A 279514-nucleotide genomic window follows, 5' to 3' on the forward strand; every position below is an offset into this window, starting at 1 on the left:
ACTCTGTCTATAACCATGCAAGGACGTTCACTAAAATCAGACATGACCATCGGTACTTCATTTTACCTCATAGACACATTTTCATATAGCTGCAGAACTGTAGCTCTCTGAAAAAATAATTTGACGGAACAGAGAGCTACAGTTCCACCCCTAATAAAAAACTTCGATTTACGGCGCACAAAAAGCTGCGCACGGTTGAGGCCTGATATCGTTGTATTCTTGTGTTGCTGTCTCATTTTAATATCAAAAAATTCTTAACATATTTTCCTAGTATAGTTGTGCCTCAACCGTGCGCAGCTTTGCGCCGTAAATCGAAGGTTTTTATTAGGGGTGGAACTGTAGCTCTCTGTTCCGTCAAAATGTTTTCAGAGAACTACAGTTCTGCAGCTAATTTTCATATTGAAATACTATAATCCCCTCTCGGTCATCTTCACAAGTCAAGGGTTATCGATTTATATAGCCACTGATGTCAAGGGTTAGTGCGAGGTAACGAATCAATAACTCTTAACTTGTGAAGATGCCTTTCGGTATCTGATTGTTACATTTATTAACAGGATTTTTGTAGATTTCTTACTAGTATATTGTGATGTCTTATAACACTTTTCATCGGTTGCGGTAGATCAGTGGCAGAGCGTTCGCTTCGTACCCGGGAGGTCGTGAGTTTGAGCCCCGCTCGTGCCATGGCTGAGTCAAACCAGGACGATAAAATCGTAGGTGCCTGGGTCAAGGATATTGCACTATAACTCAATAACCTGCATGTGTATGTGTAAAAAATGGAGAAAATTGGAATGCTAATTAAGCTTCTTGAAATATAAAAAAGGTAAAAAGAGACACCATAGATCGGAGAGAAATATTTATTCGTGGTTCGAATTTCCTCCATTGTTTACATTTAGGTTATCATAGTGCAATATCGTGACACAGGCGTCTATGGTTAAAATAGGTGATGGTTGCTCCGATTAAAGAACCCTCACTGCTTCGGTCCTGAGCACTAAATCTGTGGTACTTCACCTACAGCTGGTGACGTCTCAATATGAAATGTAAGTTCGTCGTGGGAAAATCACGTTGAAATGTAATGGTGAAGATAACAAATAGCGATCAATCTCATAACTCCTTTACAAATTGCATGGGCACACACGAACCCCCGGATATACCAGAGATGGGATAGGGTGCCTAGGAGGAGTAAGCATCCCCTGACGACCGGTCACATCCGTTGAAATGTTAATTTATATGATTATTCTGAACGTAAATGAAATAAATCTTTTATTGACACATAATGAAGGTAGAAACTTCAAAATGGGGAAAATTTCTAGCGATAAAATCCACTACAAATGCATTGTTTTAATGTGTTAGAATTTTTGTATCGAATATTTAGCTACAGATGTATATCTGATTTCTTCATCATGACTGTAGTTTTGAAATATGAATGTTAAATGATTACCTGGATTTACGAGAGAAAAAAACAACCGTTGTAGCCTAAAATTCTCTATAGCCATGTGTCGTATTAAAATAGTTTAACTGTACATAATTCTCAATTACTGCACAATTTCTACAGAGTTAACGGATTCATGGAGGTCTTCCCGCCATTGTTACATGTATTTATATAACAAAATCCAGCTTTACCCATCTCAACTGGTCGCAATCGCCATTTTTTAGCGGGAACATTGAACCATATGGTAATGACATACTACTAGTAAAATGATATGAAAACAAACAATCGTTTAAAGTGTGAGAATGAAATGTATCGACATTGAATCATTGATATCAATTAAATAAAGAATGGTATATCAGTAACAATGGATAAATATACAGATCACTGGTGCGTACAAAATAACATTTATATTAAATATCTCAATCATATGCATGGTCATTGAATACCAGCCAGTAATGTAAAACGACCAATTTATAAATAAATGTTGGTAATTTTTTTCATCATGTCAAAGTGGGCGTGACTCTTGTGTGAAGATGCCACTCGATAGTAGAACGGCCCCGAGCAATCCTGTCAGCGGACTACGGTGATACCTCAGATACGGGACGCGCCATCAGTTGATTAGTTTATCCGTATTGTCAAAAAACAGCAGGACCGCAGACAAATTGCTCGAGAGAGACTTTTACACCTCTAGTGTGAACATCTCCGCTGACCGAGCGCGGTTGGCAGAAAAAAAGGCGTCTAGAAAAATGTCTCAAGTAGATCAATGCTTTCTTTTTAGCAATTTGGTTACCATGGTGTTGTCCTTAACGTTTATTTTGAAACATATAAAACTATCAAATATCTTTCTTTTTTTTTTTTCTTTTTTTTCCAATCACCTTGTTGGGAGTAATTAAAATCTAAAATATGCCATCTATATACATCTATATATTCTTGTTTCGAAATTATAACTGACTCATTTTGTAGACTACTTCAGATTAATTATTTCCCTATTTCACAAACATGGAAATAAGGGAGAGGGGTGGGGGGTAACCGTGAGGTTATCTGTTGCATTTTGTACAATGATTCATAGAAATTTATGACAAGGTGACCCGAGCCCTCGATAAGGTTTCCATTGTCATGATAGGAAATGCATGCATACTTAATCCACGAATATTATATCATAAATACTGGGGTGACAAAATCCGATGTGTTTCAATATAATGAATGGCGTTAGGTCTAAAGAAGTAAATCATTATGTTAAAGAGTGCATTCGTTACGTTACCTGTGAAACTATTCAGTGTACGGATATACATGTACCTGTATATATTCACACATATTCTCTTCTTTTTTATCAATAAACCACGGTTTTCTTTTTTCAAACGTTGCTTCATTTCAAACTTTCAATCATAAATTATTACACGGTCTTTCCGACATACTCGGATTTATAAACGTGTTTTCCGAGTTTGTGGGAAAGGCCCGAGGAGTCGCGAATACTCAACCATACTGTATTGAGATTTAGCGCATGCCTTATTCATTTTCACAATCGTTGAATGATCCTGTGGGGATACGGGTTAGAATATGTCCTCAGTACCCCTTGCTTGTCGTAAGATGTGACTAAATGTGGCGGTCCTTCGGATGATACCACAAAAAACGAGGCCCCGTGTCTCAGCAAGCAAGTATGGCACGATAAAGATACTTCCTTGCTCAAAGGCTGTAAGCGCCGAGCATAGGCCTAAAATTTGCAGCCCTTCACCGGCAAATGTGACGTCTCCATATCGAGTGAAAAATTCTCGAGCGGGACGTTAAACAATATACATGCACAATCAATAACCGTTGAATGTTATCCAGGTACAGAGTGGGCATGATCTTCCCAAATGTTTCTCGGTCAACCAGATTCGATTACTTGCACTTTACACAAAAATATACAAATGTGACAATAAGTAATAAATTTAGTCACCGTAAAAAATGTTCTTCAGTGCATCGTTTGTACATGAACATGTAAGCCTATATATAATGAAAATTAGTATTGCACCTGCACAAATAGCATCGTGAATGGCATTTAGTGATTTTTTTTTTTTAAAATATATAAAACTATCAATTGTCTGTGGAAAAAAAGGGGATGGGGGAGGGTATGCAACACAACTTGTCGGAAACCAATTCTATTAAAAAGATTCAGGATCCAATGCTCAAAGAAATTACATTTTAGTTTGACAATGCAGAGAATGTCCCCAGAACAATAAGATCATGTAAAGATTCTCAAGTTTGGGGGGAATGTATCTGTATTATGTTGCCATGTCAAGGTTAACAATATGGAATGTATTAAAGTTCCCTGATACAGAAAGTAAATCGATCATTTAAGGAGGAACCACAGGCGAGCGTTATACTACTGTATTTGTCAAATATGATGCTATATTTCATGATGGGTAAAATTTTAAATGCCGAAGATTTTTGACAACGAATCCAAATATTTACCTTTAAAATTTTCATGACACAGAGAAATAACCATGGACCAACCAATGAAAACACCAACAGAAAGAATACCCGCTAATCTTATATCTGACGAAGAAGAGTCCTGTCGTGGATTGGAGTAAAGGGTGTTAATTTGCATAACTAATGATAACCATGGTGTCCACAAAGGCGTTCCAAGAACTGCGATCTGTCATCATACATACAACATGATGAAGATGGATGTCCTATCTATTGAACTTCTGAAGACCCCGTACCAGTGTTCAGAGCTTCAGTGTTTAACTCACTGGTCCAAGGGGCCGGAAACAATGTGAAGTTACTAATGTTCAAATGCAAGTTTAGATATTTGATTTTGAATTATTCGGAATATTCTAAAATATTAGCCAGTGATAACTGAGAGTTGTAATCAGAGTCATCATCCACTGCTGCTTTCTCTGAATTTATGCAAAATTAATAACACCAGACGCTTAATCTATAATCATCTGTTTATGTGATTAATTATAACGAACAGTGATCAATCTCTAACTCCCACAAGAAATACCAAATAACGACTTGGGCAAACACGGACACTGGACATACCAGATGTGGGATTAGGTGTCTAGGAGGGGAAAGAATCCCCTGTCTACTGGTCACACCCGCCATGAACCCTATGTCTTGATGAGGTAAACGGAGTTATCCATAATCAAAATTAGTGTGCCAAAAACGGCCTAACAATCGGTATGAAATAAGTCAGATAGCATTTGACCCAATGATAGGTTATAGATGGTTGGATGTCGTTTAACGCCCCGCTCGAAAATCGTTCACTCATGTGGAGACGTCACCATAGAGACGGTTGAAACCCCTGTAACATCAACTTGTTTGTCAGTAGCCTGCCTCAATTGAAAAACTGATCATACTCAAAGCAAGCTCTTGCGTATCTAATCGGTTGGGCGATATAAACACCATATGCAGGTGATAATGGAATATTGCTACATAAATATGGAAAGTTGATCATGGAGAAGCTTAAATCATCCCGTTTGTCATAAAGTTGAGTTGTTAGTTTGCCGTTTGGTATCTACTTTCAATAGCATATCTAAGTATGAAGCATGTGAAATGTGAGACGGAGCTTGTACAACCTGCACCTGCGATACAGTTATACAGTGTAGATATATTTAAGCGATTAATCGACCGACCTCTAAATGAGAAAGTACAGTAACTTATAGATAAAATAATTTCCTAATAAAATCGGAAGTCATTTCAACATGTAATTGTTATGAATTTGTCTTATTTTACTGGGTTCTTATGGAAAAAGGTCTTGTTTTATCCATAAATTAAATGCAAACACGATTATCTTACTGGCATATAACGAACTTGATCGCCCTTTGCCTTTCACTTACCGATCCTCTCAGTTATTTGATGGTCTCGGGCTGACAGACAGGTCACGTGTTAAGGTCAAACCACATGCTTCCGCTGAAGTATGCAATAGCTCGAAGTACTGAAAATTATAAACCGTCTGCACTTTCACTTATCACACCCATTTTTAACGGTGCCACTAATTACTCAAAAGGATGTAAGAAACCAAACCGATCTAGAGACTCAAATATTAATTTTGAACAATAATACTTCAATATTTAATATAACAGTACATGAATTATGGTGATAACAAGTCTTTAAAAAGATAGATAGCTCTTATCATGTCTATTTTTATACATACCACATTAACACAGGTGTTTATCGATTTATAATAATGATGTTAATGTGGGTAATTAGTGGCACCGGTCAAAATGGCAGTGAAATGGCAGTGATAAGTAAAAGTACAGATGGAACAATTTTCAGTCACTTGGAGATATTACGGAACTCAGTTTATGAATTGGAGTAAGAAATTCAATTTTAAAAGGATATCTAATGTTGCATATTGTATGTAATTGTAGTTGCAATGCCAACACATTCTGTTTAGTGGTAAATGTGCCAGGGTTCAGCTAAAATTCCGAGTAAAAACTAGTAGACATTTTTTTCTGAATTCATTTCTGCATATCTTGGGAAGTGTACGGAATTTCGAGATGAACTTTGGTAGTAATGTAGATTGATTATGTATGAATATATTAGAATACAGAGTGCAATGTTATATCATTTCGTTGATTGTATTTTCATTGACGAACTTGGGTATTCTCTGGTATATTTAAAGAATTCTATATATGCCTTTACTCTTCAATAGTAAATTCAAACCCAAGCGATGTGATTGCCCGTGGGTTGAACACTGCCCATGCGACCTAGTTTTCGGATACGGAATGAGTTTTTCTACACTTTCATGTTGTAACACATATGCCCTTGACTTTTTCAAATGACCTAGAATGCCCCTTTCCATATACATGTATGTACTTGGGGCTTGGAACACTCAAGTATCAGAACCTTAAAGTCGTGCCAAAATCCAAGCCTCTACATGTACTGCATAGCGTTGATTAACTATGTAGTGTCGGGACAGACCTCTCCTCTGCATCGTTTGTGAAAATCATGTCCATGTACAGTGGGGGATCCAAGATTTCCGAAGGGGGGGGGGCACACATGTGAAGGTCAAGTATTAGCCAAAATACTCAGCCATTTTGGGTGCCGAAGCTGGAGTTTTACTCGTAAATTTGTGGCGAAAAATAGGGGGAGGGGCTCTAAATCCGCTACTGTATGTATCAAGTTTAATTGTATACACAATTAAAAAATGTATTGTAATGACGTTTCACGTGCTTGGGAAATACCTCAAAAAATTTTAATCAACAAAACATGTAAAATACCCTATCCTCTGTCTCATGCAAACAAAACTGAAGTCTGACCATACTTCAGCAAAATAAAAAAAAATAAAAATGATAAATATGAGAAAAAAATCATTATATTGTATCAAAAACATCATATGGTGTAATAAAAGTAAGGCAGCATGGGTCATATCAGTAACAAATCACCTTCAACATTAATTTAAAGGAGTGTTTCTATATAAATGATTTATCTGTTTGTACTGATTTTGTTGCGGTAGATATAAAATGACTGGAAGTGAGAGAAGGGAAATTGAACTGTATAGAAAAAATATCTTTATCACACAATTTAATGTCTTCCTTCGGTAATAAAGATTTCAAAGCAAATACACTGTCAACTTTTCTGTCTACTTTTCATGTAAATGACTCCATGGGATTTCCATGATAATAGAAACATGGTACAGAAGTTTGATAAGTTATTATAGATGATATCTGCTGTGAATAACACTTTCAGAATTTATAACTATATTGCTATATCCGTAATTATATTTACGCAAGTGTCACAAATTTAATGGGATCGTTAAGGGACAAACCGTTTTCTCCTCACCTATAATTGCATTGACGTGCACCTCCAAGCAAGACGGAACATCATAAAAATGATTAATGAATACCCAATTTTTCGACTGAAAATGAAATATTCCATCATCACCCGTCCAGGTTTTTTTTTTTTGTGTTCATAAACTATATTATATAATATTGTTGTGAACGTTTGGAGAATTCAGAATTTTCTCTTTTTATTTTTATTCATTTTTGGGTTTTTTGTTTTTGTTTTTTTTTGGCCATGTGCAATGTTCTCAGGTTTGCTCTTACACGGATGAAAACTCGTGTGATCGTGATTGGGAGACATATCTTGAAAACTTGAGGATCCTCCATAAATCCGGGGTTCTAAGATAAAGGAAGTGGACAATCCTACCTAGACAAACTGTACTCCTGTGATTCTGGCTAAGAATTTTTTTTAATACATCTTTTTAAAAAATCTTTTTAAAATTCTTATCATTATCTTTCAATAAATCCAAATCTACCCTACATGAGAGTGCTTGCATGTCAGTTCATAAATCGAATCCTTCTTGTTTCGATAAGATTTGAAAACTTAAAAGATTTTCTCTATAACTTTAAACCCTATGTATTATCGAGGCACCCTGGGTTCGGGAGTGATGGTCTTAAAAATATTGAATCTACATTTCATAATGAGTACACTTGTATTTTGATTAATCAGATAAATTGTATCTTTCTTATTCTTATGGAGAATTGGATATATCTCAAAATACTTAAATATTCGTATGTTAAACCCCGTGGGCCCTGGTTTGAACAATCTGAACTATACACGAGTGTGAACAATCTGAACTATACACGAGTATGAACAATCTGAACTATACACGAGTGTGAACAATCTGAACTATACACGAGTGTGAACAATCTGAACTATACACGAGTATGAACAATCTGAACTATACACGAGTATGAACAATCTGAACTATACACGAGTGTGAACAATCTGAACTATACACGAGTATGAACAATCTGAACTATACACGAGTGTGAACAATCTGAACTATACACGAGTGTGAACAATCTGAACTATACACGAGTATGAACAATCTGAACTATACACGAGTGTGAACAATCTGAACTATACACGAGTATGAACAATCTGAACTATACACGAGTATGCTTCTGTATCAGTTTACTCAGATATCCTCTTGCTGTTCTTGAGAGGAATGTATTTTAAAAGAAATATATATTTCATTTTTGAAAATACATGAGGGTATGAACAGCGACGCTTCACGCCGGCTTATTTCTTGAAGCGTCGTGGCGCGTCATGAAAAAGTTCACGCTGGCGCGGCGTGGAGCGTCACAGTTCATACTACATGTATCATGTATTTTCAAAAATAAAGACTATTTCTTTCATTTACATTTTACTTTCATTGCTGTCTAAATTCCCAGCCGTCGAGATGTACATTTATCTGTATTTATTCGCGCATTGTTAACACCTGCAACACATTCATGAGGAAATGGCTATCATAACAATTTGTAAAGAAACACTGAAAATGTAAATATCAAAAGGTTTTCTATGATGGAATTCATGTGTGTTTGGTTAACTGGAGGAGCATGTCATCTTTGAAAGGGAGATGGGAAGTTCAGTTTTGTTCATGCTACATTTGGAGGCAGAGCTTTCTACAGAAATATATCCAAGAGTTTGTTGAAACTGTCCCCAAGTTGAAAATGTAAAACGTTAAAGTAGACAAGTAAAGACATATGAAGGTTAGTTACAATACCCCCCCCCCCCCCCCCCCCCACACACACACACACACAAATCGTGAAACATGATGTATATCTATTTGTTTCATACAGTTGATATCAAGACCAATGCCAATCTCAGCCTCATAAAGGTGACTTATTTATTCACCATCACCAACTGACTACTCAAATGAAACTTCACCATAGCGCTTTCACATTTTTGAGATTTAGGAGGCTGTTGTAACATAAAATCCTTTTGAATAATTTATTGACATATGTAACAAGTACGAAACAGAACTGTAATTCAATTTGGGGATAAGATTTTACATGAAGTTAGACAGGAGCACCAAGAACTACCGCAGCGAAAATCTGGATTCACGAAGTAACTTTATATCCATTATTATCAACAAATGTATTTCATTTACATTTCATTGCTCCCGAAGGCGAGAATTTCGTTTTTCATGCTGTTTAATCTCTCCTGATATACATATCTACGAATCATATTTCAATACACCTTATTGAGAATTGCAACACTCAGCACTATAGCAAGTGATGGTGCATCTACACTCAACACATTGCGACGAAAACGACCCCCACCCCCCCCCCCCACCCCCCCAAAAAAAACAATTACCCGACTTTTGGTCGTGTAACAGAGAACATGGTACCGTAGTTTTTAAAGTTACAAAACATATAATCCCATAAATACACATACACCTACCATTTCAACCCTCTTGAAATACCAGATAGACATTGATTCTTTATTGAGGATTGAAGGTAGCGATGACGTAATCGATATCCAGAATTTAAATGCTTTAGTTAAACCGGATTCATTACTGACGAAAAAAGAATCCCATCTAATTGCGGCACAATGGCCCAGCAGGTCGGGTACTTCACACGTATTAAAAGTACCACCCATAGTTCCTCGCTGTGATACATCAGGTTCTTTGGTACAGTTCAAAAATTAAAACTTTAGTTCGTTCATAATAGACGTCCTTGCTAAAGTTTTTTCCCCCTTATGTATTCTTCAATGTGTATAATACGTTGTAACTATGACTGTATTTCATCTCGATTGTTGATTGGTCGCCCGGTCGTGATCGCTTCAAGCTAAATACGAACTATTTGCTTTAATGTTTTTTTTTCACTGTAACTGTTGGAAAGAAGCTTAATCTAAAACCATGCTTATATATATATACGATTCGACTGCTATAAAGCTTCTTAAATGACGTGCGGCACTTTGTGAAATGCGTGTACACCACATACGCCGTCAATTTCAACGACTATCACTTGGAAATTATCAAATAGTGTCTTTTTAAATGTTTTTAATTTGCTTCAAATGAAAATGTATCACAATAAGATCGACAGCCGTAAATGAAAGAGAGAAACATAATATTCAAAATATCCCTACATTTACATAAACACAACGCATTCCACACATAGTGAAGAATACCAATTTAATGCAATTCATTTCAGATCCATCCTGCAGTGACAACCGCACACAGCAGATTTTATCATGACTTGCAAAAAGTTTACAAGTTTATAAAACACTCCATGATATATAACCCATCGTCAGATTGTAGAGTGAGGGAAAAGTGTTCTATAATAGATAAAGCCGGGGTCTTCAGCGATCAATCGATTGACCAATCGATAGGTTGAAATTTGTTTGTAATAAAATGTTTTTATCTTCCGCTTCTTAAACATGTGTGTACTTTTTATAGAAGGCCTCAAAGATTGATTTTATATTGTTTAACGTCTCTCTCGAGAATTTGTCACTCATATGGAGACGTCACCAAGACCGGTGAAGGGCTTCAAATTTAGGCCTTTGCTCGGCGCTGACAGCCATTGAGCAGTGAAGGTTCTCTAGCGTGCCACCCTGCTGCGACACAGGACGTCCGTTTTTAAGGTCATCTCCGAGGACTCGTGACATTCACACCTGATGCTGAGCGTTTGGCGATGGAACTGTCACTACCTGTTTTCACGACTTGGGTTTGTCGCGGCCGGGATTCGAACCCCGGCCTTCCGCATGCGGGGCGAACGCTCCAACTTCTAGACCACCGCGGCGGTTCGGGCCTCGTCTAAGACTAGTGTATTGCACTAGCAGATCTACCCTTTTCAAATAAAGCAATTTATTTTTATCATTGAAAAGTATGTTCCAACGCGACATCAATTATAAATATCTCCCACCAATTGGTTACCAGACTGTGTAGTATGCATGCACTATGCGTAAAGTATTGGGGGGAAAATACATGTCCCAGAATGTTCACATCCATCAGCGTTATGTCCCTGTTCACAAGACTAACACGGTTACCAGAGAAAACAGGTTAATCCTGAATAGTCTGTGTTTAAATGATGTACATTGTACAATGGATTAAAGGATTAAATGAACAAGGTTATGACACGACACTAGGCTATTACGCAGACACCATTAACAAGGTCCTTGCTTTCCACATGAACTGGGGGTACTGCGGTGTAGTTTATTTACATCTTATGTCTTCCGCTTTTGTCTGTCGATTTAGAAATAAATGCCTTGTTTGTTTGTAGGTATGAGAACAATAGCGGAAGTATACGGGAGAGTGGGCGGTGTTAATTTGTGTGACTTGCAGAACATTTCCCATGATTCCATTGGTTTTATTCCCGAGGGGATCCGGGTTAGAATAGGTCTTCAGTACCCCTTGCTTGTCGTAAGAGTCGACTAAATGGGGTGGTCTTTCGGATGAGACCGCAAAAACCGAGATCCCGTGTCACAGCAGGTATGGCACGATAAAGATCCCTCCTTGATCGAAGACCGCAAGTGCCGAGCATAGGCCTAAATTGTGCAGTCCTTCACCGGCAAGGGTGACGTCTCCAAATTCTCGAATGAGACGTTAAACAGTATACAACCTACCATTTGCTTCCACCCCCCCCCCCCCCCCCCCCCCCCCGTAAACCGTAAAACAAACACACAAGATTGGTTCTTTATATTTTGTATTTCAAAATTAAAGCACACAAAACAAAAAGATTTACATGTTCTCTCTTTATTTTTAGTGATAAGTTCGTTTTATATACTGAATTTTGGGGTAAACCGTATAATATCCATGGAGATCCACGCATAATCGTCATCTGGGTACCAGGGAATCCCTGGATCGTACACGCTGTAATACATAGACCAATATATATTCTTGTGAACATAGTTTCATCTTTACGTCAAAGTTCATATCGAGTATTTATAAACGTCTATATATATATATATATGCGTAAAAGGTTTATCACAGATAAAACTGCAACACTAGACAACAAGGACCTGCACGTTGACCTGACAGAATCTAAATCTGGTTTGATTCACCGACACAGAATATTTTAATTCTGATTTTATCAGCATTGTTTAAATAATTTGAAATATCTCAACACACAAGTCAATTCTCAGGATGAAAGTGGACAAAAAAGCGTTAGTTTATACACTGTAATTATGTTATCAAACGTATCCTAAACCCTACACCCTAACAACTTATCCATGTCAAAACAATACTACATGCTACAACGGAGAGAGATGTCCGCTCAATGTCTATCTCTTCATTTTGAGAGTAATGTTAACCCTGTACGTAGATTATGTCGCCCGATGAGGCTACCAGCATGCCTGACGAAGGTTCACCGTGGAACACCTTCCAGTAGCTCCCATCTACCATCACGCCTGGTAAGGTTTCACCGTTTCAGTTCACTTGTCTTGGGTTCTAGATTTCACGGACACTTTGCCATTTTTCAGTTGTACTTCAATGCCCAGCTCTTCTACCACTGCTGATTTGTCACTGACACCTTGCACTTTCAGGTCTGACAACACTCTCTGGTTCTCCAAGTTATTTTCACACAGGTTGTGTATGGCTAGTATCGCCCACTGAGAGATATCTGCGGATTAGTTAAGGGGCATTTTTCTTCTGTTTGGTAACTACTCCTGGCTTTAACATTCTCTTTGTGTATTCTAGAACCTGTGCTAAAAAATTGACAATTGAAAAATAAATGATGCTGGGTGCACAATTTGTAAAATATTCACATAGCGATTTTGACAAACAGTTGTTTAATTCCCGGTACAGCTCTCAAAATGTAATGATACCCATAAGATAATGATTACGCTCTTTTAAAGTTAACATGCTCAAATCGTATGTTGGCAATACACGATCTCAATAACCGCTAGACAATCAGTTTTTACATTCAAATTTATTTGGTTAACCAGGTGTACACGGGCAGTTTTTTAAATCCCTTTAAGAGCGACCACACTAGTGGTTAAAAAAGAAAGTAGGTGTCAAAAGAGTTTCATCTTTAGCAATTGTGATACAGCACCATGAGAATACCAGGATAATATACTGATTTAATTCACCGGGTTTTTTCTCTCGTTTTTTTTTTTTTAAATATAATTTTTGAAAGGATGTCTGTACTTACTTTAAAGGGGCATGGACACGATTTGAGCTAAAAATCTTCAAATTATATTTTTCCATTTTTATTTTTTACGATGCTTAATTAAAGTGTTTCTAATCATCAACCAAAACTTGAATATCAATTGTTGAGCTACAAGTGAGATACAACACTCACAATTCTTTGTTATGTAAGAAGGTTCCTGCCATGTTTTTGTTTACATATATATTGCCTTATAGAAAATATCATATTCAAAACAAAATAAGATGTGACAAACACTAGAAACTATATAATTGTGTTCAGAATTAAATTGTAAATTGAAGAGAAAGAAAATCTGCTTTAAACGAATTTTACAACATGACAGAGCCTTGTTTACATAACAAAGAATTGTGAGCTCTGTATCTCCCATGTACCTTGACAAATGACATTCAAATTTGTGCTGACCATTAGAAATACCTTAGTTCAGCATTCTAAACATTAAGAATGAAAAAATAGAATTTGAAAATATTCAACTCAAATCGTGTCCATGCCCCTTTAATAGGGCTTGACACGCATAAGACTTAAACCTGTATAAAGTGATCTCTAAAGGTAAAATACACTTGGAAACGCTATAACCATGGGGATGGGAGAGTCTGGTTTATCTGTGGGTCTTGTAATAGTGAATGTAAAATATAACAATCAAATAAAAAACAATGGAATCAAGGTAAGACCACGCAGTTTATTGTATGCTATTTTGTCTTTTATTAATGGCCAAAATTTTAATGAGAGGGGAGGGTTAAATTCATACTTCCAGACATTATAGGTAGCGCTGGAAAAGAGAGAGAGAGAGAGAGAGAGAGAGAGAGAGAGATACTCCCCCACTGTAATAAAAGGGACACTTCCTGTAATGTGGAGGCAATTGAAGTTAAAAAGTAGCTACTTTAGAGTTGAAGAATCACATTTTACATTTGCTAGCATTAAATGGTACAAATACCAATACCACTAAGAAATATATGTTTCTATATACCCCAAAACACCAAATTATGATTAAATGAAACGTTAATATTACGGTAAAAATATATCAGGCCTGGAGATTATAAAACCTTTACCGTACTCATACTCATACTCGGCCATGTTTGTTTTGAGTACAACTCTGGGCAAGCTCCAAAGCATACTCGAAAAATCTTGAGCATGTACTCCATTGAGTAGGAGAATAATTATATAAAAGTTTTATATCCTTCGCTTTTGAGTATGAGTACGATTGAGAGCATGGAGTTCGAGTTTGAGTATGAAAACGTGCTCCAAAAAGTTTTATAACCTCCGGGCCAGAAAGAGGGAGGGGAGCTTCGGGCCCCTTAAATCGAACTCCGCCTCCGCGCATGAAGCGAAAAAGCGTAGACAATTACTAGTATGCGATGTTACAATACGGAAATCGCGATAAAGCAGAGGCGCGATAACGCGATATATCGTAACAATGATGATTTTACGAAGACTTAATGAGAATGACGAAATGCTCCATTGTTACATGGTTACTAACTGCGATGGAGTGACCATGCACTATGATATATTATTTTCAATATTTCCATTTCGAACCTATAATTTATTATCTACAATGTTGAAAGTAGCCTTCGAAGTTGGCCTAGAAACAGCATTTTTCCATTTAAGCACCGATTTTGACATGAAATTGGGTTTTTAAGGCAGGCCTGTGAAATTATCCTCGTCGTGGTCGATTTTATTCCAAGCACAATATTAAATCAATCTAATTAAAATCAGATCTGACTTTAATTAGATTGATATTAAATAATTAATTTTGCGTTACTCGACGAAAGCACATGTGCCGTACAAGAATTGACGTGTGTGCCTCTCTGGGACGTCTTAATATCAATTGCCCATAGAAAATCCAGATATTGTGCATTCCTGCGTCATGCTTATTGTTTCCGCGAACCGGTCTGATTTTTTAACAGCTACTGCAACAAGACACCTCAATTCTGAAGGTCGTATCCGAATCAAAGACCTGTGACTTTCACATTTAATGCCGACCGTCTGGCGATGGAACAGTTACTACCTGTTTTAATTACATACATGTACTTCTGATCTCCATTTCGATAATTCAGACACGTTTATCATGCATCAGTAACATGTTTATCGTTGCCAGATATAAATGCCTTGTAAAATAACTTTTAAAAAGTTGGGAGTTAGCCCGAAAGTAATTAAGACCGGATATATACCATCACAGAATAAAAATAGAAATATGTCATATACTAGTAGAGCTCAAAATGCGTAAACAATGACATGTATCATGCTAGTACACCATAGTAAGAGGTCTATTAAAATGTCACGTCACTGTACTAAAGGCATCGAAAACAATCAATTACATTTCCTCAGCCTTACGCGACAAATCTTTTCAAGGTCATATCCGAAAGACCTGTGATTCTCACTTCTAAATGCCGAACGTATAGCGAAGGAGTAATTACTACCCATGTTTATGTCTTAGGTTTGCCGCCATGGCATGAGCGGGGCTGGAACTCACGACCTCCCGGTTACGATTGGAGGTCTTTCATTGGGTTACCGCGACCGGTATAATAATTATGGGTGAGCTTTTTGCGAAGACTAAAACCATATCCGGACTAATAGTTTTTTTCTTCTTCTTTTATTACCCTGAATTGACCTGTGAGCAATCCTTAACGTGCCAACGCCGATACGGCCATATCCAAAAGATCCACGATTCTCACTCTAAATGCCGAGGGTATGGCGAAGGAACAATCATTAGCAATGTTATCGTTTGAGATTTGACGCGGCATACAACAAGCATGACTCCAACTCAAAGAGTCCGGGGGTGGGGTTACGAAGCGAACTGAGCTACTGCGACCGGTGGGTAAAAAGGAAGGAGATAAAAGGGAGAGGGGGACTGAGGAAGGGAAGAGAGGGTTGGAGAAAAGGACAGGGAGACGGGAGAGGTGGGCAACGCTGTTTACACCCCACCCTCCCAATATAGTTAAGTAGTATTATATATTTACATTTACTATGTGTTTTCTGATTCTATTGAAATCCACTGCTTGTCATTTGCAACAATGAAACAAATTGTTTCAGTCTAGTTAGATCTGGTTTAAGTGCATCTCTCCGCGTATGAATATATATATATATATACACACATTCTATGAACTACTTTTTGAACTATTATAACAATAATGGCAATTAAACAAACAAATGTATTAAAGCACTTGCAATTCAATAAAACAAATAGATATTGATTCTAGTTATGGTTTATTTTATGGGTTAAGCGTTTTTCCTTCTTGGACTATTTCCCTTTACCTTTGTTCAAATATGGAAATCATTCCCAAATATGGAGACAAGTCAAGATCAGGTGATTTTTCAGCTGTTAGTTACGTTTATATAACTTACACGTCAATAATATCTATACTTTACGTACTTGTCATTACATCAAAAACAAAGATGCAGAAACATGCCTTTCTTTGGTTTAGTAATGGGAAATGAAGGTCTCAAACATTTGGGGGGGGGGGGGGGGGGGGGGGGGGGGGGGGGGGGGACGACGACATGACGCAGGTTTTACATATTATCATGCAATTAATGTTTCCGACCTTCATCACCCGCTTGACAAAATTAAAGAATTTTTTTTTATCATTTAATTAAAACTTGGCGCACATTATGATTGCCAGAAAGTCGAAGTTTACAAGTAGAGGTACCAAATGTGAACCCAGCACAAATCTTTCGAACATAAAACTGCTTTAGAATCTTTTTGAAATCACTTGTAATTCAATATCGAGATGGAAAAAGATTTGTATGACAGAAATTCGCTTCATCCATTTAAAACACGTTGATGAAGTTTTGTAAGACATAGACACTAAGTGAACATGTGCATATCCTAAGCACACTGTTTTCTTTTAAATTGTTTCTATGTACATTGGTCCTGTTTTCATATTTGGTAATATGCTAGAAAGGATTACAAGGATTCCTGGCATCAATGTTTGTTTGATCCAAAATCAGCGGTAAGCCATCCATCTCTCTCACCTATGTCAAAAGAAAAATTAGAGGCTTTGTTAGAAATAATATGTTCAATGATCAAACATGTTTCTTGTCCAAATAAATGCATTAAAATGACCCAGATCAAACGCAGAAACTAACCCATTACAAGGCAACAAAACGATTATGGACTCTGAGATCTATAACAAATGTATCACTGAAGTCATGGAATACACTGTAATTTAAAAATTACCAAATGAAGATCGCTTTACTTGGGTACAATCTATTTAACTTCAAAAAACGTTAGTTTACTCTGTGGGAATATTTCAACAAGATCCTAAAATTTCACACGTACTTTTCAAAACTACAAAAAATGTCTCCGCACTTGTTGAAAATATAGATTTGCGTTCCTGTCAAAACTTTGTCAAATAATTATACCATTGAGTAATAAAAGAATTTAAACCTACAAAAAAAAAAAAAAAAAAAAAAAAAAATTAAGTCAATCATTTACTGTCAACGAAGCTAAAATTGCTGATTCTATAATTAAGGATTTCTGTTTTAATATGCCAATTCACAGAATTGTGACTTTTTTTTTAACTGGTGTTCAGAGTTCAATGGAATGACCATACTGAGCTGTACCTATCAATTTCAAAGTTTTATAAGTCTGACTAGCTGTTAGGGTGCTAGGTCATAGCTAGAGGTCCTATACGTGCTGCTCCCCTTCCATAAGCAATGCGGGTGCATTACACCTTAAATATGAATGTCATATTTAATACATATAATTCTAAATAAAATATTGAATATGAACCTTTGTAAATTTCATTCAGTAAGACAGGTGCTTCCTTTAATAGTCTGTTATACCTGTCTAGATATGATACTGTTTGGCATTATTGATATTCACCTAACCCAGCTACACAGAAAGAGAGACAATTCAAACACGATTCACACTTTCAAACATATTTTAAAAAAACACCAGATACTGAAATATTCGTTTGTTAATATGCTATTTTACGGCCAATTAAAGAATGTTTCACTCATGTCGAAACAGATTTAGGTGAAGTACCACAAATACATGGCGTTCTGAGCCGGTGAGAGGCCGTTTTAAGGTCATTTCCGAAAGATGCCGGGCGGTTGGCAAAGGAACAGTCATTAACCATGTTAAACGTCTGAGGTTTGAGGCCGCATCAGGACCAAGAATAGAACCCGGGACCCCCTGGTAGCGACACCAGTGTCTTAACCACAAGACTACCGATATACTAATATATCTGTAATATGAATGAGAAAATGCATGCCTGGCTGACAGGAGAAACTGACCATAGTCGCTCAATGAAATATATATTTCCTATACTGTTCTTACACTACACAATATATACATTTTTTCTCTTCTAATCCAATCATGATGGGGGAGCTATGAACATTGCACTGTGATTGGTTGAATCAAAAGTACCCCGATACCTGCTTTAGGTTTAGAATACATCTTTTATCAAAACACATAAAAGTTCTGATCCCCTCTCTCCCATTCCAGAGGCCCTATCCTGTTCAGCTCACATCATCCATAGCTTTATGTGAGCTTTTTGGAGATCAAAAATGTCTTCTTCTCAGAAGTCTGAGAATTTCAAACAAATCTAATCTATTACAATGTATCCTTTGGTAGAGGAGATTCAAGTTTTGTTCAAATAAAAGACTGTTCTTCTTTCAAGAGTAGCTAATTAAGGAATAGTAAAATTATAGTAGGTTGCTAAAACATTTTCTAAAGAACCAATGTCTTGATACCAAGAATCATTCTAGAAGCTTGAAATTATAAAAGACACAGCTTGATTAAATACTGTATTTGGTATGAATAGGTTGAGCTTTATGTACCATTATGTAAAAAATTAAACACCCACAAAAACAATTCATGAAAATACAAATAAACAGACTAGACTTTCCTTTGTACACCTCCTCTCTTAACACCCACAAAGTTCTGATTCTACAGTATACACAGTCGTTTTACTACCCCCCCCCCCCCCCCCCCCCCCCCCCCCCCCACTCAACCCTGTTATGAGTGTACATGTATAGCTTATGTTATAATAATGAAAGTGTTAAACATGTAATTCATCTATTTCAAATTTGAATGCCTTTTCTTTTGTGAAATTTAAGCCAACTATTCAGCTACTATCCTACACATGATACAGAGAAACTATACAGGGTTATTTTTGCCTTTCTACACTTGCAGACAGTTACGCCCCTTTCCATATTCACCCTGACATAGTTACGAGTGTTAATAGAAAGATACATGTATGAAAGAAAACAGTTTCGCCCACTCTTAAATATTTGCCCAGTGATGAGGGCGAAAGGGATGAAAATAAAAAAATATTTCCCTGTATACAATAGGTGATTGACAAAGCTTCCCCCTCCCCTGCTCCCCCTTGTCCCCCTTTGCCTAATATGACATACCTTATCTTGGTTCTCTGTGTGCTTGTGTACAAGATTAGCTAGCAGGCGGACAATGTCTTTTTTCAGACCAAATGCCGGATGATGAATGTCCACCTGGTGGATCTCAGTCACCTTCTCCACACTGCTGAACACATTGTCTCCATGTTGTCCCAAACGATGGATGCTGTGCAGCAAATCTGGCCAACATCATATGTCTTGCTTTACAAATGATTTATTTACATGTACTTAACAATTGGTGCTTTTACACACTATTTAAAAAAAGATTTAGAGAAAATATAATATTAAATAATATAATCCAGTCTTCTGTTAATTAACTATAAGAAATTTCTGATTTGTAAGTGTATGTCTGACCAAAGTCAGCTGTCAGTTTGCATTCGTCATAAATACATACATGTACTAGTAAATGATTACGTCAGAAATCCTACGTCACACATACATATTGAGACACATGAGTAAGTCTACCTCAGTTTACCTGTAAAATACCTATAGAGGCAAAATGTCAGTAAGTTTGATTACTGTAGATTCCTTATTTTACGTGAGTACTTAATATCACGAAATGACTCGTATATGTCAAATCGCAAGAACATAAATTCGTGAATGCTATGTTGATCAAGAGTCTTCACATGCATTTTAGCAATATAAAACTATAAGAGACTCGTGAAATTATGCGATAATAAATTCATCATGTATATTTAGGAATTTACAGTAATAAATACTAAAAGAGACAAGTTATCAGAAAGTCTGCCTAATAAATAAGTATGCAAACAAGTTGTCAGTAAGTCTACTTAATATATACCTACAGAGACAAGTTGTCAGTAAGTCTGCCTAATAAATGCCTACAAAGACAAGTTGTCAGTAAGTCTGCCTAATAAATACTTAGAGAGACAAGTTGTCAATAAGTCTATCTAATACATACCTACAGAGACAAATTGTCAGTAAGTCTACCTAATAAATATCTACAGAGACAAGTTGTCAGTAAGTCTACCTAATACATACCTACAGAGACAAATTGTCAGTAAATCTACCTAATAAATATCTACAGACAAGTTGTCAGTAAGTCTACCTAATACATACCTACAGAGACAAATTGTCAGTAAGTCTACCTAATAAATATCTACAGAGACAAGTTGTCAGTAAGTCTACCTAATACATACCTACAGAGACAAATTGTCAGTAAATCTACCTAATAAATATCTACAGAGACAAGTTGTCAGTATGTCTAATTAATAAATACCTATAGAGAAAAGTTGTCAGTAAGTCTACTTAACAAATACCTACAGAGACAAGTTGTCAGTACGTCTACTTAATAAATACCTACAGAGACAAGTTGTCAGTAATACTATCTAATAAATACCTATAGAGAAAAGTTGTCAGTAAGTCTACCTAATAAATACCTACAGAGACAAGTTGTCAGTAAGTCTACTTAACAAATACCTACAGAGACAAGTTGTCAGTAAGTCTACTTAATAAATACCTATAGAGACAAGTTGTCAGTACGTCTACTTAATAAATACCTACAGAGACAAGTTGTCAGTAAGTCTATCTAATAAATACCTATAGAGAAAAGTTGTCAGTAAGTCTACCTAATAAATACCTAGAGAGACAAGTTGTCAGTAAGTCTACTTAATAAATACCTATAGAAACAAGTTGTCAGTAAGTCTACTTAATAAATACCTATAGAAACAAGTTATCAGTAAGTCTGCCTAATAAATACCTACAGAGACAAGTTGTCAGTAAGTCTACTTAATAAATACCTATAGAAACAAGTTGTCAGTACATCTGCCTAATAAATACCTATAGAGACAAGTTGTCAATAAGTCTACCTAATAAATACCTACAGAGACAAGTTGTCAGTACATCTACCTAATAAGTATCTACAAAGACAAGTTGTCAGTAAGTCTGCCTGATAAATACCTACAGAAACAAATTGTTAGTAAGTCTGCCTAATAAATACCTATAGAGACAAGTTGTCAGTAAGTCTATCTAATAAATACCTATAGAAACAAGTTGTCAGTAAGTCTACCTAATAAATACCTATAGAAACAAGTTTGTCAGTAAGTATACCTAATAAATACATACCTATATAGACAAGCTGTCAGTAAGTCTGCCTAATACATACCTATAGAGACAAGTTGTCAGTAAGTGTACCTAATAAATACCTACAAAGACAAGTTGTCAGTAAGTCTACCTAATAAATACCTACAGAGACAAGTTGTCAGTAAGTCTACCTAATAAATACCTACAGAAACAAATTGTCAGTAAGTCTGCCTAATAAATACCCATAGAGACAAGTTGTCAATAAGTCTACCTAATAAATACCTACAGAGACAAGTTGTCAGTAAGTCGGCTTGATTTTGTAGTTCTCCATAAAGATGGGTGTGTGAGGTGGCCAACCCCAAGATCTCAATCTGTTTAACAATTATATTTGGATTCTGAAAAATAAATCAATAAAACATAATGAATATGATATGTAAGTAATTTTTGTGTTAATGTTATGTAAAATGATTTTAATGAACACTCACTCTGTCATGCAGTGCTGATCTATATTATGCAAGACCCTGTCTCTTTGAATGATAATGGGGCATAAATTGATGTGTTTTGGGTGGAAAAGCATCCCAATGCAGTCTGTTTACAATGATGTTACTGTTTTATATGGCTAGCCTAAGGTACCACCATTCAGAAATTGGTTTGATTAGGTGGTCAATTCACCACAGATAACTGTCATTTGATTAGGTAGTTAATTCACTGCTCTGAACTGTTTTTAATATACCGACACGATACGTCCTTAGTACATGTATGCTAATGACCTAGATTGATTACCTCCATGTTTAACCAAGACTATGGGGGTTTTATACAAATTAACAGGAATCACTAAGATTTCATTTGACTATTGTACACAAAGATAGATTCACAATGCACAAAATGTCAAATTCAATATATTTTCTAATATATATATATACAAATTCATGAGCAATAAAGAGTGATGGATATACTACTGTCTAGAAATAAATAAATGAAGTTAAATTCAAAGAGCTTACAATGAGATATGGATTGTCAGCCCCTGATGTTACAAAATAGCAAAATATGATTATGATCTAGCATCTCCATCAAGAAAGGACCCTGTTTCAAACCAAAGGTAAATGTATGTGTTAAGCTAGTACATGTACTCCAAAACCAAATATCAAAATCAAAGAAAATGTCACCTTCTTGCAAGATAAAGATACTAACTGATGCAAAATTTATAATTCTATTCTATATATACACATTAATTTGCAATCAAGAGTGGCCTGTCCTTTCTGTATACATGAAGACGTTAAAATTGAAAACAATGGTTATTGATAATTATACTTCTCTAGCAATGTGTAAGAAATTTCAAACAAAATAAGTACAAAATCTCTTCATTAATAAATTGTAGTCTGCATGATTCTTACATACACTGCTGTGTAAAGCATTGCTCAGCTACATGAACAGGAAGGCCGAAGACAGGGGAGATTTTGGATTGGAATGTATCCTGAATTTACTCCCAGAGGTTCACACTAGCACTAGCCCAGTAGTCTGTTACTAATATAACTGTTATTAAGGCTAGTGAATTAGCCTGAAGTATGTGATTAATATAACTGTTATTGGGCTAGTGAATTAGCCTGAAGTATGTGATTAATATAACTGTTATTAGGCTAGTGAATTAGCCTGAAGTCTGTGATTACTATAACTGTTATTAGGCTAGTGAATTAGCCTGATGGGCTAGTAATCTAATGTAGACCTTAATTTCTTATATTTTCTGTTTGAAGATTTTTCTTTTCCTCCAAAATCATCTTAATTGTTGAATTTGGATTCCAAAATATTCTTCTAGCAGGAGGGGGCAACCTGACCATACTAATATAGCTATTTTACATAATTGGCAGCCATTGGCAACTGTCCTAGTAATTCAAAGATCAGGCAAGTACATCAACTTTGAGTCCATCATTAGCCCCAAGGGCTACCTTACTGAAATAGTGTCATTCTCAGACTCCACATTGTCATATCCTTGTAATTAAATTGTCATGTAACACCAGGACAAGTCTGGACATCATGTCATACAATGATGCTGAATAATCCTAGTAGGGTTCTAATAAAGTATTACAATGTTGCCGAGAACAGTGTCGACATAGTGGTGGACTTTTTTAAAATAGATGTATTGGGGCTATATTGTGCAACATTTATACCGAATAGCGGGTTTATTCTGTGGGTCTAAAATTTGGCGGTTTGCTGGCTGAACGGTATGCTAACATTTTAGCGGAATGAATTTTGGCAGACAGGGAAGAGTTGTCTCTCTTTCAAATACTGAAATCACAATTGAGTGCATATTTTGCAAATGAAATTTTGGCGGAAAGCTATCTAACCGCTAAAATAAGCCAAAATTATAACCCCGCGGAAAAAACCCGCTATACGGTATCACAAGACTCTGCTACACTTACTCACATTTAGCCAGGACTGTGGTCACTTACATTTCTGTTTTAAGGTTTTTCTTTTCCTCCAAAATCATCCTAATTGTAGGATTTGGATTATAGTTTTTCTCAAATATTTACATTTACTGTGTGTTTTCTGCTTCAGTTATACTGAAATCTATTGCTTGTCATTTGCAGGTATGAAGGCACATTTTGTTTCAATCTAGTTAGTACCACATTCTTAGTGCCGCGTGTGAATATGCACATTCCACGAACTTCACAACATATTTCATGGCATTGTTGAAATAGTAGGAAAATATGTTTTCTTGTGTATTTTTTACATTTCAATTGAATTTGGAATAATATAGAACACATGCCTGTATCATATGATGGTCTATTTTATGAGTTTAGAGTTTGTCCCTTTTGGACTACTTCCCTTTACCATAGTCCAAATATGGAAATCATTACCAAATATGGAAACAAGTCAAGGTCAGGTGATTTTCAGCTGTTACATTTAAATAACTTACAGGGCAATAAATATCTATATTTTACATACCTAAAAAAATTTAAATTAAAAAAGAAATACAGAAAATATACAGTCATGTAATAAAATGTCTTTCTTTGGTTTGATAAACGGGGATGAAGGTCGCAAACATATTGCAATTTTTTTTTACATAACCCACTAATGCAGGTTATACCATTTTTCTGCAATGTTTGCAATCTTCATATCTCACTTAAAAAAACCCAAAGTATACAAATATTTCTTCTAGCAGAGTGGGCAACCCACCTACCCTTATACCTTTGTTGCTTGACCAGCAGCTATTGGCAGCTTTTCTAGTAATTCAAAGATCATTATTGATTAAGTTAAGACTTTGCTAAATACTGGTTTTGATGATAACATTTATGAACATGGTGAAAATGGCTTCCTGACCTGTTACACCTTGCAGATTGTCCCAATGTTTCCTTACAATCCTGTACAAGACCTTCAAAAACGTCTTCTGATTTTTGAAGTCGAAACAAGTCAGAATCATAGATCAACGCACTGTATTTATCATGTTTAAATGGGGTTCTATCGACATTGCACAACCCATTTTGTCAGATGTCAAAGAACCAATTTCAGGACATAGCCACATTCAATTTAAAATTATGATAATGAATAACATTGAATTATCGTAATACTCACAATTTCCATTTGTTGCTCAAGTACATTGAGGATTGTTGCTGCATGCAGAGCAACCTTAGTGACAAGAAACTTTAAATTTGCCACTGAAGGATGTGAGATGCTGTGTGTTGAATCAGAGTCTTTTGGTAATCTCTTCAGCTGGTCTATCAGGATCTCTAGAACATACAACCTGCAACACAGTGCCAAGCGGTCAGTGGTCTTTGTCTAGAGTTATTTTATAAATTAAACTGTGTAATAATGAAACCATTTCCTATCAGTTTCCTTTGAAAAGTACTGCCACAATGAATAAAGATGTACATTAATATTAAGTAAATTTAATTGAAAATTATGGATCAGATCAGGCATGGATTTCTCAACAACAAAAAATCTCAAATTTATGTTTGAGTTTTGTTTTATTGGAGCAGTCAAAATTTGAGTAAAATCTCAGACTTAAGTCCAGGTTTTGACTTAAGTTTATTTCAAGAAATCCAGGCCAGAGTTTTTGTGACAACATACGAGACACACAGACTTGAAACCCATTGTTTGGTTAAGCTGAGCTGATATATGCTACTCTTACATTTCATGATCAGATAGTTCAGGATCACACTCAGCAAGTGCACCATCAATTTCCAGACAATCTCCAACCACAAACAATCTGTAAATAATAACAAAAAAAAAACCAATTTCTAGACAATCTCCTACCAGAAACAATCTGTAAATAATAACAAGCAATTCCTAGACAATCTCCTACCACAAACAATCTGAAAATGATAACAAAAACAACATCCAACCACCAACAATCTGTTAATAATAACATTAGACAATCTCCTACCACAAACAATCTGAAAATAATAACATTGACTATTCTTGATCTTTGTGCATGTAATTTAATTCTTTGATGTTCAAATAATTCTGTGGCAAATAAACATTTCTTTAGTTCTAAAATGTTAAGAAACCTGTTACTGATATTTCACATGAATATAGAACACTAGTTTTTCCACAACCCTTTAAAAAACAAATCCAAGCTACATTATACAATAATGTGTGTGGACATATTCTAGCGCATTCAAAATTGGTGCAGTCGGAGCTGATCCATTTTTTGGTGTAATCATGATTTAATGTTTCTTCTTTGTATGAGAATGGATAAATGGAGACTTTCAAATTTTGTTGCAACTATTCACTGCCAGATCTGCTAAAATTGAATCCCAATAAAATAAGTACACATGCAATTATTGTATTCGTTTGTCATACAACATGTACAAGTTTGGTTTGTTTGCCACACAGAAACACAGTATATTTGTTTTACTAGCTTTTATTGTTTCGTACTTACCCATATTCAGATTCTTTGTCAATCGTAGCCTTGACAACATCACAGAGTATTTGCCCACAATGCTGTGCACCCATCTCTGACTTCCTGTCAAGCATTCCTCTGAGGCAGTTGTGGTAAACCATACAAGTGTACGTACATAACTTTTCATCTCCATAATTCAACAGATCACTGTATATAAAAGAACAAAATGAGATGAACATGTAGTTGATCTCTAAACCTACAGCAGTATAACCTATCATGACAAGGTGGATCTCTTTACCTACAGCAATATAAGCTACATGTAACACGACAGGTTGGATAGTTACATGTAACAGGGTGGATCTGCCTATGTTATGGGGATCAGTCTGTTGCAGGTTAGAGTCAAAGCTGGTACCCATAATCAACGACTGGGAAAACACAGATAACATAAATATCAATTGTCCAAGGACATAACCACTTTACAGTAAGTGGAATACCTTATAACAGAATTATGTTTTTATAGCCTAATCACTAGACCTCTAGAGTGCTCACTGAAATCCATAACAACTAAAATCTAAAACATCTTCCAAACCATTGAATATGTGCCTGTAACTGTTCTACATTAACAGCACAATCCATTATCTGGTCAGGAATGTAGTGAAAGTAAGAGTTATCTCCCTCAATATCAGAAAAACTGACGATACTTCATCACCTCTACATGTAGCATGTACAACGCTTATTAGTAAAATAACAATTAATCTTAATCCCTTAAGTTCATTATGTGTTCTGTCTGTGAATTCAAACTGCCACAATGAAGGTGGATAATCCATTATTGCTTTGCATTCATGATTCAGAAACCATGATGTTCAAGAGCAAAACAAGGAGAGACATACATGTATGTGATCAGTATCATGAGGAATATCACAGTCATAATTTACTTCACTGATTTTAAGAAAACTGTTCTGTAGATTCTAATAATTTAATTTTACTTGTAAAGCGCAATTGCTTGGTACATTTAACTTTATATTTTGTATCGTATAAAATAAGTTGATCGATGTTCAATTACACAATACGATGTCTAGATGTCACAATCCGTTTCCATCGTGTCGCTGTGACAACATTGCTCCACGTCATATTTTCTTTATAATTATTCATCAAATTGCATTACCACATTTCACTACTCATCAAATCTTAAGGAATGGAAGTACATGTACCTCCTACGGTGTACTAATTTTCTATATCATAGAATTATTAGAATATGCTGGAACAGTTTTTATTATATAGCTAATAAATAGTCTAATATAAAATCTGCGTAAAATCTAGAGAATGTTAGCGTTCAATATCCTGAGAATTTATTGAACGCTAACTTTGCATTGCGTAAATTGTATGCGCCCGAAACATTCCGAGTATGAGCGTTCAATATTGACGTTACCGTAACGACATAAACAAGCCAAAATGGCAGACGACGGTCCTCCGAATCTGACAGAGCCGGTATTTGATATTTACTGAAGCAAAATGTTTTACTGTACATAAATTATGATGTCCCCATTTACAAAATCAGTTTGCTTCATGCATTAATGACGGGTTAAATATTGAACAGTTAAGAAATGCATGCTGTTATTTACACACTGTCAATATTGATGAATTCTCGTCTATTTTGGAGTAGTTTGAGTGAAAAGGGATACAATTTAACAACTAAATACTTTAGCTATATAATAAAAGGGTTATTAAACTTATATAGGTGAATATTGGCACTCATTGGCTGTCAAAATGCACTCGCAAGCTCGTGCATTTTGACAGCCAACTCGTGCCAATATTCACCAATATAAGTTCAATAACCCTTTAATACTGTTCTATGAACTGCAATGTGTAAACTGGCTAACTTAATTTATACCATACGAGAAGAAATTACTTTAATTACTTAAATTAAAAAAGTGGTTCTCATAAATATAAAGTAATGTAAAGAATCATATTCTTTAATTTCAGATGTTTTCATATTGATACCTAAGCTCATCCTGGAGATTGTTCCAAACATATTCCTGGTTCTTAGCATGATTGACTATGCAGTTCCCGATAAACTGCACAATGCATCGAAACAAAACACAACTACTTTCACTTTCAGTGTCGTGGTTTCCTCTCTTGAGTTCAGCACAATTGTTGATCACAGATTTGATTTTCTCGAGACATGGCAGAATTTTATCCTGGACGGAGACACACTGCACACACACATTACGCAACAATCGACAACAGTCTGTCAGTCCGCTGTATGCTGAAGCCGTGTCTGCGTTCATAAGTTCAACAAAGTAAGTCAGAGTGTCCGACACGGCCTTTATATCACTGGCTGTTATCTTCTCTCTGAAAAAGTTGACAATAGTAGTCATTGACATGTGTCAAAAACATGAGGATATGGATAAAGAATGAACCCTTATTCTTTTTTAGATCCAAACGTCAAGGTCACCAAGTCTCAGATTGTAAGTAAAGGTTCCACATGATATTTCAAAAACCAAGGAAGATTTAGCAATACAACTTTTATACACGAATAGTCTCAAAGACAAAAGGTGATCCTAATTGTTTTATATGAGATTAAATTCAAAAAGTGTAAGAAATTGTTTCTAAACAATACCTCATAATCTATACAGTATAAACTTTGGAAATGAAACCTCACATGGAGAACCTTGTAAATAACAATAAAAAGTGCTCTATAATGGGCATCATCACTTGCTTTGTAGTAACCATTGAATTCATTGATGTTTTTCATTAATGGATGGTACAATGTACCTTATATTCTGATCTCTGGCAAGTTCCATTGCCGCCTGAACTTCCTGGTGTATTTCACTCCTTGTTACTTGAGAATTAGACAAAAGTTCTGATAACTTAGAGAAGGCTGAGTCATCTGTAAGACCATGTTGATCTTCCATCTTTTAATATGTTCTTGTTTTCTGTTAAGTAAACTACAAAAAAAATGTAAAAATATACAGTGTCCTATAAAAATCCAAAATCAACAACCAATATTTCATTTTAGAGGGTGCAACCCTCTCACAGGCCTGAAGGTCTCTCCAAGCATTTCAAAATTTTGAAAGTGAAATACAACATATATTGTACATGTACTATCTATCGGTGCATTCAGAGTAAAACCAACAGTACCATCACCAATTTGCTAATGGTAAATTAGATAGATGCACATAAGGGGGAGGGAGGGGGGATAATTCATTTCATCAATATTTCACCTACAGGAATGCATATCTATAAGGTTTCAAATTAAAAAATAATTTGAATTACCATTATCTTGAAATGTGTTTTATGCCCACAGGCAGTGATGGTCACATGGTTTTACACACTTGAAAGGTTTGCGACAAGACTTGAAGGACATTTTTATCACACGATAGTCACTTTAAAAGATAGCAAGTAGAAATATGGAAAGTATAGACAGTCAATGAACGTACTTGATTCTGATGAAGTCAAGCCGAATCAAACTAAGCCAGATATACCTATCGATGTGCCAAGAATCAAGTGACCTGGGTACAGTAATAAAAATGTTGACCTTCTATTATTGGGTGTGTTCAGAGTACTACCGTTGGTTGACATAAGTTACCATTGGCAGAATTTTTTCCATGGTACGACAATGGTACCAATGTTTGTCAATAAAATTTACCAATGGTAAACATTTCTGCAGACAACCTAGAAATCTGTTAGCGTTGGTAACTCTATGTATGAGATAATAAAAAATGAGAGTCATCACGTACACACTGAAAGAAACCGATTTTGTATCACATCTTTCCCCCTTATAAATCTTCGCAGACATCAACTAAAGACAATTTCAGACAAATTGCTTCAAACAAACCCCTGCATAGACGGAAATGGGTTTTAAAAACATCAAGTGTATGTGATATGGTATAGCAATCTCCCAGTCTAACCATTTCCTCCGATGATCTATACTCGTGATGTTTTACAAGAGAAAATACATCTTTGTTAGCCAAATGCTTTTTGGTCCACCCCGCTTCGCATTTATGGACCGAAAACTCTTGACTAGCGAAGATGGAGAAAATAATCTGCAGGAGAAAGTAATTAATAGGACTTAAAAACATATTTCTAAACACATCTTCTTGGTGCAAAATTATTCACAAAGGATATGCGTCTATATCTCAGACATTACGTACTAACTGATCAGCTAAGTGGTATACCAATGGTACCATTGTTGGATTTCTCCACATGGTTAAGTGTTTGCGTGACTGTGACATCCTGATCTTCCAAACACATGAAGTGCATTCGAGACCGCCGTTCTTCGAACATGCACAAATTGTCAAATTCCTGCCGATTCCGAACACCGAGTACACATCACGAGAACATGTTCTAGGTGCAAGAATTGCAAGTAGTGTGGTCTGAGAACATGCACGTTTGTGCGCACATGTTCTCGTCATTCGCAACTCTAACACAGTAGTTCATAACACTATAGATCATGACTTGGTCAATCGAGTGAATTTTATTGACTTTATTGATAAAATTTCGAACTCCTGTGGCTCTAAGATCTGAGCACCAAAACAACAGGAACGTCGATATCGAACGCACTTATGGATGTTTATAAAAGGATTAACTCAGAGGTTAATATTGTATGCTTCTGAAGATCTTGAAAGCGAAATAAAATATGGTGGTCTCTTTCTTCTGTAGGTGTCAGAAATTAAATTGATTGCAACTGTGATATGTTTGGTTTCGTTAAATACTGTTGAATAAAATGAAGATCATTTAATATGATGTACTGGACGGACTAGTGAAATGCTTTGCGGACTAGTGAACATCAACAGTGACTAGTCCGTATGGACTAGTGCTTGAAAAAGTTAATTTCGAACCCTGTTTTAGAGTGATCTAAATCTAGCAAAAGACTTATTACACTTACAGGACTTTCATGTATTCATGATTTAACATAAAACCCTGAAAGAGAGAGCTAGAACAGACAGTTTCTGCTGCCCAATCCCACTCATATGGTAAATATTTAACCAAACCTGAACATATTTACGTAGTATACAAGGATATATGTAGCTGTGCTCGCTCAAAGAGTAGCACCCATCTCTACCCAGAGTTACCGTTCCTTACACTCACTTACACCTTTGTAAACGTCTCAAGGGGTTTACAAGATTTTTGTAAAATGGCACGTATGCTCAAATAAAGTATGGTTTTGACTTCAGTTACAAAAATATACGTAAATAAATAAATATTGAGCAGATGTCAAGTCTTTTTGTGACACAAGAAGCATTGATTTGGGTTGAAACATAGATATTGGGTAGTTTTATTGCACCAGGCCTATAGATAGGTACATGAAGAATAGAATAGAATATGATTTACTTCCAAATTAGGGCCCTCTCTGGCATACAGCATACATGATTGTTAACATTTCAATGTGCAATGATGATAAAAAGAAAAGAACAAAACAAGAGTAAAATATGCACTATTAGTATGAGCAATGTTCATACATGAGACATTTTGAACATGATAATACTTATTTGTATTATATGTAAGTACCACCGTGTATCCTAATGCAAAACAGTCAGAAATACATATAGGGAAAAATATATACATGTATATATATATATATATATATATATATATATATATATATATATATATATACATGTATATATTTTTCCCTATATGTATTTCTGACTGTTTTGCATTAGGATACAAAAATATATACATGTATATATATATATATATATATATATATATATATATACATGTATATATTTTTCCCTATATGTATTTCTGACTGTTTTGCATTAGGATACATGGTGGTACTTACATATAATACAAATAAGTATTATGTGTGAACCATATGTCAGAAATACATATAGGGAAAAATATATACATGTATATATATATATATATATATATATATATATATATATATATATATATTATATATATATATATATATATATATATACATAACAACTCTACATGTAATAATAGTTAAGGTAGTATAAGTACATATGATTAACTCCATTGTAATGCAAAAGATACCACGGGACGGTGCATTGGTACTAGATCAACATGTCATGTTCATAATGAGTGCATATGTGCAATATGGTTTCATATGGTTCACACATAATATACAGTAATACTAGTAGTATGAGCTTAGACAATGTACATAACATGAGACATTACTTGATGTAATATATGCAAGTACCACCGTGTATCCTAATGCAAAACAGTCAGAAATGCACACAGGAAGAAAATAATAACAATATATGCAATGACACATAATAATAGTAATAGGCACGTAGTACAAGTACATATGATTGAATGTAATGCAAAAGATACCACGGGACGGTGCATTGGTACTAAGTCAACATGTCATGTTTACAAGGAGTGCATAATTATGTATAAACATATTGGTTTGAACTTTAACATGTTTCATTTTATATTGCTTCTTTAATCAAATCGCAAAGGGCTACAAGTACATCAGTATTTTCACAATTGAGTAACCATATTAATCTATTCATGTTGTCAAGACTGGAAAAATGTTCACATTGTTGTTTTATAATTTCATACATGTTCTGCCTGAGTGAGTTATAAGTTAAACATTCAAAAATTAGATGAATTTCATCACCAATTTTACAAGAAGAACACTTTGTGCAAAATCTTAAATGTCTAGGGATTCCTGAATAACGACCTCGTTCAACTGGTATATTGTGCGCTGATGTACGTAATCTTGCAAGTGCTTTACGTTGTGCAGGTGGTAAGAGTGTTAAGTAGTTTTCAAAAACAAAATTAGTTTTAAATTTAACATAAGTTTCAAGTTTTCCATATTGTAAACTTCTGATATGTCGCCATTCTTTCAAATAATGATTGCATATATAGTAATGGAAAAAAAAATATCCAAATAGTTGCTTGTCCTACATTTTCCAGATATTTTATAAAATAGTTCTTAGTTTTATTAGCCGTAAAAAAAAAAAAGTGGATTTACATGTGGAATAACATTGCTTAGTGACAGCAAGGAACGACAACTCTGGGTAGAGATTGCGGTAGCACCGTCAATATATTACTTACCTTAGTACTTAATGTGACAAGAGAAAGAATAGATCAATCTGAATGTAACTGGCAATAGGAATTGAACTTGGATTGCCTAATCTAATCGTAATCGCATGGGGGCAGCCATTTTAACACTGAATAATTCGTACGCTCTTTCAGTTACTTTCGATTTGATAACATCTTATCTTATCTACTGCATCTATATGTGTGTGTGTGTGTGTGTGTGTGTGTGTGTGTGTGTGTGTGTGTGTGTGTGTGTGTGTGTGTGTGTGTGTATGTATCATTTCTTTTATTCATAAATATGATATATTCGACATCTACAAAGTCATGATATTTAAAAGTTAACCATTGTAGTTCAATATCACAAAAGAAATACTCGAGTACTCATGGTACAAGTTAATAAAATCACACCACACATGGCACGATGGCTACCTCCAAACTGAAGGTTACATTTCATTTTCAATTTTATGATTTATTTGAATCACCTTTTAGATGATATATTTTTAACCAGTTCTGTCACAAATACATACGGATCATTTGTTGTTTTAAATTTGCTTGCAGCAGACTACGAATATAGAATGATAATACTTTATTTATAATTCAGAGTCCCAAACACGGGGTTTTGACACAACCTGAGCAAACTTGTGTATCATGTGTATATACTATATAAACCAGTTTGCTCAGATTGTGTCAAAACCCTGTGGTCCAAAATAGACAAGCATGAGATAATTAAAACAATTAAGAGAATCCGATCGATAGAACATTCGAATAACAATATATATGAGGTGTATTTGTTTACAGGGTGCAGTGTGTCTGATTGCCAGTGGTGCTAAAAATCTTGGAGGTGTTTGTGCTCATAATATTGTTGAAAGGGGAGGAAAAGTGGTTTTATGTGACACGGAGGCAGAGTCAGGAGAAAAAATACAAGAGGCTTTAGGAAATGAAAACTGTTTATTTGTTCCTGCTGATGTAAGTTGACTTTGGGGGTGTATATAACACAACATTTTTGTACGTAACTGTAATATTAATTTATGTAACAGAAAAGAGACTGAGTGTGACTCGATTTGTCGGCACTCTCATCTCTGGTGACCGAACTTGAGTCCCCAGTCCCACATCATAAACTTTACCACATGACCAAGAAATCTGATTAGAACCAGCTTTTGCAGGTATCGGTAGATTTAGATCACTTATATTTTTTGATACCTTATTTTCACATGGCTGCAATTATGTACTCTCGGCACACATAACTTTTATGAATAATTACTTATTGCAATAATCTGCTGCAAGAGTTTATCCAAGAGACACAAATTTTTTTAATGACTAGTCTTGTTAGGGAATATGTGATTAAATGGTGGTCTCGCAAATAAAATCTGATTTTACAGTGGTATAAACATCCCTTTGTATCCCCAGATGATTTGAATACCCCCCCCCCCCCCCCCTTCATTCCTGTAATTTCAAACCTATTGAGGCGAATCTAAATCTTAAGTCCATCGTGAATCATAAAAGATCTTATTTTGATTAGATTGAATCGTGTTAGTATTCCAAATGAATACATTCACTAGCCCAAATATTGATGGCACTAGCCTAATTTCTTTCTATCAACATGATGAATACAATAACAAAATATCTGGATTGGTGTAAAAAGTTGTATATCTTATTAAATTGTTATCTTTGATCTTCTCATTTGTTCTCAGTCATATTTTTGTGGGGAATAGCTATTACATTGAAATTTTCACTAAACCAGTGGATGTAGTGCTTTTAACTATGGTAGAGTTATTAAGAAATTTGGCTTTTGGCTGATGCTTGTGATCATACTGTGTGCAGACAATATAGTACAACTTGTGAGCTAGGTATATATCTTTTCTTTCAGTTGACAAGGGAAAAGGATGTAGAAAAAGTCATTGCTTTGACAGCACAGAATTTTGGGAGACTTGATGTGACCATAAATTGTCCAACTCGAGCCAGAACTTTTAAAATTCTCTCAGAGAAAGAACTGAAGAAATATGCAGATCACAACACTGCAGTAGAAAAAGAAAAATCAAAAAACATTGAAAATATTTTTAAGGTATGTCTTTTACATTATGTATGTATGATTAAAATTTCAAGAAAATTAATCTCTTCATTCACAAAGACTTATAAGACCAATGCCTCCACAACTTCTTCAACAGGGCTTTAAAAAAAAGAAGATGTTTCATGATTTGTCACTGATTCTATGAAAGAAATCCCGAGTTTGAATTTAGTCTGCCCTTTGGAACTTTGCTTCTTAGAGTCTGCCTTAAACAACCTCAGCCACTTCAAATATATGTTCATTACTTCAACACAAATGTACTGAAAGCCCTGTATCGAGATTATTGAAAACATTGAACCTATTTCTTTGCTTGTATATACATGTACAATTTAATGCTAATCCTGATAATCATTGAGGAAGGAATAAAATCATCTCCGCCCTCTGGACATCGGGTTACCCATGATGTGTATTCTGGAGAGAAAAAGGCTTGTAACTCTTTATTATGGGGTACCCAATTTCACCCATTGAAAAAATATTTTAAAAACAAAGGCATTTCATATTGCAATTTGCAGCCTTCAGCTTGTAGTATAAAAGGCCTCGGTTTGATTATTCTTCTGATCTGGTACCCTTTGATAGGAGTTACAAACCGCTCTCTGTTATACATATCTAGGATATCCAGAGGGCCTGTATCTACTACTACACCCCCCTTTCCTTAACTGAGTCTCAAAAAAGTTTTCAGTAACAAATCCAGTGTTGTTATTGTTAAATTAAACCAAACTTTTCCCACGACTTAAAGGCAAATGAGATTCAGTGATTAGCATAAATTTATTCCTGATTTACATCATTTTTTTATTTCTTTAAACTTAATATTAAATATTTAATCCCTTTGAAAATGATTCTCTAGTGTGTCGTGTTAAGTAAAACTGAATTAAGCATGTATATATGTAACCATTGGATATGAAATGATGTGCTATTTGTTAATTTTCTTTCAGGAAAATTTGACCAGTACTTTTAATGTATGTAGACTAAGTGCAGGGCTGATGGCTGAAAATAAACCTGATGTAAATGGTCAGAGAGGGGTGATCATTAACAAATCTCACAGCCTGGCGTTTGGGAGTTCCCTGGCTCCTTACACCATGTCCCAGTCTGCAATAATCGGGATGACACTTCCAATGGCAAGGGATCTCAATGACCTGGGTATAAGGGTCAACAGCATTGCTATAGGTAACTGCCATTTTATCATTTCCTATGTGAGATGTTTTCTTTATAAAATGCTACAACCATGAGTTTCAAGAAGAATTCTGTACTATGTACCGTATAGCAGGCTTTCTCTCCGCCTGTAAACCATGACAACTTTCTAACTCATAGACTGAGGAATATGATTTTGCAGACATGGCATTCCAAAACATATAAAACTTGATGTCAGAGTAGTGTAGTATCAATGAGTTATATGATCTGTAAAACATTTTATTATATAGCTAATAAATAGTCTTATTGTAAAATCTAGAGAATGTTAGCATTCAATATCCTGAGAATTTATTGACCGCTAACTTTGCATTGCGTAAATTGTATGTGCCCGAAACATTCCAAGTATGAGCGTTCAATATTGACGTTACCGTAACGACGTAAACAAGCCAAAATGGCAGACGACGGTCCTCCGAATCTGACAGAGCTGGTATTTGATATTTACTGAAGCAAAATGTTTTACTGTACATAAATTATGATGTCCCCATTTACAAAATCAGTTTGCTTCATGCATTAAAGGGACTGGTTCACGATTTTTGATAAAAATATTTTTCATTTTTGATGGAAAACATTAAAAATATAACTAATGTTATATTGACAGCCAAAATTTTGACCTTCTGAATGCAAGAATAAAAGCAATATCTTAGCCTTAAATCTGTGTTATGTAAATAAAGACTCGAGTCTTTTAATGTATACAAACAAACCAGTGAAATATTAATTTTGTAATATCAAACATCTTAACTTTACATAGTCACAAATTTTAACTTTTAGGTGACACATTTTACCCAAAGAATGCTTGAAATGTGAAAAATATAATGAACTTGGATCAATTTCCATTTCTTTTGAAAATTTCGTAAACAATAACATACCCAAATCTTTGTTTACAAAACAAATAATAAACTCTCAAAAATGAGCTTCTGTGATAATGTATAACCTTAATTTTTATGTGAAATCTTTTAAACACATTAGACAGTAGTTTTTGATCATTAAAAGTGGAAAACAAAATTTTGGGGAAAATCGTGAATCAGTCTCTTTAATGACGGGTTGAAATATTGAACAGTTTATAAAAAATGCATGCTGTTATTGCACACCTTCACCTTAGATGCCAATATTGATGAATTCTCGTCTATTTTGGAGTAGTTTGAGTGAAAAGGGATATAGTTTAACAACTAAATACTTTAGCTATATAATAAAAGGGTTATTGAACTTATATAGGTGAATATTGGCACTCATTGGCTGTCAAAATGCACTTGCAAGCTCGTGCATTTTTATAGCCAACTCGTGCCAATATTCACCAATATAAGTTCAATAACCCTATATTACTGTTGTCAGAAACAAGACATGAGAAAAGGGTGGTTTTTCAATCCTTGGACACTGAGGAGTGCTACAGTTCTTATGACATAAAAACATACATTATATTTTAGCAAGCACTAATTTAATGATAGATAAGTCATATTGCTGATTGAAAGCAAATTTACCAGCATGATACCAAACCACTAAAAGTAAGCCGTTATTGCATAGTTCTATTTCCACAGTTTGTGCCTTTGTATCTCAACAATTGTAAGGAGAGCCATTTCCTGCTGGAAATTCTGACAAAAAATGAAAATAGAATGTAACTAAAGAATAAATTTCAGTTTGGAAAATACACCAGAACATGAATTGCAATGCTTCACGCCAGCATACTTTTCGTGAAGCATTAGAACGCTTTATAAAGTATGCTGAGATGGAGTGTTGAAGTTCACATGTATTTTCAAACATGAAATTTATTTCTTTTAAAACACCCAATGAACAAAATTTGCTATATGGATTCCATGTGTTGATTTACATGTATGCTGATAAGCATGACATTTTTGCAGGTGTTCCTTTGCATTGGAGAGAGATATTGTGGATGTGTGCATAATGTTGCAACACACTTATGTCTTGTATTGAGAGGATGCTGAAATTTGTAGAGCTTGTCTCAGATTGAAGCAGATGAAGTTTTAATAATTAGCTCAAGTGACATAAATTTGTATATCAAGATATTGAAATGGGAAGTTATTTTCATTTTCTTTTGTTTGTTTACAGGATTCCTAGATTATCAGATACATAGAACACAGAATGGAAAAATTGAAAAACCCATATTTAGTTTGATGACATTTCCCCATAAACTTGGCTCATCACAAACATTCTTTCATCTTTGCGAGAAAATCATTGACAATCCGTATGTGAATGGAGAGGTTATTAAATTAGATGCTGGAGTGAATACGATATTATTATGATAGAGCATGCTGCTTCAGGTGAATGGACTTGGGAGTCTTGATGAGTTACCAGGTAGTGTGGCCAGTTTTGTACGAAAGTTTGTCATACAACGACAACAGTTATACTGAAGGGGACTTTCCCAGCGAACACTGGATCACACAAGCACCGTCATGGCACAGGCTCACTATGTTAGATCTGGTTGTTATATGTTGCAGTCTATACTTCCCAAAAGAATTTCTTTCTGGCAAGTCATAGAAATGCAGATAGAAATTAAACTGTTTTATTAAAATATGGAAGAAAATTGAGTGAATTTATTGATTGCACAGATAATTACATATAGAAATGTAAGAATTTCGAGCTCTGAGGAGTCGCTCTATTGGTTAATACACATCCTCTATGGGAGCCATTTTATCTGCATCCTCCCACTGCAGCTGCTTACAAGTACTGCTTAAGAAGTAAACGAGTGTCTCCTTGTGATTTTTATGCCCCCCTTCAAAGAAGAGGGGCAAATTGGTTTGCACCTGTTGGCCGGTCGTTTGGTAGACCAGATGTTGTCCGCTCAATATCTTGAGAACCATTCACTTGATCGTAATGATATTTCATATGTGGGTTGGTTATGAAAAGAAGAGGACCCCTACAGTTTTTCAGGTCAAACGGTTAAAGGTCAAGGGTCAGTCTACTCTGGACATAGGAATATACTGTCCGCTCAATATCTTGAGAACCCTTTGCTTGACAGACATCAAACTTGGTACACTGGTGCATCTTAAGGAGTAGATGACCCCTATTGATACCTGGTCAAAGGTCAAGGGTCAAACTGGACATAGGAATATATTGACCACTCAATGTCTCGAGAATACTTTGCTAGACAGACATCAAACTTGGTACACTGGTATATCTTTAGAAGAAGATGACCCCTTTTGATTTTGAGGTCACATGGTCAAAGGTCAAACTGGACATTGGAATATACTGTCCGCTCAATATCTTGAGAACGGTCTACAGTCTACTCTGGACATAGGAATATATTGTCCGCTCAATATCTTGAGAACCCTTTGCTTGACAGACATTAAACTTAGTACACTGGTACATCTTCAGGAGAAGATGACCCCTATTGATTTTGAGGTCACATAGTCAAAGGTCAAACTGGACATAGGAATATAATGTCTGTTCAATATCTCGAGAACCCTTTGCTTGACAGACATCAAACATGGTACACTGGTACATCATCAGGGGAAGATGACACCGATTGATTTTGAGGTCACGTAGTCAAAGGTCAAGGGTCGAACTAGACATAGGAATATACTGTCTGTTCAATATCTTGAGAACCCTTTGCTTGACAGACATCAAACTTGGTACACTGGTACATCTTCAGGAGATTACATCTATTGATTTTGAGGTCACGTAGTCAAGGGTCTAACTGGCCATAAGAATATACTGTCCGCTCAATATCTTGAGAATCCTTTGCTTGACAGACATCAAACTTGGTACACTGGTACATCTTCAGGAGTTGATCCCTATTGATTTTTAGGTCGCATGGTCAATCCACTCTTGACATAGGAAGATAGTGTCTGTTCAATATTTTGAATTGATGATACTACTCTCAATTAAATGATGTGTGTGTATAACCCTTTTCAATTTTGCACCATGGGGGGGCATATGTGTTTTACAAACATCTCTTGTTGCAAATGTATCGTACAAACAATACTGTAAAGTATTTCAAACTTTTAATTCGACTATCTTTCAAACAATAATTCGCAATAAAATACTGAACCTTTGAATTTTTTTAGCCGAGTTGCAACGAAGCTATTGGTTTGGTGATGCGGGCGGTTGAGCGTCAACAATTGGTTTCCGGATGATAACTCAAAAATTTTACAATCTAATCAAATGAAACTTTGATATATTGTTGGGTACCAGGTAAGGAAGACCCCTATTAATTTTGGAGAAAAATGGTCAAAGGTCAAGGTCACACGTCAGACAGCATTTGACCCAATGATAGGTTGTATTGGCCAAACCTGGCTGAGATCGTTATAAAAACTGTAGAATTTGTGAAATGCTGACTTTAAACGAGACTGTTGAAAGCCCTATACCATCAACTTGTTTGTCAGTAGCTTGCCTCGATTTAACAAGAGGCCCAAGGACCACATCGCTCACCTGAGTTACCATGGCCCATATCTGAAGACTTTCCACATACATTTGCATGTTAAAGCTTAGTCCGTTTTGTGGCCCCAACCTACCCCTGGAGGCCATGAGTTTTACAAACAATGTCAGGAAGCTTTCATGTAAATCTCAGCTTGGTTCTTGAGAGGATGATTTAAATAAAAAATTCTATTTATTCCCAATTTCCCGTGTAAAACTTTGATCCCCTATTGTGACCCCAACCTACCCCCGGGAGCCATGATTTGAACAAACTTGAATCTGCACTATGCCAAGAAGCTTTCATGTAAATCTCAGCTCTTCTGACTCATTGATTCTCGAGATGATTTTTAAAGATTTTCTCTCTATATTTCTATGTATATCTTTGATCCCCTATTGTGGCCCCAGCCTACCCCCGAGGGCCATGATTTCAACAAATAGAATCTGCACTATTTCAGGAAGCTTTCATGTAAATCTCAGCTCTTCTCACTGATTGGTTCTTGAGAATTTAAGATGATTTTTAAAGATTTTTTTAATTTATTCTCATGTAAAACTTTGATCCCCTATAGTGGCCCGAATCTACTCCCAGGGGCCATGATTTGCACAAACTTAAATCTGCACTTTATGTCATGAAGCTTTCATGTCAATCTCAGCTCTTCTGGTTTCTTGGCTCTTGAGAAGATGATTTTTAAAGATTTCTATTTATTCCCGTGTAAAACTTAGATTCCTTATTGTGACCCCAACCTACCCCCGGGGCCATGATTTGAACAAACTTGAGTCTGCACCATGTCAAGAAGCTTTCATGTAAATCTCAGCTCTTCTGACTCATTGGTTCTTGAGATGATTTTTAAAGATTTTCCCTATATATTTCTATGTAAAATTTTAATCCTTTATTGTGGCCCCAACCTACCCCCGGGGGCCATGATTTGAACAAACTTGAATCTGCACTATGTCAGGAAGTTTTCATTTAAATCTCAGCTCTTCTGACTCATTGGTTCTTGAGAGGAAGATTTTTCTATTTGTTCTCATGTAAAACTTTGGTCCCCTATTGTGGTCCCAATCTATCCCCGGTGGCCATGATTTGCACAAACTTGAATCTGCACTATGTCAGGAAGCTTTCATATAAATTTCAGGTCTTCTGGCTCATTGATTCTTGAGAAGATTTTCAAATGACCCCACCCTATTTTTGCGATTATCTCCCCTTTGAAGAGGACATGGTCCTTCATTTGAACAAACTTGAAAGCCCTTTACCCAAGAATGCTTTTGGCTAAGTTTGGTTATAATTGGCTCCGTGGTTCTTGAGAAGATGAAAATGTGAAAAGTTTACAAGGTCGCCGACGACGACAAAGTTGAGCCGAAGGCTCAAATGAGCTACAAAGTGGTCATATGCAGAACAAGCTCTTGCGTATCGAATCCATCGAGAGATATAAACACCATATGCAGGTGATAATGAAATATTGCTACATATATATGGGAAGTTGATGATGGAGAAGCTGAATCCACTTTCAATAAAATATCTAAGTATGGAGCACAAGTGGACGACTCTGTGATGTCTTTTAATTTGAGTTCACAAAGATATATTGAATCGACATATGAATGAAAATTATTAGTTAATAGATAACATGTCGTCCATATATCTAAATATCGAATTGAAGGCCACAGCAAGAGATTTTTTCTTCTCACGTAGAATTTTTGAATGAATTCTGCTTCGTATGATAATACAAACAGGTCAGCTAACGAAGGAGCACAATTCGTGCCCATGAGAATTCCAACAGACTGTTGGAAGACATCACCAAAGACCACAAAGATATTGTCAATGTCAGAGGTACTCTAGCATATTTTTATTTCAACTTCAGAGTTACTTATGCGTGGAATCAGAGTGGTGTTTAACAAAGTAATTTTTTGGATGATTGATCACTAGATATGAATATTTCTGTTTTCCAATTTCGTTGAAGAAGCAACTGTCTATGATGTCAAAAAGTCTAGTCTTTAATCTATCGTGAGGAATGGTCATGTAAAGTGTTGAAATGTCAAACGTTTTGATGTTGTTGATTTGAGAAAAGTTTTGCGATTTCAACTTTACTAAAAGTTCTTTAGAATTTTTTTAAAATCCACATTTGATTTACACCATTTTCGGCATATGTAGTCGCAGAGTAAGTTTGAAGTTTCTCCTTCAAATTATTTATTACAATTTATAACATGCTTTCCAAGTGAAAACCAGATTTAAATATAATATCAAACCAATCTGAATCCATGTTACTTAATTTAATAGTATTATAAAATATGACAAACAAATAGTTCATTCTTATTTACATACTTAAAACGTACAGGACAAGTGGACAGATAGTCTGCCGCAGACATGTACAAACAGAATGACTTAAGTCATGTTATAATTGTATACTGTCCATTCAACTCCTGTTCTACACAGTCTATATCTTCTCTCTCACAACTTTTTAATCCTCTGAAAAAGGAAGAAAAAAAATTAAAACATGGACAATCAAGACAAGCATCACAAGTAACCTATTTACATCACTTTATTTCTAAATTGACTAAATGACTACGTACCGTTTGTAATCAACTTGCGTTTGCGACATTTCCTGTAATTTCAGCTACATTAGCCGCATCAGCCGCTGACATTTCATTAGCAACCAGGATGACCACAACAAAAAATCCCCAGCTCTTTGCAACTTTCCTGTAAATTTAATCCACAATGAACAATGTATGTGTTTAACACATGTAACAGTATTAATACACACTATCTATGTATTACTACACACTATCTATGTATTACTACACACTATCTATGTATTACTACACACTATCTATGTATTACTACACACTATCTATGTATTACTACACACTATGTATTACTACACACTATCTATGTATTAATACACACTATCTATGTATTACTACACACTATCTATGTATTAATACACACATCTATGTATTAATACACACTATCTATGTATTAATACACACTATCTATGTATTACTACACACTATCTATGTATTAATACACACTATCTATGATCAGACAGACTAAATCTCCCATAAGAGGAGTCAATGAAACCTTCAATATAGGAGTGTGTCACTGACCCAAATCCTGTTTGTGGCAAATTTGATATTAACGAATTTGTTAATATTGCAGTCATTCTAAGTTGGCCAACTTTTCCGTTGCCAGACACATCTTATTTTCTAAAGGGCTAGCTATTATCAAAATATTTTTTCAATGGGACTGACTTATAATTTCCCCCTACATTTTGTTTTTCACTTTTATAATCATCAACCATCTAAAGTGTTGAAAAGATTTCACAAAAAATCAAGGTTATTTAAACAATAAAATGCCTTCTTTGTTGTTTCATTGGGTGATGAAGGTAGCTAGCATTGCAGAAAAAATGCATATATAACCCGTGTAAGTGGGTTATGCCATTTTTTATGCAATGAGTGCTACCTTCATCACCCAATGAAACAGCAAAGAAAGACATATGTTATTGTTTATATTTATTAATTTAAAAAAAAATATAATTTAGAATGGCCTACATTTTTGCAGTTATTCCCCTTACACCGGAAGTTGGGGGCGCGCTAACGATTGTGGTCCTAAGCTTCACATAAATAGTATTACATCGTAATATTGTATAGTAAAGCTTACGTCACCAAATTCTTTAATATGCTGGGTTTTAACAGGTTGTATTATATCTATGACACAAACTTTAAGGGTTAATTTCTTCTCTTTTACGGAGAAAACTTTTTGAAATGGCACTTCGTCGAATTGTAGAGTTTGGGGATGGGATGCTTTAGGCGTATTATTAATTATTAAAGATAAATAAAGCTCATTATAGAGAGTTTATCATTTGATTTGCAAACAAAGACTGAATTGTGTTATTAATTGTTTACCAAGTTTTTTTTAAAAATAAATGAGCATCAATCTCAGATTATTACATATCACATTTCCAGGTATTCTTTAGGTAAAATGTGTCATTCAAAAGTGACTGTACAAAATAAATATGCTTTAAATTACATTGGTTTGTTTGTAAACGTTAGCTTTTACTTCTGCATTTAGAAGGTCATTAGACAAAAATTCAAAATTTTGGCCGTCATGGTCAACATTAAATGAGTTATATATTTAATGTTTAACATCAAAAATGATTTTTTTTTTTTCCTTCAAAAAACATGAACCAGTCCTTTTAATGAAATATAAATTATACAGTCTGATACATGTCCAGTATTCACCCGCCAAGACAATATCAAATAATTAACACTTGCATATATGGACACAAATTTTCCATTTTTAAAAATAAATCTTTTATCTATGTTTTTTTTTCTCTAGGCGTTTAGTTATAATGTTTCTGATGAGGATACACATAAGACTGCTTTCTAAGCAACACATATCACATTATTTGCTATAATGCTATACATCTAATTATTGTATAATTGTTTTGTCTATCTACATTCAATACCTGGTTCACGGTTAAAATACGAGATTTCCCTGACTCTTACTTCTGCTTTTGTATTGTGACATGTGCAAAGGAGACCCCATATGTCACAAAAATATAAAAGTGGGGGTATAAAGGTAAATTTCGGATTAGCTTACAGTGCTAACATTTTGTGTTGTTGGGTTTATGCTAACAGCTATACATCATACACTGTTGTTCTTGTACTTGGTTCTACATAACTGTTGACAGAGTCACTAAATGCACATCTATTCTATAAGAACCCGTAGACTCTAACTCCAAAATTGCATATTTGTTTTAAAATAAGTATGCATAAACTCAGCAAAATTATTGTTTTAGTAAAAATAAATATATTTAAAACAAATACACATTTAGAGTTATAAATTGGCAATGTATAAATATCACTTAGTCTCTACGTACATGATGATGAAAATATTGATTAAAATCATTAAACATCACAAATCGAGATAATTCGGGACAACAGTCCATTATCTGTACATGTATACACAGATTATGTTTCAGTTTTGCAGCTAAATAAAAATAATTACCAAACCAATGGATTTTTCCATAGTGCTTTTGCTATATCCTTTGCTCCCATGTTTAGCAAATAAGGCTAATGAATCGATGTCAATGTGAATAATAGTTTCACGTGTTTACCAGATTGAACTGTCTAAATCCCAAATCCTATCCGAACAACAATCCCGGTAAACGATAAAAAAAGAAATAATTTCTTCCACGCTCTTTTGATTTATTCATGGATTACTTTTATTGCGAAAACTTACTTTGTTTAAAAAAAAAAAAAAAAGCCCTTAAGATTTGCGTCATTTCAACCTTATTAAAAATTACAGACTAATAGTAATCAAAGTACTGAAAGTACTGAAAAGCGCTAAGCTGACTTCATGAATTCTGTATGTAATGTTAATGAGCAGGAACAACATTTAAAAAAAGGTCTATGCATTATTCTTTATTTTCGCATAACTAAGTAGTACATTTTCTGTAAGAAAATAACAAATATGGATTGGAAGCAATGTCCTGAAACTTTTCAACACGTTGAAATATAAATTTTATATGATGTTGTTAAAACCATGGTCACTATGATAATTTTGATCCCAAATTAAACTAAAACCCATGTCCTTGGGTCATGAAATTTACAATTTTGGTAAAGGACACCTGTTCTTATTAAATATCTATAATCAGAATTTAGTATCAATAGCATTACCACCGCTGCGGTGGTCCATATGTAAAGTGTTCGCTCTGTATGCGGCCGGTCGGGGTTCGAATCCCGGCCGCGAGAGACCTAGTTCGTTAAACAGGTAGTGACAGTTCCATCACCAAACTCTCGGCATCAGGTGTGAATATCACGGGTCCTCGGAGATGGCCTTTAAAATGTAGGTGTGGCACGCTAAAGAACCCTCACTGCTCAATGGCCGTAAGCGCCGAGCATAGGCCTAAATTTGAAGCCCTTCACCGGTCTTGGTGACGTCTCCATATGAATTAAAAATGATTGAGAAGAACGTTAAACAAGATACAATCAATCAATAGCATTTAAGGCTATCTTATTCAAATATTTGACAAATGAACACTTAATTTATACCCTGTTTAGCTCCTACCCATCTTCCCAAGGCAAGGGTTTCTGATCCGCTCTGCTCCGGTCCCTGGATCATTAAATGCTCTACATGACTATGCATTTTTTTCTCTTACATATGTGATGTTATAGAGAAGAACATTTTTGGTAGAAAATGTGAAAACAATTGTAATGGTAGTTTTCGGTATAAAGTGTTCAATTGTTATTACGCAACTAATTTACTGTTGTGTTCCAGTTAAATAGTGTATGAAATATTTTTAGAATACAACTGAAATGAAACAAATCAATAGTATGATATATATATATGTAAGTCACTTATAATAGAAAGGAACAAACAAACTGGACAAAAAAGAAAATTACACATAACCACATACACTAACAAATGTCACATGTCAAAACACACCAATAATGCAGGATTATGAAACGCTTTACATCCATTTCATTACCTTACCAGAAATCATCTAAATACATACATAAACATGCGTCTGTATGACTTGTACTACAGAATCCAGTGCATAATTATCTGTAAATAGCAATCACACCATGAAAGTGGAATTATTTTTTGTAATCAATAATGAAGTTTATTTCAATTCAAAATCAGGTTGGAGAGAATCTGAATCCAAATAAGTCCGATAAATACATGTATAACTGAAAACAAAATTTAGGAAGTTATTTAGAAAAGATGTTCATCATACATGTGCAATATTACTTTGAAACTGAATACTGCGTCATTAACAAGAGTGGAGATAGCTCATTTTTAACATGAAAGTTAGTGCAAGAGGATATACTAATTCAAATATGATGATGAATTAGACTAACATGTAAGCATGGAATTACATTTAGCAATTGTAGTGATTGTTTGTTATTCGTAAATCTAAAAAAAAAAACAAAAAACTTTTGTACACAGGTACATTAAACGCTGTACTCATCAACTTGTGTGTATTACACTTCTTGTGTAAAAGCTCATATTCATATTGCAAAGGAGACTCATCCGTTTGTCTGAATGAGACATAATACACATTGCTATTGTTTTAATTTTATAAAACAGTTCTTTATATGAAAATGCTAATAACCTTAGCAAAAAACCATAAGATTCGAAGCTTGTGTAGGAGTTCTATGAAGAAGAAAAAAACGTAACAGAAGTGACTTGCAATAAATATGCAAGATTTACAACATGTAAATGTAGCTAAATGAGAATCCCAAACTAGGCACTGAAAAGTTACAAAAGTAATTTTCAAACCGCTGTTAGAAATAATGAAGAGGCATCTCACCAAAAAACTAAATGCATCTTTTTTATATGAAAAGATCGTTCAGCGAAAACAAAATGTGGGAACAGGGAACAACAACAGTACATCCATGCCCCTCCCCCTTCTTCATCATTCGTACGTTCGGAAATACATGTAACATATGCATGTCATTGTCAATTGTTTGTTTGAAGTACAAAGAAATTGAAAACACGATTACTTTCGTTGTATGTAGCGTGCTGTGGACCGCAAACAATTTCACATTCATGCTTGACACAATGGCAATGTTTATCTAACACTTGTTCTAAACATATGTATTTCAGTATACAGCCCTCGTAAAATTCCACGCGGTGTTTTGAATACTTGAAACCGGGGTATTGTTTTCCATAATATTATATGATAATATAATATGATATAATGTTGTACCTTTTATCTTTCCTTGCCCCAAGACTATTATTTTTAGTCTCATTTTTGAAACTAAATCACGAAATCAAATTTGATTGTGTTGACGATGATTCTGAAGAATATCTTGGTCGTTTAGAAATAATAAAGTAAGCTTAAGTTACACCGTTGCATCCTCTAAATTTCTGCATGACCGACTTACATATATGATCGGCGAAGGTGTAAGCAGTTACGCAATATCATCCTTCTGAGACACCGATCTCTGTCCTTCGCTGTCAAAGCATAAACGTGCACAAATTCTTTCTCGTTCACAATGGACGCGGATCAGTTAATTTTTTTTACTGTGTTGCACACATTTTTGCTGTGTCGGACAAACATTTTACTGAGTCGGAACAGCAGCCAAAACACAAGTGGAAAACCCTCCTGACCCGTGTATAGCTCAATGACGTGGGTTCTAATTATAGCAAATTGATTTTCCTGACCTCTAAGCGCCAGGCGAAGGCAACAATGCAAAGACACCCTAGCTAAAACGGTTTCATATACATGTACATATTCTTATTCAATTTTAGATTTTGAATCACTTTAATTATTACAGACGCAGATTCAAATGGGAATTTTAACTGACGAATGACCTGCATCTGTGTCTCACTTTCCCCAGAATGAGGACAAAAATATCACCCTTTTTATACATATTTTATTCACTGTTCAACGAACTGTATTTCCGGGGAAAAAATGCAACTGCAGATATGAATGTTATCCCCGTGCTAGATCGGTTGCAAAATTACGACTACTTTAAACACGACTTGTTGACTACAGCGATGCATAAATTCGCCTATAGGTGGCGATAAACCGGAAACATGATGACGAATGCAAAATCCAACTGGCGGCAATAAGCGCTTAAGCTACGCTTAACGCTTAAAAATGACTAGAATCTACATAGGAGACATATTTCAAGCCTATAAAATCTGTGAAATCCAGGAGCTTAAAGGGGGCTTCGCTCAAGGCGACCCCCATCCTTGTAAAGTTACTTTGACCCTTTTGAATTATATATAGTAACACTGGCGGGTTCAGAAAAATTCCAAGTTCAAGGGGGAGAAGTGGGGGTTGCGACCCAAGTTTGTACCTTTACTGCTCGAAAAAAGGTGGATTGAAAACCCCAAATTGATTGATGTTTTCCGCCACACTCCAGTTTTTCAGTGGTGGCGCCCAGTTTTTATTGGTGGAAGAGAGAACCCAGCTAAAATGTACCTGGGAAGAGACCACCGACCTTCCGAAAGTAAACTGGGAAACTTTCTCACTTACCGGCGCGAGCGGGATTCGAACCCGAGCCGACAGAGGCCATGTGATGTTGAGCGCGATACTCCAACCACTCGGCCACGGAGGCCCCAAATTCAAGAAAAAAAACAAAAACAAAAAAACAACCAAAAAACCACAACACTTTCTTTGAATATATTTCATCAAAGGAAGGGGAATTGCAACCTCCTCCCCATTCTAGATCCCCAACTAGAGTAGTCAGATATATACAACAGACAGGGACCCAACTCATAAATGTACATATGCAGCGCCTACATGTTTAGTACAGTTTATATGGAAATTACTATAAACAATTGTTAGAGGGGTTTAACACATACATGTACAATTACACCGTGTTTAGAAGTTAGAGCGTTCGCCCCGCATGCGGAAGGTCGAGGTTTGAATCTGGGCCACGACAGACCCAAGTTGTTAAAACAGGTAGTGACAGTTCCATCGCCATTGAATGCTCAGCATCAGGTGTGAATGTCACGGGTCCTCGGAGATGACCTTAAAAACGGATGTCCCGTGTTTCGCTAAAGAACCCTCACTGCTCAATAGCTGTAAGCGCCGAGTATAGGCCAAAAATTTGAAGCCCTTCGCCGGTCTTGGTGACGTCTACAGGAGTAAAAAAATTCTCTTAAACAATCAATCATACAATTACTAGGTTCTAAGCATCAACACCAATGGTCGCATGAACACGGGGTGAATTAACTCTACCAAATTAATAAGTGACGACAATATTTAGGCCAATTAAAATTAATTGATAGATTATCATCCCCGCCCGCCCCTCAAAAAAGGCCATCCCCAATTTTTTTTATTTTCGCAAAAATTACGATTTCAAACAAACTTGCCTCCCAGAGACATATGAGTGCATGATTAAAGTCACAGAATGTTGGTTTTATATCTTCTACCAAGGATTCTTTGAATGTTGGCTTAACACTTTGTGTGATGCCTATCATTTTTTTCTCGGGAAATAAAAATAAAAAAAAAATAAAAAATCCTCCCACACGCTCCATGTTTTTTTGTGTGACCCCGTATTATAATCTACTAATCAAGTTGAACTGGACTTATAAACAATGTAGATATTTGCGGCTACTCTTCATGCGTATTTTTGATTTCCTTGGCAAATATCGGTCGTTCAGTCTCGACTCCCCACACTGGTATACAGTCCTTGATACGCCACTGATTATTGTACATAATCAATCCACGGAGAGAACTACATGCATTTAATCACACCTATTGCTCAATCCATTTTGATGTAGGTTAATATCGCATTAGATTACTTTTAGATGCCCAAAATTGAAAATACCCTTGGTGCAACTCGTAAGAATTTTTAGATTTAGCAATTTTTAAAATGAAAAATAAGACTATACTGTTATGGTCTTTTTGTATATATTTCTCATGACAAGGCCTTTCATATGTGACCTTGACCTTCTCACAGAACAGCAAGGTCATGTTAGTCATATCGGCATTGACGTATTCCAATATTGTGTGAATTTGTGTTCAGATGTCATGACCCTTTGGTATTTTTAATGGGAAAAAGATTTGAAATTTTTTTTAAATTAAACAAGAGGCCCATAATCGCTCTTCTGATACATTGTAGAACAGGCAAACATTCTCACTAATCAAGATTCATCAATTAACAAAGTTTGATGAAGTTAAGTCAAATAGTATCTGGAAATTTAAATATACATGTAACTGACCTACTTTTGGTCGACATACTGTAGACTCAAGATGCATCAACTGACAAGTCAAATAGTATTCAAATATAGCCGTCAAATTCCAAAAGAAGGCCACAGTGACCTACTTTTTGGTCGGTACATTCCAAAGACTCAAGATGAATCAACTGACAAAGTTTGATAATTGAAGTCAAATAGTATCTGAAATATTCAGATATAAACGTCAAATTCCAAAAGTAGGTCACAGTGACCTACTTTTTGGTCCACACACTCTGAAGACTCAAGACCCATCAACTGACAGTTTGATGACTGTAAGTCAAATAACATCTGAAATATTCAAATATAGCCGTCAAGTTCCAAAAGTAGGTCACAGTGACCTACTTTTTAATCAACAAACTATGAAGACTCACGATGCATCAACTGACAAAGTTTGATGATCCTAGCTTTCATAGTGTCCAAATTATGCATCTAAAATTGAAAATGTGAAATTTGAATGTCTGCAAAATTCAAAAAGTAGGTCAGTGTGACCTACTTTTTTTATAAATATGTTTCGAGGCCTCTAGACGCATCACCTTACAAGGTTTGATGATTTTAAACCTCTTGGTATCTGAAATACCAACTTAAAATGTATTCATAAATGATTAGCCATAAAATTCAGAAAGTAGGTCATGGTGACATACTTTTCACATGACGCAGTTCAAAGTCCCATGATCCATTAACTGACAACTTTTGATGATCATAAGCTCAAAAGTGTCCAAGAAATGCATCAAAATCTATTTAATAATAATTACCTGCGAAATTAAAAAAGTAGGTCATCATGACCTACTTTTGAGACATGATATTAGGTCCCAAGATGCATCAACTGACAAAATTTGATGATCCTAGTCCTTATACTAAGCAAAATATCAAAGTTTTAACAAAACAAAATTTAAGGTCAACTTTGAAGTGACCTTGAGACCACACCCTTTGCCCCAGGATGATGCCTTGAACAATTTTTTTTTTTTTTTTTATCTACAACCTATCCTCATCCTTATGCATAAGTTTGGTGATAATTTGCCCAGTGGTTCTCGAGAAGATTTTTTAGCAACCACTACTTTTGTTTGCATTTTCCTAATTATCTCCCCTTGTTAAAGGGTCACAACCCTGGTTTTAGTACAAATGAAAGCCCTTGGGCCAAGGATACCCTGTGACAAATTTGGCCAAGGGGTTCTTGAGATACAGCCCTTTTTCCAAAACGTTGACGCACACCGCACGTCTTAGCTCTTTGAGCCTTTGGCTCATAGCTAAAAATCGCAATAGCAAGGACAAGGTGAGCTATATGGCTAATTAGCCTCTTGTTTGACATTCAGTTGATATTTGGTACAATTGCTTTAACATGACAAGTTACATATCACGTTCTAATTTTGTTTCGGTCCATTTATTTTTTGCTGAGTTATTGCCCTTGGATTTATATAACGATTTCAAATTTTTCGCACTTTTTTTGTCTATTCATTTGATATTTAGTACATTACTTTGGGCATCCACTATAACTTATAAGAAAATAATGTCCCATCAATAAAATATGCACAGAAGCATTGTACAAAATATCAAGTATATCCCACAAGCCATATTGGAAAGCGTTCACAAAATTTTGTGACGGACAGAAAATACAAAAACAATGCATCTCCCCCTGACAGGGGTGACAAAATCACCCCTCCCCTTTTTGTAATGGTCTCCCCTTTGAAGGGGTGTGACCTTTCATTTGAACGAACTTGAAAGCCCTTCAACCAAGAATACTTTTTGCCAAGTTTGGTTGAAATTGACCCAGTGGTTCTGGAGAAGAAATCGAAAATGTAAAAAGTTTACAGATTGACAACAGGCAATCAGAAAAGCTCACTTGAGCTTTCAGCACAGAATGATTGAAATTCAAAAGATGCAAGACGATTGGACAACAGTACTACTCTGTTGCCAAGATCCCCATGTATATACAATAACACCCACTGAAGCCACAGCATAAGTGGCTATAAATAGTCACCATCAAAATACACACTACTGTACAAAAAACTTTATTTACAATAAATGAACATTGCAAGTCTGATCTGTCGAATAAGTATATTGTTACAATTCATGTTTTGACAAAAACAAAATACTATTAAAAAACTTGAATTTCACTTACATCTTAGTAGAACATGTTTTCTAATAAAACACATTATAATTTGTTCGTCAATCAAAATCTATCACATAAATCATCACTGATATTGTGAAACACTGAAAGCCTACCTCCGTTTATTTTCAAATACTCGCATAACAGCAACAAATATTGACATCAGAATCGTAGTCTACTAAATGTTTGACCATCTCCGGGTGTCCACTTTGCGATTCAATAAAGAGCAGTGTAATATTCTGTCAATACAAATATCGACATCATCACCCATGTTTTTCTAAATGTGTGACTATCTTAATGTGTCTTTTTGGTAATGCTACATAGAGAGGACATTTTTTATATTACAAATATTGACATTAGCACCATGTTCTACTAAATGTTTAACTATCTCAGTGTGTCCATTCTGTGATGCTACATACATTGACATTTTTCATATTACAAATATTGAAATTAGCACCATGTTCTACTAAATGTTTAACTATCTCAGTGTCCATTCTGTGATGCTACATACATTGACATTTTTCATATTACAATTATTGACATTAGCACCATGTTCTACTAAATGTTTAACTATCTCAATGTGTCCATTCTGTGATGCTAAACAGAGCAGAGTGACATATTTTTCATATTACAAATATTGACATTAGGACCATGTTCTACTAAATGTTTAACTATCTCAGTGTGACCATTCTGTGATGCTAAACAGAGCAGAGTGACATATTTTTCATATTACAAATATTGACATTAGGACCATGTTCTACGAAATGTTTAACCATCTCAGTGTGTCCATCATGTAATGCTACATACATTGACATTTTTCATATTACAAATATTGACATTAGCATCATGTTCTACTAAATGTTTAACCATCTCAGTGTGTCCTTTCTGTGATGCTACATACATTGACATTTTTCATATTACAAATATTGACATTAGCATCATGTTCTACTAAATGTTTAACTATCTCAGTGTGTCCATTCTGTGATGCTACATACATTGACATTTTTCATATTACAAATATTGACATTAGCACCATGTTCTACTAAATGTTTAACTATCTCAGTGTGTCCATTCTGTGATGCTAAACAGAGCAGAGCGACATATTTTTCATATTACAAATATTGACATTAGGACAATGTTCTACTAAATGTTTAACTATCTCAGTGTGACCATTCTGTGATGCTAAACAGAGCAGAGTGACATATTTTTCATATTACAAATATTGACATTAGGACCATGTTCTACGAAATGTTTAACTATCTCAGTGTGTCCATCAAGTAATGCTACATACATTGACATTTTTCATATTACAAATATTGACATTAGCACCATGTTCTACTAAATGTTTAACTATCTCAGTGTCCATTCTGTGATGCTAAATAGAGCGGAGTGACATTTTTCATATTACAAATATTGACATCAGCACCACATTCTACTAAATGTTTAACTATCTCAGTGTGTCCATTCTGTGATGCTAAACAGAGCAGAGTGACATATTTTTCATATTACAAATATTGACATTAGGACCATGTTCTACTAAATGTTTAACTATCTCAGTGTGACCATTCTGTGATGCTAAACAGAGCAGAGTGACATATTTTTCATATTACAAATATTGACATTAGGACCATGTTCTACGAAATGTTTAACCATCTCAGTGTGTCCATCATGTAATGCTACATACATTGACATTTTTCATATTACAAATATTGACATTAGCATCATGTTCTACTAAATGTTTAACCATCTCAGTGTGTCCTTTCTGTGATGCTACATACATTGACATTTTTCATATTACAAATATTGACATTAGCATCATGTTCTACTAAATGTTTAACTATCTCAGTGTGTCCATTCTGTGATGCTACATTCATTGACATTTTTCATATTACAAATATTGACATTAGCACCATGTTCTACTAAATGTTTAACTATCTCAGTGTGTCCATTCTGTGATGCTAAACAGAGCAGAGCGACATATTTTTCATATTACAAATATTGACATTAGGACAATGTTCTACTAAATGTTCAGTGTGACCATTCTGTGATGCTAAACAGAGCAGAGTGACATATTTTTCATATTACAAATATTGACATTAGGACCATGTTCTACGAAATGTTTAACTATCTCAGTGTGTCCATCAAGTAATGCTACATACATTGACATTTTTCATATTACAAATATTGACATTAGCACCATGTTCTACTAAATGTTTAACTATCTCAGTGTCCATTCTGTGATGCTAAATAGAGCGGAGTGACATTTTTCATATTACAAATATTGACATCGGCACCGTGTTCTACGAAATGTTTAACCATCTCAGTGTGTCCATCATGTGATGCTATATGGAGTGGAGCAACATTTCTCACATCACAAATATTGTCATCAGCACCACATTCTACGAAATGTTTAACTATCTCAGTGTGTCCATCATGTGATGCTATATGGAGTGGTGCAACATCCTTGCCATTACAAATATTGTCATCAGCACCATGTTCTACTAAATGTTTAACTATCTCAATGTGTCCATTCTGTGATGCTACATACATTGACATTTTTCATATTACAAATATTGACATAAACATCATGTTCTACTAAATGTTTAACTATCTCAGTGTCCATTCTGTGATGCTAAATAGAGCGGAGTGACATTTTTCATATTACAAATATTGACATTAGCATCACGTTCTACGAAATGTTTAACTATCTCAGTGTGTCCATCATGTAATGCTACATACATTGACATTTTTCATATTACAAATATTGACATTAACATCATGTTCTACTAAATGTTTAACTATCTCAGTGTCCATTCTGTGATGCTACATACATTGACATTTTTCATATTACAAATATTGACATTAGCATCATGTTCTACTAAATGTTTAACCATCTCAGTGTGTCCATTCTGTGATGCTACATACATTGACATTTTTCATATTACAAATATTGACATTAGCATCATGTTCTACTAAATGTTTAACTATCTCAGTGTCCATTCTGTGATGCTACATACATTGACATTTTTCATATTACAAATATTGACATTAGCACCATGTACTACTAAATGTTTAACTATCTCAGTGTGTCCATTCTGTGATGCTAAACAGAGCAGAGTGACATATTTTTCATATTACAAATATTGACATTAGGACCATGTTCTACTAAATGTTTAACTATCTCAGTGTGACCATTCTGTGATGCTAAACAGAGAAGAGTGACATATTTTTCATATTACAAATATTGACATTAGGACCATGTTCTACTAAATGTTTAACTATCTCAGTGTGTCCATCATGTAATGCTTCATACATTGACATTTTTCATATTACAAATATTGACATTAGCACCATGTTCTACTAAATGTTTAACTATCTCAGTGTCCATTCTGTGATGCTAAATAGAGCGGAGTGACATTTTTCATATTACAAATATTGACATCAGCACCACATTCTACTAAATGTTTAACTATCTCAGTGTGTCCATCATGTGATGCTACATACATTGACATTTTTCATATTACAAATATTGACATTAGCAGCATGTTCTACTAAATGTTTAACTATCTCAGTGTGACCATTCTGTGATGCTAAACAGAGCAGAGTGACATATTTTTCATATTACAAATATTGACATTAGGACCATGTTCTACGAAATGTTTAACTATCTCAGTGTGTCCATCATGTAATGCTACATACATTGACATTTTTCATATTACAAATATTGACATTAGCACCATGTTCTACTAAATGTTTAACTATCTCAGTGTGTCCATTCTGTGATGCTAAATAGAGCGGAGTGACATTTTTCATATTACAAATATTGACATCAGCACCACATTCTACTAAATGTTTAACTATCTCAGTGTGTCCATTCTGTGATGCTAAACAGAGCAGAGTGACATATTTTTCATATTACAAATATTGACATTAGGACCATGTTCTACTAAATGTTTAACTATCTCAGTGTGACCATTCTGTGATGCTAAACAGAGAAGAGTGACATATTTTTCATATTACAAATATTGACATTAGGACCATGTTCTACTAAATGTTTAACTATCTCAGTGTGTCCATCATGTAATGCTTCATACATTGACATTTTTCATATTACAAATATTGACATTAGCACCATGTTCTACTAAATGTTTAACTATCTCAGTGTCCATTCTGTGATGCTAAATAGAGCGGAGTGACATTTTTCATATTACAAATATTGACATCGGCACCGTGTTCTACGAAATGTTTAACCATCTCAGTGTGTCCATCATGTGATGCTATATGGAGTGGAGCAACATTTCTCACATCACAAATATTGTCATCAGCACCACATTCTACGAAATGTTTAACTATCTCAGTGTGTCCATCATGTGATGCTATATGGAGTGGTGCAACATCCTTGCCATTACAAATATTGTCATCAGCACCATGTTCTACTAAATGTTTAACTATCTCAATGTGTCCATTCTGTGATGCTACATACATTGACATTTTTCATATTACAAATATTGACATAAACATCATGTTCTACTAAATGTTTAACTATCTCAGTGTCCATTCTGTGATGCTAAATAGAGCGGAGTGACATTTTTCATATTACAAATATTGACATTAGCATCACGTTCTACGAAATGTTTAACTATCTCAGTGTGTCCATCATGTAATGCTACATACATTGACATTTTTCATATTACAAATATTGACATTAACATCATGTTCTACTAAATGTTTAACTATCTCAGTGTCCATTCTGTGATGCTACATACATTGACATTTTTCATATTACAAATATTGACATTAGCATCATGTTCTACTAAATGTTTAACCATCTCAGTGTGTCCATTCTGTGATGCTACATACATTGACATTTTTCATATTACAAATATTGACATTAGCATCATGTTCTACTAAATGTTTAACTATCTCAGTGTCCATTCTGTGATGCTACATACATTGACATTTTTCATATTACAAATATTGACATTAGCACCATGTACTACTAAATGTTTAACTATCTCAGTGTGTCCATTCTGTGATGCTAAACAGAGCAGAGTGACATATTTTTCATATTACAAATATTGACATTAGGACCATGTTCTACTAAATGTTTAACTATCTCAGTGTGACCATTCTGTGATGCTAAACAGAGAAGAGTGACATATTTTTCATATTACAAATATTGACATTAGGACCATGTTCTACTAAATGTTTAACTATCTCAGTGTGTCCATCATGTAATGCTTCATACATTGACATTTTTCATATTACAAATATTGACATTAGCACCATGTTCTACTAAATGTTTAACTATCTCAGTGTCCATTCTGTGATGCTAAATAGAGCGGAGTGACATTTTTCATATTACAAATATTGACATCAGCACCACATTCTACTAAATGTTTAACTATCTCAGTGTGTCCATCATGTGATGCTACATACATTGACATTTTTCATATTACAAATATTGACATTAGCAGCATGTTCTACTAAATGTTTAACTATCTCAGTGTGACCATTCTGTGATGCTAAACAGAGCAGAGTGACATATTTTTCATATTACAAATATTGACATTAGGACCATGTTCTACGAAATGTTTAACTATCTCAGTGTGTCCATCATGTAATGCTACATACATTGACATTTTTCATATTACAAATATTGACATTAGCACCATGTTCTACTAAATGTTTAACTATCTCAGTGTGTCCATTCTGTGATGCTAAATAGAGCGGAGTGACATTTTTCATATTACAAATATTGACATCAGCACCACATTCTACTAAATGTTTAACTATCTCAGTGTGTCCATTCTGTGATGCTAAACAGAGCAGAGTGACATATTTTTCATATTACAAATATTGACATTAGGACCATGTTCTACTAAATGTTTAACTATCTCAGTGTGACCATTCTGTGATGCTAAACAGAGAAGAGTGACATATTTTTCATATTACAAATATTGACATTAGGACCATGTTCTACTAAATGTTTAACTATCTCAGTGTGTCCATCATGTAATGCTTCATACATTGACATTTTTCATATTACAAATATTGACATTAGCACCATGTTCTACTAAATGTTTAACTATCTCAGTGTCCATTCTGTGATGCTAAATAGAGCGGAGTGACATTTTTCATATTACAAATATTGACATCAGCACCACATTCTACTAAATGTTTAACTATCTCAGTGTGTCCATCATGTGATGCTACATACATTGACATTTTTCATATTACAAATATTGACATTAGCAGCATGTTCTACTAAATGTTTAACTATCTCAGTGTGACCATTCTGTGATGCTAAACAGAGCAGAGTGACATATTTTTCATATTACAAATATTGACATTAGGACCATGTTCTACGAAATGTTTAACTATCTCAGTGTGTCCATCATGTAATGCTACATACATTGACATTTTTCATATTACAAATATTGACATTAGCACCATGTTCTACTAAATGTTTAACTATCTCAGTGTGTCCATTCTGTGATGCTAAATAGAGCGGAGTGACATTTTTCATATTACAAATATTGACATCAGCACCACATTCTACTAAATGTTTAACTATCTCAGTGTGTCCATTCTGTGATGCTAAACAGAGCAGAGTGACATATTTTTCATATTACAAATATTGACATTAGGACCATGTTCTACTAAATGTTTAACTATCTCAGTGTGACCATTCTGTGATGCTAAACAGAGCAGAGTGACATATTTTTCATATTACAAATATTGACATTAGGACCATGTTCTACGAAATGTTTAACCATCTCAGTGTGTCCATCATGTAATGCTACATACATTGACATTTTTCATATTACAAATATTGACATTAGCATCATGTTCTACTAAATGTTTAACCATCTCAGTGTGTCCTTTCTGTGATGCTACATACATTGACATTTTTCATATTACAAATATTGACATTATCATCATGTTCTACTAAATGTTTAACTATCTCAGTGTGTCCATTCTGTGATGCTACATACATTGACATTTTTCATATTACAAATATTGACATTAGCACCATGTTCTACTAAATGTTTAACTATCTCAGTGTGTCCATTCTGTGATGCTAAACAGAGCAGAGCGACATATTTTTCATATTACAAATATTGACATTAGGACAATGTTCTACTAAATGTTTAACTATCTCAGTGTGACCATTCTGTGATGCTAAACAGAGCAGAGTGACATATTTTTCATATTACAAATATTGACATTAGGACCATGTTCTACGAAATGTTTAACTATCTCAGTGTGTCCATCAATATGCTACATACATTGACATTTTTCATATTACAAATATTGACATTAGCACCATGTTCTACTAAATGTTTAACTATCTCAGTGTCCATTCTGTGATGCTAAATAGAGCGGAGTGACATTTTTCATATTACAAATATTGACATCAGCACCACATTCTACTAAATGTTTAACTATCTCAGTGTGTCCATCATGTGATGCTATATGGAGTGGTGCAACATCCTCATCATTACAAATATTGACATCAGCACCGTGTTCTACGAAATGTTTAACCATCTCAGTGTGTCCATCATGTGATGCTATATGGAGTGGAGCAACATTTCTCACATCACAAATATTGTCATCAGCACCACATTCTACGAAATGTTTAACTATCTCAGTGTGTCCATCATGTGATGCTATATGGAGTGGTGCAACATCCTTGCCATTACAAATATTGTCATCAGCACCATGTTCTACTAAATGTTTAACTATCTCAATGTGTCCATTCTGTGATGCTACATACATTGACATTTTTCATATTACAAATATTGACATAAACATCATGTTCTACTAAATGTTTAACTATCTCAGTGTCCATTCTGTGATGCTAAATAGAGCGGAGTGACATTTTTCATATTACAAATATTGACATTAGCATCATGTTCTACGAAATGTTTAACTATCTCAGTGTGTCCATCATGTAATGCTACATACATTGACATTTTTCATATTACAAATATTGACATTAACATCATGTTCTACTAAATGTTTAACTATCTCAGTGTCCATTCTGTGATGCTACATACATTGACATTTTTCATATTACAAATATTGACATTAGTATCATGTTCTACTAAATGTTTAACCATCTCAGTGTGTCCATTCTGTGATGCTACATACATTGACATTTTTCATATTACAAATATTGACATTAGCATCATGTTCTACTAAATGTTTAACTATCTCAGTGTCCATTCTGTGATGCTACATACATTGACATTTTTCATATTACAAATATTGACATTAGCACCATGTTCTACTAAATGTTTAACTATCTCAGTGTGTCCATTCTGTGATGCTAAACAGAGCAGAGTGACATATTTTTCATATTACAAATATTGACATTAGGACCATGTTCTACTAAATGTTTAACTATCTCAGTGTGACCATTCTGTGATGCTAAACAGAGAAGAGTGACATATTTTTCATATTACAAATATTGACATTAGGACCATGTTCTACTAAATGTTTAACTATCTCAGTGTGTCCATCATGTAATGCTTCATACATTGACATTTTTCATATTACAAATATTGACATTAGCACCATGTTCTACTAAATGTTTAACTATCTCAGTGTCCATTCTGTGATGCTAAATAGAGCGGAGTGACATTTTTCATATTACAAATATTGACATCAGCACCACATTCTACTAAATGTTTAACTATCTCAGTGTGTCCATCATGTAATGCTACATACATTGACATTTTTCATATTACAAATATTGACATCAGCACCACATTCTACTAAATGTTTAACTATCTCAGTGTGTCCATTCTGTGATGCTAAATAGAGCGGAGTGACATTTTTCATATTACAAATATTGACATCAGCACCGTGTTCTACGAAATGTTTAACCATCTCAGTATGTCCATCATGTGATGCTATATGGAGTGGAGCAACATTTCTCACATCACAAATATTGTCATCAGCACCACATTCTACGAAATGTTTAACTATCTCAGTGTGTCCATCATGTGATGCTATATGGAGTGGTGCAACATCCTCGCCATTACAAATATTGTCATCAGCAACATGTTCTACTAAATGTTTAACTATCTCAATGTGTCCATTCTGTGATGCTACATACATTGACATTTTTCATATTACAAATATTGACATTAACATCATGTTCTACTAAATGTTTAACTATCTCAGTGTCCATTCTGTGATGCTAAATAGAGCGGAGTGACATTTTTCATATTACAAATATTGACATTAGCATCATGTTCTACTAAATGTTTAACTATCTCAGTGTGTCCATTCTGTGATGCTACATATATTGACATTTTTCATATTACAAATATTGACATTAGCATCATGTTCTACTAAATGTTTAACCATCTCAGTGTGTCCATTCTGTGATGCTACATACATTGACATTTTTCATATTACAAATATTGACATTAGCATCATGTTCTACTAAATGTTTAACTATCTCAGTGTCCATTCTGTGATGCTACATACATTGACATTTTTCATATTACAAATATTGACATTAGCACCATGTTCTACTAAATGTTTAACTATCTCAGTGTGTCCATTCTGTGATGCTAAACAGAGCAGAGTGACATATTTTTCATATTACAAATATTGACATTAGGACCATGTTCTACGAAATGTTTAACTATCTCAGTGTGTCCATCAAGTAATGCTACATACATTGACATTTTTCATATTACAAATATTGACATTAGCACCATGTTCTACTAAATGTTTAACTATCTCAGTGTCCATTCTGTGATGTTAAATAGAGCGGAGTGACATTTTTCATATTACAAATATTGACATTAGCATCATGTTCTACTAAATGTTTAACCATCTCAGTGTGTCCATTCTGTGATGCTACATACATTGACATTTTTCATATTACAAATATTGACATTAGCATCATGTTCTACTAAATGTTTAACTATCTCAGTGTCCATTCTGTGATGCTACATACATTGACATTTTTCATATTACAAATATTGACATTAGCATCATGTTCTACTAAATGTTTAACTATCTCAGTGTCCATTCTGTGATGCTACATACATTGACATTTTTCATATTACAAATATTGACATTAGCATCATGTTCTACTAAATGTTTAACTATCTCAGTGTCCATTCTGTGATGCTACATACATTGACATTTTTCATATTACAAATATTGACATTAGGACCATGTTCTACTAAATGTTTAACTATCTCAGTGTGTCCATCATGTAATGCTACATACATTGACATTTTTCATATTACAAATATTGACATTAGCAGCATGTTCTACTAAATGTTTAACTATCTCAGTGTGTCCATTCTGTGATGCTAAATAGAGCGGAGTGACATTTTTCATATTACAAATATTGACATCAGCACCGTGTTCTACGAAATGTTTAACCATCTCAGTATGTCCATCATGTGATGCTATATGGAGTGGAGCAACATTTCTCACATCACAAATATTGTCATCAGCACCACATTCTACGAAATGTTTAACTATCTCAGTGTGTCCATCATGTGATGCTATATGGAGTGGTGCAACATCCTCGCCATTACAAATATTGACATCAGCACCGTGTTCTACTAAATGTTTAACTATCTCAATGTGTCCATTCTGTGATGCTACATACATTGACATTTTTCATATTACAAATATTGACATTAACATCATGTTCTACTAAATGTTTAACTATCTCAGTGTCCATTCTGTGATGCTAAATAGAGCGGAGTGACATTTTTCATATTACAAATATTGACATCAGCACATGTTTTACTAAATGTATGACTATCTCAGTGTGTCAATTCTGTGATGCTAAATAGAGCGGTGCAACATTTCTCACATTATCATGCAAATATTGGCACCATGTTCTGTTAAATGTTCAACTATCTCATCGTGTTCTTCTTGTGATGCTATACGGAGCGGTGTAACACCCTCATCATTACAAATATTGACATCAGCATCATGCTCTACTAAATGTTTGACTATCTCAATGTGTCCTTTCTCTGATGCTACATACAGTGGAGTGACATTTTTCATATTACATATATTGACATCAGCACCATGCTCTACTAAATGTTTAACTACATCAGTGTGTCCATCATGTGATGCTATATGGAGTGGTGTGACATCCTCGTCATTACAAATATTGACATCAGCACCATGTTCTACTAAATGTTTGACTATCTCAATGTGTCCTTCTTGTGATGCCACAAAAAGCGGTGTATCATCCATGTCATTACATATATTGTCATCAGCACCGTGCTCAACTAAAGTTTTGACTATCTCAATATGTCCTCTCATTGATGCCACAAAGAGTGGTGTAACATTCTCATCATTACAAATATTGACATCAGCACCGTGCTCTACTAAATATTTGACTATCTCGATGTGTCCATTCTGTGATGCTACATAGAGCGGAGCAACATTTCTCACATCACAAATATTGTCTTCAGCACCGTGTTCTAGTAAATATTTGACTATCTCAATGTGTCCTTTTTGTGATGCCACAAAGAGTGGTGTAACATCCTCATCATTACAAATATTGACATCAGCACCATGTTCTACTAAATGTTTGACTATCTCAATATGTGCTTTAAATGATGCCACAAAGAGCGCTGTATCATTTCTCTCATCACAAATGTTGACATCAGTACCATGTTCTACTAAATATTTGACTATCTCAATGTGCCCTTCTTGTGCTGCCTTAAAGAGCGGTGCAATATTCTTGTCATTACAAATGCTGACATCAGCACCATGTTCTACTAAATGTTGGACTATCTCAATATGTCCATTTTGTGATGCCATATGAAGCGGTGTAACATTCTCGTAATTACAAATATTGACAATAGCACTGTGTTCAACTAAATGTTTGACTACCTCAATGTGTCCTTCTTGTGATGCCATGCTGAGAGGTGCAACACCCTTGTCATCACAAATATTGGCATCAGCACCATGTTCTACTAAATGTTGGACTATCTCAATATGTCCATTTTGTGATGCCACAAAGAGTGGTGTAGCATTCTTGTAGTTAAAAATATTGACAACAGCACCGTGTTCAATTAAATGTTTGACTACCTCAATGTGTCCTTCTTGTGATGCCACAAAGAGTGGCGTTTCATCTTCGTCTGTACAAATATTGGCATCAGCACCACGCTCTACTAAATGTTTGACTATCTCAATATGTCCTTTATATGATGCCATATAGAGCGGTGTTACATTTTCGTTATTGCAAATGTTGACATCAGCACCCTGCTCTACTAAATGTTGAACTATCTCAGTGTGTCCAATCTGTGATGCCCTACAGAGTGGAGCAACATTTCTCGCGTCACAAATATTGATATCAGCACCATGTTCTACTAAATATTTGAATATCTCAATGTGTCCTTCTTGTGATGCCACAAAGAGTGGTGTAATATTCTTGTCATTACAAATATTTACATCAGCACCATGCTCTACTAAATTTTTAACTATTTCGGTGTGTCCCTTCTGTGATGCCATATGGAGCGGTGCAACATTGTCGTTAACACGAATATTGACATCAGCACCATGTTCTACTAAATATTTGACTATCTCAGTGTGTCCTATTTCTGATGCCAAATAGAGCGGTGCAACATTCTTGTTAACACTAATATTTACATCAGCACCATGTTCTACCAGATGTTTGACCATCTCAGTTTGTCCTTGTTCTGTCGCCATATAGAGCGGTGTACCATTCTCACCAACACAAATATTGACGTCAGCACCATGTTCTACTAAATGTTGGACTACCTTAGTATGTCCATTAAATGATGCCACAATTAGCGGGGTAACATTCTTGTCAACACAAATATTGACATCAGCACCATGTTCAACTAAATATTTGACTATCTCAATGTGTCCTTTATATGATGCCACAATTAGCGGTGGAACATTCTTGTCCACACAGATATTGACATCAGCACCATGCTCTACTAAATGCTGGACTAATTCGGTGTGCCCATTCCGTGATGCAGTAAACAGCGAGCCTTGAAGATAAGGATCTACAAGTTGTTCTGCAAAACCAACAGGATACAAAATAACGATTTAAATTTATGATAAATGTATTTGTATTCATATAAAATGGAATTTTCTTCATTTGTTAGATACCTTGGACATTCAAAGGAATATGTCTTCCCTCTAATTGTTGAGACCTTTTCCTATGAAGCAGGAAGTCATCCAAAATGACTTGTTTCTCAGTTTTATCAAACTTCCTTTTAGCTAATGAGGCGACATCACCATTAAGGGAACCGCTGCTCAGTCGTGTAATTGCCTGTATAAAATAATTCATCATTAAGAGGACAAATAATATCAAAAATTATTGTTCCCTGAAAGAGTCGTACTACATACAAGTCCTACATGTGTAACCATCTGAAGGTCAACTTTTTAATTATTGTTTTACAGGAAGTATTTTGAAAATTTGGGTCGGGGTCAAAATAAAAATTACATATTCAAGCAGTCGGTACAAAAAAATAAAAATAAAACAAATATTAAATGGATGGAAACTTTTTATCCCCCTCCCCTTCAAATTCTAATTAATTCTACACCAAGCACAGATTTCTCAGCTTTTAATAAATGACCTGTTTATAGGTCATCATTTAATTGATATATATAATAATAGGTCCTTTTTATTTCAGAGCAATTTCATCGAAATTTCCTTTCATAAATGAAAGGTGAAGATAATAAACAGTGACCAATTTCATAACTCCTATAAGCAATACAAAATAGATAGCTGGGCAAACAAGGACCCTTACACCAGAGGTGGGATCAGGTGCCTAGGAGTAAGCATCCCCTGTCCACCGGTCGCACCCGCCGTGAGCCCTATATCTTGATCAGGTAAACTGAGTTATCCATAGTCAAAATCAGTGTGCCAAGAACGGCTAACAATCTGTATGAAACACGTTAGAAGCATATGACACAATGAAAGGTTGTATTTGCAAGCTAGATCGTTATAACAATCATAGAATTTGCGAAATGCTGACTTTAAATGAGGCTGTTGTATCATTTTTGCAATGGATTGTCGTTTGTTAACAACTAGTCGTACCATTGCAATTCTTTTAAAATTTGGTATGAAGCATATTTGGGACAAGGGGGACATCAATTGTAAATCTTGGGACGACCGTGGATTAAAGAAATTATATGTTTTAGGTATATAATGAATATGAAATCCTTCAATGTTATCAACATAATGTAATTATGTTGTAGGTATCAAAATTTCATTCTCTCTAAATTGTTTCTAAATTTTCAACATTTCTATCAGGTTTTTCGTTTATCGCGAAGATCGTTTATCGTGTTTTGCGTTTATCAGGTCCATCGTGAAGATCGTTTATCAGGTTTACCGTGTATCCTATCGTATCATGCGTGTATCCTATCCTATCGTGCATGCATCATGTTCTATCATTTATCATGTCAAGAATAACGTTGCTGGTACTGTATGTGCAAGAAATTTGATGTAGAGCAGGATGGCTATTTCCAAAATTGTAAATTTCATGATCCCGGGATAGAGGTTTTGACCCCAGGATGGGACAAACTTATATATATTGTTAATGTGTAAAACACTTAAATAAAATTGAAACTAAATGGATATTTAGTAAGAACAGGTCATCCTTTATTCTAAAATTGTAAATTTGATGATTCCAGGGGTAGGGATTTTGGTGGGGCCACACTTGATATGATGTAAAATGTTCTTTCATGTTAAAACTGATCAGAAACTAATTTAAATATTAGACATTTAAAGAGAACAGGTAGCCATTTACCAAAATTTTAAATTTGAGCAGGGTTCCAAATTACCGCTCACCCACTTGCTTTGGTGACCCGTTCTTTGCTTGTGGGCGCCCAAAATTCCTGTTCTTGCCGCCCATTTGACAACCGTTACTGTCCCATCAACATTTTTCTTTCCGACTGTATTTGTCCGATCAACACTTTTCTTTCCGACCAATCTGAGTCCTACTATAACCAAAGTTCAGTTTCTGGTTTATTTTTAGCCATGTGGAGATACATTGCTCGTGTTTCAAACCCCATTAAACCAGAAGTTGAACAGAAAGATTACTTCAAAGACTATGAAGAAAAAATAACGTGTTTGTTTGTACTTCAGTGGAAAGAGGGAAGGATATGGCTGGAGGACAGGGATATGGGGAGGACACGTACTGTCTGCAGAAAGCACGACTCGAAAGATTCAATCTTTATGACAGGCTGCTCGAGTTACAAACTTCATATGCATAGCTTTGTGAAGCATGAAGTATGGAAATCTCAAAAAAGGTTGATGGAATTTAAGGTTAGTCTGAATACGCCTGCGTTAAGAGTCAGATGCTGTTAAGATAATCAAGTCCCTGAACTTGGATGTTTTTGCTAAATTGACAAAAATGTTCCGGACAGATATAGGTATATGCAGTCTGTAACATAATTCATGGCACTAAACATTTAATACACGATAGCATGCTGTGCCTATGACCATTTTTCAAATCGAAGAAAAATCAAAACTGCCTACTGCCAAATAAGTTAAAAGTTACAGGGGTTTCAATAGTCTCATCCAAAGTCAGCATTTCACATATGGTTGTCATAATGATCTAATTTGCAAATACCACCTGTCGAATGCTGTCTGAGGCATTTCATACCAATTGTTAGACCATTCTTAACATACAGATTTTGACTACAGATTACTCCGTTTACCGCTCATAGTGGGTCTGACCGGTCAACAAGGGATTCCGAACTCTTACTCTTAGGTTTTCAGAGGTATGTATTTGTTCTATTTTCAATTTTGCATTCTTTACGGGATTTATGAGATTGATTACTGTTTATTATCTTCACTTTTCCTTTAGCTGTGACTTGTGCTTAAGAGTCATATTATTCCCACTGGAATGCTCATAATTACAGTCAAACAAAACCATGAAAAACAATTCACTCCTCTGCAATACACAATAATGTATAAATTTATGGGATTAATCAAAACTTTTCTTCAAGCAAAGTCACTCTTTTAGGTCATTGCTCGCAGGGGTGTGAAATTAACAAACAAGAGGCCCATGGGCCACATCGCTCACCTGAGTCACCTTGGCCCATATCTGAAGACTTTCCATATATATTTGCATGCAAAACCTTAGTCCCTATTATGGTCCAAACTACCCTTTGCAAACTTGAATCTACACCATGTCAGAAAGCTTTCATGTAAATGTCAACTTCTTTGGCCCAATGGTTCTTGAGAAGAAGATTTTTAAAGCTTTTTCCTATATTTGTATGTAAAACTTTGATCACCCCACTTGTGGCCCCATCCTACCCCCTGGGGGCCATGATTTGAACAAACTTGAATCTGCACTATGTCAGAAAGTTTTCATGTAAAAATCAGCTTTTCTGGCTCAGTAGTTCTTGAGAAGAAGATTTTTCCTATATATTTGTATGTAAAACTTTGATCTCCCTTGTGGCCCCATCCTACCCCCGGGGGCCATGATTTGAACAAACTTGAATCTGCACTATGTCAGAAAGCTTTCATGTAAAAATCAGCTTTTCTGGCTCAGTAGTTCTTGAGAAGAAGATTTTTCCTATATATTTGTATGTAAAACTTTGATCCCCTATTGTGGCCCCATCCAACCCCCAGGGGCCATGATTTGAACAAACTTGAATCTGCATTATGTCAGGAAGCTTTCATGTAAATCTCAGCTTTTCTGGCTTAGTGGTTCTTGAGAAGAAGATTTTTAAAGTTTTTCCCTATATATTTGTGTGCAAAACTTTGATCCCCCCTTGGGGCCCCATCCTATCCCCGGGGGCCATGATTTGAACAAACTTGAATCTGCACTATGTCAGGAAGTTTTCATGTAAAAATCAGCTTTTCTGGCTTAGTGGTTCTTGAGAAGAAGATTTTTAAATGACCCCACCCTATTTTTGCATTTTTGTGATTATCTCCCCTTTGAAAGGGACATGGCCCTTCATTTGAACAAACTTGAAAGCCCTTCACCCAAGGATGCTTTTGACCAAGTTAGGTTGAAATTGGCCCAGTGGTTCTGGAGAAGAAGTCGAAAATGTGAAAAGTTTACGGACAGACAGACGGACGCCAGACAAAATGTGATCAGAATAGCTCACTTGAACCTTCGGTTCAGGTGAGCTAAAAATTGTCTATTAGCCCAGGGACTAAGTTACTACCCCATGAACCATTTGCATTAATTCAAGAACATGCCTGAAAATTGTTGATACATCAGGGTTTTATCCAGCATTTAGATGTTACTACCCATTTTATATTTAAGGGGAATTTTTGAGAATGCAGTCATGATCTTCCAGGGGATGGGGGTGGGGGTGGGGGACATCCATGGAATATAATATCCACAGATTATAACAGCCATATAAATTGATTACTTATTTTATTTATGTTGTAAGAGTCTGACAATTACAGAAAATGACTTATAATATATAAAAATGATTTTTGTTGAAAATTCTCATACAATTTTGTGAAGTTTCTACAAATGAAGGGGATTTTTTATCTGTGGAAGGGGAAATATCCATTTGTTGCCAAAGGGGAAAGGTACCTTTTACCAGTAGTAAAAACAACCTAAATAAATCCCTGTACATGCAAGTTGAAAAATAGATATGCAAACAATGATCAGTTTCATATCTTTTCTTAATAGAGGGGAAATCCCTCTCATGGCCCAAAGGGTGGTGAGAGTGGAGCTCTCACTATAGGTAACACGTATATACATGTTTACAAGGAAAATATAGACAAAAAGTCCATGAGCCACATTGCTCACCTGAGTCACTTTGGCCCATGTCTAAACATTTCCCATATATATTCGCATGTAAAACTTTGGTCCCTATTGTGGCCTGAACCCACCCCTGGGGCCCATGATTTTAACAAACTTGAATCTGCAATGTGTCAGAAAGCTTTCATGCAAATATCAATTTCTTTGGCCAAATGGTTCTTGAGAAGAAGATTAAAGATTTTTTTCAATATATAAGTTAGAAGGTAAAACTTTGATCCCCTATTGTGGCCTCATCTTACCCTGGGGACCATGATTTGAACAAACTTGAATCTGCACTATGTCAGGAAGCTTTCAAGTAAATCTCTGCTTTTCTGGCCCAGTATTTCTTGAGAAGACAATTTTGAAAGATTTTCTCTATATATTTGTATTAAATAAGTAAAACTTTGATCCCCTATTGTGGCCCCATCATACCCCCAGAGGTCATGATTGTAACAAACTTGAATCTGCTCTATTCTTGTAAATTTCAGTTCCTCTAGCCCAGTGGTTCTAAAGAAGAAGATTTTTAAATGACCTAACCCTATTTTTGTGATTATGCGCCCTTTGCATGGCTCTTCATTTGAACAAACTTGAAAGTCCAGTCCTTCACCGAATGATGCTTTGTGCCAAGCTGGTTGAAATCCTAATGATTTTGGAGAAGACGATGAAAATGTGAAAAGTTTACACCAACGAGACAATTAACGAACAAATTTTGATCAGAAAAGCTCACATGAGCCTTTGGCTTAGGTGAGGTAAAAACTAATGAAAACTTAAACCAAACCTATGGAACAGGGTTTGACACTAAGGCACATCCGACCGACCGAGTCTACTAAATAATAGGTCTGGTCGGGTAAAATGTCAATTTACTAGTCCGACTGGTCATATTGAAAAAAAAAACCCAATAAACTTTTGTTAAAAACCAAAGTTATTCTTAACTGAAAAATAAATTTAAAGAGTTGAACCGCGTGATGACATAATCTCTATTTTTAGTTGTAATAAATAAGTCGCAGTCGGAAGTGATTTTTTACGACATCTACTCTATGTTAATGTGTGTAAAGTTTCAGATAAATAGATATAAATTGAATTCATTTGTCATTAAAAAATAATTTGCATTAAATATAAGAAAGTGTTTATGAAATTAATAAATTACATCGTAAACAGCCACTTTTCAGTGTTGACATGTGTGCGGGAATGTCTCCTCTATATTCAAATACGACTTCTCGCGATCTCGTCCTCCAGGAAAGATGTCTCAAGAGGGGAGAAAAGGAAAAGGTTGGGAAGAAACAAAGCAGGGTTTATAAAATAGAAATTTTTAAAAAACAGTTCAGGTCATCATAATTATTCTTTTTAAACTAAAGAATTTCTGTGACATATAGAATTTAAAGAAATGGAAAATATGTTTGAAAAATAATAGCATCAAATTGAATGATGAGACTAAACATTTTTTCGAGGCAATGAAATACGTTTTAGTTCAAACTTGTTTATCATTTGAACCAAGTACATGAATTTAAATATGGAGAAACTATCATTTTCCCCCCTGAAAAGTTGGTCAGGGCTAATGGATTTAAGGTCAGGTCTAGTAAAAATCATTTGAAGTAGCCCGAATGGTCTAGTGCTCAAAAAAGTAAATGTCAAACCCTGTGGAACTTAAAAGTTTGGTCCAAATGGCGTCAATTCGAATACAAGAACATGGTTTCTTGTGTACCCAAGTTCATTTAGTTCCGAGATGTTACATAAAATCTGTAAAAGCATGTAAATCTCTAATTTTCTTAATCATTATAATTACTCCTCAATTAGTTTAACATGATTGTACCATATCTCTTATGTTCATGAATTTGCTAAACAGATGCTGAATATGACCTTACAATGCAAATTGTGTTATGTTTCCTGCGTTCAATGAATAGGTAGATCAAATGTCTAAAGTTAGAATGCTTTGAGCTTTGTCCTCACACCTTAGGTGCTAACTTCGGAATATTTTTTGTCTTGTTATCGATATACAACTTCTTTGATAGCTTCTGGCTTAGTGGTGAATGATTCAGTTTGAATACGATTATATGATGACACTACGTGCAAGTTTTTACACGGAATGTGGACAACTTTCAAGATAAAGAATGATGTAAATTTTCCCATGACCTTTGGATTTTGCAAATTCTTAATCCTTTTAACTGTACTTTCAATGTATGAGACTTTTTTTTTCTAAGTATAATGTTGTCCACTGTATCTGTCTAGCTAAAGTTTTCTTTTCGTAATTGTTATGTGAAAAGAAAATATGTAAAGATAATGAACATTAATCAATAAGATGTGTTTGTGAAACACAAATGCTTCTGATAATGGTCAATTCTGAAGATGGCAAAGGTCACAAGGACAAATATCTTGGTACCAATAGAAAGACTTTGTCACAAGAAATGCTCATGTGCAATATGAAAGATCTAATATTTACCATTTAGAAGTTATGACCAATGTCATTTTTTTGAAAAGTAGGTCAAATGTCAAGGTCAAACAAGGTTTAGTACCAACGGAAAAGTAATGTCACAAGGAATACTCATGTGAAATATCAAAGCTCGAGCACTTACTGTTCAAAAGTTATTGGCAAAGTTAAAGTTTCAAAAAATAGATCAAACTCTAAGGTCAAGGTCACAAGGTCAAAAATCTTGGTACCCATGGAAAGGTCTTGTCACAAGAAATACTCATATGAAATATCAAAGCTCTATCACTTACTGTAAAGAAGTAATAAGCAAGGTTAAGATTTTCAAATAGTAGGTCAAACTCCAAGGTCAAGGTCAAGAATGTTGGTACCCATGGAAGATCTTGTCACAAGGAATACTCATGTGGAATATCAATGCCCTATCACTTACTGTTCATAAGTTATTGGCAAGGTTAAAGTTTTCAAAAAGTAGGTCAAACTCCAAGGTCAAGGTCACGGTCAAAAATGTTGGTACCCACGGAAAGGTCATGTCACAAGGAATACACATGTGAAATATCAAAGCTCTAGCACTTACTGTTCAAAAGTTATTAGCAAGGTTAAAGTTTCAGACAGAATGACAGACAGGACAAAAACAATATGCCCCCTCCCCCCTCTTCGATCTCCGGGGCTTAAAAATCCTCAAAAGAACAAAACTGAGGAAAGAGCAAACAGCGAAACATGGACCTCTGGAGACATCAATACTTCTTAATTTTGCCCTTAACTGACTGTTATCATCAATTAGTGATGGGCAATCGGAACAAAGAACATAATCGATTAAAGTCGGAATTGTCATTTACAGCAAGTGGGTTTTTTCTCAAAATAGTTTTTAACAGATTCATTAAACATATGGAAACAACATTTGAATTCTTCTTTGTTCCTACTGTTCACAGGTAAATAAATCAGAATTTCAACATATCAAGTAATAGAATTTATCTATAATCACAATGTCTAAAAGTTATAAGAGTCAAGACTCCTTTTATCTGAATGTTGAATGGTGTTGTTATTACAATTAATTCTCCCGCCATTTTGTTTGCTTGTTTTTTGATTGGGTTTGACATACAGAAAAGAAAATCTGAACATCTTTTTTTCTGGTCAACAATGTCGGCGGCTTTTAATTTGTAATTGATTAGTAGCATCATAGAGCTCTAAACAACCGACAATCGATCATCGGGGACAATCGTTTCATCACTACCATCAATGCATACATATTAAAACAATTTGATAATAAAGCCTAAAGTTAATTTGTGCATAAAGTTGGTTGACGTAACAATAAATATTAACAGGTGTGCAACAAATAATGTGTTTACTTAAGTTTTAAATTCACTAGCCTGATGGGCAAATGCTGCATTGATTTTTGCTCGCCCTACCTCTAAACTCGTTAGCGCCAGGCGTTGGGTGACGGTAAGGCCAACGACAAAAATTGTTGAGTTTCCGCTAACGTTCCAGAAAAAAATGGGGTAGGTAGGTAGGAATTTTTTTTTTTTTTTTTAAATTTTATTTTTTCAAAGTATGCAAATACATTGTAAACTCTAACAAGTTAAATGTTCTATTGAATTTCATACTTTCAAAATAAAATTTTGCTTAAATTGCATTGCAAGTAAACTTTCAATCATAACATTTCACCTGTTATTGGCCGAGGATTATATCCAGATGTTTTATAAGAAACAATATTTTTCAATGAAACATATAGCATAAAACACAAAAGTTAACTCCTTTATGCCACTATGCTATACAAGTACCAAATATATTGTTTCTACATTTAGATTGGTTGTCATAGGAATACTACTATTGGATATGTTTGACAGGAAAATAATGTGATGGTTTTGAAAAAAATATTAAATCATCACCAAAATATCAACATCATTAACATATTTTAAGTTTACTAATACATTTCTGAATGTATTTTCACAATCTAAATTGAACAAGGGTAGGAAGACAGTCTGGGCAGATCCCACTTATCCTAATGGGATCCAAATCTCTTCCAGCTAAAACTTTTTACCGGACATAATTTTTTATTTTAAAAAAAGTCTGCACATCTTTTTTTCCTCTCGGCTCTCAACAGCCATCAACAACTCGGATGCGTTCACTGTTTTATTTGTGGCCTTTTTCATAGTGTTTTCAGTTAGAACTGCAGCAGAAACCATGGATGTGCATACAAATTTGACAGACTAGACATTCATGTCTGTCACTCTGTTCAACTATTGGATATGTTTGACAGGAAAATGATGATCACCTCCATATAAAACTAGGGTCTGGGTGTATATACAGTAATGCCCGCTGAAACGATAACATAAGACAGTGCATGGCTAGAAATAGCCACCGTCTAAAAACACCATAGGAGTCAAAGCAATTTTAACAAAAGAAAGTCTTCTATGGAAACATGACACTTGGCAAAGTCTCTTGACTGTCTGTTAACTTCAATTGTTAAATCACCGTTGCGTGAGGCATGCATGGAGGTACTAGCTACTGGGTCGACCATCATGCCATGCTGTTGGTTACAAACATTATCAATGTTGTTTGAACGCTTGGCACAATACCATGCAATTTTGTATATCATTAAAGCGTTTGAATGACTTCATCTCAATGTCTAACTAAAACGAAAACCAAGAAATGGGAATATATTTTTTTCCGGGAAAATGACGATTTTTTTTTTAAATATCGAAAAAAAATTCTAGGGTCGGGGCTATAATTTAGGGTCGGTCGGGTTAGCGGAAACACATTTTATCAGTGGCCTAATCGCACACCCCTGGCTCACCTACGATACACTCCATCCACAAATACATGACAAGATCATTCACTAAGGTTCATATTCATCAAATACTGCTCAAGGTGAATTCAACAGAAAGAATGGTTTACTGAAAGAAAAGAGCACAAACCTGTGAAAGACTTGTCCATTTTGAATTGAATGTTGATTGATCCATGGACGTTTTACCATGACATAAAGAATTCCTAGCGAATCTTATTCTCTCCACATCGTCCCCTTGCGAGATGTCAGAAGGCCTTGGCTGTTTATTCCATCTCCTCGTTGGAGGTGTAATATTTACTGTATTGCGCAGCAGGGTGTACAGAAGAGTTGTATCAAAGTCTCTCGAGGAAACCGATTGCCCGGCTTCTACAATAAAATTCACAACAAATGTAATCAAGTTTGGGTAACTGGTTTATTAGCATCTACGATATGGTATCAACAGTAGATTTATCGAAGTAAACTTGTCTTCCGGTACCTACAGTAGGGTGTATAAATGATATATTAAAATCCTTTGAGGAACAAACATTTTCACAGAAACCTTTAAGAAAAGACATAGGAAACTACACCGGCGTGTTCAGTATAGATTTATTGATGTCTGTTGAGGCAACTAGTTCACCTGCACCTACAGTAAAGTGTACAAAATGTTTGAGTGAACAGATTTTGAGGTAACTGGTTTATCTGCGCAGTGGGGTGTACAATAGAACCAAACTGTATACAGGGGATATTTGCCCCAATTTTACTTTCAACGTCATTGGCAGTAAGCGAATCTATTCAAAAGAAAGACATCTGCCTTTTAACAGAACTGGTTTTAAAGAAATTAAAACAGATTCAAACTGCTTGCAAATCAGAAAGATCGAAAAGCTATGAGAACAAAAGAACTTTGCATACCGTCCAGCATATCAAGCAATTCCGAGGTGACTCAATATCTGCTGAGGTGATTGGTCAATACCTATACACAATAGTTAACAAAGTAATTTTAGGTAACTAGTCTACTGATACACACAGTAGGATGTACAAGTCTATTGAGGTAACTACTGATACACACAGTAGGATGTACAAGTCTATTGAGGTAACTACTGATACACACAGTAGGATGTACAAGTCTATTGAGGTAACTACTGGTACACACAGTAGGATGTACAAGTCTATTGAGGTAACTACTGATACACACAGTAGGATGTACACGTCTATTGAGGTAACTACTGATACATACAGTAGGATGTACAAGTCTATTGAGGTAACTACTGTTACACACACAGTAAGATGTACACGTCTATTGAGGTAACTACTGATACACACAGTAGGATGTACAAGTCTATTGAGGTAACTACTGATACACACAGTAGGATGTACACGTCTATTGAGGTAACTACTGATACATACAGTAGGATGTACAAGTCTATTGAGGTAACTACTGTTACACACACAGTAAGATGTACACGTCTATTGAGGTAACTACTGATACATACAGTAGGATGTACAAGTCTATTGAGGTAACTACTGTTACACACACAGTAAGATGTACACGTCTATTGAGGTAACTACTGATACACACAGTAGGATGTACAAGTCTATTGAGGTAACTACTGGTACACACAGTAGGATGTACAAGTCTATTGAGGTAACTACTGATACACACAGTAGGATGTACAAGTCTACTGAGGTAACTACTGACACACACAGTAAGATGTACAAGTCTATTGAGGTAACTACTGATACACACAGTAGGATGTACAAGTCTATTGAGGTAACTACTGGTACACACAGTAGGATGTACAAGTCTACTGAGGTAACTACTGACACACACAGTAAGATGTACAAGTCTATTGAGGTAACTACTGATACACACAGTAGGATGTACACGTCTATTGAGGTAACTACTGATACACACAGTAGGATGTACAAGTCTATTGAGGTAACTACAGATACACACAGTAGGATGTACAAGTCTATTGAGGTAACTACTGACACACACAGTAAGATGTACAAGTCTATTGAGGTAACTACTGATACACACAGTAGGATGTACAAGTCTATTGAGGTAACTACAGATACACACAGTAGGATGTACAAGTCTATTGAGGTAACTACTGATACACACAGTAGGATGTACAAGTCTATTGAGGTAACTACTGACACACACAGTAGGATGTACAAGTCTATTGAGGTAACTACTGATACACACAGTAGGATGTACAAGTCTATTGAGGTAACTACTGTTACACACACAGTAGGATGTACAAGTCTATTGAGGTAACTACTGACACACACAGTAAGATGTACAAGTCTATTGAGGTAACTACTGACACACACAGTAGGATGTACAAGTCTATTGAGGTAACTACTGATACACACAGTAGGATGTACAAGTCTATTGAGGTAACTACTGTTACACACACAGTAGGATGTACAAGTCTATTGAGGTAACTACTGACACACACAGTAGGATGTACAAGTCTATTGAGGTAACTACTGATACACACAGTAGGATGTACAAGTCTATTGAGGTAACTACTGATACACACAGTAGGATGTACAAGTCTATTGAGGTAACTACTGGTACACACAGTAGGATGTACAAGTCTATTGAGGTAACTACTGATACACACAGTAGGATGTACAAGTCTATTGAGGTAACTACTGATACACACAGTAGGGTATACAAGTCTGTTGAGGTAACTACTGATACACACAGTAGGATGTACAAGTCTATTGAGGTAACTGTTTCATTGGTTTATATAGCAAAGAACACCAATCTTTGAAATCAGATCCTTTGATCCACTCGCGTAGATCCCTACACAAGGAGCTGAAGTAACCAAATAGTGGGTCAGGTCTGCATGACCTTTCGTTAATCCAATCAAATACATGCTGTCAGATTTCTGCCAACACTCTCCTGTCAATTTACATTTAAGTTAAACACGATCGGAGGCTGTACACCTGTCAAGACATGCAGTGTAATATCTGCATTCCCTGCAGGAAAGAAACAATACAAAAAATTCTTGGATACAAACTTCAAATTGACCGACGAAAGAAACAGTTTATTAGCAGCGCTCTAAACCTCCACATCATTTAAAGTACCAATGTAGGCATGTGCCAGAAATGTTTTAGATTGGTACAAAAGATTAAAGAATCCTTAGAGCTAAAAGACAACTATTCAAATCGTACCCATCACTATTCATACATAAATCGTAATTGACAATTTACCAAATTCGATTGTATATATTTATCTCATGTGTATTGTTGTTTGTGTGAATCAAATAAATTATTACTAGGCACTATTGTGAAAGTTTTGAAAATTCTAATTCTTATGTAAGTATATGTAGTTTTATAGTGTGGAATAAACTTCTTGGGAGAGAGATTACTGTTTGTTTACAAATTAACTGGGATGTCATTATCTGTATGGCGCAACCTGATTGGCTGATAGTTCTCATTAATATTCCAAATGAAAGATCATGCGGATGTGACCCTCTATTGGGTTACTTCAGATCTTTGTGAAGCGAACACAGCCATAGGTATAATCATCACAGGGTAAATGAACATTAAATACCTAGATACACTGGATTAATAAATTCAATTATAAATATTTTACCTGGATATAAGATGGCTATCTGTTGCACTGTGCACTGTTTTAATTTTTGTTTTGCATTCCGTAGGTGATTTGTCAGTGACACAGGTCTGACAAGCGAGTCGAACAGAGTCCGCAAGGCCTGGGTACCAAGCTGAGCAAGAAGGAAGTATCGTAGAAAATTGTTTTCTTGATCCGTAATTGTGTTTCGTGTACCTAAATTACATCTACAAATTACTATGAAAACAAAGAGAGCACTGTAGATGTTACTAAGAAACTAATTCTTATAGAACATATTTAAATATATATACTTTTCAGGTTTCATGTATCTGGGAGCTAAACTTTTTAAATAACCGAAAAGAAGAAATTCTGACAATATGCAATAGCATGACTATGGTTTGCTTTCATCTATCTATGCACACAGATGACATACCATTAATATGTCATCATTAAGCAAACTTGGTGAAACTGAACCAAATTTGGAACATGTCTTAGAGAGATGTCGACATTCTGTTGTTACTCACAATATACACAGGTGACAGGAACTGGTACAACGTTGCTTCCTGTCAGAGAAGTAGCCACTGTTGTTGTGGGGTTCTGTATCGTTGAGACTGAGCCAGTGATTGGTGTTGCTGGATTTGCTGCTGCATCTGATACAACATTCAGTGAAGACGTAGTTATAGCTGAGGATGTCCGTGTCTGAGAGGACCGACATCGTCTCGTCTGATAGACAGAGGGACTGCTGGTTGTCACAGAAGTGCGAGGCTGTATACTGGAGGCAGTAGAATCTACGTCAGGCACTTCTGTGTGCACTAGACACAAATAAAATGTTTCTTTAAAGCATAAAAACAAGAAGCCCATAGGCCACATCGCTCACCAGTCACTGTGGCCTATATTCAAAGATTTTCTCAATATATCTGTATGTAAAACTTTGATCCCTATTGTGGCCCCAACTTACCCCCGGCAGCCATGATTTTTACAAACTTAACTATGCATTATATTAGTAAGCTTTCATGTAAATGGGAACTTTTCTGGCCCAGTGGTTCTTGAGAAAAGTTTTTAAAATTTTCCCTATCTATTTGTATGTAAAACTTCGATCACTCATTGTGACCCCACCCTCCCTCCAGGAGCCATACTTTCAATAAACTTGACTCTGTCCCCAGGGGGCCGTGCTTAAACAAACTTAAATCTGCACTATGTCAGGAAGTTTTCATGTAAATATAAACTTTTCTGGCAGAGTGGATCTTCAGCAGAAGTTTTTCAAACATTTTCCTTATTTATATTTCCATGTAAAACTTTGATTCCCTATTTTGGTCCCATCCTACACCTTAGGGTCATGATTTTAACAAACTGGAATCTGAACTTTCAGGAAGCTTTAATATGAATTTCAGCTCTCCTGGCCCAGTAGTTCTCGAGAAGATTTTTAAATCACTCCACACTATTTTTGTGTTGATCTCCCCTTTGAAGGAGGCATGGCCCTTCATTTGAACAAACTTGGAAAGCCCTCCACCCAAGGATGCTTTTTGCCAAGTTTGGTTGAAATTGGCCCAGTGGTTATGGAGAAGAAGTTGAAAATGTGAAAAATAATTTAATAATCAATTACTAGTGGAGTCTACTTTGCATTCAAATAAATATCATTAGCAAAATTGCAATTGAAAGCTTTTAAAAATAAACAAGTTGAAAATGTAGATGGGAATCCAGAGTTAGTGTGCATAGTTCTTTATCACCTAAACATATTGTAGATTCATAAAACATATTATATTTGCTTAAAGAATCAAAAAGGCTGTTTTGCACCTGATGTCCACTTTCCAGTGAGTTAAAGGTGTACAGTATGACCCATGGAAACTATTTCAAAGAGTCATCATGACAGACACTGTAAACTGTAAACTTGTGCAATGTCTCGAGGTGTGAGTTACCAGGGATTTTTTTTTAGGGTCTGTAGGGAGCCGAAATAAAGCCCCATTCCCAAAGCTGAAAAGCAGGTATTTTCCCCAATTTTTGCTTTGAAATTCCCAAACAATGAAAACTAATCAGGATAGCCAATTTGTTCATAAATCTTCTTCACAGGCCAACAGATTACAATTTTTTCTTCAAAATTCTCAAGTAAACCTAATTTTTTGGCCTCTGCTTATTTGAACGAGGTAAGCTTTGACTAAATTGAAAGTCAAAAGGAGCCCAATTATACCTTAAAGCACTCTGAATTGGGTTTCCCCCCAATTTCTTTGTATGATACATTTCCCCCCAATTTCAAGCAAATGTCGCTATTTTTTCCAACTGGAAAGGCCCTGGCTCTTAAAATCAAGACCTTAAAAAAACCCTGGTTACTGTCCTTATAATAGCTAACTATTCTTTAATACCATTTCCGACTCCTGATCTCATTTTCTTTGTCAGAACATTTTGGCTTTCCAACTTTCGTTTTTGTCCGGAACATGTGGTGTTGACGGGATGTAGTCTACATCGAGATCTTGTGTTTCTCTGTCCACTCTCTACAATGATTAGTGTTCCATTTAAAAAACACAGGAGATTACAAATATTGCAAAGTATCTGTATTTCTGAATTATCAAGCGTCCCTTCCACTTTCTTTTCATTGTGAATACAAGGGGTGAAACGATGCATCGCGATGCGGCCGAATCGATTCAATGTTTGATTTATTCCGGGTCTGTTTCAGTTCGATACGGTTCTAGAATCATAGTATACATTGCTTTTGATAACACGGTTTCTGATTGGCCAATGAAATTGAAAATTGCCCAATCAACGTACGAGTAAACTTTGCTGTACCAAAATGGACACAGTCAAGTTGAAAAATGCACCCCTAATGTATAAATCATGGGTATTAGGGCTGAAACGATACGCCCCCTTCACAATACGATACATATTGCAATTCTTATGCCACGATTCAATACTTTCAATACGATACAATTTACAGAAGAAACCAATGATAACATTGAGAAAAAAATTAATTGCCAAGATTCACATTCATAATTTTAAAAGCAAAACGTTTCCAAATTGCCAAACGGTAAGATGCATTATTGGCTCTGTAGTTTAAACTGATGAAGTTCATTATCATTTTCGTTCGACTCAAGGCAAACAACAGTCTGAACGTTATTCGTTCCTCATGCAGATAAAAATTATAAGTATACAGGCCAAGCCTGATGTATTTTACTAAACCAGTTTGTAATAAACGTATTGAACCTACAATCGAGGCAATGAATCGAACATTGAATCGAGGGTTTATATTGAACAGTATTGATATTTCAGTGAATTGTTTCAGCCCTATTGGGTATAGTGATAGTTCGGCTTTAGGACAAGTGATAAGTGTTGCTTTATGTTAAACGCTTTTTTAATTATGTAGAATTTATTTGCAGAGAGCAATAAATACAATGAAACATAAAAAAAAATCTTAGCATTATAAAGAATTTGGTATATGCTATTGTATCGAATCGAAAATCATCAAATCGAGACTAAAGTATCGAAAATCGAATCGAATGGAAAAGGTACTGTATCGTTTTACCCCTAGTGAATACCTCAACAAGATCAATTGAAGACCATTACCATTATGATAGAGAGACATGAAATATTGATAGAGAGGCATGAAAGAATGATAGAGAGGCATGAAAGAATAAATGTGTATGTGTTCAGTTTAAACATACAGAAGATTACTGTTTTTGCTTGATGTTTTGTATTGGTAAATCATATTCCTTCAACTTGTATTTTCTTAATGTTTTGTGAAATATTGAACAAGAGAAATGGCCAGAAACTGTTTATGATTGAAATGACATGAAATGAAAATGAAATATCTTTCGAGGTAACGTAGAATACAATTATCATTATTCATATATTGTCAGTCTTCGAAATTAAGTGGTAGCCTGATGTCTGACTGTGGCTAGTACAATTAGGATTGTTCTACTAAAAATTACTGAGGTGCATGCCCAGTGGGCCAGTACATATTTCCGGCGGGAATTGTGATTACCCTTCTAGGGTGCGATTTCTGATAGGAAATGAGTGAGAAAAAAAAACGTCCTTACAAGAAAGGAAGAGAAAGTTGATGTTAAGACATATGAGAAAACAAAGCGACAAAGAAAATGACCAGCGTGTTTGGGAGGAGAACTGACCCTGGCTTACAAGGACAGTCTCATATATTGCATCTGTCGATCTGGCGTAGCAAATCGTAAGTTCGTTTTCAGCTTAGATAGTTTTTAGAATTGATTCTGTAAGAGAACATGAATAAAGTACATGGTGTAAACATTTTGCTCCAAAGTAAGAACCACAGACGTTCAAAATGTGTGAGCATTAGTTAACAATTGTAGGTTTTACTCTTATTAGGATGAGAGTGATGAACTACAAGAATCAGAATTGGAGGATTCTGAAGAATCTCAGTGAAATGACTGTTGGAAGACATTGATTGATGTTTTCTGCCACACTCAACAATTTTTCAGTTATATGGTGGTGCCCTGTTTTTATTGGTGGAAGAGAGACCGCAGATACAATGTACCTGGGAAGAGACCACTGACCTTCCACAAATAAACTGGGAAACTTTCTCACTTACCGGCATGAGCGGGATTAAAACCTGTGACGGAGCAGAGGTGAAAGACTGGGTGATTTTGAGCACGATGCTCTAACCACTACGCCACGGAGGCCTCTTGGAAGACGTTGAAAGAGGGTCAGAACTCTTGTCTAAAACTTGCAATGCACAATAAAAAGGTTCAAACTTAAATTTCAAATCATTCTTCCATAATATTTGGGCTAGTACAATTTTATTTGGTCTACCAAATTTTGCACTCTTACTTGCCTGATGGGCTTGTAGTAAAAAATTGTTAAGCAAGACTGTACAGGTATTTTCATGTATATAATTTCTAGATTTGGCAATTCAGATATATACTAATATTTACATTTCCAACTGTTAAACAATACTCAATCAATCAATCCAACTGTTTTCTCACGATTGAAATAACCCTTTGAATCTCCAATGTTTTAATTTCCCCCTACAACTTTCTTAGTTGATGAAAATGAAATGTCATTGGGCGGGAACTATATGAAATGTCTTTATGAAATGTCAGTGGGCGGGGACTATATGAAATGTCAGTGGGCGGGGACTACATGGGAATTAGGAATGATAGATTGTCATGTGCATTTCATTTTTCATTGATTTAAGGAATCAATATCTAGTGTTTTGGGTCTGTGAGGTGCTTAACTACCATGGAAACATTATAACTCATGCATAACAACTTAACAATTACTTAAGTATATATACTATACGTATTTACCTCGCTTCTGTTGTGTTACCTCATTTAATATCTTACATCTTTGACCAAATGCATCGATCCCTACTTCATGAAAATTTGCATGATTTAGATCCATCGAGATCTCCAGTGATGCGTTGTTGGGAAAACAAGGGAATTAAAACTTTTCTTACCTGGAATCCTCTGCCTAAGTCTAGATACAACTTCGACTTCAGGCGTTTTCCTCCTGTCCTTTGTATCATCGTCTTTATCATCACTTGCTTCATCACTTTTGCTGTTCTCCATTTCACCTAGTGTAACTGAAAGAGTGAAAATACAATGGAAGAAACAGAAATTTGAATTCGACCCCCCCCCCCCCCTTTATTGGGTATTTAGTTAAGTTTGTAGCTTTACTAACCAAGCCATCTGGCAACAGGTGCTCGAACTTGTCTGACTTCTAAACAAACAGCAGACCAAAAATTTCCACGTATAGCATAAGATACTGGGAGAGGATTTGTTGAAGGCCAGCCATACTGAGAGCAGAAACCCTGTAGATAAGAACCTTCAGATCTTTCTCGAGGAACAAGGCTGTAAATATACAAAACTCAGAGGCATGAAAATAAATATAGGAAAAAAAATTAGTGCACTTGCCAAAATCATGTTTTCGAACATGAAAGTAGGAAATGATATTTCAACCAGGGTCACAGTACTGTTTTCAAGCCCTTCAAAGTTTTAAAATCTAACCTAGTGTTGTCACGATGATTGATTTTTAATCGATAATCAATCGGAAAGGTTTTTGATTTTCGACAATCGATTTGAGATTTCATAATCAATTATAACCGCTTAAAATACAGTATTAGTACCTATTTTAATTCAAATAAAAGCTTTCCAGTCTTTTTACAACCGTTCAAGTTCTGTCTTTCTCCGCCATGTTAACATGCTAAAAGTAAGGTATAGTCGTATGGTAGGAGTTGGTTCCGGATCCTCACAAGTCTACCTAAAATGTCAAAAATAAATATAAAATTCATTGTATAAATGAAACAAAATGTATTTACATATTGCCGGTGATAAAGTTATTTTGAATTTTTCCGAAAGTAATTTATCACCGATTATAATCCGGAATGATATGGATTGATCAGATTGGGTTTCTCAATTATATGGGGGGGGTGGGGGGGGGGGGGGGGTGGGAGGGAAATGGACGAAGAAGACGTTTTCGACCACCCAGGACGAAAAACAAAGTCTGTTGCTTGGAAACACTTTGGTTTCCGTAAAAAGCAGAGTGCAGTTAGGGCGCCCTCAATGAAAACCCTCGATTGATTGAATGAATAACAATATTGTTTAACGTCCCTCTTGAGAATATTTCACTCATGTGAAGGGCTGCAAAATTAGGCCTATGCTCGGCGCTTATGGCCATTGAGTAAGGAGGGCTCTTTATCGTGCCACACCTGCTGTGTCACGGGACCTCAGTTTATGCAGTCTCATCCGAAGGACCGCCCCATTTAGTCGCCTCTTCCGACAAGCAAGGGGGTACTGAGGACCTATTCTAACACGGATCCCCAATTAAAAACCCTCAATATGGAAAGGGCTATATGTAAAATTTGCAAGAAAGTATATATATATATTAAGTTGTTTCATGTTCAAATAACTCTTGTGCATATGAAAATTCAACATTTTACTTGACTCAGAAAAGTTAAAATCAGTGAATGATAATTAAGATTTTTATTTAAAAGACGTGTATAGTAATATACACACTATAGTGAGTACATACAGTAAGTGCCAATGATCTTGAAATTTTATTTACTCATTTATTATAAATTTTAACCCAAAAAGTTTCCAATCCGATTATATGCCGATCATTGATCGATTACAGTCACCCGATGCTATCGAATAATCGATTACGATTTCCAACCGATTTGACAACACTAATCTAACCAACTTTCTCAAAAATGAGGAGGGTGATTGCTCAATATATTCAAACCTGAAATTTGCACAATATTGTTTATGTTTAAGCACTCTGTAGTTCTAAGACACTTTCTTTCTAATGTTAGATGACCTGTAGTAATTTAAGTATTTAGAGCTTAGCATTTTAGCAGTATCTATATAGGGAATGGTACAGTTTATAGGTACCAGTTATATAAGGAAAAAAACAGCTGCATATTAATCTTATAATTCACGTCTTTGGTACCAGCATATTCGCTTGCGACAATCTGAAAAATAGTCTTCAAATCAGGTAGCTGCAGCTCTCTGAAAAAATATTCTGACATAACAGAGAGCTACAGATCCACTCCTTATAAAAACCTTTGATTTACGGCGCACAAAAAGCTGCGCACGGTTGAGGCCTTATATCGTATTCTTGAGTTGCTGTCTCATAAATTTGATATCAAAAAATTCTTAACATATTTTCCTACTATCTTTAAATATTCATTAAAGCCCCATACGACCTGAAAACTCCCAGCTTCAAATGATTTCGTTCTGCGCTACAAATCAGGCAGATATTTTGGAATCAGAAGTTAACTGAGCCGTCTGTAGCATCAAGAGTTGCCCAAGTGACGCATAATTTTGGTAACTTCTTTTTCTGAAGCGTTCCAAAATTATATAGCTCGGATATTACGTATTACTGATGTAATGTGTCAAATCGCTCAAATACTTTCTCCAAATAAAATACTTATAATCGGGATGCCGTAAATCTTCAATAAATTTAATGTTTTCTGGTCAAACTAAATAGCAAGTACTTTTGACAAATATTGCAATATTATTTTATTATCGTGTTTATCTAAGCGGTATACACACAAATAAACAATTAAATTGCATTTGATTGGGAAATTTTACCAGTATAAGTACTCTGTTTAGTAGTACCCCTTTTAATCATTAGAGCTCGCTGGGTTGCCCCTATTCTCTTTAGAGAAGTCGAGAGGCATAGCCTTCATCGACTTCTCTTCGCAAGCATTCATGTTTTGATTCTGGAAAACGTGTAAATGCCGGAGTCGGTTTATGCTTCGACCGACGTTTCGAGTAAGATGTGCCTGGATTTACACAATAGACAAGTTGTTTTCAAACATTTAACAGTAATGCACAAAACTGACGCAAGGAAATCAAAACTTGCTTGCTTTTAATCCATTTTCAACATGTCCCCTGTCCCGGGTTTATGTTAACTGGTCTTGGGAGCTGTCACAATAGGGGACCAGTTAAGAGAAAAGCAGGCTGACGTAATCAGAGTTGTGATTTAAACCCGGGACATGGGCATGTTGAAAATGGATTAAAAGCAAGCAAGTTTTGATTTCCTTGTGACGGTTTTGTGTATTACTGTTAAATGTTTGAAAACAACTTGTCTATTGCGTAAATCCAGGCACATCTTAGTCGAAACGTCGGTCGAAACATAAACCGTCACCGACTCCGGCATTTACATGTTACTGACGTTTTCCAGAATCAAAACATGAATGCTTGCGAAGAGAAGTCGTTAAGTCGATGAAGGCTATGCCTAGAGTTGGGTACCGCAGAAAATAAATGTACCGCGGTATACCGTGGTATTTGCAAAATACCGCGGTACATACCACGGTATACCGCAGATTTAATCTTTTAATTTTATGATTCAATTTTAGTGGATTTTAGTTGCGATTTATTGTAAATAATGAACAGTTATTAGTTTATTGATTGTAAATTTCACTTAATTTATTCAAATATAAATAATAAGGAAAATATCTTATTTAAATCTATTTTGAAACCAGTTAACAGAACAAAAGTATAATCGATACATAAAAGTTAGCATATATTGTACATACAATATAGTAGTCTCTCTGTATCATGACTAGAATCGACTGTGACTGGACTACTGACTGGAACGACTATCAAAATAACTAATAGGGGGAAACCTGTGGAATTTATTTGACACGATCTCAAAGTCTAGAAGTTCTTACACTTGGAGTCGGGAATGACGAGAACTTTTACCTGTTGGATACGTCTGTCCAGAACATGTGCGCACGAATGTGTTCTTGTTCTTCGACCACAATTCCTATATTCTTGCACCTCAAACCCATTAACTCGACGCTCATAATCGGCAGGAATTTGTACTCGCGCGAAGAACGGTGGTTTCGAACACACAAGTCTGCATCGGCCATTTTATTTTATTTTTTATTCGGGGTTTGCCTAATAAGCAGAAATGGTATTCGACCCACATAAACCAAACAACATAATAACATTTTTTATAATCTACCTTGTATATTAAAATAATTACTTAATGAAATGTTTCCTATTATTTTTCTCTTTAATTTTGATTTGTTTTCACATCATTAATAATCAAATCATCGCGTTTTATACTTCGCATGTTTTACCGATTGTGTGCAGTTATTAGACATACCTTTCATTACATTACAACGAGGGATCTATGTAGATAAAGTGAGTCACTGTGTACACAAATTTCTTTAATTATTTTTTCTTGTTTGAATTTTATATTTTTGTTAAGAGTTATCAGACTTGAATATACCGGTATTTCGCCTCGTGTACCACGGTACATACCGCTACCAGAAAAATACCGGTACACCGGTAATACCGCGCACCTCTAGCTATGCCTCTCGACTTCTCTAAAGAGAATAGGTTGCCCCACCCTGGGCCATTATTGTAGTTTACAGCAGTTCATAAAAAATAAATAGGCCTATTGTGAAAGCAAATTACAAAGGTCAACGTAGCTTAGGAAAATAAGATTGGCCCCCACAAAATGAAGGACAGGGGACGTAACCTGCAGCGAAGAAGTCATCCAACACTAAAAACCTCATCAGTTAAAGAATAAACGAATTTATAGTAAAAAAACAAAAAACAAAACCATGCAATAAACCAATGAATATATACATTATCCCTCTGGGCTGCAAACACGCGGCCTTGCCTCTGAATCCCGGAGCCAAAGAGAGATTCGGGGTTGCCGCTTCCGGTAAAAAGGGAATGGGCCCCTTGGCAATTCGCCCCTCATATAGGCTAGTTTAAAGCTGACATGAATTAATGAATTTACACATGCACTTTTCTCCTCCTATCACCATATTTCTCTCAAGTAGCCTAATTTACTCTACCAGACCAGTATATACACTTGTACTCCAAATGTGATTGTCACACCTGAGTGATGTAGGCCTATATATCGTCGACTGACCAGTTTTGGTGACCTTAGTGATAAACCGCGATTTTATCATTAATCACTTGGATTAAATAAATAAACAATTCGTCTACCTTTAAAATAATTAAATTCCTTTACTTTCATCCAAAAATTTAAAATCCATTAATTGAATATATTTTCGTAACAAAAAACATGTCACTTAATTTTTGACCATTGTTAATATAGGCTTGCCAAGAGTTTGTTACTGTTAGACGTATATATAGGAGGAATGTGTAACTAAACGTCAATCAATAAAATAACATAGTATAGATTCTAGACTTTTGGTATGCTTTATATCAATTTGAAGGCTTGTGGCGTGACCATGTGTGAGGGCGAAGCAAAAAATATTGGCATTAGTAGAGGGCCGTGAGAGCGGAGCTCTCCCTATAGGTAACACGTATATATATGTTTAAAAGGAAAATATAGAAAACTAATGAAAAATTAAACCATACAGGTCTATGGAACTTGAAAATTTTGGTCCCAATGGCGTCGATTCGAATACTATCGCGTGAATATGTATTTCTCCATTCTGAATCTCGTGTACCCATGTTTCAGAACGACCCTCTAATAAGTAAATGGGCTTATTTTTTGGGTGCTCATGTTGATTTTTTCCATACTCTCCTTCTAGTGGTTCATTTTCGGGGGAAAATGAAGGCGTGTTCTGTGTATGTTTGCAAACACTACGGCGAAATTGATGACGAAATCAACACCCGGAAACGACAACGCGCGTGCACACGTAAACAAAAGGTCACCGATTTTGGTCAGTCGACGATATATAATTTAACTCCAGCAACAGTGTCATAAGTAGACCTAATAAAAAAAATCCCTATCCAGATCTAGGTGGAGTTTCAAGCTTCAGGATAATACCAAAATTGAATTCATAACATCTAAATGTTGACATTTCAGGGTAATTAAAAGTGTAAATGTAGCTCATATCTTAATATGGATGGTATATCTAATGATTGATTGATTGAATATTGTTTAACGTCCCGCTCGAGAATATTTCACTCATATGGAGACCACTGGTGACCACTGCCGGTGATCGAATGAAGGTCTGAATTCAATCCATATCATTTTCAAAGCTTGCTCAAACACTCAGCTGGAAAGGTTTATTTGTATTTTGCATCGCAAAGTTAAGTAATTGGGGAGAGCCGAGCATGAAGTTTGGATCCTCGCCATAGAAATAAACCTGATAGACAATCATATTCAAACTCAGTAACCTTTACCTGGTAGCTGGCTATAAGTAATCATAACCTTTATATCTTGAGCTGGCTACTAGTAGCCAACTTTACCGATGTTATGAAAGGAAATATAGTATATATTTTCAAGATTCGTTGACTCTTTGGGAATTACATAATTATTTACGGTCATTTTGCATGTATATCACTCAAAGTCAATAAAAGCGTGCAATCGATGTCGCCGGCACTTTATTAGAAAATAAGCTATATCAAATCATATATTTTGTGTGCTATACATTCATGGACCCCTAGGCATGGTATACTTTTTATTTCCCCTTTACTTATAAACTTGGTAGGAAGCGTAGATACCCTAATTTTGTAACATACGTGACTGTCGCCGACTCAATTTTTAAAATTGAGCAAGCAAATATAAAAATCTGAGAGCGTGTTTTTTAATTTTCTTTGCGTTAATATCATTTGTATTTCCTAAATTTTCATTCAATAAAAGTTTAACACCTTTTGCGTATGCTTTTAAGCAGTGGTGTATATATTACTCCATGTCGCCAGATTATATTATGTGATCATAGGGTCAATTAAACACCCAACGTATGGACAAAGATTTCGTATTATCTTTATGTTTTTGATCTATTTTGGCGCTAAAATATTCAAAAACTGTGGGAAAATATTCTTCAAGCGATATTTGGATGTGGCATTGAGAAGAAGTCATCATTATTCTCAAAATTTTGCATTCTGATTTTAGAAATGTAACATACGATACAATAAACTTTTTTATGAAAACGTATTTGCAGAGCAAATGTTACCCCTTTTATGAAAATCTCGCAGTGTACAGAGAATGAAAATATAAACATTTCTTTTGCAGAAGTCATTGGTTGGTCTGAAATTTGACAAACGTGTCAAGATGTAACATTCGTTACCGAGAAATTAATTAAAGGGGATGATAGAACAATTTCCGACCTATATTTGCTCTCTCTCTCTCTCTGCATGATGTGGTATACGACATGAACGTCTACTATGAACATTTTAGTTTGAAAGTCAATACGTGTTAAACTTTGAGAATTAGGATTCATTTTCTCTTACGGTAAGTACTGTTACAACAACTGCAATGTTTGATATACAATATTGATTAAGCAGATGAAATGTTTTGGTCTGAATTTGTTCTTCTGATATCAAAGAATGTATATCGTATTCCAAATATCTCGAAATTCTTCTGGTGTAAGAATTACATTGAGTAGAATGCTGGTAACATACGTTACTCAAAGTAACGTATGCTACTTTATGAAATGCTTGATTAGACATCAAATATTGAACTACATATTGACAAAATATCATCTTTAATGATATGTTTGTTGAATATCAACTATGTTATGAAGAAACAAATGTGTTATTGTTCCCGTATTCACTAGCATATACAGATATCCTCTGCAAGAAATACAGGCCATGTTTTTCTCTGCTACTGTCCTATTTATGATACATGTAACTATGCAACTCTACATTTATCAATTTGCTAAAATTCAGCATCTTTTCATAATATATCTTAGAAATGAAGGGACTAATCTCTAATGATTGTTCTATGCAATCTTGTAGAGAAATCATTCAAAAATATTTTATCTGAGTGTAACGTATGTTACCAGAAATTCCGTTACGTAATATTATTCTACTTGTTTTTAATTTTTTATTTATTTTTTCAGAAATGGCGCTTGTGAGAGCAGAAGTACAGAATAACTACCATGAAAAAAAATGTATTAAAACATAAGAACAACCATGAAAAAATGTTTTAGAAATAATATTATATGCTCCCCTTGTGGTAATACTGAAAAGGTAGAATGTCTGTATAGACAGTGAAAATAAAGGTTTAACTACCGGTCAAAGGCTACCATAATGATACATGTAAGTATTGTCTCTCAAAATACTTATAAGCAATTGGTCATTTGAGTAATTTTGTATGACCTTTGACCTTGTGACTTGGAATCCAATGGGGGTCATCTATTCATAAGGGGCACCAGTGTTTCAAGTTTGATGTCTATCAAGGAAAGATTTCTCAACGGACAATAGCGTATGTCCAGAGTAGTTTAACCGTTGTCCTTTTGACCTCAAAATTAATAGGGGACATCTATGTCTTAAGGTTCACGTTAAATATTCATTCATAACACCGCGTGGTGGATTATACTGACAGTTTCTATGGAAAGGTATTCCAAAATAAGCAACAAAAACATAAGATTCGGTATACATTTAATCAAAATGTTGGGAAATTAAACATTTTCTTTATATTATTATTGTAAACAGATTGGTAGAAATGGGTAAATATGATTCTTTTCATTTTTTGAATAGAAATGATGTGTTTATAGTAATGAAAGGAAAAATAAGAAACATACGCTACTTTCATTGTTTATTATAACAAAGAGCAATCCAGGTTTCAAAATATGTGTCTGTTATTTCTATAAGAATCGTGAGCATTTATATAGCGAAACATCAATCTTTTACTTTTGTTTTAATCGCATATTTATTGCAAATTAACAAATTCAGAAGAAAAGACACATTTGGTAAATTTTTTTGCTTGTCTACGTTATATTTCTATTAAAATTGGTATTTCCATAATATTTTCATGGATGTACTGTTGTGTAAGTGTTGAAACATACGTTACATAATTATAGCGCTACTTCATTTACATACAAAAAAGCTATCGTTCTATATCTATTGCTAGTCTTTTGTTTTCATGTTGCATACAAATTGAACTGTTCGAGAATATTTATTAATCAATTTTATTTTCTGCCATTTCAAAGATGTTGAAAGTGATATCTAGTCGTTTATTTTGCGCTCTTAAAATCTTATTGCTGACTTTTACAGCAGATAATTTCTTGTGTTGATTAAATATTTTCTTTGAAAACCTGTATTTATTGTCTTTCGCAAATTAGAAAAATATATGCTCAGTCAATTCCAATACAAGTTATGGAATAATACATGGAAAATTAATGTTTATCTTACATATTATCATGTCAAGGACTCAGTAACGAAGGTCACATGTGAGAAAAATCTCGAAAAATATACCATACTTTGACCTACCGTAAAAAAAAAATCTGTCATACTTAACTTGAAACAATTTGAGGTGAGTGTTCAACAGATATTTACCATTAATAAACGCATGTTACCATATATATTTTGAATAGTCGATAAACTATGATTTTGAAACCCTCAATTGCACGCTTTTATTGACTTTGGGTGATATATATTCATTGAGTATAGTAGAGAGAGAGAGAGAGAGAGAGAGAGAGAGAGAGAGAGAGAGAGAGTCCTACTTCAATGCACAATATCATTTCACAGGAAAGAAAATTGATCACTGATATAAATGCAAGCTTTCAAGCATTAAACATTTCCACCTAATTTGTGACTGACAATATATTGGAAACTCACAGGAGTTGCATTGGTGCTTATAATTGAATTCATCATAAAAATGAAATTTAAAAAATATTAGTTTCAATTTTGCATGTACAATGTATAGAAAATACTGACTTTGTATGTTAGAATATCGGAAAAAGTAAATTGTCAAAAAGTGGGGGAGGGCAGACCAGATCATACTATGGAGCACCAAATTAACATAAACTCAAATAATTGAGGATATCTTCAATTATTTGAAGATATCATCAATTCATTTGATGCGCGCTACAACAATTTAATTAAAGATCTCTTCAAATAATTAATGATATCTTCAATTCTGAATTATTGCGCACATTAATTGAATTTATGAGAAAATTAATTCTTCAGCTGATTTGATGCGCGCTTTAATTGAATTAATGATCTCTTTAAATAAATTAATGATATCAACAATTGAATTGATGCGCACTACAATTCAATTGAAGAGATCAATAATTGATATAATGTGCGCATTAAATCATATTGATGAGAGCAATAATTGAATTAATGCGCGCATTAATTCATTTGATGAGAGCAATAATTGATTTCATGCGCGCATTAATTCAATTATTGCTCTCTTCAATTGAATTAATGATATCTTTAATTCATTTGAAGAGAGCAATAATTCTTTTAGAGAGAGCAACTATATAATTAAAGATATCTTCAATTCAACATATCCACAATTGAATTAATGATATCTTTAATTGAATTGTTGCTCTCTTTAAAAGAATTGATGCGCGCATTAATTCCTTATACAAAAGCATTGTAAATGATTTAAAGATATCTTCAGTTGAATTAAAGAGATCCTCAAATTATTTATACCGAGCTCTAAATTAATTATTGCGAGCAATATTTCTACTAAATTGATCCTCTCGTCAAATGAATTGAAGAGAGCGATAATTGAATTAATGCGCGCATCAAATCTATTATTGCTCTCATTAATTGAATTAATGCACGCATCAATTGAATTGAAGAGAGCAATAAATGAATTAATGCGCGCATTAAATCAATTATTGCTCTCATTAATTCAATTGATGCGCGCATTAACTCAATTGATGAGAGCAATAATTGAATTGAAGCGCGCATTACTTCATTTGATGAGAGCAATAATTGATTTAATGCGCGCATTAACTCAATTAAAGAGAGCAATAATTGAATTGATGATATCTTCAAATAATTGAAGATATCTTCAATTATTTGAGTTTATGTTAATTTGGCGCTCCATACAGATCCACTGCCCATCCCTATCCCCTGTATACGTGCCTGATATAATATTTTCACAAGTTCAATTCGTGTTGAAAAAATGGTGCACATATATAAATTTCATTAAATCCCAAAGGAGCTCGAATTTACGTATTCTCCTATTAATTATCTTGTCTGCAATATTCGTCCCCGAAAATTTAGAAACATACTTTCGGTCAGAGCAGAAATGAATTCGTTTTGAAGTATCTAGATTTAATGCAAATGAGGGTTTCTTTCCTTTAATTGCATTAGACGTGGGGAAAAAAAAACCCAAATATATATATAGCTTTGTTTTCATTGATATCTAAATCAGTATATGAATCCGGATATATGAATTTATATTATACTTTTTTCGTGACCGTATAGATATTGATATTTGTTTAGTGTTATCCTTGTTGTCATTCATCTTTTTTATGATAATTTTACATGGCAAGAAATTTTGAAGAATCCTATTTTTCCATTTTTATACCAGCTGCCCCCCCCCCCTCCCTCCCGAAAAACAATAGTATGTGCCTGGTTATAACATTGTGCGTTGCTACACATGCGATACTGATTTTATGGTGTAGAATTGTACCCGTTTTAAGTTTTTAATTCAAAACAATAATAAAAAGAAAAACAAAAACTTGCAAGCAAAATATAGGTGTTTTGTCTAGATTACGTTCATTCTTGTCAAACGAATTATTACTGAAAATGTTTAATTTTATTGTCTTCCCTCAATTATTATAATAAAACTAAAAAGCGAGCTGCTAGAGTGATTTTAAATAGCAATTTTTGTACACCTACAACAGAAATGATGCAGCAACTTAGATGGATGCCTCTGTCAGACTATTTTGTATATAGAACTATCATTCTTGTCTTCAAAGTTGTACATGGCCTAACTCCCGACTATCTACATGTAGATGTTTTTCAGTATGTTCACGAAATTAGCAGTAGATCTACCAGATAAGTCAAAGTAATTCAATATATCCAGAGGCATCTTCACAAGTCAAGGGTTAACTTGGTAAAGAATAACCCTCGACTTGTGAAGATGATCCAGGGGACAGACACACCATCTTAAAATATCTTTTACAGTCATGGAATAATATGCCAGATTTTTTAAAATATCTAACAGCTGGTGGACTAGCTAAGTACTTCATTACTAGCTTGAAAATACGAATGTATATGTAATTGCTAGGACAAAATTTAGAAATTCATTTCAAAATTAAGGATCATCTCCCTCACGCATAGCTCTTATCCTTCAAAGAATTTGATTCCACTTTTTTGCCTATAATAGCTCTAAAACTTCATTGTTATTTCGGATTTCAAACATTTCGGTTGAGCATCACTGAAGAGACATAATTTGTCGAAATGCGCATCTGGTGCATCAAAATTGGTACCGTATAAGTTTTACATTGAAAACTTTTAAATCCTTTTATCTTAGTTTTTTTTTGTAATACTAGAAATCAAAAACATAGATTTGTTTTTGTTTATTTTCAGTTTTAAGTATGTAGATAGCATGTGTATGTAACATACCTTCATATACTATTTTATATTGTATCTGTATATTACTGCTGTCTGTCTGTCTATATATATATATATTATATGTGTGTGTGTGTTTTCAGGACAACAATGTAAACTATTTTTTTTTAAAACTAATTGTGCTATTTTGTTTAAATAAAGGACGTTATTATTACCTTAATTTGGCATTTTCGTGATTATCTCCTCTTTGAAGGGAGCATGGCCCTTCATTTGAAAAAAAACCGAAACAAATTTAAAAATCCCCTTCACCTAGGGATGCTTTGTGCAAAGTTTGGTTAAAATTAGCCTGCTAGTTCTGAAGATTTAATTTTTTTCTTCATATTTTTGCTATTATCTCCTCTTGGAAATGGACGTTGCCCTTCATTTGAACACATGGATCCCCTTCACCCAAGGATTCGTCACCTCCTAGGGTAAAAGACTACCTATTCCTTCCAAATATCCATTTAGTTTCAGTAGTATTAAAGTAGTTTTATCTATTTATAAATGTTTTGCAGATACACACTATTTACAAAGTTTGACCCCGTCCTGGAGTCAGAACCTCTAAACCCAGGGATCATGAAATTAACAGTTTTGGCAGAGGCCTTTGTGCTCTATATCACTATGCAGTTAGTTTTCCTCAAATATGCAGTTTTTGCGATCTTCAAAAATTGGTCGATTTTTGCCCCACCCCTAAAGCCTGAGAGAATATGTCCTCCTTATCCCAGAGAAGCTTCACACCAAATTTGCCGTTTTTCTAAAATTATTATTCCCAGAACAAAAATCGTTCTGATATGTTATTAAGTACATCTGTTTCTTTTAAGTCAAGAATAAATGTTTTGGTTTTGTTTTCAATGTTTTCTTTGAAAAGATGTAATGTTTCTATGTAGGTATTCGTAAAGTAACCAACATATTGCATCCACCGAGTGCATTCGCACTATGACTATCGGTGTTCAGAGCTGCTTTTTCATGCGTTTCCAACAAAATTTTTCAAAAAAACCCCACCTGCCTGCCTGGTCTGTTTTAAAAGTCAGACCCGGGGGAGGGGAAACAAACATTCTTTTAAATATGGCCCAATATGCTGTTGTCTTCCACCAGTATCCAATTAATCCCTTTCAAAATGTTTGCCAGTCGTTCTATGTAACAAGTTAATTATTCTAAAATGCAGTTTTTCTGACCTCTGAAGTATGAAAAAGAGCAGATACATGAAATCAAAAAAGAAAATACAGAAACTTTAGCTAGTTTAATTTACTATTTAAAAAATGAACATTATAGCACAAATAGGTCATTGATGTGGGAGGACACCCATGTGCTCGAGTGGGAAATGCAAGACCCACAATCTCGTGTCTGGATAGCTCAGGAGTCGACGTACTCGCCTCTCACTGCTGTGATTCCAGTTCAACCTCCAGATCAGCATGGGTTATATTGTATGACGATTTTAATCAAATGTGCAAAATAGGATAATGTTTGTATAGTGTCTGAAAAACCTGTGGATACATCTATGTACATTTCATAAACATGAAGAAGTACTGTGATCCTAAAAATATGAATAGCATATTTTTTTGTTTTATATGCAAAATGTACTCGCCCTAACTTTTGATTTGACAGTGTTTTTTTCTATGCAGGAACATTCCATACTAACTGATCAGACCCATACAAGTATTTGACCTGCATGCTCTCATAATACATGTATATCTAGATCCCAAATTTCAATTCAAAATATCCAGATATGGCCAAGACAACGAGTGGAAACTACGAGTTATAAGTCCAAGGAAGCACAATTCTGTCTAAAATCAATCAACCAAAACTAAATAATGACTTTACCAGGATATTCTTGATATGTTTCATGTGCATCCGTGGCAGAGATCATAAACAGACACCAAATTATGATAGAAAAAGGACAATACTATATGTCCCCGCCATTTCATGACAGGGACATAAAAAAGAACTTGTATTTCTTTCATTATGATGCAAAATACAGGGCTCATGGTTTTTGGGATTGGTATTTGATTGGACAAAAAACCCATTAAGCATGCTGTTTTGTAAATTAGAAGTAAATTTTTGAAACATGTACACGTGTAAGATTCACTATCATACGGTATGTTCTGACACTAAATCTTGTACATGTTTCAAAAATTAACTTACAGTTCACATAGGTATTAGAATTCACAAAATATGGGTCCTCTCAATCAAAATGATTATAATACAGATGTCTCAAATTTCGCACAACACACGGTGATACAGAAATGATCATGTATATCAAATGGTGTCATCTAGGAGGAAAGAATAATACAAGCATGATTGAAAAAAAGACTCGGTCTTACATCTTATGTCAATATATTTACAACAAATTTTCTAGTTCAAATAAAAACATGACGGTAGATGTCTACAAAAACGTGAAAGTGCATGAGTCACAGAAACTGGCATGTAAAAACAATAATGAAGTATGACGCGATGTGTGATGAATATAACGAGGATTGCTGCCTCTTCCTCACTGAGGAGAAGTTATCAGTCTTTCATTTCTCCTTCTTCATCTTCTTCTTCCACTCCACGTATATAGAGCACATTGTTACAGCGTATGAGTACTTCTCCTAGATTTCCTGTCTGAGCCCCATCAATGTATTCTTCTGTGTTGGCAAGCTATAAATACACAAAATATATACATACAACCTCTGTCGGGCAGTAGGGACAATACTCTCTAACATACAACCATTACTAGACAGTGGCGAGAAGCGAGTGTGCTTACCACCATTTACCGAGACTCACTCTATGCCAGTTAATTGTAATGAACCATTCTGAAACTCAACAAGGTTTCTTACATTTGCAAGATGAAAGTGGAACAAATAATTCAGCATAGTACACAAGTTATTAGGTGGAGACATTTTATAATGAGAATCAGAATGTAGAGACTGCGACTTCAGTGATACTGGACAAAGATATCTTTGGCCAGTGTATTATATGTTCCTTGCCAAAGACATTCCCATATATGAAACTGTCGGTGGGACTAATACCCTTACAGGACACATAAAACTATCAGCGGGACTAATACCCCTTACAGGACACATAAAACTATCAGCGGGACCAATACCCTTACAGGACACATAAAACTGTTAGCAGGACTAATATCCTTACAGGACACATAAATCTGTCATTGGGACCAATACCCCTTACAGGACACATAAAACTGTTAGCTGGACTAATACCCCTTACAGAACACATTGGCATTTTGATGGTGGGAAATGGTGAATTTTTGCTCAATGAAGAATAAGGAATCAGTGGTTTTTCCAGATATACTCTGGACAATGACAACATAATACCCCTCTCCCCCTCAAAATGTAAACTCCTTGAATGTTTTAAAACATCTTAATCAAAACAGCAGGTCCACAACTTCATTATTTATAGACAATATCATGTCTACAAACAGACAAGGTAAACCTAGTATAACCCCTTACTTTGTCTACGGGGAGTATAATTATGGGTACCCTTGATATGTATAATGGGAGATCATTCTACATATCAAAGGTATCCAAATTCTTGGAAGGCCTGTGCCATCATGTAAATGTGTTGTGTTGTAAAAACACTACAAAGTTCTACTGATTAGCTGTTAAAAATGTTGGACATATTTAAATTTTGTAACACTAAATAGTTTTTGGATTAAGCAAGAGCAGTAAGCATGGACGGTAACAATAAATATTGTTATAATAGACATTGATTTTCAAAATTTTGAAACTGTAAAATAAATAACACATAACGTTTTACCTGAAGGTTCATGTAGCCATCTACAGATACTAGATATCCCTTGTATTCCATGCCCCACTTTAGCTTCACCATCACGGGTTTACCTGTCAGTCCATTCAGAAACGGCTTAGGGTTCATAGGAAGAGTCTGCAATATATTGAAAAGTTAAACAGCCTGTGGGTTGACATGATCTCTACTTAAGTGTGTAAGCATGCTGCCATTTTCAGTTTCCATACAATTCAAGATTCTCAAGATTTATCTGATGCTTCTATGTAAGGGAGAGCATTCAATGAGAATGAACCATGACGTAAATTTTGACATACTCAATTTAGAAATATACCCATCCTAAATAAATCTAAAGGTGGGGGATGCGATTGATGAAAATGGATTCAGAATAAATGTATTTCAAATAAACGTGATTTCAAATAAGTGTAGTCCTGAATTTGCTATCTTGATTTACGAGATTGATTGGCCCTTCATTTAAACAAACTTGAAAGCCCTTCATTCAAGGATGCTTTTTGCCAAGTTTTGTTGAAAATGGCCCAGTGGTTCTGGAGAAAAAGCCGAAAATGTAAAAAGTTTACAGACAGACGATGGACAGCAGGCGATCAGAAAAACTCACTTTCAAGAGCACAGCGACCTCTAACAACTATAGTGCATGAAAATGTCCAGTGTTGAAGATGTACAATCATCTTGAAAAATTCCTCGACACAATCCTAAAAGTCCCTCATCAAAAATGGCGAAAATTTTGCAAAGTCACATCTTTCTGATTTCAGATAACGAATTTGCATACTGGTAGATTATCAATCTTGATTTCATTCTAGTCTTGTGGTCTCCAGCACAATGCACTGAACGCTGTATGCCACATTAGGCCTAATGTACAACAAATTGTACTACCAGGACAACATAAGAGATGCGTGACACCATGGTCTACAGTTTGACATGATAATTTTTATATCTAACTGAAGCAGTGACGGATCTAGATTGGGAATTTGTTTTGTAGAAAAGAAAATAACAGTTCTGTGTTTTCTGTATCTGTGAAAGCAACACCTCACATTCATTTACTAGCTTTGACTGTTTGGCATGCATGGTGATGCAAAACAAAGTGATAGCTGCCCCCTCCCCTATTAGTAGACACCAGAATATTTCTGGACAGATCATATACATGTAGCTGCGCTCGCTCTAATCAGTCTAATCAACATATTACACACAGGGTGACCTGAGTTAGTTTAAGTGAGTTCACTAGTCTAAGTAGCAGTCAAACAGGTTTGATTGCTGGTGGTCAGACACAGGGGCCTTTGGGCCAGATAGCTCATTTGGTAGAGCACTAATCTCGGTTGAGATTTGGCTCAGCTGAATACTGGGACTGATGCCTTCACCGAATCTCGGAGCAGTCCTTCATAATTCATGTCTGGAAATTTACTTCCAGCTTCGGCCAGTTCTAACAATTAATGTGCACTTATTTGACACTGCTGTTTGCTTCAAATAAGTGATTTGACTATCAAACTAACTCTTTATCACTATTAATTTTGTATTGCTTACTGTCCCAAAATGAAAATAGGCACTAAATTTTCCGTTAAAATGAAGACTTCCATGGCACAACATTTTATCTCCTGGAATCGAAGAGTTCCTATAGTCTGCTTTATCTAGTTACTGATGCATTGTATCTCTACATACCTACTTGCATTTCGCTAATTTAAAAAACAAACTATAGGAACTCTTCAATTTTGGGAGATGAAATATTGCACCATAGAAGTTCTCATTTGAACGGAAAATATATTAAGTGATGGTTTATTTTATGAAATTTACATACTTAGACGGTAAGTAATACAACATTAATAGTGATACAGATTTGGTTTAATACTAATAGTCAGCTATCTGATTTGAAGCAAACAGCAGTGTCACCTAAGTGCACATTCATTGCTAGAACCGGTCGAAGCTGAAAGTAAATTTCCAGACATGAGTTATGAAGGACTGCTCCGAGATTCAGGGAAGGCGTCAGTCCAAATACTCAGCCGAACCGAATCTCAACCGAGATTAGTAGAGCACCTGACTGGAGATTCAGGGGTCCCGTGTTTGAATCCCATTCTGGTTTAATGTATTTTCTCCATGTTTACATGGAGATAAAGATCCTGGGTTGATGTCTTCAAGTGTGAAGACATTTAAGTAAGGAAGAATGTAATCCGAGATTCCTCCGACTCTTACCCGCCCCCCTTGTGAGGGGGCAAGAGTGAGGAGTCTCGGATAAGGAGGAATCTCGGATAAGGAAGAATGTAGCGTTCAGACGGATTTGATCGCCGGAAACCAGATAGCTCAGTTACTAGAGCACTTGACTAGAGATTCAAGGGGCCAGTTACTCAACATGATAATAAAAAAAAAAATCATTCAAGCAAACTTTTTACAGTTCTGACACTTCGATTGTGCATAAACTAACCATTTAGGCTAGTATCATTCGGCTTCTTTCTCAGACATCAATGATTGCAAACAGTTAGGAAAGTGTATTAAGATGAGTTAGCTAAGCCTGAACTATAAGCAACAGTTTACTGTATCACTACTAAATATTTAGATTCAGCGAGTAGAATCAAGCATGATGCAGATGCCTGTGGTACATGTTTTATAAACAGGACATGGGTATGAGATTATTTTTCACATATGGTAGGAAATAATTAATGTAAGATTACTCGAGTTAATCATTTCACTTACCGCCATTGTTTTTGTTGATAAAAAATTTACAATGTGAATAAATCTTTTCTGATGCGACAACCCGGCGTGCTTTCAACGTTTGGATGGGCATGCGCACTCTGTAAAGATCAATGTTTTTAAAAAACGAAATTTTTATAAAATATTGTTTGAAAATAAATTTTCATTCTTATGCAATAAAAGATACATAGAAAAACTTAAACTATCTTATTCGTAAAATGTAAAAAAATATCTAGTATATACTTCTGACATTTAATATATTCGTTTTGTTAAATTTCGAGTCATCAAGAAAGCCAGACACCGGGAAGGAGGGAAAATATGTAAATAACGAACATGGGAGTAGTTTGGTGGGTAAAATATCCACGAATTGTATTCTTAGGCAACTTTTCCAATGTAAAAACAAATAATTTTCACTAGCATAGCAAAGAGTGTGCAAGTTTAGTCACAGTACATAAATATGAATGACCACCAGCCTAGGAAATTCGGGATGTAGGATTTGTTTACATCCAAATCTGAAATACTCGTGTATATTGGAGTATTTAAAGCAAGACCACTTGAATAAAATAATAAACTATTTCCTTAATACACCATTGAATCAATATTTATCATGTTATGATACCCGGAGTAGAGAGTCATTTCTGTTAACTTCAAATTATTTAAAAGTGCTGTTATTATTTTTGAACTCAAGTGCCAGTGAGCAAGACCCCATAAAAAGCATGCTTTAGGACTGGAATATTCATACAAGTAGTTGACAAAATTCTTCCAATTAGCCTAGAACAAACGAGTTAACATATATTGAATAAATATGTAACACGAAGGGAGAAAATGCAACGGACCAGACCGGGTTTTCGAACCTGAATCACTAGTCAAGTGCTCTACTAATCTCGGCTGAGATTCGGCTTGGCTGAATATTTAGACTGAAGCCTTCACCGAATCTCAGAGCAGTCCTTCATAATTCATGTCTGGAAATTTACTTTCGGCTTCGGTCGGTTCTAGCAATTAATGTGCACTTAGGTGACACTACCTTTCGCTTCAGAAAAGTGATTTGACTGTTAAACTAATCTCTATCACAATTAATTTTACCGTCTAGGTATGAAAATCCCAAAATGAAAATAGGCACTAAATTTTCCGTTCAAATGACAACTTCCATGGCACAATAATTTATCTTCTGAAAGTGAAGAGTTTATATAGTCTGTTTTATCTAGTTACTGATAGGTTGTATCTCCTCATACCTATTTGTATATCGCTAATTTAAAAAACAAACTAATAGGAACTCTTCATATTTTGAAGATAAGATATTGTGCCATTTAAGTCATCATTTGAACCGAAAACTTTAGTGATAGTTTATTTTATGGAATAAACATTCTTATACGGTAAGTAATGCAGCTTAATAGTGATACAGATTTGTTTTAATAGTCAACTACCTTATTTGAAGCAAACAGCAGTGTCACCTAAGTGCACATTAATTGCTAGAACATATTAGAAAATATTATTGTATGTAAATCAAGCCACATCTTTTACTAAAGCATTTTCTTAAAGCAGAGGATGCAGGGTACCACAGTCTCATTTATTACGTGTAATCATTTTAATTTCTGCAAAATGAGCACAGAGATCTCTAATTTTTAGAGTCAAACTCCAGTTGAAATGTTTAAAGTTTGTGAAACAGCAATTCTTTCACATGTATGATAGTCTGATATATGATGATTTGATTCTTGTGCCATGTTGGAGACTATGGTAGGGGTTTAAGTTGTGGTTAATCAGGGGTCGAAATTAACTTTTTCTACCACAGGCTAATTTTAGCCTGTGGGTAAAAAATCCACGGGCTAAAATAAAAATAATGAAGCGGTGCTCTTTTTTATATTTTTTTTAAATCAATGATTTTCCCCATCATTACTGAGCCTAGTGGGTCAACAGGCATCGTTTGGACAAGACACTAAGTTACATAAGTCATATGGTGCAACATTTAGGTCTCTTGATTATCGCACCTCTAATCCACAACTTGTTTACCGCAGGTCTAGATCCAGTCTTCCAATTTCATACCACATCAAGGTCGTCACTAGTGATTTTTTAAAGCGAATACCGGATTCATGATTTTATAAGCAGCACGATCACGAGTCCTATCAACTTTTATGATAATCGTCTACGCGGTGAGCAGTGCACTTGAGTCATCACTACAACCCGACCTCAATATGACAATAAATTTAGATAGGACATTCTCATGATTCTGATAAAAATAACTAGCGGAAGATTTGGTAAAACATAGACTCCGATATTTTTTTAGATAAAAGAATAACAAAAACTTCATACTTGGAATTCAATTTAATCACCCCTATAAGTGAACAGGACTCGTGGCACATGTTGATATGTGATGTCCTACCTCTAAAACATTTGTTTGACTCCGAGTTTCTTAAAAAATCATAAAAGAAAAATCTGGATAGAAACGGTTGTTGAAATCGGTCGTTGATGTAAAGCGTTTGTATGATTCAGAGTGCAAATTTAAGAAAAGCGAATAGCGCATCACCGTGTAAAACAGATACGATCATAGTTTGTAAATCACCACTCGCTAAGATTTTCGAGTATCCACTATTCTTACTCGCTATTTTTCAAATGTACTCGCATTTTGCGAGTATTTCTCGCTAATTTCGAGCCCTGGGTTAATGCACCTAAACTAGACTTTGTGTGATCCATGGGTATGTTATGTTAGCACCAAGAGTTCTTTATTTTGATCGTACCAATGCCTACAGCGAGTCTGTGACAGAAGACGTCCAAAAGACAACTTTCACTTCAGATGGCTCAAACTCACAAACTACCAATCACAAAGTGAATGCATGTTTAATGAACTGTATTTTTCAGTGTGTTTTCCTGCCCTGTGCCTGAGGGCAAGAGTGGACAGCAGGTGGTGGATGGCCTCCAGAAACAGGTGGAGATGATGGGGGCTAGCAAGGCAGGGAACTTTCTGGTTGACTGTGAAACTTACCAGTCCAATCCTCAGAACGTCATGCAGACAGGTGAGTAGTACCAGCTGTCCTTGTCAATTAAGATCATAGTGAGAGGCGTACAAGACTGTGAAATGGGCACACATACATTACAAGATTGTGAAATGGGCACATATACAAAATTGTGAAATGGACACATATACATTACAAGATTGTGAAATGGGCACATATACGTTACAAGATTGTGAAATGGGCACATATACATTACAAGATTGTGAAATGGGCACATATACATTACAAGATTGTGAAATGGGCACATATACAAGATTGTGAAATGGGCACATATATATGTACATATACAAGATTGTGAAATGGGGACATGTACAAGATTGTAAAAGTGCATGTAATTATGGGAAGAGTCTAGCACAGGTACTTTGTAATTGAAAGGTTTTCCTTGAGAAAAGTACATTTCTTAACAAAAATGTTTGTCAGGACATTTTTTTTTTCAAAAAGGGGAAGAAATATTTTATATGAATGTTTTTTATTTTATTAACAGCTCAACAGTGTTTGGTTCACATCTTCCACAACAGTGAACATCCGGCATCCTGTTTCGCTGTTACAGAATCAGGACAGATTTTAGTGTCGGACCTTCTCTTTGAAGATTTAATGTCAAAATTAACCATGGCGAAAGCTGGCAGAGAGAGCTTTTATTCTCAGAGAAAGGGATTCAAAATTGAGTCAAGGGGACAGCGATATGAAATAAAGGATTTCATTATCAAGATAGGCTCCGTTTCTTTGGCCTCCAATTTCAGAGGAATTTTGGTTGAGGTGAGTCATGGTTAATATAGTTCTAATCATGGTCAGCTGTTCCTGAAGTAATGTATTAAAAGATGGATGCACAGTAGAGACAGAAATATTTCACAAGGTTGGAGGGTTCTCATTCTGCGGTGTGTGAAATTTACAGTTTTCCTTCAAAGATTAACATCCAGTATAATTATAGTAGGCCAAAAAATTCACTGGAAATTAGATTTATTGTGTTGCCTTTCAAGGATGACGACATTTACGAATTACTCTGTCCATCGACTAGTGGTCTCTCTGTCCATCACACCTAAAAACTTTATATTCATAAGAGAAGAATGTCGAGATTTAACAAAATAAGTACATTTCCTTGTGCAAGTTTCCTTTGATATATATCATGATTAATGTCACCATGTCAGGCGACAGATGCACACTGGAATACTCTTGTTTTACTATGTGTACTTGTATTATGTTTTGTCACCAATAAACCACCAATTTAACCCCAACAGAATATGACATGTGAATGTGTAGTTTTTTTCCTTTACAGTCTTAACATTATGTCTCCCAGTCTATCACATTTTTAAAAACCTTTTTATTGTCTTTTGATTGTTCCAGATGGTTTAATTTAGATAACTGGATTTTTTTAAATATATATATATATATTTTATTTAATGCCTAATTTACACAAAGATAAACATGTAAATTTTACATATTCACATTAATTCATATAGATAAGATCTACAAATGTATGTTTATACTATAGTATTGGAAGAGTTATCTGCCTTTGCAATATCACCTAAAGAAGTGGTTGGGTACTTGCTGGCTCTGAGGTCAATAGCAAATTCATCATTTCTCAACACAGCAGCTGCATTTGTTTTTGCAGAATTGCAGCATTGGAAAAAATATATGTGTATGTTGTTGCTCTCAAGGAGGACAATAATTTTACTCTTGTTCGAATAGCCAGTAAATAGACATTTTGGATATCCTACAAAGTATAGATTAAATCTTCTAAAAAGTAGAAAGATTGGAGAATGATACAGGTGTAATTCTGATTTTTACTGGAGTTAACAGTATTACAATAATGTAGCCCTTGGTTCCCTGATTTCGTTATCCAGACATTTCTGGAGAAATTTAGAAATGTTGAAAATTGGGGAGGGGTACATTATTACAGATCAATAACATCAGAAAAGCATGGGATTATATAACCCACCATTCATTAGCCTTGGCGTCATTTACCAGAAGTTAAAATAGACAATTTTTATCTATACTGATTATTATATTCATGTACATAACTTTTATTCTTTTGTATTTATACTCAATTATTACATGTAAACACATCTGTTAAAAACTGACTTCTACATGTACAATAAACATGGATAACAGAATTATTCCATCTCATATAATGCACAGTTTGTGTTGGGTATTTAATTCAGAAAATATACATGATAGTACTAGTATTTTCAATTAAAGAGTTTACTTTTAAAAGACGTTCTTTTTTTAAGAAAGTAATATTTTAATTCTTGTGCATTTCTAGGTAGTGTACAATACAAGCATATTTAAATGATTGTCTCTGTTGTCATGATTGCTGATGGAAAGTACATGTGTATGATGAATCACTATATATTTACTCATTAATTTATTTGTTTAAATTTTGATTGTAGGTAGAATATTGCCCTTGTGTTATCCTAAACGATTGTTGGAACCTGATGAAAGAACTTCTGCAGAGTCTGGTGGGGAATTCAGCAGATGCTCCCCCGTCAGCTTTAAAACACAAGCCAGACACCATCTATACACCATCCGATACAATTCTACAATATGTAGAACATTTTAACAATTTCAGGAAGGCAGTGTCGGCACCTCCACCAAGCAGGTGATCCAAGGTCATTCGGGAGTGGATTCTGAGGAGTGTTGTTCTAGTGTGGAATTGTCATTGTGGCAAGGTTTCTGCAAGCAGTCCAGATTCTGTTCAAAAACACTAGCAGGCTACCATTACTGATGTTTGAGAAAGGTGCAATTATTTTCAGTAAAATAATTTTGGACAGTTTATTTTTAAGACATGAATGAGTTATAGAATAATATTTTGCATGAGAATTTTATGAAGGTTACATTTAACTGGCAGATTTTTCATGTTCTCTGACAAGGCTTCCTGAAACAATTTCTCTTTCATGTTGAGAAGCAAGATAGGAAATGTATTCATTGCAGTGTGACAAATACTATGTACTAGTCTGAACATCAAAATGCCTGAAATATAGAGTGCATATTACATGTATATAGAGAATGAAACTGGTAAGCAGTATGAAATGCAGGGGTTATGACCATTGTTAAAGATTTACATGTATCACGAGCATGGATGAGGTAAAACTATTTGTGTCCACATGAACAATGTCCATTGTCTTTGGATGTATTTTCATATGGTTATGAAGAAAAGAAAAAAAGAAACAAAAAAAAAAACTATTGGTGTGTGTTTGATTTATTCAATGGCTTTTTAAATCATATTCAGAATTAAATCATTCCCAACAACATGATGGACGTGATATATGTATGTATGAAGCTTGGTACAGAAAATATGTTCTCTCATGAGCATGTGAGATTTTGGCATGGAACAATATAATGGTGCTGTTGCTCTGGTGATGTCTAGTCTTTAAGAACTCTTTTCAGCAGATCCTTGTCTTGGACATGATATGGCACAGTCACTTTTAGGCCTGGGTTTTCCTCCATAGTTCTACAAATCGTCTCTTCAGCCTTTCCATTTCCAGCCCAACATCTGCGATTTACCTGAAAAATGATAAAAAAATAAAATTAAAAGTACTTAATTTTTAAAAAACTCTTTTGCGTATACATGTGTATATGTGCGATTGATTGATCATAGATTGATTGATCATATATTGTTTAACATCCCACTCCGAGAATTCTTCACTCATATGGAGACGTCACCATTGCTGGTGAAGGGATGCAAAATTTAGGCCTATGCTCAGCGCTTACGGCCTCTGAGCAGGGAGGGATCTTTATCGTGCCACACTTACTATATATGTGTATGTATATATATGTATATATCCCTTCTCGCATAGCATATTCCCAGAAGTAACTTGGTTTTAGACTTATAAAATGAATAATATCACTGAAAATAATTGAAATTGGATATCAAACACAATCTTCACTTCTGATGACCTTTTGGTAACTTTTACATTTTTTGGTCATAGGATACGAAGAATTTCCTGATTTTTCATAGATCGACTTTGACCTTTGCCATTTAATCTACAAAAGTAACATGTTAATGCAAAGTGCTATTCCTCATAGTATGACAAAAATCATATATGTAGGAAATATACATGTAGTTTGATTGAACTTCCATTGACCTTGAAAATACTTAAACATCAAAGTGAGTAGAACCAACAAACGGACAAATCTCTTTTCCGTGCTGCACAACTGTTGGGAGGGGATAATTGAGTAAATGTAATTCTATATATACCCCATTAGACACATCCCAGGCTAGCATTCTTCTGGCCTTCTCTCCAGCTTCCTATCAAACAAGATACATCTTAATGTAAGAAACAATATGTATTACTGACATTATGAATTGTCTAATATGTCCATGAATTCAGTATCAGTTTTTGAGATTAGTATTAGGGGTGTGGGTGGTCATTCAGTACAGCTTACCTTTGATCCATCTAACACCAAACCAAACCCCCCATTGGTTACTTCACCCCTTCAATAGAAATATGACGTACAGTGTACAAATCGTGAATCAACCACGTCTGATGCATAAAAAATGTATTATCTGTAGTTTAAATGTTACATAAAATTGTTGGCCCAAATTGTAGACGTTTATAACGGCTTAACATGAAACTATTGCAGTAGGTGGCTGTTATTGTGTTGCTGGTACGTGTGTGTATTTTCTCACCATCCCACTCCACCGCCATTATGGAGGGCCACCCACGTGGCTCCTCTGAATGCATCCCCAATACAGTTCTGCACAGCCATGTCTGAAACACCCAAAAAGTTTACAAGCATTGGTCTATTGATAGTTTTATGTTGCATTGATATCTAGAGACGTATATTATATGCGTCAATCACTTGAGTTGAATATCCACAATTCAAGTAATGCGCGCAATAATTCAGAACTGAATATATCAATAGTTATTCGAAGATATCTTTAATCGAATTGTTGCGCGCATCAAATGAGTTTATTATATCTTCAAATGATTAAAAACATCTTGAATGTTTCGAGTTTATGTTAATTTGGTGCTCCATAGATATCTTATTTAACATGTAGGAAGAAAAGATAAAGGATTGACAACGTTTATACGATTGTAACCTCGTATCATCAATGGCGGATCTTGAATGCAAGTTATGGGAGTTGGACTCCTCCCCTTGGTTGAAAATGTTGAACAAAAAAAGAAGAGGTTATTCTCTGCCATGTTGGGGTCTTCAACCCCTTTCTTTTTGGCTAAAAGGGCAAAACATTAGGTCGCACCAACTCTTAAAATTTTCTAGATCCGCCCTTATATCATATATGATGGTGCGTTGAGGAAATATGACTGTCATGCCTACCTGCACAAAAAGCTGAACCGTCATAGATGTTGGAGGTCTCTCTATATGGGCTGTCCGTTCCGCTGACGTCATGATGGTCCCGACTTATCACCACAGGCCCCTGAGAAAAATGGAATTTGACATTATAATCCTTACAAAATCTTTTCTTTTTTTATTTCCACTATTATTACAATGCATTATCTGCGGATTTGAAAAACGTTTTTTTTTTTTTTCACAAGGATGTGTTATATTTCTCCCGATGTACATATATAACACTGTCAATGCAAGACGGTGCACATCCATGAACAGAAAATTAAAAGGTTATACGGGAGGTGAGTTGTATTTCGAACATGCAAATTGACATCCCCAAAGTCGGTGAATTTCGTGTAATTTTCTATTTTTCTATATTAAAAGACTGATACTTGCCTTCAGTTTATTGCTGCCAACTGCTTCGTTAAATGCAGCAGCTATCTCGGACCTTCCCTTCTGATCAGAATAAAGTATCCTAGCTTGAGATCCAACAACCTGTTATAGAAGATGTCAACAGAGAAGTTGTTCTGAATCTCTGCAAATTGATGCTGTTTTGTTGTTCAAATTTTACGATGTATACAATGATAATATATACATTTCATGATGAATTGATTGCTTGTTATTTTTCTATAAAGTATGAGAATTGTTGGTCTAACCAGTTTATTCTGGTTGGCTTCCTTTATCCACCTGACGTTATCTTCATATTGTTGTTTAGTACTTTGTGGAACTACAATTATACGACAGAAACATGCATATCTATGCCTTCGCAAACAAATTGTGTTGTCATAGAGGAATCAGCATGTCCGTTTATCTGTCTGTGTGTTTGTTCGTCCATCCTGCTATTAGTCGCGGTATCATCTTTGCAAATGGAGACACTTTAAAAGATCTTGGCACAAACGTTGCTTATGATCATTTGGATACAAATGCGAAAGTCTCCTTTGATTGTAGAATGATTAATTAAATATTTTGGCTCTTTATGACTGATGATGTTTAAGTGGTTCGATACAGCGTTGTTAAAATCACCTCCTTTATTTATGAAATCCTCCAGAACAGACGTAACAATTTCATCTGTCGTGTCTAAATCACCTGGATCGCCCGAAGTGCACACCCATCTATAGAACAAAGATCGAACGTAATTCCCTCAATAAGAAGACAATGATTATAGATCTCTTCTCAGAGTTAGATATAACAATGTTTTATGAAAATTATAGTTGAGATAGATTCTATTTTAAACTGAACTTGTCCAAGAGTATATTGTGTTTAGTTCACATCACAGAAATATATTGTTATATATGTGTGTTTAGATAGATGGTGGATCTGTACCTGAATGGACCAAACCCCATTGAAAATATATCCCCCATGATGTCTTGAACGTAGGATTGGTATCGATAAGTCGTCCCAGTCACACCGGACTTCTCACCCACATCTGCTCCTGATCAGGAGAGGAAATAAGTTTAAATAGTACTATTTTGAAGGATACAAGATGGAAATATCATCAATATGGTTAATATGTCATTTATGTGAAGGGTTTCTGGTATTATAATGTAGTAATTTTTCACAGATACTTCTCTGAAGACGCAATGCGTGTCAGGCATCGAAATTAGAAGAGCTGCAGACTTAAGCTTATTGTTTATGTCAGACATCGAGATTAGAAGAGCTGCAGACTTAAGCTTATTGTTTATGTCAGACATCGAGATTAGAAGAGCTGCAGACTTAAGCTTATTGTTTATGTCAGACATCGAGATTAGAAGAGCTGCAGACTTAAGTTTATTGTTTATGCTCATGATTAGTATGGTGACTTCAGGCCAGGGGAAAACAATGTCAATAGTGGGAATTGTACTCTGAGAAAAATATTCACTGATGTTCTAGAAGAATTTTAATAGATTTCCAAAAAGGGGAGTACGCTTTATTGTGGTCCGATGGACGTAATGTAAAGAATATCAAACCTGCTCTTCCCGCCTCCAGAAGAAAAGCATTTCCATAGTCCCAGAAATACATTCCTCTCGCGGACAGTTTATTTATAGCATCCACCTGGCGCCTTAAACTGTGAAGATTTGAACATTGATCATATTGTAACAAGAAAATAGAACAATTATATGTAATGAATTGTATATACGAAAGCAGACCCAGCCACCTCCTCTAGTACTAATCACGTACTCAAATAGTCTAGCTCACGGTACCAAGCTATTCCAGGCGGATTTCCACAGTCCAGCTGCTTAATATAATCAATCTATCATCCTCTTCCTTATATAAAAATGCTAACACCTGTTAGACACAACTCCGTGTACATGTAGCTTGTACTAACTACTCTGTGTACATGTAGCTTATACTAACTACTCCATGTACATGTAGCTTGTACTAACTACTCCGTGTACGTGTAGCTTGTACTAACTACTCTGTGTACATGTAGCTTGTACTAACTACTCTGTGTACATGTAGCTTGTACTAACTACTCCATGTACATGTAGCTTATACTAACTACTCCGTGTACATGTAGCTTATACTAACTACTCCGTGTACATGTAGCTTGTACTAACTACTCCGTGTACGTGTAGCTTGTACTAACTACTCCGTGTACGTGTAGCTTATACTAACTACTCCATGTACATGTAGCTTGTACTAACTACTCCGTGTACGTGTAGCTTGTACTAACTACTCCGTGTACATGTAGCTTATACTAACTACTCCGTGTACATGTAGCTTGTACTAACTACTCCGTGTACGTGTAGCTCGTACTAACTACTCCGTGTACGTGTAGCTTGTACTAACTACTCCGTGTACATGTAGCTTGTACTAACTACTCCGTGTACATGTAGCTTGTACTAACTACTCCGTGTACATGTAGCTTGTACTAACTACTCCGTGTACATGTAGCTTATACTAACTACTCCGTGTACATGTAGCTTGTACTAACTACTCCGTGTACGTGTAGCTCGTACTAACTACTCCGTGTACGTGTAGCTTGTACTAACTACTCCGTGTACATGTAGCTTGTACTAACTACTCCGTGTACGTGTAGCTTGTACTAACTACTCCGTGTACATGTAGCTCGTACTAACTACTCCGTGTACGTGTAGCTTGTACTAACTACTCCGTGTACATGTAGCTTGTACTAACTACTCCATGTACATGTAGCTTGTACTAACTACTCCGTGTACATGTAGCTTGTACTAACTACTCTGTGTACATGTTGCTTGTACTATGAATTTAAGTTTACCACTGGAAGGATTTATTAAATGTGAAACATTTGAACATCCTCTGTCAGGGTATCATCTGTATTCAACAGAAAAGGAGAGAATGAACGACCGAATGTTCAAACAAACCACGTGGACCGGAAATCGAATTCAAAGTACATATGAAACCATCATACTCATTTGGCTTTCAAACTGATATCCACGGTCGACTTGCCAGTCAAACAATAATGATATTGAATATGATTATACATGCTCACATTCCGACTGTAATATCGATTATGTTTCTTTAAGATATTCAATCAAATTCTGAGAAAATCTATCAGTGCCATTTTACATAATATGTACAATGTTGCTTCTGGAATACAAGGATTTGTTTACAGTTACCAAAAAATTTATTCCCATGCCTTATCGCAGAAAGATGTGATTGGAAGCATCGATCATGTCAGATTCTTGTTTCCCCTCTCTGTCGTTGCTTCAGAACCGGGTGGCCAGACAAATGCAAGTCATCAATTTTCAAAATTTTATCATATCTGGGTATCTTGATACCGTAAACTTTGGAATATGCCGGTAAATGGTGATTTTTAAACTATACATTGTATGATTCTACATTAAATGTGATTGACAATGCACTGAAGTATTTTTTGTACATGTCCGTAACACTGTAGTACTAAACTCAAGTGTACTGCATGTCCATTGTAGTTACCTCAATCATAGATTCTAAGTTACCTTTGTTGAACCAGATTCTTGAATCTCACAGGATTTTCATGCATTTCAACTCTTGCTTCGTTGTACGACAGCTAGAAACAAATTAGTAAATAAAACAATGTGAATTAGATGTAGACTTCCTTATCTGTTTCATATCTGGTTATTTTATTGAACATACACGTTAACGGCAAACTGACAACTCAGTTTTATGACAAACTGGATGTCTTCCGCTTCTTCATCGTCAGCTTCCCATATCTGTGTAGCAGTATTTCATTATCACTTATATATGGTGTTTATGTTTCTCTACTGAGTCGAGACGCGAGGGCATGTTTTGCGTATGATCAATTTTTAAGACAAGGAGATATACTGACAAATAAGTTGTTATTACTAGAGTTTCAACAGTCTCGTTTTAGGTCAGCTTCTCGCAAATTTTATAATCGTTATAATGATCTTAATTGTAAATACAACCTATCGTTGGGTCGAATAATGTTGTCTGATATGTTTCATACAAATAGGTAGGTCGTTCTTTGCATACTAATTTGACTAGCAATTGTTCTACTATTAAATTTGTATTCTTTATTAGATTGATCACTGTTCGTTATCTTCACCTTTTCATGACACAACGCATTATTGAATACAACTTTCATTCTTACGCTTTGAATGTCCCTCTTATAAGAGACACAATTCTTGCATGAATTTATAAATATTACACCAGAGTCCATCTTCCCTACGAGAGATAACTCTTACAATGATAAAGAGTATTAGTATATGAAATATTTCTCGATATTGGTTTTCACTTCTCAAGTTTGCGAACAGTCCCTATAATTATTTGCACACATAATGGATATCTTCTGGGTAATGAATAATCCAATTCATAGTGCATGTTTACGTATATGTAGAGAACAGATATGCATTTAGTTGCTTTTAGGAGTGATGCAATCGCAATTGGAACAGTTATGTTTTTGTGGAGATTCTTTGTCATTCTATTTGTAGATATGTATAGAATTGCGTTGTTTTTTATGCTCTTAACATATTTAAATCAATCTCTAACGTGGCAGATTTGATAATTGCAGTTGATGATGGACTATAATAATTGGAGTTTATAATGGACTATACAATTTTCTAAGTGCGTCGTGTTATTTTTTGTAAATCAACGACAAGTACGAAAGTGAATTTTGTTTGCAGAGTACTCAGATTTTATCTCTGTACATACAGCTTGAAGTCATCACAATGCCCTCTTTTCAAATTTGACACCGTATGTGCATCTATCTCTTTAGAGAGACCCGATGTTTGATTTATGGCAATTAATCGATTATTTTAAAACGGTTAAATATTTACCTGTACTGGATAATACCCTCCCTGAAAGGGATTGTGGCAGCTAGTCTGATCGGATCCCAAATCGACCAATAAATCGCCGGTGCTGTCATACTCATAAACTAAACGCTCCCTACAAAAAGGTGTATTCCATATAACAAGTGTGTCTTTTTAAAATCAAAAACAAATAAATACGGCGACAGTCTGGCTTTTAAAATCTGCATATATATTCGGAAAAAAAGTGAATGGACTTTCCAGAATATGTTTCGTCAATAATGCAACTGAACTAAAAAACTCTTCACACCTTTCACATGACAATGTATTTCAATCCTACATTTCATAAATAAATTTGACTTGAAAATACATGGGAGCATGAACTGCCTGAGCATACGACATACAGCGCGTTCATTTTTTAAACTTGCATTAATACAATGTATGTACATGTACTTTCTGCCTTATTTCTGTTGGAATCCCCAACCATTAAAATAGACGTACTATATTTATCAAGATTCATAAGCACACTGTTCACATCCGCATCGCATTCATGAGGAAATGGCTACCAGTACAATTGGAAAGGTAAATATAACGTAAATATACGGGTTTGGATTCAAAGCTTCACTGCGGCATAGCGCTTCATGAAAAGTATGCCGGTGTGAAGCATTGCAGTTCATACCCTGATGTGTTTTCAAACTTGGCATTTGTTTTCTACATTTACATTCATTTCAGTCCAAATTTCCGCCACTAGAATAGATGTACTATTTTTATCAAGATTCATACTCGCATGGTTTACTACCGAAATGCATTCATTCATGAGGAAATGACTATCAATACAATTTGTTAAGATGTCAACGGTGTGTGTGTGTGTGTGTGTGTGTGTGTGAGAGAGAGAGAGAGAGAGAGAGAGAGAGAGAGAGAGAGAGAGAGAGAGAGAGAGAGAGAGAGAGTTAGAGAGAGAGAGAGAGTTTAAATATCATACCAGAGGTCGACCACGTTTCCATGATATCCAATGCTGCATTTTCTCTTCGATTTCCGTGCTTGGCGTATATAACGTATACATTCGTCCAAATCATCCGTTATCTTCATTACCCATCCCTGGTGGTACCTCTTTTCCAGCGCTTCTTTGCTGACCTTGTATTAACGTATATCACATTGGAATTTACTTTAAGAGGAGATTGCTTATGGAAAATCAAGCAAAGGGGGGGGGGGGGGGGGGGGTTCAGTGTTTGGGATCACCATATTTCCCCGATGTAGAACTACAGCCTTATGTGATTTTGAGTAAACTGATTTTGAGTTTTTTCTCTCTCGATATTTCTTAAAACCTATTAGTTCTAATATCCATGAAAGTTATTCAATAACGAATTACAAAGAAAAGATAACTCTCGGCAATAGATTGAAAAAACTATAACTATTAAGGGCTTTAGGCCCTCAATATGGTGAAAATCCACATGAAATCTAGAATTTTAATCGGGAGTGACAAAATCATGATAAGTTTTTCGCACCGTTTCTTTTAATACTGACGTCATAAATACGACACTCTATCATCTACACTACAGTCATTTCTTATGTATTGCTTGTGTTTGATTTCAAAAATATAAAATTCTTTGGAGAATATGATTCATTTTCTATTCTTAATCACTTTGAGAAAACATATGCATTAACAGTATAGATTTTCTCCAGTGCGCCCAGTTTGTAGCAAGAAGGTATGTAAATTTTCATGAAAAGTAGATTCGGAAAAAGTTGTAGCGTCATGCAATATCTTTGGATCTTCGACATTTTGTCTATAAATGATATCCTTCAGAAAACTATACATGCACTCTTCATCAAAATGGAGTACCTTTGGTTCCAACATATGATAGTCACTCTATGGAGGACAGATTAGCGCAGTATTATAAACAATCTTGGAATACTCTGTTTTACACCCAATGTATCAGTAACCAGGAGAATCATTGATATAAAGTTAATCAAACAAACCCATCAAAACATCCAACAAACTACTAACACCCCCCCCCCCCCGAACAAATAAAAACATGACGAATACTTTCATCTCTACTTCTCATAGATACTCTTCTAATTCATCAATCTAGGTACAGGAACAATCAGTTGCTGCTTTCGTGATCTTTACAATTAGTTAGTTTGACATTGTGATATTACACACAGGTTGTGATCTTTACAATTAGTTAGTTTGACATTGTGATATTACACACAGGTTGAATTGTTAGTTTGACATTGTGATATTACACACAGGTTGAATTGTTAGTTTGACATTGTGATATTACACACAGGTTGTGATCTTTACAATTAGTTAGTTTGACATTGTGATATCACACACAGGTCGTGATCTTTACAATTAGTTAGTTTGACATTGTGATATTACACACAGGTCGTGATCTTTACAATTAGTTAGTTTGACATTGTGATATTACGCACAGGTTGAATTGAGACACAATTAGTTAGTTTGACATTGTGATATTACACACAGGTCGTGATCTTTACAATTAGTTAGTTTGACATTGTGATATTACACACAGGTTGAATTGAGACACAATTAGTTAGTTTGACATTGTGATATTACACACAGGTCGTGATCTTTACAATTAGTTAGTTTGACATTGTGATATTACACACAGGTCGTGATCTTTACAATTAGTTAGTTTGACATTGTGATATTACGCACAGGTTGAATTGAGACACAATTAGTTAGTTTGACATTGTGATATTACACACAGGTCATGATCTTTACAATTAGTTAGTTTGACATTGTGATATTACACACAGGTTGAATTGAGACACAATTAGTTAGTTTGACATTGTGATATTACACACAGGTCGTGATCTTTACAATTAGTTAGTTTGACATTGTGATATTACACACAGGTCGTGATCTTTACAATTAGTTAGTTTGACATTGTGATATTACACACAGGTTGAATTGAGACACAATTAGTTAGTTTGACATTGTGATATCACACACAGGTCGTGATCTTTACAATTAGTTAGTTTGACATTGTGATATCACACACAGGTCGTGATCTTTACAATTAGTTAGTTTGACATTGTGATATTACACACAGGTCGTGATCTTTACAATTAGTTAGTTTGACATTGTGATATTACACACAGGTCGTGATCTTTACAATTAGTTTGACATTGTGATATTACACACAGGTCGTGATCTTTACAATTAGTTAGTTTGACATTGTGATATTACACACAGGTTGAATTGAGACACAATTAGTTAGTTTGACATTGTGATATTACACACAGGTTGAATTGTTAGTTTGACATTGTGATATTACACACAGGTTGAATTGTTAGTTTGACATTGTGATATTACACACAGGTTGAATTGTTAGTTTGACATTGTGATATTACACACAGGTTGAATTGTTAGTTTGACATTGTGATATTACACACAGGTTGAATTGTTAGTTTGACATTGTGATATTACACACAGGTTGAATTGAGACACAGGTACATACCTCGGCGACAACACCGACACAACCACAGATTGAGGCAGCCTTAGGCTGAGCGCCGCTCATACCACCCAGTCCGGATGTCACGAACACCTACAATAACATTGACGGACCAGTTAGGGTTTATGCTGAATCGGTGAAAACTTTTTTAAACCGCATGTGACGGATTTGAACGTTTGGGAACTTATGTGGCAACCCCAGTGAACCTACTCAGAAAACCATAGATGCAGTGGAAGAGTCAAGATACTCCAGCTCTGATGTCGAGGTTTAGGCTTGATTAGTATATTATTGAAGGTCTGACTAGATCAGGGATGGAATACAAATTACGTGATCATTCACGATTTATGCAAATACACCGTCATCCAACTAAGATAGCTGAACCAGATTCGTACCTTTCCCGCCATATCCGTACATCCCAAATGTTTCCGAGCAGCATTCAGCAAAGTTAACTACAAATAAAGCTTTGATTTACATGCTTAAATTTTCCTGATACATGTAGAATGAAAAACATGTGACAGGTATTGGGATTCTGAAATCCCTACAAGACTGCACTAACCGTCGTCCCATGTACAATGCCTTGTGGTCCTATGTAACAGTAACTTCCGGCCGTCATCTGACCATACCTGTCGTCAAATAAATTCATGACATGATCCAGTTTTGTATTTATAGTGATTAGCATATTTTCGATTTGATTGCACGTTGTGTTGCATAGAGGTAAAAAGTGCCAAAAATCATTTAACTTACATCGAAACTCCAAGGGCAAACATCTTTTCATACATATCACGCGAGGAATAATTTGGAATAACCTAAAATAGTTTCAAAATACAGGTAATTATTTTGCAACTTAATCAAGAATTTATTGGTAGCAACATCAACGATAGATTTACAAAAAGAACCCATCTAATAAAAAGTATTGCGCAAGTGAGCACTTGTCAATTTAGGGAAATGTTCTTGAAAAGGTGTTTCTGCAGAGCTGATTAATTTTCCATTTAAGCAAAGAGCAAGTATGTTGTACATGAATCATTTCACGACATTGCACAGAAAAACTCAAATACCGTACCATGCCATTGGTGACAACTACTCGAGGTGCGGCTGGAGAACTTGGAAAGAGTCCAGCAGGGTGGCCGGAGTACATGACCAGGGTCTGCTCTTCAGTCATTTCTGATAAGTACTTCATCGTCAGTAGAAACTAGACGTAAAAGGTGTACAATTTCCGATTTCTTTTGCCTTTAAGACTATGGTGACATTGAAAACACATACATCAGAAAATATTTGCGATCTGAACTTTTTCAACAAAATTTAAATCTAAATGTTTTGAAGCTTTTGAAAAATGTTGACACTCAGACTTTCTTCATCTTGCATTCTATACATAATAAGCAATTACATGTAATGATAATGGGCACCATCGAATAAAGAAAAGAAACCTATATAGGAATTAAAATATAGAATACATAGGCCATGTTACTATAAATCTTCAATAAAACTTCATAATTTTCAAAGTGTTTCCTAACTCCCCTGAATTTGAAACTGAATAACCTTTGAACGACTTCTTAAAACTACAAGTCCCACGCGACTCTAAGCGGTCGCGGTAGCTCAGTGGTAGATAGTTCGCCTCGTAACCAGGAGGTCGTGGGTTAGAGTCCCACTCGTGCCATGCAGAGGCGGCAAACCTAAGACGTAATTGGTCCTTCAACAAACGCTCGGCAGTAAAACGGAGGCCACGTGTCGCAGCAAGTGTCCCCTTTCCCCCCGCCATTGCTATCGTGCCTGTGCAACCATATCGTTGCAAGTGACTGCGCCACATGATGTTTATTGTGTCATTTGATGAAGAAAATATCAGTGTTTTTATTATCTGTCATTATTCTTCAATGAATATCAATGTTTTGGATACCGTAGTCTCTTAACGGCGTAGTCGTCGACACACGTGAATCAGGAATAAATAGGTACTTGAAATCAAACAACCAATCAAATAGTTACAATGATCATTTGAAAGAAATTGGTTCGAAGCACATGTGTCTGTTGCATTGCTACATAGTAGAAACATTCCCAAGAAAAAACAAAAAACAAACAAACGAACAAAAACAACATAAGACACACTTTTAATTCGTCCATCATGTAGTCTGAAGTAACGTTCAAGTTTTTTTTAACCTTTGTTTGATTATCATGAGTAATGGAACACATCTCGATTGTTTATCTTTAAAGTCATAGAATAACCATGATTTTGAACGCATCAAATGAAGTAGTATTTTGGTGTTAGAATGTAAATACGTTATAAAAACATGAAATGCACCAATAAAAAGACGTTTATGAAGAAGTTCAATTTTTCGGCAATATTTTCTTTTTGAATTTCAGGTAAGGGATCACGAATAATGGAAAATATAGGTGGTTTCGTCGGGAAATTTTGTGGTAAATATGGGTTTTTAGCAATATTAAAATTTTACAAATTTCCACAAAACTTTTGGGGAATCCTTTGTCTTTAAAGCAGATGATTGAACATTTCAAATTAAATGAAGGAGTTTGCGTTGGTGAAATTGAGACCGTAAAGCTGGTCTGATAAGATTGTGTTTACCTGAGCCCAATTGGAGAACACCTGTCCATTCCCTCCATAGGTAACCAGTTCCTGGGGAAACTGAGCTACACAGGGGTCAAGGTTATTCAGAATCATATGGATGATGGCAGCAGCGTGTCTGGTTCGCGCGGGAATCTCATCGATCGGGTAAGCTCTTAGGAAAAAATGACAATATTAGTTAAGTTGAATAAAAAGGTTCTTTTTGGTTTTGGTCTACTGTACCTTAATAAAAGTAGGTTTTCTTTATTTAAGATGAGTTGTCTTTAAAAGACGTATTACAATGTTCTACATGTATGTATTTGATAAGTGCTTAATACAAGTTTGATTATTTTCTTTGCAGGTTTTTTTTATGTCTTCGTTATTTTTATGGATGGTAATGTAAAAACTAAAATACGTAATTAGATAAATGAATGACAGTTGCTGTATAAAACGTACCTCATCTGAATCTCTGGCATAAATCTATACATGTAGATATGGCCATACTTCCTCAGTTCTTCAGCAAACTCCTCAGCAAGAGTTACGTGAACCTCGGGTGGAAAATATCTCAAGGCATTTTCCAAGGCCAGCTGAGGAATTTTAAATCATATCTAAATGTCTATTTCTGATATAATGTCTTTGCCTTCAACATCTTTACCAACTGTAATGATAGTCATTTTCTAAATGCGGTGCAGATGTGAACAATGTGCGTATGAATTTTGACCAACATAGTACACAGGTATGTGTGTTTTAATGGCTAGAATCCCGAAAGAAATAAAAGTAGTATATGGTTTAGAGTAAAGTTCGAACTCTGATTCTTTTATTTTTTTGTTAGCTTTCCTATGCATACTTTATGATGTGATATGTCACTTCTTGTAACCGACTCGTATTGAAAATGCATTATGATTGATCTGTCTAAAAATTATATACCATCATCTAGATGTTTGCAAATTTGATTGGAAATACATGTAGTAATTTATGAAATGATAAAATTAGAGTTTACGATTGTCCTTGAATTTATTCGAGGGGATGGGATCATATCTTCTTGCTTTATGTGCATAGCTACTAAATACGACATTTCCACGGGGCTTTATGCACATCTATCGAATTTCAAGTCATTTTTTGCATATCAATGCATATTTCATTGTATGTCTCATAACGGATTGTAAACAAATGAAAGCCTCCTTACCGCCTGCTCATCGGGGCTTAAATTTGGGGTCCTTGCAGGGGCGTGAGCAATGGTTTCGTCACGTGACTTCCTCGGTGGAAGCGGGTCTAGAGGCAGCCCTTCGAATATTTCCTTTAAAGACGTCATGCTTGTTTGGCCTTGGTAACTGGTTTGTTGCTTTATGTACGATTAACACCGACACTGATAAGAGGGTTTAGTAAAATGTTATCTATCCGGTGAATGGTCGTAGTTCTATTGTCCCTCTTTAGAACGTAGTACAACATTACGTTATCAAGGAGGTAAATACACAAAGGTGCATGTTGAAATCTATACCCAATTATCATAATATAGTAAAATGTATTCCGCGGGTAGTCGAAAAATTGTATGTGGAATATTAAAGTCAAATTCATGTCTGAATCACTATAATTTAAAAAAAAAACAAACTTTGTACAGTCCATAGCAATGACTATGAATAAATTACTTAATCTTACTGATACCATGTTATCCTTCACCTAAACGAAATCTACCAAACACCTTGCTTACCATCACCTGTGGAAAGTAAGTCATGTCATTCATCAGGTAACCTTTTACTGACAACTCAACTGTATGACAAACGGAATGATTTCAGCTTCTCCATCGTCAACTTCCCATATTTATGTAGCAATATTCCATTATCACCTGCATATGGTGTTTATATATCTCAAATGATTCGATATGCAAGAGTTTGTTCTGCGTATAGTAAGTTTTTAAATCGAGGTAAGCTACTGTCAAACAAGTTGATGGTACAGGGGTTTCACAGTCAGCATTTCGCAAATTCTACGGTCGTTATAACGATCTAGTTCGTCAATACAACCTATCATTGGGTCAAATGCTGTCTGACGTGTTTCATACCGATTGTTAGGCCGTTCTTGGTACATTGGTTTTGACTGCGGATAACTACGTTTACCTGATCAGGATACAGGGCTCATGGCGGGTGTGACCGGTCAACAGGGGATGCTTACTCCTCCTAGGCACCTGATCCCACCTCTGGTGTGTCCAGGGGTCCGTGTTTCCCAACTATATATTTTGTATTGCTTATAGGAGTTGTGAGATTGATCACTGTTCGTTATCTTCACCTTGCATCCTTCACCTGAACGAATTATATGGGTACTTGGTCGGTGTCCATCCGACATTTTGTTTCTTCTTCACCTGCTGTTTGTTATGCGTTAACCTCCGTACCATATCAAGTATATCGTATGAACTATCAGATTTATTTGATTACGTAGGGTGAGAGAAATATGTAGGTAATTATTTAGGTTACAGGTCACGATCAGTGGAGCGAAAAGTACCGATTCTGCTTTTCACATGTTAACCTTCCAACTGAAACCTGTGATAAATAGAGTCAAGTCACCTTTAAATCGATTGTCATGATAAGCATCCACCGGTAAACGTCGATATAATAACTCACCGAGTTTAAGGAAAAGTACCATATCTAGTAAGAGGGGTCTTCGCCAGTTCGCAAATTCTATAGTCGTTATAATACTGATCTTTACAAATACAATTTGTCCTTAGGTCGTATACCATCTATGTGTTTCATACCATTGGTAATACTTTTCTTTAATACTGATTTCGACTACGGATTACTCCGTTTACCTGATCAATATATCTGGCTGATGGCGGGTGCGATCGGTCAATAGGGGATGCTTACTCCTCCTAGGCACCTGGCCCATTATCTGATGTGCTCAGGAGTCCATGTTTGTCATACTCTTAATTCTGTATCATTCATATGATTTATAAGATTAATCAATGTTCATTACCTTCAGTTTTTCATTCTAAAAAATACCTGGGGATTTTCATTAAATTTGAAATAATAAACCTCTTAAAAATCAATAGCATTAAAATATGCGACATTTCAACACTTTACATCACCATTCCTCACAATAGATTAAAGACTATGGTTTTTGTACATCATAGGCATCTTCGTCAATAGAAATGGAACTTGGAGACATCCGTATCTTGTAATCACCTATAAAAATAGGTCGTTAAATACCATTCTGATTCTACACACAAGTACTCTGAAGGGAATATTCAAAAAAGAATTCTGGTTTTCTTCTTGACAATGTCTGTCTGTCTAGTCTTTGGAAATAAGGCACCAGGATCACATACATACATAAGCTTGATTCAAAATATGAATATTGTGATGGAATGATTGAGAAGCCAATCATTCTAAAATAAAATTATTTTTCAATATTCTTTCATCAAATAAATTAAAACTTTCAGTGAAAAAATAATGAAGTTCTGACTGGTGATTGAACGTTTGACTAAAGAACGAGTTTCTCATATGATCCCAGTGACTTTTCATCCAACAGTTTGTTGGAATTTGTATGGACAAAATTGTGATCCTTTATTAGCTGTCTCGTTCTTGTATTCTTACATGTAAAAGGTAGAATGTATTTAAAAGTCTGCCCACTCTGGCGGTGGCTTTTAGCCTGACATTTAGATACATTAATGAGATTTTACACACTAACAATACCCCCTTTTATTCATCTGACTTTTCGATATACCCAGTAAACATGAAATGAAAACAACTAACAGTCTTTCATATTTGCAACTGGTGTTTATGTCTCTCAATTGATTCGGTACTCAAGAGTATTTTCTGCGTTTTATCAATGTGTAAATCGAGGCAGACTATTGAAAAAAAGTTAAATCTTACAGGGTTTTCCACAGCCTCTGTTAAAGTAAAGATTTAACATATTCTATGGCCTTTATGATGATTTGATTTGGAAATGAGATATGTCCTTGAGTTGAATGCTGTCTGATGTTTCATTCCAAATTTTAGATCATTCTGTACATGCTGATTTTGACTACGGATTACTCCGTGGAGATATGAGCTCGCAGGGAGCGTGACCAGTTAGCAGTGGATGTTTACTTATATATATATATATATATATATATATATATATATATATATATATAAAGATATGTATATTCGTTTTATATATCAACAATACTTATTTTCATTCGTACGTCCAGTTCCGTGGGGATTCAGGTTAGAATAGGTTCTCATTACCCCTTGCTTGTCGTAAGAGGAGACCGCAAAAATAATACCTCGCGTCACAGCAGGTGTGACACGATACAGATTCTTGCCTGCTCAAAAGTCGTAGGCGCTGAGCATGAGCCTAAATGTTGCAGCCCTTCACCGTCAATCGTGACGTCTCCGTATGAGTGAAAAATTCTACAGAGGACGTTAAATATCATACAATCAATCGATGTATCCCAGTGAACTTGAAATAATGACACATCAGAGTCTTCAACATGTGCTTAGTGCGTATATTTCATTGAACATGGATGTGAGCGGCAAACGAACAATTGTACTTTATCAAAAACGGGATGACTTCAGCTTCTCCGTCGTCAAAATCCTATATTCATGTAGGAATATTCTATTTTCATTTGCATATGGTGTTTATGTGTATCTCAACTGATTCGATAAGCAAGAGCTTGTTTTTGTATGATCAGTTTTTAAGCCAAGGGTGGCTACTGACGAACAAGTTGTTACATGGGTTTAAACAGTCTTATTCAAACTACGCATTCGCAAATAGTATGGTCGTTATAACGATCTAGTTTACAAATACAACCTGTCATTGGATGAAATGAAATCTGATGTGTTTCATACCAATTGTTAGGCCGTTCTTTACACACTGATTTTAACAGGGGATGCTTTCTCCTCATGGGCACCATATTCTGCCTCTAGTATGTCCAGGGGTTTGTGTTTGCTAAATTCTTAGTTTTGTACTACTTTAGGAGTTTTGAGATTGATCGCTTTCGTTATCTCCAACTTTATGTCCAGGCTTGATATTTATCATACGTAGTACATGCTATCGCGGTTGAGAGATAAACATGATATGCAAGTGATATTGGAATATTGCTACACAAAAATGGGAAGTTGATGATGATGCAGTCATCCCGTTTGTTATGAAGGTCAGTTGTTGGGTGGTACTTAACGTCGGTATCGAAATATCGGGATGATGTGGAAGACTGTGTTGTGTCTCTTATTTCAATTTCAATGGGATATATCAAATCGATATATGGATGAAAGTAAATTAAATATCTAATATAGTGTCGTCTACACAATTCAGACACCCCTTTGTAATTGATGACTCCACATCACTGGTGAGAAATTCGCCTTTGAAATAAACATTTTGAAGTGGAAAGTAAGAATAAATGTAGGGTAAACCAGGGCAATTAAATTGATAAATTCCTATTACTGGAAAGAATATCTTCATTTCAAGTTCAAAAGAATTTTGAAAAAAAGTCAGTAGAATTTGAATGTCTGTAACATGTCCAACTGGAAATGGATTAATACATCAATACATTCTTTTACATTTAATTGCGATCTTCAAAGATTTGTTTTTGATTTTTGTCATTCTTCAAACTAAACTAAATTTGTATTCTCCTAACTCTTATTTCAAAGATGAATTTCTCATCTGTCATGTAATTGTCGCCTGTCTCAAAGGTGGTTCTAAAGTCTGGAAATGATGATCTACTATACGCCCCTGAATTGTCCAAGGAGTAAAGAAATAGTGGGGTCAAATTTGTCACTTACAAATTTTCATTGATTCTCAAATATTCAAATTGATCATCCAATTTTTTTTTCACAAATAAATTTTGCAATATAGTTATAGCATGATGCATCATAGTACTTTTCAGCAAGGAATAGCAAACAGTTTTCAGTCTCTCTTCCTTTGGGTTCACTGCCTTCAAACGGCAAAAAGGAAAGCTGTGTTCCGTCTGAAAAAACCCAGGTGTTTTCCACTTCGTTGTCATTTCCGTCGATAAAGAAGAAGTCGAATGCTGCATCTGTTGATATAAACATTAAAAATAAAACAATTATATCACCTGATGTCCATGGGTAACGCGTTTTCAGAACAATTCTATAATTGTATGAAAATTTGAAATACATGTAGTTATATAGAATAGTATTACTTTCAAGGTTGTTCAATAAAGAACATAAGTTATTTAGTATTCAATGCATGGTGGTTTATTGTTACTTATTAGTCCGTTATCGATGAAACTGAATGGTACTATATGTTTCATCTTCGTCTGTCTTTCTGTCTCTCTGTCCTCTCTTTCTGTCAATCTATCTATCTAACTTAGTTTCCTCTACTTTTTGCATCGTGATTTAAGTTAGGAAGTGGAAATTTTGTATGTAGTTTACTACTGTATGTTTACAGATCAACGTTTAGTTTCGTCACGGTTGAATGAAGTTTACGATATATAGGCATTTTTGCCGAAGATAGCTTCCAGACTTTTCCCACTCTGTTTAACTGAGGAGTTCCAAATTTGTCTATGGTTACCTAATGAGTTGACCTGTCAGAGGTAAAGATAAGCAATGATTGGTCCTTCACCAAACGCTCGGCGTTTAGAAGTGAGAATCACGGGTTTTTCAGATTTGACCTTAAAAACGAAGGTCCTGTTTCGCTAAAGGTGTTAGAACGTTAAAAAAACCCTTACAGCTACGGCTGCAAGCGCTAAGCGTAAGTCTAAATTTGTGGTACTGCAGCTACAGCTTGTCATAAGTCTCAACATGCGTGCACAATTCTCGACAGGACGTAAAACAAACAAACAAACAAGCTAATGAGTAGATACTTGTTAAGGTTCACTTTTGGTATGTTTGATTTGTTTAGAAATAGTAACACTTAGTTTTATGGTTGAATTAAGTTAAGGTTGGTCGATCCTCATGTGATGTCATAGGTTTTTGCAAAAATCTTGATAATCTAAACTTTGCGCATGATAGAAATACATCTTTCTAAGGAATTTTATTCACTGTATATAATAAAAAATCTCGTAAACTATTAATATCGCAAAAGGTTATATTTTCCATAGATAATCAATTATTTATGACTAAAACTTTTTTGTCAAGGGCAATAACTCCTATGCTGGAATTTCCTCTACTGGATGTCTATTATACATTGGTTTCCCTAATATCCACAGTTAATCTATACGTATTTATGAATTAGCATTTTTTAAAACTGTTGATATCTAAATTTTGTCATTTCAACAAGTTCTTATCTATTTTTACTATTCTGTTTAACGAAAATGTGTGATTTTCTGATGTTGACGTATATTTCTGTTTTTGTATGTTTGATATCTTTAAAAAGGTGGCAACAGATACATTTTCTTTAGTTATTGATTAAATTAAACTATATTGAGTGGAAATAAATAAAGTTTTGCCACTTTTAACCATTAATATTGATAAGTCACACGAGGATGGAACTACCTTAAGCTTTGCTTTCCGGAAAATTTTCACCATGCAGTGATTTTGGAATTTGAAATTTGGTATGTAGTTTACTAAAACATGTTTATAGATGATGATTTACAGATCAAGTTTCATTACAGTTGAATGACTTCTACGCGACTTATGGAAATTGTTGTGCAGTTTAGTTTACCGCACTTTTGTAGACAACGCCTTAACATCGGAATATGGAATTTGATATGTATGTATCAAATGGGTAGATCCACATTCAGTTTCACGTTTAATTATCTTAACAAAAATTGTACTACTTGGTCTCATTGACTTAACTAATTCTTATGCTCTGCCTCGTTTTCTGTATTTTGTGACTGTTTGAAATCTATATAATTTAATGCATACCGATTTGCTAAAGAGTTCGTCGAATCGCCGCGTCTATTTACAAGAGATCGAAATTTATTAAATTTTCCTGGTATTGAAATATAACATTTGCCTGCACGTTCAAATATACATAATTTGCATATACTGACATCTCTCTAATAAATAGGGGCGCCGGTGGGGGACGTGTATTGTTTTTGCAATAGTCTCAGAAGGTTTGTGATAATTATGATAGCAAACATGCATATCTATAAGACTTTGTTCATACTAAGTGTCGTTTTGAAATATGAAAAACCTTTATGCACGTATTTATGAATGGTGAAAATAACGAACAGGGATAAATCTCATAACTCCTATTAGCAATAGAAATGGAGAGTTGGGCAAACACGGATCCCTGTATATACCAGAGTTGGGATCAGGTACCTAGGAGGAGTAAGCATCCCCTGTCTACCTGTCACACCCGCCGTGTATTTTATAAAATAAAACAGTGAAATAATCTAAAGTAGCATATGTGAATTTTCCAAATATTATATTTAACTTTGCACATATAAGTTATAAACACATAATTATATTATAAAATGATATGATACAAAGTAAATATACTAGTATTTAAAACAATTTCAGAAAACTAGTAACTCAATCTGGTTGTTGTGAGATGAACCAGTATCGATTTGATTTGTGAAAGTCTAAGGGAACGAACAGTGATAAATCTCATAACTCCCACAAGGAATACACAATAAAGAGTTGGACAAAAACGGGCCCCCGGACATACCAGAGGTGGGATCGGGTGCCTAGGAGGAATAAGCATCCTCTGTCGACCGGTCACATCCACCGTGAGCTCTATGTCTTGATCAGGTAAACATAGTAATCCGTAGTCAAACTTAGTGTTCGAAGAACGGCATAACAATCGGTATGATACACGTCAAACTGCATTTGACCCAATGATTTGAACCAGTAAAACTCGGTATTATAATCCTATGATCGATTCTTGATAGCAGTGTCGTGTCACACCCAAGACATTTGAAATTAGCAATAGAGTTTCCGTCGCCTGACATTAGAAGTGATTGTTACTGATCTTTTGGGTATCACCAAGCATAATGAAGTTCTCTTACCATGGTATGTGGTGACACGATAAAACATTCGTACTTCTACAGCCTGATTACTATCTAATGTGAGAGGTATAACCACTATATATGCAGGTAATGATTGAATATTGTTACATACGATTGGTTAAAGATGAAGAAGTTGAAATCATAATGTTGAGTCCTTAGTTTGCCGTCAATGTCTATGCTCATTAAAATATTCAGATATGAAGCAGGTGTGGAAGACTCTATTTTTTAGTTTTATTTTTATTTCGAGTTTAATTTCGAGGGTATTTATATATGAAAATACGGATGCATACTTAATTTCTGTAATAAAATTTAGAAATAGAAATTCATTTCAAATTAAGGATTATTTCCCTCATGCATAGCTCTTGTCCTTAGATGAACTTGACACTAGTTTTTGACACTCTGTTTGTCCCTAAAATAGCTCTTACGAGTTTATTATTTCGGATTTTAAACATTTCGGTTGAACATCACCGAAGAGACATTATTTAAGTGTTACATACTGAACAATGACATTTACAGTGAAAATAAGTCTACGATGGAACTTTGAATGACTTCAATGCTTTCTAATTTAATTATTGATTACTCGTCTTTGCTGTGTCTCAGCAGCATCCCTCGAATATTTTCTATCAGTACTTGGTATTCCTAAGCCTTACATAAGTTATGACTACCAGATTTACAAATACCTGTTTGAGAGACTGTCCATACAACATCATTTAACATTTCTGCTGTTGTTATCCTTAGGATATTTCCACCAGTAGAAGCACATGTCTTATTTGCTTCCATCCACGACGTTTCCGTATAGTGTAGCTTCACACACTTCCGTGTGGATTGTAAAGTGACGTAACCATAATCCTCACAGGACACTATATCCAATCAATTATATATTCGTTTTAAGCACAATGTATAAACTGTGGAATCATTTTAATTCGTGGGGGTCAATGTTCGTGGGTAAGCAAAATTTTGCTGGTTCGTGGGGACATAATTTCGTGGGTAAGCAATACGATGTCACTAAGAGAGATAACTCTACTTGGTTAAAAAATGTTCAATGACATGTAAATTCGTGGGTAAGAGTGACACACGAAATCCACGAACATTAATCCCCCACAAACAATAATGATCCTACAGTAATCATAATGTTTTTGTATGTGACGTATAATTACCATGAAAATAAAGAATTTCAAGATATTACTTTGTCTTTGGTATATCTGCAAACCGACAGATGTCATTCCAGATGTGATGTAAAAATTTACGGAGAATATTTTACACACTCCGGATAGCTCGTCTCTCATAAAGGAGAGACAGGCTGTTTCTTCTAGACATCTAACTGCACACTCTTGGTTTGATGAGCTCTTCATCTCCCACAGCAGAAAGGATTGCTTTGAAGCAAAGTGTGAACTGTTTACGTTGACTCCATGAAAGATGGACGACCTTTCTAACGTACACGCATCACCTGTAATAATAATTCCACTAAATGTACTTTATATCTGCAAATAAAGCTTGATTGCCAATAAGCAGATATTCAGTCAAACTACCCTTTCCCAGTGAATGAAATATCTGACGAAAGGGTTGTAATTGCATTGACGTATAATGTCATTGCAAAACACATGCATGTCATCAGACTATAGAAAGTTTGAGTCAAATGTGAAAGCTTGACATAATTTTGTTGCAATTGTCAAATTCAAACAATAGGATGGGCTTTATCATTCAATTATGCCATTGAAAACAAACATCATGAAGTGAAAAGTTTGCATTGCCCCTACTTATAAAATGTCTTAACTTACCTTAATGCAATTATATTATTTACAATTTTACATATACAGTTCAAATCTTTTATGAATAGATGCAAATGATATAAAACCAAACTTAAAAAGATATTTATTCAATGCCGATTTTACATGAGAAGATATGTGAGTATCATGTCTACATCGAGTATTTATATCATATTTATTCATTTATCTTCCTAACATACACGTATGAATGGAACCCAGTCACACAACGAAGGTTAATCAGCTAAGAGATAACGATAATTTGATTTCTTTCGTCACCTAAACTAAAAACTGCCTTTTACGTGATACGAAAAATATGCTTCAAATGAAATATACTTAATGACTACTAAAATTGTTTGAAATAATTAATACATATCTGAAAGCAATCGTTCGTCAAAATCATTCATTGAACCATTTTAAATGCTATGAAAACAGTGCACTATCTTGCGAAAGAATTTGATGATAAGAACATGATTGCAAAAAACAGTTCGATATTAGATTGATTTGCATAGAATGAATGAATGTTTATCTATTTCCAAAAATAAATATTTTCCGAAATTTAAAGCAAAATTCAGGATGGATCTCATTGAATGTATGTCTACTGCTTTTTCCCTTAATAGTATACATCTGTATTCCCCAGACTTATTACATGGCAATTGGTGTATATTTCATTACATGAAAATAATGCACCGAATGAAAACATTGGGTACGAATGCCTTTCCAATTATGATTTTGATATAAAAAGATTTTGCATCTCAAAAATTATTTTCAAAAAGGAGGGTAACATATATTACAGTGATTTAATGTTTATGCAATTTCTGTTATTTACAATACTGATATTGTAAAGCTATTCTGTCATTTTAATCAAATGGTTATTCCAGGGACAATACAAGCCTAAAGTGCATAATACATGTAGCTGGTTAACAATTATACAGTATATATGTAATGATACATAAATATAACTAGCTACTTCAAACTATGACTTACCAACAATAGAAATAATATATATAAGAATTTTGATCCAGGTCATCATTCAAATATCCCGATGCTTTTTTCTGATGACTTCCATTAATAACCGTATAATACTCGAACAAGTAGTTCTACATCATTTTAATCAAATCTTAATGGCTTTTATAGTTGGCTGCGTGACAATGATTGTCTTCAAACCAAAGTAGCTTTATCAATATATCCCCGCTTTATGATTGGCTATTACTGCATAAAGGAACTGGATACGATATGAGCTATTGTATGTCCTTTGGTGACGTCGAAATATGAAATTGAAAATTTATGCTATTTGAATATCTCATTTCAGATATCATTTTTGACATCATGTAATGAAATTGGAACTTTGAAATATTCATATCTTGTGATTAAAAGGTGGAGATAAGGAAAGGTGATAATATAACTAATAATGATATGAAACATAATTCCTATAAAAATACAAAGTGAAGAGTAGGACAAACAACGACCCTGGATTGATTGATTGTATAGTATTCAACGTCACTCTAAAGAATTTTTCACTCATATGGAGACGTCAACACGGGGATCCTGGACATACCAGAGGTAGGATCAGGTGTGTAGGGGAGTACACATCACCTGTCGACCGGTCATACCCGCCTTGAGTCCTATATTTTGATCAGGTAAGCAAAGTAACACGTAGTAAAAATCGGAGTGTCAAGGATGGTCTAACGAAAGGTATAACGACCATATATTTTGCGAAATACTGACTATAAACGAGACCGTTTGTCATAAAGTTTAGTTGTTAGTTTGCCGTTAACACCAATGTTCAATACAATATCTAAGTAGAATGCAGATGTGGAAGACTCTGTGATGTTCTTAATTTCGAGTTCACAGGGATATATCAAATCGACATATGAATGAAAATGACTATTGTTAGGAGATGAAATGTCGATATATTTTCGACGAACTTGACATTAATTTCACATTTGGTAATCGTACTTAAACTCCTACTACTCTTTCAAAAGATTCAGTTTTAGACAAATTTAATATCCTATTTAATAGCATGGGTGAATATGAGTTACCATACCTACCTTGTACACTGGATTCCTAAGTTCCACAAAAACACGAATAAATGTTCTACCAACCCTTATCTTTGCTTCTCACGAAAATATCAATAGCTGTGAAGGAGAAACTTCAATCGTGGTGTGCCAGAACAGTTATCAGAAGTGGTGTAAACCCAATGTGGATTCTAAATCATTCTAACGAAATGTTTGTAAATTTGAAATCGCAAAACTTTTCTCAAATCAATAACATCAAAACGTATGACTTTTCAACACTTTACACTACCAATTCCCACGATGAATTAAAACTAGACATTTTAACATCATAGAGAGTTGCTTCTTCAACAAAAATAGAAAAGAGAAATATTTGTACTTAGTGATCAGTCATTCAAAATTACTTTATTACACACCACTCTGATTCCACACACAAGTAATAAAAAACATGCTTGAGTTCATCATTAACAATATCTACGTAGTCTTTGGTGATCATGTCTTCCAATAGTCTGTTGGAATTCACATGGGCACGAATTGTCCTCTTTTGTTACCTGACCTGTTGTAATAATCTGATGTAGTGTTTATTCAAAAGCTTCTACATGAGAAGAAAATTTTGTTGCTGTGACCCTTCAATTCTATATTTATAACGATGACGTTTTATGTATCAACAATAATAATTTTCATTCACATTGCCCCTGCATTCAATATTTTGAAATATTTAATTGATTTTTCATATATAACTTACACTTTCGAAAAGTTTTATGGTTAATTTTTTTTTAACAATATCTATTGAAAAAGACTCCGAAACTATTTATGTTCCTGTCATGCATAAATATTATTAAATCTTGGACTTTATGAAATGTTATGACGTCATAAGACGGTGGAACTATGTTAATGTGGGGGAATGTCCACTACTCGAAAACAAGGTATAAGTAGAACAAAGTATAACGAACAGTGATCAATGAAAGGTGAAGATAACGAACAGTGATCAATCTCAAATCCTATAAGGAAATCAAAGAATTGGGCAAACACGGACGCTAGATATACCATAGGTGGAATCAAGTGACCATAAGGAGTACGCATCCCCTGTCGACCGATCACACCCGCCATAGAATTTACGAAAAGCTGAGAGATACTGCTGAAAACCCATGTACTTATATCAATAATATGTTTATGGTGTGATCGTCGAGACGAACGAAATTCATAATATAAAGTTTGCTTTTATTTAGAAAATATTCATTTATTCATTTCTCTTTCAAACCAAGTATGCATTGGATTGAATGTTATGCATCAATTTGTATGTTGGTATTGATTATAAATTGGAAGCATGCATGCACAAACCATGAAGTTATTACAAAGGATCGAGGACTGAATTATAGTTTTACTGAAGAATTATCAGGTAGAAACAAAATTTAAAAAATCACTATGTGGAAATTGCTTGTATTTGATATCCCAGAAATAAAATACGCTGTGATTGATTTGTTTATCTTTTAAGTCAAAAGATACTTGCTGCAATATTCTAGAAAGTGAAAATATTGCTTTTAATGTTTTAAAATATTTGAAGAAATAGAATGATTTAGAGGAGCAATTGTCATTACAAAAAGAAATGGTCAAAATGGAAATGACTTTTCAGTGTGCCATATTTGTAATTTCTATTCAGTATAAATGTTTCGTTCATCTTCTCCATCTTGTAGGAGTGACGTTCCCATATGAGTGAAATATTCTTGAGAGGGACGTTAAACAAAATTCAATCAATCAATCCAACTTGTATAAGAGAATGATTGAAAGATGTATTTGATAATGAAATGATAAAAAATAAATAAATAAATAGACACCTGAATTATTTGACTTCACACCATCTATCAATCACATTAATTGATTTCGTGAGAACTATCGCTGGGAAACTCCATTCATTCATTGTATCAATATAAGCAATGGTATTTCTATGTATCTCCCAAAATACTTCAGGATAAACAATTCTGGAAATCAATACTTACATTATGACAAATATCCGATACAGATGACGCGCTAATTTGATGCTCCACATGATAGTAAATGCCAAAATCAATACCTTCATTCTGAATGGCTAGTATATGTTTTACATGTTAACTCAAATATGAAACTAAGTACATGTATTTTGTTTCAAAAATATAAAACGTCAATAATTTAGGTGTATTAAAAAAACACAATGACGATGAAAACGACGAATTGTTCATCTTCTCAAAACAAGATTTGATGACCTGTGTTGTTAAAGTAGTAACATACAATATCTACATGTTCTTGTTAAGTATAAATGTGCTAATTCACATAATATGTAAAAATAATAACATAATCTATTCAAAAGGGCTTCAGTAGAAACGCAAAGGAAATGAATATCTGAACAATATAGAGCGTCAATTTTTACGTTATTCTTTTGAAGGATATACGCAACGTTTCGGAATGATATACAAGTTTTTGTGACATTCCAAGTACACCCTCTTATGTTTCTAGAAAAAATGGTGTATATCATCAGATACCATCTTCAGATTGTTTCTACTTAAGACAAGTAAAAATGTAAAATATTATCAGAAGACTAATACAATGGACATTACTCCGTTAATGTTGCAAAAAAGGGGGAGAAAAAGCTGAGATCGAATTCGAGTCCCAATCATTAGTTTCTTCAGTCATCAACCAGTTTGCAAACGAAGTATACAAATATTATTGAATGTAAAAGTTAAAACATACATTGAAATCATAAAAGAGCTCTTTAAATCAAACAGATGAAACATTAATTTTTAGAAAGAATTGGCAGAAACGTGGCGGGTGACCTGGAGATAAATTTGCGAAAATATCAATCGAACACTGTAATGGAAAATGATTTTAAGAACTGACGAATAACAAGGCTACTTGTTAAAATTTTAACCTTGTTTGTGCATGTTATACTTTACTATTCATAACGCAAGATAACAAAATATGTAGGAGAAGCTGTTACCAGGTTTCGCATCAACGAACTGGGTATACCTAGGAACTAAAACTGGAAACTGAACTAAAAACTGGAAACTTTACATGAGCGTCTGCTAGAATTTGATGCGGAAAATCAGAGGTTTGTGTATTGTAGATCAAAAGAAATTTAATTTAGATCCGCCAGTGTTTCAGCTATATTATGACGTCAAAACATATACACTGACGTTACAATCTACCGTCTCGCCCCGACTATGGTCGTTATCTAAGAAATCCGGTATCATTTAAAAATATTTATCGATTAATTTCTGTAATAGGTCTTTAACGATGCCTCGCTTCGATGTCCCGAAAAAACTTGGAAACCAACATCAATCACCTATGGCTGCTGTGGCACGAAGGCAGTGTGGTGTGTAGGTTTTAATGCACTTTGACGACTTATCGGCCATACATCCTGTGAATGACCTTTTTGCTAAAGCCTAATGTCATCGTCTAGCAGTAGGTACAATTCCGCATCACCGATGACAGTGTTGAGTTGTAGCAGACGCAATTTTAGACATACAATAGTAAGACATTGTTTACAGAAATGCTTTTATCAATTATGGATGAAAGTCCACTGCTTGAAATACAAATGAAACCATAAACATTTTGTGATGTTGATTTCATCTATTGATAGATTTCTGTAGTAAGTGAGAGCGATTGTTAGATGTGTATTGCCTTCGTAAAAGTAGTACCGGCTACCTACTTTTAACAAATGTTCATACGCACAGACCTCGTTGTGGATTTATGCAGTGATAAACTACGTATTGCTCGTAATAGTGTTATATAGAAGAATACCGTTGAAAATGTCAATATAATCGGATAACGCGCTCGTCCTTTTCCGTAACCGGGGAGGGGGTTATATAATATAAATATTGACAACTACTACGATCTATACAGATAATATTTTTAAAAGGAAATTTTTTTACAAAAACAGGGGCGAGATTATACGCACGACGACAAATTTTGAAAATCACCTGTAGTCTACATAGTTAGTGAAAGTCAGGAATAATTTAGGGCTTTTCCAACCCCCTTCTCTCCTTACACTTGTCAAATACACCTCCATCTCCTTACATTCGTCTAATACAAACCCCCCTTTCTTAGAATCGTCAAATACCCCCTCCTTTTCCTTACACTTGTCTTAAATACACCCCTTTCTCCTTATACTCGCAAAGAGAAGGCGGTTGTTTAAATCAGACTGCTGAAAATGGATTGACTAACAGTTGGGTATTGGGTGGTGAACCTAAATTGCCTGGTTTATAATTAGTATCCTTATTATTTGCAATAAAGTTTCTAGCTTTAATATATATAGGCATACATATGTTATACCTAAAAGTGAACTTTGAACTGGTCATTTGTCAAAGTTAGAGATAAATTAAATAATTGTGTAGACATCTCGTTTTTTTTTAAATTGTCAAAAGCTTATAAGATTTAAAATCATACAAATTAAATATATGTCTAACTCTGTCTCATGGGCAAGTATAAAAAATATTATAATTGGGAAAAGAATATCGTGTGGATAGGAGCTCTAATATAAGCACGACCGTCGTGCGAATATTGAAAATGATTCGCACGACAGCCATGCTGATAGACGCTTAAAAAACCAAACAATTCGTAAAACTTAATTCAATCCCATCGTCGCAAACCACGGGTTATTGTTTCATTCTAGTTTGTGAAATAGAATGAAACAATAACCGGTGGTTTGCGACGATGATTCAATCCAAGCTTCAAAATCCTTAATTGTGTGAGGGGTGACTTAATTCACAGGTTCAAACTTAATTACTACTCAGTAGGCTACTGCATACCACAGAAGAGAGAGAGAGAGAAGAGAGAGGGGGGGGGGGGTTAAGCCGATAAATCAAACTAATTTATCATTTTAAAAAGAAAAAAGACACATTGTCAATAAAATTATTCAACTCTTATCACTTCTCTATGCAATGTACTACTTCATTGGGTTAATTTTAGAGAGCTAATGACTGTAATTCGATAGAAAACATCGTAAGTGAAAGTAGCGAGCAGACATAAACAACCTATACTTCACCAGCTCAAATTAAAGAAATGTGAATGAAACATTCTAATCTGCAACTCTTAGTGGTAACTTTAAAGTGTATTTTTTTTTACGAATGATATATTTTTATCATCTTACATGCTTAAACAAACTATGTCTCACCAGTAAAATGTTGGTGAGCAGCCGTCGTCGTTCGCTGTTTCACATTGACAAAGGACCCGGATGTAAGATTTTTTTCCCCTATGACCTTTTGACCTAGCATGACGTTAGAGTGTGCAAAACATCTATAGAACTTATAAGATGTTACGCTGATTTCATTTACCTTCAGTACATATTCTAGCCTTTGTCCGTTCTGAATAGTGTCCCTAGAATAATTATGATTAATGCGAAGTCTTGTGGTGCATAAGAGGTGATAGAAATCCCTTTATTTATAACTGGGATTTTGTTGAATGATAACTGGAAATGCCTAAGGTTCAGTAAATTCGGAACCCGTATGGTAGAGACAAATATATCCGGATTGTTATCAGACGAATAGTTTCTGGATATATAACTCTAGAAATAATAAGCTTAAAAAAAAAAGTGAAATTATGGATTAATAAAGTAGATCTTCAGGAATGTTATTAGTAGACTGGTGTATCCTAGTTTATTGATAAAAGTATTGTTTTGGGAGTTTTACATTTTACACATGACGTAGACGCTGCATCATTACGTCAACGTACGTCATAAGACAGAAGCGGCAGAGTCTAAGTGGCGTGAGCTTCAGATTCCCCTAGAGCAAGTCGGTGTCAGGCCGTGCCAGCAAAGATTAAGGTATTTTCCTATTTTAGCTACGTTGGAAATTAGTATTAGAACTTTTAGCCTATTTAGAAACAGTACAATTTAATTACAACGTAATTTGTTTGGGAAATAGTAGACTTTAGATAAGTTTTAAGTATTTAGATATCTTCTACTTGGTCCAGGATTCTGAACTAAATTTTGGTTGTTGATTTATTAGCATAAATTTATTACTATTGGCACGGCAAGCATACAATGTTGAATTTAGAGTAATGTATACTATTTTATTGAGATATTAGCTGGACTTATCAGTGTAAATTGTCACCGACGACACCGAACACCGAGTAGTACCGGGTAGCACATAGAACCGAGTAGCACCGATCACGGACTCCGATATTAGATCATTCTATGATGCATAGGTTAAAATGGATGGTAAGCATTAGCACAATAACTCTCCTATCCACGCATAATATGATAGCATATGAAAGGGGGTGGACTTTTTGTTATTTAGAACTTTTGGATTTCAGATATATAGTTCTGATCATAGTATCAGAGTTCCTGTTTGTGCCTGTATTATTTATAGTTACACTTAGTAAAAGCGGCAGTACTTAGTAGCACCTTGTATCACCGAACACCCAGTAGCTCAGAGAACCGAGTAGCACCGAACACCCAGTAGCTCCGAGAGCCGAGTAGCACCGGACACCGAGTAGCACCTTGCACCGTGAAGTATCGATCTTCTCCGAGTTCCATGAAAGTTCTAGTTCGTCACTATTCTTATAAGAGACAGTTTATTATCTAGTCAATTTTGTTAATTGTCTTTGATGCTATAATAAATATTTATATTAACTGTTATATATACTTCTTTTCTTCATTAAAAATTAGGTATCTTCGAATCCTATTGTAGCGTGCCTCATAGATACCAGGCTGATGTAAATTTTACGTTACAATTGGTGGCAGCGAATTTATAATACATTTTATAAAAACCCATAAACGTTACACTTGCTATCGTGACGTACTCTATGAACTTTGAAATATCTATTTAGCAAATAACCGATTGAAAAAAGAAACAGAAAGTAAACTAATATAAGCTGAAAATTCATATCCGCATTCAAAGTGATTCTTTGCTATCATACTATACAACTGCTATGAAAGGCATCGAGCTGTTAGAATAAAATAGAGCGATAATTGGTAGGTTAAACATGTTTAGTTTCATTTCATAGAAAAGGTATCAATGTTATTGTCCCTGGATTAGCAAATGGCCACACATAGATTGTAACCGCAGATAAAGTTCTCCCTCAGAGGCTTTTATGATTTGCCGCTGTTCGATAATTGATTACAGCTCATTTACTTCTAGTAATATTAATGTTAAATGTATTAATTCTTTTCAATGGTAATGAAAATTTATTATTCGGTTTGCAAACAGTCATAAAATGGATTGATTATTAAACACTATATTTCTTTCAAAATTTCTATGAAAACGCTACTTGACTGCTATTAATCATGCCGAAACACGAATGTTAATGCGTGGAAAGTTTGTATAAAATACTGTTAATTCATCTACTTCAAAATATCCAAAAACTTTATAGTGTCATTGTAAATTCTCTTTCACAAATAAACTTTTGCAAATAAATAGTACATGGTGCATCGTGATATTTTTCATTGATAACAAGCATGCAGTCTTCATTGTTTCTTAAGTTAGGTTGGCCATTATCCCAAGGTAGAAAAGACATAGAGGATCCGTCCGAAAATACCCAGTTTGTTTCTGCCTCAATATCATTTCCATCGATGAAAAACGTCTTAAAAGTTGAGTCTGTAGATAAAAAAAAATGTAATTATCAGTCATGAGCATCAACGAAAGGTACCAATATTATCAAGAAACAAATAAACCACCGCATCCAATGTAAACGAAAACCAATATATAGTGGCAACTAAAACAATATGTGATAATGCTTCAACAACAAGTGGCTGATTCACACATGAACAGGAACTCAATTAACCTGACTGGGAAGAATACTAAACAGTTATTTAGGAAATAAAGATCGATCTGTAGTAATATCTATTCACCTGCATATATTAATATTGTATGAATGAGGTATAAATGTTGTGGTTTTGTGTATATAAACGCCTCATATCACAGTGATCATAAGAATCGTTATTCAAATTTTGGCAAGAATCTTAACGAATCCACAAAAGATACATAGTTAACATTAAGATCAACAGATGCAGTTTTAGTCTGTGGAAGGAATATTCATTCAATAAAACGTTATTCCCCTCGTTTTGATATTGAATTGGTTTTAATCGGACCTTATCACCTATATGGATTCAAGATCGCACAATATGTTTACAGTGTGCTCCGCTTTAAAAGTTCATTCACCAGACAAGGTAAAGTTAGGATAATATGCTACTTAATAATTCAGAACAGTGATAGTTTGAACGATAAATTTAATTAAATGAAAGCGAATTTGCAATCAATATCAAAGTTATATTTCACCTCTCAGATTCCCTTCTTACCCGCTCTTCCGCCGTTCATAGTTGAAGTGTAGGTAAACAATAATGATTTAATGATCTAATAACAAATAACTATCAAGTGGCAAATCTACTCCCATCTTTCATTTACTATATGGAAAATGAAAGCTGCAGTGGAAAATATGAACATCTAATGATTTTAGGAAGATTTTTATCACATGCGATTCCAAGAAGCCTACCAAACAGATAAGAAATACACTTTAGAAAAATAAATTCAATGAGGAAATGATTCTCATATAGGAATAACTATGAACGTGAATCGATTAACATATCAAACTATCTAAGTGTATTGTTCTGACGATTTAGTTTAATATTCTTCTGACACATAGATACTATACTCGTATATGGCTGAAATGAATCTATGCAAAACATATATGTGTAACATGAAGCATTGAATAAAATCTCATCATTAAACACTTCGATTTCAGGTTTAAATTTCAGATTGATAATTTATTAAATGTAATTAGAGATTTATGCAACTCGAAAAAACTACAATTGATGAGAAGGTAAAGATAACGAACAACTCTCAATCTCAAGCTATTAAACTATAGAATTAAGAGTAGGGCAAACACGAACCACTGATCCATCTTGATGGTTTTACTGAGAAGTCGTGCAGAACACACGAAGTACGTCGAAGTTCCTTTAATAACAAAGTCATCGAGATGAAATCAGAGTGCTGCCACAACCTTGCAACTTAAGCATTATAATGTGATCCATTTCATATTTCTTTATACTTACCATATTGGGCGATTGCATTAAGTACATCGCTAAACATTGAGGCCGACGAAATACTGAAAAGTTTTCCACCAGCAGATGCACAGGTGGAATTTGCATCTATCCATGAAAGTGTTGGCGTGGCATACAGCTTCAAGCACTTCTTTGTGGATGTCAAACTGATGTAGCCAAGTTCTTCACAAGAGACTAAAATTAAATTCATAATATTTTATTCAAACACAAAATGTATAGATTTATAAAGCTGTATTGTGTTTAAAAACTGTAATGACATACAATTTCCTACCTTGCTTATGGTAAATCTTCGTATCAGGGGAGGCTATTCCAGATGTAATGTTAACATTAGCAGAAAATAGTTGACACACACCAGACTGTCTATGTTTGATAAAGGAAAGGCATGTTATTGTCTCTAAACATCTAACTGCACATCGTTGTGTTGACGTGCACTTTGTTTCCCATAGAAGAAACGGTTGCAATGAAGAAATTTGTGAACTGCTTATGTTCACTCCATCGAAGAAGGCTGACCTATCTGAGGTATTTATATAACCTGAAAAATCACAGTATATTCACTTGTATATTGCTTTACTAGAATTAATGAATACCTTAAAATGTAAATATTGTCATTGCTTCATATTTACAACTACAATGTATCACATAGTTCTTCTTCACTGTACGTGCCATGGTTTCCAACTGCCAAATTAATTCATCTAATTTCGCTATACTTTACAAGAACTGGAAGTGCGAAACATATCATTGAAATGTCAACTGCATTACTCACTTTTACATTAAGAAATAAAGAAGATCATTTGTATAAAAGCGAATAATCTCTCCCAATATTGTAGTCGTTCTCTCAATGCATTTTCTCCAGTAAGATAGAAGTCCATTAAACGCTTTTCGGTATCCCACGAGGGGAAGTTTCTAGTATACCGGTCCCTAGAAGCACGCAAGCGTGCATGAACAGTCATTTCCCTTGCCGTTGCTAAGCGGAAGCTAAACACGCCGCCATTGCATTTTCGCCCCGGATGGCGAGCAATGAAGATGGTGCGATGAAAATAAAAGCCCAACGGCGTTTGAGTATACTAAGCGGGAGCTTGGGGGCGGCAGCCCCCGACAAGTCAAATATAATCAAAACATTTCATCTTACAACATAAAATCATCTAAGCTGTTATTTGCATTAATCAGATCGAGGGGTTGAAGAACTAGTTGTTGTTTGGCAATCAAGGGTTCCTTTGGCTTTGATGAAGTAAGGTTGGGTACGAGTATGGAGGGGTCATATACATATTTAATGAGTTCTGACATTTTTAATGCACACCAAGTAGATTCTATAGTATTGGTGTGTGCCTCTGTATCGGAATCTACAAAGTTTACAGAATGATTTACTTTTAAATGTTCGAACCCTTCTTTATCAAGAATATCATAAGCTTTTCAGCAATCGCTAATTATAGTTGTACCGGACTGTATGTTGGCTTTTATTATTTCAAGCAGAGTTTCTCGTGTTCGATCTACCACTGTTGTAAAAAACACCTTTTTGTCTCCCTTTCAATCCCACCAAAAACCCAGACACCGACAACTTTCCGTCCCTTGTGAAATTTTCTTTGACCAAATTTACTTTCGTCAATTTCAACAAATTTTGCCACTCCTTCTATTTTTTCTGAATTCTTCTCTAAAATGCAGGTACACACTTCTCTGGAATAATTATACCAATCAACAACAGTTTGACTTGCAATTTGAAGTTTGTGTCTCACGAAACTTTCACTAGCTTTGTATACCGAGAAATATGTTATTAACAGAACCTTTTCCAGCGTTAAGTTGTGCTTTTCGAACCAGTTACCAGTCCTGATTGATTTTTTGTTGTTCCAGGTTTTGTTAGAACATATCCATACAAATCCGTCGCTTGAATATGACGAATACTTTCTTAATCCAAATTTCCCGTTGTCACAGCTGCCATAGATTTTGCCGTCCAGATTTATCAAAACAGATAATCCTATTAACCAGTGAATCAGCTCTCTTACATCAGCAGAAATAAAAAAAAAACATCTTTCAGTTTTAGGGGCATTTCATGGCAAATCAGCTATTTAGTTTGTTTACATCAACACCAGTGACGTCGTATCATACGAATATTCATGAGTATTACGTATACAAAGCGTACTTGACCATTTTGCTCAACAACGGATTCCATTTATTTTGCAACAAAAAATGTACGTCTTGCAATATTTTTCATTTCGGATTTAAAAAATTGATTTAAAAAACAGTTTTTAAAACTTCTTTTTTAACAAGGAATTCGAATTTGAGCTTATTTTTGTGATTTCCCCCCGTTTTAGCGATTTTATATATATACTAAACGCCTTCGGCGGCACACATTTTAGCGCCATATTTTGGGGACCGGTATACTAGAAGTGTTCCCCCACGAAATATGTGATATAGTACCACCACATGTTATATCAGCTTGAAACAAGAAAATATATCGTTGCTTCCTTGGTTAGAATTAAAGGACTTTGAATGACTCAACATAAGCATTGATTAATAACACAAAGCTTTAGAGATGTTAGAATATATTGAGTAAAGGTTTTATGCTCAAACTTCGTACACAACAGGCTTGATTCGTCGATTTTTTTTCATTCGAAAATCGCTTTGTATCAGAATTCATAGGTCTATTTTTTTAATGAACCAGGTAACACATTACAAAAAATTACCGGCACTTCGCCTAATCTGATGGCGTTAAAAGGGCGAGAAACTTTACACAGACATTCATAATCACTTCAATAGAGTAATTACTTACATATTGCATCGATGATATATATCAAAAGTACAATACTCAGCATTACTGGAAAACCCGGAGATGACGTCTGTAACACAGTAAGGAAACTCCGGAGATGAAGTCTGTACCGCAGCAAGGAAAAAAGAACACTAGGTGATTACTATACTATAATTTATTTTCGCACATGCTCACTTAAACTTAAGACTTGGATCGAATTCAGTCAATCTCCCCTTAAATGTTAGAAGTTGTAACTAAATGTTGACTTTTATTTCTGTCCTAGTCCTTTTCAATGGTTAAGTAATAGTGGCAATTGTTTGAACTGCAATATCAATATCAGAAGAATTTTTATCACCGACGATAATTGACAAACACGACATTAATCTAATTGATGAGTTATTTTTATGGAATTACCATTAAAATAAATCAAGACTATGATCAGACGCGATGAACAAACAGGACCTTTAAGCACTATAACAATATTCAACATGATAATGGAAAAAAAACACCACAGTCCGTAATTTTTGAAGGCTGAAAATTAATGCAGACGAGCACGTGACTTGTTTAAACACTGAATAAAGAATGCCACGCACACTATACAGTATTTTTTTTAATCTGAAATCGCTACATGCATGTCCTTGAATAATTTTATATATAAAAATGGTCTATGTATTTTGTATACAAGCATTGGTCGTCATTGCAATTCAACGAATATGGCATCAAAAGAATTTCACGGTCCTTCATAGATAAAATTTCGTTTCAGTAAATAAGATTCTTAACTGGACGAATGCAAGTATGGGTCATATAAAGCAATAGAAAACAATACAAATCAATTAACGCTGTAAATCCTAGTCCTTCTAAGTTCATCGGGAGTTCAATATATTCAGAAAAATAATAGACCATGACTTATTGATGAAAACTTACCTAATATCACATGCCGTGGAAATATTAATCTTAAGAACTCCATTTCATGTAAGAAAATGGTTGAAATATATATGAAAGATTTTAATGATTGTTGAAGTGAAATGTCGAAACTAACCGTCTAGATCGCTTGTAATGCAAACCTATATGGTGGACGACATAATATACATGTATGAAAAATGATAAATTCAAAGTTTCTTTCTTTCGTATAATATGGTGATTAAGATGAAAGTCTCACGTTAGATGTGACCAATCAACAGGTGATGCTTATTCTTCCTTGGTATCTAATCCGACCTCTGATATGCCCAGGGATCCGTGTTTGCTTTCTATTTTTATTTATTCTTTATAGGACTTATGATATTGGTCAATGTTCGTTGTCTTCACTTGTTCAATTATAAGAATTATTGATTTCATATACTGTAGAATGGGAATTAAAGACGATAGTTTCAATTTCACCATGTTGATGATTTATCTTTGTTCATGAAAATAAACCATTTTGAATGATAAAGATTCCTATGCTTTCATAGAGATCAAAGAGAGGTAACTCAGTCTTGGAATTTCATAATCATCGGTTAAATATCAGAATCTGCCTACTCTTTAAACTACCTATTCATGGTATACATATACATGTATCTATTGGTAAACACATGAACAAAGATACTTTTTGATATCTACAAATACACGCAAGTGACATTTCAGATACGACACACATCGTCTTATTGGATCCCGAACTTTATTAATACCCGAGTTACATGTATCAGGTTCTTGTCTCGAGTAAATTGGTCAGCAGGTTTTACAAGCCATTTAGTGTGGATATGTTTAACATCTTCGATTTCAACACTCTTCTTCAAACTTTCATTTAGTTCGCATAGAACGTCAGGAACTCTGATTTTAGAAGCATTTTAAATCGACTGTGACTGTTTCATATTAAAAGACTGCAATTTATCTGTGCACGCTGCAGGCTAAAAACCACTTTAATCCCTTTTTTCAGCAGAGTAACTAAATAATTGTCTTGACGTGTCTTAAATACGTCGAAAATGTACATAGTTTTAGCATTAGAGATATAACCCATCTCGCATGTAGTTAACGTAGGGAACAACGCTTTTTTGGGCACGGTGTCTAAGTTACTCCAGTGATTTTTATTACATATATCCCAATCTATGGGGACGTTGTATGTAAGGTGGCGTTTATCGACAAGATAACGATATAAAACTTGGGTAGGGAACAAATCACCGGACAATGCTGTCGCTAACTCTGCAGTGATCTGAAGCTTGTTGTCCACGCTGATACTACAGTGATCTGAAGCTTGTTGTCCACGCTGATACTGCAGTGATCTGAAGCTTGTTGTCCACTCTGATACTGCAGTGATCTGAAGCTTGTTTTCCACTCTGATACTGCAGTGATCTGAAGCTTGTTGTCCACGCTGATACTGCAGTGATCTGAAGCTTGTTGTCCACGCTGATACTGCAGTGATCGGAAGCCTGTTGTCCACGCTGATACTGCAGTGATCTGAAGCTTATTGTCCACGCTGATACTACAGTGATCTGAAGCTTGTTGTCCACGATGATACTGCAATGATCTGAAGCTTGTGATCCACGCCTTTAACTGAGATGTTTGTCATATACAGATATTGATTATACTTCAATATTTGTAACAGGGCTTTCAATAGTCTCGTTTAAAGTCATCATTTCGCAAATTTTATGGTCGTTATAATGATCTGGTTTGCCCATATAACCTATCATTGGGTTAAATGTTGTCTTACGTGTTTCATACCAATTGCTAGACCGTTATTAGTATACTGATTTTGACTACGGTTTACTGGGTTTACTTGATCAAGACATCAGTCCCACCTTGGGTGTGACAGGGCCACAGGGAATGCTTACTCCTCATAGGCACCTGATCCCACCTCTGGTATATCCAGGGGTACGTTTTTGTCCAAATCTCTATTTTATATCCCTTATACAATTTATGAGATGGATCACTGTTCATTATCTTCACTTTTCACTATTCAATTGACTACTTAGTAAATGGGATGTTATTATATTGCAGTGTATTTTAAATGATAGAGTTGGGTATTTTAACTTAGCGTAATTATAAATCAACTTACCTGTTCCGTGCATTGTCTTCTCCTCCACACGACGCGAGATTGACACCTGTTTGATACCCGTTAATGATCAGGGACCAGTTGCACGACGATGGGTTAAGTTTAACTGACAGTTAACGTCTAGATAACGCTATATAAATGTAAGAGTTAATGGGAAGGTTACCATCTGTTCAGTAAAGTAACCGTCGTGCAACTGAGTTCAGTTGGTCAGGTATATTGAATTGCTTAGCATTGTATTGAATTTGTTTATTATAGGTACATTTGTTATTTTAATGTCCTGATTAATCATTTGGGAAGTATTTTATACCATTGGTGCCCTTACGTTTTGAGAATCCCTTAGGCTTTAGCAGTGATAATGTCCAGTTTTAATGTTATCTACTTCACCCCTTTCCTTTCAACAGTGTTTTGTCTTTGTAATATTTAGTTCCCTTGGCTCCAACAAAATATGAAATTTGACAATACCCCCTTATTTTTTAAGGTATATTTTGACAAGTTCGACATAAGTTCTGGACTTTAAGGGACGGGGAATGTAGTAAACGTTGGTCCATTGGCTTGTTTGGGCTACTTAGATAAATTTTTTTTTTTTTAAAGTTTACTTTTATTTAGAAAATGCTCATTTATTTATATCTCTTTCAAAACAAGTACGTAGTGAATTGCTTATCATGTATCAATTTGTATGTTGGCATTATATTTCAATTTAAAGCATGTATGCACAGACCGTAGTGTTATTGAAAACGATTGAGAACTGATGTAGATTTGCTGTAGAATTATTAGGTACAAATAATTATTTAAAAAATCACTATGTTGAATTGCTCTTGTATTTGGTATCTCATAAATAAAATACATTGCGATGACTTTCGTTATCCTTTAAGTCAAGAGATACGTGTTGCAACATTCTAAAAAGTGAATACATTGCTTTTGATGTTTTAAACTATTGAAGTAAATATAGTATTTTACAGGAACAATTGTCCGACAATGTATATTACAAAAAGAAGTCGTCGAAATGGAGATGCCTTTTCAGTGTGCCGTATATGTACTTTTTATTCAGTATGTATGTTTCGTTCATCTTTTCCATCTTGTATGAGTGAATGAATGAAAGATGTATTTTGGTATTGAAATTGACAAATGAATAATAATAAATAAATAGGCACCATAAGTATTGCATTCACACCATTTATCAATCAAACAATGTGAGTATTCCCACTGGGAAACTCCGTTCATTGACTTTCTATCTATCTCCCAAAATACTTGTCAGATTCACGATAAACAATACTGGAAATGTTTACCTACATCATGACCAATATCCGATGCAGATGGTGTTCCACATGATAGTATATCTTCATTCTGAATGCCTAGTATAATTTTTACATGTTAACTTAAATATGAAACTAAGTACAGTAGCTTTGTTTTAAAATAAAACGTGAATAATTTAGGTGTATTAGAACTCACAATGGCGATGAAAACGATGTGTAGCGGTCAGCTGGGTTTGATCACCGTGGCCAGATAGCTCAGTCGGTAGAGGACATGAGTAGAGATTCAGAAGGCCCATGTTTGAATCCCGATCTGGTCCGTTGCATTTTCTCCCTTCCTGTTACGTGTAGACCAGCCCCTGGAATTGACAGGTGAAAATGCCTGTCAAGGGATAAAGATCTTGGGTTGGTGTCTTCAGGTGTGAAAACATTTAAGGAGGGAGGAATGAAGCGGTCTGCCGGGTTCAATCGCCGTTGGCCAGATAGACTGATAGATAGATCGGCCAGATGAATTGTCTATCTTCTCAAAACAAGTTTTGATAATCGGTGTAGCTAAAGAAGTAACATACTATTTCCATATGTCCTTGTTAAAGTATATATGTGCTAATTCACATGCTATCAAAATAATAAGATGATCTATTCAAAAGGGTTTCAGTAGAAAAGTAAAGCAAATGAATATCATAACAATGTAGAGCAACGATTTTATTCTTTTGAAGGTCATGCTCAACGGTTAGCAATGATATATTATATACAAATGATTTTATGACATTTCACATACATCCTATCGTGCTTCTAGAATAAACGGGGTGTGTTACTAGGTATCATATTCAGATTGTTTGTAGTCAAAATAAGTAAAAATGTAAAATATTATCAGATTATTGTATTTATGGAGATTGCTGCGTTAATGTAGCACAACCGGGAGAAAAAGGGGGAGATCGAAGGCGAGTCATAATCATTAGTAGCTAAGTCATCAAAGCAATGAACTAATCAGTTAACATACGAAGTATACATATATTAGTGAATGTATAAGTTAAACGTATTTTCAAATCATACAAAATCTTCAAATCACGCAGATCAAACATGAAATTTTAGAAAGAATTGGCACAAACGTCGCGTGTGTCCTGGAGAAAATTTGCAAAGATCTCAATCTATCGCCATAATGGAAAAATGATTTGAAGAACTGAAGAATACCAAGGCTATTGGTTAAAATGTTAACCTTGTTTGTGCATGCTATACTTTACTATTCATAACACAAGATGACAAAATATGTAGGGGGAGGCTGTTACCAGGTTTCACATCAGCGAACAGGGTATACCAAGGAACTAACACTGGAAACTTTACATGAACGTCTGCTAGAAATTGATGCGGAAGACCAGAGGGTTGTGTTTTGTAGAACAATAGAAAATCCTAATTTAGACCCGCCACTGTTTCAGTTGTTTCATGACGTTAAAACATATACACCTACGTTACACATCTACCGTCTTGCCCCGAATATGGTCGTTATAATCGAATAACGCGCTCGTCCTTTTCCGTAACCGGTAAGAAAACTCGGACGTGGATCGGCGCAAGAATTGCATCAAATCGATGCATTTCGCCGCCGGAAGCACGCCTGTGGATGAGGTTAAAATGGCAGAAACGTATCCCTGTATAATGTGTTACTTATATTTTCACCGCAAATTCAGTTTTGGTATTCTTAACGTCGTATTCATAATATCATACACAAATATAAGTGGAAATTGGTAGTGATAGAATACTTTTGATATGTATAATATGATCTTAGATGCATTTGAAAGCTCACATTTCATATTATAACGTACGACTGTGACGTCAGTTATGTGTGGGTATACATGACAGCATACTCTGATGGCGTCGATCCACATACGAGGTTCATTTACGGTTACGGAAATAACCGAGTAGTTATGATTGTGGTCGATATTGTATATTAGGCCACAAGACTTTAATATGATTTGATTGAATTCGTAATCCCAGATCAACAGAATTTGACTGCGACATAAAGAAAACGACTATGCGTAGACTCGAACGTTTTTAGAGCTCGCTGTAACGCATGGGAGAACATTTAAGCATTCATCAAATGTTACTTTTGTTCATTAAGTTATCGTTATTGGGTTTATGAAGGGATTATTTGCGGGAAAGAATGAGAAAACATGTTTGCTATCGTGACGTATTCTATGAACTTTGGAATATTGATTTAGCAAATAACCGATTGAAAAAAGAAACAGAAAGTAAACTAATATAAGCTGGAAATTCATATCCACATTCAAAGTGATTCTTTGCTATCATAGAATACAATTGCTATGAAAGGCATCAAGCTGTTAGAAAAAAATAGAGCGATAATTGGTAGGTTAAACATGTTTAATTTCATTTCATAGAAAATGTATCAATTTTGGTGTTCTTGGATTAGCAAATGGCCATACATAGATTGTAACCGCAGATAAAGTTCTCCCTCAGAAGCTTTTACGATTTGCCGCTGTTAGATAACTGATTACAGCTCATTTACTTCTAGCGATATTAATGTTTAATGTATTAAATCTTTTCCATGGTATTGAAAATTTATTACTCGGTTTGCAAACAGTCATACATATTACTGATTATTAGACTTTAACTTTAAATAGTAATTTTTTAAAAATATCCATGAATACGCTTCGTGATTTCTAATAATCATGCAGAAACATGCATGGAAAGTTTGTATAAAATACTGTTAATTCATCTACCCCCAACAATCCAAAAACTTCATAGTGTTATTGTAAAGTCTCTTTCACAGATAAACTTTTGGAAATAAGTAGTACATGGTGCATCGTGATATTTTTCATCGATAACAAACATGCAGTCTTCATTTTTTCTTAATTCAGGTTGACCATTATGCCAAGGTAGAAAAGAAACAGAGGATCCATCCGAAAATACCCAGTTTGCCTCTGCCTCAATATCATTTCCATCGACGAAAAACGCAGTAAAAGTTGAGTCTGTAGATAAAAAAAAATGTAATTATCAGTCATCAGCAAAGGTACCGATATAACTAGGAAACAAATAAACCACCGCATCTAATGTAAACCAAAACCAATATATAGTTGCAACGAAAACAATATGTGACAATGCTTCAACAACAAGTGGCTTATTCATACACAATTAACCTGACTGGGAAGAATACTAGACAATTAGTTAAGAAATAAAGATGGACCTGCAGTCGTATCTTGACATACATGAAGGTGATCTGGAAAGTTTGTTACACATGCTTTAATCTAACATTATTCAAAGAGCTAGAACCACGAAAAGTCAAAATTGGCCTGTATTTCCATGAAGAATTAATTGAAACCTAACAAACAAATATTGCACTAATTATTTTCAATATACATCGTAGTAAATTTTTTCATATCAAAATGTAAATTCTGTGACGACATCACTGTGTAAAAAGGGACAATTTGTGAATCTTTGACTCAAAATTTCAGTTTGACCACATCAATCGAACAAAATAAAAATTCTGACATGGGTAAAGAAATGAAGACTGCAAAACTAGTTGTTGGGTTTACTTTATTCGATTAATGTGGTCATGGTGAAATTTCTTCTTTTAGGTCTTTGACAGACATAATTGATGCACCGAATAATGATTATCTCAATTATTTTGAAACTGTTTTGTACATTTGTGATCGAGGAATGAAATATAAATTCGAGATGATCATCGTCGTCGACTATACTAGCTGATATGTAATAACCAACAACGTCTATATTTGGACAGTGTATGCTTTTGCTTACTAGTCCAGTTTATCTGAAATGTTGAAAATGTAAACAAAATAATAGAAGACTTGACACCAATAATCTTGTTTTACTATTTTAGTTTGTTTATAAATTGATGTTTAACTCGCAAAAATTCCGTTACCATGGATTGCATAGCAATCAAAGGGAGATAACTCGACAAACATAACTGGCAATTTGTACCCTATGAATGTGGTATGGTGATATATAGCCTGTCACGGGAGAATTCATAAAGTAAGTATATTCTCTATATTCAGCTACTATTTACTAACCCAAAAATTCTTTAAAAGGGTCAGTTTATTCAGGATTGCGAATTTAGGTTAACAAACATTTTCACTGGATGTAACGTAAGTTGACGTCTGCAAACACTCTGACACAATAGAATTTGTCTAGTATTAGTGAGTGGGGGGTGTAAAAAAAAATCTGCACCCCCACTCTCTGAAACGATGATTTTATTTACAAGTATTCAAGCTAAATGTTTAAGTTGTGCAGAAAATGTTATCTCCCCTGTCAATAGACATATCACAGGAAATTCGAGGCCTAAGTGTAAACGAACTAAGTCTTGTTCTGAATCCTTAATCTTCAAAATTACAATATTCTGGGATGCCATGCATTTGTCTGATATAATTATGTTCTTTAAAAGCAAATGATATAGTAAATAGCAAAATATTGTGTCAGATTATTCCACGAAGTCACCAACCGTAGGCTTACATGTGATATTAAAAACACAAACAAAACCCGAGCATTATTTTGTCCATGAAAATGTCACATATTTTGTTGATCAAAATAATGACAACTTTACGTGATGTTTATTTATCAACTTGAAGTAACTGATTTTAAAAAGGGGGTTTAAAACTTACTTTCCTGAAAAAACCACATCACAATGTCTGCTCCATCGACATTTCTGTCGGGATCAATAAACAAATAGTCGGTTTCAGAAAGGGAGCTTACTGTAAATGCCACGGGCACTTGAAGTATGAATAATACTACCCCCTCGAATTTATTTTCATTCATTATTTTGCAGCGATAATTTCTCCGAAATGTGCACAGGTTCTTGTGTTCAGCGACCATACCAGAATGTTATAATAACCAGTGAGGTATTTTTAAAGGGCTTATTTTGAGTTATTTTGGACTTTAGGGGTATGCATTAGAGAGATTTTCAACCAAAAATAAATAAATAAACTCATGTAGGTAATTCGGAAAGGGGGTGGGTGGGGTCCTGAACCCAAGCATCTGTGGAAATGTGTGTATTCCATGTTAATCTCATTCCAATCGTTCCACGCTTGTTTTAAACTTTAAACCTTTGCCTTCTACCGATTTAATAAAATACATAAACTTTGATACACAGAGAATCTACACATTTCGGAGATATTATCACGAAAAAAAAAATCAGCGGGGGGGGGGGGGATTAGGCAGTAGTATCCATACTTTAGGTATCTGTGGTAATTGCCTACATGAATGTTTCTTTGAGTTACTTACATTGAATATCAGAGAAAAATTAAAAGAAATATGCAGACACGCTAATGATTAAATTCAATACATGTATTTTTTTCTTTTCTTTCTTTAAACTTTATCTTACTTTATCAATTACTCACGAGTAAGACAAAAATATTATCATTGATTAATGATTTTGTAATCAATATTAAATTTATATTTCACCTCTCAAATTTCCTTCCTACCCCCTCTTTCGCCGTTCTTCGTTAAAGTGTAGGTAAATAAAAATGAATTAATGATGTAATACCAAACAACTATCAAGTTGCGAATTTACTCTCATCATTCCTTTACTATATGGAAAATGAAAACTGCAGTGGAAAATATGAACATCTACTAATGTTAGGAACATTCTTGTAACATGCGACTTACAGAATACCAACGAACAGATAAGAAATGCACTTTCGAAAAATGAATTCAATGAGGAAATATTTTTCATATAGGAATCAGTGAACGTGAACCTATTAACATGTCAAGTTATTTAAGTGTATTGTTCTGATGATTTAGTTTAGTATTCTCCTATCACGAATATACATGTACTATATATGGCTGAAATGAATCTATAGAAAACATATGTATAAAATGAAACATTGAATAAAATCTCACCATTAAATACTTATCAAATGTAATTAGAGATTTATGCTGCTCAACGAAACTACAATTAATGAGAAGGTAAAGATAAGGAATAGCTATCAATCTCACAGGTATTAAAGTATAGACTTAAGGGTAGGGCAAATACGGACCCCTGATCCATCGTTATGATTTTACTGAGAAGTCGTGCAGAACACACGAAGTACGTCGAAGTTCCTTTTTTAAAATAACAAAGTAATCGAGATGAAATCAGAGTGCAGCTACAACCTTGCAACTTAAGCATTATAATGAAATCCATTTCATATTTCTTTATAATTACCATATTGAGCGATTGCATTCGCTAAACATGGAGGCCGACGTAATACTGAAAAGATTTCCACCAGCAGATGCACAGGTAGAATTTGCATCTATCCGCGAAAGTGTTGGCGTGGCATATAGCTTCAAGCACTTCTTTGTAGATGACAAACTTATGTAGCCAAGTTCTTCACAAGAGACTAAAATTAAATTCATAATATTTTATTCAATCACAAAATGTATAGATTTATAAAGCTGTATTGTGTTTAAAAACTGTTATGATATACAATTTCCTACCTTGCTTATGGTAAATCTTCATATCAGGGGAGGTCATTCCAGATGTAATGTCAACATTAGCAGAAAACAGTTGACACACACCAGACTGTCTATGTTTAAAAAAAGAAAGGCATGTTATTGTCTCTAAACATCTAGCTGCAGATATTTGTGTTGACGCGCACTTTGTCTCCCATAGAAGAAATGGTTGCAATGAAGAAATTTGTGAACTGCTTATGCTCACTCCATCGAAGAAGGCTGAACTATCTGAGGTATTTATATAACCTGTAAAATCACAGTATATTCACTTGTATAATACTTTACTAGAATTAATGAATATATTAAAACGTAAATATTGTCATTCCTTCATATTCACAACTATAATTATCACATAATCCTATAATAAGTTTTACATTATGACCCCTGGGTCGAGGCCTCTGCTGGTGGACTGTTAGTCCCCGAGGGTCTCTACAGCCCAGTAGTTAAGTACTTCGTTACTAGCTTGAAAATACGGATGTATATTTAATTGCTGTTATAAAATTTTCATTTGAAAACTAAGGATTATCTCCCTCACGCATAGCTCTTATCCTTAGACGAATTTGACTCCACTGTTTTGGCACACCGTTTTTGCCTATAATAGCTCTAAAACTTCATTGTTATTTCGGATTTCAAACATTTCGATTGAGCATCACTGAAGAGACATTATTTGTCGAAATGCGCATCTGGTGCATCGAAATTGGTACCGTATAAGTTTTACATAATTCTTCTTCGCTGTACATACCATGGTTTCCAACTGCTAAATTAATTCATTTAATTTCGCTATTCTTTAAAAGAAATGGAAGTGCGAAACACTGAAATTTCAACTGCATTACTCACTTTTACGTTGAGAAATAAAGAATATCATTTGTATAAAAGCGAATAATCTCTCCCAATATTGTTGCCATTCTCTCACTGTATTTTCTCCAGTAAGATAGAATTCCATTGAAGACTTTTCGGTATCCCCAGAAATATGTGATATAGTACCACCACATGTTATATCAGCTTGACACAAGAAAATGTATCGTTGCTTCCTTAGTTAGAATTAAAGGACTTTGAATGACTCAACATTAGCATTGCTTTAGAGATGTTAAAATATATATTTTAAAGGTATTATCTTTATAATCCGTTCACAACAGACTTGATTCGTTGAACTTTTGTCATTGGAAAATTGCTTGGTATTAGAATTCATAGGTCTCTAAGGAAGACCGGATAACATATACTACTCAAAATTTGATAAGGATCATAGATATTTTTCTGTTTAAAAAATTAATAACTGCATAACTGGCAATATTGTGTCAAAGTGAAATAAAAAACGTCTTCAACAAACTTGCACGTGCATTTCATGCCATGGGAAATGCGTTTCTCATCACAGTTTATGCTTTTGCTACCATTGCACGATTTTCACTCAGGCAACGGTGTCTGATTCTTTCTAAAATTTCAAACTCACTTGAGTGTTTACACTACGTTTATCAACACAATGCCCCCTCAACTTGTAAGGCGTCGCCTGACGACAGAACAACTGGGCAGATATATTGGAATGCTTGACGCTGGCTATTAACAACGTGACGTTGCAAATGCACTAAACGTCAGTCAGAGTGTTGTAAACAGGGCCTGGAACCAACAACAAACTTTTGGTACAGCAGCACACCGACATAGGGGTGGTCTTCAGAGGTCGGCAACCCAACGCCAAGACCATTTTGTGGCACGACACCATCCCTTCTGGACAGCAACCAGCCTACGTAACGACCTCCTGAACGCCTCGGGGTGAATTTGTCCACTCAGACGATACGGAATCGGCTTCACAATTGAGGCCTCAACTCGAGAAGGGCATGTGTTTGAGTCCCTCTGACTGTTCGACACCGGCGGGAGCGATTGGACTGGACTGAAGATCATGTCACTTGGACACAGAACGATTCGGTTCAAGTTCTGTTCACCGATGAGTCCAGGTATTGTTTGGACTTTACAGACAGGAAGCACCGAGTGTGGCGACGACAACGTGAACGTGTCCATGATGCCAACGTCAGTGAACATGACCGTTATGGTGGTGGTTCCATCATGGTCTGGGGTGGAATCAGCAGGGATGGAAGAAGAGATCTTCATGTCCTGGAGAGAGGAACAATGACGGGGGTGCGGTACCGGGATGAGATCCTCGATGTTTACGTCAGACCCTACGCTGGTGCTGTTGGCCCTGAGTTCATCCTGATGGATGATAACGCCCGTCCTCATCGCGCCAGGGTGGTGGAGCAGTACCTTCAGCAGGAGACAATTGTTCGTATGGACTGGCCAGCGCGCTCGCCGGACTTGAACCCGATTGAGCATGTATGGAACATGCTGCAGGTTGCCCTTTCACGCCGTAGAGCACAACCCACGACTTTGGCAGAGCTCGGAAACGCCCTCGTGGAAGAGTGGAACAACCTTCCCATTGGAAACATCCGGGTGCTTATTGACAGCATAGCTTAGCGTTGTCAAGTCGTCATTGATGCAAGGGGAGACCATACCCGGTATTGACACTTCATCGACTAAGTGTAATGATGGACTATCCCTAAAAACTGTGTAATTCTTTCTCTGGTTTGCTGTTAACTTTTTGTAATGAAATGCCTTTTCTTGTAGTTATCAGATTTCAAGCATTCCGTATTGATAAAAGTTCATGCCGTTCATGAATTTTCATTCATAACCCGAGTAAACACGTTTCTGAGTCAAATTTATGTCTTTTGTTATGTTAGTGGTAAATTACACACATATAACCTAGTGATCCTTATCAAATTTTGAGTAGTATATTTCATTCGAAAGTAGGCGGTGCCATGGTTTTGATTTTTCAAATACCTGGGTTACACATTACAAAGATTTACCGGAACTTCACCTAAATCTGATGGCGTTAAAAGGACAAAAAACTTTACACAGACATTCAAAATCAGTTCAGTAGAGGAATTACTTACATATTGTATCGATGAGGTATATCAGGAGTACAATACTCAGCATTATTGGAAACCCCGGAGATGAAGACTGTACCGCAGCAAGGAAAACCTGGAGATGAAGTCTGTAACGCAGCAAGGAAAACGGAACACTAGGTGTATACTATACTATAATTTATATTCCGACATGATCTCGTAAACTTTAGATTTGGATCGAATTTAACCAATTTCGGCCTAAACGTTAGAAGTTGTAACTAAATGTTAAATTTCATTTCTGTCCTAGTCCTTTTCAATGGTGAAGTAATAGTGGCATTGTTTGAACTGCAATATCAGTATGAGAAGAACGTTTATCACCGACGATATTTGACAAACACGGCATTAATTTAATTGATGAGTTATATTATTGATTACCTTTAGAATGAATCAAGACTATGATCAGACGCGATGAACACACAGGACCTTTAAAGACCCCCAAAAAACACACCGTATGGGTGCTTCACGGATCACTGAATGTGGGCGGAGCTTATCCATGGTCAATGTTATTTACCTGGAATTTACCTGACCAAGAGATCGGTTGTTGTGTATATTTTTAGGATATACACAGGAAATTTCTCAGGTTATTACAAATTATACTTAGTGTCTTGATTTGTGCAAAAAAAAAAAAAAAAAAATTCTACCTACATGCAAACCGCATTTCTATTTCCGGTAAACTTCAAACTTGGTCATATTTATGTATTGCAAATGACAGGTTTAGCGGGTACCCCGAATTACCGAAATGCCCGTGATTTACCGAAATGCCCCCAGAAATTACCGAAATGCCCCATAAAACTACCGAAATGCCCCTTCCAACGTATGAATTAAAGCATATTTAGATTATATATGTTCAATTTCAATAAGAAAATGCCAAATTATGGTTGTAAATATAGAAAATTGTGTTATATTCTCGCATTAGTGATGTTTCAAAGAACGATAACTCTAGCTAACACCTGCCACAGGAGTTAGCTAGAGTTATCGTTATTTGAGGAGCTATCACCGAAGTTTCTCGTACCCCCCCCCCCCCCTATAATAATACTTGTTTGAATTATTCTTTGTTAATTTTGTTCACTGTTTTATGAGAACTAAAAATCTGTAGTTTAAGAGATAATTAGTTTCCTAAAATTTTAAATTTTATATGAGTTAATTAATCTCAAATACGTAAAATGTCTTGTTTCCTCTATTCAATGTTTCCTCTATCAATGAATGAAAAGTCATAAATATTAGTATTTTTTTTATTTCATTTATTGTTTTTCAATATATAGCATAACTCAACTATGAAAACAACATTAACTTTGTAGTGCATGTGATGAATGAATAAATCATTAAGTAACGACTATGGAATGGTATTAAAAAAATCTGTACATGAAATAGCAAATTGTTTTTAAACGAAGGAAGGAGAATATCAATGAGAGGGAGAAATTATAATGTAATGAAATGCAGATGACCGAATCCTACCCCAAATGGGGCATCTCAACAACAAGATGCGGCGTACGCACCATCAGCAATTTAATTACATTTTTTCTTGTGGGTTGTTGTCCTCTCATTGATTTTCCTCTTCCTCTGCCCCAATTTTTTCCCATGCGACTTTGGTTTCACAACCGTCATTTTGTGGTCAGTTGAAGTCACTGTCATTTTGTCTGTCGTCATGAAGTGTCTAAATTTCTTAAACTGTCTGTCTCGTTCGTCTGTTGTCTTAGACACCCACAGAGACTTTGATACCTCAAAGTGTTTGTGGGTGTCTGCCAGTCTGTACTGTCCAGTCCTGACCAAAGCTTTTTTTTAGGTCTTTGAATTGTGTCTCTATGAGAGTTGTCAGGGTAGCAATTAAATCAAGGAGAGGTTGTGGTTTCCAATTGATAGCTTGTTTCAGAATGTGATTTAATGATTCTGAATTGTTGTTAGTCCATGGACTGTCAACAAATCCAGATGCCAAAGGCCTGTTTACTTTTTCTTTAAGGTTAGATTTCAGTTTTTTTTTTGAAATATGTTAAATTTTTTCCTGACAACTCCCTGGAGACTTCTTCGATGTGGTCGGCCTTAGAGTCAAAGCAAACAGTGTCGTCCGCAGTAATCAGTCCGTCAGTACCGTAAATCAAATCTAAAATTTCCTGTCTGTCAGTTTTATCAACACAATCATCGACAAGCTTTTGTTTGGTATTTTGATAGAGATGCCTTTTACAAAGCATATGTTGTGAATTTGGAAATGCTGTCGTGATTGCGTTGACTAACGCCTTTTCTTCGTCGGAACCAAATACAAGTCTAGATGTGTCAGTGTCGGAAAGTTGGGTTTTGAGGTGATGAAAAAAATTACTATATGTGTCGAAGTCGCTGTTGTCATGGATGTAGAGGGGACCAAGGAAAATGGGTGGTTCCCCAGTGCTTTCCATGACTACACTTGTCTGTTTGTAGCAGGTCGCTGTCACATGCATGTCACAGAGGTTAAAGGTCTTGTCAATCCCGAGAGGAGTTTGTCCAGCGCAACATAATTTTTTAAGGTCCGTCAATTGGTCATCATTATACAGGATTAGGCACGGTGCCTTCCCCTGATCCCTAATAATTGAACGAACAATGCTATTGCCGTTTGCGACCAACTTATCAATTTCGGATATGTGGTCGGCAAAATTCCCCCTACGTACAAATTGTCCGTCGTCAGTCATTCGCGCTTTCTTTTTGTCATTCCTATTTTTGTCATATATTTGTTTTTTACCAGTCGGTCCCTGTCATTCGTCATATTTTGATGTCAGTTTGTTGTATACGTCCATGGGTCGTTTACTGGTCAAGAGGTCAGACATTTCTTGCATTACGGTAGCAGGTGTACGCATGTATTCAGTTTTTTCTTTTGAATTACCGTGTGGAGCAAGGCCCGGGTAAGTCCCTAAATACTCCACCACTGCAATTTGTTCCCCTTCCTTAAGCCACGAGACCCCTTTTTTATATGATTATATTGATATTGAGGTTTTATATGACCATAGTAAACATACTACATGTAAGTAAAGGCTAAAATAAAATGACTATTTGCTACTAATTTACAATGACATATCTTTTTATGTAACGGTCCCCGTTAAATTGCATTAAATCAAATTTGCTTTTTCTTCTTCTTTTTTTTTGTTGGTAATTTCATGGACACCATTTCTTTGAGTTTCTGCTATAATTCATGCTATTCACCAAATGTAAATTACTTTCAATTTATACCATCATGTGATAGGGATTTGTACATTTTCAAAGTCCAAATGATCCTTCTCTTACTTTGTGCACTTGTGCTGCACGTGCCGCGAAACAGTGTAGAAACGATTGGTGGAAATAACTCAGGTGTTTGTGTACATGATGTTGAGAATCTGTGTGTTTCATAAAAAGGTGTAAATTTACCTAATGAATAATGATAATTCGTTGACACGTGATTATTGGTCAGTGTGAATAGTGATCAATTGATGATTATCTTGTTACACTGATTTTGACTACGGTTTACTCCGTTTATCTTACCAGGAAATAAGTCTCACCTCGGTTGTCACAGATCCAGAGGGAATGATTACTCCTCTTAGGCACCTGATCCCATCTCCGGTATGTCCAAGGACCCGTTTTTGCCCAACTCTCTATTTTGTATTCCTTATACTTGTTATAAAATTGATCACTGTTCGTTATCTTCACCTTTCGCTATTCAATTGAATACTTATTCAATGAAGTGATATTATATAGCAGTGCATGTTAAATGATAGAGTTGGGTATTTTAACTTAGCGTAATTATAAATCAACTTACCTGTTCCGTGCATTGTCTTCTCCCCCACACGACGCGAGATTGACACCTGTTTGATACCCGTTAATGATCAGGGCCCAATTGCATGAAGATGAGGTAAGTTTAAATGACAGTTTTAAAACATCTAGTTAATGCTATATAAATTTAAGAGTTAACGGGAAGTTAACTGTTTCTGTTCAATTAATTAACTGTCGTTCAAGTAAGTTCAGTTGGTCATGTATATTGAATTGCTGAAGGTGTTTCCACCCTTCTGTGACGTCATAAGAGTTTGCAAAGTCAATGATTTAATAAGATATAGGCATGACAGGAACAACAATTTTGTTGGAGTCTTTTTGAATAGTTATTGTAAAAAATCTTGTTAAGAATAAAGTACTTCAAAAGTCTAAGTCATATATGAATAATCAATTATTTGTCTCAAAATATTGAATGCAAGGGCAATAATTGTTTTAATTAAATCATTTATCAAGTCCATAATGCGATAGATTTCCTTTATTTTTCACAAACATTTTGTACATTTTTTAAAGAAAAAGTTTCATGATATTGTCATGAATACTATCATATCATTACCACGAGTTTTTTTATGAAATTTTGATAATGCTGTTTAAGGAAAATTGCAATTGTCTGACGTTGAAAACAGATATATTGTGCTAATTGATAATTTTTCTTTATTAATACCGGTACCGCAACAAACTTATTTTATCATTTTTATTTGTTACTAAGATACATTATCTAAAGAATCAACAATCAAATATAAAATTGAACCTATAATTCTAGAAGGATGGAATTACCATAACATTGTATTTGTTTATATTATAAGTACATTTGTAGTTTTGATGTCTTGAAAAATCATTTGGGATGTGTTTTATACCATTGGTTTCCTTAGGTTTTGATAATCCCTTACGCTTTAACAGCGATAATGATATCAGCTGCCCCCTTTTTCTTTCAACGGCGTTTTTTGTCTTTGTAATATATAGTTGCCTTGGTTCCATCCATTAGAATCTAAGATTTGATAATACCCCTAACCATCCCTAATTTTTGAAGATACATTTTGACAAGTTCGACATAGGCTCCGGGTTTTAAAGGACGGGGATTGTGGTAAATTTTGGTCCTTTGACTTGCTTGAACTACTTAGATAAATTTTCTTTATACCTATAATGATACTCTTATTCACATTCCTCCCTGACATTTCACTGAAGTGTCTGGCAGTTTTAGACGGACAATTTTCTATTGCGTATTTTGTAATCTAAGTCCGAAACTTGTAGGGGTGTTAGCGATATAATAGTTTTTTCGACTTCTTCATTACATTAAGTTGTAGTCATTGCTTTGTCGTAATCATCAAAATTGAAAGGGGTTGGCAAAGTTGGAGAGTTCGGGGGTTTTATCAAGGTTTCTTCCTTCTAACCCGTTACAAAACTCTTTCATTACGCAATATTGATGAATTAACTAAAATACATGTATAGAACAAGTGAAATAATTTCATTTGTCATAAAGTACCCAATGCAAAACCATAAACAATAATTAAAACTAAAAGCTTGATAAACCATTTGATATTGAATTACACGATGCATGAAAATTGTATCATCATAGAAAAATCATATGAACCAGGGGAAGATAATTTTAAAAGAAGTCATTTAAAATATATATCAAACCATTATCTCATAAATGGTACATCGTGAAGAAAATTTAGGTCATGAGTGAAAATCGAATGTTCCGAATCATTGCTACACTTTGGTTAAGATGAATAACTGTATTTTAGAAAATAAAATACGAAACTTTAAGTCAAGATGGACAAAGTAAACGGGTGAAGGACGATATAGTTTCTGATTCATTTTCTCAAATGCCTTAAGTCTGTAATTATGATATGGGTTTTAATATATGTCTTTGTCTACTTCAAACACAGATAAAGTGATTAAATATAATGAGGGTTTATTGCCGATAAACAATATGAAATGTTGCACTATAAAATCCAGTATGTAGCTTCATTAAATTATCATGCCGTAAGTTTTGACTTATTTACTTTCTTGTTTGATTACGGACTAATTACCAACTTCAAGATTCTGTTTGATAGAGAAGAAAAATTGAATTTTCGGCAGTCATGAAAATACTGCGTTTGAATTCAATAGCGTAATGACATATTATTTATCAGATATAGTAGCCTGGCCAAGAGGCAATTAAAGGCACAGAGACGGTTTCATTTTCCGACACCCTTTGTCAGTAACCAATCGTTTGATACAAATAACGTTACATATTGACTTAACTTTGAAGAACACATGCAAAACACGGATAACATTGAGAAGTTGTTTTCTTAGGTCTGAAATAATTGTGTGCTCCATGGTCATTCGCAAGCCACATTTCAGTGATGATCTTGCTCACGAAGGGGCGCGCAGTTTATTGGTACAGATAAATCGTTCCATTTAATGCAAATGACATTAAATCCGTTTCATTTAACCCGGAAAATGTTTTAAATACTGTGATATGTGAACAATTTCCAATATCCCTGGTCTGGTGTGTCCAGGATTCTGTGTTAGCCCTACTCTAAGCTTTGTATTCTTGATAGGATTTAAGAGATTGATTATTGCTCGTTATCTTCCCTCGATATCCACCCCGTTATAAAGTTTACTCTTTGATATACCTATTTTGAGGTGCTGTACAAACGTTGTGATAAAATGTTATATTTCAATCATGGATTAGAATCAGAGGCTAATCCTATCGTACCTGGAAAAATAAATCCATCTTCCTTTTATCATCTTGCATTCATCCATTGAGATAATGATTCAAATATTCATCTCAATTAAGAAAGGTAATATATCATAGGCATAGAATTACTTTTAGTTGACTGCTTAATCGGATTAGACCAACAACAAAGACTAAGAATGAAGAATTTGTCAGAACATTTCTATGTTAGGGCATTTACTTTACACGACCATTTCTCATAATAAATCAAAGAATAGACTTTTAGACATCATAGAAAGTTGCTTTGTCAACTATAATCGAAAAAGGAAATATTCATATCTAGTAATCAGTCAATCAAAATATTACTTTGCTAAACACCACTCTGATTTTTCGTACAAATAAAGTTGACATTAAAATATACTGAAGTTACTCATTGACAATGTCTTCGTAGTCTTTAGTGATTAGGTCTACCAACAGTATGTTGGAATTCCCATGGGCACGAATTGTGCTCCTTTGTTAGCTGGCCTGTTTTTATATTTTTATGAAGCAGAATTTATTCAAAAGATTCTACACGAGAAGAAGAAATCTGCACTGGCCTTCAACTCGAGATTATATATATCGACGACGTTTTATCTATCAGCAATGGTCATTTTCATTCATAAGTTGATTCGATATGTCCCAATGAACTCGACATAAAAGACAGTACAGTCTTCCACATCTACTTCGTATTTACATTTTATTTTGTTAACGGCAAACTAATAATTCAACTTGATGCCAAACGGGATGACTTAAGTTTCTCTATCGTCAACTTCCCATATCTATAAAGCATTATTCCATTAGCACCTTTATATGGTGTTTATATCTCTCAACTAATTTGATACGCAAAGGTTTGTTCTGTGTATGATCAGTTTTGAAATCAAGGCAGGCTACTTTCAAACAAGTTGATGTTATAGGGGTGTCAACAGTCTCGATGAAAGTCAGTATTTTTGCAAATTCTATGGTTGTGATAAAGATCTAGTTTGCCAATACAACCTTTAATTGAGTCAAATGCTGTCTGACGTGTTTCATACGAATTTTAATGGAATTCTTTTCACACTGATTACGAATTACTACGTTTACCTGATGAAGATGTAACACTCACGACAGGTATAACCTGTTGACAGGGGATACTTACTCCTCCTAGGCAAATTATCTCACATATGGTATATCCAGTGGTTCGTGTTTGCCCAACTCGTTTATTCCTTATAGGAGTTATGAGATTCATTAATGTTCGTTATTTTCACCTTTTCATCTCCATAAACATAATAATTCTGTTTGCAGACTGGCTCCCACGAAAATATCAACAGTTGTTGAGAAACTTCTAGTGTATTGTTCTACTACATACACCATAAGTGGTGTAAATCAAATGTGAATGATAAAATATTCTAGAGAACTTATAATAAAGATCTTTTAGTTAATTTGATATCACAAAACTGTTGTCAAATCAACATCAAAACATATGACTTTTCAACACTTTACACGATAATTCCTCACAACAAATTAAATATTAGATGTTTTGACAAAATGGTTCTTCAATGAAAATGAAAAAATCAAATATTAATTTCCAGTGATTAGTCATTCAACGAATTCCTTTGTTAAACACCACTCTGATCCTATGCTTACGTACTCTGAAGTTGATATAAAAAAGATGCTGGAGTTCCTCATCGACAATATCGTCATAGGTTTTTATGATCAGGTCTTCCGAAAGTCGGTTAGAATTCCCATAAGCACATATTGTGCTCCTTTATTATCTGACCTGTTTTATATTCTTATAAGGGATAATTTATTCAAACTCTTCTGCATAAGAAGAAATGAATATTGCAACTCGGAATATCTAACTTCGACATGTAGATATATCAACAATGTTTTATCTATTATCAATAATTATTTTCATTCATATTATCAATTAGATATATCCAAATAAAATTTAATATGCTATATTTCACTTTTTCCTGACTAAGTTTCAATAAATATCATTAAAAAATGATAATCTGGTATGCACTCTGTATTCCTTTAATTTATATCAGATATGATTCAGGCGTAGTTTACAAAGTTTTCTTTCCAATAAAGATATGCTGAGAGAGGGAAAGGTTTTCGTTAATTTCCCTTTTCACCCAGAGAAATATTTTAGGTATCTAAATTTGAAGTTTCTTTAATTGTGTCTTCAAGAACATTTATGTAACAATTTTCATAAAACATAAAATTGCATTAGTTGTTTTAACAGGGCGATCTCTGATGTATCTCTTTTCTCTTCAGCAAGAACGATCAGAAAACATAGATAATATCCCACCTGACAAAGATGGAATCTTTGATCCGTTTCTGAATCTGATTTAACTGATCTTATACAAAACTGAACCTACTTCTGGTATGACCCGGTTTCAGTGTTTTCCTTTATAGGATTTAGAAGATTGTTACATGTAACTGTACGTTATCTTCCCTTTTTCATTTTTCTAAAATATTTTTAAGTGTTAAATAAAAAAATATCTGGCAAATCAAAAGGCAAGAGAGTTCCTCTACGATAAAACTCGATAGATTAAAATTGAAATCATCCGTAGGTGTCAATAGTCCCAACCTATTGTCATAATTCAAGGTGTATTTGTAATTTATAGTAAAGATAGAATGATTGAAAGTTAATGAATTTCAATAAAAATATGAGAGGCATAATTCAATAGGTATATTATTACTCAGTTTATCTAATCAAGATCTGGGACTCACTAAGGGTATGATGGGTAACTCAACAGGATGTTTATTCCTATGTACTTGATCCCATCCAGGGGTTCATGTTTGCCCTATTATCAGTTGTGCATTAATAATAATAATAATAATAATAATTGCCCTATTATCAGTTGTGCATTCTTTATAGTATTCATGAGATGTATCACTGTTCATTATTCTTGCTAAGAAAAAAACCCCCATAAGAACCCCCTCCAATAAAATAGCACCACATGTTTTATCAATGTAAAAAAACCAACCTTGGTTCAAATTGCATTAACTTAGCATAATACTACTATATCTAAAGGTGGTGGCTTGATTAGTACAGTACACTAAACGTCCTCGAGACTTATTGTCAAAAACACCACATACAAACACATATAAACATACAATGAAAGAAAATTAATTAAAAGTACAAATATATTGAGCAAGTAATGAGAAACTTAAGATGAATTGCACAAAATGAAAATACTACTAATACTAGAAACAAGTCTCCTATTTACAAAAAACGATTGTTATTTTGCTTCACTTGATATATTGGTGGTAAACTGCGTATATACAATTGAAGTTCCTTACAAAGTTTTACACCAAAGTACAGAAATAAATAAAAAAAAACAAACCGTAGTTTTAGGGGATGCTTACTCCTCCTAGGCACCTTATCTCACCTCTGGTGTATCGAGGAGTCCGTGTTTGCTCAACTATCTATTTCGTATTGTTTATAGGAGTTATGAGATTGATCACTGTTCGTTTTCTTCACCTTTATTTTAAATACAGGTCAATCAATGAGATCGTAAATTATAACTTTGAAATGAGTGATAAATAGATAAATGAGATAACTGGGAATCGTGTAATTGCATATAGATATCATTTACTTGTCAAGAAGTATCTGTTAAAATATATTCATCCAATCACGCGTCACAAACAGTTATAATGAGGAATGCATTTAAGGTCGCATAAAATATTTCTAGTTCTCGCTTCTGGAGTTTTAAATTGCAGTTTAAATGTGAAAAAGAGCGCTGTCCCAGACTGTTAAACAATAACCGATAAATGTGCCGTGATAAATAAAGAATTAGAATACGCATAAAGTATTTGTAAATATAAAAATCTGTCAATGACCAAGACGTAACACACGTTTATGTATTGCCTATGATATACGCTAAAATATTCAGCATTCATGCTATTAAAAAGTGAACAATTAAAGAAAACGAACGCTTATTGATCAATGAAAAACTAAGATAACAACAGAACAATCTCAAAATCTACAAAAAAAGCCCCACCAAACCAACAAAATAATGAGAGGGAAAACCACAGACTCCTGGAGAAATCAGAGATAGGATCAGGTTGCTAAGAGGGATAAGGATCCTTTGTTGATTGGTCACACCCGCCATGAGTCCAATATCATGATCAGATAAACAAAGTAATCCGTAGTTAAAATCATTAAGTAAAGAACGGCCTTACAATTAGTATGAAACACGTCAAACCCCATGATAACTTGTATTTGGAAATTAGATTACTATAACAACCTCAGAATTTGCGAATTGCTGACTTTAAGGGAGGCTGTTGAAAACCCTGTAACAATAACGTATTTGTCATAGTATGCCTTGATTTAGAGATTAATTATTTTTAGAACATGCTTTTGCGTATGAAATCAGTAGAGAGACACAAACACCATATGCAGGTGATGATGGGATATTGCTGCATGAATATTGGAAGTTGACGATAGAGAAATCGAAGTCATCTCGTTTGACATGGAGTTGTAATGGCAATTTATCGTTGACATATATGTAAAACTTATACGGTACCAATTAGGATGCACCAGATGCGCATTTCGACAAATAATGTCTCTTCAGTGATGCCCAACCGAAATTTTTGAAATCCGAAATAACGGTAAAGTTGTAGGCCCTAAGAGCTATTTTAGGGGAAAACAGAGTGCCAAGAAAGTGGAGTCAAATTCGTCTAAGGATAAGAGCTATGCATGAGGGAGATAATCCTTAATTTTGAAATGAATTTCTAAATTTTATCAGAGCAATTAAATATACATCCGTATTTTCAAGCTAGTTTTGAAGTACTTAGCTATTGGGCTGTAGAGACCCTCGGGGACTAACAGTCCACCAGCAGAGGCCTCGACCCAGGTGTCATAATGTTCAATTGAATATTTGAATATGAAGCAGATATATAGAAGACTGATATCTCTTATTTTCAGTTCATTAGGATATATCAACTCGACATATGAATGAAAATAAGTATTGCTCATGGATAAAATACCGTCGATATATCTAAATATCGAGTTAAAGGCAACAAAAATTTATTTTTTCAATGAACTCTGCTTCATAACTTTACAAATTCAGGGCAGCGAGGGAGCACAATTTGTGCCTATGGGATTTCCATCAGACTGTTGGAAGACCTGATCACCGACGAATACGTAAAGATTGTAAATGTTGAACTTCGGCATCTTTTTTATATCAATTTCATTTCGTAGAATCAGAGTCGTGTTTAAAAAAAATTTTTTTTGGAAAACTGGACACAAAAGATGAATATCTGCTTGTTCCACTTTTATTGACAAAACACATGTCTATACAATAAAAAAAACCGTGGGTTTTAATTCATCGCGAGGAATGGTCACGTGAAGTGTTGAGAATTGTTACGTGGTGATACTGTTGATTTGGGAATAGTTTAGTGATTTCATATTTACTACAAGGTTCTTTGGATTTTATGTGATCCACATCTACAACAGTTTTTGTATTCGTGGAAGCACAATAAATTTGAAATTTCTCCTTCAGAGCAGTTAAGATTTTCGTAGGGAGTAAAGATATGGGCTTGGTAGAACATTTACTGGGTCCAGCAATATAGCTCTGTAGGTGTTTTGTGTAGTTATGGAATCCAGGATAGGTAACGTTATTCACATTCATTCTTTTCATCAAATGGGGTATCAAATGTTTTCAGAACAGAGAGATGATTTTGAAAAACTTGGTCTTTGGAAAGGGTACTTGGAGAAAAGATTGGATTAAAGCCAAGGCAATGCGTATAGTTCTTCATGGTATGTACAAATATGCGTATAAGGATATGTAATGAATAATAAGTCGACGACACATTAATGATGGTTGACGGTGTATGTGTGTATGTGTATCACATTTAATGGCTCATATTACTGTTGGGAACGTATGGTGATTTCCGATGAGATTTTACCATTTAAGTAATGCTAGTAAAATGTATGCTATATATCTAAAACAAATTGACGACCATGTCTCCTTATTTCATATTATGTTATTAAAATTATGATTGTAAATGTCAATACTTATTTCCCTCAACAGTAGCCATTAGTTTGTCTAACATTAAAACTCAGCAATAGACATATAAGGCGGCCTACAAAACCTATAAGACACATAGTGTTTTTACTTCACCCCTTCTAGTGTCTTTCCAAAGACACAATTAATGAAGATTTGTTAAGAAGAAATAACAATCGTTATATGACTGATTTCTTTTTGAAGCATGCATGAATGAAAATATAAATATCAGCAACTCTTGTATATTCCTTTCATAATTAATTGCCTAGCTGGGGGTTGCGGGTTCGAGTCTAATTGAGGTGGTGATATTTTTCCAGATTACTTTCTATTAAAACTACATTTTTTGTAAACTAATTGAGGTAGATTTAAAAGTTTACAATTTCAAAATATTAGAGTACATATAATTTCCATCGATACCAAATTTCTTTGACGTGTTAATCCTCCTTAAATCCATAACTATCTATTGCAATGATTGGTATTGATGAGCGATGCAAAACGATTATATTGATCATAAAGGTATTAAAAGTTATTCATGCACGAGGGCTCAATAGAGAAGCATTTGTTTCAAGAACTGTCACGGTAATTGTAGTTACATTTACAAGTTTCAACAACTGAAGACATACAACTGAAAAAGATTTAAAAAATATTGTCTCAAAAACATATTGAGCATAAAAAGATTCTATTCAAACAAACATGGGTTGGAGTTTACCTCTTTGCATCAGTGAGTATTTTAAAGACGGGTCAAAGTTGGGTACCGAATTTGTCATATCAATCCAAGAGATTCATTAGAAATAGAATATGTAGAGAATAATATTCGCATGTATATGACGTTAAGTTTTATTTTATCTTTTTTTTTATTTAGAATAGAAGAGATTAATTCATAATTTCACAGAAAACCAGTAGATATTTGTGATAACGACTGATATATACATGTTAAATTAGATGATTTATTAATACATGCGTTGAAAAAATGGGTTGTTTTTATTTGTAGTGTTTTATTTTGTGTGTGGAACAGACGGGGATTCTTTCCAGCATCACACTTTGCAAAGAGTAATTAATGGTTATTACTCAGAGTTGACTTCATTCACATTGGAGGCAATACATTCGGATTCTGTAGTCAAATGTTGCGTTAACTGCTCTACAAATACAAATTGTTTGTCGGTGTTGTTAAATTCGGATTCCAGACAATGCGTTCTGCTATCAAAAGCGATATCTCTTCTTGCTACTTCAAAATCCGATTTACCTTTGAACATTCAAGCTTTTACAAAACGTAAGTTTACTTTAATTTTCCACTACAGCAATGGAAATGAATGTACGCTTGTAAATACATTTCTCATTTATTCAAATATTTAACCTGCATTTTGAGGTTCCAATTAATTAAAACCTCTACAAACAACTACCAAAATCCTTTATAAACCCCCTGTGTTATGATATACATGTATTGCAGAAAATATTCCTCTTAGTTTCAAAGACCGCGACTGGCACCAAGTTAGGATGCTTACTCCTCCTAGACACCTGATCCCACCTTTGGTGTGTCCAGAGGTCCGTGTTTGCCCAACTATCTATTTTGTATTGCTTGTAGGAGTTATGAGATTGATCACTGTTCGTTATCTTCACCTTTCATACTAATAAACTTACTAATATTGTGTGCCCTGCAGTTTGGGTGGTTGCATGATGTTTGATAATCGGCCTTTACGCAATATTAGAAGGCAGAGATAAGCATTTGTACCAACCGCGTGTGGACGATCGTATGTTTTGCGTCTCACTGGGCATAAGAGTTCCAGAAAGGGAAAGAACTATTGGGCAACTCGGAAATTGCGTATTGAGCGTGGAAGATTTATTTTTCCCTAACCTGCATTGCATATACGTTATGTTTATCGTATGTTTATTATTTCTTTGTAAAAATCCTTATCGCTGCCTTATTATATTGCGTAAAGGCCGATTATCAGATATCATGCAACCACCCAAACTGAAGGGCACACAATATTAATAAGTATTACAATCAATTGTTTTTTATAAAAGAGAAAAAAAATCAAACTTCATAGCTCCGCATTCTATACTCTGTGTAAGAACTTATTTAATGTATTTTCTTTGTTGAATCCACTGGTTTCGTCGAGAAAAAGTAAAGTGTGATGTTGAGTTATTGGGAGAAAGATAAATACTTAGAGAATGACATAATATTTTTTTTTCAGCTTCCCCCAAATGTTCAGATGTTGGGTATCATGAATCCAATGTTCTGAGTGATAGATGTATCTGCTTCAGGGCCAATTACGACAAGAAGACAAAACTGGAGGCAGAAGTTGAATGTTCCAAAGAGAAGGGTTCCATTGTTCAAATTGAATCAGGTCTCAAACATGATGCAATCTTACAGTTTATTCAAGACGAAACCCAACCTGGTATGTGGTGCAATTATCGTATACGTACCTACGAATCTTATAATCGCATAACATATCATATAGATCATAATCAATAAATTCCAAACATGCCCAAATAAAGTTTAAGCATACCTATATATCAACTCTTATTGCCTATTGTCTTCCTTGGATTAGTATTGAAAGCTGAATGGAACATTGCAGTGGAATACGTTACACATTAGTTCATGTAAATAATAAATCGGTGAAGGCAGTTTATATTGCAACATACTAAACTGGCTTGACTTTATTGATTTTCATTACGTTTCTAATATAATTCGACAGTAAAACTTGATCAATATTTTTATTCGGATTTCACAGGAAGTGCGTTTCTTGTTGATGGAAGTGACGAGGCTGTCGAAGACAACTGGCGTCTTTCTGACGGCAGACCCCTCTACGTGGTATGGAGAGCCGGTGAGCCAGCTCAATGCTGTAAACGTTACGAACATTGCGTTGAGATATATAATGACGGGACAACCAATGATATACAATGTTCTTTGAAATTGCCATTCCTATGTGAAAAACATTGTTATGACGCTATATGAATTTTTATTCTACAGGGCTATTTTATGATACTACTTCATATATATATATATATATATATATATATATATATTCAATAAATTCTTTTTTCTTGGTATCGGGATAGAATAAAGTCAAAAAATAAAATCCAATGCTCAAACCTTTTTTATTTGTTGACTTTACATATATATATATATATATATATATATATATATATATATATATATATATAAAAGCACTGAAAAGGCCATGACACTGTTGGTTATTTAAAACTCAAATTTTCGACGCAACCCGCGTCTTTATCAAGAGACATAAATTACATAAACAAATAACACACAAAAACAAGTATCGATAAACTACATTGATGAGAAGAGTGATACACTATTGTACTGAATGATAAAAATGGTGGTGGTTACGTTGTAAAGCGTGTTTACTGACTATGGTTTAGAGAATACCAACAGTGTCGTGGCCTTTTCAGTGCTTTTATAAATTTCTTTACTGGCCTTGTATCTTCTCAGATCCGACACTTTAAGAAAGCAGGGTGTTGTTAGGTTTTTGTGCTTTTATATATATATATATATATATATATATATATATATATATAGTGGGATAAATCTCCGATATAATCTTCTAGAGTGCTCGACGTGGCCTCACGGAGCTACATAAATTGATGATCAGATGGAGTCCAATCACATACCATTTATTTCTCTACAGGCTGTTTCGTAAGGGGATGGTTTCCCCTCACTCGTCGGGAGAAAATTAACATCTAACGAAAAACATCCGCATGGCTGAGAATATGTTACACAGAAACATACTGGATAGTTGCTAAGCATGATTACACACAGGATTGAGTAAATAGAAATTTATGGGAATAGAATAAATTCCCATAAATTTCTATTTACTCAATCCTGTGTGTAATCATGCTTAGCAACTATCCAGTATGTTTCTGTGTAACATATTCTCAGCCATGCGGATGTTTTTCGTTAGATGTCATTTTTCTCCCGACGAGTGAGGGGAAACCATCCCCTTACGAAACAGCCTGTAGAGAAATAAATGTTATGTGATTGAACTCCATCTGATCATCAATTTATATATATATATATATATATATATATATATATATATATATTACTATATTGTAAGGTGATATAAATAAGTTTACATAGATTTAATGTTTATCAAAAGTATTTGATGACTTTGTTCAAAATGAGCCATTCGATATTTAGTTTAATTTATGAAAGTGATTTTACATTGTACATACATGGCACTTTATTGAATTATAGAGACAATCCTTAAATCCTGATAATATTGTCTGAGCTGTAAATTTACTGAGGGAAGCTTCTTCCCATAGATGGATATGACAATATTATTGTTTTATTTCATTAATTACTTTTTATGAATATTCACGGGAGAAATACTATTTTGCAAAATGATGTATCTTTAGAGTTATCTCCCTTAAATGATAAACGTATCCTGATGGGAATCAGTAGGATTAAATATCGTTTAGCACAGGCTTTGATTGTTAAGTTAGTATTATATCGTTGTTTTATCATATTTCAGGGCTATCTTTAGAGATATATTGTCAATTCCAATCCCTGTGTCCGAATAAATATATATTGAGACCTGAACCCTACAGGCGTTTTCTCAGTAATTCTTGTTGGGAGAAACCCTGTTACATTATCACTAACTGTAAATACAACTTCTTTACATGTAACTAGTATGACAAATATTTCTGCCATATGCATGTTTCATGCAAATCTATGGAAAGCCAGTGAAGATACAGATCAAAGATTATTTTGAAGTATGCAAAATAGAGCAAGGAAAGTGTTTAGTGATGTGTTATTGACTTTGTGGTATGTATTGATGTGACAGTACCTGTTGTTACATTGGAGTCTTATGAAACCCACCATAAGTACCAAGAACGCTGCAGGCACGTTTTTCGGAGGGGACTGTCCCACCCTTTAAATTGACAATGAACGTTACCTGTTATTTTCACTATATACAAATGAAGATATATATTGCGAGACTGCCCCTCCACTATTTTTGAAAGTAATACGTAGTAGTGAATGAGAAGATATTAATACATGTAAGCTTGAAAGTTATAAATTGAAGTCCTGTAGAAAAGGATGACCCCCTCCCCCAGCCTGAGGGAAAAAAATGAGACAGCAATGACGAACGCTATAACCCCCCCCCCCCCCACACACACACACTAATTAAGGTTCTGAAGATCTTTATCATGACTATTATATTTTTATTATTGCCTGTCAGGAAATTTAAGCAAACCATGTGCAACTTCCAACTTCTCCGGCGCCCCCTCCCACGCATCCCTAATTTTACGGATCTGTGCCGATATGGAAAAATTCACAGGCATAGATCTGTTCAAAGTACTGACACCACTACCCCCCCCCTTCTGATTTTTGGGCGGCGATTATTTCTCCGAAATGTGTGGATAATCCCATCTTAATTTCGATTGATGTAATCGTGAACACGTTTTTTTTTTAAGCCTTATACTTGCCTTATACTGTTTTCAATAAGTATATTTTATTATACCAGTCCAGTAGAAGGCCAATCTTTAAAGCTAATAAAAGCGTGAAACGACTACATAAATCGAAATTGGTATGAGACAGACAAGGAATGGACACATTTTGGAAAAATTGTTACCGCAATAAAAATATCAGAAGGGGAGGGGGTAGGTATATCTATATTAGGTGTCTGTGACAAAATGGGGGGTGGGGTGGAACCCCCTTTATCTTTTGTAGCATTTCCCCCCTAACGTTAGTAACTAAATGATATAAAATAAGATCATTTGTGGTCAATGGTCACCATTAAAACCATCCTTCTGGCTGATATACTTAATTCTTCTCGAACTATTCATCTTTCTATAAATAACTCTAAAGAATTCCTAACGTAATTTTAGAAGAGTATGCTAGCCAGTCAAAATCGCACACTTATTCTGCGCGGTATCAGTACAAAGCACTTCGTGGTATAAAAAGGAAAATCGAGCTGTAGACCCATGTTTTGTTGCAGTTTTCGGAGATAATAGGCAATACATGCAGTCATGCCATGCATGATGTTTTAGTTAAATGATTGTACAAGAGAACGGTAGTAAGTACATTTACATAGCATATTCCCTGGAAGCTCAAAAGGCCGACATTCTCGGGGGGGGGGGGGGGGGGGGGGGGGGGGGAGGGGGGGAGGGGGGAGCATTCGGTGTCATTTGAAGTTAGGTACCTTGTGTATTATTAGTATACAGAGATCGTAAGTTATTTACAGAAACAAGTGCCTGTGATTTTTATATACTATTTTCAACGGAGACGTCCTGGAAGTGACTGATTTACTGCATAATTTTTCATTTGGGGGGGGGGGGGATATCTCGGATGTTTTTAATTAGTTCAATAAATTTTGGATTTAATGTGGGGGAACTGTCTGTAGGACAGAAACAATGCATTATATCTATATTACCAAAAGGAGACAAACCCAGGGAACTACTTACACACTGGCGGTCAATATTAAATGTAACATACAAAATTACTTCTGCATGTATAGCAAATAGAATAAAAAAATATTCTTGATTTTCTAATATATGACAATCAAAAGGGCCTCCTCAAAGATAGGTATATTGGGGGAAATACGCGACTGATTTACGATGTAATAGATTCTGTACATGAAAAACACACCCTAGGTATGCTCTTCTTCAAATTAGGTGTTTTTCAAAATGGTGTTTTTTCACATTTTTTTTTAATTGGCAAGGGTTGTCGTCAAGGTAATACAATATCTCTCCTTATTTATTCAACCTTTGTGTCAAGATGTTAGGCCATATGATACGACAAAAGAAAAATACCAGGCCAGGGATGTTAAAATAAATAAAAAATTCGTTTAATACAATATTTTAGATGATACAGTTGTAGTGTTGGGTCGATCAAAGAAAAGTCTAAATAGTGCTCTTGATCTCTTTCAATTTTCAAAATGTTCAGGTTTAAAACCCAATGTTTCCAAAACCAAATCAATTTGGATTGGTTCTAAGATTATTACTAAAGATACTTTTTGTAGTGATACTGGATTACAATGGACAAGAAAACCATTCACAGTTTTATACATTACATACACTGTAAACCTTTAAAAATGGTAAAGCTTAATTTTGATAACAGGCTTACGATTATCCAGAACAAAATCACCAAATGGTCAAAAAGACATATTTCTCCCATAGGATGAATTACAATAGTGAATGGTTCGTTTCTATCAAAATTTACGCACTAGTTCATTTCGCTTCCCAAACCAAGTTTACAGTGAATACAACAACTTATAAAAATTCTTTACAAATTTATATGGGGGGGGGGGGGGGGGGGGGGCAAAATGGAGAAAATGTCTAGGAAAACACTAGAATTGGGTTTTGAAAATGGTGGGTGTAGAATAACCAATATGGAAACATTCATCAATTCTCTCAAACTAACTTCGTTTAAGAGACTCTTGAGAACTAATTCTACATGTAGCTGGATAACCTTATTTAACTGAAATTACTGGTTGTAACATTATACAAAAGTGTGCCATTTTGGACCTGTTTGCTGTAAACAAAAAGCAAATTCCACTAGAAACTCTTTTTCGAGAGAAACTTTGTTTTACTTAGCAGAATTTTTGGAAAGTTTTGAGATGAAAGATTTTCATATTTTGTTTGAACCCCTATGGTATAATGATAAAATAAAGATTCAAAATATATGCATATTTTGCAAGCAATTATATGACAAAGGGTTTCATATAACATGGTTTATTAGATACCGATTATTAAGCCGTTCTTGGCACACTCATTTTGACTGCGGATAACTCCGTTTACCTGATCAGGAAATAGGGCTCACGGTGGGTGTGACCGGTCAACAGGGGATGCTTACCCCTCCTAGGCACCTGATCCCACCTCTGGTGTGTCCAGGGGTCCGTGTTTGCCCAACTATCTATTTTGTATTGCTTATAGGAGTTAGGAGATTGATCATTGTTCGTTATTTTCACCTTGCATAAGCAAGGCAACTTTATCAGCTACCAAAGTATCACAACAGATTACTCAATTCAGATTCCATTTACTACCTATGGGGGATTGAAACAAGCTATTGTGCACTCATGTCAAATATCAAACTGCTTATTCATGATACAACTTTTCAACCATATCAACATGGATTCATTAAAATTCTGTGCAAATGCAAAAAGGTTATAGGAATATTTATAACTATTTAGTATCAAAACCACAGCATCGACCTATTTGCAAAAATAAATGGATTAATGATTTAAATTTGCAATTAGATTTAAATTGGAAACATGTGTATACAAACATCAAATCTGTAACGAAAGATTCAGGACTGATATGGTTCAACTATACCATCATTCATATGATATTAGGTACTGACAAACTACTACATATGTCAAAAATTAAGAACTGTCCACTTTGTTCAATATGTGCACTAGAACCAGAAACAATTAAGCATTCTTTTTTTATTGTCCTTCTGTTTCTACACTATGGACAAAATTATCTGATTGGATTTTTCAAAAATCTGGTAAAAGAAAGGGATTTAATGTACAAACTGTTATTTTGGGTTTTCCAGAAAAAGAACGAATAGTTTTAAACTTTATAATCCTCTTACTAAAGAGATACATATTCAAGAAAGAATGTCAATATTGTTTTTGATAATGTTTTGAAATGTTTATATAATTACTACATTTTGGAGGAAAAATTTACAGAACAAATACTTTACAAAAAGAAATGGTCTTAATGGAAATGTCTTTTCAATTAATGATAAACAACATTTCTTCTTCTTTTTAAACAATAAGTACTAGAACATATATGTAATTTTCGATATCGCTTTCTTTAATCTGTATGAGAGTGTGAGCGAAAGGTGTATATGTATTTGTGTTGAAAATGATGAAAAAAATGTGTTATCACTGAAATATTGGGGACATGATTAACCCACTCTTTAAATACATATTTACCCTTTATCTCGAGGTTCTAGCGAGCATCATTCCTATAACAAACGACCTCGTTTTTTTTTTTACTTAGAATTTATTTGATTTATATTCGGACGGACGCAGTGCAATTTAATTAAAATTAGATGTTAGTTCCGTTCACGGACTTATGTATGCAAGTACGCGAGCGGATCTAACATCTGATTTAAATTACATTGGACGCAGTGAGGGGGAATATAAATGAAATTATACATGTATATACAAATATTTATCAATAAAATTAAGTACGTTGTATTTTATCATCACGTGACCATCTACTATAATCTATATAACCTGACTCGTTCTTGTTCGATTATCGAGTTTCACTATAACCTACGAGTACACACGTATACTTAAGACATGCATGGGTAAACACATTATGAAGGCTGAAAAAGAAAAACTAAACAAAGTTTGTTTTCTATCACATGATACAACTATTACGATATACAATGTTGCACATGTTTGCATAGTTAGAATTAAAAGGCAGGCAAAGCCATTTATACCATATATTAATTTCATTAGAAAATTTCTAAGGCCAGTGTTTTTCTAAAAACGGGTTCTGATTCAGAATTATTTCCTGTTGAATCTTTGAAAATACCAAGAACAAATTGATTACAATATAATATCAAATTATGCATGCACTGTAAGGGTGTGAATTTTGATTTGTTCAAACAGTGGAATGGCTTGGTGTTGAACCACAGTTTACAGGGGAAGTTTGGAATTATGGAAACTAAGACTGAAAAGAGTGTGATGTTTAAACATCGCTTGTATTTCTGCAACAATTTCACCGTCCTTGTAGATTTTTTTATTTGTAAAATAAGAAATGAATTGTTGCTTAAAATTAATTTCTTTCCTAACTGGTCTTAATTACCGAAAGATTTTATATGCTTAAAAAAAAATGTTTTCTGAAAAGTAATAATCAAATCATTGAATTTGTTTAGTCCTCGAAAAAAATATTTATTTTTGAATTACACGGTCGACCACAGTCATATGATTAAAACCATCAACAGAACATGGCGTATACTACAAAGAATTATACCTCAGGCACATAGAACTTGGAAGGGGGATACCCACCCTCCCGCTTTCCGTGACAAATGCACCTTCTATGTAAAATAATACAATGGACATTATATTCAAATCGTATCATGAAATGAACAAACCAAGTTTTTTTTATGACCACAAGAGTAACATTGAGTGGGGTTTTCATCATCTGTTACTTGTTGACCCCCCCCCCCCTTGATTAAAAGCAAAGGTACATGTATGAGCCTGTATTATATGTTTCAAATGCAACCTGCGAACAAACACTAATGTGTTGTAGAATAGATAATGTGGACAGCAATTTTTGTTCGTTTATTGGGTTTGCATGGTGGGTTGTAATAAATATCAAGTTCATATGATGGTTTGTTTCGATCTAGGATGTTGGCTAATAAAGTTCTAACCCCATATCTTAAATGTACTCCAGGTATACATGTATATTTACATTCTTATTTATTATAGGATGTGTAAACTCTGAACATTTTGCTCACAAACTGAATAAGAGTGCGAAGCACTTTTAAGTTAAGTTTGTTAGTAAAATGTGAGGAGTTTACGTATCGCTAAATTCTTCAAAGAGAATATTTCATTCTTATAATTTCAATTCATTCACTATTCTAACAATTTCAAAAAATTGAGTAGTTTCTCCACACGTTATCTGTATTCAGACGCGTATAAAGACATCGCTTTTTTCGGATTTATTGATGTGTAAACTCTCGTTCAGCTTTATCTAATCAAAACAATTGTAATGAATAACAGTGGAATTATATCTATGTATATGTACAGTGTCACTTTGCACAAATTTCTAGATGTAAGTTAATTATTAACTTCGCTTTACATATAGATCTAGCGTCAAAAGATGAAAACGCAAACTTTTATAAGATAAATATGAAATGTAGACAGTATAGCTTATGTTATTGAGTTCGTATTTCAAAATGAATATGTGTGAAAATATCCATGTAACCTATTTCCCATATGTATGCAACAGTGATATATGTATGAAGTGAAAAATTCGTAAATAATTTATTTTTAAATCAACAGTACACATTTGAGAGCTTCTAAGTTTGCCGATTATTGTATGCTTATATCATGTTCATTTGTATGATATCACTTCCAAAGTGCATGGATATATATTGTTGAGGGTTATAATAATATAGAGATGGTGAAAATATTATCTAATTAGATTTGCGTTACTACAAATACCCGATTTCTAGATCGAGTTGTGTAGAATACATCCCCATAGAACTTATTATTGAAATAATGCACACCGATCGAATTGTATTGTTGAGTAGATGCAGATTTTACAAATGTTGAGGTTTAGATTCAAACTTCTAAGTAACAGTAAATAGACTTTCAGGTTACAATATGTACTTTCAGGAACTTAAATTTAGAAGTGTTCATCAGTGCATGTTTGTATTAGAATGCTGAATTCATTTCTAATGTGTGAAACTTTGCATGATTTCAAACTGCACTGCATTAAATTCATAGTATAAGATATGCTGATTCCAAAATTAACTAGTCCTGAATTTTGTGAACAAGTACTATATGCGACAAATATTTGCATACAGTTTAGTGCCCGAATGTTACAAACACGCGAAGTAATTTAAAATTGATCTGCATAATCGAACACAAATAGGAATGTAAGTAAGTAAGTAAATGATTTATGTTCAATTCAACCCCAACCACCCATATGCACTTATTTTAAATTACAATGAACTTCGATCTTTGTTTCTATGCGGTGACAAAGCTGGACATTATTCTTCCAGTTTATTTGTGTATTTATCTCTATTGTTCCCATGACGGAGGAAAATCCTTGCAATTAACATGGAACTAAGAAGAAATACACAGAGGGATTAACTGAAACACACAGGCATGCTAGCTTGTCAAACGTAACAACACACGGAATATACTTTGTTTTCTGTATCTCATTTCATATCTGTTTTGTTTAACTGAAAAAAATTCTTATAACAATATGATGTATATAAAGTGCTTACTATTCTTGTCTCACTTACATTTTTAAGTTTTTTGTGGTTTTTTTTTAAAATTCGCATTTGAATTATGTATTGCATATTATTAATTTAAAAACCTCCGAATTTTAGTTAAGTTTCAGCATTGCAGAAACCATTAGGAATCATAGCCTACAGTTTCCGCAGACTGAAACATGACGGAAACTATATAATCGTTTACGCACGGCGTAAACCATACGGGAAACCTGAGATGGTAATGTGGTCGCCCGATTACATGAATAACGTTAAAATTATACTTATTATCTTTACAACGGTTTCTAGATGTTTATCAATAATATATCATTGGAATTGATAATTGCAATGCATTTCGTAAAGTCGACAATACAATTAAAACAAATACATGCATTACTTATTTTATCGCTGTTGTATATTTTGATTGAATTCAATGATATGAAACACAAGTGGCAACTTTTAGAAATACATGTATTCCAAAGGGAGATGATGAAAGTGGTAAAGATATTTTTTTTATTTATTTTTTATACATGTAATAATCTTTTTCAAAATAGATGGGTGGTGAGAGAGAATAGACAGCATAAACACGAAAGACACCAAAGGATAAGATGACATTTTAGCATCTGTTAGGTTGATGAAAATTGGAAATGACCTTTTCATTGTGTAAAAGTTCTTGACATACCATCGTTCATTGACCTTTTCTGAAACTAAAGGTGGAAAATCACCTTTTGGAGGATAAAAGATTATGAAAAGGTGGAGGTCCATCTTTTGTTAATATTCCATTTTACAAAATAGGTGATAAAAGGCTATTTTTCGTGCAGTGTGTATTACAATTATATTTTAGCACATTTGACATTTACTAATTATCATTCTATGCAATTCTTTGAACTGTGTGGAATGGATGAATAAAAGACAAACTATGCGCAAACTGTTACTCTGGGTGTTCTTATCTAGCAACCATAAATTCATTTCTCAATGAAATCGATTAATATGATATGATTGTGGTGTTTTTGTAGCATTGTAAAAGATTTCATTAGCTAATAAATTTAGAAGTTTCTATTTTTTATCATAATCTAGTGAGGGGGTGATAATACATGTGTATAATTATTTTTCACAGAAAAACGTGCAGATATATGACCTTTGACCCCTGTATACCTATTTGTGGTCATAGGGTACCATTACAAACTTTATAAACTATTCTCCGCCAGATCCCTAACGCAATGCTATGTCACATGCCCATCACATGTATAAATTCCAATTGATTTGAAAAATATCGTTATTTTGTCTCTAAAAAGCCTCTAAAATATGCCGGTAGCAAAAGACTTAAAATGAAGTAATAAAACACAATTCAGAGCATTTCAAATCGTCCCGGACGGCGATTAATTGTTTTAGAATAATCATTAAATAGTATTCATTGCCCCTTGGTGCTTTAAAACACGACCAATTGATCTCATTTAAAATGCACTTTTATCCAATGTTTCATTTTTCAAAATGTGGTCTTTTAGTATGTTATATAATATTCACTCATAGATTCCAAGAACGGTTGGGTAAAATATTAGAACCTCTGAATTGTTAATGAACTCCAATAAAATAGCCCATGCGCTCATTTAAAGTACATTAAAGGGATGGGAACGAAACTCAGATGTCAGATGGTCGCATTAGCATTATATATTGATATTAATTAGTGTTTTCTTTCCTAGTAGTTCCAAAATACCGGGAACGTGATTCCACAAACTACGTAGACACAGCACCTGGTCTTATTCTATAATATCTATGTCAGTTAAAATTTACTTTTTTATTTACTACAATTCACTGTATGGATGCGGTAAAACTATCTTCAATTACCACAGCCTAAGTCCACTCTCGCATATTACATGTAAAACTGTCTTCAAATACCACAGCCTAATTCCACTCTCGCATATTACATGTAAAACTGTCTTCAATTACCACAGCCTAATTCCACTCTCGCATATTACATGTAAAACTGTCTTCAATTACCACAGCCTAAATCCACTCTCGCATATTACATGTAAAACTGTCTTCAATTACCACAGCCTAATTCCGCTCTCGCATATTACATGTAAAATTTGGCTTAGTCATAAATTATATCAAAAAAGTTCTACTGTATTCCGAATCCAGTAATGGTGCTTGCCTACTCATAAATCATATACCAAAAAATGTATGACTAAGTCAGTGGTTTTTTTTCTCTATGTCATTTCAATATGATATAATCTCCTGAATTTTATTTTGAAAAATGATATGAAAATCAATGTGGAATTCCTTTTCGTACCAAAGCTTTCCTCTTCAGAGGAGATCTGCTATTCGTGACCTGTGACTTAACTTCTAAATACTGCGACTCTGACTATCTAGGGGGACTTCGTTTCGTCCTCGGGTTTGAAAGAGGCTTATCGACTTGTAATCCAACGGAGATATTTTCAACTCTCATGACGTATTGTGACATTTGAACTATACCCAACACTAGGTCTACCTACTACAAGATTATTGTGGTAGCAATATGTCTGTCTTGAAATTATGCTTCGCATGCGTTAGTTTGAAAATGATGGATGTGAGTGTCTGGAGTATTATACATGGGAGTAAGAAAGAACATTGGAATATTGAGACTACTTACTAGGCACGTACTTGGGTAGGAACCAAAGCTACCCCTGATGACTTCTGTGTGAAAATTCTGTTCAGTTATGTAAAATTCAAAAGGCATCAAAACTTTGATTTGAAAGATAATGACACCGTTCTGTCAATGATATCACGTGCGCGAAATGGATTCAAAGATTTCAGTTCACAGGCGAACAAATCATTCCAGGTGACAAACTATTTGGAACAAGAGTACTGGAAGGGTATAGAACACACCTGTCATATGCTTATTGCAAATGTTTTCTGAAACCATGAGTTGAAAAACTTGATTGAACGTACTATCAGGCATAACCAAGCTGCGACATATTTTATTTTGTATACTATCAATAAAGGACTTAGCTTAAAAATATAACATAAGGTAGATAAACAAACCAACAGATGCGTTTGTAAAATATTTCCTTGCAATTGTCTAAGCTCAACAACTTCCCATTTTTGCAAATATCAACGAAAGTTAGAAATTTGTTCATAATTAAAATTCTTGCAATATGCACAACTTTAAGTTGTTTACAAAAGTATTTGTTATAAATGTGTGTAACAAATGTCAAAAGGATTAACTATGCACTAACTTTGCAATATTTCCCCAAAGGTCAACGAGTTCAACGTCCTGGAGTTTTCTCAGAAAGACGAATATCGATTTCCTTCCTACATTCACATTTTAAATACCCGTGCAACACTATGCATAATAAAACGATCCTCTTTTGAAACTCCGGTAGGAGTTAGGTGTATGTGTTACGAGATTTATGAGATTAATCAATAGCTATCTTAATTTTTTCACACACAAGTAATATGGTCTTGATTGAGTATTTCCTTAAAGCTAACTAAATTCAACAACCTGCGAGTAGAATTTTGTCAACATATGAAGAAAACGATAATGCCTGTCACACACATGTTTCCAATACCCATATAACATTCTATAACACAAGAAGGTCCTCCCTCAATGGACAGTTAATTGTATCAATATAAGATTAAATTCCTAATAAAGTTACAACCTTCAGCAGTGGAGGTCAAAATCGATCAAATGTCGAATATGAAAGTGACCGAAAATAAAGCTACAGAGCAAGTATCTGTTTGATATGAGAAAGAAACGCCCACATGTGTTCATGTCATCAGCTCTACGTAATTTTGTAATATATTTTGTAATATATTTTCCTATGCGAAAAAAATGAACCTGTGTTTAGGTTTTAACACTCTCCCTACCATACCGTTTAATATGACCGATAGCGCGTAAAATCGGGACAACGCAAAAGGATGTATCTAAATCTTTGATTGATTGATTGAATATTGTTTAACGTCCCTCTCGGGAATATTTCACTTAAATGGAGACGTCAACATTACCGGTGAAGGGCTGCAAAATTTAGGCCTATGCTCGGCGCTTACTACCTTGAGCAGGGAGCGATCTTTATCGTGCCACTCCTGCTGTGACGCGGGACCTCGGTTTTTACGGTCTCATCCGAAGGACCGCCCCATATAATCAAAGTACTGAAGATACTGAAACGAGGTGACGTTTGGCAGTGACTTCAGCTTGTCTTTGGACATGTCTTTGGACAAAAGGCATCATTTCTACATTTGCCATTGAAACTACATACAATTCAAAAGCTGCACCCTCTTCACGCCCAAAGAGCTTTCTCAAAAGAGCTTGTAAATTTGAAAAACCACTGACTGTCAACAAAACAGAGCAACCGTCTGCCTTAACATTTGCGTTTGCATCACGTGCATGTGGATCGAAAACATGGAACAGATTGCCTGAGCAGAATACAGCAACAGAACTGCCATTGCATATAAATATACCTCCATCTTTGGTATTTGCAAAGCATAAATTCGGTGCTGTAGCAAGAGAAAGGAAAGGGCCGTTATCTTTAAAAGTGGATTGTATTTCCCCTGCATAAACTGGTAAAGCAGACACATGAAGCAACTGATTTTGAATGCAAACATTTTTGGTCAAATCCTCTGGGTTAAGATGTTCATGTGGACAGGCCTGTCTTGCATGCTTGTATAAAACATCACCTTTTTCGAGAACAAAATGAATATCATTCGCATCCCAATCTCCAAACAATTTTTGGTTAACTGCATTAAATGCAATGCACACAAGTGAATTTGCTACACATTGTTTACCTCTGCTATATTCTGAGAAAGTTTCTGACCCTTGATGAAAGTTGGCAGACACGCATTTCAAAATTATGGGATCTTTTCTTACATTGTGACTTTTTCTTTTTTTGACAGATTTTGGGCTCTCCCTTTGATGACTATCAAAATCATGATTTTTTCTTTTTTTGCTACCCTTCATATCTGTTGACGACAACAACTGTCAACTCTTGAAATAACTCATTCAATTCTTGAGTCAAAGTTAAACCAGTCCAAGAAAATTTCCACTCTTGAAATATCAACTCTTGAAAACAAGTGTCAACTCTTGAGATAATTCATTCAACTCTTGAGATAAATCATATTTCGTGACAAAGAAATGTAAACTTGATTTCCAATATATTACTTCCAATGGAGTTCTTTTCTTGAATAACAAATATATTCACAAAAACATGTTCATTTATATTTCTTAATCAATGTTTACAGTTATCTGACTTGACCATGAAAGAGCGCGGGAAATGGCGCTCGGCCCTTTCGATCGAAGATTACATGTTTACACCCAGATTTAGTATTAAAATCTCAAAAAATGCGTCCAAAAGAAATATTTTGGTAAAATTGTACGAAATTAACACATTGGGTTTCAAATAATTACCTTGAGTTAATGCGTTGGCAAGAATATATCAGTTCTCTCAGGCAAGACGTTTTCTCCTTGTTGATTAACAGGATAGCGTGGCGCGTATGGATACAGAGAAATAGTGCAGACTTTAATATTAAAATTCTAATTACACACAATTTCTGCTTGATAAATACAACAGATCACATACAAGGAAGACTTCTTCAATCTGACATAAAACAGAATTTATATATGACAGTTTAATAAAAATGGAACATAGTATCAATGTGAACTATTTTTTGATAGGCGATAAATCGGCTAATTAACATAATTTTCAGACATAAGAGGAGACAGCTGTTTACCCAGAATTCCTAGAGAAAAATAGACCATGTTTTCCCCGTCTATATGTGAAAATGCGAATGAATACAGAAGCAATGCAAATCGTTTCCTACAGTCCAATTCTGTTTTTCTAAGATCGTGGAATAAAATGTTGGCAAACGACAAATAATTTTGATCTTGTTTACAAACCTAAACACTAATTCGCAATTCCTTTTGATGTGTGGACTTTGTTTCATATCGAAGGGATAAAAATTGCGATTTCATAAATTCTTATTTAACTCGCTTATCGTAGAGGGTAAACATATGGATCCTATATCAATCTCAAAGTGAATTGTGACAGCTTTTACGTTGCATTAGCATAAGTGACAATAAATTTCTTATATTAAAAATCAAAGTGATTTCGCAAATGGTAGTGATTAAAACAGGGTGCCATTGAAGCTGGGGTCTGACATACGAGGTTGACTTACGTCACCTCGAATAACCTCTTACAACAAGCAAGCGGTGCTGAGAACCTAGGGACATAAGATTTATATGCAAGATGAAGATAACGAACAGTGATCAATCTCATAACTCCTATAAGCAATACAAAATAGATAGTTGGGCAAACACGGACCCCTGGACACACCAGATATATATATGATTTCCGTATGATGTTTATATTATATATAGAATGTTCTCTATTTTTAACTAGGTCAAAATGAGGTAAGTAAATAGAAGCATTAGTCTTTTTTAAACGTATTTGAAGTAAAAAATGTCTTCGTTTGAATACGACTATTGGTATTCTGCGATAAAATACGATACCAGCCTTTAAAGATCTCGCTATATACTGACTCGACTTTTTTGGCACACTGTTTTCCCCTGTAACAGCTTTAAAACTTCATTGTTATTTCGGATTTCAAACATTTCGGTTGAGCATCACTGAAGAGACATTATTTGTCGAAATGCGCATCTGGTGCATCAAAATTGGTACCTTATAAGTTTTACATACTTAATTTTGTCCACTCATGTGGACCTATGAAAAGTAGAGGTTTGTAAAATAAAATATGGGGCATTAAAGTTGTAGTATTTATTTATATATCTCAACTGATTCGATATGCAAGAGCTTGTTCTGCGTATAGTCAGTTTTTAAATCGAACTAAGCTACTGACAAACAAGTTGATGTTACATTGAGTTTCAACAGTCTGGATTGCAGTCAGCATTTCGCAAATTCTATGGTGTGTCCAGGGGTCCCAGTTTGCCCAACTATCTATTTTGTATTGCTTATAGGAGTTATGAGATTGATCACTGTTCGTTATCTTCAACTTGCATTGACAATTACATCCAATTATGTGAGCTTTTCTTCTGCGTTGATATCTGTATTCACTGTATAAACTATGTTTAAATTTTGATATGCATCCATTACTGTTAAAAAACATTTAATGCGCTGATTCCGTTCCTTTCCACACAAAACCAATACCCGTGTTGATATTAGCATTTAAGGGCCATCATCATATTTCGTAGATTTTTCAGAGTTAGAAATGACAAGAAATGTAAAGCTCTAATTTCCATTTTTTTGATAACATGTTTATTAAACATTTGGGTAAAAATATTGAATTTTGCACACATGGAACGTGGCCCGTTGCAAGAAAATAAAGCCAAAGGTGAATAGGTAAAAGAAGACTGTTAATAGTGAAAGAAATATATAATAACGGGGAAAAGATAAGTGTTAATATCACGTACTTAAAAATGGCTCGCAAATGTAAAACAAAATTCATGTGTTAATTAAGCTTTTGAATACTTTGGAATTTAGTGAAACGGAACGGACCCAGATAATGCTAGCAACTATTTCAACTTTTTAGTAACCTCGCAAATTTACAGTCTATTTTTTTGAGGTTTTTACCCGTCACTATCATTTATGCAGAAAATTGTGCACTGACCACGGTTTTGTTTTTGATTAACAACTCCTCTTATTTTCAGAATGATCAACTAATAAAGCAAAGAAAACACGGTACCAATCCCGATGCACCAGATGCGCATTTCGACAAAAGATGTCCCTTCAGTGATGCTCAAGCCGATATTTGGTGCATTGCAATTACTCCTGAGAAAATTTCAAAAGTAATGAAAGGCGAATATAACAAACAGTGATCACTCTCATAACTCTCACAAACTATACAAAATAAAAAAAAAAAACCCGCATAATTTTAGAGAGCCTTGATTTATAGATAACATTTACAGAGCCAATTGAGTATCCAAAAGCTCTAACCATACATTAATGTTTGAGGTTAAGCAAACTGTGATTTTTATTAAGAAATACATTTTGTCTGGATTTTTGGGTATTATCTTATACATGTAGATTTAATTCGATTTAAAGAATATTGTCATTTAGTCTTTAAACACCTCTAAGATGTACAGTTAGTGAACGGGTTATAATGAAGAAATAAAACGCAATTCAGAGCATTTCAAATCGTTCCGGAAGGCGGTTAATTATTTGAAAATAATAATTTGATATTGAGTTCTCCTAGATGCTTGACATTTTTGTCTAGATTGTTTGGTAAATATTATGCATGTAGATTTAAATCAGTTTAATAATATTATCATTTAGTCTTTAAAAACCTCTATAATATGCCGTTAGCGGAAGGGTTATAAGAAAGAAATCAAACGCAATCTAGAGCATTTCAAATCATCCGTGAAGGCGACTAATTGTTTCAAAATAATCATTTGATATTCATTGCCCCTAGATGCTTGAAAACACGATGAATTGATCTCATTTAAAGTACATCTTTATGAAATGTTACATTTGTTAAATGTTGACTTTTAGTATGATAAATAATATCTACTCATATATTCCAAGAAATGTTGGGTAAAAGACTAGAACCTCTGAATTCTTAATGAACACCAATAAAAATAAATGGACTCGTTTGAAGTACCTTGAAAAGTGGACAGGAATGAAACTGAAATGAAAAAAAATATGTCGTATTACCATTATATATTGATATTAATTAGTGTTTCCTCTCTTGGCAGTCCCACGATACCGCTAACGTAATTCCAGAAACCACGCAGATACAACACCTGCTCTCATTCTATGATCTATAAATTATGTCAGCTAAATATATTTTTATTCACTGCAATTCGCTGTATGGAACCGGAAAAAAAACTGTCTACAATTACCACAGACAAATTCCTCTCTTGCATATTACATGTAAAAAAAAAATAAAAAAAAAAAAATAGAATCCACCACTGCTACTTGCTTGGTCATAAATTAAAGCCATTTTTTCTCTTGCATTTCGAATCCACTATTCTTACTTGTTTGGATATAGTTTATATGTCTCGCAAAATGCATATTACTAATCTAGTGTCTATTTTTGTTTTCGATTACATTTCCATATGAAATAATATCCTGCATTTTCTTGGAAAAAAATGAAAAACAATGTGGAATTATTCCTCGTACCAACGCTTTCTTCTTCACAGGATTCGTGTCTACCGAGTCTCTGACTGTCTTGGGGAACTTTGTTTCATATTCAGTCTAAAACGAGTCTACCTGAGTTGTAATCCAACAGAGATATTTTAACTCTGATGACAGATTGTGACATCTTTTAATTGTACAAACCCTTAGAAAACGAGGGGCCGTACTGTTTGCATTTGTATAAATAAGTATCCACTCTATGATAATAACAATACAAATACTAATAATTATGATAATGATGATAATAATAATAATAATAATAATAATAATGTTAATAATAATAATGACAATAACAACATTAATGTATTAGTAAATATTCCTTCCATATCTATAAAACGGCAGGAGTCAATCCGGACCAAAGAAGATATTATCTACTCAATATATTGAATTTTTTTGGCAGTGGGTATCTGATCCCTATATTGAATTTAATTATTTTGGCTTTTATCAGTTGAATGATACATGAGTACTAGTTATCGGTTACACCCGCCATGTGTATAACCCTTTTCAATTTTGCACCGCGGGAGAGGATATACAAATGTACATTTTTTCTGAAACATTTCTTGAATTTAGGAAGATGTTAGATGCAGACAAGAATAATCAATTCTTTTTTTCAAAGTGGAGGATGGTAGTCAAAGGATAATTTGTTTCCTAAAATTCTTGACCCCTGGATATACCAGAGATGAGATCAGGTGCCTAGAAGGAGTGAGCTTTCCCTGCCAATAGGTTACACCCACCATGTGTATAACTTTTTTCATTGCACCACTGGAGAGGACATACAAATGTACATTTTTTTTTTTTAAATTCTTGACTTTAGGAAAATGTAAGGATTTTATGCAGTCAAGAAGAATCGAAATATTTTTTTTTCAAAGTGGAGGATGGTAGTCTAAAATTCTTGACAAATAAAATATAAAACCTAAAACAGTATTTTTTGCCAAAACTTTATGCGGGTAAACGCGTAATCGGCTATTCGGCTGTTATCGGTTAGTTTCTGACTGGTAAGTTTACTAGTTCAAAATATTTGCGATTGACGTTCTATAAAGGGATGGCGTCCCATTTGCATTGAACCGTAAATATCAAATGTCAAGAAAAATGTGCTGATGTATTCTATAGCGTTGATGTAGAAGAATAGGAAGTTTACATTTGGTCACAAGTTGTTTTGTATATAAATTCAACCTGACATTTTCTTCAATTTATCAACCTTTAATGACTGTCAACAATATACCATATGGTCTTTGTCCGTTGAAACAAGTTTTGTCAATCTACTAGCAATAGTTTTAAATTTAATCCATTATTGAAAATCCTGTTCATTGTTTTGTTTGTGATCGGAAATGTCGGTTATGGTTATTGGCAACTAGGTTGATTTTATTGTATAGGATAGTAAGAATCAGTAAATAAGATTCTTAACTGGACGAATGCAAGTATGGGTCATATAAAGCAATAGAAAACAATACAAATCAATTAACGCTGTAAATCCTAGTCCTTCTAAGTTCATCGGGAGTTCAATATATTCAGAAAAATAATAGACCATGACTTATTGATGAATACTTACCTAATATCACATGCCGTGGAAATATTAATCTTAAGAACTCCATTTCATGTAAGAAAATGGTTGAAATATATATGAAAGATTTTAATGATTGTTGAAGTGAAATGTCGAAACTAACCGTCTAGATCGCTTGTAATGCAAACCTATATGGTAGACGACATAATATACATGTATGAAAAATGATAAATTCAAAGTTTCTTTCGTATAATATGGTGATTAAGATGAAAGTCTCACGTTAGATGTGACCAATCAACAGGTGATGCTAACTCTTCCCTGGTATCTAATCCGACCTCTGATATGCCCAGGGATCCGTGTTTGCTTTCTATTTTTATTTATTCTTTATAGGACTTATGAGATTGGTCAATGTTCGTTGTCTTCACTTGTTCAATTATAAGAATTATTGATTTCATATACTGTAGAATGGGAATTAAAGACGATAGTTTCAATTTCACCATGTTGATGATTTATCTTTGTTCATGAAAATAAACCATTTTGAATGATAAAGATTCCTATGCTTTCATAGAGATCAAAGAGAGGTAACTCAGTCTTGGAATTTCATAATCATCGGTTAAATGTCAGAATCTGCCTACTCTTTAAACTACCTATTCATGGTATACATATACATGTATCTATTGGTAAACACATGAACAAAGATACTTTTTGATATCTACAAATATACGCAAGTGACATTTCAGATACGACACACATCGTCTTATTGGATCCCGAACTTTATTAATGCCCGAGTTACATGTATCAGGTTCTTGTCTCGAGTAAATTGGTCAGCAGGTTTTACAAGCCATTTAGTGTGGATATGTTTAACATCTTCGATTTCAACACTCTTCTTCAAACTTTCATTTAGTTCGCATAGAACGTCAGGAACTCTGATTTTAGAAGCATTTTAAATCGACTGTGACTGTTTCATATTAAAAGTCTGCAATTTATCTGTGCAGGCTGCAGGCTAAAAACCACTTTAATCCCTTTTTTCAGCAGAGTAACTAAATAATTGTCTTGACGTGTCTTGAATACGTTGAAAATGTACATAGTTTTAGCATTAGAGATCTAACCCATCTCGCATGTAGTTAACGTAGGGAACAACGCTTTTTTGCGCACGGTGTCTAAGTTACTCCAGTGATTTTTATTACATATATCCCAATCTATGGGGACGTTGTATGTAAGGTGGCGTTTATCGGCAAGATAACGATATAAAACTTGGGTAGGGAACAAATCACCGGACATTGCTGTCGCTAACTCTGCAGTGATCTGAAGCTTGTTGTCCACGCTGATACTACAGTGATCTGAAGCTTGTTGTCCACGCTGATACTACAGTGATCTGAAGCTTGTTGTCCACGCTGATACTGCAGTGATCTGAAGCTTGTTTTCCACTCTGATACTGCAGTGATCTGAAGCTTGTTGTCCACGTTGATACTGTAGTGATCTGAAGCTTGTTGTCCACGCTGATACTGCAGTGATCGGAAGCCTGTTGTCCACGCTGATACTGCAGTGATCTGAAGCTTGTTGTCCACACTGATACTACAGTGATCTGAAGCTTGCTGTCCACGATGATACTACAGTGATCTGAAGCTTGTGATCCACGCCTTTAACTGAGATGTTTGTCATATACAGATATTGATTATACTTCAATATTTGTAACAGGGCTTTCAATAGTCTCGTTTAAAGTCATCATTTCGGAAATTTTATGGTCGTTATAATGATCTGGTTTGCCCATATAACCTATCATTGGGTTAAATGTTGTCTTACGTGTTTCATACCAATTGCTAGACCGTTATTAGTACACTGATTTTGACTACGGTTTACTGGGTTTACTTGATCAAGACATCAGTCCCACCTTGGGTGTGACAGGGCCACAGGGAATGCTTACTCCTCATAGGCACCTGATCCCACCTCTGGTATATCCAGGGGTACGTTTTTGTCCAAATCTCTATTTTATATCCCTTATACAATTTATGAGATGGATCACTGTTCATTATCTTCACTTTTCACTATTCAATTGACTACTTAGTAAATGGGATGTTATTATATTGCAGTGTATTTTAAATGATAGAGTTGGGTATTTTAACTTAGCGTAATTATAAATCAACTTACCTGTTCCGTGCATTGTCTTCTCCCCCACACGACGCGAGATTGACACCTGTTTGATACCCGTTAATGATCAGGGACCAGTTGCACGACGATGGGTTAAGTTTAACTGACAGTTAACGTCTAGATAACGCTATATAAATGTAAGAGTTAATGGGAAGGTTACCATCTGTTCAGTAAAGTAACCGTCGTGCAACTGAGTTCAGTTGGTCAGGTATATTGAATTGCTTAGCATTGTATTGAATTTGTTTATTATAGGTACATTTGTTATTTTAATGTCCTGATTAATCATTTGGGAAGTATTTTATACCATTGGTGCCCTTACGTTTTGAGAATCCCTTAGGCTTTAGCAGTGATAATGTCCAGTTTTAATGTTATCTACTTCACCCCTTTCCTTTCAACAGTGTTTTGTCTTTGTAATATTTAGTTCCCTTGGCTCCAACAAAATATGAGATTTGACAATACCCCCTTATTTTTCGAGGTATATTTTGACAAGTTTGACATAAGTTCTGGACTTTAAGGGACGGGGAATGTGGTAAACGTTGGTCCATTGGCTAAATTTTTTTTTTAAAGTTTACTTTTATTTAGAAAATGCTCATTTATTTATATCTCTTTCAAAACAAGTACGTAGTGAATTGCTTATCATGTATCAATTTGTATGTTGGCATTATATTTCAATTTAAAGCATGTATGCACAGACCGTAGTGTTATTGCAAACGATTGAGAACTGATATAGATTTGCTGTAGAATTATTAGGTATAAATAATTATTTAAAAAATCACTATGTTGAATTGCTCTTGTATTTGGTATCTCATAAATAAAATACATTGCGATGACTTTCGTTATCCTTTAAGTCAAGAGATAAGTGTTGCAACATTCTAAAAAGTGAATACATTGCTTTTGATGTTTTAAACTATTGAAGTAAATATAGTATTTTACAGGAACAATTGTCCGACAATGTATATTACAAAAAGAAGTCGTCGAAATGGAGATGCCTTTTCAGTGTGCCGTATATGTACTTTTTATTCAGTATGTATGTTTCGTTCATCTTTTACATCTTGTATGAGTGAATGAATGAAAGATGTATTTTGGTATTGAAATTGACAAATGAATAATAATAAATAAATAGGCACCATAATTATTGCATTCACACCATCTATCAATCAAACAATATGAGTATTCCCACTGGGAAACTCCGTTCATTGACTTTCTATCTATCTCCCAAAATACTTGTCAGATTCACGATAAACAATACTGGAAATGTTTACCTACATCATGACCAATATCCGATGCAGATGGTGTTCCACATGATAGTATATCTTCATTCTGAATGCCTAGTATAATTTTTACATGTTAACTTAAATATGAAACTAAGTACAGTAGTTTTGTTTTAAAATAAAACGTGAATAATTTAGGTGTATTAGAACTCACAATGGCGATGAAAACGATGTGTAGCGGTCAGCTGGGTTTGATCACCGTGGCCAGATAGCTCAGTCGGTAGAGGACATGAGTAGAGATTCAGAAGGCCCATGTTTGAATCCCGATCTGGTCCGTTGCATTTTCTCCCTTCCTGTTTCGTGTAGACCAGCCCCTGGAATTGACAGGTGAAAATGCCTGTCAAGGGATAAAGATCTTGGGTTGGTGTCTTCAGGTGTGAAAACATTTAAGGAGGGAGGAATGAAGCGGTCTGCCGGGTTGAATCGCCGTTGGCCAGATAGATTGATAGATAGATCGGCCAGATGAATTGTCTATCTTCTCAAAACAAGTTTTGATAATCGGTGTAGCTAAAGAAGTAACATACTATTTCCATATGTCCTTGTTAAAGTATATATGTGCTAATTCACATGCTATCAAAATAATAAGATGATCTATTCAAAGGGGTTTCAGTAGAAAAGTAAAGCAAATGAATATCATAACAATGTAGAGCAACGATTTTATTCTTTTGAAGGTCATGCTCAACGGTTAGCAATGATATATTATATACAAATGATTTTATGACATTTCACATACATCCTATCGTGCTTCTAGAATAAACGGGGTGTGTTACTAGGTATCATATTCAGATTGTTTGTAGTCAAAATAAGTAAAAATGTAAAATATTATCAGATTATTGTATTTATGGAGATTGCTGCGTTAATGTAGCACAACCGGGAGAAAAAGGGGGAGATCGAAGGCGAGTCATAATCATTAGTAGCTAAGTCATCAAAGCAATGAACTAATCAGTTAACATACGAAGTATACATATATTAGTGAATGTATAAGTTAAACGTATTTTCAAATCATACATAATCTTCAAAGCACGCAGATCAAACATGAAATTTTAGAAAGAATTGGCACAAACGTCGCGTGTGACCTGGAGAAAATTTGCAAAGATCTCAATCTATCGCCATAATGGAAAAATGATTTGAAGAACTGAAGAATACCAAGGCTATTGGTTAAAATTTTAACCTTGTTTGTGCATGCTATACTTTACTATTCATAACACAATATGACAAAATATGTAGGGGGAGGCTGTTACCAGGTTTCACATCAGCGAACAGGGTATATCAAGGACTAACACTGGAAACTTTACATGAACGTCTGCTAGAAATTGATGCGGAAGACCAGAGGGTTGTGTTTTGTAGAACAATAGAAAATCCTAATTTAGACCCGCCACTGTTTCAGTTGTTTCATGACGTTAAAACATATACACCGACGTTACACATCTACCGTCTTGCCCCGAATATGGTCGTTATAATCGAATAACGCGCTCGTCCTTTTCCGTAACCGGTAAGAAAACTCGGACGTGGATAGGCGCAAGAATTGCATCAAATCGATGCATTTCGCCGCCGGAAGCACGCCTGTGGATGAGGTTAAAATGGCAGAAACGTATCCCTGTATAATGTGTTACTTATATTTTCACCGCAAATTCAGTTTTTGGTATTCTTAACGTCGTATTCATAATATCATACACAAATATAGGTGGAAATTGGTAGTGATAGAATACTTTTGATATGTATAATATGATCTTAGATGCATTTGAAAGCTCACATTTCATATTATAACGTACGACTGTGACGTCAGTTATGTGTGGGTATACATGACAGCATACTCTGATGGCGTCGATCCACATACGAGGTTCATTTACGGTTACGGAAATAACCGAGTAGTTATGATTGTGGTCGATATTGTATATTAGGCCACAAGACTTTGATATGATTTGATTGAATTCGTAATCCCAGATCAACAGAATTTGACTGCGACATAAAGAAAACGACTATGCGTAGACTCGAACGTTTTTAGAGCTCGCTGTAACGCATGGGAGAACATTTAAGCATTCATCAAATGTTACTTTTGTTCATTAAGTTATCGTTATTGGGTTGATGAAGGGATTATTTGCGGGAAAGAATGAGAAAACATGTTTGCTATCGTGACGTATTCTATGAACTTTGGAATATTGATTTAGCAAATAACCGATTGAAAAAAGAAACAGAAAGTAAACTAATATAAGCTGGAAATTCATATCCACATTCAAAGTGATTCTTTGCTATCATACTATACAACTGCTATGAAAGGCATCAAGCTGTTAGAATAAAATAGAGCGATAATTGGTAGGTTAAACATGTTTAGTTTCATTTCATAGAAAATGTATCAATTTTGGTGTTCTTGGATTAGCAAATGGCCATACATAGATTGTAACCGCAGATAAAGTTCTCCCTCAGAAGCTTTTACGATTTGCCGCTGTTAGATAACTGATTACAGCTCATTTACTTCTAGTGATATTAATGTTTAATGTATTAAATCTTTTCAATGGTATTGAAAATTTATTACTCGGTTTTCAAACAGTCATACATATTACTGATTATTAAACTTTATCTTTAAATAGTAATTTTTTAAAAATATCCACGAATACGCTTCGTGATTTCTAATAATCATGCAGAAACACGAATGTTACTGCGTGGAAAGTTTGTATAAAATACTGTTCATTCATCTACCCCCAACAATCCAAAAACTTCATAGTGTTATTGTAAAGTCTCTTTCACAGATAAACTTTTGGAAATAAGTAGTACATGGTGCATCGTGATAGTTTTCATTGATAACAAGCATGCAGTCTTCATTGTTTCTTAAGTTAGGTTGGTCATTATGCCAAGGTAGAAAAGAAACAGAGGATCCATCTGAAAATACCCAGTTTGTTTCTGCCTCAATATCATTTCCATCGACGAAAAACGTCGTAAAAGTTGAGCCTGTAGATACAAAATGTAATTATCAGTCATCAGCATTAACCAAAGGTACCGATATAACTAGGAAACAAATAAACCACCGCATCTAATGTAAACCAAAACCAATATATAATGGCAACAAAAACAATATGTGACAATGCTTCAACAGCAAGTGGCTTATTCATACGCGAACAGGAACACAATTAACCTGACTGGGAAGAATACTAGACAATTATTTAGGAAATAAAGATGAACCAACAGTCGTATCTTGACATACATCAAGGTGATCTGGAAAGTGTGTTACACATGCTTTAATCTAACATTATTCAAAGGGCTAGAACCACGAAAAGTCAAAATTGGCCTGTATTTCCATGAAGAATTAACTGAAACTTAACAAACAAATATTGCACTAATTATTTTCAATATACATCGTAGTAAATGTTTTCATATCAAAATGTAAATTCTGTGACGACATCACTGTGTAAAAAGGGACAATTTGTGAATCTTTGACTCAAAATTTCAGTTTGACCACATCAATCGAACAAAATAAAAATTCTGACATGGGTAAAGAAATGAAGACTGCAAATATAATTGTTGGATTTACTTTATTCGATTAATGTTGTCATGGTGAAATTTCTTCTTTTAGGTCTTTGACAGACATAATTGATGCATCGAATAATGATTATCCCAATTATTTTGAAACTGTTTTGTACATTTGTGATCGAGGAATGAAATATAAATTCTAGATGATCATCGTCGACTATACTAGCTGATATGTAATAATCAACAACGGCAATATTTGGACAGTGTATGCTTTTGCTTACTAGTCCAGTTTATCTGAAATGTTGAAAATGTAAACAAAATAATAAAAGACTTGACACCAATAATCTTGTTTTACTGTTTTAGTTTGTTTATAAATTGATGTTTAACTCGCAAAAATTCCGTTACCATGGATTGCATAGCAATCAAAGGGAGATAACTCGACAAACATAACTGGCAATTTGTACCCTATGAATGTGATATGGTGATATATAACCTGTCACGGGAGAATTCATAAAGTAAGTATATTCTCTATATTCAGCTACTATTTGCTAACCCAAAAATTCTTTAAAAGGGTCAGTTTATTCAGGATTGCAAATTTAGGTTAATGAACATTTTCACTGGATGTAACGTAAGTTGACGTCTGCAAACACTCTGACACAATAGAATTTGTCTAGTATTAGTGAGTAGGGGTTGTAAAAAAAATCTGCACCCCCACTCTCTGAAACGATGATTTTATTTACAAGTATTCAAGTTAAATGTTTAAGTTGTGCAAAAAATGTTATCTCCCCTGTCAATAAACATATCACAGGAAATTCAAGGCCTAAGTGTAAACGAACTAAGTCTTGTTCTGAATCCTTAATCTTCAAAATTAGAATATTCTGGGATGCCATGCATTTGTCTGACATAATTATGTTCTTTAAAAGCAAATGATATAGTAAATAGCAAAATATTGTGTCAGATTATTCCACGAAGTCACCAACCGTAGGCTTACATGTGATATTAAAAACACAAACAAAACCCGAGCATTATTTTGTCCATGAAAATGTCACATATTTTGTTGATCAAAATAATGACAACTTTACGTGATGTTTATTTATCAACTTGAAGTAACTGATTTTAAAAAGGGGGTTTAAAACTTACTTTCCTGAAAAAACCACATCACAATGTCTGCTCCATCGACATTTCTGTCGGGGTCAATAAAGAAATAGTCGGTTTCAGAAAGGGAGCTTACTGTAAATGCCACGGGCACTTGAAGTATGAATAATACTACCCCCTCGAATTTATTTTCATTCATTATTTTGCAGCGATAATTTCTCCGAAATGTGCACAGGTTCTTGTGTTCAGCGACCATACCAGAATGTTATAATAACCAGTGAGGTATTTTTAAAGGGCTTATTTTGAGTTATTTTGGACTTTAGGGGTATGCATTAGAGAGATTTTCAACCAAAAATAAATAAATAAACTCATGTAGGTAATTCGGAAAGGGGGTGGGTGGGGTCCTGAACCCAAGCATCTGTGGAAATTTGTGTATTCCCTGTTAATCTCATTCCAATCGTTCCACGCTTGTTTTAAACTTTAAACCTTTGCCTTCTACCGATTTAATAAAATACATAAACTTTGATACACAGATAATCTACACATTTCGGAGATATTATCACGAAAAAAAAAATCAGCGGGGGGGGGGGGGGGATTAGGCAGTAGTATCCATACTTTAGGTATCTGTGGTAATTGCCTACATGAATGTTTCTTTGAGTTACTTACATTGAATATCAGAGAAAAATTAAAAGAAATATGCAGACACGCTAATGATTAAATTCAATACATGTATTTTTTTCTTTTCTTTCTTTAAACTTTATCTTACTTTATCAATTACTCACGAGTAAGACAAAAATATTATCATTGATTAATGAATTTGCAATCAATATTAAATTTATATTTCACCTCTCAAATTTCCTTCCTACCCCCTCTTTCGCCGTTCTTCGTTAAAGTGTAGGTAAATAAAAATGAATTAATGATGTAATACCAAACAACTATCAAGTTGCGAATTTACTCTCATCATTCCTTTACTATATGGAAAATGAAAGCTGCAGTGGAAAATATGAACATCTACTAATGTTAGGAACATTCTTGTAACATGCGACTTACAGAATACCAACGAACAGATAAGAAATGCACTTTCGAAAAATGAATTCAATGAGGAAATATTTTTCATATAGGAATCAGTGAACGTGAACCTATTAACATGTCAAGTTATTTAAGTGTATTGTTCTGATGATTTAGTTTAATATTCTCCTCTCACGAATATACATGTACTATATATGGCTGAAATGAATCTATAGAAAACATATGTATAAAATGAAACATTGAATAAAATCTCACCATTAAATACTTATCAAATGTAATTAGAGATTTATGCTGCTCAACGAAACTACAATTAATGAGAAGGTAAAGATAAGGAATAGCTATCAATCTCACAGGTATTAAAGTATAGACTTAAGGGTAGGGCAAATACGGACCCCTGATCCATCTTTATGATTTTACTGAGAAGTCGTGCAGAACACACGAAGTACGTCGAAGTTCCTTTTTTAAAATAACAAAGTAATCGAGATGAAATCAGAGTGCAGCCACAACCTTGCAACTTAAGCATTATAATGAAATCCATTTCATATTTCTTTATAATTACCATATTGAGCGATTGCATTAAGTACATCGCTAAACATGGAGGCCGACGTAATACTGAAAAGATTTCCACCAGCAGATGCACAGGTAGAATTTGCATCTATCCACGAAAGTGTTGGCGTGGCATATAGCTTCAAGCACTTCTTTGTAGATGACAAACTTATGTAGCCAAGTTCTTCACAAGAGACTAAAATTAAATTCATAATATTTTATTCAATCACAAAATGTATAGATTTATAAAGCTGTATGGTGTTTAAAAACTGTTATGATATACAATTTCCTACCTTGCTTATGGTAAATCTTCATATCAGGGGAGGTCATTCCAGATGTAATGTCAACATTAGCAGAAAACAGTTGACACACACCAGACTGTCTATGTTTAAAAAAGGAAAGGCATGTTATTGTCTCTAAACATCTAGCTGCACATATTTGTGTTGACGCGCACTTTGTCTCCCATAGAAGAAATGGTTGCAATGAAGAAATTTGTGAACTGCTTATGCTCACTCCATCGAAGAAGGCTGAACTATCTGAGGTATTTATATAACCTGTAAAATCACAGTATATTCACTTGTATAATACTTTACTAGAATTAATGAATATATTAAAACGTAAATATTGTCATTCCTTCATATTCACAACTATAATTATCATATAATCCTATAATAAGTTTTACATTATGACCCCTGGGTCGAGGCCTCTGCTGGTAGACTGTTAGTCCCCGAGGGTCTCTACAACCCAGTAGCTAAGTACTTCGTTACTAGCTTGAAAATGCGGATGTATATTTAATTGCTGTTATAAAATTTTCATTTGAAAACTAAGGATTATCTCCCTCACGCATAGCTCTTATCCTTAGACGAATTTGACTCCACTGTTTTGGCACACCGTTTTTGCCTATAATAGCTCTAAAACTTCATTGTTATTTCGGATTTCAAACATTTCGATTGAGCATCACTGAAGAGACATTATTTGTCGAAATGCGCATCTGGTGCATCGAAATTGGTACCGTATAAGTTTTACATAATTCTTCTTCGCTGTACATACCATGGTTTCCAACTGCTAAATTAATTCATTTAATTTCGCTATTCTTTGAAAGAAATGGAAGTGCGATACACTGAAATTTCAACTGCATTACTCACTTTTACGTTGAGAAATAAAGAATATCATTTGTATAAAAGCGAATAATCTCTCCCAATATTGTTTCCATTCTCTCACTGTATTTTCTCCAGTAAGATAGAATTCCATTGAAGACTTTTCGGTATCCCCAGAAATATGTGATATAGTACCACCACATGTTATATCAGCTTGACACAAGAAAATGTATCGTTGCTTCCTTAGTTAGAATTAAAGGACTTTGAATGACTCAACATTAGCATTGCTTTAGAGATGTTAAAATATATATTTTAAAGGTATTATCTTTATAATCCGTTCACAACAGACTTGATTCGTTGAACTTTTGTCATTCGAAAATTGCTTGGTATTAGAATTCATAGGTCTCTAAGGAAGACCGGATAACATATACTACTCAAAATTTGATAAGGATCATAGATATTTTTCTGTTTAAAAAATTAATAACTGCATAACTGGCAATATTGTGTCAAAGTGAAATAAAAAACGTCTTCAACAAACTTGCACGTGCATTTCATGCCATGGGAAATGCGTTTCTCAACACAGTTTATGCTTTTGCTACCATTGCACGATTTTCACTCAGGCAACGATGTCTGATTCTTTCTAAAATTTCAAACTCATATGAGTGTTTACACTACGTTTATCAACACAATGTCCCTCAACTTGTAAGGCGTCGCCTGACGACAGAACAACTGGGCAGATGTATTGGAATGCTTGACGCTGGCTATTCACAACGTGACGTTGCAAATGCACTAAACGTCAGTCAGAGTGTTATAAACAGGGCCTGGAACCGACAGCAAACTTTTGGTACAGCAGCACACCGACATAGGGGTGGTCTTCAGAGGTCGGCAACCCAACGCCAAGACCATTTTGTGGCACGACACCATCCCTTCTGGACAGCAACCAGCCTACGTAACGACCTCCTGAACACCTCGGGGTGAATTTGTCCACTCAGACGATACGGAATCGGCTTCACAATTGAGGCCTCAACTCGAGAAGGGCATGTGTTTGAGTCCCTCTGACTGTTCGACACCGGCGGGAGCGATTGGACTGGACTGAAGATCATGTCACTTGGACACAGAACGATTCGGTTCAAGTTCTGTTCACCGATGAGTCCAGGTATTGTTTGGACTTTACAGACAGGAAGCACCGAGTGTGGCGACGACAACGTGAACGTGTCCATGATGCCAACGTCAGTGAACATGACCGTTATGGTGGTGGTTCCATCATGGTCTGGGGTGGAATCAGCAGGGATGGAAGAAGAGATCTTCATGTCCTGGAGAGAGGAACAATGACGGGGGTGCGGTACCGGGATGAGATCCTCGATGTTTATGTCAGACCCTACGCTGGTGCTGTTGGCCCTGAGTTCATCCTGATGGATGATAACGCCCGTCCTCATCGCGCCAGGGTGGTGGAGCAGTACCTTCAGCAGGAGACAATTGTTCGTATGGACTGGCCAGCGCGCTCGCCGGACTTGAACCCGATTGAGCATGTATGGAACATGCTGCAGGTTGCCCTTTCACGCCGGTGAGCACAACCCACGACTTTGACAGAGCTAGGAAACGCCCTCGTGGAAGAGTGGAACAACCTTCCCATTGGAAACATCCGGGTGCTTATTGACAGCATAGCTTGGCGTTGTCAAGCCGTCATTGATGCAAGGGGAGACCCGGTATTGACACTTCATCGACTAAGTGTAATGATGGACTATCCCTAAAAACTGTGTAATTCTTTCTCTGGTTTGCTGTTAACTTTTTGTAATGAAATGCCTTTTCTTGTTGTTATCAGATTTCAAGCATTCCATATTGATAAAAGTTCATGCCGTTCATGAATTTTCATTCATAACCCGAGTAAACACGTTTCTGAGTCAAATTCATGTCTTTTGTTATGTTAGTGGTAAATTACACACATATAACCTAGTGATCCTTATCAAATTTTGAGTAGTATATTTCATTCGAAAGTAGGCGGTGCCATGGTTTTGATTTTTCAAATACCTGGGTTACACATTACAAAGATTTACCGGAACTTCACCTAAATCTGATGGCGTTAAAAGGACAAAAAACTTTACACAGACATTCAAAATCAGTTCAGTAGAGGAATTACTTACATATTGTATCGATGAGGTATATCAGGAGTACAATACTCAGCATTATTGGAAACCCCGGAGATGAAGACTGTACCGCAGCAAGGAAAACCTGGAGATGAAGTCTGTAACGCAGCAAGGAAAACGGAACACTAGGTGTATACTATACTATAATTTATATTCCGACATGATCTCGTAAACTTTAGATTTGGATCGAATTTAACCAATTTCGGCCTAAACGTTAGAAGTTGTAACTAAATGTTAAATTTCATTTCTGTCCTAGTCCTTTTCAATGGTGAAGTAATAGTGGCATTGTTTGAACTGCAATATCAGTATGAGAAGAACGTTTATCACCGACGATATTTGACAAACACGGCATTAATTTAATTGATGAGTTATATTATTGATTACCATTAGAATGAATCAAGACTATGATCAGACGCGATGAACACACAGGACCTTTAAAGACCCCAAAAACACACCGTATGGGTGCTTCACGGATCACTGAATGTGGGCGGAGCTTATCCATGGTCAATGTTATTTACCTGGAATTTACCTGACCAAGAGATCGGTTGTTGTGTATATTTTTATGATATACACAGGAAATTTCTCAGGTTATTACAAATTATACTTAGTGTCTTGATTTGTGCAAAAAAAAAAAAAAAAAAAAAAAAAAAATTCTACCTACATGCAAACCGCATTTCTATTTCCGGTAAACCTTCAAACTTGGTAATATTTATGTATTGCAAATGACAGGTTTAGCGGGTACCCCGAATTACCGAAATGCCCGTGATTTACCGAAATGCCCCCAGAAATTACCGAAATGCCCCATAAAACTACCGAAATGCCCCTTCCAACGTATGAATTAAAGCATATTTAGATTATATATGTTCAATTTCGATAAGAAAATGTCAAATTATGGTTGTAAATATAGAAAATTGTGTTATATTCTCGCATTAGTGATGTTTCAAAGAACGATAACTCTAGCTAACTCCTGCCACAGGAGTTAGCTAGAGTTATCGTTATTTGAGGAGCTATCACCGAAGTTTCTCGTACCCCCCCCCCCCCTATAATAATACTTGTTTGAATTATTCTTTGTTAATTTTGTTCACTGTTTTATGAGAACTAAAAATCTGTAGTTTAAGAGATAATTAGTTTCCTAAAATTTTAAATTTTATATGAGTTAATTAATCTCAAATACGTAAAATGTTTTGTTTCCTCTATTCACTGTTTCCTCTATCAATGAATGAAAAGTCATAAATATTAGTATTTTTTTAATTTCATTTATTGTTTTTCAATATATAGCATAACTCAACTATGAAAACAATATTAACTTTGTAGTGCATGTGATGAATGAATAAATCAGTAAGTAACGACTATGGAATGGTATTAAAAAAATCTGTACATGAAATAGCAAATTGTTTTTAAACGAAGGAAGGAGAATATCAATGAGAGGGAGAAATTATAATGTAATGAAATGCAGATGACCGAATCCTACCCCAAATGGGGCATCTCAACAACAAGATGCGGCGTACGCACCATCAGCAATTTAATTACATTTTTTCTTGTGGGTTGTTGTCCTCTCATTGATTTTCCTCTTCCTCTGCCCCAATTTTTTCCCATGCGACTTTGGTTTCACAACCGTCATTTTGTGGTCAGTTGAAGTCACTGTCATTTTGTCTGTCGTCATGAAGTGTCTAAATTTCTTAAACTGTCTGTCTCGTTCGTCTGTTGTCTTGGACACCCACACAGACTTTGATACCTCAAAGTGTTTGTGGGTGTCTGGCAGTCTGTACTGTCCAGTCCTGACCAAAGCTTTTTTTAGGTCTTTGAATTGTGTCTCTATGAGAGTTGTCAGGGTAACAATTAAATCAAGGAGAGGTTGTGGTTTCCAATTGATAGCTTGTTTCAGAATGTGATTTAATGATTCTGAATTGTTGTTAGTCCATGGACTGTCAACAAATCCAGATGCCAAAGGCCTGTTTACTTTTTCTTTAAGGTTAGATTTCAATTTTTTTTTGGAAATATGTTAAAAAATTTCCTGACAACTCCCTGGATACTTCTTCGATGTGGTCGGCCTTAGAGTCAAAGCAAACAGTGTCGTCTGCAGTAATCAGTCCGTCAGTACCGTAAATCAAATCTAAAATTTCCTGTCTGTCAGTTTTATCAACACAATCATCGACAAGCTTTTGTTTGGTATTTTGATAGAGATGTCTTTTACAAAGCATATGTTATGAATTTGGAAATGCTGTCGTGATTGCGTTGACTAACGCCTTTTCTTCGTCGGAACCAAATACAAGTCTAGATGTGTCAGTGTCGGAAAGTTTGGTTTTGAGGTGATGGAAAAAATTGCTATATGTGTCGAAGTCGCTGTTGTCATGGATGTAGAGGGGACCAAGGAAAATGGGTGGTTCCCCAGTGCTTTCCATGACTACACTTGTCTGTTTGTAGCAGGTCGCTGTCACATGCATGTCACAGAGGTTAAAGGTCTTGTCAATCCCGAGAGGAGTTTGTCCAGCGCAACATAATTTTTTAAGGTCCGTCAATTGGTCATCATTATACAGGATTAGGCACGGTGCCTTCCCCTGATCCCTAATAATTGAACGAACAATGCTATTGCCGTTTGCGACCAACTTATCAATTTCGGATATGTGGTCGGCAAAATTCCCCCTACGTACAAATTGTCCGTCGTCAGTCATTCGCGCTTTCTTTTTGTCATTCCTATTTTTGTCATATATTTGTTTTTTACCAGTCGGTCCCTGTCATTCGTCATATTTTGATGTCAGTTTGTTGTATACGTCCATGGGTCGTTTACTGGTCAAGAGGTCAGACATTTCTTGCATTACGGTAGCAGGTGTACGCATGTATTCAGTTTTTTCTTTTGAATTACCGTGTGGAGCAAGGCCCGGGTAAGTCCCTAAATACTCCACCACTGCAATTTGTTCCCCTTCCTTAAGCCACGAGACCCCTTTTTATATGATTATATTGATATTGAGGTTTTATATGACCATAGTAAACATACTACATGTAAGTAAAGGCTAAAATAAAATGACTATTTGCTACTAATTAACAATGACATATCTTTTTATGTAACGGTCCCCGTTAAATTGCGTTAAATCAAATTTTCTTTTTCTTGTTCTTTTTTTTGTGTGGTAATTTCATGGACACCATTTCTTTGAGTTTCTGCTATAATTCATGCTATTCACCAAATGTAAATTACTTTCAATTTATACCATCATGTGATAGGGATTTGTACTTTTTCAAAGTCCAAATGATCCTTCTCTTACTTTGTGCACTTGTGCTGCACGTGCCGCGAAACAGTGTAGAAACGATTGGTGGAAATAACTCAGGTGTTTGTGTACATGATGTTGAGAATCTGTGTGTTTCATAAAAAGGTGTAAATTTACCTAATGAATAATGATAATTCGTTGACACGTGATTATTGGTCAGTGTGAATAGTGATCAATTGATGATTATCTTGTTACACTGATTTTGACTACGGTTTACTCCGTTTATCTTACCAGGAAATAAGTCTCACCTCGGTTGTCACAGATCCAGAGGGAATGATTACTCCTCTTAGGCACCTGATCCCATCTCCGGTATGTCCAAGGACCCGTTTTTGCCCAACTCTCTATTTTGTATTCCTTATACTTGTTATAAAATTGATCACTGTTCGTTATCTTCACCTTTCGCTATTCAATTGAATACTTATTCAATGAAGTGATATTATATAGCAGTGCATGTTAAATGATAGAGTTGGGTATTTTAACTTAGCGTAATTATAAATCAACTTACCTGTTCCGTGCATTGTCTTCTCCCCCACACGACGCGAGATTGACACCTGTTTGATACCCGTTAATGATCAGGGCCCAATTGCATGAAGATGAGGTAAGTTTAAATGACAGTTTTAAAACATCTAGTTAATGCTATATAAATTTAAGAGTTAATGGGAAGTTAACTGTTTCTGTTCAATTAATTAACTGTCGTTCAAGTAAGTTCAGTTGGTCATGTATATTGAATTGCTGAAGGTGTTTCCACCCTTCTGTGACGTCATAAGAGTTTGCAAAGTCAATGATTTAATAAGATATAGGCATGACAGGAACAACAATTTTGTTGGAGTCTTTTTGAATAGTTATTGTAAAAAATCTTGTTAAGAATAAAGTACTTCAAAAGTCTAAGTCATATATGAATAATCAATTATTGGTCTCAAAATATTGAATGCAAGGGCAATAATTGTTTTAATTAAATCATTTATCAAGTCCATAATGCGATAGATTTCCTTTATTTTTCACAAACATTTTGTACATTTTTTAAAGAAAAAGTTTCATGATATTGTCATGAATACTATCATATCATTACCACGAGTTTTTTATGAAATTTTGATAATGCTGTTTAAGGAAAATTGCAATTGTCTGACGTTGAAAACAGATATATTGTGCTAATTGATAATTTTTCTTTATTAATACCGGTACCGCAACAAACTTATTTTATCATTTTTATTTGTTACTAAGATACATTATCTAAAGAATCAACAATCAAATATAAAATTGAACCTATAATTCTAGAAGGATGGAATTACCTTAACATTGTATTGAATTTGTTTATAAGTACATTTGTAGTTTTGATGTCTTGAAAAATCATTTGGGATGTGTTTTATTCCATTGGTTTCCTTAGGTTTTGATAATCCCTTACGCTTTAACAGCGATAATGATATTAGCTGCCCCGTTTTTCTTTCAACGGCGTTTTTTGTCTTTGTAATATATAGTTGCCTTGGTTCCATCCATTAGAATTTAAGATTTGATAATACCCCTAACAATCCCTAATTTTTGAAGATACATTTTGACAAGTTCGACATAGGCTCCGGGTTTTAAGGGACGGGGATTGTGGTAAATTTTGGTCCTTTGACTTGCTTGAACTACTTAGATAAATTTTCTTTATACCTATAATGATACTCTTATTCACATTCCTCCCTGACATTTCACTGAAGTGTCTGGCAGTTTTAGATGGACCATTTTCTATTGCGTATTTTGTAATCTAAGTCCGAAACTTGTAGGGGTGTTAGCGATATAATAGTTTTTTCGACTTCTTCATTACATTAAGTTGTAGTCATTGCTTTGTCGTAATAATCAACATTGAAAGGGGTTGGCAAAGTTGGAGAGTTCGGGGGTTTTATCAAGGTTTCTTCCTTCTAACCCGTTACAAAACTCTTTCATTACGCAATATTGATGAATTAACTAAAATACATGTATAGAACTAGTGAAATAATTTCATTGGTCATAAAGTACCCAATGCAAAACCATAAACAATAATTAAAACTAAAAGTTTGCTAAACCATTTGATATTGAATTACACGATGCATGAAAATTGTATCATCATAGAAAAATCATGTGAACCAGGGGAAGATAATTTTAAAAGAAGTCATTTAAAATATATATCAAACCATTGTCTCATAAATGGTACATCGTGAAGAAAATGTAGGTCATGAGTGAAAATCGAATGTTCCGAATCATTGCTACACTTTGGTTAAGATGAATAACTGTATTTTAGAAAATAAAACACGAAACTTTAAGTCAAGATGGACAAAGTGAACGGGTGAAGGACGATATAGTTTCCGATTTATTTTCTCAAATGCCTTAAGTCTGTAATTAAGATATGGGTTTTAATATATGTCTTTGTCTACTTCAAACACAGATAAAGTGATTAAATATAATGAGGGTTTATTGCCGATAAACAATATGAAATGTTGCACTATAAAATTCAGTATGTAGCTTCATTAAATTATCATGCCGAAAGTTTCGACTTATTTACTTTCTTGTTTGATTACGGACTAATTACCGACTTCAAGATTCTGTTTGTTGTCATAAATTACTTCATTCTTATGATTAGAAATACATAGTACATTAAAAATATATGTGAATAATAATTTCCGATTGATCGTAAAACACATCAATACTCCTATTAATCTTACCTGATGAAATCTACATCTTTTGATTTGACATATGGATTTTCAAATTTTGTGAGTCAGAGACCGTCTTCAGTGATCTAAAGAATTTTCACAGAACATTTTTGTGACAGTAACGATTAGTTTGATCTATCTCTTCCAAAATCGAAACATAGGTATCCAACTGAATTATCAAAATAGAATAGTAATTTTGATATCTATGTACCTAAGCAGTGATTTTATATGAATTATTTGAGCGTTCACAGAGCATGATACCTGTGATATTAAATATCATCATTAGTGTTAGAAAACGTGCATAGAAGATAGAGAAGAAAAATTGAATATTCGGCAGTCATGATAATACTGCGTTTGGATTCAATAGCGTAATGACATATTATTTATCAGATATAGTAGCCTGGCCAAGAGGCAATTAAAGGCACACAGACGGTTTCATTTTCCGACACCCTTTGCCAGTAACCAATCGTTTGATACAAATAACGTTACATATTGACTTAACTTTGAAGAACACATGCAAAACACGGATAACATTGAGAAATTGTTTTCTTAGGTCTGAGATAATTGTGTGCTCCAGGTCATTCGCAAGCCACATTTCAGTGATGATCTTGCTCACGAAGGGGCGCTCAGTTTATTGGTACAGACAAATCGTTCCATTTAATGCAAATGACATTAAATCCGTTTCATTTAACCTGGAAAATGTTTTAGATACTGTGATATGTGAACAATTTCCAATATCCCTAGTGTGTCCAGGATTCTGTGTTAGCCCTACTCTAAACTTTGTATTCTTGATAGGATTTAAGAGATTGATTATTGCTCATTATCTTCCCTCGATATCCACCCCATTATAAAGTTTACTCTTTGATATACCTATTTTGAGGTGCTGTACAGACGTCGTGATAAAATGTTATATTTCAAACACTGATTAGAATCAGAGGCTAATCCTATCGTACCTGGAAAAATAAATCCATCTTCCCTTTATCATCTTGCATTCATCCACTGAGATAATGATTCAAATATTCATCTCAATTAAGAAAGGTAATAGATCGTAGGCATATATGTAAGAATTACTTTTATTTGACTGCTTAATAGGATTAGACCAACAACAAAGACTAAGAATGAAGAATTTGTCAGAACATTTCTATGTTAGGGCATTTACTTTACACGACCATTCCTCATAATAAATCAAAGAATAGACTTTTAGACATCATAGAAAGTTGCTTTGTCAATTAATTGAACAGTCGCCAAGTCGACTCAGCAATTGGTAACCTTCTTAGTATTTGAGTCGCCTGATCCTCTGTGTAATCATACTACATTTTTACTACAATTGAACATTACAGTAGGCACCATCAATTTGCCTTTTCCCACTATTCCTTTTACTTAAGGAATGTAACGACAACACTCTGAATTCATTTTCACATTTATTTAACTCTATTACACCAAGTATTACAATCAACTGCAAGCACTACAATCACTAAAGAGTTTTAGGACAATGGAGATAATTGGCCGCATTATCCACCAAATCTGTACAAGGTCTGGGGTTACAACCGAAATACCAACACCCAAGGTGCATAACGGGCATGACGGAGGCCTTGTGTTGAACACAAATGCCCGGAAGTCCCAATGCTTGACAAACCCACATGTGGACGGGAATGGCCCGGGACATATCTGTTTACCCTGTTTCCGAGAGATTGCTCCCTGGTTAAATAGTACTTACTGACACCGAGTACTCCAGACTGTGAGCCTTCCCTCCTTTTAAAAGAGGTGAAGGGGGCACCAAGTATGGCTTAAACTTGTAGAACCCCAACCATACATTACATGAGGGGTGACACTTTCCCCACTAAACAACACATGCCCCCTGTCTTAGTTGACAGATGGGAGAAACACAGGCCAGAAATGTCCCGAAACCCCCCTTTAAGTCCCCCCAGACCCGCCATAAACATTGATATGATGTTCCTCCATCTACCTAACAAGTGAATTTCCTACCCCAAAATGCAATCTTATCGTTAACAATTTTAACCTGTCCATTGGGTGGAATGTAGAAGGACGAATGCTCAAATGATTGCTGATAGCCCGAACTGGGCACAATACCGTCTCCAACTCTTTAGGAATGGTAAGTATAGTTGTTTTTTTTTGTTTTTTTTTGTTGTTGTTGAGCTGTTTGATCTGTCTTAGATGCGGGATAGTTACTTTGATATGTGATTGTGTACCATAACGTTTTGAAATTGTTTGCAATGAGAGTTCATGATTTTGTTTGTAATAGTGAATTCCCCTACCCTAAGTAAACCAAAATAAGCAAGTGAAAAGGCGGAAGTGAATAATTTGGCTTCATATGGTGAGGAGCATATTGACGGGAGAGATTGGATTAACTCCCTCAGCAGAGGACGGGTGATTGGGCAGCGGATATCCACTACATTTGCTCGAAGTTATTGCAGGGGACACTTGGGTCAGTGATATGCAGTAACCATAACTCGCTATTGATTTGCCCCCATGATGAATACGGATCGGAAGCCTTTCTGAGTCTATATTGCTCGTCATACCTAAACCAACCAGCAGATCTTGATGCGGCGAGACGAATGTGACGCATGTACTTTAAGAGCTCTTGTGCCCTAGTCCTATACTTTTCAAGAAAAATGCTAGAGAAAATAATAAAAGCGGATGTCCACTTTTCTATTGACAGATATGTGTTGGATTTTGTTTTAATTAGGCACATTTTACCATCCCTAATTTGTAATTCCCCCTTCGAGTCCATGTCATTAGCTAGTTCACAGCAGATTTGAGGAGTAATGCCAAATCGATAAATTTTCTCTCCCATAATTTGTGTTTTAGTTTTATGGGAATGTGACCACTTAATGGGTCAAAGGTTGTAGGGGTTTGAATAGGCTGGTATTCATTTACATCAAAAGGGGCAAAATCAAATTGAGGCATTGTTTCATCAATAATTGGCAAGTTTAAGACCGACTCACCCTCATTTTGACTCGTGGATTGCCTTTGATCCCGTTGTAAATCCATTGTACATTCTTGACTAGGCTGTGCAGCCACATTGATGATGGCTGAGGGCGTTGTTGTTTCAGCTGCAGATGTTGAATGTTTAACCCCACTGGTTCTGGCTCTTCCCCTGCCCCTGGCAGGTGAGGCTTGTTGTGACTCAATTTGCCTTCTAGTTAGTGTCCTTTTCGTTGATCTAACAGGTGGCATTTTGCAGATGTTGTTGGATTTTCAGATTCACTTTGGAAAACAATGCATCTCTCTTGGCGGGAAAATTTTAAGAGGAAGTAGAGGAATTTGTCAATTTATACCACTATCTACTTCCTGTGAAAGAGCTTAGACAAGTTGTACTTGTCATTCCCTAATTTTCTTAGGGGTGCTCCGTCAATTAAGTGTGATTATTTGTATATTCATAAAATAATCTATATTATAATCGAAAAAGGAAATATTCATATCTAGTAATTAGTCAATCAAAATATTACTTTGTTAAACACCACTCTGATTTTTCGTACAAATAAAGTTGACATTAAAATATACTGAAGTTACTCATTGACAATGTCTTCGTAGTCGTTAGTGATTAGGTCTACCAACAGTCTGTTGGAATTCCCATGGACACGAATTGTGCTCCTTTGTTAGCTGGCCTCTTTTTATATTTTTATGAAGCAGAATTTATTCAAAAGATTCTACACGAGAAGAAGAAATCTGCTCTGGCCTTCAACTCGACATTATATATATCGACGACGTTTTATCTATCAGCAATGGTCAATTTCATTCATAAGTTGATTTGATATGTCCCAGTGAACTCGACATAAAAGACACTACAGTCTTCTACATCTACTTCATATTTACATTTTATTTTGTTAACGGCAAACTATTAATTCAACTTGATGCCAACCGGGATGACTTAAGTCTCTCTATCATGAACTTTCCATATTTATAAAGCAATGTTCCATTAGCACCTTTACATGGTGTTTATATCTCTCAACTAATTTAATACGCAATGGTTTGTTCTCTGTATAATCAGCTTTGAAATCAAGGTAGGCTACTGTCAAACAAGTTGATGTTATTTGGGTTTCAACAGTCTCGATGGAAGTCAGTATTTTTGCAGATTCTATGGTTGAGATAAAGATCTAGTTTACCGATACAACCTGTAATTGAGTCAAATGCTGTCTCACGTGTTTCATACGAATTTTAATGCAATTCTTTTCCTACTGATTACGAATTACTACGTTTACCTAATGAAGATCTAGGACTCACGGCAGGTGTAACCTGTTGACAGGGGACACTTTCTCCTCCTAGGCAAATAATCTCACATATGGTATATCCAGTGGTTCGTGTTTGCCCAACTCGTTTATTCCTTATAGAAGTTAATCAATAATTATTTTCATTCATATTATCGATTAGATATATCAAAATAAAATTTAATATGCTATATTTCACTTTTTCCTGACTAAGTTTCAATAAATATCATTAAAAAAAATATGATAATCTGGTATGCACTCTGTATTCCTTTAATTTATATCAGATATGATTCAGGCGTAGTTTACAAAGTTTTCTTTCCAATATAGATATGCTGAGAGAGGGAAAGGTTTTCGTTAATTTTCTCTTTCACCCAGAGAAATATTTTAGGTATCTAAATTTGAAGTTTCTTTAATTGTGTCTTCAAGAACATTTATGTAACAATTTTCATAAAGATAAAATTGCATTAGTTGTTTTAACAGAGCAATGTCTGATGTATCTCTTTTCTCTTCAGCTAGAACGATCAGAAAACATAGATAATATCCCACCTGACAAAGATGGAATCTTTGATCCGTTTTTGAATCTGATTTAACTGATCTTATACAAAACTGAACCTACTTCTGGTATGACCGGGTTTCAGTGTTTTCCTTTATAGGATTTAGAAGATTGTTGCATGTAACTGTACGTTATCTTCCCTTTTTCATTTTTCTAAAATATTTTTAAGTGTTAAATAAAAAAAATATCTGGCAAATCAAAAGGGAAGAGAGTTCCTCTACCATAAAACTCGATAGATTAAAATTGAAATTATCCGTAGATGTCAATAGTCCCAACCTATTATCATAATTCAAGGTGTATTTGTAATTTCTAGTAAAGATAGAATGATTGAAAATTAATGAATTTCAATAAAAATATGAGAGGTATAATTCAGTAGGTATATTATTACTCAGTTTATCTAATCAAGATCTGGAACTCACTAAGGGTATGATGGGTAAGTTAACAGGATGTTTATTCCTATGTACTTGATCCCATCCAGGGGTCCATGTTTGCCCTGTTATCAGTTATGCATTCTTTATAGTATTGATGAGATGTATCATTGTTCATTATTCTTGCTAAGAAAGAAAAACCCATAACAACCCCCTCCAATAAAATAGCACCACATGTTTTATCAATGTAAAAAAAAAAACATTGGTTCAAATTGCATTAACTTAGCATAATAATATCATATCTTAAGATAGTAGCTTGATTAGTACAGTGCACCAAACGTCCTCGAGACTTATTGTCAAAAATACCACATACAAACATACAATGAAAGAAAATTAATGAAAAGTACAAATATATTGAGGAAGTAATGAGCAAGCTTAAGATCAATTAAAGAAAATGAAAATTTAATATTACTAATACTAGAAACAAGTCTCGTATTTACAATAAAACGATTGTTATTTTGCTTCACTTAAACTGCGTATATACAATTGAAGTTCATTCCAAAGTTTCACACCAAAGTACAGAAAGAAATTTTTCAACAAAGTACTTTTAGGGGATGCTTACTCCTCCTAGGCATCTTATCCCACCTCTGGTGTGTCCAGGAGTCCGTGTTTGCCCAGCTATCTATTTTGTATTGCTTATAGGAGTTATGAGATTGATCGCTGTTCGTTAATCTTCACCTTGCATAAATGAGATAACCGGGAATCGTGTAATTGCATATAGATATCATTTACTTGTCAAGAAGTATTTGTTAAAATATCTTCAAACAATCAGTTGTCACAAACAGTGATAATGAGGAATGCATTTAAAGTCGCACTGTTCGTTATCTTCACCTTGCATAAAATAAGTCTAGTTCTCGCTTCTGGAGTTTTAAATTGCAGTTTAAATGTGAAAAAGAGCGCTGTCCCAGACTGTTAAACAATAACCGATAAATGTGCCGTGATAAATAAAGAATTAGAATACGCATAAAGTATTTGTAAACATAAAAATCTGTCAGTGAGCAAGACGTAACACCAGTTTATGTATTGATTATGATATACGCTAAAATATTCATGTATTGATTATGATATACGCTAAAATATTCATGTATTGATTATGATATACGCTAAAATATTCATGTATTGAATATGATATACGCTAAAATATTCAGCATTCATGCTTTTAAAAAGTGAACAATTAAAGAAAACGAACGCTTATCAATGAAAAACTAAGATAACAAACAGTGAACAATCTCAAAATCTACACAAAAATACAAAATAATGAGAGGGAAAAACCACAGACTCCTGGAGAAATCAGAGATCGGATAGGGCCTGGGTTGCTCAAAACCTTGGTTAAACTTAACCAGTGGATAAATCCCTTGTCCACCGGTTAACCTTTAGCCATTGGTTAAATGTTGTTGCTCAAAAGTTAACCAGTGGTTAAATTGCCTAACCAATGGTTAGGTATTGACCAAAGTTAACCAATCTGCAGAGGTGGGTTAAGTCAATTAACCAGTGATTAAACATGACTGCCTACTTAATTTTTGATGTAAACCTGAGAAAATACCACAAGGAACGGGGAGTTTGGAGACATTTTAATCATGATTTCACTGAAATAAGAGTAAAAAGAAAGTTAAAATTTCTCTAAAGAATCAGTCAGATACATGACAGATCTCGTAGAGCCCCAACTGTGCAATATCTCCATGTTTTTATTGTAAGATATTGTTTGGTTTCCTACAACATTAAGAAAACTTATAATTATCATGTAATTCAATGCATCTCTTTCTTTAACAACGTCGAAAGATACAAATATCAAACAATAGGACAAGAACCAGCCCTATAGCATAATAACAAATGGTCAGTGAATAAATGTGCCAAGTGCATAACAAAAATCTTTTTTTGCATAATTATCAGACTATGATTATAAATCTCTATCATTTCGTTCCGGACACTTAACAACAGGAATTTGTTATTACTAAACACCAATTTAGTGTCTCGTTAATGCTGCATAAGGTATTTTAAAACACAATGGAAACCTAATTTTCGATAACATAAATTCTGAAAAAAAACCGAATTGTTGATAGCATGTTTTTATCCCACCCGATGTTTTTGATAAACTCTACTGTTCTCTTACAGTAAGTTTATTTCGATTTATCACTTCCTAAAGGCTTATCAAAGTCTAAAAATGCAATTGAATATCCCCTCTTGAATAAATACAATTCTTTACGGCTCTAGCATCACATTTTGGGAAGACTTTTACAGAATAAAAGGTGAAGATAATGAACAGTGATCAATCTCATAGCTCCTACAAGCAATACAAAATAGATAGTTGCGCGAACACGGACCCCTGGACACACCAGAGGTGAGATCAGGTGCCTAGGAGGAGTAAGCATCCCTTGTCGACTGGTCACAACCGCCGTGAGCCCCATCCGCAGTCAAAATCAGTGTGCCAAGAACGGCTTAACAATCGGTATGAAACAGGTCAGACAGAATACACAACAAAATTTCTATTTTCGGTGCTGTTAATCTCTTAAACGGGAATTGCTTGAAGTGCGCTTTTAGCTGTTGAAAGGATGATCATATCCCTATTGACATGTAGTATTACAATTACCGCTACATAGAATGTGTCTTTATCAACAAAAACCACGTATGAACTTACCCTTTGTTTCCCAAACATACAGCATCATCGAACCGAATGTCCGATAACAACCGATTAGCCGATAACGTGTTTACCCGTGTGGTTATAATATTATGATAATTCAATGCAAGTTGCGTGGATAGTTCAAATCAAAATGGAGTCCATTGATCAACGTTAATAACAGTGAGAATTGCTTTATGCTGGCATCAAATCATAGTAATTGAAGTGAAATTAGCGTGAATCACCACAATCATTGTCTAAATGATAAAATCAAGAACGCTGTACGTGAAGTAGACAGTACATTCATTTTATTTTAGTGTGAAACAACCGGGAACTTTTACACTTTCACTTGTAAATTAGATTCAATAACTATAATAGACAATTTTATTCGTGTGTATTTTGTAGAAAATTTGCAAAAAAGAAGTTCGACAAATCACACGGTATAAATTGCCAGTGCTTTTTAAACATTTCTGAAGCAGCAAACGTGAGCTGATTGCCAGAGAGAGAGAGCACGTTGATCTCGTGTGTCCAAAAAAAAAAAAAAAAAAAAAAAAAATTGGGAAAACTTTAATTGTCCTTTGCTGAATAGATATATTAAAAGACTTTACTGCCTCCTCAGTGAATTCGATTTATAACTGTAGAATATTTTCCTATAATACTTTGTTCATTAATATTCAAACAGAAATGTAAATCATATTTTACAGCACTCATTTTGTATAATTGATCACACTAACTTTCTATAAGCACTAATCTTCACCATTATCTGTGCATAAAGTTGGACCCCTTAAATCAATATTGCTCAAGAAAAAAAAAAATGAATAAAGATTTGGATTTCTGGAAAACGGAAAATATATTCTGTTCATTAAGATAAATGATATGAGAAAAGCTTTGTAGATGCGTACATCGATCGTTTACCGAAAGTTTGGCTTTACTATAAAGTCACTTAACATACAATTCTTTATACGAGTCAAATAGATAAAAGAATACAACAAGAGTTGACAACAATTGTTTGATTTTTAAAGACCCGATCTAAGTACATCGCGACTATCAATCATGTTACAATGGAATAAATATTTATTTGAATTGTGTAATCTTGTATGATTATTTACAACATATGTACACAAGAAGTTTTATAAATTTACATTTAGGTAATTGCAATTCAGATTGCTCCTTGTGTTGTAATTTCAGCAGGACATATATTTTTATGATTGTTTGAAGTCAAATTCTGGTCCACTTTTGTCGTGTATCTAACTATACACTGTGCGGATTAAACCGATTCATGGACATATTCACTACAAAACACCATTCAAGGTTCATCACTGTATTTTCCTACCGGACGCATGTGTATTCACAATATAAGGGAGACAACTAGTAATGACATTAGATTTCAATAAGTCATAGAGTTATCTTTCTTTTACTAATATACTATGAAAGTCGATAACATTCTAACTTGCATATATACTACAACTTTATAAATTGTTTTCATTCATGGGGTTTTGTTTTTGCTTAACGTGAAGCTAACTTCAACCTGTTTCCAAATGAAGAAATTCTCTCGATGATAAAAAACTTCATTCTCTGAATAACTTGCTGCAATTAATTGAAATGCTTTCTAGCAAATTTTCCATATTCGTTTTGAGTTTTACATCCTCCCTATACTCTATTGGTTGAATATTGTTTAGTATCGCACTCGATGTTGTTTCACTCATATGGTGATGTCACCATTGTCGGTGAAGCACGGCAAAAGTTAGGCCTATGTTCGGCGCCTTTGAGCAGGGGCGGGAGTATCTTTATCGTGTCACATCTGCTGTGACACGGGACCTCGGTTATTGCGGTATCACCCGAAGGCACGCCTCATTTAGTCACCTTTAACGACAAGCAAGGGGGTACTGAGGACATATTCTAACCCGGATCCCCACGAGACCCTACACATTGATCGAGTCTACTTTGGATATATTTTTGATAACTCCAACATTCTATTAGTTTGAGAATTAGTGATTGAGAATTCCAAGACTGCAGACAATTATGAATAACGCGTCATTGAAAATAATTCAAAGACATGAAAAAATTCAAGATACATGTATTGTTTGAGAACCTCATCATTTAATTTTAAGTTTACATGACTGTTAACTATCCAAAAATAAAAATAACTAATGGTGTAGAATTTAAGATTATATATGAGAGAAAATAGCACAAAAATGCACAGAAAATCAGGAACGCATACCACTGAAATACAATAATTTGAGAACTTGAACATTATAGTACCTTTAAGATTATCTACGTATTAGTAGTTTTGAGGTTTCTATGATTAAAACTGTACTTTAGAAATGAAAATATATTTTATGAACATGTAAAACTTATACGGTACCAATTTTAATGCACCAGATACGCATTGATGCTCAAGCCGAAATTTTAGAAATGCGAAATAAAAATAAACTTGCAAGAGTTAAAAGGAAAACTAGAGTGCCAAAAACTTGAGCCAAATCCATCCAAGGAGGGAGATAATACCTAATTTTGAAATGAATTTCTTAATTTTATCCCAACAATTAAATATACATCCGTATTACATATAAAGAATCACTAAGCAATTTGGGAACTATTTGAACATATGAGAACTACATGTATTTACAAATCTGTGAACATAAGAAATATTTTGATGATTAAGATAAGAGGAACTTTTGAGAGTTTGATGAAAGGTGAAGACAACAAACAGCGATCAATCTCTTATCTCCTATAAGCAATACAGAATAGATAGTTGGACAAACACGGACACCTAGACACACTAGAGGTAAGATCAGGTTCCTCGTCGGAGTAAACATCCCCGGTCGATCGGTCTCCAGATAAATATTTATTGAGATTACATGACTGAAATGTCAAATAATTGAGAAGTTGACATTAGATGTATATTTGAGATAAGTTCAAAAATATATGCAAGAACAAAGACTACTAAGGCACTCTGATTGAGTTAAGATATCTCCTGAATACTTGAGAATTTCATTAATGATTTTTCAAGGTGCAAGTTCTTATGATTGAGATTTCTGATATTTCAGCAATTGCTATATACGAGAACTTTTTATTATGTTCCCCCTTCAAAGGGGAGACATATTGTTTTTGTCATTTTTCTTCTTCTTCTTCTTATTTTTCTTATTCTTCTTCAACCAAATTTTGTCCAGGCCCTAACTAGAGAACCCTTTGACTTTAAGACTTCAAACTTGGAACATAAGGGGATGGTATGGAGGAGGGGTGCCCGGCCATAAAACTTTTGACCTTGACCCACTTATAAAGTCAAGGTCAATGTTTTACGTCAACATATAGTCCAGTCCAATAGCTGAGAACCCTTCGACATTACGATTTCAAACTTGAAACGTGGCAAGAGGACATAGATACAAGGTGCACTGCACCAATTTTTTTTTATCCCTTTCTTCATTCAAGGTCAAATTAAGAAAAACATGAATAGACCATAACCTTAGAACCCTTTGACATTAAGACTTCAAACTTAGAATATGAGAAGGGGGAATGAGGAAAGGGGGAATTCCACCAAACTTTTTGACCTTGACCCATTTATAAAGTCAAGGTCAATTTTTTATGTCAAAATATAGTCCAGACCAAAAGCTGACTTGACAACCGTTTTACATTAAAACTTCAAACTTGGAATATGGAGAGATAATATGGAAGAGTGCACCAAATTTTTTGACCTTGACCCCTTTCTTCATTCAAGGTCAAATTAAGAAAAATATGAATTGACCATAACTTTAGAACGCTTTGACATTAAGACTTTAAACTTAGAATATGAGAAGGGAGAATGAGGAAAGAGGGAATTCCATCAAAAGTTTTGACCTTGACCCATTTATAAAGTCAAGGTCATTTTTTTAATGTCAAAATATTGTCGAGGCCAAAAGCTGACCTGACAACCGTTTTAAATTAAAACTTTAAACTTGGAATATGGAGAGCTTGTATGGAAGAGGGGTTCACACCACAAACATTTTTGACCTTCATCCACTTACAGGTCAAGGTCACTCTTTTACATCAAGACTATAACCTGAGAACTATTTGACATTAGGATTTCAAACTTACAATTTAGAAAGCAGATATTAAGACAAGATGTACTGTACCAAAATCTTTGACCTTGATCCATTTCTTCATTCAAGGTCACTCTTTTACATCAAAGTATAGTCAAGACTATAACCTGAGAACCCTTTGACATTAGGATTTAAAACTTACAACATGGAAAGCAGACATTAAGACAAGATGTACCGTACCAACATTTTTGACCTTGACCCATTTCTTTATTCAATATCATGTTTAAAAAAAATTGATGATTTCATAACTAAAATTTGTTTGACATCAAGACTGCAAACTTGTAATATGGAAAGGCAATATTGAATAGGGGTGCACATCACCAACATTGTTGACCTTGACCTACTTACATTGTCAAGGTCACTCTTTTACATCAAAGTATAGTCCAGACCGTAACCTGAGAACCGTTTGACATTAGGTTTTCAAACTTACAACATGGAAGGCAGATTTAAGACAAGATGTACTGTACAATTTTTTTTTACCTTGACCCATTCCCTGGAAAGCAGACACTAAGACAAGATGAGATCATGCTTAAATGCATTGCAGGAAATTTTTATCTTGACCCATTTCTGAAGCAAATCAAAATCATGTCTCTCTTTAACTAACTAATGATGTCGTGTTGGTACGTAAATGATTAAAAAATGTGTTCATTTCTCAAGTAACTTGTTAACCTTTTAACATCAATATACCATTTTTAGGTGTAATATTGATGCAAGCCGTTGTTATTGCCTCTTACGCTTGCACTCATTATTGTTGCCCCAGTTATTAGACAATCAAACTTTGAAAGGGAGACATTTTTTTGTAAAAAAACCCAAAAACAATACCCACTAGTTTGTATGGCATTAATAAAAGTTTTAAAACTATTTGAACCATATGAAGTACATTTGAAATAGAGTGCGAGAACTTCACGAATCTATAAAATTCACTTTGAAATAACATGACAGAGTGCGAGAACAATCTGAAGCGCGAGGACAATCTGGACTGCATGTCTACATAGAATTTAGTTTTGTGATGAGGTATTTCCGTTATTTTCTTATATCGATATCAATAGGTCATACCATATTGGAAGGAACACGTTTACTGTCACATATAGGTATGCTAGCTAGATTTAAAATGCCCGAAACGGATAATTTTGGGAAGTGGAAACAAAGATTTTGCGATGTATTATTTTTGGATTCCGTGTTAGTATGTACTTATATTTACATTTTCGATGGTTTTGCCTTTGATATCTTTACCTACTGTAATAGCCATTACCTCATTAATGATTGGTAGTTGTGAAAAAAAAATGCACGTATGAATCTTGATAAATATAGTACGTCTATCTTAACGGCTGGGAATATCTGACAGAATGGAAAACAGAAAGGAATTATAAGAATCCTATATAGATTTAATATAAAGCACATATACGACATGCTTATTCCTCCTAGGCACCTGATCCCACCTCTGGTATGTCCAGGGTTTCGTGTTTGCTCACCCCTATAATTTTGTATTCCTTATAGGAGTTATGAGGTTGATCACTGCTCGTTATCTTCACCATATAAACAAAGCACAGAGAAGTGAAATATATTCGTCCTGCGGAGTAAAGCAATACACAAACAAATAAAAAAAGCTGTGTAGCTGCAGGATTGTAGCTCTATGGGGAAAATCTGGACATATCAGAGAGCTGCATTCTATAGATCCACTTCGTATAAAATCTTCCAGTTATAATGCATGTTTTCCTCAGCACGATTAAGGTATCATGTCGCCGTATTTTTGCATTACTGTCCCAAAATGTGGACATTACAAAAATTGAAATATATTTTCCTACAAAAGCCTATTAGTTTCATGTAAAAATAATAATAAATTCACTTTGCACTATCTCGTAAGTACGAAATAATTATCCCGTAATTACGAACAAAGATCTCGTAATTATGAGATGATTATCTTTAAATCACGAGAAAGAATCTTGTAATTACGAGAAAATTACGAGAAAGGATCTCGTAATTACGAGAAAATATATAGATATTGGTCAAATGATATGAAGGCCGTGGTCGCCTCTTTGTTAATCTCATTAAATGATTACATATTTGACTAGTTTCTTCTATGTATTGATAAATTTCAATTTAACATATGTTTAATGTTTTAACAAACCACTATCTAGTGTCAGAAAAATGCTTTAAGTGTATGCATCTTTTGTTTTTACTTTCTTAGTAGCATGCATGTATACGACTAGTTCCATATAACTCTCTCTCTCTCTCTCTCTCTCTCTCTCTCTCTCTCTCTCTCTCTCTCTCTCTCTCTCTCTCTCTCTCTCTCTCACGTACTCAATATCTAAGTTACCAGTACGACATAATTTAATCATTAAAGATTTATGATGGTATTGATGAAAATACCCCGAAAATATTGGAAATATTTGTGTATACAGTCTAAATGTGTAAAAGAAATAAAATGAAAATCCAAACTTATTTCAACAAGTCTCATTCATGCTCGAGATATGTGGATCAGTAGCTGATGCTACACTTACATTTGATAATGGTGAGGATTTGTGTTGGTACATACCTGTATTGTAGAACAACTCTATCTATACAGGTCTCACACTTCCCATTTACAATCATTTGAATTGGAGATGAAACCTCCGTGTGTGCGCGGAAACAAAATTATGACCGGAACTAAACTTACCTAGGCCGGAACGTAATTTAGAGCCCGGGCAAATATTATACTTATTTAGCACCCAGGCGGGAACGCTAAACTATTCGTACCTAAATTATGCGACACCGTACGACAATAGGTAGTGTCACACACACTTTGTATAAGATCATTTCGATTTGCTGACAAGCAACACAGGGTAATAGTAATTTGTTGAGTATCGCTTTATTTTCAACATTTGAGCGTTAAAAGGCCATCCCCAAAATAGCAAAATAACGTTTCAATAAAATTATTGACATCTCACATTTTCCCGTTAACCAAATCAAACGCTTCAAAGTCTGTTCAACTAGGCTTTATATACATATATTTTCTCGTAATTTCAAGATAACCATTTCGCAATTACGAGATATTTTCTCGTAATTTCGAGATAATTATCTCGTAATAGCGAGATCTTTACTCGTAATTACGAGATAATGGAATGTGAATTTTTTTTTAATGTAAAACTTATACGGTACCAATTTTGATGCACCAGATGCGCATTTCGACAAATAATGTCTCTTCAGTGATGCTCAACCGAAATGTTTGAAATGATGCTAATAGGCTTTCGTATTTTCCAAACCTACCTTTAAACATTCATTGATTTCGCATACGAACTGAAAACCTGCAACTTACAAAAATCATTTGTTGAATTAGCCATTTTAGGTTATTGGTCAATTTGAATTTATCAGTCATGTTCAAAGTCAGTATATCGGAAAGTCCGTCGTGGCCTTGAAGACCTTATTCGCAGTTTGTCGTTGAATAAAACGTCATCTAATGTTTTTCATACCAATTGTCAGACCGTTGTTTTAATCCTGATTTTGAATGTGGATTCCCCCTTTCTCCGATGAAGACAGATATTTCATGTCTGGTCTGATCGTTCAGCAGGTCTGACCTTAACAACAATATCGCGTGAAAACAATTTACGTTCGTTTTTTTTTTTTAATGTAAGACAACATCTACAATTAAGTACACGACACAATAAGGCAGGATGTTGAAATAAAGGACCTTCTGGAATTCCGTAAGGGAACAAACTCATCAAGTCAATATGGAACACAACCATTACTCATGTGATGTATAACACCAACACCATTAGAATGAGTGAGAGGCAGCACATATGCAGGTTCTTCTGAATAGTAATTCGTATCTTAATCTTTGTCAAATCAATGCACAAACATCCCTATGAAGAGTACATTCATGTTTGTTCACATCAGAGCGGGGACAAGGTTACAACGAGTCTTAACATTTCAGCAGGGAAGCTACAGCTCTTCAAGTGAGGAATGAAAGGTGAATCTAACGAACAGTTATCAATCTCATAACTCCAAAGTGGACTATGCGCATATCGTAATTACATGATCACTGCATTATATTTGATATTTTGTTTTTTCTTCAACTGGAAGAAACGGATTGAGTTTCTATAGTGAACACACTTTTCAAGATTATTTGGTGAGTAACTACTGTTCGTCTTGAGAATTGAGATTACTATAATTTTGTTATTGGTAGCTTTTTATAAGACGGAGTAGTGGCTTAGTTTATCAAACGATGTTATATGTCAAAGGTTGACATAATTTCAAGTTTCACAATTTATTCTAAAAGCAATAGTATTAAATCATTTGGGCTAGGTTATAAATATCTGAGACGATACAAGAATTTCAAAAGTTATGTACATATATACAATGTATTCACCAGATCTTATTCGTTAAAAGATTAAATTCGTGAGGTCAAATGTCTATCAAAGTCAAATAAGCCTATCTGACTTTACATCTTTCAAGTTGAGATCATATTCTACTTTCAGCGTTTAATTATAACTATATATAACAATATTTTATTAGAATATGACTGAATGTGATGTAGAAAACTGAACAGCAGAGGCGTTATTAAGTATCATTCTATTGCAAAATCCTCTGAAATTTCTTACTGAGGAACAATGCCGCAATGATCCGCATCAGTCATATCAATATGGATACCTCATTGTACAGAATCAGAGTGAATTAAATTATATTGGTAACTGTTCGAGTGACATTTTAAATTAAGCTACAATTTCCATCCAGAAGCTAGTTATTGTTCTTGCTTTTTAATCTTGTAGTTTGGAGATCCACCGAACCGGTGGTCGAGAGGTTAGAGCGTTAGCCCAACATGTGGAAGGTCGGGGTTCGAATCCCGGCCGCTAAAACACACCCCTACTAACGTGTTCGGAACATATTCTTGATCGGTGTTAAGTAGAGCGTAAAATCAGAAACTATCGAATGAAATATAATCTCACTGCTCCGAGGCTCCAACGCTAACTACTCAGCTGAGACCCGGTGGATTTTTTTTTTTACCGGATATGGATGTGCTTTAAGGAATTCCAGTGCTAATGTAAGTATCAATTAGAAATTATGGTATATTGTGTGTTATTTGTTTTTGCAATATATAGATCTACGTATCAATGCATTATTTACCTACCGCCATCAGCTAATAAAACTTAAATAAGAAATAGTAAGAAAGAGTTATCGTCCTTAGATTTGGATCCTTGCCAACCTTGAAAGAATTCTTGATTATCGTGAAAAAAAATTGAGAGGGCACCTTTCTATTTCAAAATGCCATATTTAAATTTTAATGTTGCATAGGGATTGTGTTCAATTTATCAAACACTGAAATGCTACATACAATTTACCATTTTCAAGCAGAAAATACTATCAAAGTATCTGTAGTATTTATTACAGTGTATCTACATAAAACATGGGTCCCGCGGACAAAACTGTTTTGCCTGTTGTCGGTCTCTAGCTTCGGGTAGGTCCTGCTAAACGTCTGCCATATATCATAACCGCGGGAAATCTCCTCGTGTTGCCGGATGCTGATCCTCTGCAATCCGGGGATAAACAAGTCGTACTAGGGAAGACTCCCCAGATACTACACTATAGTCTGTTTCATGTTTGAGGTATATATGTATCTGAATTAGCATGTTACAAGCAAAGAAAGATGCATTGCAAGTATCTTAAAACTTCTAAACTTAATACATTGAATATCTTTGGACGAAACATAATCTTTTTCCCGATTTAGCAGTATAAATAAATGGAATTTATTTTATGAAGAAAGTAAATTTTATTGATCAGCTGTTGATTGGATCTATTATGGTGTATACTACCCATTCATAATTTTTTTTAAATGTAAAGATTTTCTTAATTAATCTCATTGATGAATGCAACACACCTACGAGAATTAGAATGAATAAAAAGTACATGACATGTATTTGTATGATAATCATTTGGTACATATGTAATGAAAAAAAATCCAACTTTTCCTTATATGATATGATTTAATGACCAATTATGGATTGTTTTAAAGTGGAGGGAAATCAACAATAAAAGGAAATTAGAACATAACTAGATGTAGTACAATGCATGTATATAAATAAACATTGCCAAAGCATATAATGTACCAGTGATAATTTTATAAGTTGCATGATCACAAAACAGCAAAGGACATCAGGGGACAAGCTGAGTGCATTATATTTAACAGGACCCTCCCTGTCTCTAATGCAGGAATCTAATTGTCAATGTAACATGTATATTAAATCTGGCAACAAATGTGCATGAGACACCAGGGGACAATGCGTTAATTAAAAGAATCATATCAGATCATGCAGGGGCCATATATTCTCCCTATATGTAGCAAATCATCGCAGTCTTAATATAAAATGATAGTAGAAAATATTTAAAATTCCTGAGTGGTGCAGGTCTCATACTCATTTATAGATTGACAGTCTATAGCTCTGAGTTTTTGTAACCACACACATGTATTACTAATGTTTATTTATGAAAACATTTATATTGACCATTAACACATTATATCAATGTGATGGGACAATATACATAGATGTACACCATTTTCATGAAGCAGTAAATATTTTCATTAAGTCATTTCTTAAAATTTTTCCCTTTTTATGAATGAAATACCTACACGCATTTCTCTTTTTAATCAATTTAGATTTACTTACTCCAATTACAAACTTAATTGTAATTACAGAAACAGTCATGCACATGCAATATAATCAATAATCTTTTTCATATTTAGATTAGTCATGTATCTGTACGTTAGAGGACAACCTGTACAAAAATTAAAAATCATATATTGAATCACAAATAGGATTACGTTGCACGTGTCGACACTGTAATTAACTATTGTTTTAATATACATCAACTATATTTTGTCTGTAAGAAACCTTTGTTGTTTCATTGATAGTATTACATTTCTCAACCTAATTAAACAGTTAAGGCTCAGAAATCAAAATTGAGCTGTAAGCCAGAAACTGTTCTAGAAATTTAGGAGAAGAAATTATTTTGCATGATCATACATGGAGTTTTTTTAAAGTTTGGCCAAGTTAGGATGATAGTGTGCACTGAGTATTATATTTAACCTAAAGTAAAGAATTTTGTAATTATCAGCTCTCTTTAATGAAAAGCTCAGACTGTGCAATGTTAAGTATTTTACATGTTTTACTTTGTGCTATATCTAACTGAATTTTAAGCCTTGTAAAAAGAATTGTGAATTAAATACAATTGTAAATGATCAAATATATTGCATGTTGATGGAGTTTTAAAAAAATTAAAAGCTTAATTAAGGCCTCAAATAAAAATTATTGCTTATGCTATCACTTTGCCTGTCTTTCTGTCTTGGTTGAGTATAGTACACTTGCAGATGACACACACTGTTTCATGGAATACTGAATCTTAATTATTGACAAATCGTATAATTTCATAATATTACATTTTTTGTTACATACTGAATAAATGCATGATTTTTTTCTCTTTTAGATGCCATATCTTTTATTTGCTGCCCAACAAATAGCACAGTGTCTTTGCGTAAATTGTAAGTATTCAGTGTCATAATATAAATTGTAAGTATTTTGAAGCATGATGATACAGTTAGTTTATATAATGTCTCCCCTCTTTCAGGGAGATATATATTGTTTTTGTACTTTCTGTCTGTCACAAATTCTATTGTGAATGCTTCTCCTCCTACATGTATATGGCTTATCGGATAGACTTGGAACTTTGTACAATGCTTTATTGCAATATGTAGATGTGCATATTGTTGGGACAGGAGGATCCAATTATTTTCCTAAAACGTTATAGTGGATCTAAAAGGGGGGATGTTTAAATAGCTTGTGAATGCTTCTTCTCTGATATGGATTACCAGATAGACTTAAAAAAAATCACAATACTTCAATGTCAGTTGCAGATAGGCATATACTAATTGTAGGGACAGGAGAATTTAATTGTTTTCTTAAAATCTGAGGGGTGGAGGGTGTAAAATATTTTGTGAACACTTCTATATGGCTTATTGGAGTTCATAATGCTTATATGCTCCTTCTCCTGCTTTCTCCTCCATACGCACAATAAGGAACAGTTTCTCTTCTATAAAATGTTAATCATATTAAATATCTATTTTGAAAAAAATCATACAATAGATATGTAAAATTATAATTAAGATTTTACTTTCTGGTAAAATAGTCATAGTGTATATACATTGATTGATTATTGTTTAATGTCCCTCTCGAAAATATTTCACTCATATGGAGACATCACCTTTGAGCAGCGTTTATGGCCTTTTAGCAGGGAGAAATCTTTATATTGCCACACCTGCTGTGACACGGGACCTCGGTTTTTACGGTCTCATTTAGTTGCCTTCTACGAGAAGCAAAGGGTACTGAGGACCTGTTCTAACCCGGATCCCCATGGGATACAGTATAGATAGAAATAAATCATATAGCATAGAAAAAATTCAAATCGATTCTCGCTCACATGAGCTGAAAGCTTGAAAGAGCAAATTCTGATCACTTTTTGCCTTCATCAGTCCATCTGTTCAACATTTTCGAGTTCTTCTCCAGAACCATAGTGTTAATTTCAGCCTAACTTGCCACCCTTCACAGGGGAGATAATCACAAAAATAGGTTGGGGTCATTTAAATATCTTCTGAAAAACCACAGGGCCAGAAGAGCTGAAATTTACATGCAAGCTTCCTGGCATAGTGTAAATTTAAGTTTATTAAAATCATGACCCCTAGGAATAGGATGGGGCCACAATAGGGGATCAAAGTTTTACATACAAATATATAGGGACAATATTTCAAAATCTCCTTCTCAAGATCCACTGGACTAGAAAAGTTTATATTTACATGAAAGCTTCCTGACACAGTGCAGATTCCAGTTTGTTAAAACCATGGCCCCTGGGGGTAGGATGGGGTCACAATAGGGGATTAAAATTTCACATACAAATCTATAGGGAAAATCTTTTAAAATTTTCTAAAGAATCATTCGGCCAAAAAGGCTTACATTTACGTGAAATATTCCTGACATAGTGCAGATTTAAGTTCGTTAAAATTATGCCCCCCCCCCGGGGGGGGGGGGGGCACAATAGGGGATCAAAGTTTAACATACAAATATATAGGGGCAATCTTTTTCTCAAGGACCATTGGGACAACGAAATTTACATTTACACGAAAGCTTCCTGACATAGTGCAGATTCAATTTTGTAAATAATCATGGTTACGGGGGTAGGTTGGGGCAACAATTGGGATCAAAGCTTTACATGCAAATATACAAGAACAATCTTTAAATATGGGCCATTTACGTAACTCATGTGAGCAATGTTTCCCATGGGCCTCTTGTCTTAATGCTATTGATACTAAATTTAAACTGAATACATATGTAGATATTTAAAAGGAGTAATTAAGGCAGGCTTTTACCAAAATTGGAATTAATTTCATGATTCCAGGGGTAGGGACTTTGATTCCAAGGTGATTATTGTCCTTATCATTTGAAAGACTTCTTTAAGTTTGCTGATACAGTATAGAAAGTATGTGCATAATTAGGAAAAGCAGAAAGGGATGCACCAAAATTGTGAATTTCGCAAACCCAGGGTTTTGACTTTAGGACGGGTCCAAATTAGTTCATCATGTTGTGTTGATTTACATATATTATATCATGCAAAGTCTTTTAAGTTGTTACTATACACGACCCTCATTGCTACGGCTCTGAGCGTTAAACATAGAGCTAAATTTGTGGTACCTCACCTACAGCTGGTCTCAATATGAGTGAAAAATTTTCGACGAACGTAAAAAGTAATCAATCAATATTCATATTACATACTGGAAAATAAAATTTAGATAGCTAATATTAATCATTGTGAATGTTTTTCTTTCAGAGATTCATTTTAAGGAAATAGCTGGTGTACTGTGAGTGCACATTCCTAAATGAATTCATCAGTTTACATTAAGGATCTACCTTCAAATCCTGTAATATGGTGTCTGGGATACTCTAAAGTGCATGTCACAGACTAAAGTTATGAATGCAAGGTGAAGATAACGAACAGTGATCAATCTCATAACTCCTACAAGCAATACAAAATAGATAGTTGGGCAAACACGGACCCCTGGGCACTTACAACCTTGAATCAGTAATTTCATCTTGATCGTGCCACACTTGCTGTGACACGGGACTTCGGGTTTTGCGGTCTCATACTTTGGATCGCCCCATTTTTCGTCTCTTACGAGAAGCAAGGGATACTGAGGACCTATTCTAAATCGTATCAATTTTTGAGTTTGCAATTCATTTTTTATCCGATTTTGGAGGAAATGCCACACAAAGGCAAGGGTGGGTGAACATACTATTTCATTTCTTCTAGTTTTTTAGATCTCAGTCAATCAGAAAGTTGTGAATAAACCAATGATATAATGCAATGATTTATAGTTTCAGTCCATTGATAAAAGATTTAAATCGCACATTTGCAATGGATATATTTATGGTATGGTTGAAAGAACTGATTAGTATTAAAGTTCCTTAGGTATTAGAAGTAATTTTCGTTTACGCAAGGTTACCCTGGTGAGCGTGGTGGGTCATAAAAATATCGAAATATCTTAAAGAAAGTAATCCTAAAATATTCCAGTTTAGATTCACAAAATGTCTCGTGTTAATCACCTATCATTATTTTACTGGATAAAGACGTGTTTTCCCTTTTGCAAAAAAAAAATATAAGTATTTTCTACTTTATTTGGTTAAGAACGTTAATTTGATATTGTTGCATGAGACCATAATATCACATCGGTTTGAAAGTCGATGTCATGATGATATATTTTGGTATGATCAATTTGCTTTAATGGTTTTATGTTCTTTGAAATACAAAATTCGATCAATTTTCAAAAGTTTTAATTCAATGTTATTGCTGTTTGATGAATCAAAATTACAACACGATAAATGCAGAGTTTTGTTTGTATTTATACAGATTGTCTCAAAGGATGGACCTTATTCGGGCGCCACTGTTACTTTTTTTCTAAAACGAAAGTAACCCTAAAAGACGCAATTGTAAGTATTGTATACACAGTATACACAGAACCATAAAATTGTATAAGAAGACATATGGAAATGCAATATATTGAGCCATTATCAGTGGTATTTATTTAAATCGTCTATGGAAGTTTTATAGAATAAAGTTATTATTGAGACGAACATCTTTTGAATCATTCGAAAAGTTATATTACATTTGATCTGGGTGATCCATCAAATAAGTTCTTCGATAAGAAATTGAAAAAGAAAGAATGTGAAAATAGCCAATTCTGAAACAATACAATCAAGAAACATTCAATCATGGAGCTGTAATCCCAAATTATAATTGTTTGATTGGTTGTATATTATTTAACGTCCCACTTGAGAGTCTTTTACTCATATGGAGACGTTATCATTGCCGATGAAAGACTACACAATTGAGATTTATGCTCGGAGCTTACGGTATTTGAGCAGGGAGTGATCTTTATCGTACCTAACTTGCTGTAATATGGGACCTCAGTTCTTTGTGGTCTCATCCGAAGGACCGTCCCATTTAGTCGCCCCCTACGACAAGCAAGGGGTACTTAGGACCTATGCTAACCTGTTTTCGGTATATACATGCATACAAACATACATACAGATATACCAAGGATAACCCATGAAAGTTCGAAAGCTTATTTCGAATGGGGTCCTTTGATGCACGGATGTTTGCGTAAGGGGGTCATTAATGTGGGAGGAAACCGGAGTACCTGGAGGAAACCCACGTGTCCGAGCGGGCGACCGCCATATCCTCTCACATACAACCGCTGCCGATCACGGGGATCGAACTCGGGTCGCAGCGGTGCGAAGCGAGAGCGCTACCTATAAGCTACTCGGACACCATTCTGTGTCTGTAATAAACCATGATAGTGGCTGTAATAAATTATGATAATGTCTGTAATAAGTTATGATAGTATCTGTTATAGATTATGTGAAGGTATGTCATGTGTGTTCCGTATAATATAGACATATTACTTTGATACAGGAGCGGTGTGCTGATGCGATAGGAGGTGGCCGTCTCGCTCAAGTTCGGGGCCCCCGGGAAGAAACCTGGCTAGAACTTCAGATTAAGATAAGAGGTAGCCTTTGTCTCATGAGACATGCAAACACGGGGAAAAGTGGCTCGCATCATTCCCATGCATGTTTTTTTTTTTCAAACATCATGTAAATATCCATTCGTAACTACTTTGCTATTTCCGTAACCGGTTGCGGAAAATTTTCCTATTGGGAAATATCATTCAAAAATCATACGAAAAATCACAAATGCCAATATGATTAAATAATTATTCGCACAATGCGAAAATCATGCACTTTTTATTCAATAATTTTGTGTAGAATATTTTTTATGCATATATTGTTTTGGCTTAGTTTGATAGCCGTGCAGTATTGATTTAAAAATGTTGCAATACTTATGTTACATATAATTGAGCTGTGAAGTAATTAAGGAACAACAAAGCTTACGTAGCACACTTTATATCTTGGATTATAATCGTCAGTCTAAAAAAACAAAACTATGTACCAGTTGATGTTTGTATTTCTAGACCCATCATCGATTGATTATATATTGTTTAACATCCCTCTAAAAAATCTTTCACTCATAGGGAGAAGTCACCATTGCCGGTGAAGAACGGCAAAAAAGCCTATGCTTGGTGCTTACGGCCTTTGAGCAGGAAGGGATCTTTATCATGTCACACCTGCTGTGACACGGGGCCTCAGTTTTTGTGGTCTCATCTGAAGGACCGCTCAATTTAATCACATTTTACGACAAGGAAGGAGTACTGAGTATTGTTATGGTTATTAAAAGATTTATATAGCGCCCTATCCACATTATAGTTCTCAAAAGCGCTAAACAAACGTGAGAGAAAAGACAATAAAACATCGATGTGCACAAACATGTGAATAAAATAATCATAGTGTCAGAATTAAAAGTGTTTAAAGTAATGATATAATTACCCTAATAACACAAAAACAATTTAAAACAACCCTTAAGAATAATTAAATACATAGAAAGGACTTAAGTATAATAATAAACTACGGTTCAAAGAGAAACTATTTCAAATTATTTTGAAAACTACCTATTTTAACCTGTATCCTTGCGGGATTAGATCCATCATATTCAGGTCCTTCATTACAAAATAGTTTTCATGGTAGCTATGTAAATATTGCATGGAAATAGCATGCATCCTATTGTTTGTCCTCTGCTTATGCGAAAACATTGATGTGAATTTCATTTGAAAACTATAAATACCTATTCCAGTTTCCTCCATTTGAGCAAAAATTATCCACTACCGGAAGACACTGATGACCCTGTTTACTTGATTTTGTTTTGCACATACACACTTGATTTTCTCGTGAAATGAGGCTTTTGCCCTGACAGACGAGTCGATGAGTTGTTGCAAGTATCTAACACTTTCGGTAATTATTGAATTAGGGGTTTTGAAAGCAGAACTCGTTTGATCAATCGCAAATCAATAAATAGTTCATTGGTAGGAAAATATAGTGAGAATGATGTTTTGGATTTAATTTTATAAATTCTCATATAAGATGAAATTTAGGAATCTCTATCGCTTTTTCAATACAATAGAGTAGTTTATAGAATATAGCAAAATATTTATTTTGAAAAAACAAACGATTTGCGCTGGTCACGTATTTTGCATAGAAATCCAGGACTATCAGCCAAAGTTTAAAAGTGATGTCTATCATAAATCATTCCTAATGTAAGGTAAACAACATTTGAGAAATTTTACATTGACTTTTATAAGAAAATCTAAGCATTGAAAAATCATATTTTTTGGTCAGGATCCAGATACATACATTAATTTTGTCTATTGGGCAAAGTATTTCGAGACACGGGATTAGAGGTTTGGGTGATATTTGCCTTCGGTGTTCTCTTTATTTTGCAGATAAACTTCAAATTAATACCATTCCTCTCTAAATTATGTATCTTAGAATTAATCAATTCTAAAATTTTATACCAAAGTATTGTTGTTTTTAATTTAAGTGAAATACTTATAATTTGTGAGGCATCTTTCCCTTGGAATGAGTCAATATATCTATTTTGTATTGCTTGTAGGAGTTATGAGATTGATCACTGTTCGTTATCTTCACCTTGTATCGGAAATGAATGAATTTGAAACTCCCAACATATCTTATAAAGAGAAAGTAATGTTATTCTTAAAATAGCATTTATATAGCTATTCTTCAAGCAACACTTATATTTTATCTTATAGGCATGTCTCAAGTCTGGATGGGCGTTTCTGACATCTTGAATGAGGACACATTTCTGAAACTCACCAATGCCAAAAAGATCAAGTATACCAACTGGGATCAACGTGAACCAAACAATGCTTCCAAGAGAGAGCACTGTGTTGAATGGGGGGATAGTGGCAAATGGAATGACGCCATCTGCGAGAAGAAGAATTTCTTCATTTGTGAGCATGTATGATGTGGATGTGCTAACTGAATGCCTTGTCTGCAGATAACAATAAATCTTTAAAGAATACAATTATTATATGTTTTTTCTTCGTCCGTATCACCAGTTTTCAAAATATACGTGTAAGATTCAAAGCTATTTAGAAATATATGTTGATGACAACCAAAATTCATGATACCAAATGCTGCCAAACGGGTTTCATACTACTTCGTATGCCGTTCTTTACATAGTGATTTTGATAGTATAATTGTACCCCAAAAAAGTCAAATACAAACCGTGGTATTCAGATTATATTTAGCTTAACTACAGTTTGTTAGTTCAAATCTTCAACACTGTTTATTTGCAAAAGACAACTGATATAACATCCGGGTTTTTCAGGGGTCTGTGGTTGCCCTGTTCTTGATTTTGCATTCTTAATACGATTTATAAGACAAATCATTCTTCGTTATATTATATTGTTATTTCGGATTTCCAATATTTCGGGTTGAGCATTACTGAAGAGACGTTATTTGTCGATATGCGCATCTGGTGCATCAACATTGGTAACGTATAAGTTTTACAGTAACCTTTTGCCTACGAGTGGATGGTAAAGTAATAGTATTATACTCAGAATTAACAACGTTAGAATGAACAAGTAAAGATAACGAACATTAATTAATCTCACAAATCCTAAATTCAAATACAAAATTAAGAGTAGGACAAACACGGACACCTGGACACACTAGGTGTGGGATCAGGTTCGCAGGAGGAGTAAGCATTCCTGTTGACTGGCAACACTATCTATGAGCCTTCTATATTTATCGGGTAAACCGAGTAATCCGTAGTCAAAATTAGTATGCAATGGACGGTCTAACAATACGCAACTTCCGATATATCAACTCTTCTGTGATGGAGGTACCTTCAGTATTCCGTTGAACGCTTGAGTGGGTACAAGAAGTATACATTATATTATAGACTAGCTATGTAAAGAAGGATGAAAGTTATGAGAGCGGACATTTTATTTATATCAGCTGTTGGTATACATTAAATTGACCATATCAAGAATAATATTTGTTTGAATTAGGCCATTATATTAAATAAGAAATTATTCTTTATTTCTTCTTCTGCACGAGTGATACTTCAATCAAAGAAAGATGGCAATTATCGATTTTTTATTTGATCTAATTTATTATCAAATAATCATAAACTTACTAATATTGTGTGTCCATGCATTTTGAGTGGTTGCATGGTGTCTGATCATCGGCCTTTAAGTAATATATGAAGGCAGCGATGATCATCTGTACCCACCGCGCGTGGATGAAAGTATGTTTTGCGTCTCAATATGCGTAAGAATTTCACAAAGGGAAAGAACTATTGGGGAACTCGGAAATTGCATCAAAACGAACATTTAATGACGGTTTGTATTGTTATAACGACCACAAAATTTGCGAAATGTTGACTTTAAACGATATTGTTGAAACCCCTGCAAGTCAACTTAATTGTCTGTAGACTTCCTCGATTTAACAAAACTGATCATACACAGATTATACACATGCGTATCAAATCAATAGGAATTCAAATTTGTTGAAATAAATGGTCATCCCCTTGCAATGGGTAACAATTTGGTAATTATGGTCAACAACTAATCCCCCTTCCAATAGGATGTAATTTTGTACATTTTGTCAAGAGTTGAGATGATGACTTGATATTTATTATCAAGTGCCAATCTTACTTTCAAGAGGAGCTGAATTAGTAAATAGTTAGTATATACAAGTATAAGGCCCATTTCTGAGAGAAGATACACATGTATTGAAGTTAATGTAGTGAGGTATAGATAACAACAATCTGTTAAGAACCATATGTCTTCAGAAAGTGGAAATATGCACGTCTGTGAAAAGGTTTTTTACACAATGAAGACTAAATTTGTTATTGTTCACATCATGACGACTGGGACAATGGCCGGGTCATAAATTGTCTACTCCATTATTATCTCATGCAATGAAAATCTAAATTCATACCCCTACTTATCAGAAAAGGGGATTAAAGTTTTACATGCCAATATATACTATTTTCTGTTAAACATATTCTCAATATCCATTACCATAAACATTTTGGTGCAATTATGCTGCAATTTGTCTGATCGATATAATTAAAATTTATTTTGTTGACTCTTTTTCTGACACTCCCTTATCGATTAGAATTTTTGAAAATCCCCTATATATATGTATGAAAGACAAAAATAACGAACAGTGATCTATCTCATAACTCATTTAAATAATACAAAGTAGATGGTTGGGCAAACATGGACCCTTGGACACACCAGATATGGGATCAGGTTCTAGGAGGAGTAAGCATTCCCTGTCGATCGGTCACACCTGTCGTGAGCCCTGTAGCGTTCGTTAGTGAATGTTCATGTTAGGGAATAACTATCCCAGTTAATCGAATTTCTATTGCTGTATATCATAGAACATTTTAAGACAATAGTCACTTCTTTCTAAAATGTACACATAAAAACTGTTAGTCTATAGCATTTACCATTTTATGTGTTTTATAATTCTTAATTAATACCGTTGTAAATACGAGCTAATATTTGCAACAATTAAACGCAAGACCATCGTATAGATTATAAAGGCATCAACAATTGTTTTATTATACAACTGAATAATAGAAAAATGAAGATACCGAAGAGTGGTCTATGTCAGTAACTCCTACAACGAACAGAGAATAAGGAGAATGGAAATACGAACGCTTGGACCCACCAGAGGTGGGGTCAGGTGCTTAGGAGGATGAATTATCTCCTGTTGACCGGTCCCTCACCATGTGCTCCATACTTTGAACAGGTAGACGGAGTAATTCGTATGTAAAGAACAGTCTAACAACTGGTATGAAACACGTCAGACACTATTCAACCTAATGACAGGTTGTAATTGTAAATACGATCGTTAGAACGACCATGTAAAATTGCAAAAAGCTTACTTTAAACGAGATTGTTGAAACTCTTTAGCAGGAACCTCTTTGTCAGTAGCTTGTCTCGATTTAAAAACTGATCATACACGTAGCATACTCTTGCATATCGATTCAGTTGCGAAACATAAACACATATGCAGGTGCCAATGTGATATTGATACATAAATATGGGTGGTTAGGGATGGAAAAACTGAAGTCATTCCGTTTGTCATAACGTTGAGTTGTTAATTTGCCGTTAGCAACGTAGCATAAAAAATCAAACTATCGAAACCGGTTATTAGAATCTGCTGAAAGATACGTGTTATGCCACATCTGATTACAGTTAGAATGTTTACATGTTTTTATAATTCAAGTTATTGAAACCGGCTACTACAGACTATCAGGCGACTACTCGTCATCCATATTTGCTAAAAGTACAAGTATTGGTCTGATGGGAACAGAGACCTGGAATTTTATTGGACGACCAATAAATGATAACCAATCGTATCAATTTGTGAATTTATAATTCATATTGTTTCGATTCGGGGGTAAAGTTGGCTCCTTTTATTTTGCTAAGTGCAATTTGTATGTCCTTGTAACTGAAACTAAACTCAAAACCACCTACACGTAAAATCTCCTTTTGATCTCTAGATTCTGTAGTTTATGTAAATTTGTTGTAATGGTATATTACATCTTACGATGAAATCTTGTTTATCAAAATATCAGTCACTTTCACATAGGCGAAATCAAGACTAATGTGTATGTATTATTCATAAGACAGATCAAGTGATCAATGTCATTTCATTAAAAAGCATTGTAAAGGAAATTAAACATGAATGAAATCGTTTGTACATTAAATAAGAAATAGTGTATTGAAAAAGCTTACCTTGAATTAATCTTTAAAAACCATTTAAAAACATGCGTTGAACTTTACCAGTCTCTCCTCGCCGTACTTGAATTTAACTTCTCTCTAAAATAAGTATGAACCTAATGTAACGGTAGTGTAATTGGGGGGGGGGGTATATGCAATGACACATAATAAAGAACATCAAATAATGAGAGTGGGAGATAAATATGCCCATATGTGATAAAGAATACTAAATAATGAAATTGTCAGAAAAATGTGTCCATGTGTGATAAAGAATATTAAATAATGAAAATGTCAGATAGATATGTATATGTGTGATAAAGAATGTTAAATAATGAAAGTGTCAGATATATATGTACACGTGTGATAAAGAATATTAAATAATGATATGTACATATGTGATAAAGAATAGTAAATAATGAAAGTGCCAAATCAATAACAATGTGTGATAAAGAATATTAAATAATGAGAGTGTCAGATATATATGTACATGCCTGTTATAGAATATCAAATCATGTAACTACGCACGTGTGTGAATAAGTATATAAAACATGTACGTGTCAGATAGGTATGTGTATATCCGATAAAGAATAATGAATCATGCTCCTTAATTAGCTGAACTATTTTGTATTCTTATGATTACATAATTTCTTCAAAACGTTCTACATAAGAACAAATCCTCTTGGTCTACCCTTCAAGTCAAGATATAGATAAAATATCGACTTTTCAATACTTATTAACAATACTCGCATTCATTTTTATGTATATTATATAAATCCAAGTTGACTTAAAATAAAAGACAACAGATATTTTTCCATATCAACTTGATGTTTAAATCATTTATTTTATTTAATTGCATATCGTTGTTAAGGGCAAAATCAACTTTATGACAAACTTCAGCTTTTTCACTCTCAACTTCCCAAACTTGTGCAATAGCATTCCATGATCACCTCAATATCTCTCAGTTGATTCGGTACACAAGGGTATGTTCTGAGTATGATCAATTTTTGAAACATGAGCAGGGTATTACCAACGAAAATGATATTAAAGGCTTTCAACAGTCTTTTTTAAAGTCAGAACTTTGGAAATCTCATGTTCGTTGTACACACACACACACACACACACACACACACACACACACACACACACACAGATATATATATATATATATATATATATATATATATATACAGTCAAAACTGCCATAGCGACCCACTGTATTAAGCGACTCACTGTCGTATGTGACCATAAAAAGTTCCCCCCAAGACGTTACTCTATATATTGCACCTGTATTAAACGACCACCTGTCTGACGCGACCAACGACCATGATTTTTACAACCTTTTCGTGTATTTTAACGAAATTTTACCTCTATTTAACGACTGTACATTTTTCGATTACAACGTGATTACTACTTTCGATTTCGGTTGAGCCGACTATTCTGGGAATTATCGCCCCTAATACTTTCGTTTTCAAACGCACGACTATTCTGGGAATTATCGCCCCTAACACTTTCGTTTTAATACGCAGTTTGGCGATGATCTTGATTAGTCGGCCCTCTGAATAAATCATTATACCTAAGCTGTCAACATGCAGTGTCCTGTGTGGTTAATTAATATAACCCGCATTGTTGTTTATTTAACAAAATCAAGGATCATAGAATCAAGGCCGGTGTATTTGAAGGTGTGAATTTCGACAAACTTTAAGAAGTGCCGGGTAGGCTAGATCGGAAATGAAAATTTACCACTTGTTATACCATTATGATCAACAAAGTAAAAAATTTGCCCGATTGCGATATAAATCAGGTAAATATTGTGCTCAGGACTAAAATTTTAAACGGAGTATTCACAGTTTTCCTGCATGAGATACTAGAGGTTTCCAGAATAATGACCGGAACTAGCGGCTCACTTCGAAATGTCCCGAGTATTTGACATGTCCGAGTTCAAGAAAATTACCTGCATTAGTTCTAAGCTTAAAAGATTTGCTGTGCATATACAATGGATATATAGTGATTTATTTAATGTTTCTCAAATTGAATAACATTTTTCCAGCACGTATTGTACAAAAGGAGACGCAACACTTCACCATTTGTTTTCTTACCACAAGTGCTGCATTTTTTAGTTACACTGTACAAGTAGGCTATACATAAATACCCTTTACAACAAAGTGTTTATAAGTTTTAGAAAATTTACATGCAGTTCATAAATAATTTTTAAATCTCATGTAAATGTGTAATATGAAATGCATGAAAAGTTTATCATTCTTAAATAGATTAAATGTAATTTTGATGAATAAAGAATTATGATACAACACATTGTATTCTAGATTTTTAACTACAGTGTATTATTAATTTTATTTTACAACTATTAAAACCGTACTTGATATTCTTAATGATAAATTCCAAATACATGTAGTCATTTACTCCATGGTATAAATTATTTGTGAAATTTTATCCATTAACTGCGGAAAATAGGCAACCTGTATTAAGAGACCACCTGTCATATGTGACATTTTTTCCATTCTCCGTTGGACGGTCTCTAAATACAGGTTTGACTGTATATATTCATGTATGTATGAATGTATGTATGCATATATATATACGTGAGAAGAAAAAATCTCTCGCTGTGACCTTCAATTCGACTTTTAGATATATCGATGACGTTTTGTCTATTAACAATGATAGCTTTCATTCATATGTCGATTTGATATATCCCTGTGAGCTCGAAATAAAGGACACCACAGAGTCGTCCACTTCTGCTTCATACTTAGATATTTTATTGAAAGTAGACATTAACGGCAAACTAACAACTCAACTGTATGACAAACGGGATGATTTCAGCTTCTTCATCGTCAACTTCCCACATTTATGTAGCAATATTCCATTATCACCTGCATATGGTGTTTATATATCTCAACTGATTCGATATGCAAAAGCTTGTTCTGGGTATAGTCAGTTTTTAAATCGAGGTAAGCTACTGACAAACAAGTTGATGGTACAGGGATTTCAACAGTCTCGATTGAAGTCAGCATTTCACAAATTCTATGGTCGTTATAACGATCTAGTTCGTCAATACAACCTATCATTGGGTCAAATGCTGTCTGACGTGTTTCGTACCGATTGTTAAGCCGTTCTTGGCACACTGATTTTGACAGCGGATAACTCCGTTTACCTGATCAGGATATGGGGCTCACGGCGGGTGTGATCGGTCAACAGGGGATGCTTACTCCTCCTAGGCACCTAATCCCACCTCTGGTGTGTCCAGGGGTCCGTGTTTGCCCAACTATCTATTTTGTATTGATTGTAGGAGTTATGAGATTGATCACTGTTCGTTATCTTCACCTTGCATATATATATATTTATATTTATATATCTATCTATCTATCTATCTATCTATATATATATATATATATATATATATATATATATATATATATATAAATATATATATATATAATGATCTAATTCACATAATATGTTGCAATGTCATTAGGTAGAATGCTGCCTGACTTGTTTTAAACCAATTCTTATGCTGTATTTACATACATGTGTACTTAGTTTGGTTACGGGCTACTCCGTTTACTTAGTCAACTTATAGAAACTACGGCGGGTGTGATCTGTCAATAGTGGATGTTTACTCCTCCTAGGCACCTATCCCACCTAAGGGGGACCCAGAATCCCGTGTTTGCCTACTCACAATTTTGTATTCTTGAAAGGATTTATGAGATTGATGAATGTTAGTTTTTTTCATTTTTTTTTTCATGCACTTCCAGTTGTAAATTTCATGAAAAGACCGGATTCTCTGAAAAAATGTGTGGTGTTGAACACATTTTCCTGTAAAAAAAATCCTTGATCGTCTCATAAATGTATGTACAAGCACTCTTTCTTACCTGAATTTTAGATAAATATAATTTCCATGTAGGCGAATTGCAGTTGTAAGTACCGGGTACATCATTTTTACAACGACTGTGAATTCAGACAAACATGAAAGTAGAATGCAAATATAAGAAAATAATTTAAGTTTTGAAAATACTTGAACACTTAAATTGATGTATTTATTTTTAAATTCTTCTATGTGCAAGATTGTTCTTTGAATCAATCATTGCTAAATTGCGAGGTGACGAGTGACGACTACGCCATATTGCATATGGTCAGGTTTTTTTTTTAATCGAAGCAGGCTAAAGACAAACAAGTTGATGGTGTAGAGGTTTCAACAGTCTCGTTTAAAATCAGCATTTTTCAAATTCTATGGTCGTTATGACAATCTAGTTTGCCAATACAAACCATCATCCGTTCAAATGCTATCTGACGTATTTCATGCCGATTGTTAGGCCGTTCGTGGCATACCGATTTTGACTACGGATAACTTCGTTTACCTGATCAAGATACAGGACTCAATACGGGTGTAATCGGCCGACAGGGGACGCTTACTCTTCCTATGCACCTGATCCCACCTCTGGTATATCAAGGGGTCTGTGTTTTTTTGTATTGAATTTATGAGCTATGAGATTCATCACTGTTCGTTATCGTCACCTATCATAAAGTATTTAAAGGGTATATTTTATGGTAGAAGAAGGAAAAAGCGAGAAATCAATATGCTCTTCTTTGTCAGGGTGTTTTTATTTATTTTCTGTTAAATCCCTTCTTACATCACACAAAAATCCCTTCCCCCCAAAACGTGTAGCATGCATTCTAAGTAGAGATTTGTCGAATATCTGACAGTTAAAGGTATACTTTAGTTGAATTAGTTATAATCAGGATTTTTTTAAGTATACCTAAAGGCTAAAAAAAAAAAATCCCCATGATATTGCACTTTCTATTTCAATAGTTTTATCTAACACGATCCCCTATAATTCAACTCTAATAGGATAACGTGAAGTCATTTACATAAGATCAAAATTCCCCAGAAAAAATGATGTTAGATTTATTTAGAGCAAGTTATACAAATAAATGTATGATTTAATGCAGAAAAAGTTGCAATTGACACATAACTAAGTTTGTTAAATTAAGTTACATCTACTTAGATTAGTTTTACTTGATCTGTTTGTACATCGTACGTTTTGGAACAAGGGTTAAACCCAGTTAATATTTTTGGAAATATACTACGTTATAATGGATGCCTCTCTTCTAAAACATGAATGAAAATGCGAATATCAACAATATTTATATATTCCTTTAAATTTGATTATATAGCTGGATGGCTCAGTCGGTCGACTGCTGACTTGTTGATCGCGGGTTCGAGTCTAGCAGAGTTTTAAATGGGTTTTTTTCAGATTACTTTCTACTAAAACTGTATTTTTTGACTACATACTGTCCATTTAAAACTTTCCAATTTCAAAATATTATTTTACATATCTTTCACTTTTCATCCACATCATTTTTTTCCTGGTATGTTATTCCTCCTTTTAAGAACACACGCAAAGTTTTCCGTACATACTGGTTTGTGATGGTAGTTTTTGTTTATATTTCATGTTTATTTAACTTGCATTCTACATTGTTCTACATACAAATCATTGATATTTGGGGTATATGGCAAAGTCTGTTCTAATTCAGAACATTTTAAAAGTTACAGATTTTAGCCAACCCCCCTCCAAAAAAATTAAGTTAATCATTGTGTATTAGAAAAGGTTGTATAAATAGACATTAATAAGTTATTTTAGCAAAGAAGAGGAAAATAGAAAAACATCGACCAATCATAAATCAGGCACACATAATCTTTGCATTTCTAAGCGGGGGACCTAACCACTGAGTTACCAAAGCCAATATGCGAGGTATGATGATATTACTACCATATAATATTTTGAACTATTTCGGAAATCATACCAGGACTCTTCATATCGAGGAGATGAAAATAGGTTTAGATTAAAATGGCAGAAATGTCAACTGTAGCCTCTAGTGCTAAAACAAGGCGCGCTCCATACTACTATGTGGGCCATAAATATACACATATAACCCCCACCTCCATCCCATAGGCACACACATCTGCACTTTTATCATCGATTTTGTAATACGTAAGAAAAAAGAAAATCAGAACAGCTTGTAATAACTTATTTAATCTGGTCTTATATGTTGTGCAATTTGATAAGTGCAGATGTTATCTATAAATTATCCGCGTTAAATCTGTTGACAATTGGGTAGAATCAGACCAGAGAGTCGTATTGCGAAATTTGACATCAGCAATATGTTAACATCATTTTCTTTTAACTTCATGTTATTTCATTGCGTACCCGACATTTCTAAAGAAATAACCTTGGATTTTCTACTTTGTAAAGTTTGAAAATTTGTTTTCCTTCCTTGCAGTTGATGAAGTGCGTCTTGTTTCCATTGGATGTCATTGTATTGGAACCCATGTAAATCACTGAACTTGTATAAAGGACAGCCCCCTCCTTTCGTTAGATCAGCATCTTAAACGTATCGAAATGAACAAGTTGATGTTTGGAATCACTCTCCTGACCCTTGTTTGGTTGTTTGCCGGCGAGTCAGATTGTTTTAAACTTCTTGAGCCAAGAGAAGCTCCGAGTAATGTAAGTATTCATAAAGCTCCTACATTTAGTTTGAAAACTTACCACTTTGTAAATCTTAGCGTTAGCTATAGTAATTTCAAAATATTTTTAACCAAGTCATTCAAAACTGAATGTAATTTAAAAACGATAGAAAGCATTTCGCATTTATTCTACGAACACTTCAAAGAAAAAGTGTCCACCTATTTCCTTAATTGATATTTCCCTAATTATAATATGTAGTATTGAATTAATTAATACTATAAATGTAATCAAGATAATTCCAGAAGATGTAGGTGATAGTGAATAGCACTTGCATGAATTGTAATAAACTTAAAGGACATATCTCGTTTGTATATACAAAGTATATATACTGTTTTCAAAGTATACAGAATTATATGCATTTTGTCTTGCTTATGCTTATAGAAATTAATTGTAATAATTCGTTCGCTGAAGTATTGCCATAATTAGCCACAATACGCTTAAATCTAAGCCCTGATTTCAAAAAGCCTAGTTAATTAGATAGGTAGTCACGTGGTACAATGACGTCATATGCGACCTTCGTCGATCAACTTGTTGTAAAAGTAGTGATAGATATTTTCAAAAACTCGGGCTTTAGGGGCATAATTTATTTACCATGGATAACATTTATTTCGATGGTGACAACTTTCCCGAGTCTTGTATCTTTTAGCCACCAGTGCATAAAAAATAGCGACCCAAATATAGCGAGGAAAGCGAGTATGAAATCTGCATTTATGAGTAAATAATGTTTACATGGGATCGCTGTCTAAACACTATTTTATATTAATATCATTTCTTTAAACAACTGTAATTAGCCTTGGTGCTTTTCTAAAATAAACATTGTAATTATTATCAAATTTATTTTTGGATGTTAGATGGGCCTAAATTGTGATAGGCCTACTGTCATGGGTGCATTTCAAAAAACTGATCAAATTTATATCGAAAATCACAATACTTTTAAATTAATTAATTCAAGCAATTTTATTAATTATGATTTTTTAATCTACACGTTGTTACTTATGATGTTGGAGCACGGCGTACTGTTGTTGTTACGTACGCGTACCTGGAAAAAAAATATAAAAGCACTATAATTCAATTCAAAGTTGGAAAATATCATATTCTATTTTTTTTTTTATAATTGAAAGTTCAATTATCATTTATCTTTAAATTTCTTTTTTAAAATTGCCAGTTGGTGGAATCTGCGAGCACAGGTTCTGCCTATATATTGTTACAAGGTGAAGGTCAGTTGGTGCGAGTGTGTATTGAATTTGAGAGCAGAACGGAAAGCATATACCGTAGGCCTATATGTAACAGTTTATCTACGCCTTTATCCAAGTGCTTGTTTAATGAAGAGTACAGGGACAAATTCTACTGGGTTTTTTTATGGCAAAGTCGTTGTGCCGACAAAAATAGTCACGTCTTGTCCTTCATACCTTCCTTCGAAAAAAAAAACACAGTCCAAATCCTGTCTACTGACAGCAAGTACACCCTTTAACGGCACAAAACACCCTAATGCAGTGTTATTTCCAAGCCATTGATGTGATAATGTTTTTTGTTTGTCAGTTAAATCTAATATGTTTTTGAAATGGCTAACAACTGTGTTTAACAAATAGTCTCGCTCGAGGTCGCATATGACGTCACATATAATGGCGTGTAAAATATCGAAAAATAATATGCATATCGCAAGATTTGAATTTCATCGCTTTCAAACTCGAAAACTTCGCAAATTGTTCCATTTAAAACGTATATAAAGTAGTTTTCGGCATGAAACTAATTAATTTTGCTGAAAAAAAATAAAAGTTTAGAAACATGTGATGTGTACTTTAACGAAATTTCCTTTGTGAAAATATCAGTTCATGGGAGTATGAACGCTGACGCTTCATGCCAACGTACTTCATGAAACGCGTTATCGCTTCATGAAGTATGCCATCGTGATGCGTAGTTGTCCAAGAATGAAACTTATTTCATATATTTACATCTTACTTCTATTTCTGTAGAAATGTACAGCCGTTAAAATGCAAGGTGAAGATAACGAAGAGTGATCAATCTCATAACTCCTATAAATCTATCGAGATTCATTGTTTACAACTGCTACATGTTCGTGAGGAATTGACCATGACTATCATTTACTATTTATGAAGATATCAACAGTGAAAACAATGGAAATGTAAACATGATAATTCATCGACGATCTATGCTTCTTTTTCTAGTAGTTTTCCACTCTTACGATGACGTAAAATCCAACTTTACTTTACAAACCGCGGTCACTTTTTACGTTAGGCGTACATGTAAATATATAAAGGATCCACACCATTATATGGTCCAGAGATCCTACCCTAACAATATTTGTAAATAATTTTTGTAGATAGTTTACAATATTTCGCGCACGAGCAAAAACACTAATATATTAATTTACAAACCTTTGCTTTGCCCTTGGATACTTAAATTTACTATCTCGAAAAGACATTAATACCCTGATTTCCTATAGCAAATACTTTAAAGGGCATGGGCAGAATTTTAATTGAACATTTTCAAATTTTATTGTCCATTGTTAATGTTTACAATCCTTAACTAAGGTATTTCTAATTGTCAGTAAATCTTTGAATGTCAGTTTTTGAGGTAGAGCACTCGCAATTCTTTGAAATGTAAACAAGGCGCGTGCCATGTTTTTGTTTACATATATGTTGCTTTATAGAAATTATATTTAAAACAAAATGAGATGTGACAAACACTAGAAACTGTTAAACTGTGTTCAGAATTAACTTTTGATTCGAAAAACCTGCTTTAAACGAAACGTTTGCCAGTATATTCAACCTATGTAAACAAACATATGACACGAGGCTTGTTTACATAACAAAGAATTGTAAATTCTGCATCTCTCTTGTAACTGAACAACTGACATTCATTTTTTTCTTACTATTAGAAATATCTTAGTTAAGCATTGAAAACTTTAAAAATGGAAATATATAATTTGAACATTTTCAGCGAATCGGCACCATCCCCCTTAAAATTTTCTAAATATATGCAAAGAAAGTTTGATAATTTGATTCATGTTGACAAAATATTGTACATCAAAATCCCAGCTTGATTTAACATCTAAAAAACCCAAAACCAAATCATTTCATTCTTCAAATTACTATAATAAAACTTTTATATTTTGATTTACTACGATGACAACACTTGATGTTTTAATTTGCTACGGTAGAAACATTTTTACAATAAAAGAACTGTCTTCCTGTAAACAATTCTTCATATAATTATGCGAAACATCGGTAGCCTGTGCTCTAATCTAATATTGCAATGTAACATAGTGAAATCGTTGTAAAACTTTGATACAATGTAGTGAAAAAGTGTTAATACTGTGCGTTAAAACAGTGAAAGCGTTTTGTTTTTAAAATACTTTAATTTGATAAAGTTAGGTGTGGCAATATGGGTATAATAGACCAAAGGGATGTAAATTCACCCCTTAAAATGCCTTTGATTTACGGCGGAGCTTTTTCTGCGCTCGACAAGTCTTAAATTGTTGTAAATTTTAATATCAAGAAAACCCTTGTGTATTTTCCCCCAATACGCCTGTGTTCAACACCGTTAAACATTCATTAAAGCCCAATGCGAACCGAATCCTTCAAGCTTCAAATTATATCGTTGTTGATGTAGCCATTCCACTCCGTTTATTACCATATCTATTCATCATTCAAATACTAGGAACGTTTCTGTCTTCATTGATCATAAACACGAATAATTGATAGAAAAATTAAAGATAATCTTTAGACGATTGAAGAGTAATTACCAGACACCAGGAGCCGATCAGTTATATGAATTGACAGTCTAAGTGGCAGTGTATTTGTATGAGGCTGGATTTTTATATGCATTAATACACAACTTGTCAACTTCCCATATCTATGTATCATTATTCCATTATCACCTGCTTATGATGTTGATGTCTCTCAACTGATTCAAAAACCACAACATGGTCTGTGTATGATCAGTATTGAAATCAAGACAGGCTACTGACAAATAAGTTGGTGTTATTGGAGTTTCAATAATCTCGTTTAAGACAGCTGCATTCGCAAATTCTATTGTCGTTATAACCATCTCAAATTACAGTCTGTCATTGGATCAAATGCTGCCTGGCGTGTTTCATACCAATTATTAGGCCGTTTTTTTACATACTGGTTTCGACTACGGATTACTCCTTTTACCAGGACCTAGTTGCATGACGGTTAACTTTAATTTAACAGACAGTTAACTTTCCATTAACTCTTACATTTGATACATAGCGTTAACTAAACGCTAACTGTCAGTTAAAGATCCAACTTTAAGTGAACACCCCCAAATCGTTAGCCGTCTTTCAATCAAACAGTTAACAATATATCTCAGGTGGAGTGACATCTGTAGAAACTGTGGTCTGGAGGGACCCCAGAGAGGTGTTTCATAACAATAACGACCAATACGTATTGGCATTCTTTAGATCTTGAGAAAGACCTGTATTCTAGAGTTTTAATAGCATTGACCCGTCCACAACTGCTATTTTCTCGTAATTCAATTGTTTTTAAAAATATCCCTGAACAACACAATTTTTATATAATTGTAATCTCCCCCTCTATATACATGTATTATAAATACACAATGAGAAATCAAATAATAATTTGCATATTGATTTCTAAAACTTGTAACTTAATGAAACAATTAATATTATCAATTTATGATAGTTCTATATTTATAAACGAAATTATTCACTGAGTCAATGACTGAGAGTAAAAGAGAGGAAAAGAGGGCTGGTGTAGACTGTGTGTCATCTAGCCATAGAGGTACAACCATTATACACACACTATCACCACGAAAACACTACAGACGGCCCTGAGACCCTTCCTGTGTACATCTCTTGGCCAGGTAAATAGCAATGACCATTGATGAGCTCCGCCCACATCCAGTGATCAGTGAAGAAACCGTACAGTATTTTATTTGGGTATTTAAACGTAAGTCATATTCGTACAAATAGGCTTTGATCAAAATGCAGGACTTATGGCGGATGTGACCTAGCAACAGGGAATGTTAAGTCCTCCTTGGCACTATATCCCACTTTTCGTGTGTAAAGGGGTCCGTTATTGCCCTAATCTTAACTTTAAATTCCTTATAGGATTTATGAGATTTATGACCGTTCAATATATTCATTTTTCTATTAGTAAAAAAGACCCCACGTATTCATGATAACTATATCGTACGGTATTGGGTAACTGGAAGGTCGTTAGTTCGAGCCCCGTTCGTGTCCTGGCCGCGTCAAACCTAAGACGTAATGATTGCTTCTTCGCCAAACGCTCGACATTGAGAAATGAGAATCACGGATCTTTCGGATATTACTTGAAAAATGGAAGTCAGTTGTCGTGACAGGCTTCGGCACGTTAAAGAACACTCACTCCGACGGCTGTAAGCGCTAATTATAGGGCTAAATGTGGTTATAATTGGTTTAATATCATATGAACAATGTCTAAAACAACAAAACAAACACGTATATTATCTGAACAGTATCACTACGGATTACTCCGTTTACCTGATCAATATAAAGGGTTCCCGGCAGGTATGGCAGATTGACAGGGAATGCTTACCCCTTCAAGACACTTGATCCTACAGTTGTACCTCTGGTATGTCAAGAAGTCCGTGTTTTCCCTACTCGTAATTATGTATTTTTCCTAGGAGTTAGGAGAATTATCAATCTTCATTATCTTCACCTGTTCATGCAAAACAACAAAACAGATAAACACACCACCTGTATCCTACATAGGTCGTTGTTTTGTTCTCCTTTATTGTAATTGACATATGCTTTTCTAAATGTTCAAAGGATATTTGGCACTTTCTGGGAACCACCAGGGAAAAGTTCAAACAAGGTAAAGTACGCATGTTAATTTGCTTAAAGGTCATGTTATCCAATGGAATTTGGAATTTCCATTCTTCCCTTGTTTGGACAGCATGATCTTTTCGCTCCTTAATCATTAAAAGAATATGTACATGTATTGGTTGAATCTCGTTCTCTTTACAAGAGTAAGATGAAGAAATTGTTTAAAGTCGTTGACCATAATGTACTTAATGTGTCATTCTAGAGCATGGAGATCTTACACCACGTGTACAACAGAAAATCGCTGGTCAGATGATTCGGGAACTCGATTGGTTTAAAAACCTTTTCGAACAAAAAGCGAGTTGTAAGTAAGATTTTGAGTATATACTATAAAGGTTATATGGTGAGTGTGATGGTGGTGCTAGATATTGTTTGCACTTTGTGATTCAGCAAACGGCGATAACAATGCCCACGCTTCTCAAAAAGGGATTTAACGTCAATGCAATAAAACAACGCCATTACTCAAATAATAGTTATGACCTATGATTAACTATAAAATGTGAATGACAGTACATTTGTCGTTAATATTTTTAAGGAATGATACCCTTGATGTATACATTCATTTAACATCAAAAACTGTTTATTTACACAAAGTGGAGTTTTGCTTGGAATGGCTCATATGTCGTGCGTTTTTCTTTCCCGGGGCCCGCGGTTGCCCTGTTTTCAGTTTCGTATTCTGTATATGATTTATGAGATTGATCAATATCCGTTATATTCACCTCTTTTATAGATATAAACCATCAATACCAAAAGTCATAACTCTTATTTAATTACCCGCGCAAAGAAAGTTTATATGAACATTCGATTCACCTGAACTTACTGTAAAACATGCTTTGATGTTGTAGAAAATACTTACAAAACTGTCAAAACATATCACCTACAACAAGAACACAAAGTCGTGTTTGACGAAGTCGGGATGCTTGATTATACGAAAATCAAACCCGCGATTCAAGCACCGAGTTGGTTTCGAAAGGGGATTGTTTTTGTGGCGAATAAATAATACTACGGAAGGAAGGAATTCTTTGCGATAATCCACGCTAGTATGTAATGTGTAAGTTACAAGTGTGTATTGCCTACGGCTCACGTATACATTCTTAGTCCATGCTCTTTACCCTTTGGAAAACAGCGAAAACAAGACCCCTTTCCTTGTAAAATATTTAGTATATATCATTGTATAACCAAACTTTAACGTCCTATTTACACCATTGTTACTCACACATGTGAAGAGCATTAAAGAAAAAAAATACGGTTATTATGCATCCGTTTAAGGATGTTCTCTCGTGTTAATTTTACCGCGAATGGGTCGCCATACTTTTTAAAGTCGTAAAAATGGAAAATGTGTATGTATTATTTTGTATGCATGTATGTAACGTATGCATTGTTATCTTCACCTTGCATGCACACAGTAGAAGATCAATATGTGTAATGTTAAAAAACTAACAAAAATTAATTACAACATGACAATTTTTAAAACTTTTTTTCTCATTTGTCGACATTCATGATGACGTTACGAATGTAAACAAACGCGAGCTCGAAGATACGCGCACTGTACGATGTTGCATTTAGTCTATTCTAAAGCACTCCAGAAACATACAAATGCGATTCGTTAGAAGTAAAAAGGGAGTAATAGATAAGGCCGCATCCGATATTCTCACAAGTGAGTGGCAGACAAAGGAAATTGCAGACAAGCAGGCAAAACCACACACATGGTGACACAGTACGGTACTGTACATAGTGTCAGACGAAAGGGGAAAATGGAAGAATGTTCGTGATTTAGTACCCGAACCAGGGGTTGCTGATAGAGTGTTGAATGAATTTGTAAGTTTTTCAATATACAAGACATTTTTTTTATGAAAATAAAATCTATAAACTAAGTAGATCTGTACCTAAATTGATCTGCGATCTTCCCGATCCCACTTAGTCGGTCATGAACGAATCTCTCTCCTAGCATTCAATGTGTCATTATTGAAGTATCATTTTGATTAGAAAGTGTAACCTATTTCATTGTTTTAAAAAAATCGCCAACGTATACATCGAATTTAATTCATTAAAAAGAATTCAAAGGGAAAAGGAAGTTTTTCCCATCTAGAAAATTATGGTGCACCGTTCGTGTACAAATTAGTAAAAACAAAAGATAATTTTGTTAACTATTTATACATGTATAGATATCATGTGTTTCTTTTGGGTTACTAGATCGTTAATTTGCTTCTGGTCAGTTCTGGAAAAATATTATTAAATTATTTGATCAAAATTTTATTTAAATTTTTCCTTCAAACTGTAACTGTCGAAAAGTTTTAATAATGTTAAAATTTGTTTATAGGGTATTGAAAATGCAGATTTAAAAAAATCCGGATTAGAATTTCAGCATATATTTCATAAACATTCATTTATGCACAATCAAATTCATATATAACATTCTGCATACGAAATTCTTTTAGCGTAACAATTTGTTGACAATGACATTAAAATAATCCTGACGAGACAAAAATTGGAGTTAGTTGAAGTTGGTGTATTAGCGCTACAGTACTGTAAAACTAATAGGTTTACAGTTCTTTTGTTAAGAACTGTAAAAAGAATGGTTTATTGTTAAGAATTTACAGTATTGGTAGAAATTTATTTACAATGTTTTTTTTTTGTTTTTAGCTACATTCATTTGGTAACAACAATGAAAGGGATGAGTCGTGCTATCATCATATGAGGAACCATACCACGAAATCCCATGACCATATGGAAGTTGACTGTTAAAACTGGTGTCTGGATAATAACTCAAGTACTTTGCATTCTATTCAAACCAAATTTGGACATATGGATACGTACAAAGAAGGGAAGATGCCTATCAATTTGGGGATCAGAAAGTCAAAGATCAAGGTCACAGTGAATGAAAATTAGAAAATACTACTACGGGGGCATATGTTTTACACATTAGTTAGTTATAAATGAATTAGTATTGTATATATGCAAATATTATTTCTGTTTTCTGACTATTTATCATGTAATGAAATAAATATATAGACTTTGTAAATATGAATTGAAGAATACATATTTTATAACAAATCGTATATTGTTATTGTTTAGAATGTATGCCAGTGTAAGAAGGGGGTGGGGACACAAAATGGTTCGAATCTTTGTTCCAATATACACTACCCCACACATTATTTTCATTTAAATTAAGCAAAAATATGATTCAAATCTGCATTAGTAATTTCTGAAAAAGTTTGATACAGATATTCTCCCTAGGTTGAATTTTCTTCAAATGTGTGTGATATTTTTTTTACCAATTATGTTAATTAATATTTGATTTTTTATAGAATCTGTGTGATATTTTATTTAAAAGTTATTGAAATAATGAATTATGCTTAATTTTCATAAAATAAAAGAAAGTCAAGATTATTCTGTTTTATAGTGTGTTTCTTCTGAAAATTGGTGATTTTCAAGAAAATTAAGTTTCAGCAAAGGGTTGTAATTCTTCAAAGTCCGTACTTTTTATGTGTTAAATATCGCTTTGATAAAGATGTATCAGTTAAAATGGTTTATCCAAAAAGTTTTATACTTTTGAAAAAATTTAATCCAGGATAAAACATCCCTAAAATATAACCTATTATTAATTTCGAATTATTTAAGTGGTTTTTTACACAATATAATTTTCTTCCACCAGTATTGGAACTTGAGATGTCTAACGCCCAGATGGAAAAACGGTCAGGGATGGAAAATGTTGGCGAAGTGGCAAAAAAAGATTTAAAAGTGCTGAAAGAGAGTCTCAACATTTGTGGAGGAATACGTGCGTACAAATCACGCATGTACAAGGAAAGTTAAAGATTCATATTAAGTTTGGTTGAAGCTTATGACGGAAAGTGATGATAAATTTTTAACCAAAGAGAAATACTTGGGTGTGCTGGATTTGTCTAACAGTTTCAATGTTCACAAAAATGTTTGTACGATCATTATAACCGTACAACTTGGAAATATTTCTATGTTACTTATATCAGTTACAAAAATGTATGTAATCGATCATAAAAATGGGTACTCAGTAAATAAAACCTAGGCTAACTGTACTTAAAAGTTACCACTCTCCCAAAATGCGATACGCTGTCGATGACTTGAGCATCTCCACCTTTCTCATGTTTTCAATCTCTCAACTTTATTTTAGATCCCCCCCAACAATTAATACAGTTTGGGTGAATTGAACATCCACAAGTGGATCTGGATTGCGCTGAATTGAGAGCGTTTCTAATAGATCACATAAACGTTAAGGAAGGGTTGTCTACTTTCTGTGACCCATTAAAACTATATATTGAATTTATTTATGGTAATTCAAAATGAAATTCAAATCAACTCTTATTCTAAATTTTATGTAATCGGACAATATTAAGAAGTTGCAAGTGTATTATTTTCATTCTACCTTGTAGGAAATCCAGACGACTTTCGACAGCCATCCTACGTACAAGAATGCCTGGCAGGTGCGTTCTTGTGCTTACCGTACACGATTGTTATAGTATTGCTAATTTCGTTCAATTCTCTACTTATGTTTTAAGTCACTGTTTTCTTTCTTTATATAAAATCTTACATGCAGGTTAATTCCTCACATTAGAAATGAATGCCCCGCCTTGGATTTGGTTACCATGTAAAACTTATACGATACCCAAATGTTTAAAATCCGAAATAACGATAAACGTGCTAGAGCTATTTTTGGGTTGGGGGGGGGGGGGGAAACATAGTCCCAAAAGTGGAGCCAAATTCGTCTAAGGATAAGAACTATGCATGAGGGAAATAATCCTTAATTTTGCAATGAATTTCTAAACTTTATCACAGTAATTAAATACACATCCGTATTTTCAAGCTAGTGACGAAGTATTTAGCTACTGGGCTGTAGATACCCTTGGGAACTAACAGTCCACCAGCAGAGACCTCGACCCATGGGTCATAGTGTAAAACGTATACGGTACCAATTTTGATGCACCAGATGCGCATTTCGACAAATAATGTCTCTTCAGTGATGCTCAACCGAAATGTTTGAAATCCGAAATAACGATAAACGTGCTAGAGCTAATTTAGGGAAAACAGAGTGCCAAAAGTGGAGTCAAATTCGTCTAGGATAAGATAAGAGCTATGCATGAGGGAGATAAATCTGTGAATACTTGTACGTTGTTCAGATCTTGTCAATAAATCGTGCGCTAACGTGAAAGAATTGGGTTTATACAAGGCCTTTTAAAGCGGGTAGAATGACCCAGGTAGAGTTTATAATGCTGACCGATACAAGAACTGATAGAACGGGGCATCAAATAAACCTGATGTATAAACACGTACATGTCATCAAGTCTGAATCACTGACACATCAGAAACGAACACTTTAGGTCGTCTATAAAATAGGAACATATATCCATGAGTCTATATTTAAACAAGAGGACGTCTCTTAAAATAGCGATTGAAAGTGTATAACATTTAGTGCACGAGATACTGAAATGCAAATGCACAAGTCTTACAATTATTCTAAATATCTAACCACATATCTCTAGTAAATGTTTGAATTTTAGACATACACCAAAATGACGATAAAGATCACAAGAAACTGAAATTCATCAGATGCGCAACACTTATCTTTAGGAAGACACTTGAAAACATTTGGAAACTCCGTAAGTACCCACTCTTAAACTAACACAAGGTAAGTCGTTATTCTTTAGACCTGGTAAATCAAGCAGCAATCTAAGCATGCATCAAAGACACTCAATAAATGAATTTTGACTTTTCATATAGATGTGATTCATGTAAAATATCAACGAGTGATTGAATCAGTTAATGATTGTACTGTATGAAACCTCTGCACAGCCACACAGAATTATACAATTGTTATTTGTTTGGTAATTTATTACACATATATTTCTTAAACATTTACAGTCGAAATGATATGTTAATTCGATTTTTGAAAGGTATGGAAGGATTACATTTTGTGTCGGGAGGATTGGTCTATAAACGAAATCCTTTAAATCTGGCTGGTTTTACTGTTTCTGTTTCATTAGAAATATTGTCCATATTTAAACTCTTAAACATGTATTTTATTTGTTTTTAATTTGTAATAAAAGTAGTAATTACTAGGAACTAATTCAAATGATGTAATTCTTTGATTTGGTTGACACAATTGTTTTCAAAAACAAGATCGATTTTTTAAAAAGTCTACCAGGACGACTTACCAGAAATTCTGTATGATATATATATATATATATATATATATATATATATAGGTCAGCAATTCAAAATTTCATCTATTCCTACTTTTCTAGACTTTGAGGCAAGACACTCTAGTTTATTTATAATTGTTAAAGTAATGTGAAAAGGATTCGTTAAAGAATGTTGAAAACGTATTTGTGAATATTTTAATATTGCTAACCATCAATGTTTACCACATTTTCCCTATGAAACCAGTGAACTCAAAATAATAGGCACCACAGAGTCGTCCACTTCTGCTTCATACCTTTATACTTTATTGAAAGTAAATATCAAGGGCAAATTAACAACTTAACTTTATGACAAAAGGGATGATTTCAACTTCTGCAACGTCAACTTCCCATATTTATGTAGCAATATTCCATTATCACCTGTATATGGTGTTTATATCTCTCAACTGATACGATACGCAAGAGTTTTTTCTGCGTATGGACAGTTTTTCAATTTAGAAAGGCTACTGAAAAACAAGTTGATGGTGGGATTTCAGCAATTTCGTTTAAAGTCTGCAATTCGCAAATTCTATCATCTTTATAACGATCTTGTTTGCAAATACAACCTATCATTGGGTCAAATGTTGTCTGACGTATTTCATACCGATTGTTAGGCCGTTATTTTGACTACGGATAACCCCGTTTACTTAATCAACATATAAGGTTAACGGTGAGTGTGGTCGGTCTACAGGGGATGCTTACTCATACTAGGCACCTGATCCCACCTCTGGTGTGTCCAGGGGTCCGTGTTTCCCCAACTCTATATTTTGCGTTGCTTATATGAGTTATGATATTGAACACTATTCACTATCTTCACCTTTCATTGAACTTTTTCATATCTATATTGTTAGAGGACTTGAATATGTATTGATTAAATGCAATGATTAATTTGATTTGCTTAGTTTGTATTGACACCAACATATTACATGGATGTAGTTTATGCGAAATAATAAAACGTCAATTTTAAGTGTTTAAAGGTAAAGCATAACACGCTGTCTCTCGATAACAAGCACAATTACATCTCTTTTTATTTTCATAATTGTTTTTCCATGTAGAAATTGAAAAGAATAAACAATGCTACAAAACTTTTCGAACCTCCTTTAAGTATCCATAAAAATATCACGAATTGCTGCTTGATTTATCAGTGTTTTAATGGACAGACGAGCATTTCTTGAAAAGGTATTGACGAAATACGTTTACGAAATCTGAGGTGGGGATATTCATGCTTTTTGATATTTTATCTTTTTGGGGACGCGTGTGATTAATATTTACGTTGTCGTTTCACCTATTTCCTTTTCACAGTTTCACTAACAATAAATACTGTATACAGTTTTTTCCCCGTGATATTTTCGCTTTTCTACACATGCAGATGGTTTCGCCCCGTTTTAAATTCGCCCACATTTAGTTGCGTTGAAAAAGAGATAATGGAAAGAACGGTTTCGCCCAGTATCGAATTTGCCCACTGAAAATAAGGTTGAAAGGAGCGAAAATAACATGGGGCGAATGTTTCCCTGTATACAGTACATCTAACGATTTAATGTTTTTCTTTTCTTTTCATGTTAGGTTTGGATTCTCTTGAAAGTTTCATCGCAATATTTGAGGAGTACAATAGAGGAACTATTTCGTTCATTGAGCTTCACCTCCAGTACGTCAGAGGTATGTTCAGACGAATAGTGCATGTATACAGCATGTTCCAGTACGTCAGAGGTATGTTTAGACGAATAGTGCATGTATACAGCATGTTCCAGTACGTCAGAGGTATGTTCAGACGACTAGTGCATGTATACAGCATGTTCCAGTACGTCAGAGGTATGTTCAGACGACTAGTGCATGTATACAGCATGTTCCAGTACGTCAGAGGTATGTTCAGACGAATAGAGCATGTATACAGCATGTTGTCGTTTCAAAATACTAGTACGTCTTATGTCATGAATATTACGATAATGTAAAGAATTATACAATGTAAAAACTTATACGGTACCAATTTTGATGCGCCAGATGCACATTTCGACAAATAATGTCTCTTCAGTGATGTTCAACCGAAATGTTTGTAATATTTCAGATACTGGAGAAAAATATATGAAGCGGGCAATGGGTAAATATTGTATTTAACTTTTACAATATCGCTGATAGGGGTGTAAAGTTTGTCACATTAATAATGGAATAGAAGCATCTTAATTTTACGATATGCTGGAGTATTATATGTTGCATACACATACTGAAAATTAAGAAAATTGATAAATGGCCCACAATGAAAAATTATATTGATAAGATTTAAGAATATATTTAATGAAAGGTCAATTTTCATTCTCAACAGCTTTATTCATTTCACGTGACATTGTACAGGTATACATGATGTTTGATATATTCACTTTATTTACAGAGTTGGCTGACGTGAAAGGAGTGTTGGAAGATCTTCTGACCAATGCAAATCTGGAGAAATAAAACATGGTTGAATACCACCCTCATGTATTGTCCGATGTTTAGGAAATAATCTTTTGTTATGCACGTGTGGACGATTCCACTCGCTTTTCAGTTATAACTATACTACTGCACAATTGACCCACATACCTAACATGCTTTCTCAACCTCTGTATGATATAATGCATATGTCCTTAGAAAAAATTTACTCTAGAGATCCAGTTGAATGTTTTCAAACTCGTATAAAACGTGGTACATGAAAAGACGTGAACTCATGAAGTCTTGCTTCACTGTGTTTGCCCTTGTCGTTATTGATGTTAGATATGCATCCATCATCCTCACTTTCTCTTGTTCACTTTTCTTATTGTTCTTCATCATTTAAATACATTAGCGTTCGCTTCATCAGAGAACCAACCTGGAAGAGACGGTTTTTCAGTTTCCAATTGGAAATATTTTCGACTACTTATTCTTTACTGAAACTCGTACATGTTAGACTTAATAGGTTAAGAACTAGTTAATTATCTACCCTCTGCCCAGTTAATTCACTTTAAATAGACAATATATATGTCATACTTCAACACACCTATAGTGTATGTATAGAAAAAAAATGATGAAATAAATCGTTTAGATATGCAATATGTATTTTGTTTTAAATTTATGATATAAAAGATATTAGCAAGAGGAATGCTTGCATATGACAACGCGTTTGAAAAGGAGACGTTTGACGAATTTTCAGTAATTATCCTATACCTGACCGTGACTCATTTTCTTTCTGACGTGCACAAACTCATTAAAACATAAAATGTTTCAAAGTCATAAAAAATGCTAGATTTCTTCCACAATGTTCAACTGGTCGCGGTAGATCAGTGTTAGAACTTAATCAGGAGGTTGTGAGTTCGAGCCCTTCTGTTTCCAAGGCCGCGTCAAACCTAAGACGTAAAATGGGTAGTGAATACTCTTTCGCCAAACTTTTGGCATTTAGACGTGAGAATCACGGTTTTTTCCCATATAACCTTTTAAAAGGAGATATCATGTTGCGGTAGTCGTTCGCACGTTGAATAACCTCCGTTGTTACAGCTCTGAACGCTACATATGGGTCTTAATTTGTGGTACTTCACCTACAGCTAGTGTCGTCTCAATATGGGCGATTTTTTTTGACGGGACGTAAAAACGATCAATCAATCTACAATATTCTAGTCTAGTTTTCCACTTTCTGCAGCATACCAGTATCATGTGTTGTTCATAAAAACAACATTCGCCTTTAGATCATAAAGATTTTTTTTTTATTTCAGACACATATGGTAGTTGTGTAAACTGTAGGTGGTTTACCCACCTTCTATGAATTGTGGATGTGATTGATTGATTGTATCTTGCTCAACGTGTCGCTCGAGAATTTTTCACTGATATGGAGACGTCACCAAGACCGGTGAAGGGCTTCAAATTTAGGCCTATGCTCGTCGCTTACGGCCATCGAGCAGTGAGGGTTCTTTAGCGTGCCAAACCTACTGTGACACGGGACATCTGTTTTAAGGTCATGTTCGAGGACCCGTGACATTCACACCTGATGCCCAGCTTTTGGCGATGGAACTGTCACTACCTGTTTTAACAACTTAGATCTGTCGCGGCCGGTATTCGAACCACGGGTCTTCCGCATGCTGGGCGAACGATCTAACCTTTCGGCCACTGCGGTGGTAATTGTGGATGTGGACACCATGTATAAGTACCTGTAGATAGTTGACGCCTCAATTCCCACACTCAATCAACAAAGGTATACATCGCCGAATAAAACAAAATTAATTTCAATTTGAATACGCAACTAGGTTAAGGGCCTCCACAGTAAAATACACTATGACTGAGCTACCGTAAATTTCCCTCATGGTTATTTCCCATTATCTCCTGATGGGAAATTGAGATCCGCTAATTGATCAAATAACAATTCATGTTATTTTGTTTATTCTATGTAGTATGATGGTTCTTTTATACTTCCTTACTCTTTCGGAGATGAAACAGACTGCCAATACTAGAAAATACACTAAATAATATACTACGTGTAATATTTATAAGTATATATGCATGCTATCAAACTAATGGAATATTTGTATGACTTGCAATTTTCTATTTTACCAAGTGATGATTCTCACACCAATAGGCATCCTTTAAAACATTTTTGTTACGCAGTCCTTCGTCTTTTTAGGCTTTTATATAGAAGAAAGTCTACTTGTGGTGAAAAAATAACCCGTAGGTGTCCAATAAGTTGACAATAGCAGTCCATTATATTTAAGAATGGACAAATACTGTTCATTCTTACAAATAATGGACAGTAATTGTCAACTTATTGGACAGTGTCAGGTAAACCCAATAACTTAAATAATTAGGCTGAAAATAAAAGAAAGACAATATCTTTGTCAAAGAGATACACATTTGATTTTAAATTCCCTACAAGAAATATAGGAAAAATCAATGAAACACTTAAAATGATATTTCCCCCGAGTAGAATTCTCTGCTTCAACTTTCAGATTCACAATTTTTAAAATTCCATTGGCCATTATTATATCGCATCAAAACTTAATTTTGAAAGACATATTTCCATACTGTATTTCAATTTCGCTGGATTCAGAGGCACATTACAAAACTTCTTCACAACACGTTTTTTTCTGTTTTCTTTATTAGCATATCCTAATTCTGAATTATTATTTTTGCTTTCATGAATAATTTCATTTCATTTCACGAGGTGGGCATATTGTGTTCTTTTGGCTGGCGTTCATTATTTCCTCATTCAAATATTCGAAAACACAATGCCTTTCAGATCAAAATTTGTCTCCTTAACTTTCTCACCATCCATATCCAGAATATAACTCTCATTAAGATAATATCCGCAGTACTTTGATTAAAATCCCTAACTTTTGATTGTGCAATGAAAATGTTCTCCCCATCAGAGGAAGACATGTTGATGTGACTCAGTACTATAGAGTGAGTAAATATAAACCAGCAGTACAAGACTACTTACCTGACACTGTCCAATAAGTGAACAAAAGAAACAGACTTCTACGCAAGACTGGCTATATTGTCAGACTATTCAAAAATAGCTTTATTCATAATTATCATTGTCAATGGGTTTACCTGAGACTGTCCATTCTTAGAACAAGAGATACAATGTTTTAAGTAAGATATAAGCCTCAAACTGTTCAATCTGTAAGAGAAAGAACTGATCGAGGCCCAAGGGCCTCGATCAGTACTTTTTCTCACAGAATGATCAGTTTGAGGCTTATATCCTTTACTTAAAGTCTTCAAATATTGCCCTTGTAATGTTGCCAAGATACACTGTAAAGCATGGATTGGTCTGTGATCTATCAAAATAGAAGTTATAATCCCACAGTTGAAGGAATGATTCCTACAGGTAAAACATGCTATGCCACGGATACAGACCTTTGTTGGTGTTACTTGGTGAGATATAGTTCCTATCGTGTCTATTTTTAACTTCAACATTCATCGGAGAAACTCCATTACAATAGTTATTTTCTTATTCCTATTCATCTTATGTATCTCTATGTTCACTGGTAATTCAAACCAGACGCGGTAGCTTAGTGGTAGAGTATTCACTTCGTGACCTGGAGGCCGTTCATCCGAGCCCTGATCGTGCAATGGATGCGTCAAAACTAAGACGCATAATTTATATAGGTAGTGATTGTTCTTTCGTCAAACGCTCGGTATTCACAAATGAGAATCACGGGTCGGCTTATCAACGGCAGGCGTTGGTACGTTAACAAACCCTCACTGCTACGACCCTGAGCACTAAGCATAGGTCTAAATTGGGTAATATATCTACAACTGATGATTTCTCAATATGAGTGAGATATTCTTAGAGAACGTAAAACAAAATAAATCAAAGCAACGGGAAGTCTATCGCATAGTACATGCATTTTGATTTCCAATTGTTGAACAATTAGTGTTGCAGTTGCACTTAACATGCTTTACAGATCTGTCAATCATTATATGTTAACAGTTTTTGGACTAATCAGGAGCGAAGTTCTAGGCTCTGAATTCCAATTTAAATTATATCAAATTACCAAAGGACTTGTGAGTGAACTAATAAATTCTACCAATGAACAAATAACAAAGTTATCAGACGTCGAGTGTCCCAGAGGTTGTGCTAAACACAATGGATATCTGTCTCTTATTTTCGATTCTGAAGCTGGCTAATGTTCTTTACTCTCAAGAGGCATTCTTCAGACTATTTCAAATCCCAAGATTCCCTATTACATTAAAGCGTACAAAAGATGTAAGTATAAAAAATATTGATGTCTATGTTGCTATTCAACTGTATATATAAACTGTTTTCTCGTTCTAAAAATAGTTGGCTGCGACAGAAATATTCCAGCATCACAACTTCCGTTCGTTATAGTCAGAAATGAGAAGTGGCGAGGTTAAAACGATAAAATTGAGCGATGTGAAGTAATTATTGCGGAACAAATAGCGATGCATTTAATCCATGAATTAACAGTAGATTTAGAATGACCGTTCTTTTCAGTTGGTATGTGCATTATTGGTGTTTTTTCGATAGGATTTCTCAGCGAGGTGTATATTTTTTCAACATGTCGCTGGCTGAGTTGCACACCTTGTTCATCTCTTATGATCGGTGACATGACATTTTTAAAAACGGTTTATATGCGAGATTTGTGTATTCCATTGACAGATATAAACTCTGAAGTTACATATTTTATATTTTAAAAAATTACGGCCGGAATACCCAAGGAATTGAACATTTAAAAATACAAGAAGGGGGATACCGGAAGTCCTGTCCACAAGCACCTGTGAGGTCAACTACTACAATTTAGACCTATGCTTAGTACTCAGAGCCACAGCAATGAGGGTTCTTTAACCTGTCAACGTTTGTCGCGACACGGGACCTCCATTCTTAAGGCAATAACCAAAATAACGGTGATTCTCACTTTTAAATGCCAAGCGTTAGTCGAAGGAGCAGTCACTACTTATGTTAACGTCATAGGTGTAACGCGGGCATGACATGAGCGGGCTTAAAATAATGACATCCCGGTTACGTATTATCCAACAATAATTGTTGAAAAAGTATTTAGGTGCAGTTTTTCGTCATATGGAGACTAATTGAAAATACACCACTAAAAGGAATTTATGTCCGCTATGCATGTGTAAATATATGCATTGCTTGTTCTTGATCTATAATGTTCTAAATATGACCTTTTTGACTTAATGTCAACACAACATATCCAAAACAAATCAATCATTACATAAAATAGATATCTTTAATTTCCTAATTCTCCTTCAATTTAGAAATCAAAATACACTTTCCAAAAAATTGACATCACTCCATACGTCAGGTGCTAACCTCTTTAACCAATCATAGTATGAAATGATATATATTTTCAATCCAATGATAGAAAAGTTAAAACATATTTCTGCAATGAATATGGTGATGGTGGGATTAAAGGACCTGATTAATATTGAAGTCCAATTAAAAGTATAAGAAGTCATATTTCTTTAAGAAAGGTAACCCAAGTGAGCGTGGTTGGAAATATACCTCTTCCTATAAGGCTGTTGAAATACCGTAATGAATTCAATACTAAACGATTTAACTTTTTACATGTAGAGTCATTCTCAAGAAATGTCTCGTGTTAACCATCTATCATTCCCTGAAGAAGAAAAAACAACGTATTTTGCCTTTGAAAGAAGAATGTTTTCTTTTTTATTTGATCAAGGACGTCATTTTTATATTGTTACATACGACAATCCACAACAATAACACATCGCTTTGACAGTCGATATCATGTCGATAGATTTTTGTATGATCAATTTGCTGTGATGGTTAAGTTTTGTTTTGAAATAATAAATGGGATCAATGTTGAAAACTTATAATTCTATTATATTGCTGTTTGATGAAATCAAACTTAAAATACGATAAATGCAGTGTTTTTACAGGATGTCCCAAAAGATGGGCCTTGTTCTAAAGAGAAAATAAATAAAAACTTGTAAGTATACACAGAACCATCAAAATAAAATAAGACATACTACATGTATAAATAGACATGTGGCATTACTATTGAAACATTCTTAGTTGTAATTTTTTTTTAAATCGTCCATGGAAGTTTTATAGAATAAAGTGACCATTGAGACGAACATTATTTTAGATCTTTTAAAAATCCATATTTCTTTTTATCCGGATGATCCAACAAATAAATCAGTACCTCGATAAGAAATTGAAAACGAAAGAATGTGAAAGTAGCCAATTCTGAAACAATATCATCAAGAAACATTCAATCATGGAGCTGTAACTGGTTGGTTGTATGTATATTGTTTAACATCCCAATATAGAATTTTTTACTCATATGGAGACCATTGTAATAATAATAATAATACTTTATTTGAAGAAGGTGACCTGGTTAGTGCTCGCACTATTCTTCCCCCAGAGCCTTCCACTTGATGCACAAAATAATCACTTCAACAGAGTCTTGAAAACATGATCACAAGGTTATGTAACAAGATTCAGTCTATATCACTTAATATAATTGAATGTCAGTAATAAACAATCACAAAATTGTCGGCGAAGGGCTGCAAGATATAGGCCTATGCTCGGCGCTCATGGCCATTGAGCAGGGAGGGATCGTTATCGTGCCACACCTGCTGTGATAAACTACAAAACGCAAACATAATTCATATGAGTAATTAAAAGAAAATCAACTGAAAAATAGCCCATGCAACATTCGATGAGGTAACAGGTCGTTCCGGCCCCCAAAACCAATCCATCTCCTAGTCGTCCCATCCTCAAATCTTTCCGTTTCCAGTCGATCCGGCCCCAGTTGATCCGGTCCCTAGGTTTATAAAGCTGTATGGCTGATATTTATGGCTCATAGGCAGAATCGGGAGTTGGGGCCGGTCTGGGTGATGAATAATGATTATTAATGATAATAATCGTTATTTTAAACACTCATTCTCGGTCAATGTGCGCGTTACTGTCGCCGATGTTTATATTGTCTAAGAACTTTTTCCATAGAAATTCGTATTCATTTACACATTGATATGTAAACATAGTATAGTAAGGACTTCCGTTATGTACAAAAATGAGACGTACGTTACTGTCACCAGAGCCGGTATCTTATATTTCAGTATCAGTGATATAAAATTTACGTACGTTACTGTCACCAGAGCCGGTATCTTATATTTCAGTATCAGTGATTTTCAATTTATGCACGTTACTGTCACCAGAGCCGGTATCTTATATTTCAGTATCAGTAATATAAAATTTACACATAACAGCCTTATGCTTGCTTTTATAACGTTATAATATGCATTTATCACATCACATTTAAAAGCAAACGAGTCCGGTGTGTATAAATGTACCATATAAAATAAAAGCAAACGTGCCATGCAGATGGAATTTTGATAATGAATTGATTGTCTATAAAATTGTCTTTGTCATTCTATTTGATTTTTATTTTTAATTTGTGTTGCTTTAATTAAAATGTGATGAATTAATACATTTTTTTTTAAATTTTATTATATTAAACAATGTTTCATCATTTATAAAACATAAATGTACTTCCCATCCCGTTACATAAATGATAAACAGAAAATATCTATAAAACATATATGGGGGCGGACTGACTACGGTAATTGTAGCCGGAATGACTTGGGGGCCGGATCGACTGGGGCCGGGTTGACCTTAGGGCCAAATAGACCAACATTCACTGGATGGACTGTCGCCAGAGTGGGTCAACTTTACTTTTATATTGTTAAAAGCAATACGCGTGTCCTTGTAACTGAAACTAAACCCAAAACCACCTACACGCAAAATCTCCTTTTGATCTCTAGATTCTGTACTTTATGTAAATTTGTTTAAATGGTATATTACATCTTACGGTGAAATCTTGTTTATCAAAATGTCAGTCACTTTCACACAGTTTCTATCATGTTTATACACCATGGTCTACCGAGTTTCTGTACCTGTCACATCGAAATCAAGTTCAATATATCAATTCTTTTAAATGATGACAAATATGTATGTATTATTCATAAGATAGATCAAGTGACGAATGTCATTTCATTAAAAAACATTGTGAAGCAAATTAAACATGAATAAATTCGTTTGTACATTATATAAGAAATAGTGTACTTCGTAAAAGCTGACCTTGATTTAATCTTTAAAAGATGCGTTGAACTTTACCGGTCTCTCCTCGCCGTACTTGAATTTAACTTCTCTCTAGATTTTCAAACGGATGGACGAGTGGTATTATATGTTACAAAGAAAATAATTATGAAAATAATATAAGGGCAGTATATTTGGGTGGGGGGGTGGGGGGTATATGACACATAATAAAGAATATCAAGTCATGAAAGTGTCAGAAAAATATGTCCATGTGTAATAAAGAATATTAAATAATGAAAGTGTCAGATAAATATGTAGATGTGTGATAAAGAACATTAAATAATGAGAGTGTCAGATAAATATGTACATGTGTGATGAAGAATGGTAGATAATGAAAGTGTCAGATATATATGTACATGTGTGATAAAGAATATTAAATAATGAAAGTGTCAGATAAATAATAACGTGTGATAAAGATTATTAAATAATGATATGTACATATGTGATAAAGAATATTAAATAATGAAAGTGTCAGATATATATGTACATATGTGATACAGAATATTAAATAATGAAAGTGTCAGATAAATATGTACATGCCTGTTAAACAATATCAAATCACGAAAGTACGAACGTGTGTGAATAAGTCTATAAAAATGTAAGTGTCAGATAGGTATGTGCATATCCGATAAAGAATATTGAATTATGCCCCTTAATTAGCTGAAATATTTTGTATTCTTATGATTACATATTTATTCAAAACGTTCTACATACAAAACATCCTCTTGGTCTACCCTTCAAGTCAGGATATAGATACAATATCGACTTTTCAAAACTTATTAACAATAAGCGCATTCATTTTGATGTCTATAATATATATCCCAGTTAACTCAAAATAAAAGACACTGCATAGTTTTCTATATCAAGTTCATGTTTAGATTATTTATTTAATTTTATTGCAGATCGATGTTAAAAGCAAAATCAGCTTTATGAAGAACTTAAGCTTTTTCATCCTCAACTTCCAATACATGTGCAGTATAATTCCATGATCACCTGCATATCTCTCAACTGATTCGGTACTTAAGGGTATGTTCTGAGTTTCAATTTTTGAAAGATGTGCACAGGGTACTAACACCGAAATTATATATATATATATATATATATATATATATATATATATATATATAAAGCACAGAAAATTTCACTTTATTTGGATACCCACTTCCGCCCCTACCCGGGGTTGAACTCACAGCCCGCGGAAGCAATTAAGAGTCCATTGCTATTTCTGTGCTTTATATTTAAAATACTTCGAATGCAATGTGTGGCGAGAATTCCATCTTCATCGAAAGCAAGTTTTTTAGACTTGCCTAGATGGTCGAGCGGTCTAGCGCGTTGGTTACACGCTGCTATGATATTTGGTTCCGCAGGTCGTGAGTTCAACGCTGGGTAGGGGCGGAAGTGGGTATCCAAATAAAGTGAAATATTCTGTGCTTTATATTAAATATTTCTTCACTTAGGGCAGTTATGTTCATTTAAGAGTTCATTGCTATTTCTGTGCTTTATATATATAATGATCTAATTAACATAATATGTAAATAGAATATCATTAGGTAGAATGCTGCCTGACTTGTTTTAAACCAACTGTTAGGCTGTATTTACATACACGTGTGCTGAGTTTGATTACGGGATACTCCGTTTACCCAGTCAACTTATAGAACATACGGCGGGTTTGACCTGTCATTAGTGGATGTTTCCTCCTCCTATGCACCTTGTCCTACCTATGGTGTGCCCAGAGTTCCGCGTCTGCCTACTCTCAATTTTGTATTCTTTAGAGAATTTATGAGATTGATTAGTGTTAGTTTTCTTCATTTTTTTCATGCACTTCCAGTTGTAAATTTCATGAAAGGACCAGATTCTCTGGGAAAAAAAACATTGTATGGTGTTGAACACATTTTCCTGTAAAGAAAATTTCATGATGGTCTTAGATCGCACGATATATCATAATTCATTTAAATATTCCGTCAAAATGATAAAAAATGTCCAGGTATATGAATGAATATCTAAATGAAATTCCTCTATAAAAATATGCTGTCAGAAATAAAATGAACAAAGTTTTCTTCTTTGTTTTTTTTTCCAGCCATTGTAGTTTCGTTTCGATTATATTAAATCGAATTTTATTTTTACACTGCGCCGCTTTAGTGTTCTTTATAATGAAATACCTGAATTTTTCCTATTCAATATCAATTAATATTAAAACTTTTCAAATATTTTTATTGAAAACTGTTTGCTCTTCATGTGGTCAAAGTTTAATTTCTCAGTGACGTTAGATTATTGAAAAACGTTGCTTGTCCAAGGAATTTTGAGACAACCCTCGTACATGTTTTAATGACGTTATATCTTGTCTGCCGACGCAACGTTATACAAAGGCAACTTTCCAAGTAACCCTTTCCATCAAAGGAAGCAATATCATGTTATATTGTATTTTTTCATGAAGTACATTGTCATAGGATTAAATTTTGACAATTTCATTAAATTCAAACAATGGGCCGATTTTGACCTTTCGTGGCTCTATCTCTTAATGTACCTCTACTCTTCCATACTTGAGGATGAGATAAATATAAATATCCATGTAGGCGAGCTGCAGTTGTAAACAATGAGCGTATGGATCTTGATAGATATTCATTGTAGTACCGGGTACATCTGGATTTTTTTTTTTACAACGACTGGGAATTCAGACAAATATGAAAGTAGAAAGCAAGTATAAGAACTTAATTTGAGTTTTGAAAATATTTGAAGGTATGAACTACGACGGTTCAAGCCAGCGTGCTTTTCGTTAACACGTCGGCAATTTTTTTTTCATGGAGCGCATTAGCGTGAAGCGTCACATTTTCTACCCATGTATTTCCTATTTCTGAAATGAATCTTTAATTGATGGCTGTTTTGTTTTTAAATGCGTTTATGTGCAAGATTGTTCTTTGAATGAATTATTGCTAAATTGCGAGGTGACGGATGACGACTAGGCCGTATTGCGATAAATAAAGTATTTAGAGGACATAGTTTGTGGTGGAAGAAGGAAGAATTGAGAACTCGGTGTGCTCTTCTTTTTCAAGCTTTTTTTTTAAAGTATACCTAAAGGCTACAAAAATCAATCATGATGAAGCACTTTCTATTTCGATAGCTTCATCTAACACGATCCCCTAAAATTCAACTCTTATAGGATATAGTGAGGTCATTTGAGGAAGACAAACACACAGAAAAACGACGTTAGATTTGTTTAGAATAAGAAATACATGTAAATATGTGCAAAATGTATTTTGATTTAATGTACAAGAAGTCGCAATTGACACGTAATTAGGTTTGTTGAATTAAGTTATATCTACTTAGGTTATACCGTACGTTTTAGAACAAGGGTTAAACCCAGTTACATGTTAATGTTTTTGGAAATATACTACGTCATAATGGATGACTATCATCTAATTCATGAGTAAAAATGTGAATATCAGCAATATGTATACAGTCATTTAGATTTGATTATATAGCTGGGTACCTCAGTCGGCTGATGTGTTGACTGCTGACTAGTTGATCGTGGGTTCGAGACTAGCAGCTTTTTAAATGCTTTTTTCCCCTTATATAACTTTCTACTAAAACTGCAGTTTTCGACTACATCAAGTAAATTTAAAGCTTTTCAATTTCAAAATATTAGTTTACATATCCTTCACTATCCACAACATTTTTTTCTGGTATGCTATTCCTTTTTTTAAGAACACACGCGAGGTTTTTCTCTACATACCGGTATGTGATGGTGGTCTTTCTTTACATTTCAGGTATATTTCACTTGCATTCTACCTTGTACTACATACAGAGCGTTGATGTGTGGGGTATATGAAAAAAGTCTGTTTTAAGTTACCGAATATAGCAAAAAACATCCCCAAAGTAAGTCAATTATTGTGTGTTAGAGAAGGTTGTATATATGGGCATTAATAAGTTATTGTAGCAAAGAAGAGGAAAATAAAATAATTCGATCAATCATAAATCAGACACTTTGCATTTCTAATCAGGGGACCTAACCACTGAGTTACCAAAGCCAATATGCGAGGTATGGTGATATTACTACAATATAATATTTTGAACTATTTCGGAAATCATGCAAGGACTCTTCATTTCGTGGAGATAAAAAAAATGGTTTTGGATCAAAATGGCAGAAACGCAAA

At 34.6% G+C, this 279514-nt stretch overlaps 12 protein-coding genes and 1 long non-coding RNA gene across 16 annotated transcripts; 4 read left to right on the forward strand and 9 right to left on the reverse strand.

The window, feature by feature from the left end:
- Positions 1–11832: 11832 nt before the first annotated feature.
- LOC125655828 (ataxin-10-like) lies at positions 11833–33713 on the reverse strand. Its single transcript, XM_048886351.2, has 10 exons — positions 33581–33713; positions 29318–29490; positions 28544–28894; positions 26582–26749; positions 25829–25906; positions 25273–25441; positions 21989–22097; positions 19666–19841; positions 17214–17277; positions 11833–12765 (listed from the first exon to the last, which is right to left on the reverse strand). The coding sequence occupies exons 2-10, from the start codon at positions 29455–29457 to the stop codon at positions 12578–12580; spliced, it is 1443 nt and encodes a 480-aa protein (XP_048742308.2). The 5' UTR covers positions 29458–29490; positions 33581–33713; the 3' UTR covers positions 11833–12577.
- Positions 33714–33955: 242 nt separating this feature from the next.
- On the forward strand, positions 33956–39354 carry LOC125656946 (3-hydroxyacyl-CoA dehydrogenase type-2-like). The gene is made up of 5 exons (XM_048887563.2): positions 33956–34007; positions 34364–34531; positions 35433–35627; positions 36563–36794; positions 38880–39354. The coding sequence occupies exons 1-5, from the start codon at positions 33987–33989 to the stop codon at positions 39071–39073; spliced, it is 810 nt and encodes a 269-aa protein (XP_048743520.2). The 5' UTR covers positions 33956–33986; the 3' UTR covers positions 39074–39354.
- A 4078-nt stretch (positions 39355–43432) lies between these two features.
- LOC125653233 (uncharacterized) lies at positions 43433–46335 on the reverse strand. The gene is made up of 3 exons (XR_007361848.2): positions 46186–46335; positions 43749–43875; positions 43433–43644 (listed from the first exon to the last, which is right to left on the reverse strand). It is a non-coding gene; the product is annotated as an uncharacterized LOC125653233 (long non-coding RNA).
- Positions 46336–58923: 12588 nt separating this feature from the next.
- On the reverse strand, positions 58924–63946 carry LOC130048699 (protein fem-1 homolog C-like). Its single transcript, XM_056145722.1, has 3 exons — positions 62720–63946; positions 61492–61678; positions 58924–60583 (listed from the first exon to the last, which is right to left on the reverse strand). Exons 1-3 carry the CDS (start codon positions 63116–63118, stop codon positions 60381–60383), a joined length of 789 nt encoding a protein of 262 aa, XP_056001697.1. The 5' UTR covers positions 63119–63946; the 3' UTR covers positions 58924–60380.
- Positions 63947–64560: 614 nt separating this feature from the next.
- Positions 64561–90758, reverse strand: LOC125653227 (ankyrin-1-like). 2 transcript variants are annotated; one of them, XM_048882577.2, is made up of 10 exons: positions 90573–90758; positions 86594–86727; positions 86149–86318; positions 85925–86041; positions 82869–82997; positions 81036–81323; positions 80536–80727; positions 77077–77312; positions 67130–67292; positions 64561–67035 (listed from the first exon to the last, which is right to left on the reverse strand). In XM_048882577.2, exons 4-10 carry the CDS (start codon positions 86034–86036, stop codon positions 64841–64843), a joined length of 3315 nt encoding a protein of 1104 aa, XP_048738534.2. In that variant the 5' UTR covers positions 86037–86041; positions 86149–86318; positions 86594–86727; positions 90573–90758; the 3' UTR covers positions 64561–64840. The 2 variants fall into 2 exon arrangements, with proteins under 2 accessions (XP_048738534.2, XP_048738532.2); XM_048882575.2 differs by having other exon boundaries at positions 85925–86050.
- Positions 90759–99438: 8680 nt separating this feature from the next.
- On the reverse strand, positions 99439–104769 carry LOC125653231 (small nuclear ribonucleoprotein F). Its single transcript, XM_048882584.2, has 3 exons — positions 104652–104769; positions 101970–102095; positions 99439–100850 (listed from the first exon to the last, which is right to left on the reverse strand). Exons 1-3 carry the CDS (start codon positions 104655–104657, stop codon positions 100719–100721), a joined length of 264 nt encoding a protein of 87 aa, XP_048738541.1. The 5' UTR covers positions 104658–104769; the 3' UTR covers positions 99439–100718.
- Positions 104770–104911: 142 nt separating this feature from the next.
- LOC125653230 (mediator of RNA polymerase II transcription subunit 20-like) lies at positions 104912–111139 on the forward strand. 2 transcript variants are annotated; one of them, XM_048882582.2, is made up of 4 exons: positions 104912–104995; positions 107502–107656; positions 108141–108412; positions 110044–111139. In XM_048882582.2, exons 1-4 carry the CDS (start codon positions 104982–104984, stop codon positions 110254–110256), a joined length of 654 nt encoding a protein of 217 aa, XP_048738539.1. In that variant the 5' UTR covers positions 104912–104981; the 3' UTR covers positions 110257–111139. The 2 variants fall into 2 exon arrangements, with proteins under 2 accessions (XP_048738539.1, XP_048738540.1); XM_048882583.2 differs by having other exon boundaries at positions 104926–104968.
- Positions 110835–125670, reverse strand: LOC125653228 (urocanate hydratase-like). Its single transcript, XM_048882578.2, has 21 exons — positions 125363–125670; positions 124633–124763; positions 124198–124351; positions 122689–122817; positions 122373–122434; positions 122185–122251; positions 122021–122077; positions 121635–121721; positions 119132–119283; positions 118180–118288; positions 116863–116933; positions 114889–114986; positions 114266–114374; positions 113966–114054; positions 113599–113669; positions 113339–113437; positions 112934–113033; positions 112284–112365; positions 112040–112088; positions 111852–111902; positions 110835–111157 (listed from the first exon to the last, which is right to left on the reverse strand). The coding sequence occupies exons 1-21, from the start codon at positions 125486–125488 to the stop codon at positions 111017–111019; spliced, it is 2034 nt and encodes a 677-aa protein (XP_048738535.1). The 5' UTR covers positions 125489–125670; the 3' UTR covers positions 110835–111016.
- Positions 125671–129911: 4241 nt separating this feature from the next.
- LOC125653229 (galactose-specific lectin nattectin-like) lies at positions 129912–142303 on the reverse strand. 2 transcript variants are annotated; one of them, XM_048882581.2, is made up of 4 exons: positions 141982–142303; positions 134244–134504; positions 133738–133917; positions 129912–130177 (listed from the first exon to the last, which is right to left on the reverse strand). In XM_048882581.2, the coding sequence occupies exons 1-4, from the start codon at positions 142079–142081 to the stop codon at positions 129957–129959; spliced, it is 762 nt and encodes a 253-aa protein (XP_048738538.2). In that variant the 5' UTR covers positions 142082–142303; the 3' UTR covers positions 129912–129956. The 2 variants fall into 2 exon arrangements, with proteins under 2 accessions (XP_048738538.2, XP_048738536.2); XM_048882579.2 differs by lacking the exon at positions 141982–142303 and adding an exon at positions 135808–136689.
- A 1671-nt stretch (positions 142304–143974) lies between these two features.
- LOC125656249 (macrophage mannose receptor 1-like) lies at positions 143975–148789 on the reverse strand. Its single transcript, XM_048886864.2, has 4 exons — positions 148631–148789; positions 146138–146398; positions 145858–146040; positions 143975–144403 (listed from the first exon to the last, which is right to left on the reverse strand). Exons 1-4 carry the CDS (start codon positions 148671–148673, stop codon positions 144174–144176), a joined length of 717 nt encoding a protein of 238 aa, XP_048742821.1. The 5' UTR covers positions 148674–148789; the 3' UTR covers positions 143975–144173.
- Positions 148790–155432: 6643 nt separating this feature from the next.
- On the reverse strand, positions 155433–162653 carry LOC125656250 (uncharacterized). Its single transcript, XM_056144565.1, has 4 exons — positions 162274–162653; positions 159323–159583; positions 159051–159225; positions 155433–155862 (listed from the first exon to the last, which is right to left on the reverse strand). Coding segments are annotated over exons 1-4 (480 nt in total). The 5' UTR covers positions 162317–162653; the 3' UTR covers positions 155433–155861.
- An 11759-nt stretch (positions 162654–174412) lies between these two features.
- Positions 174413–177700, forward strand: LOC125656471 (conglutinin-like). The gene is made up of 3 exons (XM_048887071.2): positions 174413–174497; positions 176937–177140; positions 177477–177700. The coding sequence occupies exons 1-3, from the start codon at positions 174413–174415 to the stop codon at positions 177698–177700; spliced, it is 513 nt and encodes a 170-aa protein (XP_048743028.2).
- Positions 177701–242152: 64452 nt separating this feature from the next.
- On the forward strand, positions 242153–267780 carry LOC125653300 (uncharacterized). The gene is made up of 9 exons (XM_056145724.1): positions 242153–242359; positions 258504–258549; positions 258763–258861; positions 262213–262335; positions 262964–263014; positions 264089–264187; positions 266330–266422; positions 266829–266861; positions 267150–267780. The coding sequence occupies exons 1-9, from the start codon at positions 242153–242155 to the stop codon at positions 267209–267211; spliced, it is 813 nt and encodes a 270-aa protein (XP_056001699.1). The 3' UTR covers positions 267212–267780.
- The last annotated feature ends 11734 nt before the right edge of the window (positions 267781–279514 follow it).

This window comes from Ostrea edulis, chromosome 7, assembly GCF_947568905.1.
Source record: "Ostrea edulis chromosome 7, xbOstEdul1.1, whole genome shotgun sequence".
Classification (NCBI taxonomy): domain Eukaryota; kingdom Metazoa; phylum Mollusca; class Bivalvia; order Ostreida; family Ostreidae; genus Ostrea; species Ostrea edulis.

Coding starts and splice junctions, on each gene's coding strand:
- LOC130048699 (XM_056145722.1), bottom strand. CDS start 63,118: ATGTCAATGTATGTAGCATCACAGAATGGACACATTGAGATAGTTAAA. Junction 61,679..62,719: donor GTAATATGAAAAATGTCAAT/GTATGTAGCATT, acceptor TGTAATGGCAAG/GATGTTGCACCACTCCATAT. Junction 60,584..61,491: donor CGGTGCTGATGTCAATATTT/GTAATGATGAGG, acceptor TGCTCTGTTTAG/CATCACAGAATGGACACACT.
- LOC125656946 (XM_048887563.2), top strand. CDS start 33,987: ATGGCTACCTCCAAACTGAAG. Junction 34,532..35,432: donor GTTTATTTGTTCCTGCTGAT/GTAAGTTGACTT, acceptor CTTTTCTTTCAG/TTGACAAGGGAAAAGGATGT. Junction 35,628..36,562: donor ACATTGAAAATATTTTTAAG/GTATGTCTTTTA, acceptor ATTTTCTTTCAG/GAAAATTTGACCAGTACTTT.
- LOC125655828 (XM_048886351.2), bottom strand. CDS start 29,457: ATGGAAGATCAACATGGTCTTACAGATGACTCAGCCTTCTCTAAGTTA. Junction 26,750..28,543: donor AATCTCCAGGATGAGCTTAG/GTATCAATATGA, acceptor TTTTATATACAG/TGATCTGTTGAATTATGGAG. Junction 19,842..21,988: donor CTTACTGACAACTTGTCTCT/GTAGGTATTTAT, acceptor GATGTTGGCCAG/ATTTGCTGCACAGCATCCAT.
- LOC125653228 (XM_048882578.2), bottom strand. CDS start 125,488: ATGACGTCTTTAAAGGAAATATTCGAAGGGCTGCCTCTAGACCCGCTT. Junction 112,366..112,933: donor CGGTTCAGCTTTTTGTGCAG/GTAGGCATGACA, acceptor TGGGTGTTTCAG/ACATGGCTGTGCAGAACTGT. Junction 111,158..111,851: donor CCTGGGATGTGTCTAATGGG/GTATATATAGAA, acceptor ATCATTTTTCAG/GTAAATCGCAGATGTTGGGC.
- LOC125653229 (XM_048882581.2), bottom strand. CDS start 142,081: ATGCTAGGTCAAAAGGTCATAGGGGAAAAAAATCTTACATCCGGGTCC. Junction 134,505..141,981: donor TGCTCACCAACATTTTACTG/GTGAGACATAGT, acceptor TTATTATTACAG/GTGATGCGTGTACGTTAGAA. Junction 133,918..134,243: donor GCAGATATACCAAAGACAAA/GTAATATCTTGA, acceptor GATTGGATATAG/TGTCCTGTGAGGATTATGGT.
- LOC125653227 (XM_048882577.2), bottom strand. CDS start 86,036: ATGGAGAACAGCAAAAGTGATGAAGCAAGTGATGATAAAGACGATGAT. Junction 80,728..81,035: donor TCCTGTCACCTGTGTATATT/GTGAGTAACAAC, acceptor GATGTAATTTAG/GTACACGAAACACAATTACG. Junction 67,036..67,129: donor TATTCCTTTGAATGTCCAAG/GTATCTAACAAA, acceptor TTGGTTTTGCAG/AACAACTTGTAGATCCTTAT.
- LOC125656249 (XM_048886864.2), bottom strand. CDS start 148,673: ATGCTGAGTATTGTACTTTTGATATATATCATCGATGCAATAT. Junction 146,399..148,630: donor ATATATCATCGATGCAATAT/GTAAGTAATTAC, acceptor GTGATTTTTCAG/GTTATATAAATACCTCAGAT. Junction 144,404..145,857: donor TAATGCAATCGCCCAATATG/GTAAGTATAAAG, acceptor TTTTATCTACAG/ACTCAACTTTTAAGACGTTT.
- LOC125653231 (XM_048882584.2), bottom strand. Junction 100,851..101,969: donor ATGGCTACATGAACCTTCAG/GTAAAACGTTAT, acceptor GTGTATTTATAG/CTTGCCAACACAGAAGAATA.
- LOC125656250 (XM_056144565.1), bottom strand. CDS start 162,316: ATGCTGAGTATTGTACTCCTGATATACCTCATCGATACAATAT. Junction 159,584..162,273: donor ATACCTCATCGATACAATAT/GTAAGTAATTCC, acceptor GTGATTTTACAG/GTTATATAAATACCTCAGAT. Junction 159,226..159,322: donor GAAGATTTACCATAAGCAAG/GTAGGAAATTGT, acceptor ATTTAATTTTAG/TCTCTTGTGAAGAACTTGGC.
- LOC125653230 (XM_048882582.2), top strand. Junction 107,657..108,140: donor TCAGAACGTCATGCAGACAG/GTGAGTAGTACC, acceptor TTTTATTAACAG/CTCAACAGTGTTTGGTTCAC. Junction 108,413..110,043: donor TCAGAGGAATTTTGGTTGAG/GTGAGTCATGGT, acceptor TTTTGATTGTAG/GTAGAATATTGCCCTTGTGT.
- LOC125653300 (XM_056145724.1), top strand. CDS start 242,153: ATGTCTCAAGTCTGGATGGGCGTTTCTGACATCTTGAATGAGGACACA. Junction 263,015..264,088: donor CGTACAAGAATGCCTGGCAG/GTGCGTTCTTGT, acceptor TTTGAATTTTAG/ACATACACCAAAATGACGAT. Junction 264,188..266,329: donor TGAAAACATTTGGAAACTCC/GTAAGTACCCAC, acceptor TTTTCATGTTAG/GTTTGGATTCTCTTGAAAGT.
- LOC125656471 (XM_048887071.2), top strand. CDS start 174,413: ATGATTTTGAAAAACTTGGTCTTTGGAAAGGGTACTTGGAGAAAAGAT. Junction 174,498..176,936: donor AATGCGTATAGTTCTTCATG/GTATGTACAAAT, acceptor TTTTTTTTTCAG/CTTCCCCCAAATGTTCAGAT. Junction 177,141..177,476: donor TCAAGACGAAACCCAACCTG/GTATGTGGTGCA, acceptor CGGATTTCACAG/GAAGTGCGTTTCTTGTTGAT.